This window comes from Vanacampus margaritifer, chromosome 4, assembly GCF_051991255.1.
Source record: "Vanacampus margaritifer isolate UIUO_Vmar chromosome 4, RoL_Vmar_1.0, whole genome shotgun sequence".
NCBI lineage: Eukaryota > Metazoa > Chordata > Actinopteri > Syngnathiformes > Syngnathidae > Vanacampus > Vanacampus margaritifer.
The window spans coordinates 13,589,048-13,842,816 of NC_135435.1; the positions used below are offsets into that span (position 1 = coordinate 13,589,048).

The 253,769-nt window shown below is 38.7% G+C and overlaps 11 protein-coding genes across 31 annotated transcripts; 5 read left to right on the forward strand and 6 right to left on the reverse strand.

The window, feature by feature from the left end:
• Positions 1–10,567: 10,567 nt before the first annotated feature.
• Positions 10,568–27,762, reverse strand: LOC144050487 (SHC-transforming protein 1-like). Of its 6 annotated transcripts, XM_077563795.1 has the most exons (14): positions 27,586–27,762; positions 27,459–27,485; positions 27,056–27,395; positions 24,826–24,896; positions 22,233–22,293; positions 20,152–20,268; positions 19,883–19,936; positions 17,520–17,571; positions 17,315–17,441; positions 16,870–17,041; positions 16,348–16,420; positions 14,548–14,644; positions 13,480–13,627; positions 10,568–13,396 (listed from the first exon to the last, which is right to left on the reverse strand). In XM_077563795.1, the coding sequence occupies exons 3-14, from the start codon at positions 27,386–27,388 to the stop codon at positions 13,268–13,270; spliced, it is 1,434 nt and encodes a 477-aa protein (XP_077419921.1). In that variant the 5' UTR covers positions 27,389–27,395; positions 27,459–27,485; positions 27,586–27,762; the 3' UTR covers positions 10,568–13,267. The 6 variants fall into 6 exon arrangements, with proteins under 6 accessions (XP_077419921.1, XP_077419922.1, XP_077419920.1 ...); XM_077563796.1 differs by lacking the exon at positions 27,459–27,485; XM_077563794.1 differs by having other exon boundaries at positions 27,056–27,482.
• Positions 27,763–29,416: 1,654 nt separating this feature from the next.
• On the reverse strand, positions 29,417–48,439 carry secisbp2l (SECIS binding protein 2-like). The gene is made up of 18 exons (XM_077563507.1): positions 48,183–48,439; positions 44,753–44,949; positions 42,523–42,847; positions 41,983–42,121; positions 41,079–41,302; positions 40,839–40,863; positions 40,432–40,499; positions 39,428–39,532; positions 39,221–39,340; positions 38,249–38,416; positions 38,016–38,157; positions 37,751–37,920; positions 37,239–37,371; positions 37,004–37,166; positions 35,343–35,563; positions 34,152–34,306; positions 33,844–34,063; positions 29,417–33,550 (listed from the first exon to the last, which is right to left on the reverse strand). The coding sequence occupies exons 1-18, from the start codon at positions 48,201–48,203 to the stop codon at positions 32,919–32,921; spliced, it is 3,228 nt and encodes a 1,075-aa protein (XP_077419633.1). The 5' UTR covers positions 48,204–48,439; the 3' UTR covers positions 29,417–32,918.
• A 1,014-nt stretch (positions 48,440–49,453) lies between these two features.
• Positions 49,454–56,503, reverse strand: cops2 (COP9 signalosome subunit 2). The gene is made up of 13 exons (XM_077564636.1): positions 56,291–56,503; positions 55,778–55,891; positions 55,614–55,691; positions 55,412–55,537; positions 54,759–54,848; positions 54,590–54,667; positions 53,087–53,261; positions 52,833–53,011; positions 52,654–52,706; positions 51,905–52,002; positions 51,721–51,803; positions 50,819–50,877; positions 49,454–49,911 (listed from the first exon to the last, which is right to left on the reverse strand). The coding sequence occupies exons 1-13, from the start codon at positions 56,342–56,344 to the stop codon at positions 49,767–49,769; spliced, it is 1,332 nt and encodes a 443-aa protein (XP_077420762.1). The 5' UTR covers positions 56,345–56,503; the 3' UTR covers positions 49,454–49,766.
• Positions 56,504–83,660: 27,157 nt separating this feature from the next.
• On the forward strand, positions 83,661–94,509 carry fgf7 (fibroblast growth factor 7). The gene is made up of 4 exons (XM_077562685.1): positions 83,661–83,849; positions 84,066–84,668; positions 92,510–92,616; positions 92,686–94,509. The coding sequence occupies exons 2-4, from the start codon at positions 84,383–84,385 to the stop codon at positions 92,899–92,901; spliced, it is 609 nt and encodes a 202-aa protein (XP_077418811.1). The 5' UTR covers positions 83,661–83,849; positions 84,066–84,382; the 3' UTR covers positions 92,902–94,509.
• Positions 94,510–99,379: 4,870 nt separating this feature from the next.
• On the forward strand, positions 99,380–104,995 carry dtwd1 (DTW motif tRNA-uridine aminocarboxypropyltransferase 1). 4 transcript variants are annotated; one of them, XM_077563151.1, is made up of 5 exons: positions 99,380–99,791; positions 102,371–102,648; positions 102,762–102,899; positions 102,985–103,246; positions 103,312–104,995. In XM_077563151.1, the coding sequence occupies exons 1-5, from the start codon at positions 99,755–99,757 to the stop codon at positions 103,566–103,568; spliced, it is 972 nt and encodes a 323-aa protein (XP_077419277.1). In that variant the 5' UTR covers positions 99,380–99,754; the 3' UTR covers positions 103,569–104,995. The 4 variants fall into 4 exon arrangements, with proteins under 4 accessions (XP_077419277.1, XP_077419280.1, XP_077419278.1 ...); XM_077563154.1 differs by lacking the exon at positions 99,380–99,791 and adding an exon at positions 101,312–101,354; XM_077563152.1 differs by lacking the exon at positions 99,380–99,791 and adding an exon at positions 101,344–101,421.
• Positions 104,914–127,852, reverse strand: nnt2 (nicotinamide nucleotide transhydrogenase 2). 2 transcript variants are annotated; one of them, XM_077563148.1, is made up of 23 exons: positions 127,621–127,852; positions 126,251–126,576; positions 125,991–126,156; positions 124,026–124,255; positions 123,747–123,946; positions 122,851–122,938; positions 122,658–122,746; positions 120,827–121,014; positions 120,571–120,704; positions 118,760–118,951; positions 118,121–118,271; positions 116,441–116,602; positions 116,244–116,354; positions 116,015–116,160; positions 115,593–115,788; positions 113,681–113,914; positions 111,832–111,992; positions 109,354–109,533; positions 109,087–109,246; positions 106,447–106,528; positions 106,261–106,379; positions 105,841–105,956; positions 104,914–105,271 (listed from the first exon to the last, which is right to left on the reverse strand). In XM_077563148.1, the coding sequence occupies exons 3-23, from the start codon at positions 126,118–126,120 to the stop codon at positions 105,125–105,127; spliced, it is 3,216 nt and encodes a 1,071-aa protein (XP_077419274.1). In that variant the 5' UTR covers positions 126,121–126,156; positions 126,251–126,576; positions 127,621–127,852; the 3' UTR covers positions 104,914–105,124. The 2 variants fall into 2 exon arrangements, with proteins under 2 accessions (XP_077419274.1, XP_077419273.1); XM_077563147.1 differs by lacking the exon at positions 126,251–126,576.
• A 225-nt stretch (positions 127,853–128,077) lies between these two features.
• On the forward strand, positions 128,078–134,489 carry afg2b (AAA ATPase AFG2B). 2 transcript variants are annotated; one of them, XM_077563150.1, is made up of 11 exons: positions 128,078–128,881; positions 128,981–129,093; positions 129,202–129,387; positions 129,468–129,752; positions 129,831–130,016; positions 130,236–130,394; positions 132,267–132,476; positions 132,541–132,768; positions 132,949–133,083; positions 134,075–134,200; positions 134,303–134,489. In XM_077563150.1, exons 1-11 carry the CDS (start codon positions 128,494–128,496, stop codon positions 134,435–134,437), a joined length of 2,151 nt encoding a protein of 716 aa, XP_077419276.1. In that variant the 5' UTR covers positions 128,078–128,493; the 3' UTR covers positions 134,438–134,489. The 2 variants fall into 2 exon arrangements, with proteins under 2 accessions (XP_077419276.1, XP_077419275.1); XM_077563149.1 differs by having other exon boundaries at positions 128,079–129,093.
• Positions 134,490–138,132: 3,643 nt separating this feature from the next.
• On the reverse strand, positions 138,133–152,902 carry slc30a4 (solute carrier family 30 member 4). The gene is made up of 9 exons (XM_077563598.1): positions 152,665–152,902; positions 150,096–150,343; positions 146,492–146,756; positions 145,363–145,509; positions 143,380–143,533; positions 143,026–143,260; positions 142,493–142,598; positions 142,268–142,402; positions 138,133–139,995 (listed from the first exon to the last, which is right to left on the reverse strand). Exons 2-9 carry the CDS (start codon positions 150,294–150,296, stop codon positions 139,847–139,849), a joined length of 1,392 nt encoding a protein of 463 aa, XP_077419724.1. The 5' UTR covers positions 150,297–150,343; positions 152,665–152,902; the 3' UTR covers positions 138,133–139,846.
• On the forward strand, positions 152,531–157,998 carry bloc1s6 (biogenesis of lysosomal organelles complex-1, subunit 6, pallidin). 3 transcript variants are annotated; one of them, XM_077563600.1, is made up of 6 exons: positions 152,531–152,863; positions 153,731–153,808; positions 154,156–154,315; positions 155,824–155,911; positions 155,985–156,071; positions 156,310–157,998. In XM_077563600.1, the coding sequence occupies exons 2-6, from the start codon at positions 153,751–153,753 to the stop codon at positions 156,427–156,429; spliced, it is 513 nt and encodes a 170-aa protein (XP_077419726.1). In that variant the 5' UTR covers positions 152,531–152,863; positions 153,731–153,750; the 3' UTR covers positions 156,430–157,998. The 3 variants fall into 3 exon arrangements, with proteins under 3 accessions (XP_077419726.1, XP_077419725.1, XP_077419727.1); XM_077563599.1 differs by having other exon boundaries at positions 152,795–152,935; XM_077563601.1 differs by lacking the exon at positions 152,531–152,863 and adding an exon at positions 153,035–153,194.
• A 9,502-nt stretch (positions 157,999–167,500) lies between these two features.
• On the reverse strand, positions 167,501–170,241 carry mibp2 (muscle-specific beta 1 integrin binding protein 2). Of its 2 annotated transcripts, XM_077564632.1 has the most exons (8): positions 169,984–170,241; positions 169,381–169,471; positions 169,149–169,194; positions 168,823–169,006; positions 168,677–168,748; positions 168,049–168,155; positions 167,865–167,955; positions 167,501–167,774 (listed from the first exon to the last, which is right to left on the reverse strand). In XM_077564632.1, exons 1-7 carry the CDS (start codon positions 170,007–170,009, stop codon positions 167,870–167,872), a joined length of 612 nt encoding a protein of 203 aa, XP_077420758.1. In that variant the 5' UTR covers positions 170,010–170,241; the 3' UTR covers positions 167,501–167,774; positions 167,865–167,869. The 2 variants fall into 2 exon arrangements, with proteins under 2 accessions (XP_077420758.1, XP_077420759.1); XM_077564633.1 differs by lacking the exon at positions 169,149–169,194.
• Positions 170,242–179,624: 9,383 nt separating this feature from the next.
• On the forward strand, positions 179,625–252,214 carry plekha7b (pleckstrin homology domain containing, family A member 7b). Of its 8 annotated transcripts, XM_077563353.1 has the most exons (30): positions 179,625–179,776; positions 179,879–179,955; positions 180,048–180,105; positions 214,569–214,652; positions 218,881–218,980; positions 219,928–220,032; positions 220,994–221,066; positions 221,394–221,494; positions 225,535–225,713; positions 227,328–227,735; positions 227,989–228,526; positions 231,295–231,378; positions 233,451–233,597; positions 234,044–234,139; positions 234,300–234,353; positions 235,828–235,896; positions 236,810–236,890; positions 237,621–237,770; positions 238,016–238,117; positions 238,245–238,356; positions 238,607–238,827; positions 241,400–241,585; positions 241,851–241,968; positions 242,062–242,153; positions 242,747–242,959; positions 245,807–246,031; positions 246,423–246,556; positions 247,388–247,536; positions 250,321–250,476; positions 251,642–252,214. In XM_077563353.1, the coding sequence occupies exons 1-29, from the start codon at positions 179,694–179,696 to the stop codon at positions 250,461–250,463; spliced, it is 4,182 nt and encodes a 1,393-aa protein (XP_077419479.1). In that variant the 5' UTR covers positions 179,625–179,693; the 3' UTR covers positions 250,464–250,476; positions 251,642–252,214. The 8 variants fall into 8 exon arrangements, with proteins under 8 accessions (XP_077419479.1, XP_077419480.1, XP_077419482.1 ...); XM_077563354.1 differs by lacking the exon at positions 250,321–250,476 and having other exon boundaries at positions 237,600–237,770; XM_077563356.1 differs by lacking the exon at positions 234,044–234,139.
• The last annotated feature ends 1,555 nt before the right edge of the window (positions 252,215–253,769 follow it).

The following is a 253,769-nucleotide window of genomic DNA, read 5'->3' on the forward strand; positions in this document are numbered from 1 at the left end:
ATACTTAACTCTGGTTGTACTCGTGTCAGTGTTAAAAATGTAACTCAAACGACACTTTACTCTGGTAAATGGTACTTCATTTACGTAGCAATTTTCCTCCTTACAAGGCCCTCCATGCACTTCACATTTTGATGACTCAGCATCTGGAGGTTCAGTATCTTGTTTAAGGATACTTTGACATAGTCACACAGGCCTGGGATCGAACCCACGCTCTCAAGTTTGAGAGACGACCACTCGGCAAACTAACGACAATTGGTTATATCGCTACTGAAATGTCAACAGCACTGGAATTTTAGAACGTTTTTTTCTTCACCGGAAATGAGGGTGTGGTCAATTTAACACTCAAGGTAATGCTATTCAGGTTACACCCAACAGCCACCCCAAAAATCAAATATATTTACTCTGACAGTGTAACTTTTTACCCCAACAGTGTTAAAATAGCACTGCTTACTGCATATTTGATCAAACACTGGAAATTGAACACTGATCGATTTGCTGTGCACTTTCTCAGGACTCTAGTCTCGGCCAATCACAATTCACCATGCCCAGCCGTGGTCATATCAATTTTTTTTTTGCTCGCGAGTCAAAGTACTAAAATAATAATAATAATAATTTGTCGAGTCATATAAATAAAGGTGTTTAACAATGTCTGATGGTATCAATCAGCTAATAAAGCAATGCACACGTCTAAAAAAAAGTATTTTTTACTGAGCTAATAAAGAGCGACAATACAATATATCTTAAATGCTCTTATGTTTTCATGACTAAATATGCATGGAAGGCAGATGTGCACAACATAACTTAACATCCATCTTTTTTAAGGTGTCGACAGTTTTACGCACATTAAAACTGCCACAGGCTGTTGTTGTGCTGATGATTCACGGTCATCGTCCACTCGAAGATGTGATGACTATAAGCAACAAGATGCCAAGCGGGCCAGACGCGGCCTCTGCTCTTCCTCAGCACAGACGAGGCGTCTTGTTAGGAACTAAGCGTGGGTGTCATTTTGTTTAGTTTTTTACTCCCTAAAACGGCTGATCTCAGAATCCTGACATAGCAAGAATGTCGCAGCGCTTTGCCGAATACTTTTATCCGAGTGCTAAAACGGAACGTCTCCCCGCGCCAGGTTCCTGCTGCATCGTTTGTGTGTAATAACCCAACACATTCCAAACATCCTCCTTCATCAACAAAACTTTGCATGCGCATCGCAATCATTCTTGTATTAATCTCCACTCTCGCCTGTGAGGTTCTTATTTCCCAAGGCTGATCTTAATAGCTGAGATGGAGATCGTCTCTCGCTGGGCTGTGGGCTGTAACCTAGCGAGACTTTCTCACACTGCGTGTTGTCTTTGGCTCCGGCCGCCGCGGTTCATTTCCTTTTGTCTTGTGCAGCACAACTTTTGCCAATATTCATGTGCAATGTTTTAAGAAAACGATCTGCGGTCGCCATCATCACGTTTAGGCTGAGTTGCGCATACAGTGACGACGCGGCAGCACGCAATCAAACGCAACCGCAAATAAAGATGCGGAATCTCCCTTTTTCGAGCCATCTTTTTCCATTTGAGCGATTTGGTTGTTATCAGAGCATAGAGAGCTGCAAGTGTTGACCTTCGACATACCCTTCATGATGAAGAAGCTCTTTGGAGAGGAGGAGAGGGAGGAGCCCCAGCGTGAGTCATCACCAGTCGTTTAACAAGCTTTTCTCAGCCACACTCTGCCTCTGATGTCACTCCTGATTGGGAAACTCACAGATGGCGTTTCATCAGATCATCTCAGACCTGTTAAAGAACTCATGATCTGTATTTAAGTGAAAGTACAGATACTGCTATCCGCATTGTGTAGAGGTACTCATGGGACCTTCCTGGTGATGTTTAGAGAGACTGAGAGAGTGACACCAGAGTCAGCTGAAGCTACAGATTCTGACCACATGGGAAAAAATGCCATATACATGACAGATGTGGAAAAAGCCCTTAGCTAATGTATTTAATCCCTTCATAAACTTTCAAGAAGAAATGATTAGTGGTGTAATGAACAGCACTATTTTGGGTCAGGGGCAGTCAGTTCCTGTTTGTTGCAATGGTGGGAACGGATGATAAAAAGATAATTCATGAGAAATAGTCTTCATATTACACAATAGCAGAGAAACACATTATTTTATGAGAGATGTGCCTTTTTTTTAACGCCCTAAGCAACAATATACACTCATCGGCCACAAAATAAGGTACACCTGTATAAACTGCTGACATCTTTTTGAATCAAGAACGTACACTCTAAAAATAGTTGGGTCAAAAATAACCCATTTATGGATCAAAATGGACCGATCCACTTTATGGGTCAATTTGACTCAACTTTCTGGATTGTTTTATACAAAATGACCCAATTTTTTTGACCCAAGTAAAAGATCTGACCAATATCCACAGTTTGTAAAACACGCATTCCTTCAAATTGTACACACAAACCTGAAAACCTCACACACAAAATGCAAGACCTGACACTTCCTTTTCAAGATGACTCTTTGCCATCAAATCTCTTACCTGTTCACAAAATGGAACTCGTGTTCTCATTTGGTACACACAGCCACATTCTTGAATGACACACACATAACAGTCAATTGATACACAAAGCTCAGCATTTGCTGCACATTACCAAGCATTCACAGCACACTGAAGTGCAAAATTGAAAAGCCAATTACAAAAATGTAACACACAATGTGAATGCCAATGCCTTAATGAGAATGACCGATTTTTCCTTTTGGAAAATGGGTGTGTTGGCCCACTTCTTCTTCTGTTTAGATGTGGCAAATTGGGCCGAGCAGTGAAGTGAGGGTTTTGCAAACGGTTCCATATTATCGAGTGTTGCGTGTTACGAACTGTGAAAAACTGTATGAGTTGTTTTACACTAGAAGACCCATTTCTTGACTCAAAGTTGGGTTCAAATAGACCCAAGTAGAGGATCGGTCCATTTTTGACCCATAGTGGGGTTATTTTTTAGACTGTTTTTAGAGTGTGATAATGCAAAGTTTTGAGGAAATGCTAATATTTCTGTGTTAAAGAACTTTGGTTACCTCCTCTCTCTACATTTGAGAGTCATGCAGTGCATCATTAGTTCACTACGAACACAGTAGGCCTAATACACGTGTTGGTAAATAATGAAGATTTGGTAGAGAGGCTGGCAGATAGCAAGGAAAGAAAGAAAGAAAGAAAGAAAGAAAGAAAGAAAGAAAGAAAGAAAGAAAAAGAGAGAGAGCTTCTCCCATGTCGCACGCAAAAGACGTAGCCTCCCTCCACATTAATTCTGTCACCTGTAGGGCCGAGTGGACTGGCTTCCACCCAGCCGGATCTTGCCGCCCACGTATCTTCCCTCCACGTGTGATTTATGCCGAGTCCCCCACACACAAATCTGACCATCTTAGGCATGGAAAACATTCCCTGTGGAGTTTTGCGGCCAGGGGTTTGCCGCCACCATCTGTGAGAGACACTCAGGCACAGATGTAGAGATCCATAAACACACCGCATAGAAATGGACACATAGAGATCGTAATATACCACAAACTACTTGTGAATTTGTCTTTTTTTTTTGGTGTCATGACCCTGATAAAAACATCAATGTACTGTACACTCAATTCATAGAAAGTCACACCTGGAAAAGAGGAAACGTGGATATGGAAAGTGTTTCTGAACTAAAGTCTCTGATGTGTGTCAAATAAATGAGCGTGTACTGCACGCAACATTCTCACCATTAGAAAATCCATCATATTTAAGCATATTTTACATCTAACGTCATGCGAAGGGAAGAAAAGCACAAGAACGGTATGACTCGCAGCACCTGCTTTCCTTTGACATTTGACAGAAGACAGTTTTGGAAGCATTAAAGAGGTCAAAGCTATGATAACTGTTCATTCAAACAAGAGCAAAACCAAAAGGACCATAGTTCATCTGCTAATCAGAGATGAAATGCACATAAAAACAATCAGTCAGTTTGTATTTATATGGGATATTATATCATTAACATTACTCTAATTGCAATGTTTCCAAACTCGTTTTTGAACGGAGAGTCCATTTTGCCTCAATTTAATGTTTGTGAATTACCATGACCTCAATGACTGAGAATGACTCGGGCTATTATGCTAGTAGGCTAACAATAGACTAACGTAAGTTTGGGCTGGCTAAGCTAACATTGAACTGTTCAAATTCATTTCATTATATAGAACACAAACAAGGACTCAATTTTATGTTTGTGAATTACCATGAACTCAATGACTGAGAATGTAAACATCACAAATTTTAGTAAGCATATTATATTGGCATTTTTAATGATAGCGTGACAGTAAGTTAAAAACGACTCGGGCTATTATGCTAGTAGGCTAACAATAGGCTAACGTAAGTTTGGGCTGGCTAAGCTAACATTGAACTGTTCAAATTCATTTCATTATATAGAACACAAACAAGGACTATGGTGGCCATGAAGGGGAAAAAATAATAGAGGCGTGGATTCAGGGAAGTAGATTAAAATGATCAATCTATTAATTAGCAGGAGCACAAAAATTTGGCCAGGAGTTAGCAGCCAACGCTGATTCTTCAAAACAGAAAACTATGGTTTAAGTCATTGTTTAAAAATTTGGAGGGGTGTGGAGCAGTGGTCGACTGGTTGTCTTGCAACCCAGAGGTTGAGTGTTCGATCCCATGCCATTGTGACCAATGTCAAAGTATCCTAGAACAAGCTATTGAACCCTCAGTTGCTCCTGGTGCTGTGTCATCAGTAGGTGAATGCAAAGTGCTTGGAAGGCCCTGTAAAGTGTAAAAGTGCTATATAAATCATTTACCCTCTACTTAAAAGAAAACATAATTTGATTCAATTTTATTTTACCCATCATGATGCTGTTTAGAGTCAAATGTGAATACGAGCCAGCCGACTTTGGGAATGGTGTACCCCAAACTAGTCGCCAGTCGATTGCAGGTCTTTATTATTATTATTATTATTATTATTATTATTATTATTATTATTATTATTATTATTATTATTATTATTATTATTACAAATATGTATTCCATGACACGATACTCCCAGACTCAAAAACATTACAATCCCTTAAGGTACCCCAAACGCAAAATCCGCAAAGAAATTAGTAAGAAAAGTGTGACTTTATTAAGTACAGTTTAGTTGCGTTTAACTTTTAAGTTAAATCATTTTGCATTCAATCTTCTAGAACTGTTTGTTCTAAACCAGGTGTGTCAAACATACGGCCCGCGGGCCAGAACCGGCCCATCAGGGGGTCCAATCCGGCCCGCCAGGAAGGAATACAAACTGCTGTTTTTCACTCAAATTAACTGTTGTTGCTAATTTTGTCCACAAGAGGGTGTACTGATGACCATTTAGATGACTGAAATGAGGCTGCTACAGTAATTAGGATTCGATGCAAAACAATTGCATTCATTTTTTATAAGAAATTTCAGATTACTTTGCAATAAGATAATAAATGGACATGTTTTCAGAATGTGCTTGTAATTATTTGCAAAAAAACATGAAATATTTCGACCTGTTGTTATTTATAACTTATTGATTTGTGGACTTATTGGTCCGTCCTGCGTTTGACACACCTGTTCTAAACATTTATTAAGGTGCAATTTTTTTACAATTTTATGTGCTATTATAATTGAACCGTATTACAATACATCATTTTTTTTCTTACATTTCTATGTATCCTATCGTTACATTGTTCATTTTCAAACTGCATAATTTTGCAGTGGGTTAAAATAATAATAATCCATATACTTTTTAGGAATAAAACCTCTGCCTTTAAAAAAAAAATGGCCTAAGCTACTGTACTTCCAGTCAATGTTGGTTAGTTATTAAGGTGGTACATGGAAAGCAAAGTGTTTTTTGAGGTGGGAGGCTAAAGTTCTCTCTTTCCAACTCGACCTCAACGAAAGGTGGAACAGAAGACGGCAAAGAGAAATGAACTCAGGCTAAGAAGCAGCCAAGAGAAAAATTGGAACTCAAACGTTGGAACTCAAACGTTGGAACTCAAACGTCTTCAGTCCGTCTGTTGTCTCGTGCTGCAATGTTCCACTCCCACACACACACACACACACACACACACACACACGCAAGTTTGTTTTACTATCATTTTGGGGCCATCTCATTGACATGATGCATTTCCGAGCCCCTTCCCCTAACCCCAACCATCAAAAATGATTGCCTACCCCTAATCCTTACCCTAATCTCAACCATAACCCAATTCAAACCTAAACTCTAAAACCAAGTCGTGACCCTCAAAAAGAGGTCTAAACTTGTGGGGCCCAGAAAAATGGTCCACATGGACGAGTGGGCCCCACAACTCTGTGAAGTCCCGAAATGTTGGCCCCACTATGTAACAAAAACAAGACCACACACACACACACACACACACACTTGAAGCAGAAGCTAATGACTTCAACCAGCAATGACCTATTTTCCATTGGTGCAGCGATAAAAAAGACAGTGGAAAGATGGAGATTTGGACGAGGTAAAGGAACTCCAGCGCAGAGTGTGCATGCGCATGTGTGTGTGTGTGTGTGTGTGTGTGTGTGCGTGTGTGTGCTTGTGTGTTTGTGTCTACTCTAAATACATGTGTGATTCCATTCCCCGGCCAGCAGTACATACATTAATCAAATCATATTCATCATGCTGGGGTGGAGCACAAAGAGGTAAATCCCACTTGAGGATGAGGAGTCGTAATAGACATCATTCAGGATTGCCTTTCACACACAATACTGAATTTTGAAACACACAAACACACTCTGTAGAAATGCTCTCACATTCACTATTATTTTTTTTCCCCACTCATGTACACATAAACCGGGAAAAAAAGTTTTGGGGGATTTACATGAAAAAAGTTTCAACAACGTGAAAATTGCACAAAAATTTGGTGAATTTTAACGCGTGCACATGCCACTGTAGAGTATACACTGCTGAAATGCTCTCACATGTTAATGAAGCACTCATGCACACAACACTGAAATGCTCTCATGCACACTACTAAAATACTTTTGCATACACTCCAGAATTTTTTCACTCATACACATACACATATAAGGCTGAAACTCACACCACTCACAATATAGAAATGCTCTCACACACACTCACAAACACTCCAGGTTTTCTACTCATATATACTGCTAGAACACTCTCACACACTACTAAAAAGCTAACACGCACATTATTGAATTAACCCCCCCACTTACAACACTAATTACACTACACTTAACTGGAACAATCTCACATTCTCTACTGCCCCCGCTCATATACACCACTGAAACACTCTCATACAAACACACTATTGAAATGCTCTCACACACTACTAAAATGCTTTCATGCACACAAATGAGATGCTCTCATAGTAACAATTGAAACTATTTCACTGACTTATTTATTTTTTTCTACTGGAAAACTCATACACACATTACTGATTTCCCCCCATTCAAATACGCTACTGAAACATTGCTGAAATAATCTGATAATGAAACTCTCTCACACTTAACTGGAAGACTCTCACTCACACTACTGAAATCCTCTCACACTCCTCTAAAGTAAACACATCTAATAGCATATACTCAAATAAGCATTTCAGTAGTATGCATGAGATCATTTTAGACCTGTGTGAGAGGTAGTCCTAAAATATTTTCAGTTGTCTTTATCTTTGTTGTACTTCCAGAAATGACTGATTGATTGAAGTTAATTTGATTTTAAAAAATAGATCGATCAGGCAAATGATGTCCTTGATCATGCTGGGGAGTTTTCGCTCTCTCATAAACAAACAGAAACACACTCACACACCCACACCATCTGCGGTGATTGTGGCCAACACCAACTGAGTGTATACTCCTTTAGCTGAGACACTTGGCTCAGCATGGCCTCACTGGTTCCTGACTTGTCTAACACACACACACACACACACACAAGCATGCACGAACACACGCACACACAAAAGCGGTGTACCGTCTTTGTTATTGTGTTTACAAAGGCTCACATGACTCCTCCTCTTCCTGTCCGCGCAGGAACATGAGCAGGTTTTGTGCCATGAGAGTAAGTAAGTGTTGCCAGTGTTGTTTGGTTTCCTTCGAGATGTGAACTCTGAGCGACTCTGATAACATTCAGCCGAGGAACAATTTCATGCTCTTGTACTCTGGGCCCTTTTATGACTCAAATTGTTCCATTAAGGCGCTGGAGAGTCTGGTAACACTTTGTCATATTTGTATATAAAGCGAAGCCCTCGAGTCAATTCTGCAAGGGAATCGGAGCGCAACTTACACACACACACACACACACACACACACACACACTATGTCATAAATTAAAGTCGGGTTTGGAGGGCGGCGGGGGTACATGTGTATTACTGTTGACATTAACAAGAGGAAATATATTCCATCACTGGTGCTTTTTATTTGAGACTGCCAATCATACTGAGTATTCTTGCATGGATGGGATAGGCAACAAGTTTAGGCCTTGAAGTCCTCTTGCTATACACACTGCAGATCCTATACTATATATGATGAATTCATCCAATAGATCTGCAGTGGTTCTCAAACTTTAACACCGAGTACCTCTTAAAAAATACTGCGTTCCAAGTACATGGCCAAACACAATATTCTGTAAAACAGTTATGCTTGAAAGATTTATGAGCACACTGTATGGTGAGAAAAAGGCTTGATGCCCATAAAAGGCAATTGTTTTGATATTTTCAGAGGTTGAAGTTGACATGAGTAGAGATGTTAATGTGAATTTTGGTGGCAATTAGCATTTTTGTGTCATTAAGCGACGTTGAGCTTTTGTACATTTACAGTTGTGCTCATACGTTTACAATATCAGTTTTTAACTCATTCACTGCCATTGACGGCTATAAACGTCAAAAATTAATTTGAACTATTTCTATTCGTATAACATTTTTTTCCACTTTTGTTAACAAGAGTATGAAAATGTACATTTAGAACAGATATAAAATTTGTGATTAATCGTGAGTTAACTAGTGAAGTCATGCAATTAATTACAATTAAAAAAAATTGAATCGCCTGACGAGATGATTATTAAAAATCATAAAAATGTTACCCTAAATTTTTTTTTTCCCAGGAGAGCTCAGTATTGTTCATTCGATTTGACTTCATCATTGCTCTCCTTTAAAAAAAATTTTTTTTTATTAAAAATAAAAAATAAAAAAATTGTTACCCTCAATTACTCGCATGACTTCAATAGTTAACTCACGATTAATCACAAATTGTATATCTGTTCTAAATGTATAATTTAAAAAATCTAGGTTTTCATACTCTTAAAAAAAAAAGTTAAACTAATAGAAAAAGTTAAAATGATTTTTTTTGACGTGTATAACCGTCAATGGCAGTGAATGAGTTAATGAGTCACAGATTAGCTGAAAACATTTTTGGCCTTAAATGAATGCAACATTAATTTAGGTCTTAAACTGCCACTTCACTCACAAAAGGTAAGACTTGCTACCACGCAAACTGTTTTGACATCAGATCATCAAACTGGTAAGGGCTACCTTAGCGCACAATGTTTTTCTAAGATTCCTTCATTTAGAAGAACAATGCTTTTGCAACCCAGCAATTCTTGCAAAATGTTAACGAGGCCTTTTCATATTTTATTGTTGTTAAATTAGATCGCTTTTGAAATAGATTTGACACAGACATAGTAAATTTTATGAAACAAAGTCAGTTGTTTCCCACATAGTAATGTAGCTCTTCAGCTTAAACAGCTGCTGAAACACGCAAATGTGTCTTAAAAAGGACGCTGAATCATAAATAGTGAAGAAAGTGTTATTATTTGTTGAGACTTCAAATGCTGTTACAAACACTCAAAATCCAAACATACAAAACTGACAAAATGATCTGTGCTCTGAGTGTGCCAGTACATGACATTTAAATTGCTTATCAAGAATATCTAATAAATGCTTTATGGAATGTCGTTTGAGCAATTACTTTGTTTCAAGAATATCAAATAAAGGCTTTCCATACAGCTTTCTGAGCATTTTTTCCTATATCCTTGTATTTAAAATTCATGCATTAGTATACTCTTACTAGTAAGATAATTCAACACACTAGTTGAAAGGTTGTGTCTTACTATGCTAGAGTCAAAACGACGAAACAGCATTTTGGTGCTACTTGCGAGGTACTGGAGGCTACTAGTGGTTCACACATGGCTCCTAGTTGGGCCGAGCAGTATTACTAGTGAAGCATAAAGTTGAATTGCTTACTAGACAAGTCAGTGCACTAGTAGAACAAACTCGACAAAGTGCAATTTCTGGAGAAATTGTTTGGGAATGCTGGATAGCTGAATGCTAATATTTGAATGCATGTGGTCTGCTTAATTATACCAATAATGTTAAATGACATTGGGGGGGAAATAAATGTTGTTGGAAGCTGCTGAAATCAGAAAATTGAATTTTGGATTGCTACTGCCACCCGTGGCCAACAAATGAAACTGCACACTCCCCTTTTTTTTCTTTTCTTTTTGTATTTATTATAATGCTTTTATTAACACAATTCAACACAACTTTACATTCTAGAACATTTGAACATGTCTTGCAAAGATACGTGACAAAAGTTTTGTTCTTTTTAAAGATGGTACAATGCAAGAAAAATAATAATAATAAGATAGACATTTCACAAGAAAACAGGTCAACAATGTTTGGATATTACACAAATGAAGCATCATAGGAGAAAAACATCCAAGAAATTTGACAATTTACTGCTTTTCTTATCGTTGATTAATTTAATAGCTTTGAAAATGGATTTCAATTCCAGAAGAAAACACACAAATCTGGGGTAGGACTTGGAAAATTGTTGTTAGTATAAAGAATAACAAAATTAAATACATATTCAAAATTATTGTTTTCTGTGTTACTATAGTAGCAAACGACATATTTTAGATCAAGATCGTAAGGGGTTTTAGAAGTTTTTAAGAAGAAAGCCAAACTACTCCCTCCTTCAAATACACAATGCGCACATGACGTCCCATTCGCAGACTGAGTGCAGGAAATTCAAACCCGAATCCAGTCTGAAAACTATTGTCGAAAGTCTTGCAGGAGTTACGATACGATACGATACGATACGATATACTTTTATTTTCCCCGTGGGGAACTTTTTCCTGGACTCCGTTCCCATTGTGAACAAAAAGCTGAAAGCTGAAAATATTTATTAATATAGAAAAACACTTCATGTCAAAAGACATTTATTAAAATGGATGTTAAATTTTGGGATTAAATTAATTCAGAAATTAAAAAAAAAATGTTTAAAGTGGGAATCGAATCCTAATCTTCCACATACCTATTATTAGCTTTAACCACTCAACTATCGAGCTTAAGAGGATCAATCTCGAAGGGGGACGTCATTGATATGGAATTGCTTACCGTTCCAATCTGATGCTCTGACGTGTGTGACCTCCCAGTAAGTGACTGACCACCAGTACCTGACATGCAAGCTGACCTTTGATCCTGGTGGTGAGTCGTGCTTTCGGGCGAGGTCCCTGTGACTCAGAGAGAATCCTCAGGGACGTCACGAAGCTGGGAATGCACTGGGAGTGGAAAGAAAGGGGCTGCGGGGGTAATAGCGAAATGCACATGTTCGCCGTCGATTGTTTTGGGATGTCTGAGTCTTAGTTTGGCGAGGACACAATCAGATAAGGAGTAGATACTATTATTGTGTGTAACCTTTGCACAGCGTGAAGGCACACGCGTTTGACCCAGCAGAGGAGACACTGCAAAGTCATGTGGGAAGTTTAGAAAGCATGCAAATGTTGTGATTATATCACAAGCCCTCCCTTAGTTGCTCTCTCCTGATAATAATCAACTACATAGTTTTGGCTACTTATACTTAAAAATGTGACAAAGTGATAACATGTTTGAAAGCGACATAAAGTGTAGCAATTATGTCGATGTCATAATATGGTCGCAAGTACGCAACAAACAGAAATTCCAAGTAGGGTCATGGAAGGTTTCAATTTTCAACGTGTTGAATTTACTATGAAATACAGTAGCGCCATCATGTGGCTAAGAGAGACCCTGAAAAATGGACCGTGGGACATTTCAAGAAAACAATTTAATCAAATTCAGCGCAGAGGGGAGACAGGAGACTAAATAAACACACGCAAATTACACAACAAGACACACCTGGGGCAAGACACAAGTGGCTGAGGGCACTGATTGGTTGACACGAGGAAGGGCAGGATTACACTTAACAAGACCAAAGGAGACACACAAGGAAAAACAGAACCCAAACATGACAGTACCTGAAAAACATTTGTTTGAAAAAAAACCACATTCAAATCAGACTATTGAAAGCAATACTATTTTTAAATATTCTTTTTTTTTAAATATATAATCGTATGACACTGACAGTGATCTCATCTTGATAAAGTGTGTTTCTAAATAGGTGCAAAATTTCTTACTCATGTATAGGTACTTAATTTAAACATTTTAACTTATAAACGTGGAACAGTGTCGAATAATCAAAATCATGTTTGCTGTATTGCTGTTCTTAAGCATTGGAATTGCACAGGTGTTTAAAAAAACAACAACTAAACAATGAATATAATGTATTGTAATAAAATTACATCTGAAAATTACCTCCTAAATCCTTTATTTATTTTTTGTAACCAATATGAAGAATAAAGTATTATTTATAATTTTAATGATCACAGCTTACGACTGATGAAATCCCCAAATTCACCATCTCAAGAAACAGTAAACATTATTTCTAATTAAGTAGGAACTGGACTTCTGACAAGTATTTTCAGTTTTACTTTCTGAATTCCATCTATCCGTTTTCTAAACTGCGTTTTGCAAGTGATCGCGTGATCAAACTAGCATGCAATCGGAATTCATGGTGGCAAAAACAACAATGGTGATTGTGCTTAGAAAGTCAGACAGGCACAAAGTGGATGCCATAAATGATATTTGTACAGGGAAAGTCATTTTCGACCCAATGGAGTTCCAATTTGCCTTTATGTCGAATCCACATTAATAAAGTACACGACTAGAAAAGTATAGAATACATGCAATGTGTAATTTACAATCAAATTGACCTTTATATTAATAACTATGAGTTATTTAGATAATAATAGGGATGAAAACTGTGTCCTTATACTAGTGCGCTTAATTGTCTTACTACTGAGGACAACGAGCACACAAACCTTGCACTGACTATGATGGATATGGAATAACTGTTGAAATGGACGTCCATCGTGATTACAGATGTAGAAGAGCGCCTCCGTGTTCATGTTAATGTCTTTGCAGGATTGGCTGTTTGAGGCAAAGCTGGTTGCTCCCGGTCACGATAGGTATCTGGCTGTGCATGTGGAAGTGGACCAGGTGACCCACACTACGAAAGACCTGGTCACATGTCCGAACCTGCTCACACACACACATGTACAGAAATGATGAATTTTTACGAAGCTCGATTCAAGCTCGTGTTTTGTGTTTGTGACACCAACCTGGCCGTGCGGATCGACCAGCAGCAGGTGTCGCACCGTGGTTCCGTCCATCCCGCTGAGCACATACTGACCGCGGACCGAGCTGCTCTCTCGAACCAGGAAGTCTCCATTACAAGTGAGAAGTGACTCGGCCCGCTCTCGTTCTAATCTGAGTAAAGGATTGCGGTATTACAGGAATGTTGAAGTCATTTATTGATTTTACTACATGCAATATGCATATACAGTGATGTCTTGGAAAAAAGACCTCAAATCATCTTCCCCCATTGAAGTGAATGGAAACGGCATTAATCCGTTCCAGCCTCCACCCTGAGAAACTAATAATTTTGTATTTGTGTTTTTAACAAGGAACAGCTTTCATGCTGCATCAATTGAATGGCCTTTGTGTAGCTCTTTATGGTGTACTCGCCTTGGCCACCTGGGGGCAATATAAGGCAGACAGACAGATATACTGTCAAAGGGATACTTGACTCATTGAGCCATTTTCAGCAGTGAAAAGTTAATATTTTGTCCAGAATGAATTTGATAACTTCATTATTTTTCATGCACAATTAATACCTTTAAAAACTATTTTTTCCACTTGCCGTCAACTGAAGATGACATCACCTGTGCTGAGGAAGTAGGTAACAACCAATCATGGCTCACCTGTTTTCTGGGTTTGGTCAGTAAACTGAGCCATGATTGGTCGTTACCTACTTCCTCAGCACTGGTGATGTCATCTTCAGTCGACAGCAAGTAGAAAAAATTGTTTTTAAAGATATTAAATGTACATGAAAAATAATGAAGTTATTAAATTAATTATGCACAAAATATTAACTTTTTACTGCTGAAAAAGGCTCTGAGTCAAGTATCCCTTTAATTGAAATGTCTCAACTCCTCTCTCAGCTCATCAGTGTGACATTAAAACGAGCTGTTTTACGCAGAGGATAAAGAATATGTCTCCAAGAGTACTATTATTTTGTGTGTATCATGATTTAATGCTTAGTGTGCCTGCCCTGGCCACCATGAGGCACTTTAATACTGTATAGCGATGCAAAAACAAGGAAAAGCAAAAATATGAAAATAACCCACCTGCCATGAAACCAACCCTCCTCCTGGATCAGGTTCTGGATGTGTGTTTCACAAGGAGAAGAACACTGTTGACTCCACATCTCAGACTCTAATAGGTCTAAAGCAGAAGGTTGGAGGAAATTCACAACAATCAGTGATGAGAAGTAATGAAGTACAAATACTATGTTACTGTACTTTAGTAGATTTCCAGGTCCTTGGACTTAAGTTAAATATTTTTCGGACAGCTTTTATTTCCTATACTTGAACACAGAAATATGTACATTGTAGTCTTTTGTCAAAATAGTCCAACTTTGTAGATGACAACGCGACATAATAAAAAAACAACTTTGTTTTAAAAGACAGGAATAAAGAGAAGTAATGTCAAATGTGATTGATTTTGTTTGTTTGAGATCTGTGGGACTCAAATAAGTAGTGTGAGCGTGTGTCATTAATGTGTGAGAGCATAAGGTGTCAAAACAGGGATCGCTACAAGGATGATGAATGTCATGACGTGAATGCATTTGTCATGTGCTAGCCTAACAACTTCCAGCTTCTGACATCCAAAATTTCCCTTTCTAATCTGAAAAAAAAAATGTGCATTTTATTTAGCTCACTACATTAGCAATACAATGGAAACACTTTGCTTTGCATAAGAGCCAGCCTAAGCCAACACTAGCTTTTGTTTTGCTTTTTTCATTCTACCAAGTTATCAATATGGGTATTGTGTATAATTGACAACAAAAAAAAAAATTATTAACTCATTCACTGCCATTGACGGCTATAGACATAAAAAATTCATTTTAACTATTTCTATTAGTTTAACTTTTCCCCCCCACTTTTGTTAACAAGAGTATAAAAACCTAGAAACATTTCTTTATTGTACATTTAGAACAGATATAAAATTTGTGATTAATCGTGAGTTAACTAGAGAAGTAATGCGATTCATTATGATTAAAACTTTTAATTGCCTGACGCCCCTAATTTTGAATAATCTTTTGTTTGTTTTTTTAAAAGAAAAGATTATTAAAAATAACTAAACATAATTCAAATTATAAAAAAGAAGAAATGATTCAAATTAAAAATATATATTAAAATATTTTTTTAAAGAAAAGATTATAAAAAAAATGTAAAAAATAACTACAATTATTTTTTAAACATTATTCACAATAAAAAAATTAAGTAAAAAATAATTAAAAAATAATTAAAATATTTTTATTAATTTTTTAAAAGAAAAGATAAGGTGTAAGGCGATTAATTTTTTTTATCATAATTAATCGCATGACTTTACTAGTTAACTCACGATTAATCACAAATTGTATCTGTTCTAAATATACAGTCATTTTTTCCCTAGGTTTTCATAAAAAAAATTTAACTAATAGAAATAAAATTAATTTTTGACGTTTATAGCCGTCAATGGCAGTGAATGAGTTAAGGTACATTCTACAGTCTTACTTGCTTTACTTTTACTTAAGTAAAGGGGTTGGGTTGTTACTTTTACCAAATCTTTTTTTTTTATGTGTCTATATAGTATACTTCTACTTAAGTATACAGAGTACTTTTGCCACCTCTGACAAATTCACTTGTAAATAATAACACAGCTAGCTGGTTCATCGATGTTTACACCATGTTCCTGGCGGCCAAAGATCCAACGGTTTGCCTAAAACGTAATGCGGCATTTTTTTAATCTTTTTTTTTTTCTGTATTCTAGTCTTGTCACTGTAAGTGTCGTCAGTTTTCATGCAACGGCTAATGTCAAGGCATTGTAACGTTCTGCAGTGAGAAAAGTAGAACCAAATATGGATCTGGACTTAAGAGGCGTACCTGTTGTTTGAGCATCTTTATCCCGTGTGATGGAACAATTCTCATATAGTGAAACACAAGGAGAGGAACCAACCTGAAACAATAAAAGGAGAGTCATTCAAACAAACAAAAAAGCCCAAAGAAATTTACCGTGAAATAAAAAAATCCATTAGTTTAATATTAATTCTACAATATTTAGTTTAATTGATTTTTTTAACCTATTGGCAATATCTCCAAAAAATAGGCAAAACGACGATAACAAGTTGCGTGAGAGAAAATCTTTTTGAAATTTTCTGTTTCTGCTTGCATAATTCAATTAATCATCAACAAAGAAAATACAGTAGTCTATTTTCACAAATAAAATGATTACTTAATTACAATGTAACTCTTATCACAAGTCTCACTAATCAAAAACCTTCATTTAGTCAACAACTCCATCCATCCACTTTGATGATCATTTCTCCTCTTCATTCGGGTTCCCGGTGAGCTGGAGAGAGGCAACGTACACCCTGGATTGAAATGCCGAATTGTTTTTATTGTTACCTTTTCCGCCTCTGCCCTTGTGACCCGCGGGTCGTCTACTCCGCCAAAGGGTGACATCTTCCCCGGAGTCACGTTGTAGTAGTGATGATGTTGACAGTTATCGTCATCGGCATCTTTTGGCTCCACTAAAGTCTCCGCCGGGATCCATTTGTTGCACATTCTTCGTGCTGATCTGAATCAAGATTAATTATGATCTGAATTTCTAAGAACTCTCTCGGGAAATGCAGTCTGTGACTATCAAGTTATCATTTTGAAATGTTACATGATAAATGAGGAATCTTATTGTCTAATCGGATTAATCTGTTTGTAATGTCATTTTCCTGGAAGTAACATTTGTCGAAGTAGGAATGGTTTAGCTTTTTACAGCGAGGGTAAATAAATAAACAAACTGAAACACCAAGCAACCAACAACAGGAGCAGACACAACGTTTGCCACGACGCAGACCTGGGATCAGTGGAGACGAGTGACGGCGCGGGACAAAGAAGCTGTTTGAACCGAGAGTCAAAGGCCCAACCGATGCTGCGGATGACCTCGGCTGCTCGGCCTTGCGGACACTCCAGGATGTGACAGGCTGGCACATAGACAAAAAAAAAGTATGGATACAGAGAGCAACATTGGGATTGGAGACAAAAGCAAGGATGCAATGTACCTCTTTGATTGGCTTGATCTTTGGCTACATATGCAATGTAGTCTTCCATGTCCTGCAAACACATTAATGCAGCAATGTGTGTCAGTATTTTAGTGCAGTGTTTCTCAAACTTCAAACTTGATAATGAGCAACATAAAAATGAACAGCATAGCAAGCCCATTAATTAAAAATAAGGCTATTCCTCTATATATAGACACATACATATATATACATAATTACATACATACATACATATATACACATACATACATACATACATATATATATACATACATATATATATATATATATATATATATATATTAGGAATAGCCTTATTTTTAATAATGTGTTCTATTGCTATACAAAGATGATTAAAGTCTCTTCTTTCATCAGGAAAAAAAAAGTATATTTCTATCTGCTTCCGTTTTGCAGCAATGAGCAAGTTTCATCATTATTCACGAATCTATTTAGGATTCTGAGTAATTTCATTTTTTTTTTCAACATGGTCCTGGTTCATTTCCTATGCTCTGCTGCTACCTGCTGGCCGTTTGTCTAATAACTGCCATTTTTTTCAACTGTTCTTTGCGGGTGAGAGGCCGCATCAAAGCCTTCTGTATGCTTTAGCATAAAAAAACAAAAAAAATGTATAAATACGTCTTTAAGACTCTAAAAACATTTAAAATAGAACGTATTTATAAGTTTTTGGGAGCAAATTAGTTAAATATAGGGCCTGAACTAGGGCCCGACCAATTAATCGGCTGATTATTGTCCTTCAAACATCGGCCAAAACAATCGATCAATTCGGCCAAATGGCCGATTATTTTCCCTTTAAAATTTAACTTACAATAGAAGAAAAACAAAGTTTCCGACGCTGTGAAAGTACCCTGAATGCACCATTTTGCTTGCATAGTACTAGCAACTAGCAAGTGCTTTGTTTCACTAGCCTAGCGCTAATGATAAAAGTGAAGGGAAGATCCCATTCAAATACTTACAGGAAGTTAGCATCGACTTCGGGAGTGTTTTTTTTTTCAAGCAATGAATATTCACACACAAATGCTGTGGGAACACAATTTTATGCATTAAATACATTTTTTTAAATAATCGGCAGATGAATCAGTAAATTGTATGTTTTTTCTACCAAAAATCGGGCCCTTAACTGAACAATATGTAGTGTGCTAGATTTCAAAATAAGTTTAAGGTGACTGTGACATTACGCACGCACAGATTAGGTATTTATGTCAGTTTCTATTCTTTAGTGTACCACTTGAGGGAGCCAGTTTTGAAGACTCAATGATGAAAAGCAAAACAAAAACTACTATTTTTGGAAATAGTCCAAAAACAGTTTCAAATTTCTGTGCTTCACCCTTTCTTTTTCACTTGTTCTTTTACTGTACGCATGTATTTGAGAATATAGTAACTACTGCTCTCATTTTCTGTAAAATATGTCTACTTGCTTGTAGCATACATAGAACTTTTTGTGGCCTAAAAAATGATATAAGCTACCAGTGTCAAAGATACTGCTATTAGCCCAATTAAGCTAGCGAGGCTAACCACTAGCTCACCCGCCACCCGCATACTGTATTTTCGTACTCTCGGACCCGCGCAGATGTATGACGACCGTGTGGTGTTGTTAGCCAGAGAGTTTACTGTTGGACAGAGCGTTAGAGGCCGATGACGGCAGCAGTCATGTGAGTGGAAGTTCTCTGTAAATCAGCTGATTGGAAGGCAAGATTGCCAAAAACATGTGATTAGGGATTTGTTGACTTCAAGCTTTCAATGCTCATGCTCTGTAGTAAAGTGGCCTCACCAGAAAGTTGACTCATCGGTTCAACCCCTAACTTGTAAAATAATTGGATTTTAAATCTGTTTGACATTATAGATGTAATCAAACACAAACTCTGTGAAAATGTTCTTATGTACCTGCTTATCGATTTTGAAGACTTCTTTGACCATAAATCAGTCAGCAGGTTGTAATCTTGTGCTAATTAGCCTTTGACAGGTGCATCCAGAAGCATTTAACCGACAAGTAAAGCAAGCAACAACAACAAAAAAACATATTTAGCAAGTCGAATTTGAGCCACATGGCAAGCTGCTGCTGCTGACATAAGCACTTTTGATTTGCGCATCTAACAATTGGCCTACAGTGTAGACAACTTGGGATGAACTTTCCAATTTGTGCCATTTGTAAATCATTTTGTCTTGGAGGGAAGCAGAAGGATGCGAGATAAGAGTAATTGCTTTAAAGACAGACTCTGCAAGGGGAAGATCGCGCTGGTGACCTTGCAGCGCAAATTATTAAAGGATGTCGAAGATTTAGGCTGGGAAAAAAATGACTCGTTAGCAGCCAATCGTGCACGTCTCACGTGAAAATACAAACATACCGGATCTCCCCCTGAGGCGAAGGAAATTGCCTGGATGGAGTGCTGGGCGATTCTCTGGGAAAGAGAAAGGGACATACAAATGTATGACAGAACTTTTTTTTTTTGGAGAGCTCAGTATTGTTCATTTGGTAATTTTACCGATTTGACATGTCATCATCATTGCTCTCTTTTTTTTTTTTTTATATATATATATATATATATTTTTTAATTAATTTTTATTCCAGGAAAAAAAAAAAACTTGTGTGGGTGAGTTGGGTTCAAGTGCTTACCTGCGAGGATGCAGCGAGAAGCGTGAGCGTGTCTGCGGAGACGCTGAGGATGATCCGCCGGCCCGAAAACTGCAGGTTGCTGCGACCCAGAACACAAGACAGCTGCTTGTGTCCAGGCTGACCATGACACACAAAAAGGGGTCAGTTGTGCAAAGCTCTTTCTGTTTGTTTGTTTTTTCTGTGAGTGTGTGTATGTGCGTGTGTCAGGGGCACAATTCAGGAATACCTCTTACTACTAAATTTCTTTTCATCCTCATACACAAGTAAAATGTATGTATGCTCACATAAAACTGAAACTAAAACACTTTCACATGCACACACGTTTGTCTTTGTATCTTAGTGGGGACATTTCATTGACATAATGCATTTCCTAGCCACCAAAAGTCGGCCCCCACAATGATAGTTAAACTGTGAATAAGGGCCCCATAATGTGGCAAAAACAAACACTCTGATCCACACTACTGAGACATTGTCACACACAATACTGAAACTCCCTGGTACTGAATGGAAATGCTCTCGCACATTAACTCATTCGCTGCCATCGACGGCTATAGACGTCAAAAATTCATTTGAACTATTTCTATTAGTTTTACATTTTTCACACTTTTGTTAACAAGAGTATGAATACCTAAAACATGTTTTATTGTATTAGAACAGACATAAAATTTGTGATCAATCGTGAGCTAACTAGTGCAGTCATGCGATTAATTACGATTAAAAATTGTAATCGCTTGACAGCCCTAATTTTTACTAATCTTTTCTTTAACTAAAAAAAAAAGATTATTAAAAAAAATTAAGAAAAGACTATTAAAAATTAGGGACATCAGGTGATTAAAATTTGTAATCGTAATTAATCGCATGACTTCACTAGTTAACTCACAATTAATGGGTTAGGGTTAAGGTTATATCTGTTCTAAATGTACCCCCAAAAATTCTAGGCTTTCATACTCTTGTTAACAAAATGGGAAAAAAATGTTAAACTAATAGAAATAGTTCAAATGAATTTTTGACATCTATACCCATCGATGGCAGTGAATGAGTTAATGTGTGAGAGCATTTCCATACAGTACCAGGGAGTTTCAGTATTGTGTATGACAATGTCTCCGTAGTGTGGATCAGAGTGTTTGTTTGTGTTTGTTTTTGCCACATCATGGGGCACTTATTCCCGCTTTAACTATCATTGTGGTGGCCGACTTTTGTTGGCCACCACAAGTTCAAACCTCTTTTTGAGGGTCAAAACTTTGGTTTGAATTGGATTTTGGTTGGGGTTAGGCAATTTGAGTTAATGACACACTCTCACACAAACAACAAATGCTCACAGCACACTACTGAAACTTGTAAACACACTACTGAAAAACTCTCACACATGCTAGTACACCCTCACACATTAGTGACACACTCTCACAATCACACTACTGAAATACTCTTACGGTATATGCACTTCTAAATTTCTTTAAAACGTGCTACTGAAACACTCACACGATCCTGTGACACCCTGACACTACCTAAATGCTCTCACACTAAATGACACACTCTCGCACTCAACACTTGAAACTCGCAGTCACGCTATAGAAATGCTCTCACACATTACTGACTTAATCTCACATTTAATGACACACTCTCGACCAAACATTTGACACAGTCACACTTATGGTACCTCATTAACACTTTTACACACACAATACTAAAACACTCTCACACGCCAGACTGAAATGCCCTGACACTCCCCGGAAATGCTCTTACACATAAGTCACGCACACACCCACAATAAAATTTTAACTGAAATGCTTTCACACAACTACTAAAATAATCACACGGTCACACTACTGTAATGCTTTCATACACACTACTGACATTTCTTTTGATCTCACATACAATTGAAATGCTCTCAGAAATATCATTGATATTTTGTTGTTGTATCCGCAACTCTAGTACAATGATCTTTTTTTTCTTTGTTTTTTGCTCACAACACTACTAAAAGGTACAGTAATACAGTACAGTGTAAGAGCACATTTGGGTATATTATATGAATGTATTTGTGTATGATGTGTGAAATGCTCGCGTGCCGGTGTGTGCCTTACACTCTTTGTTTTCACTGCGGTCTTTGCTGTTGTCCTCTTGCAAAGTCTGTTGATTGCCTCTCTGCACAACACACAAAAATTGTACACACATAGGCCCTTTAAAACAAAATAATGTAAATAAAATATGTTTGCTTTTTTTTTTTATCAAAAATTGAAATCTGAAAAATACTATTAAAATAATGTCATGTTTTTTGTTTTATACCATAATATATCAAAAACTCAAAAAGAGACATACTTTTCACTGCGCTTTGCTTATAGCATGTGATTTGAGAAATTAAGATGACACAACAATACAAAATTATTTAACAGTTAGAGTTTGACAAATCACGCTGCTCTTTTCAGATCTTTGATCATGTTAACATTCTGGCTACGCTGTCAAAAGCCATCAGATGAGTTATCACATGTTCCCATCCATCCCGAGAATCCGGCTGAGTCAAGCAAGTTAAAACATTCTAACACATTGTGAACTCTCGCTTTTTATGCAAACGTTCTGTCATGTAACGCGTCGTCAGATTATAGATTCAACTTCCCGAAAGTGGGTCACGTGTTACAAAGCGCCACCTTGCTCCGTTGGAAAATTCAATTGATGCTTACCCAGTCACGAGCCTGCAAAAGTAACTCAATAATATAATCATATTATAATATAGCACAGAGTAGCTGTATTTTGCTGTAAAATATTTGCATTAACTGCCAACGTGACTGATTTAACATGACAATATGAATTAACTGTCTGTTCAAAGATTTCAAGATGACAGAAATTGTATTTTGGCCTGTAAGAAGGAGCAGTGGCGTGCAAAAGACAGCGGATAACCCCTGAAAAAAAGTCCTCCCCCCAAACTCCTCCCATTGGCCCCACCCTCTGCACGCCCCTGATAAAGAGAAATGTGTCTCTGGCATTGCCATGGTGACATGAGAGGACCTGTTTAGTGGTCTGTAATAGGGGTGGGACACAAAGTGGGTCAGAACGCTCCGGTACTACATACCGGTAAAAAATTCTGGACCGGAACGATTCGGTACGGTGCTTCCGTCCCGAAAATAAGACGGCAACTGTCAAAACCCCGTGTTAATGCCACACACGCATCTCCAAGAACAACGTCAGATTTACAAGTCTAATAAAGCGCTTCTGAATTGTTAGTGTGCTCGTGTAGCGTAATCCGATATTCATTAGTTATTTAATATTGGGTTATGCCCACTGGCGCCGTTTCAGTGTAGCGATGTGATGTTCACAAATTGAGTCTTGAGACAACCGGCTTTGACATGAGCATAATACAGCAAATAGGTGAGATTTTAGCCATTAACGGAGAATATGTACACCCCCCCCCCCACCACCACCACCCCAAAAAAAAAATCTGCAAAAATAAATAAACTTGCAAAATTAGTATCAAATACTTAAGTCACTAAATCAAATGTATATTATTTTAGACCTTTTATCTTATATGGTGGTTCTTGGACTTTTGAGTGACCCTACTTAGCTATTGCTCTGCTCATTTGTTGTCTTGAGTTCCAAGCGTCAAATGGTGACAAACTTAACAAAAGGACGCAGATAGCAAAAAAATCTTCCCCAAAAAATAAGTCAACTGCTTGCCTCAAGCTGTTTATTGCCATTCCCATAAACAAAGAGAATTACACAGTAATCTATTCAACCAAATCACATATGTCCGCTAACAGACAGGCTAACAAAACTAGCATCAGTGTTGCGATAGTTATAATTTTTTAAGTAATGGATTTTTGAACACAGACAGTGGAGCTAACATGTGGGCAGACATCATCACAATTCTTAAAGGCATACATTCTTTATCATCTGCGAAAAACAAATATTACAGCAGCTTACATCGTCACGTAGTTGTGAAACACTTCATGCTTTATGCATGTCTGCTTTGTACTGCCCCTAGTGGCCAAAGCATGCACACCAGAAAGAGTGCAAACTGTTTAATTCTTTATATTCTATTTGTGTTATTGTTATTGTGTGTTTTTATAAAATACAATACTATAGGATGCTATTTTACAACAACAAAAATGTGGGTGTTTTTTTTTTTTTAGGGAGCGGGGGGGGGGGGGGGGGTGGGTAAAGGATGAAGGATATTTGTCTGTCAAGGCACTACTGTATTTTGCCTATTAACATACCCAATAAACAACCATGAAAATTAAAGACTGCTAAAAAAAAAAACAATTGTGAGCAAACATACCAATTCAGCAGGGGATCAAATGATTATTATCCCTCACTGTATGCTTGTGATTATACCGTCTGTCTGTGTCTCTGACTTTTTCTTGGAAGAGCTTTTCTTCTCCTTGAAGACAAGCTGCACATAATGGATTTAAGTCTTTCTCTCTCTCTCCCTCTCCCTACTTCCTCTTTCGTAATAAGTGTATGTGAAATCATTAGGAGGAAATTCACCTAATTGGATTTTCTGGCCAATTTCTTGTGCAGTAAACTTGCAAACAGAGGTTGCTATGGTCATGTCAACTGTGGCATCCTGCAGTGAGACGTCACAGGAGAACGATGTCACACGTTTCATTTACTGTCTCTTCCTCTTTGAGATGTTTTTTTTTTAGGAGTGCACGGATGCAAATATAACAATGGGTAAGAACCTACCTTGTTACTTGCTTTCTTGTATCAAAGTCGAGGGTTCTCATGGACTGGGTCACCTCCACGCTACCCATATACTGAGAGAGAAAAGCACAACAGAGTTACTGATTCAAGTGGGAAAGACAATCTTAGATGGCGTTATCACTAAAAAGTATATTTGATTTTGTTGTACGGTAAGCCACTGTAAAATTATGCACAATTTGAACAATGCGCTTAAACATACGAAAATAAAAAGCTTTACATTGAATCAAATGAGGATTGCGCATTAAAATTAAATACCAAGCAGCTTGGGAGCAGGATCTTCGAATTAGTTTCACATTCAGTGTGGCAAAAATCCATTCGTCATTGAGTGCGAGGGACTCTCTTATCCAGTTCAGAGGGTCGCAAAGAGTGTATCTTCATAATCATAAATCCAAACTGCCGCATATCCACAGTACTCTAGTATTGACCTTACTTGTTGTGATCGATGGAAATCGACAGAAGCCACTTTGATACGCCTGTTCTGGCTCTGCCACAAGTATTTGTTACGCATTTTCCGTCACTTGGGGTAAAAATGACCGTATTCACGTGTTACATTTTGGGATTCTGGCTGAGCGATTACAACTACCTGCCAGGGCTCAGAGAGTTGTCGCCTTCTGCTTTTGCAGCCTCTCTACAGAATCGCTTTGGATTAAAGAGGTTCTGTTTTAATTTAATGTGTAAGGAGGTACTCTGAATGGGAGTTTCATCGGGTGTGGGGGTCTTTTTTCATTTTTTTTTACTATTAACATGTATTTGATATATTGGTCTATATGTTTTACATGCTGTCTGTGTGACAGCGGAGAAAGGGTGGATTGTGTTTTTGTTGTTGGACACCTCTGTGTATTATCTATAAATAGATTCAACAAAAAAAAAATTGTACCAATTATACCTAAATCAAGTCCTCCACAGTGAAATACAACTAAACTCAAATGGGTTTTTAAACAAATGTTTATAATTATGTAGAGTGGGGAGAATACAATCCATCTTTCACTTTCATTTGAGCATTTATTCGATATTCTTGACATCCGGCTTAAGGTCCGTGTACTGGTACACTCTTTGTCCTCACTAGTCAAACGATTCAGCACAACAAGAGAATGACTATGTCTTACTACTACAGTGGACCCCCGCAATTTGCAAATCACGAGGAAAGGGGACCCGGCTGGCCCACGAATAGTGAAAGTCCACGTATGATTGACACCCATTGAAATGCATTGAGGGAAAAAAATGATAATACAATACATTTTTAAGCCTCCCCCCCAAAAAAATAAAAAACATTCAATATACGTTTTCCATGAAGATTGTGGGTTGAAGGGTGGGAAGCAACAAACAAATAAACAAATAAAAATTGCAAATATGAGTGAGTGCCAAAACGCGAGTAGGCGGGGGTGAACTGTATCGTTTTTACCGAGTTTAATCTTCTTTTCCCATTGAAATAAGTCAAAATGCCATTAATGTTTTAGCCTTTAGCCTAAAAATATTATAACGTGTATGTTAATTCACTTTTAGCACTCCAGTTAGTACAAGCACCAAAAGCAATGCAACGTAAATGCTATTTAGCATTAGCATTAAGCTAGAGCTGAAAAGCTAAGCTATGTGGTTGTTTTAAATAAATAAGGTGTAATTCTCTTTGTGTAATGTTTAGTTTGACAGTAAACTTCAACTGAAAGTGACAATAAACAGCTTCAAGCCTCTTTCTGGAATATATATAATATATATATTTTTTTTTTACTATTTGCCAAACTGCTGCTTTCAGTTGAGTTCACAGCCACCATACCGGTCGTGTATCTCATGCCTGTGCTTGCAAGTCAAAGTGAAAGTCTCTCTTAAATCAGGTCATCACTGCTATAAAACAGCAGAACATATACGGCTTCACACACATACACACACCGGAATCAAGAATCAACGTGTGCAAAGGTGTAAGTTGTGAGTAAGTGGGAGTGTAAAGGACATACGTGTGCTTGTTGACACTCGCTGCGAAGAAGACCTACACCTCATCATTAGGTTCTTGGTTACCAGTTTCACGCACACACATATACACTCACACTAGCAGCAGAGATGCGTCGACGAGCGCAGAGCCAGGATGAGTCACTACTGCCTACACAGAAAGCTGTCTGAATGGAGGGCGTGAAGTGTGTGTGATGGTGGCTACGGAGTATAGCAGAGTGTCACCCCAAATGACCAAAAGGCTAAAAATCCAAATGTTAGTGTCATGTACCTTGATGTGATGGTGGACCACCCTATGGACCACTGAAGAGCACTGCTTGCATTTGTGTCGAGCGCAAGAAGGACAGCTGACCGTCCCGGGAAAGCTACACATGCAATGGAAGGTGATTGGTCGTTTTGGAGGATTGGTCACACTCCCCTCTGGGTGCCTATCAACGCTTTCGGCCCCGGGAGGCCCACTCAGTCCCTGTGGGGGACTTTGCGATGGGACGTCCCTTGTGGCGGACGGCGCGTCGTGGGAGAAATCAGAGTCAAAGTGAAGCGACCAGTCGTCCAGGGATGTTCTTGAATCGTGCAGACGGCTGTATTTAGTGCGCTTCAGCATGCTTGGACTAGGGAGAGGTAAGTTCAAACACATGCAGCACGAGTAGAATGTCTGACTGTACAAGATAGACCTGGTTTGCGTTCTGTTGTGTGATCTCCTTAGAAAATTAGTGGATGGGAAACAAGATTGAACTAGAATTAGAAAGCAGTCGCATTACTGCTCAACAAACTGGGTTAGGGTGCAAAAATGGTACTCACCAGCATGCAACATCCCATGTAGTTTAAAGTCCAGGCTGCTTCACTAAAGTGAAAATAAAAAATAAAATAAAAAATTGAAGAGGTCACCTGTCCTCGACTACTTTCCTCCCCTGTTCTCAGCGCAGCTTTATGAATGAACTGGAAGCTCCCGTTTGTGAATGAGTCGCTGTGTGCAGATGAGCGTGTGAATGGAGCAGACGAGAGATTGACAGGCAGCCCCCGGTTACTCCTCCTACTCCACCCCTCCCTCACCTAAAACTACTGTCCAATCACAGGAGGGTTGAGTGACTCATGCTGTACGCACGCATGCACGTACACACAAACACAAACACACGTACACGTACACACGCACGCAAGCACACGCACACGCACGCACGCACAAACACTTGTCTTTGTATCATCGTGGGGCCATCTCATTGACATGATGCATTTGCTAGCCCCTTCGCCTAACCCCAACCATCCAAAATGATTGCCTACCCCAATTCCTTATTCTAACGTCCTCAACCATAAGCCAATTCAAATCTAAAGTCTAAAACCAAATCTTGACCCTCAAAAAGAGGTCTGAAATTGTGGGGACCACCAAAATGTCCCCACAATTTCAAGTCGGTCCCCACAATGGTAGTTAAATCTGGAAAAACACGCGTATATGGGCCACACAATGTAGCAAAGACAAAAGCACGCGCACACAATTTAAGATACCGAGAGTGTTTTAATTAATTTAATTAGACTGCTGTATACTGGCTACGTTTACACCGCATGATGTAATATCCAATTCGTTATTATTATTTTTGTAATCCTTTTTTTTTTTGTAGCTGTACAAAAAAAGTAAAGAATTGTAATTGTGAATTGCAAACGTGAATTAATACGCATGCAAACAAAACACAACGTCATGTGGCTGTGTGTTTACAAAAGGAGCCCGTGTGTAGGTCTCATTCCTGACACATTTGAGGCCAATTAGGATTTACGTGTGCCTGACCTGACCACTATCCCCATATTTTTTTCATTTCTAAAGCATCTTTTCGCCACTGACTTTTCTTTTTCATCCTCCTTTGCTTTTTGCGCCGTTTATATGTTGTCGAACATTGACGTTTGTTTGTCGCCTTTTGATGAGGTCACATCGATTGGCTGCATGTCCGATGTTCATGCTGAGTGAAGCTAGCCTGAAGGGAATCCTACAAAATCCCACAGAATTACGCACACAGATAAATTCTAATGACATGGCGGAGTCAAATGAAGTAAAGTGATACATTTGCTTTTTTTTTTTTTTTTAGCTGAATTGTGTTAGAACATTAAAGTTAAGTTTTACATATACTGCATCAATGTCATCTTGAAAACACAATTACATTTATCTTTGAGTGAAATTAACATGTTTTTTTTCTTTTTCTTTTTAAACACAGGTTATCAATTACTTAACACTTGTGTTGACTACCTAAAAATTCTTTTCACAGGTTAATTAAAATAGGCTGTACGGCCAAATTGACCCAAAAGCACAATTGTGCATGCATAATGTGCAGAGCAGGACAGACCGACATCTTTTTTTTTATTACTGATTTTAGTTCATCTACTTGATCCAATTCAATTAGGTAAGGTCATTTAACAAACAAGCAAAAATAAAAACATACACCCTGGCCAGAAATGTCAAATGTCACGGTGCTTCTTATTGCACATGATTTCAGGATATCGTGTTCCTGTGTAACGTGCACACGAGCGGCAATGCCTATTTTTCGTTGCAGAGTTTTGTGTGAAAGACAAAGATGCGGAAAACATCTGTTCCAGCTGTTGCAAAAGGAGAAACAAATCACATTGTAAATAAATGAAACATCCACATGAATTATTTTTAACAACATTTTAATGATGTTAATCATCAGTCCATATAGTTCAGGGATTATGAGAAACAGCCTCTTACAATGTTGCTAGTGAGTCATAAATATTCATATAAAGACAGAACACACTGGAAAAAGTACTTCATTGAACCGTTTAACTTGTTTTCTTTGCTCATTTTAAATCACAAGACCTCTTTTCTTAGTAATGTATGTACATAGTGCAAAAAAAAGTACACGCTTGTTTTTGATGAACACTTTGATGGATGTGGCAACAAAAAAGGCCCACAAGGACAAAGTACCTTTTATTAAACTACAAACACTTTCAGGATCCAAATGTGTGACACTTAATTCGCACAACTGACTTAATTGGATTTCACTTAGAACATGTTAAAATGGCTTTGGGAAATGGATGGGTGTTTACCTTTTCTTAAATATACAATCAACACCTAATACACCTTTAGTAAAGGCATTAGCAGTGTGAAATACGTCAATTGTTCTTTAGTAAACAAGGGTCTTCTCTATCTTAGCTTATCTTTGCTATCATGATAGTTGCAGTCGGACAATGGTGTAACTGCTTTTTGAACGAAACGTCCTAGTTTTGTATTACAAATGAGAACGGCGGTGTATTAAAACAACATTACTCAACCTCGTCACAACTTCTATAGAACGCCCTAGAGCACGAACGGCCACAGTTAGTATGAAATACTGAGAGAAACACATCCAGATGAAAATGACAACCCAGTACTGTACACAGAGACGCTACTGTTTTGCTTCTAAGAAGTTGCATCCTCTTAAATGATCTGAATGCAAAATGGGGCAAACCACTTAAACATTATAAAACACTTCCTGCAGACTGATAGGAGCCATTTGAGAAAACCCGGCTGTCGGGGGAAATTACACAGCGGCCAAGCAACCAAAAAAAAAAGTGTCTTCTTTCCTTTCTTCCCTCCCTCGTGGAGCAACGAAGCTAAGGGGGAAGCGCTCACATAAATACAATATGTACAAAAAGGTAAAGCTCATGAACACAGCAACGCAAATGTAAGTGACGTGCCTGTAAACAAACACTCACACTCACACACAGAGAGCTGTAAATGGTCTATGCTCGATTAAGACGGGAGCTGAGGAGTCACAAGATCTCTGAAACTTTTCCACATTTTCTCTCAGAAATGGAGACTGTTAACTTGGGATGAGGGAAAAAATGGAAAAAGTTTCTTCCGGGTTCAAGTGTTGCAGGTTACAGGCTGAATGTTAGTATTTTTGAACCTGCCGCCGCTTGGTCCTCGACCCTCTCCGTGGTGTGCGAGTGTTCTGCACTGACGAATACCTGAGATTAGGGGCCTGATTTACTAAGACGTCAAACAGCGCGTGCTGAATTGTGTGTTCATTCATTCAGATTGCGTCAATCTGGTGGAGAAAAAAACAGCGTTTTCACCAAAATCTGGAGAGAACCACAAGTGAAAAATAAAGTATGAAGTGATGGAATTGGAAGTGGAAGAGGCTAGCAAACATATTAATGAGGTGCAGAAATCTCTCACTCCGATCATGACTGAACGTATCGTCGTCATGGTCATCATCATGTTCCATCCTGCCCAACATGGCACTTAAAACTTGGAACAACACAGAAAACTGCTGTGGGAGAGACCAGCACAATTGCTTTTCTGTGCGTCGGTGGCATAATTTTAGTGCAGAGTTGAAAGGAGTTTTGCCATGGGCGATATGGCATGACTCCTTCTTGGGATTAGCTCCACATCAGCCCTTAAATCAGTGATTCTCTAAGTGTAGTGGTATGTGGGCTCCCTCTAGTGGTATGTGAACAAATAACAGGCTTAAATGTTCAAGTTGTTACTGTATGTTACAGTTGCTTGTACATTTTTTTTGTCAAGTACAGTTCATTAAGAACAGTACAGTTGTATTTAACTTTAACACATTTTTTTTTAAACTTTTAGGACAATTTTTTTTCAAACATTTTCCTATTTAGGTGGAGTGGTAATGTTCATACAGGCCCTAATGCAGTGGCTTACACCAATAGTAAATATACCGTTGCTGTCAGGCAGAAGCCTCGTATGTCCAAATATGGTCAATGTCATATTTTTTTTTTCACAAAAAAATACGCTCAACTTTCTGAGCAGTATTGTAAAACGTTGATTCTCATTATATAACCTCAAGATTGAAAGTCTAGATGCTTTTAAGACAATAATGAGTGAAGTACTAAACAATTGTCTGGTTGAAAGTTTGGTTTGAGCACAGACTTGGATTTGCATGGCTGGCGCTGTATTCTACCATTTCAAAAGGGAAAAAAGGATTTGAATAAAAAAATCAGCTTTTAATCACATGATTTACATAGTTAACTTGCGATTAATCACAAATAAATCACATTAAATGTGTTCTAAATGTACAATAAAATCTTTTCATACTCTTTATAGAAGTAGACAAATTTAGTCATCAAATATAAATGTGGTTGTGTAATTTTATATCAAGTAATTCATAGTTAGTTAAGTTAGGGTTAAAAGGAGTGTAAAACATTGAGTCATAGATTTGTGGTAATTTTCTGCCACGAGGTGCCATTAGTGTTTCATGTTGGACGTTGGTGACGGGAACACTACATTTTTCTTTTCCAGATCAGAGAAATTGGTATTTGGTATATGAAGCAACTTGTTGACTCCAGGCCATTTTGTTCACTGTAAATTACATTTATTATTGCTAATCTGTGTGACAGTGACTCTTTTACACAACGTTGTATGTAAAATAAAACATGAATAACATCCATGCATCCATTTTCCAAACCACTTATTCCTCACGAGTCGTGGGGCATGAACAACAATTGTTTGTAATACCTTTCTGCATCGTATTTAATGCTTCTTAATGACATTTAAGGCTTTTATTTGAGCAAAATCCATTTATTACTTTTAATACTTTTAAATGACCCGTGGAAACCCCGTTTTATTGGTGCATGTTTTATGTCATTAACTGTAAACAAGATATTGGATTATTTTGAAGTGTAATAATTAGTGACTTTTCAGCCTCTACAAAATGAGTTATCTGGGGGAGGGGCATTGTAGTGATGGTGGTGTACACCTATAAACCTGAGAATTCATGATTTTGTAGAAGTGAGGATTTTGCCCGACAGCAATGATACTTTTCAGGAATAAAACCTCTGCCTTGGTTTTGATGAACAGGTCGTCAATGCTACGCACATATTAAGGTTGATCAGGATATTGTCAATTTGTGTAAAAATTTGAGAAGCACTGCCTTAGATCATTGAGAAGCTCTATTATTCCATGATGAATAGACAATATGCCATTAGAATTTGTGGAAAAGATTGGTTATTGGCTATTAAATCAGCCTCCATGCGCCTGCTTTTGCGCACGCAAATCTTGAGTAAATCAGGCTCTAGGTGCGAGATTAGGTCTGGTGTCAGAGTATGGAGATGCAAGGAGAACAGCTGCTGGTTTTATGAGATGACAACATGTGGGAAGCGGAAACTGAGGAGGAGGAGGAGGAGAAACCAAGTCAGGCCGTGACCTCCTTGACCTCCACCTGCTCTTTGCTGTCCAACTTGGTATCCACGATATCATCTGAAACTAGGCCTTCCTCTTTCTCACTCTGTGCTCTCTCCTCCTCTTCTTCCTCTTCCTCCTCTTCTTCTTCCTCTTCCTCCTCCTCCTCTTCCTCTTGGTCCTCCTCTTCCTCTGTACTGTCCTGGCTCTTAGCCAGCTGCATGTTCTCCAGGGTCTTTGACACCCACGACTCGATGCGGCTGTTGACGGTGGGCACTTCCACAGAAATGGGTTCGGGCGTGTAGTCCTCATCTTCCTCATCCTCCTCATCCGCCTCCTCCAACATGCCGGGGACCAGGGTGGAGGTGGTGGAGGTGATAGAGGAGGTGAGCGGGCCCCTGCAGCTGCCGTCCAGCGAGCCCGTCTCGGTGCTCTGCTGGGAGGCCAGCTCCAGGCGGTCGTCGACGCGGACCTCATCGCGCTCGCCGTAAGCCGGCGCCGCCGTTCTCTGCGGGGCGGCGCTTGTGGCGACTGCCGGGGTCTCGTTGTCTCTGGGGGGGTCAAGGGAAGGGGGAGGGGCACTTATTTCGGCCTCTACTGGCTCCGGAGCGTCTGAAGTTTCAACCATACTTCTCCAGTTGGTCTCTGCAGGAAGTGGGAAAGGATTTATGAACGCTTTCTTAAGACAAACATGCAAATTGTGAGGTACACCCACTTTTTTTGAGTAATGCATGTAAAAATATGTTCATGACAATACAAGTTCTGACAGTCATGCTGCCAAGTGGATACACAGGTTCATGGTGTCATCTAATCTAGTGGAAGAGCATCCATCACTGAGTAGAGTGACAATAAAAGACATTTGCAGGATATAGACAACAATTGGACCAATTAAGTGAAGTTGGCAGTCAAAACAAAGAAAGGTAGATGAGCGATCTCACCATATTCCTTCTCATTGACCTCCGAAATGGGCTCAGATATGACGGAGCAAAAGGAGGTAGCGGAGGCTGCAGAGTGGTTGCGTGAATGTCCCATGTGGTGTGGGACTTTCTTGACGTGTTTCAAAGCCTCCTCTGCCTGCTCTTGCTCCAGAGACGAAACCATGTCCTTGTAGGCCTTCCTGGCTTCTTCTGTTTGTGACACCAGGCGGTTAAATAGACCCTGGAGGAAGCAGATGAGAACATGTATTCTGTTTTACGGAGAACAAAGGAATGAAAAATAAAGTGTAATTAATTGAGTGTTGTCGTACCTCAACTCCACAGTAGTTGAAGATGCCAACCACACTAACAGCCACTTGTTTGTTGACGCAGCGTCCAAGCGCTTTTTTGCCCAAGGCAAACACAAACGGGATCCCCTGCTCTCTGGCCATTGCTATTATATTGTACAGAGCTTCATCCAAACCACCTGCAACACAGCATGCAAGTCACAGAAATTGTTCAAAACTGGAAATATAAACAATCATTTCAAAGAGAAAAAACATTTGGAGGCACCCCTACCTTAAGGGGACGCCAACCCAAAGATTTTCTTTACAATAATGTTTTATACAACCTCACTAGTCTAAACACGGCATTCTGACTAATATTGTGTTTGTGGAATACGAGTTAAGCAGTAAAATCCACTTATTTGTATCCATCTCAGTGGGAAGGTCGACTGAAAATGACATTGCAGGTGCTCAGGGCCCAGGTAACGAGTCCAACCAATCACGGCTTACCTGTTTTCTGCAGCTGAGATGTCATTTTCCGTTGACAGCAAGTGACATAATGGCTGCACCGTGAGATGGATAAAAATGGGTGGATTTTGCTGCTCAACTCATATTCCACAAACACAATACTGATCAGAATACAGTGTTTACACTAGACTAAATAATGTTGTATACATTAGTGTAAAGAAAAGTGTTTCTCTAATTGCATATATGATAGATGACAGCTAATAGAAAGGACCATAATGCGCTAACACCATATATATAACATGTACACGAGAATGAACATGTTACATAAACAACTGTATTCAGCAGTTTAATTATTCAACAGATGAACCACCTTTATGATCGTCAATAGTAAATAATAGCAAGCCTATTTGCCTAAATTACCAATGAGCACAAACCAACATATCAACATAGGAAATGTGCAAACAAATACTCACACAAGCATGTTAACCAAACAGTTATAAGCCATTCTCAACTTTTCACATTTAAATACAACGAATGCTAAGGATTACTAGCAAATTTAACTAGAAGTAGCTGCATTGAGAGTTGCAGAAACATGCATTCACTTTTGACGTGCACAAGGTGCATTCAAAGACCAACAACAAAGCAGGACATCGCAAACGCGGAAGAATAACACTATCAATGAATTAAGCCTAAAAACACCACCAAGATTCCATCAAATTTGACCTGAGAACACAAACAGCAAAAAGCTCGAGGATAAGCATCATCTCTCACCTTTGGCTTGGATCTTTTCACAGTTGGGAGAGATGATGACACACTTGATCTTACGCCGTTTCAAGTGCTTGATGACCTCTCTGAGGCCCATGACGAGGCGGCGTTTGGACTTGGCCTTGTTGGGATCCTTCTGGTAGAAAAGGTCTTGGAAGTGGACCAGCTCCTGTAGCAGCAGTGTCACACTCTCGTCGATCTCCTTGCTGAGGACTTGGTTACAGTACCTGTGGAGGACAACAACATGACACAGCACACTTTAGATGTCATGATGGTAAGGTAAAAGAAAATAGAAATCATCACTAACACTGCAGCATACCGCAATCTATATACTCAGTTTTAGTATCATTTTGTTGTATAATGTAAAAGAATCTAAACACTAAATGTTAAGCTTTTGAAGTAGCACAAATAAGCATTTGGTTTTTGTTGATTATGGCGGCACCTTTGGACAAAAGTGGTATTGTTTCCCTTTAATTTCCCTTGAAAGAACCAGATTTCCCATGAGGCCAAGCGCATATCATCGTGAAATCCGGACGTACAAGGCGTCCGCAGTTGGACTGAATTACATTGCTTCCAGTGGCTATTTTTGTTTATACAGATTGTATTTTCTCAAGTATGTTAACAGCAGACGGTGGTTGTGATCATATATATCCACCCATGCACCCCCCGAAAACCCCCCACCCCACCCCTCCCCGTGCGATGCATTCACAAGCATTCATAAACAAGAAAGAACACAACTTTTGAGTGTTGCGTGGCTGGTCGGGTCAGTCTGGAAAGGCGAACTATCAAGCTGATGGTTATTTATTGCTACCACACGTATTTCCAATAGCGAACATTAGCAATAATTATTTTTTATTTGAGCATGGAAAGCTACCTTCTAAAAAGAGCCGAGTCCCTGCAAAGGCAGCGTCGTTTGGAATCACCTGTCTTCCGCCTCGCCAGCGAGTGAAAATCCTGTACCGTGCTTTTTATTCAGGTAGGCTTTTTATCATCATTATTATTGTCGCCTCAGACAAAAATCTTCGTTTCTTGGGGTGTTTTGTAGCTTCTGCATGATAACAGTAATCGCGTGTAGACGTTTGACTTGACTTCCGTCCGGAACGACTGGGGAAAGGACGTATGCCGTAAAGCAGTCTGCAAGTTTGTAGTTTTTTTGTGTGTGGCAGAGCTCACACCATCCACCTCAAAGCTATTTAGTGCCAGTAAAAAGATACAGACCCCCTCAGGCCAGGACAAAGGTTTCATTAATCTAGCTGTAAGTCAATGTTTCATCAGCAGACTTATGAAAATATGAATTGAAGGTTCAAATCGTAATTATTGACATGATGATGTATCAAGATGGTGGTCACAGCAGAGGATTGGAAGGGACTTAGCCAAGAGGGCCATTTGGAGGATATAACTGCAAAATGTGTTGGAGAAGAGTGAGCAAGGACAATAGGCCTACAGCACAAGACACAAAGACACGTTTGTGGCTACTTGCATACATTTTTGCTGAGGAGGCACAATGTGTCAGACATCTGTGCCATCCTCTACAATTCTGCATTGTACAAAGGTCCGCCTTTACAAAAAATACCCACTAGCAGACACTTCTCCTAGTCCCGGCTATTTTTGGGTGAAACAACTAATGGCCAGATTTCTAAGAGCAATTACAAAAGTGAGTCACTTACTCTCTGAAGCGTCGACTGTGGATAATTGTGATTGCGTTTGAAGCCATGGGACTCCCGATGCCAGAGCTTGAAGGAGAACCCTGTGAGACAGGGGTGATGCTGTATGGAGAGTTCTGACTGGCTGGGGAGAGGGATGCATCACTGGGCACACTCAGGCCATTTTCTGTGACAAAGAGATGCAAGGAATTGTTAACAAGGATTTGTTGGCAACAATACAACAATTAAATTATTTCACCTTCTTGGGAGGCAGGCTCTTGGGAAAGATCTTCAGTAAAATGTAAACATTCATCTCTGTGCTCTTCTTGGCAGGACGACTCTTGTGCCATGTTTGTTTTACCTTTTTTGTCTTCTCTTTCCTTAAGAATAATCTTTAAAAAAAAAAAACAGCAGAAAAACAAAAGTGAGCTACTAATTAACAACTGATTTTCCATTTTGGGTTTACATACATGTTGGAGCTGACTTAGCAAGATCCTCAATAGTGGGCACTAAATTGCTTGCTCACTCTTATTATTTCTACATTACAAAAACAAACACCTATCCCACGTCAAGCTTCCGCAGAACAAGGAAATAGACTGAGTTTTTGCAATACTTCAAGATGTATATCTTCTATCTGTTTTCACTGCTTTTAATTGGTTATACAAGTAACGGGGGGGGGGGGACTTGACCACATTTGGACAATGTATATATACTGTAATGTAGGCTCATTGTGCCTCCGCCTCTCCTGAATCATTAGCATCAACCATTAACCTTCTTGAGAGCTGATGGTCGCTTGACTTTGGGGACTTCCCGCTCTTTCCCTCTTTTAATACGGGGAGCAGTGGAATCCAGTGGGTTAGGGGAGCCCAAGTGTGGTTGAGGGTGACCCTTCAACATAGCTGCCAAGCTGCCTGTACTGTGGAATGGCGTAGTTGTTCCAACTGCAGGAAAATAAAACAGTAGACATGTAGAGAAAAAAAAGTGCAGAATTCCAAGAGGATATTTGAATGCTAAACATCAATTCAGGCTGGAGTACCTGCGAAAGATAGTGGCTTGGTATTGGTGATTTGTCTGGCCTTCATTGCCTGCTGCTGTTTAGCCAAATCTGCCAGCATGTCTCCTAAATCCAGCGTGACAGGAGTTTTGCTCTTCTTGCCTGCTGCCTTGGTGAGAGCCTCCTGTTAAGGGGGAAAAGACAGAACAAGGTCACTCGACTAAAAAAAAGTTGACTCCAGATGAGCATTAAGTCTTGAATGCATAACACAATACCTGTAATTTCTGCTGTTCCATACTAATCTCTGAGTATTCCTGAGCAGTGGCCACGGCAGCAGCCAGGGCCTTCTTCCTCTGGCTCTTGGTCCTCTTGGCAACAGACGTGGTAATAGGGATCGGTGTCTGCACAATGTTGATGGGCGAGCCTTCCGCTAGGTTTTTTAGCTGTGATAAGAAAACAACATCAGCACATAGAGCCATGTTTTCAAAAAGTGGGAAAGTTTGGTTTGGTTCTAGAACACTTTTTTTCTGAGTCAAAAGTTCAGAGTTTCAAAGGAACCAATAAAACTAACACTTTTCAGGTACTATTGCAAATACTAACCAGTGATTTTGTATTTATCAATCAGCATCAATAGAGTGGAGCCAAACACTCAGTCATTTATAAGCAACACCAGCTTTAGAATAACAAGAATACAGATGCAACATTTGTTTAAAAAACAAAACAAAAAAAAGGATTCAAAGCCAGTGGATCTTGTCTGGTTTATGTATTTATTTATTTATTTTAAATTTAATATGACAAAGATTTTATAAAATGATGTCCAAAGTTGGACGCTTTCCACATCAATCAAATGGAATTGGGTCTTTTTTCTTTTTTACAAGACTTAACAAAACAGCAACAACCTGGAAATGCAACTTAAATCTTAAAACTACAACTGTAAATTCCTGGTCACATGCACACTGTACACAACTTATTACAAGCCCCACAGTGTAATTTTAGGGAATATTGTTTCCTCAATTTAACAAAGTAAAAAGGATATTTAGAAATAAAATCAATATTAATTTAAAGTTTACACTATTGACAAAAATTTGCTAAACTTTTTGGAAATTTACGAGAAATGTTCCAACCCTTTAAAATCCACTGTGTGGCCCAAAACAAAAAAAAAACATACGAAAGTTTACCAGTCCAAAATGTTAGCACGCCGGCATTACTTGTATACTCATGTTGACTTTAGACATTCTGAAACATACCAGATTTCTATGCAGTTTTGGCTGCATTTGCGTCTGGGCTGGAACTGCATCTGCTTTGGTGCAACGCTGGACACCACCTCTAGTGGGCAAGTCTGGGAACTCATCCCTCTCATCTTCATCCTTGTAATGTGTAAAATAAATCTCAAAGCAAGAAATACAAAGTGGAACCAGTGAAATGGTACGTCAACAAGCTATTTGTTTTCCCACTTCAAAGTAAAGGGGCTCCGGCGTGATCTCGTCACGTGTGGCCAGTGCTGGCTGCCGTCTATGTTCTGGCTTGTTTGGAAGACCGCGCCCTGGACTGTGAAAATCCTAAGAAAAAAATAATAATAATAATAAATAAAAATAAAACAAGCCTAAGTCGTTTAAAAAAAAAAAAGCCCGTAGGATTAAAAAATATATATATATTTTTTTAGAAATATGCTTAGAGCCTTTGTGTATTTATTTACTTACTACAGGGATGTGATTTGACCAAAGTGAAATTATCTGAAAATTTAGCCGGGGGTCTGGGGGCCGCTGGCACCCAGCTAGGTCCAGGGCAGTGCCCTGGTGGGGGGACAAGGCCGGAGCTCATGGGTTTTCCGTGTTTTTAAGTACTTTCAATGCACTCACATGACAAAGAAATAGACAAAACAACAGCATAAATTTTCAATGTATATTGAACTATCCATATAAAATGGCAGTTTTAGTCAACTCAAAATCAGTCACATTCAAAAACATTGGACTGCCTTTGCTTTTAAAAACTATCACTGAGAATATCATCATATCTAACTAATGTGATTACTAAGTTAACACATAAATAATGTTGAAGAGTTCAAATTTCATGAACAAATAATTGTATCATGACCAAATGAAAAGTAACTCATATTAGACCATACCACAAATGTCTTTGTTATAGCAGAAGATGTTATCTGTCGGAGTCATGTGCATACACAATGAACTACTAAAAAAAAAAAAAATCAGATTTTTTTTTTGGGGGGGGGGGAGATAAAAAAAGCGGAATTCCGCGAATTAGCGGAAAAATCACATCCCTGTTACTAATATACTCCATATTTGTATCCCTGGGTTAAGATAGTGTTAAAAGCTGGAAACTAGCTCAATTGTCATTGCAGAAGCACACTTTCATACTGAAAAGTGTAGTATAAGAAGCTAAAGAAAGCATCTTAAACAGGGGTGCCAATAATTATGGAGGGCAGTGTGTATAAATGCACCTGTGAGAAGTTACTCTGTTCAGGATTCTTCCTCTGGTCTGTTCTGTGGAAATTAAACCATGTACCTGCTAGTAGAGACAAAGATCCACAACTGATTAGAAACTATAGTACATTAGACAGTGCATTGTAAGTAACAGTGAATAATTGAGGCCATTAAAACAAGGAAGACGCATGCAAAAATTCCAAGTCCATAAAGGCAATGGTGTTCAGTTTTACCCTTTCATGTACTAAAATAACTCAAACTTTACAAACAGTTCCACCCAAGTAGAAACAGAAGTTATTAATATCTAGTTAAACGTATACTATTGAATGTGTAAAATAAAACTGAGCATTATTATCTTGGTAATTCTAGTGGATCTTATTAGGTGCCAGAGAAATGTAGTCATTAAAGCAGCATTTGAACTTACTTGTCATCACACCAGTCTCAACTCCCTGAAAAAAAAAAAAAAGATATTGCAGTTAACCTATAATAGTTGATAAGATGTGCTTTAATAATTGCTACACTTGCATTTGGACTATTAAAAAAATTGATTCATCTGAAACATTTTCACACGTCACAAAAAATGCTGCCAAACAGAACAATATGGGCAGCCAAGCCAACAAAATGCATCACTGTTAAGACAAAAAAAAACATCATGTTGCCATACGGTGGATGATGTGGACGTCTCTGCTGTTCGATGTGTTACTCCTGCTGCCTGTTTATGTTTGGGGCTACAATATCCACTGTCGCTGTCTATATCCGCTTCACTGGTGCCCTGATCGCTGTAGCGTTCAGCTGCATTGGATGCCTGTTGCCTCTTTGTTCGGTTCTTCCACAGAAGTGGACTGGCAGGCTCCCCAAAACATTGCCCGGATACCTCACCTGGGAAATCTAGCAATGATATAACATATTAGACATTAATATAAAATATAGTATTGTCAAATATAGACAGTACACGTTTACTTCATTAGTTCTTCAATCACCACGAAGATACAGCTGGACGAATAATTAAAAGTACAGTTCAGAGTCAAAAGAGCACCAACTGTCCATAATTGGAAAGCTTGAGTTGTTCTCCATGAAGTGAGGCGTAACCAGACAATTAACTAATAACAAATTGACTATTCTCAACAGCTCATCTGTGTTTTGCAGAGCACTTTTCTAGTTTAGCAATAAATATCTGTCGGCAGAGGTAAGGTTTAGGGTTAGGGTTGGTCCTTGTATTTTTTGTTTGTTTGAATATTTATCTCACTGTTACTGACCTAAATGTAAATACATTCACACGGATAAATAGACATGTTTGGCATAGAACTGAAGTGGGAGGGAATTGGGAGCTTTCATGCTGACAGGTGACATCATGACTTGCACAAATATAAATAACCCAACTGGAATCTCTACATTCCCTATCTGTTTAGAAGCCCAAGCATTTGCATAGTCAACTTGAATAACAAGATGCTGCTGTTATTGGCAGCAAGCATAACTTCCTTACTAAAAATGAAAGTAAATTGCTTTCATTCAAAGAAACTCTTGTGAAACTTTTACCATCTTTTACACTGTAGCAAGAAGATCATTACCTGTCTGCTGGGCTGCATCCACCAGTAGTACTTTCTTAGTCCAACCATCATGACCTATATTGCACACTTCCTTCTGCAAAGCCAGAGTCCTGTTTGGGGGGCGGCGACCCCTCGGTGGCTGGCAAACACCTACATGTTGCTGTTTTACATAAGAGTGATAGGAAGACAGTTTGCTGCAATTTAATCATCTTCAACATGAGAAGACAACAATACAATGAAACGTTGACTAAGAAGTTTCATTTGTTCCATGACCAATTTGAAGTGTTGAAACGCCAAAGTTGAAAATTATTTTACATTTACTTTCAAGCACAATTGAAGCTATATTAGCAGACAGTTAATGAAAAATGATGGGCACAAAAGATGTTTGAGAACATAGACACGTAGACAAAATTATTGTAGATTATCTGCTAATGAAAGAAAAAAAGAAAAAGGGAGAAAAAAAGGGGGGGGGGGGGTAATAACAAGCAACCAACCAACAAAGAAGTACCAACACTTTTGTCTACGTGATGATATGACGAGTTAAGAGTTAACCCATTTTACCTTGGGGATATTAGGTCGCACCATGCCTCTCCCTCGGGGATTCGCTATCCCGTATGCCGGCCCAAGAGGAAGAGGCCTTTCGCTAACATCTGCCGGGACCGGGTTAACAACCCCAGGCTGCACTGGGCCTGGATAGGTGCCAGGGAACGGCTGGTAGAAGCCCATCACAGGGGGGCATGGGGCAGGCATAATCTGATAGTAGGTGTAGTCATTGGACACAGGTGGCTGAGGGGAAGACATAATTGGGTAGGCCAGGTAGGGACCACCAGGTCCAGGGTTAGGATGATGCCAGCGCATGTCCCCTCCATTGTACATTGGATGCTGCCTGTGGAGAGCAAGAGAAGCCTAGTTTATGATTTTAATCGACGTTTAAAATGTTGTTTCTAGAAATGCAACTTGTGCGAGGGAACAGAAAATTAAAAGTATGTATGCACAAACTAATAGCACATGTAGTCTTTAGTAGTGACTTTTTGAATCACTAAATTTGCTAGTTGCTTTCTATTAAAAATAGCTGAGGGGGGTCAAAAAAAGTCACACTGACTTTTTCACGAACTCCTCTCTGTTTGCAGCCATGTTGTTATAGTGTAAGCAGTGCATGTCAGCGGAGATGGAGAAAATCCAGAAGCCGCTCAAAAAATGATTACAAAATCATCCTGACAAATCCAATTGAATAAATTGATGAAATTTATTAAATCACCCAACCCTAGTACATAGTTACCATGCTGATCTGGTTATGAACATAAAATGCACATATTTAACTAAAAAATAAATTACAGTGGTCAAACAATTAAATATTTAAATCAAATTAATCACATTTTAGAATTTTGATTAATCACGATTAATCGCTTAATTAAAATGGCTTTTTATCAAAAAAAATTTTGCCAAATTCAAAGAGCATCTGTTATGTGTTCATTTTTATTTTTTCGCCTTTAAAGTTATGAGGACGTCTTCAAATGTTTTTATCCACTGCACATGCTCATCCCCTCTTTTTCTAATCAGTGAATTACTTGCATAATTTAAATTTGAAAAAATATATATATATATTTTGACATGAACAAATATTGTGGATGTCATACGCAAACATTCATTAAATGCTTTACTTTAATGCATGTAGTTATGTTGATTGCTCAAACCCAACCCGTGATACCTTTAACGTAACCATTCGCTGTCAGCTAAAGAATCATCTGTGGTCAAAACTAATAGTCTGATTAATCTGCATTAATACATGATTAATGCGATAATTTTTGGTGATTAATTAGTTAAGGCTTTAACTTTGACAGCATTAAAATAAATACATCAACAAATATAGTAAGATGTTTTAAGAGAGAAAGGTCTCTGTTTGCATCTGTGGCACCACAACAAAGTACATGATGGTTAGTTAAGATGTGTTCATGCTACAGAAATGTGACATGTTAACAACCAACAAACTATAGCAGTCATTTCCTTGCATTCAAATAGTGCGGAAGGAAACAAAGGAGCGGATGTGTGCAGGATATAGAAGATCACTAGTGTGGACAAAAATGAGCTCGCTGGAAGCTGGTTGTGATGCCATGTCCACTTGGGAACTCCGGGGCGTATCTCTTCCTTAACCACGTTACAAAAAAAATACATTGTTGGGATACCGCACTTGTGGCCAAACATGTTTTCATAACTGAGTTTTAGTTGCTCCTGAAGTTCTGCGAAACAAGTGTGAAACCATATAAATATGTAAACTCCTTGTTACTGCATTAAAGGTTGAAATGAGCCTCTTCGGCACATATCTTTAAAAGAGGAAAACAACTTGCAAACCTGTTACTGCCACATCCTGAAGATGGGAAAGTCCCCAAAAGAGATTCCATTAGATCAGTTACCCAACATTGAATGGAAATCCCAATTTTGGCCACCTCGCGATGTATGTTTAAAATAAACAAACAAAATAAGACACAAAAATATGTGACAACGATACAAAAAGTATGTTTAATGTCTTTTTTTGTCATTGGGTGCACTCAAATAGAGCAGCGAGGATCATGGGCGTTGTTCAAAGCGATGTCTGCTTACAAACTGTTGCAGAAGCACAACAATGATGGGATGGGCAAAAGATCAGGAAATGGAGCGAGGCTACTGTGCCTGAGAGAACTCTTCCATTCCAAAATTTTGTCTGCTCCAACATGCAATTTAAAGAGAAATCATGCTAATGTGGCGCCGCATATTAGCGGTTCCATTTCGCAACCTGTGACACTACCTACAGTACCTGTTGGGTTGGTTCTCCTGAACAAAAGGGTAGCAGGTGATGAGGTAGCTTGGTATAGGAGTAGTTTCCACCCCTCCGTTGCCCCCTCCGATACCTCCGCCAGCTCCTCCTCCAGACAGACTCATGTTGACCAGGGATCCTTCGAAACCTTTCCTCTGTGGGATGAACGGTTCCACTTCCAGTGAAAGTTTTACATCCTGTAAAAAGTAAAGCATGATTATTACTGCTAAAATAGGAGCAAATAAACCAAATTAATCATCACAAGTAATTGTTGTCTTACTCAAAAAGGGCTTATAATTGCCTGTAATATGTCACAAGATGGAAGTTAAGCTCTCCCTTTCTCATGGAAATGGCTATGGCCCAACCTCCTACATTCGATCTCAAGATTCAGTGTCAATCATGAAAGCTCAGTCCAGTGAACAGCAGAACTTTATCTTTTCATGACGTTTGCTTATTCTTTTTGCTTTTCATCAATACAGTTTTTATTCCAATAGACGGCACAGCCTCAACAAGGGTAATTAACTGATTTTTTTTCACTTTTTTTTTTTTCAAGGACGTTATGTGAAGTAAGCAGTGTGTTGTTGCAAAATGTAGCCAGGCTTGTATGTTTTTCGTTGTAAGATAAGGCTTGCCTCCCTACACCATAGGACATATGACAAATATGAGATTGTAATGTAATAAAGAGCCAGCACTTGCCAGAAATTCCTGCAGCTCCTTTAATGTTGCTTTTGGGCTCTTAGCAGCCTCACTGACCAGTTTTGTTTTCTTCTTTGAATACATTTCGGAAGGGCTACTTCTTGGTAATGTCACTTTTCAACCATATTTCCTACACTCAGTCATGACTGTCACCGTGTTTCTATTGTAATGCCTCAGAAATTATTTTGTACTCCTAAGAGATTGATGATGATATGTATATTTGTTTACTTCAACACTCGAAAATACTTTTTTTCTTTAATCCCAGTTGAGTAATACAGATTATACGCCACATTAACTCATTCATGCCATAAATTCATTCAAAAAAAGATTATTACAAATTCGGGGCATCAGGCCGTTAATTTTTTTAATCATAATTAATCGCATGACTTCACTAGTTAACTCATAATTATATCACAAATTGTATATCTGTTCTAAATGTACAATAAAAAAAATCTAGGTTTTCATACTCTTGTTAACAAAAGTGGGGGAAAAAATGTTAAACTAATAGAAATAGTTAAAATGAATTTTTGACATTTATAGCCATCAATGGCAGTGAATGAGTTAAAGATTTAAAAAATTGCCACTTTTTGCCAATTTTTTTGTGGGTGGGGAGAATGTTTGAATGCCATTATGTTTTATGTTGTAATGGAGATATGTTTGTGTTTTTAGAAAAAAACATTTTCCCTGTTGACATTTCCAAGAATTTTCCCCAGACTTAATCAACTTGTGTCTATATATGTCATACTATAATAGGCAGATTGGATTGAGTTATTTATTTGTTGAAAATATTTTTAAAACATTGTCCTTGTTGTCCTCTTGCTGTGTCCAAGATTAGATTAAATTAAAAGAGGGGTGAGCGAGTTCAGCGAACAAAGAGGCTTCCTAATTTCTCTCGAACAGTGCTCGGGATGCAAGTTACACTGAAGTCTGTACATGTAACACAGCCAGCTATTGTGTCCCACCACCAATGGCGGTGGGTGGTTCATTTCCCCCTCCACTTTTCCTTCACGCATCCACAAATGGCATCTTGTGTAAATAGAATTTTAGCAGAATAAGCATGGATAGTCAAATCACTGAAACTAAACGGCAATGTTGACTCTCAAGATGCAAGATACGACTGCAAGTGATTGTTTTGTAGCGGTACAAAAGCTTGTAGTAGCACTTGCAAGTTCACGGCCAGGTGAAGGAACCACTGCTATTTGAGCATAAGATTCAGCCCGTCATGTAATTCTAAGAACAAACCTCAGAGGAACTGTGAAAAAAAGCCCCAAATACTAAACCACAAAATGCTCATAACTTGGTTCCAAAGTGGCGTAATACATTCTTATACATTTAATTTAATAAGACACACCGTGAAATGGGTTCTGATAGAAAAAAGGCTCCCATAGCAAGGTGTGATGGGATTACGTCTGAGAGGATAAGAGAGAGAGCAACACAGGATAAGCTAATTACACAGCACGGACCAGCTAAAGCCACACGTGCACAAGTAATGAAACTTGAATTTAGAACTCACATCAGAGGTGATAATAATTGTAATGTGGCGCTGTGTTTGGATTTTGAATGGCCCCAAGTGGACGAAACCCTTGACTGACTCTGCGTTTGTGTGTGTGTGTCAGCGCACATGTGAAGGAGAATAGCTGCAATTGTGAAAGTTCCATTGAGGTCACAGGCAGATGTGCATCTTTTGAGGATGGTAGAGTCAACAAATAAATAGGGATCCACTGAAGCTTTTTGTTTTGCAAAAATTAAGCATCTTTATGCTATAGAAGTGCTATACAAGTGTCACTTACCATTATTATTATTAGGAAATTATACTTTTTAACATTGCACCTATATATGTTGTGCACCTACTCAGGTATGTGGACTGAGACTTTCAAGATGTTTGTCATGTGCACAGAAAAAAATCATCACTGTAATGGGAAGACCCAAAAGTAAAAGGGGGGAAATTATAAATAAACATGAATACTGAAACAAAGGTGGTCTAGTAGACATTCAATATGATCAATTTCTGCATTTATTCAATATCTACGCACTAATACTCTTTGTCCATAGTAACACAATTCAGCACATAGTGTAGAATGGCTGTGTTTGAGTAATTTCGTCATTCCTGCACCCTGGTAGGACAGCCAAAACACTGGCACGCCGAATGTTTCTGCACTCGTCACACACACACACGCCAGTGGAATGTCATAAATGCTGAAGAACCAGACATTCTTCCCCACACTATTAAATCTCAGCGCCTCACCTAAAAACACTCTCTCGCGTTCCTTTGGAATGGCTGCATGAGAGTTTACTCTTCGTCGATAGGGACTGAATAAATTGTCGCTCAGCTGTCGCTGCTTCTAACAGTCGTTCAGTGACAGCTGAGATGTTTTGTCACATGTAGCAACAAGCCAAGTTAGCATCAACATTAGACATATCGCTCTCATCGCAGAAGGCAATAATAAAAATAAAGAAATAAATATATATATATTTGGATCATATCACATATCCTTAATCCTCCACAAAACCACAATAAACGTGTGACAGATAAAAACCAGAAACAAAAACAAAAAATCAATGGATGATATAGCCTTTATGTGAGAAAAGCCGTTGCCGTTAGCTCTACTGACAATGCTAACCAAGAACTGCTCTGCTGCCCATCTCAAAACAACGTGTTATTTATATGTTTAAATACACACATAAATAAAACAAACTGCAACATTATAGTGCGGAATTAAGGAAAGTGAATTACCTTAATGTCACTTGCATCCATGTCAGTCACCCACACTGCGACTGCCCGTCATTGACCCAACAGCGGACGTCAGGATGTGGGCCTTTTTATCTTTTTCATGGTAAATGATAACAATCCCCTACGGTTTAACAAAATGTACACTAGGCGGCCCTAACTGAATGCACAATCGGGCTTTGAGGGGGAGAAGCGTCCGCTAACCGTGCGTTTAGCTCCAAGCGTTTCCCACTGGCGATGAAGCCCGTCCAGTAGAAACTGGAGTCACCTGAGCGGAAGTAGTCGGGGCCGAGCGATGCTCCTATTGGCTGGAATATGTTCCACGTCCAATCGCGTCCAGGCACAGTCCCTTTAATAAGTGACGTCCCGGCTTAGTAAGTGGCGTCAGACAAGCTCGGCGTGGAGAATATACACACCTCTTTTGTTTATTTTATGTTGTTACATTAACAAAGGATGTGTTACTAAATTGTCAAGATATATATCCTGTCAAAAAAAGAAGTTTACACACCTCCTGTTCAGATCCCAGGGTTTTGTGATATAAAAATTAAACAAATCTAAATAATTTTCAAACGTTTTCCACCATTAATGTGCCCTGTAACCTGTACAACACACCCGGAAGAAGGGGGGGAAAAGCCCCAAAAAACAATCTTTTCAAGATGGTACGTAAAAGTGACCGCATAGTGTGCATGCACACCCTCTTATACATAGCTGTTATGGATGTGTTCAAGTTGAACCCAAGCACATTCTAACTCATATTAAACATAAATCAGCTTTTAAAGAGCCTCTGATTAACCCCAAATACAATTCAGATGATCAGGTAGGTCTTCCACTGTGGATAGATCTGTATTCATCCATAAAGGAATTCCATCATATCTATAGGAAAGAAAAGCAGAAGATGACTATTACTAAACTAAAACTACATTTAAAAAGTAAACACTTGGAGCTACTGGAAAAGCAGCCACTTGGGTCATTTTTGTTGCCCAATATCATTGAAGTATCGTGCATCCTTTTTTCAATAGCCTTGATATCCAGGTTAAGGTCTAGTAAACCCTTTGTTCTCACTATAAAACAATTTAATATCCAATAATACCCAGCTTTATGGCAAACCATGTAAGCAACTGTTTAAAATACTATTTACTTGAGCACATAATCATGAAAAGTTGTGTGCTGCAAATAAATGCTTGCCCCAAATATATTGAATAAATGCTCCAACAGGTTTTTCCATTGCAAAGTGTCTCTTTTTCACGATGAAAATACTCCATTCCAAGTTCAAACTATTAAGTGCTGACAGGAGTTTATTACCAACAGGCAACAGTATACATTAAAATACTGTGTATGACTTCTCATACACATTTGTACAACCAATATATCTGCACATGGAAGGATCTGCCAATCTGGTACATGAAAAACAACAGTGTCAGTGATTTCCCCTCGTCAGGACAAAACAACATATTCTCGGGGCTCTTCTTGAAAATCGGTGGCGTTTTTCAAAACGTGTGGCATATCTCTCTCGTCTCCGAAGCACGGTAGCATACTTGATGGATGTATTCAAACATGCCATTTTCCTTGTCTCTTGATTTTTCAGTGGCATCATGTGAGCTTGCTCACAATGGCCTGGTTGAGAGAGTTCAGCTGATTAGTCCATTTGTCTAAAGCTGTGTAGCGAGCCCCTCCCCTTTTCTGGTAGTCGAGTTCTAGTAGCTGGTTGACTTGGTCGATCCGCCCCTGGATGGTGCTGAGAACAACGCAAACGAAAAAAAAGAAGAAAAAAAAGGAAAGCAATTAAATAAATAACAGCTATACATGGTGGAAAAATACATTCATCAAGTAATATGCAAGGTCACAGCATAATGACTCTGTTTGACATACAGTAGATATGAAAAGTCTACACACACTTGTCTAAATGTCAGGTTTTTGCGATATAAATAAGACCACGGTAAGGCAGATATTGCCACATCAAGATGGAGTGCTGTCATATAAGCCAAAAGGAAGAAAAAAAAAGATTTCTCTTTGTCGCTTTTTTTTAATATATATATATACACATCTCAAAAAGGGGTGTAACGCCTTTTGATATCCACTGTAGGTGGAGATTCATTTCATTCTGTTGAGAATCTCCAGTGAAAAGTAAATGTAAAATGAAGTGGCTTTGAATGAGACAATGAAGGAACGAAACTAATTCTAATCGTGCTAGTATGCTACCTTTATTGAATTGTTAAAATTTTATCTGCTACAATTTAATAGCTGTCAGAGCAGTTTTGAACAGCGTTGTGGCTATCAATTTACATAAACGGTACCGGTAAGTGTAAACGAGTATTTTCACATCTGCATTCTTTTGGGGTTTCACCACACTTCTGGTAAAATGAGACTCAATTTTGCTGCTAATTAATTCTATCACATTCTTGTAAGGGTAGAAAGATGCCAACAATGAGGAACTAAAAAGATAAAAGCAAGTCTCATTTATTTATTGTCATAGTGTAGTGCATGTGTTAAACTCAAGGTCAGATTGAGCCTGTCACAACGTTTATGTAGCCTATGACAGTAAATCACTTGGGTCTATTGTATGTCTCCTGTTAAATCGGTACCAAAATTGAAAACTATCTTCTCTTTCTCTGTAACAAGTACACAAGGAAGATGACACATACTTATCCAAAATACACTGCACCAGCAAACTCTCCACATCACAAACATCGATATTCAGCTCCTGAAACACAAAGCAAAGAGACTGTTGTCACCAAATGGATGGTTCCTCCCTTCTGTTTGATTTTGAAAAGACAGATTTTAACTTCAAATGCAAACTTTAAGTTGAGTAAAAGAAGACATTTCACCGGGCGGTCAAGTATTGAGTCTTTTCCAATCATTATTTATTAAATACATTTTTTCCATTTCTGCAAAAAAATTTAAAGTGCCATATAATAAAAAACAATGGCCTTATGCTAAAACATTAGATAAAATAAAATGTATGTAACCAGTTTTAATATGACTGGCAAAGGATAAGACACTCACGCAGCTTCCAGATGAACCAAATTAATTATTTTAAAAGTGAGTCATTTATTCTGATATAAACAGCACGGTATCATCCTACAGTATATCACCTCAGAATTTTTTTATCTAGTCAAACATTTTCTACAGCACTAGTCTTCATCACAGAGGAGGGAGGCAGAACCTACCCTGCTAACTCCGGCTATGTACACCGTAGACGTTTACAATTACCGTACATGGACCATTTAGACTCTTCACTTAACCTAAATGCATGCTTTTGGAATGTGGGAGGTGGACAAACCAGAGAAACCCAAACCCAAACCCTTACCCTAACCCTAAACCCCACGCAAGCACAGAGAGAACATGCAAACTCAGAACAGAGACTCTAACACCAAACTTTAGAACTGTGAGGAAGCCACACTAACCACTAGGACACCATGCTGCTATTTCTATTATTACGTAGGAAAATATTTGTTTTGACATATTTTAAAAATACGTATATAGATAGGGCTGGGTAAAACATAAAACATGAAAATCCTAAAAGCTGTGATATCAATAGACTTACCTTAGATATGAAAGGGATGTGTATTCTTGTGTATGGTTTGATGAGTTTGATAAGTACTTGAGTTCTAATATTGCGTAGCAGCTCTGCAAAATAAAAAAATAAAAAAAGAGCGTAACTGTATTTGCAAGACATTCTTGGTGTATGTTTACAGCCACCACCCCCGACAGGAACAGTCAGCACTCACCCTCTATGTGCTCTCTGATAAAGGGGTCGTCCATTATGTTACTGTGATTTGTTTTCAAGATTTTCTCAAATTCAGTGATGTCGTTGTTCTGGTAGGCGCTGAAGAGACAAACAATCAATGTTGTTAAAAATCTACACTTGGCGTTTAAATGACAGCTGACAATTATGAGGTAAAACAGAAAAAAAAGAAGCACTTTTAAGTGTATTTTCTCTCCTTTTGTGTATACAACAGTAGCACGTACATTATATAAGTGCAGTAGAGCTTTTTCGGTGCTTTGCTTTATGAGTGACCCAAATTAGTAGTTGCTGTATCGCCCAATCAGCTCAAAGTATTGTACTGAATGTCGCGCCTTTCCCGAGCAGATAACATTGGATCAGTCCCAGATTGATAGTGTGAAGACTCCACATTGGCAGTCTTGCTCTTGCCAGGTTACGGATTAATGACATTGCCATTCATTTTAATGTAAAGTTACGAATGTGGTTACGAAAGGAATTCAACCACACACATTTTTAAATCAAGGCACCACTGTAATTCCTTGACAACAAGATATCACCAGATTACTTTTTTAATAGATAAGAGGAAAAATTCCTTTTTTTTTTTTTCAAAAATCTTCAAATCACTAACTTTGAATATTCGGGATTCACTGTCATATGCATGAACCATTTCAAGAAATTAAGAATTACGTACTGCACTTTTATTTAAGAGGTGAATAACAAGGACTGACTCCAATAAGAAAACAACATTCTTACCTTACTAAATTTGTCATTGCTAATATCTCTGGATCATTTTTGTATGGTTTGGCCTTTGAGGGGTAAAGAAAGGGAAATATTAACATTTTAAAAATGAGTTCTACAATTCTGTTTTCAAGACAAAAAAGGAATTTGGGGGAACACAAATTTTAAACGGTACAGTAAGTGAAACATCATACCTCTTGCGAGTCAAAAGGATTAATTCCCGACTTCATTAGCATGTTGGCGAGCACTAGGTACTTCAGACACGTCGTCCTTCTCGGGCTTCCAGACTCGTCATAGTTTTTAAAGGCCTCAAAGAAGTCTGTGTGAGCTTTTTCAAACTCCCCCTCTCTCAGATGCATTTTCCCGCCGCATTCTGTTCAGGAACAAACAAGCACACATCATTCATCGGAAAGAAGATGCAGAAGTTGCTGAATACAAAACCGCTTACCTCGGATGACACCCATTATAAGAGGATGAGGAATGGCAGATTTAATGTGGAGCGATTGCTCGTACAGGGCTTTCAATTTCTTGTTGTTTTTTTGTGCTGTGTACATCTGAATTTCCAGAGCGTAGATCTCTAACAACTGCGTGCCTTTCTTCAGGTCATCCTCTCCATCATCTGTCTGTGACGACAAGGAAAAGAAGAAGAGAAGACACTAAGGCTTCCACAAACAACTACTTCGCTAGTCGACTAGAAGTGATAGCAGTCGCGATTAGTCAACTAACTTGGATCATATGTAAATTGCAGCAGATTGCACCAGCACGCAGCTGTTCTTGCGTAACAGTCATTAGCTTACACCTTAACCTATGTGTGCCAATGCTCGTTTCCAGACACCACTGTGTCCGGAATGGAAAAAGGCATGAGCCACAACGTGCTTTTCTTTACGTTGGCCCCCTTTGCTGCCATGAAAGGTAAGTTTACATCACGTTAAATATTTTGGGCGAAGTGCGACCTATCTTTGGGATAGCGAACACCCGTTAGCCATGACACTAGCCACAGTGCTTGTGTTTACATCATAGATGACCCGGATTACCACTACTGCGCATGTGCATCACTGGCTGGCGGCAGATGCCAGCAGGAGCAGCGGGAGACGAGGAAGTTTTAAAAGAAAAACAAAGCAGCAAAAATAATAATACTCTATTAAATTAGCTGTCGATGGATTTGGTCATCAACATATTCGTGACTAGTCAAGTAACATTGCCAGCGGCAGCCCTAATCCAAACTCAACACACACAAAAAACTGAAAATGAAAAATCTTAGTCCATTCAGAGGACAGCAACAAGTGTCATATAGTCATTTTATTACCTTTTAAAACCTTCTGAATTACTTTACAACAGCAGTGTGGGCCACAACTAGTAATTGCACTCCCCTCACCACCAACTACAGTAATAAACTAACCCAGTGACTCTCAAAATTCACACTGTGGGACTCCTTTTAGTTTTGAATGAATAAATTACTCAAACGTTCAAACTGCATGTTACAAATGGCTTTTGTTTTTAATCTTCAGTATAGTACATTTGTTCAGTACAGTTCAATTGTATTTAATTTTTCAGTACAATACATTTGCATGTAATCTTTAAGAACATTCTTTTCAAACATTTAATATGGCAACAAGGTTTATTAACTTTTATGTGCAATAAATGTCTATCATTATTTAAATATAGTTTTATATGTCCTTATATTTTAAATGCAGTGTTAATGGTATGCTTGATAATATTTAAGGAAGGATAATCAGTTCAGAGAATGGATGGAGTCTGAGAAAATACGGTATAGATTTTTATACTACCCCAGGTTGTTGTTGACATGGATTAAATCTATAGATTCGTATGCACAATTGTCAAAAAACAATCTGTTCTGGAAGATAGTTGAAAAGCTGATGCAATTCATAGTCAATTACTAAGGCGTGCAACCATGACATAAATAGCTCTCATGTAATGAGAGTCTGGTTACCTGGCAAGACTGGTGTAATTGCCTCAGGATCTTCTGCAGCTTTCCAAACTCTTCTCTCTCCAGGTACAACTTCCCCAGCTATAGTGACAAAACAACACATTACAGTTCACTTATTTGACTACAAATGTAGACGGTGATAATGTTGAGGTGCAGAATAACCTTTAGGTACCTTTGTGTTGGTTTTAAACCAAAGTCTGTCATTTTTTGCATCTTTTAAAGCTTCCAGAGTAGTTTCGTAGAACTCTTGTAATAAATCCATCTAGCAACATAGGAAACACACTTATTAGCATATAACACAGAAAGACACATAAACATGAAAAGTTTTCATTTTGTGTCCCAACCCTATTGTAATATTACATGTTATAACTTATTTTGAAATCTATTCAAACCACTTTCTGTGTACTAAATAGAGGACTGACGCTGTTTTGACTGATGCTGTCTTGCCTGACTTTCCGAAGGCAAAACTGTGTCATACTTATGCATACAAAACTTGTAATTCTCTTTGTTTTATGTGTATTGTGACAGCAAACTTCAACTTGAAGCCTCTTTTTCCCGTGAAGGTGTGTTTACTATCTGCCAAACTGCTGCTTGATGTGTAGTGAGATGAGTTCACTGCCTCCATAATACCAGTTGTAGCTAAAAAAAAATAAAAATAAAAAGGAGCACAAAAGCTCACATCTTAATATAATCATATTATCATCTTAATATGATTAAATTAAGATGTGAGCTTTTGTGCTGCTGTTACTTATATCTGAGGAATGACAACATATTCTAACTAAAATAACCGACGGATGAATTTATTTTCATAGTCATTAACTGCACCTGTTTGGAGGTTGAGATGTAGTCCAGAATGGAGTTAATGGACTTTTCTGAGTAGTTCCTGGTGACTGCACTTCTTATGTACGTCAGCAACTGTTTGTATCTGTTCATCATCTCCGGGAAATTAGTCTGCAGTAAAACACAGCAAAACAATTATTCATGGTAATATCTGCTACATGTTACAGGTCAATGTCAGATTATTTACCAGTTTAAAGTTGATTTTAATCATCTGTTTGAGTGCCTTGAATCCCCATTCGCCTTTCTCGCCTTCTAAATCCAATACCTTAAGATGAAAACAGTGAGTAAATAGCGTAACTAAAATGATGTTTGTAACAATAGCAGACAACATTGAACTGAGGAGCACTCCACCTTCTGGAAACTGCTGAGTGCTGCTTTGGGATCATCCTCCTTCAATGCTTTGGAGTTGTAGTACTGGTTCTCCAGGTCAACATTTGGCTCTGAATTGCTGTCTTCTGAGTATTCCTGAATGTTAGCACATGTGCACCATTACAAACTCCAATGTTGAAGTTGCAAGCAAAGCGTAACAAAAGTTCAGGGAAGCAAAGCATAACATGAGCTCTTCCTGCTACTACGAACGACTGCTAAAGTTAGCCAACGAATGTGCTAACTAACCAGTTGCAACGCAGAGTTTTCGTCAAAAGATCTGCAGAACGCATGCAAGTTTAACTAAACTACCCTACAAAGTTGTTTATTTTTGTTAGTCAGGTCTATAGTGCTGAGTTTGTGTGTGTGGCCAGCTAGTAGACTATATTAGCCCAACAAGCTAACTACGAGGCTAACGCTAGCAAGCCCGCATTATCGTTGCTTTCCGGTTCTGCCAAAGATAAAAGGCACAAGTTGGGTCATTTTAGATGGAAATACCAGGTCGTAGTCCTCTTCGTCGTCACACATGAAATCGTCCTCCATGTCAGACATTGTGCTGGTCCTTGTTGTCCTTGTTCAGAGACGAATAGTTGGCCGGCCTATGCTGTGTTTTGCGGCGATGGGGAGGAGATGGTGTGTCAGGGTGGCAAAGAGGCACCACCGCTCAACTTCTGTCACTAGATGGTGCAATTGGATCGCCTCTCCATCATACTCACGCTTACTGTGGAGTGCAGGAATAATGCGGTATTTGTGGAAAGTCGGACTTTTCTGACTTTCGGTAAGGAAAAGTGCACTGGAACGCCACTTGAACTGAGAGGTCGGAGTTGCGAAGTTTGAAAAAAAAAAAAAAAAGACACCGACTTCACCGACCGGTCACCGGCTTCAATCTGACGTCACTCGACAATGGCGACCACCATTGAACACAAACCGTGAATGGCAAAATATAATTAAACGACTATCAACATATTTATCTCTTTATTAGGACATGTTTTTTTTATTCATGAAATTAAAGAGAAACTTAAATGAGCCACTTTCAGCGACCCAAAAATGCCATCTTCTATGTTCTGTCAATTTATTGCATGTGGAACATGTCGTCAGCTGTGAACTAAAAAGGACTATTTCAGGTAATAAATAAATAAATAAAATATACTGTGTATTGGCAAAATAATGATTAATTAGAATATGGCTTCATATGAAATATTTTTAGAAGTGATAATTCGATCCATTATTGTATGGAATAATCAGATAAAAAAATTATTTTCCATCAAAGTATATTACTAAACCATTTTCCCCCTGATTACTATTTATTAACCAATGTGTGTTGTTTATTTGTTATTGTTTAGTGATTAAAAAAACAAAACAACAACTAAACACTTCACACAAGAGTATTGTTTACTGGTAGAATTATTTACAACCTGTGCATGAGTATCACAAATAGTTGTGTAGTAGTTGGTATATATAAATTTTGGGGGGAGCTGTGCCCATTAGTTATAGGTTTTCGTTATTTGCTATCCTGCGCAAATAGCATGGGTTCACAATTTTTTCCAGAATTGTCCATCATAACTCACCATGGAAATATACCACACACGTTCCTGAACTTTACTGGACATTTTCTGCTCCTTTGTAACTCTAATAACATATTTTTCTAAACTCTGCCTCTCATTAAGGGTTAGACTCCTCTCTATAACTAAAGCAATATTTCATTAGCGTGGAGATTGCCGTGCTGAAAAATCATGCAAACAGTTGATGTCATGGGTTTATTGGAGAAGAAAAAAAACTGTGTGAGTGTGAGTGAAAAGTAGAAGTCTATCATGCTATGAAGTGAATTGGGCCATAATATTTACAATATGCAGTCATGAATTATAAACAGTGGCGCGAGAGGGAAGAGTGCATCCACTGATCCCTCATCTGACTTACAGGCTGAAAAGCTTTCAAAATGTCCACAATAATATTACATGTATGGAAGAAGTGTGTGTATATTGACATTGCATGGCTTTCTACTGCATTCACATAGAAACCACAATATGTCTATACACGCTGCGAACTTCTCCAGTATGTTCACGCCCTTATTTCGCATGTGTGAGATGAGTCATTGGAGCAATGCGTGCTTCATGTCTGTCAACAAATCATTAATTAAAGTATTGGATCAACATAAAGAACGAGCAACTTGTCGTTGTTATAACTAACAACAACAAATATTTGTTTGTTTGTTTTGCCAACATGTTTCACATACCTGAAAATTAGTCTTATTACTATCGCAAATTGATCTGTCAGCACACTAACAACTTCAAAAGACAATGCATTTCCCACTTAGGATGAATGATACTTGATGCGTCACCTTCTTGAGCACTGATGTGACTTCAGTAGGAGTATAGAGACTTGCGTGTAAAAAAAAAAACATAGACAAGGCTTGTCTGTATTATTATCTTATTTGGCAAAATGTTTGCTATAGCATATGTTACTTGTGATAAACTTGCTCAGGTGTACACAATGTTCTGGTGCCTTGAGAATAAATGACCCCAATTGGTATACTGTAAGCAACAAGATAACACTCATGTGTTGACTCCACATCTCACAGACGTTTAAAAAAAAATGCAGATATGAAGTCAGGCATGTCTGTGGTTGCTGACGACTAAAATACCAGAAGAATTAGACATAATGATATCACGCAGAATAGGAAACACTTTTGAGAATTCATTGTTGCTTCAGAACTGCAAACACGTCGAGTCATGGCAGCACAGAGCAATAGAAAGTCCCAGCTGATGAGATAATGGGATGGCAATCTAACAGCTGCCCTTTTCTTATTCTCTTACATTTTAAACGTGATTGTCAGTAGTAGGATCAAAACATTGCCCCACCCAGTGCCCTACTTTAATGCAACTTGTAAAAACAAGCATGATGGCACCCTTCAAATATTCTACATACCTTTAAGCTACGATCTCCTCCTCATTTATCACATTTGCTCTGTTTTATTGCCACAGTGTCATCTCCCCATCACAAAGCTAGTACTTATTCATCATCTAGACACAATAGGCCAAATATACAATTTATTCCCAATTAGTAGTTAGTTTCATAATCAAAGAAGTATTTTTTACCCATACTTGTTATTCTGCTTTTCTCAGTGTGACATGCACATTGCGTTCTAAAGTGGCCACAACAGTGGACTATTCGGGTGTTGGCATAGCCAGTTAACGATCCGCACGGGTAACCACGTGAGAATGAAGGTGCTCAAGTTCTAATATAGTGAGGGAGGGGCAACTCATGTTGTCTCGCAAAGTACATCACATGGTCTTAACCATGGCCCAAAAAATAGGAAACCTGAAATGACCCGGTCCTCTCTCTATTCTCTTTGTTCAACAAAAAAATATATTACATCTCCAGTTTTTCTTAAAATTGTCTGTTCTGGTCACCAACAACTCTCTTCATGGCAGGTTTTTGAAAAAGACATGTTTGGGACTGGGTGACAGGATATCTTTTGCTTCCACTTGGTGTCACTTCAGAATTGCATTTCACCCAAAGCTGTCATGAGCCAGAGCTATGGTAGCCCATAAACAATTAAAAACAACAACAACAACACAAAATTACCTGGGCAACAATACAGCAAAAAAAGATGTGAGCCGCACTAACATAAAATTTTGGTGGCAAGTGGGGGGCCGCAAAATACCATCCTGTGGGCCACAAATGGCCCCTGGGTTGCTAATTTGACACCCCTGGTTTAACGCATTAGCTGCACAATTCAGTACTACATTCTGTAGTTCTCAGTTCTTTGCACATTTTAACGCATGTACTGTATAATGTAAATAGAAACAAATCTCTGAATTAAGAATAAAAGGATTATCTTATTTTATTTTAAATATAGAAAGACTGAAAAGAAGAAAGAACAAAATAAAAATCCTATCGGACCAAAATTCATGTATAAGCTGCTTTAGTAGCATTGTGGGTTGTTTTACTACAATAATTTAATCCTGTGTTTATTACTCATAAATATGTATGTTTGTTTGGCTCCATATTAAATTCAGTTTGATGACGTTCTGTATCTTCAGCGGTGCTTTTCAAAATCACACCAATTATAAACAGTATCCTGGTAACGCAACACAACGGATGATGCAGACTGTTAAGTCATAATCTTTCACGCGTACTTTCGCAATAGAAAGGGACCAAAGGAAAAAAAAATATCCTAAAGGTGAACTGAAGCAAAAGCAGTGATGCAGGCAAAGTCAAAACTGTATTGTCTATAGCAGGTAGGCGGCAGTAGCCGTCTGCAAAGCTCGCCTCTTATCCCAGCGGTCATTTTAAAGATATCACATTCATCCATTAGGATCTACTTTGTTTACGTCTCGACTCGTGATTGATCCGTTTTGAACTGAGGCTCCTAACAACGAGACATGTGAGCTTTTTCCAGCAAGTCACAAATAGTAACTTTCCATTGCGAAAGGCCGAGGTTCACACTAAGTGATCACTTTGATATACTATATGTTTACAAGTGGCATATTAAATGGCACCAAATTACAATTCTGGCAAAGAAAGAGGGCTTTAGATGGGAAGAAAACATCTTGATCACAGTGTGAAAAAGGACTTTTTTGTTGAAGCCTTGTGTGTGTTTGGAGAAAGCAAGTGTCTGTTTGTGTGTGACGCATACATGCGACCATATCCACCAGCGTCTATCGTTCTGACATTGTTGCATCAGTTAAAACAGCTCACTCTCTCTTTGCTCAAATACTTGAACATTTGTGGTTCGGCATTTGCCTAGTCTCAGATTTGTTTTCAACCTATCCTTTATCTAGGTGCCAAGGAATTATCTAAAAATTTGATTCGGCGTATCCTTCAGATAGAAGATGGATGTAAGGGTGCTTGTTCCATATCCCGGTTGGAACCATTTGTCGGTAGGGGTTGTGAGGACGACTGATCAATGTCAGTTTTTGGTTCTTCACATACAGTATAGTGACCTCTATTATTTTTTATTGAACCACAAAAACATGGCACTATTGTCAAGGAAGAAGCAAATTGCCACAAATAGAAAAAACTGTAATAATAGAGGAGAGCGTGGATATTTTGAGAGCTTATTGGCAATCACCCCCATTCACTGACCGCAGCAGCGCATTTCATTGTCAAAGACTCTCCACGCTTTGCTTTCTAGCCACAGGTATTAAATTATATAGATGAGTTACTTGAGTATTATTGTAAAACAAAATAATAATAATAATAATAATAATAATAATTTGATTTGATCTTTATTTTTCTCAAACAAGCACAATAAAAGTAAACAAAAAAGCTCATACAAAGTGTTTGGTTAGAGAAGGGGCAGAAGGAAGCCAAAGATAATCTAATAAATAAATAAATAATAATTCAGAATAAAAAAACGTTATTACAGACTCAATGGTCCAGATAAAAAGGATATAAAAGACACATAAAAAATAGTGCATTTTACAGTAGCCTATAGGTATGTATTATGGCCGTCTAGGTCTCACTTATGCTTAGAACCCCAAAACATATTGCTGCATTCGGGACATTACAATGCAATCGCCGGTGATTCAAATTGTGAATTGCAGCAAAACCAGTGGCCGAAGGTTGGTCACTCGAGAAAACTAATTGCCAAACCCAGCACAGTGCACGACATTTCAGTTGGTTTCGGCCACGTGGCTTGGTGTACGGTGGACCTTAGTAGTGACATAAGCTCTGTACATGTAGAAGCATCTATTTTGTAAAAAAAAAAAAGGGAGATACAAAATTGCAGCTCACCTGTAGCCCCACTGACGATATGCGGTATAGAAAATGAATGGATAGATTTAATTCAGGCAGGTATTTAGGGCCTTTTTATTAGTGTTGGGTGTAAAGGCACCAATACACTAATCCGACATTGGAGTCGGACAGAGTTGGGTTGACGGCATGCGAGTCTGATCAGTGTATAAATTACTGTTGCATAGTCGGATTGAGTTGGAATACGTTGGGAGGGCGTTTTCAGCAAATTCAAAATGTTGAATCGGCGTTGGGGCATTTGATCACTGTGATTGGCTGCTAGCTAGTGAATCAGCGCACGGGGCAAGAAGTGACAAACGTGGATAAACAGTACCGATGCAAAGCCTGGATCATTTTATTTTCTCGTTCATTTTGCGCATCGTCACCCTGCTGTACCCTCCGCATTTGAACGTACAATGTCTGTCCGGACAGAAGATCGGGAAGTTGACTTTGTCTCTTTGGTTCAAGAGAACATTGTATGATATTACTGTTAAAAGGTTTGCCGACAAAGATATGAAAGCCAAACTATGGCATGACATGGGGACGCGACTGGATATAGCATATGGGACTTACTTTTACATACGATACTATGCAAAAAGCCAGAGGGTTTCATCCACGTGGTAAGACACATCGTGAGAGAAAAAGTTTTGTTTACGTTTTTATATCCCGCCCCTGTAAAGAGGTTTCCGGTTGCCTTTAGGAATAATGACTACCACCGCAGATTGTATGGAGGGGAATTACTTCTCACGTTTGCGCTGAAGGTACGTAATAGTTGGGGTCGGTACGGTGTGTACGCTACATGGGGGAGGCGTCTGTCACATTTGGCCGACATCGGATTGGTGTATCTAGGCCTTAAAGACAAAAGGAATGGACTCATGTATGTTCAAGAATATCGGTTCTATTTGTTGTCTACATGAAGACCTTCTGACCACATATTTACACTCACACAACAGGCTAGTGTGTATTTTGTCTGCCTTCACAGAAAGGGACGGATGATCACATTGTGTTTTTGTGTGTGTGTGTGGTTAGTTTTGGGGGTTGTCATGACCTGCAGAAAGGTCCCAAAAACTTTAAAAGAGTAATCTAATATACAAATCCGGAGGTTTACAATCTGTAAAGAGTTAAGAGGCGACGGAGGAGAGGACTTACAAATGTCTCTGGGCACTTTTCCCACAACGGCGGGAATTCCACTCAGCCTCATCAATCTGGAGTTGTTTACCTACAAAATGGGGGGCGGGCATGGTGCAGTGTCTGTGTCAAAGTCAGAGTATGTGTGGTCAAAAGAGAGCCTTGGGTTTTGTTTATTTTCTGGGGATTGCAGATTTGGATTGGAGTGGATACGATCAGACCGCCTTTTATTTGTGCGGTCACTTGACAACTAGAACATATTATCACATGCAAGTAAATAGACAAACACAGACACATGCACCAGGTTTTAAAAATTACATCTTAGCATGCAAGCATTGAACAGATGGGTTGCCTAATGACTGTTGTGTACAGTGTTGGTGTGTGTGTGTGTGTATGTGTGCTACTTTCCCATTACATGTCTGTCTTCCCTGCAACTTACGAGACCCCAAAGCGTAAGTCTGGCTTTCATTTGCTTTATGTCTTAACTGGCACTAGCTTGCAAGATGCAGGTGGTTACACGGGGAAAATGAAATAAACTGCACTTGTTTTTCATGTCAAGGGAGGGGGCTCATCACTTGTCGAAAGAAGTCCAAAGTTTGTTATTCATGTGTTAAGTCCCTTTAATAAGTATCTTTATCTGCTTATTTCCAGTGTTTGCATACCTGTTTGTTCTCTAACGGCGCATAAAGTGATGAAAGTCTTTTATTGCTAGTGACGAACAAATAATAATCCCCTTAGAAGAGCTTTTAAATGACATCAGTGTGATAGCGTGAGAGTTGGAGGTAGACTGCGGTGGATCTGTTGTGATTGATGTCAGGGGATGATTATTTTTTACAATGATCTCATTTAATGATGACGGAATATATATCGCGTTACTATCCTGTCATTAGAACGTAGTCATTTACATCATAATTAGATAAAATTTGAAATTTTCAGACATATAATCTTATTGGATAATTTAATAAGACAATGACTATTATAGAACAGCCATGTTTTAAAGTATAACAACAACAGTATCACTTAATTGTATATTTGTCCAACTGTGTAGCAGAATAAATGCCATCTTCATGCAGCAGTGATACTCCAGCTGCAACCTTTCACTGAAAAAAGATCATGACATGTTTGTTAGCTAGTATAGTACTCTAACATTACTGAATTAGGCAAACGCCATCATTTATAAAGTAATAATTTCACAAATGTTCCATTAGCTAACACCATCATTTGGCAAGAGAAATCCACTAGTAGTGCCCTTTAACTTATTCAGTATGATTACAGTACCTTACTCTCGTAATGCTTGTTTTATATTATCAAGAACTACACAATCGAAAATGTATGCATTGATACAGACCTGGTCAAGAAAGAAATCAGAATGAGAAATCACTTTTTTATGACCTGGATAGCAAATGCACTCGCTTGTTGTATTAGTGATTGTGAAAACACAGATCACAAAAGAGCAAACCACCAAAATACAACCACCAAAAACAAAGCCACCTGTCGGAAACAAGTGTTCGGACTTGGCGTAGGTCTGGAATCTTCTGAACACTAGTTGTTTTGATTAATTATTGACTTGCCTTTTCATCCATTATTAACCATTTATCTGGGTTCAAGTAACACCTGGCAACTTGAGACATCTCAAGTGTTGCCTCTGTAGTAGAGCAGGAGTGGCTCTACTCTGAACCACATCATCTTCTAACAGCATAGATAAGATCCTAAGACTACTACACTGGATGCCGTCTATGTCTTGGCTGCACTGAGAAAATCTGGCCCTAAAACCAGTGAACAGAACTCTGGCAAAGGTGGAGTCCAAACTCCATCATAAATGGGTTTCACTTAATGCTGGCAATGTGAATCAAGTTCTTGCTTTTTGAGGGACAGAATGGTCCAAAACGGCAAGCCATGGACTTGCTGTCTCTTCCTGTCCCCGACATCCACGCTATGTTGACAAAATGTGTAAACCATGACGCCATCACATCCAGAGCACATTTCAGATAAATATATGCAAATGAACATGGATTCCAGTCATCTTATATTGTCTCATTCTTTCACCAATGTTAATAACTCAATAAACAAATAGTTTTATACAAAATACATCACTTGAGCAATATGCTTACAATGGCTCCATCTGACATGTTTCCCACATCAAGTCTAAGTCGATTTTATAGCGCCAACCAACAATATAAACGAAAGGGTATATCAAGTCACACTCACATTTGTACACATTTACTTTTATTACAGGCTTCCTTGAAGAGCCAGCAGCCAGCAGCTTGCTCCGTCTCCATGTGCGTGATCACACTTTATGCAAGTTGGATGAGTGGGTGCGGAACATACAAAGGGGGGGGGAAGCTTGTGCACAATACATTCTTTACCTTAATCCTGTGTTGCATGTAAAAGCTGGTGTTTCAGACAAGCATGAGGGTAATTTCAGATGGCTTGAAGGCTTCACTGAATTACTTTGTGAGGATGTTTTTGTTTCGGTGAAACCAAACACGTCCATGTGAATGACATATGGGGAGCTGGCTGTAATTGAGCCGCATGTCTGGAAAGGCCCGTTGATCATTTAGTCTCAATTCTCCCTGTCTCGCACGATATCGCATTGATGATACCGCCCCTGCTGTCGTACCCGCACTGCAACAAAAGTTTTGTCTTTTTGTGAGGGAGTATGTTGTACGAGGCTGTTTCACGGCAGGCACTTTGACCGACACAACGGTAATCACGCTCATGTTAGCCGGCTTGCGGCGTCCAAAGTGAATATGTTAAGATTAATGAACTCATAATTAATTAAATTTAATATATTCACAATGGATTGACTTAATTAATTTAATATATCACTTTGGATTAACTTCATTAAATTGTTACCACTTGAAGCAATTTTATTAAGTTGGTCAACAATTATCTGTTTAATCATAAATTGGTTTAACAATTCTCTTTTTAGAGTGTATATAACACCAAAAGTTTTCAAATTAACGTGTCTCATCAACAACAACAAAAGTGCAAATTTGAAAACATTCTACTATTTCCTGATCTAGATAAATCCTTCTTGAACATTATTATCCAGCAAGTCAACCATCTAATTACTTACTATTACTATTACTTTTACTGTAATTGATGAGAACATTTGACCGTTTCCACGGTTTCCTCTCGAGGTGTCTTCATTTGAGTTTGAACACTTCCGAAACTCATACTAGTATAAAGAATATTTGTTTTATTCCAAGATAGTGTTTTATGTTGCATGCTACAATGCTAGATACTTAAGTGAAATTGCACAAAAGATGTTACAGCCTTTTTTTTATTTATTAAATGCCTTGTTTTTGATCATTTATATTTGTTTGACATTGCCCCACTGAAAATGTCTCTCGACAATAAAATACATGCAATACACAAATGTGAATTTAAATAAAAAACAGGAGATAATTCATTAAGTGAAAAGTATTAGTTTATCCAAATAAGAGGCTGTGGTCGGTGTACAGCCATGCAATTGAAATAACTTATCAGGATAACACAACAGATCTTTGAACTACTCTTTGAACAGAACTAAGAATTTACAAATCCAACTGTTATAATTGCGTGGTCAAAAGTCATGTTTGCATGTGCCCTAAATCAGTGGTCCCCAACCACCGGGCCGCTGCTTTCAAAAATGATGTTTTATTTTGAAAAGTGGTCGGATTCTGTCTGTTACATCCGTCTCACTTAACAACTCTGTTGTTGGTGCGACGTTATGGACACCGTTAATAAAGTTGCACATGATTACACAGTAGATTTACGTTCACTATTATTATAGAGAAAATACCACAGTTTTTTTCTTGTCATTTTATTTTGTCTTTATCAGCTAAACCTTTAGATTGGGCCGTGAAAATATTGTCAGACATTAAACCGGTCCGTGGTACAGAAAAGGTTGGGGACCACTGCCCTAAATAACATTAACAGTACAAACAAAACTCTACAGGCCACATCTGTCCTCAGCTGGGATGTGAGGTGTGTTTTTCAATCTAACAGGGGCTCTGCAGGTGTTTCTGTGGCCCTAAAAGGGGTTTTGACGCCAGTAAATCCGCAACAAGGGGTGGTCTCAGAGCCTGACGTTGCTTTAATTGGAAGCAGGCATGTTTGGGGCTCATTCTCTGCGGAACTACTGTTCAATTGTGATTTACAAGTGTCTGATGTATGCAAAATTCTCACGCATATCAAGATATGGGTTGAGTTAAAGCACATTGTGAAACAGGCCTCCCTTCCCTTTAATGGGTTAACTTTTGTGATCTGCCACTCATTTGGCCAGGCCTGTTTCTTTTTGTGTTCCCATCGTTTCAGTTGCCGTCATTCAAATCGCGGAACAATGTCCTTTGTGAATAATAGAAAAAGAATGTCGGCAAGTCTGACAAGACCATAATATTGTGCTTCCTGGGGTGATAAAGTTGAAATGCATAACCCCATGATTTAGGGCTGAACTGTATGGGTGTTATGAGTTGGAATAAAATATTACTGGAAAATGTGGCATAGTGGCAGGAAAGGAATAGATGCAAAATTTTGTAAGTACAAAAATACTAACCATTATCAGAATACCTGCCATCAGTTGTTATGATTGTCTGACTAGGAAACAGAGAAAAGAAGAATGACATTCAATGAAGGCCACAGCCAGATTAAAACCAGGAACATTGTGGTTTGTAAACCCACAAATATGACAAACATTTATAAGTTGTAAATATAGTCTTAAAATAAAAATTCGTATTGACAGGCAACACCAGCATGCATGAAGAATAGCTCCAGTGTTGGTGATTATGGATTATATTCGGTTTGTTGTGGATTCTATTTTCTTGTTAACATTGCCACTGTCACTGATTAAACATTTACTGCAATCTGTAGCAAAAATGTATTCAAATGCACAAGCAAAAAAAGTGAAACCAGCTGAGAAAGGGGACCTCAAATTAAGGTGTGAGTTATCATGTTTATTTCATTTTAAAAACATGCATACATCCATTTTCTTCTACTTATCCGGGATCGGGTCGCAGGGGTGGCAGATTAAGCAGCGAAGCCCAGACTTCCCTCCCGCCAGCCAATCCGTCCAGTTCTTCAAGCGGAACCCAAGGTTGTGAACTCCTCCAATTAAAATTGAAGAATTCGGCTCTTTGAAGCCATCAGAACCACATCATCTACAAAAAGCAGAGACAGAAAACTGAGGGCACCAAACCGGACGTCCTCAGCACCTCAGCTGCACCTAGAAATTGCGTTAGGTTTGAACACGTGACAGCCTTGGCAGAGTCCACCCTCACTGGAAAGGAATACATTTTACTGATGGCAACGCGGACCCAACTCTGACACCGGCCGCACAAGGACCAAATAGCCCACGTCGGCACCCAATACTCCTGGAGCACACAGCCCAGGACTGCCAAAATAACACAATCAAACACTTTCTCCAAGTCCACAAAGGCACAAATGCATATATTGCAATTGTATGAATTTTATGTAAACCCTTATTGTAAACCCTTGACTATACATTTTTGATAAACAGTAAAAAATTGATGAAATGGCAAAAAAACTGCAATAAGGATGGATGAAAAAGAAAAAATGGAGGTATAATGAATCTGAACTGCATTTTTTTTTCATTCCTATTGTGAAGGTTTGTGCTCTTTGGGCTGAGTTGTTGTAATATTCTACTCCATAATGTAAACCCTTGTTTCTATGTGTGCTCCAAAGCAAAATGGCAGTCGGGCAAATGTTATATATAACTAATTCTCAGGAACAGATGTGATAGGTAAACAGAAACAGATGCCTCCCTTTGGTTCATCCATTTATTTGCATTGTTCAGGCAGACAACAGCAGCACACATTGACTTATAAACTACAAAGAGTGTTAGATCCACACACAAAAAAAAGAAAGATCACCATCACGTTTTTTTGTGTGTGTGTCCTCTCTAACTATAGCAGGTCTGGTTTCACAGGTGATCCAAGACTCCAATAATACAGCAGAGATGGAAGTGGAGACGCAAAAGTATAGTTGCTGTGATTAAAAGGGAAGTAAATCCCAAAATGTTTTTTTTTTTACAATAATATGTTCTACGCAGCCTCACTAGTCTAAATATATTATTCTGTGTACTATTGCGTTAGCGAAATATAAGTTAAGTAGCAAAATCCACCCATTTTTGTCCATCTCAGGAGGCGGCCATTTTGTCACTTCCTGTCGACTGAAGATGACATCAATGTTGCTCAGGTTTCAGGTAACAACCAATCACAGCGCAGCTTCAGAAAACAGGTGAACTGTGATTGGTAGTTGCCTGAGCCCTGAGCAACATTGATGTCATCTTTAGCAAGTGGCAAAATGGCCGCCCTCCGAGATAACGCATATTCCACAAATGTAATATTAATCAGAATGTCATATTTAGACTAGTGAGGTTACATATAACATTTAATTGTCAAGAAATGTTTAATGTTGACTTCACTTTAAAGAAAACGCATAAGACCAATAATACCTGACACAAAAATAAATACTGTTGATGAGTTTGTAACTAATGTGAACTCTGTGAAGGAATGCAAATATTCTTCTTTTCTCTTCTCTATGCTAGGCTACTAAAAAGTACAAAAAAGTAATCAATTCTTAAAAAGCGAGAGAGACTAATTAGATGAATGTGGCTCTGTACGTATACAGGCACGTTAGGATGATACAGTAATGCATGGACATGTGCTTTTGCCATTTACTGAATCCGGGAACTCCTTTGATATTTCAAATGAAGGACTTGAGTCACTGACGATGATGTGGATCCGTGTTGGCAGTGTGGTTTTGCTTATCACTCGGTGATGTGTAAATGATTTTCTGTCTCTAACAGTGCCCTGTGATCGTTTGGCAACTAGTCCAGGGTGTCATCTGCCTTTTACTGATGTCAGCTGGTATAGGTTTCAGCTCCACGCAACTCTGAGCTTTATAAAAAAAAAAAAAGGATAGATGGAAGGATTATGAAAACAAAACAGCACGACACTGGTTCTTATCAGGACTTTTCATAACACGTTGCACAAACATTCCCCTGAGGTCCCAATGAATGTTGAAGCAAATGTTATGGTTAGGGCTTCACTATTGCTAGCAGCTTTGAGAAGATGAAGCATCACATTGAGTCCCTTTGCAGAAGAACGTTTTGTGGACTCTGTTCTATTCACAAGTTCTTTTACCCTCCATCATTTCCTGATCAAATAGCGAAAGATATATCTGTGTGTTTGTGACTCCTTCTCACAGGGTTCAGTCTGATTTCCGCCAATGCAGTATAAATTGGTTCAGCTCTGTACAATATGCCTTTACACCTAAATTAACAGTCGAGTTGTCAGACCGTTCATGCGATGTCATCAATCACAATGAAGCCTACTTCATGTTCAAACTGATTAACTTTGTTTTTTTGGGGCATACAGTATATGCACTCATTTTTAATTTAATGCCTTCAACACTTTCTAAAAAAAATGTGTAACATCACTTTTCCTTTTTTTTAACAAATCTCAATATGCATTGGGGAATTGAAGACATTAACTCATTCACTGCCAATGACGGCTATATAAAATTCATTTGAACTATTTCTATTAGGGTTTTTTTTTCCACTTTTGTGAACAAGAGCATGAAAACCTATATTTTTTATTGTACATTTAGAATAGATATAAAATGTGTGATTAATCGTGAGTTAACTAGTGAAGTCATGCAATTAATTACCATTAAAATTGTAATCGCCTGATGCCCCTAATTTTTAATAATCTTTTTATTTTCTTTAGATCGTGTCAGGAGATTAAAATGTTGATGGTAATTAACTGCATGACTTCAATAGTTAACTCACGATTAATCACACATTTTATATATGTTCTAAATGTACAATACAATTTTTTTGTTTGTTAACAAAAGTGGAAAAAAATTTAAACTGATAGAAATAGTTCAAATGACTTTTTGACGTCTATAACCGTCAATGGCAGTGAATGAGTTAATTGTTGAAGCTTTTCAGGTGCAATTCTTTACCATTCTTGCTTGATGTACAACTTCAGTTGCTCAACAGCCCAAGGTCTCCATTATCGTATTTTGTGCTTCATAATGCGCCACACGTTTTAATGGGAGACAGGTCTGGACTGCTGGCAGGCTAGTCGAGTACTCATACTCTTTTACTACGCAGCCACGCTGTTGCAACACGTGCAGAATGTTGCTTGGCAATGTCTACATAGTGTCTTGCTGAAATAAACAGGGACGTCCATGAAAAACACGTTGCTTGGCTGGCAGCATATGTTTCTCCAAAACATGTATGTAACTTTCAGCATTAATAGCGCATTCACTGATGTGTAAATTATTGGCCCCCTGTCCCCATACACCCCCCTAAATCTTTTGATGACATTATGGACCGTAGATGTTGAAATTCCTAAATAACTTGGAATTGTTCATTGACAAATGTTGTTCTTAAACTCCTGGACTGTTTGCTCACACAGTTGGTCTCCTGTCATCCAGTCGCTTGATTTTATGTGACATCATCTGAAAGCCTTTCATAATATGACGTATACAGCTCACTTTTTAGTACCATTGTTTTCAGGTAATGTTTGCAGTAATACGGTATCATACGCTTATGTCGGGTGGAGCTGCAAGATACACTTTGTCCAAAGATTGGTCACCAGATCATTGTCTGTTTGTTATTCATGATACATTGTAAAGAGTTAGGCTACTATCAACTGTACTGAAATAGCCCATTGGTTTAACACCTAATTTAGCCTAAGAGGTCACAAACATTTTCCTCAGCCAACAATCTTTGTATTTATTTTCTTGTTTTGAAATAAAGTAGCTAAAAGTTTATGACATAATTGGAATGAGGTCAGCAGCGATCACGCCGTTTTCCAGGGCCTTGTACATTCATTAAGAATCTCATGTGAGTGACTTCTCAGAATCGTCTTTATCCCAATTTTTTCGGTTCGGGGTCTAGTTTTTGGTAAAGCCTTCCAAACGGTTCTGCTCAGGACACTCCTTCTACCTACTTATTTCTGTCACAATTGTTTTAAGGCTCAATCCCAATTTTTGGTATAAACAGATGCCCTCCCTGACTTTATTGGAACTGGCACCAAGACGAGATGCCTCCTGGCATAGAGGCTACGTTTGACTGCCTCAGCGTGTCCTCTAGCTACAGCATTTAGCAATTCCAAACAAATATGGACTTTTCCTGTTAGATCGTCTAAATCAATGATGTCATGGTATTGCCAAACTTAATAAGAATCCAGTAAAATTGTTGATTGCTTGTCAGTGTCAATGATACATCTAACCTTGGGCATTCTGGCAATTTCTGAGGACATTTCTGGTTTGCGGTATGACAGAGGGAGCCAAAAAGGCTGGGCTTAGAACATTGTCATTATTTATTAATTTCATTGGTCAAGTAAGACAACATGGAGTCAAGTTTTGTTGTTTTATTTTCTACACATACAGAGGAGGCATACGTTAAAATAATTATTATGGACACGGCATCTTCAAATAAACTTTGAATATAATTTACGTATCTCGAGGTCGGTCCTCTTTTTTGGAAATCAAAATATTTTTATCCTACCATAATTTTCATAAACATTTCATGACGAATGACAGTTAACACAAACAACCACTGCCATTTGTCACAAAATATTTGTGGGTGTGGCTTATAACCTCAGTCCAGTCATACAGCTCCAGAAACACTGTGTAAAACAGTCGTGTGCCTCATTTTCACACGGTCCACCAATGCTAGCCAGTTTCAAATCAGCCTCATTAAGTGCCCCATTTCGCTAAGTGAAGCCACACTCGGCTCTTTTCAAGTAAATATAGTTACTCTTTATGTTTGAACCTCACAAGTCTGATTATTACTGCACCCCGCAGCTTGAAACCCCCTAGTGTTTTATGGTTGTTAAACGCACCACCTAAATTAACTACGGCATAATAACAGCATGCTTATGTTGGTCTGTTTTGAAAAGCATGTGCGAGTGGGGCCTGGATGAGGGCGGGTGTTTTGTGTCAAACAAGCTGCATGCCAGCTGACTGGAGCAGCACACGGTATGACATAGTTGGAAGAAGACGTTCAGGGAAGAGGAGCAGGACTGAGAGAGAAACACAGCCACTCAAATGATGCTAAGACATTCATCTGGAAGCATTTTGTATCAAAGAGAAAGCTACAGTGGTACACTAAATGCTCATGACAGCAATCTCCTCAATTTCAAGTTCCGATCTTTGCTTTCATGAAACAGTCTTTCAGTAAGAAAGGTAGACTACACGGCGTCATTTGCGTAGATTTAACAACATTGGTTTTAAATGACAGTCAGTCCACAAAGCGAGGTGGTGACTCATCTTGGTCACAGAAGTTCAACACTCACGAAAATACCACTTAGAAATTCAAAATTGTTGCAACCCACATAAGAGGATTTGTAAGCATTATTAAAACCCTGGAGAACCCACGGGGTCAAATTTGGCCCCTATAAATTCTGCTACTCAAATAACAAAGACCTTTTTTTTTTTTTTTTTACAAATTTAACTTCAAAAGTCCAGAGTGCCACTTCTGACCCCTGCATGGGGCCATCTAGTGGATGAATATTGCACTTACATGAGCCAGAGTGGTGGTGACAAGATGGTTGGCAACATGCTGTTTTGTTGAGCTGGAAATCAATCCAAACAATCAATTGTTAATCTATTTCATATCATGTTGCAGAATGCCTAGGAGTATGTTTTATATATATATTTTGATAAATTAGCAACTCTGAGCTAGTTAAAAAAAAAGGGTTAAAATTGAAGTCATTTAATGTACAGTATAATTCATAATTTTCCAAAGAAGAAAAGGGTTCTTGGGTTCTCGAGGGTTAAATAAATACTCTATATTTCTATTAATGATATAAATATCAGTACGTACCTTTAAATAAGCTTACAACTTTCCTTTTTTTTACCTTGTGTTTTACCTTGACGAGGAAAGTGGATTTACACTTTTCAGTTATTCCTCTACTTTGGGGTCAAGTTTTGATATAGGAATTGTAACAGTTTGTGGCAATGCAACTGGGAAGACATCTCAGTAAGCTGCTGTAAACTGCAACCACAAACCATGTGCATTTTAATCAACATAATTACATCCCTCACACTGTCAAACAATACATATCTTGTTACATTTGTAAAGGCAAAATTGCTGATCCAGCTTATGTGTTTCTTAGATTTCGCAGGTCGACTTAATATTGTGTCATATGATGTATGACACACAAGATGATACAAAAGCCACTCCGGTCATTTGAGCACATTAAAACAAGCAGTTACGGGCCATAAGCAATTGATTCAAATTTGCTTGTGTTTAAAAGGTCAGTTTATTTACAAAGTCCTGCCACATAGAAATGAAATTAGGATTGCAATTACACTTTAAACAAGACTAATTGCAAAATTATACAAAATACAGCATGACCTACAAGGTTGCAAACAATCTGGTTGAACTCCAGTCGGTTCATATTTGGTGGGAATTAAAAAAGAATCCCCTAAGAATCATGAATCCACCCATTTTCTTTCCTTTTTTTCCCGGTCATAGGTGAGTTGGAGCCTATCCCAGCTGACTCATGATAAGTGACCAAAAGACCATCAGAAAACATTGCCTTCATTTCAGCACAGTCATTATGAGTTATAAGGATGGTGCAAATGCCTCATTTGACACAGGGTCAGGAGGAGAAACAAAAAGTGATGAAGTAATTTGACATTTGAATTGCAAATGAACGGCTTCACAATGTCGCTGATGTGACAGCCAATCAAAAATGTCATACAGTAAGCTTTCACAACAGAGATTAGGTTTGTGCCTATAAATACCATTACAGTATATACAATGTGTGTTACAATAACACTGAGCTACATTTATAATATTGCATGTAATTATGGCTAAAAAGCAAAGCTTGGAGAGTCTCTGTCACCAAAATGCAACAACCTCTCAAAGATCTACATTCTCTATTTTGTTTCGTATTCTCTCTACATGTGACTTTTTTTTTTTTTTTACAGATAATAACACCAGGGGTCTCAGTTTTTATGTTGCAGTATGTGTGTGTGAGGGTCAATCACCAAGTGTGCAGGTGTCTTTGCCTGCAATTTGTAATTTGCCCAGTTCACCAGTTCAGCCTTTGTTGAACAAATATTTTACTGGGCAGAACAGCATATTTTTTTGTTATTTGTTTGTTTTCAAGAGAATAGATGGTGCAACACTTGGCGCATACTTAGAATTATAAATACAGACTGGAGTTGGAAGATTTCCTTCTAATCTGAATGTCAACGTCCTTTATTTGAGAAAAGCATTCTTGTTTATAACCTGTGTGTTGTCACAGGAAAGGCCGTGCTTCTTCTAGTACATTAACAGATATGGTGAGCAGTTAAGACCGTGATCCCTAACAGCTGTTCCTGCAATAAATGGGATCAGGGTATTCCCCAGACATCCAAGCACAACACCGCTTCACATTCTTTAACAAGTCCAATTACAACGAGCCTAATGCACCGTAAACTGCCTACAGCCATTTGACATTTACCTTCGAACAATTCAATACTCATTTGTACCTTCTAACAATCGGTAAAATTCTCTTTTACTATGGTATGCTTTATACATAATTTTAAGGATGTATTTGATGTCTTTCTTTTTACATTTATTTACGCCAAGGCATGAATAAACTTGACTTGCCTAGCTTTGCTGCTATTTGTTCAAATAATTCTATACACTATCCACAACCTCACATTTCACTGACAATATTTCACACAAAACACCCAATCCTTCACTGAAAGGAGACAGTAAAAGGTAAAGTTCACGCCCCAGATCAGACAGACGCTGAGGGGTCAGGCTGAGGTGCGACCATGTGTTATTTTACTGCGCTAATACCCAGGAAAAGGTGCTTCAAAGTGGGCAACAATGTGTGTACATGTGTTGTGCAAAAAGCCTGCATTATTGCTTTGTCTACTCCCATAAATTGGATGCTTTCAGAACATGCTGTTGCCTATGAACACAATTGTGAGGATTTCAGAATCATCAATGCAACAGCTGGACTACAGTTGAATACATTTTAAATCCTTAATAAACATGTCTTAAAACATTTATGTGGCTGTGATCAAAATTAGCCAGTCACATTCAAACTTGTGTTAAATAAGAGTCAGTACGCACCTGCCACCATTTAAAGCGCCTCTGATCAACCCCAAATAAAGTTCAGCTGTTGGTTCCAGCTGAAGAAAAACAACTTTAAAGCATGATGTTTCCACCACTGCGCTTCACTGTAGGTACGGTGTTTTGGTGATTAACAGATTACCAAAAAAATGTAACTGTATTCCCTTACAGTTACAGGAAAAAACATGTACTCAGATTACAGGTACATTTATTAAAAATGGGGATTACTTTGAGGGATTACAATTTCTACGATGAGAGAGAGAGAAAGGGAGAGAGAGAGAGAGAGAGAGAGAGAGAGAGAGAGAGAGAGAGAGAGAGAGAGAGAGCTACATGTCGGGGAGGTGGGGGACTGACTATTCGTGTCCTCCACACGCGGGCAGTTTGAAAAAGCTTCACGGACGGGAGTAGGAAATGGCGAACGGTATTCACTGTAATTTACTCGGAGCGAAAGTTTCGCTGTAGCTTCTTGCTAGCTAGCCCGCTAGCCTACAACCATAATGTAAATTACACCTTCCAAACAAATCTTCCTCCCACCAATTCACTATCTATCTATCTATCTATCTATCTATCTATCTATCTATCTATCTATCTATCTATCTATCTATCTATCTATCTATCTATCATCCCTCCATCCATCTATCTATCTATCTATCTATCTATCTATCTATCTATCTATCTATCTATCTATCTATCTATCTATCTATCTATCTATCTATCTATGACATCGTGACAGTTCGAAAACAGCAATGGAAATCAATCATTCAATCAAGCAATCAACCAACCAATCTTTAGCCTACATGCTTTTTAATTACACAATGATTTTTGCTATTTGTAGGCTGCCCGTGTCTCTATTACCCCCGCAAATAGCAAGGGCACATTGTATAGAATATATATTGTGGTGATATTTATTTTGTCTTCATGAGCATACTCTGTATTGGAGTAATCCAAAGTAATCAAGTTACATTACTTTAATATTATGGTACTTTGATTACATTACTAACTACATTTTTTTTAGCAGGTAACTTGTAACTGTAACGGAATACATTTTAAAAGTAACCCTCCCAACCCTGGTGATTAAACAGTGCTGTGTTGGTGGCACAACAACACAACAACAACAGTGATGCCAGTAATGCGTTATTTAACAATGCATTACTCTAATTTGACAACTTTTTTGGTTTTTAATAGGTAATCTAACGCATTAGTATTTCCAAACCGGTAATCAGATTAAAATTACTTATCCAAGTCACTACATTCCCATCTTTGTCACTTTCCGTCATCAAAAGAGACACAGAATTTGCTTTCTTCTTCCATCTCCGAGAATGATGTCACATATGCACCAAATCACGTTTTCAGCATGAGTAGAACCCACATGTACATACCAAGCAGACAACACCACAAACAATGAAAGTAGAGGATAGATTTGTGTTTTCAAGATGGAACTGCAATCACTATTTGAGTTTGTGTCAGCTAAAGATGACAATTTAAAGGTTTGGTGTACTCTGTAGGCTACTCGCGACAAAGTGTTATCTAGCTTTAAGAACAAATCAAAATTGGTCCAGTGCAAGTTAAGCGCAAATTGTGCGCATGAGTGGAGTTTTCTTTCTAATGGTTTTTGTGCAAACGCGCGGCTAGAAATAGGCGTCGCCACGGCCAGAGAGGTACTTTAAAAATATTTAAGACGATACCAGTAATAATGCGTTCAATTAATTGATGCCATGCTGTTGTCATATTTATGAACGGCATCCAGCACACATTTGGCCAGAGCGCAGAATCTGTCTACTTACACCTTGATTAAATTAACCAAAATCGCATTAAACCGCCTGCGCCACAATTTAGACCTGATTTAGCAGGCGTAAAATTTGGTCTACTATCAGCCACCAATTTGGCAGGTGTGTCAAAGGCTTGTAAAACAAAACTTTGGTAATCCAGAGTAGCCTATGCTTTAAAGTAGCTTTAAAATATAAAATACAGTAATACAAAGTATTGGCAGAACCGGTTGTCGTTTCTATGTTGGGCTGGTGTTGTTGGCAACCGCTGAATGTAACTAATAAAGTAACTTTTAATCAAATTTAGATACTATTATAATCAAATCAGTCAGACAAGGTAAATGTGGCAACACTGCCGCATTTTGGCTGACTTTTTGTAATTTTACGTTAACTAAATCTCCCAAATACATGCAGAAAAAATGTGTTATGGTCAGCCCCCATTTCCTCCCAACACCCTCCTGTTCTTTTGGTTTATTGCTACTGGGAAACTGAGAATCACGAGAAAAAAATGTACACTTGTGACATTGTTTAAAAGGAACAAGTAAAAATAAAAAATAAAAAAAGCCCATTTAGATACAAAAATCAATTCTGGAAAGTCCTCACTCTATGCTGAGTGTTCTAAAACAAAATATGAAAATATTTGTGTGGCCTCTGCCTTCAACTGTCCTTCAGCTCGTTACTCACACCTTTGTGTTCTCCCATCTAGTTTACTGTAATTCGCTCTTCGCTGGCCACAGTCAATCTGCTCCCAATCACTTACAGTTAGTGCAAAATTTAGCTGCCAGATTGTTAACTGGAACCAGTTGTCGGTCTCACGTTAGGCCTTCGATTTGCTTTTCTTCACTCGCTGCCATTTAAATGTTTAAGTCACTTCAATATTTTGTTAATCACATATACAGTATATCTATGCCAATCACTCCCCCCTGATTGTATTTCTTATCTCTTTTCCTTAAATGCCATCTGTTTGTCTACTTCATGCTGGAATTACACAGCTAAAGACCGTTGGACCTTCTGGAACTTGGACTGCTTTAAACAACTACTTTTATGAGACTTTTGTTCTGCTTTTTGGAGTTTATTTGTCTTTTGGCAAACACTTTTGCGTTCATGTGTGTCCACACAAATTCTTTTGATGCTCCTTGTAATTGTGTATTTTGAAACAAAATTTGACTTAATTACCAACTTGTACAAGAGTCGAGCATGCTAATTTGCTGGGATGAGTGCGTAAACAAAACCTGCAGCTCATTTCTGATTTGATTTGACGGGCGTCTAGGTTACTTTTATACAACAAAAATCCTTTGCCCCAAATGTGCATCATTGTGTCGCTCTGTGTGCGTGTGTTTATAAGTCAGTTATTTTTAGTTGGCGCTAATGTTATGAGGCTCCAATCCCGAGAGATCCCCAATCATCATGGAATTTAGAAAGCAAAAGCTGAACCCAAACAGTCTAAAACCGTGCTAAGAATAGACAGACCCAGACATCATTCACTCTCCCAACACGAATGCAGTCAAGACAGTGACGACGACATGCGAGTTCAAAGAGCGCAGTTGTTGGCTAAACATTGTACATTGTTGACAAATTAAGAGAATGTGTATGTGGCGCGCAGCCCATTTGAAGCAAGATTCTGAGAATGCAATGGGAGGCTACTCTGAATTTGGAGTTGGAACAGGAATGAAGAGCTCGCGTGATTGCGTGTTGCACTGCAATGATCTAAATCTTCACAGACTTCACTGGCTTCAGCATCAGCATTCAAAATCAAGAGAACTGCAAGATTTACAGCAATGACATTCAACAACAGCAACCTACTCAATAACGCCCGTGTGAGAAAGTCCCTTTGCATTTTGATGAAAGCAAAGGAGTGGACTTTACATGTTCTTAAAATATACTCTATTGAATTACAAACAAATTTAGCAACAGCAAATGATAACTACCGTCGTTAAGACAACAAACATAATTTAAAATGGTATCGCTCAAATTAATAATTACCTTCGTACCTTATTGCAGTAATTGTATTCCTAGCATGACAACCATCTTTCATGATGAGAATTGGATCGTAACGTTTACTACAGAATGTTCAACTTTTTTTTTTAATGCATAAGAGATTATCACAAATTTCAAGATGAGTTAGGCCTTGTCCACACCTTTCTGGCAGAGGTTTGTACACACCACCTTGTTTTTAGGAAGAAGAAAAAAAAATCAATCACACCTAACCACATAAGAGCATTTTTAAGGACATTCATAAGACATTGGTCAAGCGGACATTTTGTTTGCATAAGGATGGTATTCTGTTTAGTGACCAACTTGCCCGTTTTCCTTGTTTGTTTTAAGGATGGAAAGACTCTAAATCATGACACGCTTCAGGATTGAGAAACAATTCATACATAGACTTAGTCCTTGATTTAATGAACACACTTGGGGATACATTTTCACTTTGAATATGCAAATGTACTATTTGATCTCCTAATACTCTTACAAATGGCCTTTCCATAAGGCCACACAAATTCTCCATATAAAGGCTAATATTTCAGGTCATGCTTTCATGCAATAGAAAGCACCGCAGTAGTGCGTGGCCAGCTGGGTGGTGGCCCAAGGCGGGGACCTTGGCGGTCCGATTCCCAGCTACAAAAACTCCCTCTAATTTTGCCAGTACTACAGCAACATGAGGGTTTTGATCTCAGTTCAGTCTTAATTTTCCATATTCTTGAATCAAAGTGAGATGGAGCCTATGCTATCTGACATTAAGCGCATATAGGCAGGTAAGTATTCCCACCAATTTTCACTTTAACTTAACATAGACATTTTTAGAATATGAGAGTAAACCCTACAAGGCAACATACAAGCATGTGGACAACAACAACAAAAAACTACACGGAAAGGTCAGAGCTGAGATCAGAATCCAGAATCTTTGGTTGTGAGGCAGAGATGCATGCCGTGTGACATCATATGTTTTTGAAGCAAGTGGCAAACATTGAATTGTTTTCAGCATTTGGTGGTTATTATTAAAACAGCGACGTTAGTCATAAGAGCACATAGTAGGTTCAGAGACGATTTCTCCATGGATGATAAAATGTTCATGGTCATCAGTAGGAAATAAGCCATCTAAATCGTAACCTAAACAACTGCAGCAATTTAAGGGCTTGATTGCGATGACTATTCTCAAGTGCTGGGTGCCTCAAATGAAAATTTGTGCAGTATCAGAACTCAAGACATTTGCATTAGAGAAATAGCCCAAATGTGGCTTTAATTTTAATGAGACCTGAGGTTAACTTCCCCTTTTTGGTTCTAATTGCTGAGATGTTTGCAAAAAAAAAAGTTCTTCCTTAACTTAAGGGCAAGACCGCTGGGTCAAGTACTGTTGATGTAGTGGTGCGGCTTCCTTACTAATCAGGAGACTCAAATTCATTCATAATCTTCAAACGACTTTAAAGCAATTAGGCATGCCCTGCAGAAATTTCAGTTTGAGTTTGTTGGGCTTGAACGTACCTGTGCAGATGGCAAGATGGCAAAAATAGATAGTTAATACTCCGACTTTTGTAATTGTATTTATCACTTAATTCAGGTTCAATAACCTCAATTATTTTAAACAGAGAAATTCACAATTGAACCTGAGTCTTTTATTGCGAATTGCACACATGATATCCACCCACAGATGAGCAGGGCCACTTGGACCCTCACTTTGAAGAATCCAGCTAAGTGCGACTTTTCCAGGTCAGCCAAAATTCTTCGAAAACTCTTGATAAAACATTCCATCAAAAGACAGAAGGGATAAATCTTGATAGAACATTTCTCATTGTAAGTCAGCGTTAAGTATATGAATTGAAATGTCCAAGTGTGAACTGTTCCTGAGGTGATTTACGAACACGCCGGGATGACACCTAATAGTTCAGATCTTTATGACCATTAGTTAAGATATGAGAATGAGACAGGCTGCAGCCAGAAGTCCAACACTCAAGGGCCTGCAGCCCTGACCTCCCCAGGGTAGTGTGCCATTCAGGGTCCATAAAAGCTTTGGAAGTATACCCGCTTACAAGGAAATGCCAGGTATCTAAGGCAATAAACTACAATGGTGTATTAAGGCCACATATAAATAGATATTTTTAGAGGAGGTGTAATATCCTGAGAAAAAACTCACAAATTTACGAGAAATTAACTTGCAGATTTGTGACCTTATAAAGTGGCAAATTTGCGAGAAAAAAACCCCATACATTTAAGAGGAATAAACTTGCAGGCTTGTGAGACGTAGCGTAGCTAAAGTCTGGACGAGGCTTTTGTCCACTAAGAGGTATATAACGTGAAGATTTGTTGGCAGTTAATGGAACACTCTTTATCAAACGAAAAGGCAGGATGGAGACGGATTCTAAACTTTACACACAGCAGCTAAGGCGACAACACTTCCTGACCCCCTATCAGCTGACTAACAGGAACCAATCAGAAGCTAGCAGACTTTAGGTAAATGCAAGTGAATGACAAAGTGTGAATGCTTGATATGATATGGTTACTCTCTGCTAAAGCAATTACTATCTCATTGTCTGAAAACCCGACGAAAAGTAGTGGCACAAACGTCCGAGTACATTACATGTATTTCTCGCAAGTTTCTGAGTATTTCTTCTCGAAAATCTGTGAGTTTATTTCTCATAAATCGATGAGTATTTTTCTCGCAAATTTGCCACTTTATGACGTCAAAAATTTACGAGTTTATTTCTCGAAAATTTATGAGTTTTTTCTGGCATATTGGCCACTTTATAATATCACAAACTGGAAGTTTTTTCTCATAAATTTCTGAGTTTATTACTCGCAAACTTGCCATTTTATAGTGTCACATAGCTGCAATTTTTTTTCATAAATTTGCCACTTTATAACGTCAAAAATGTACACGTTTATTTCTCGTAAATTTGTGAGTTTTTTCTTGCAAATTTGCCACTTTATAGTTTCACAAATCTGCAAGTTTTTTTCTCATAAATTTGTGATTTTATTTCTCGCAAACTTGCTATTTTATAGTATCACAAACTGCAAGTTTTTTCTCATAAATTTGTGAGTTTATTTCTCGCAAACTTGCTATTTTATAGTGTCACAAATCTGCAAGTTTTTTTCTTGTAAATTTGCCACTTTATAACGTCAAAAATGTACAAGTTTATTTCTCGTAAATTTGTGAGTTTTTTCTTGCAAATTTGCCACTTTGTAATTTCACAAATCTGCAAGTTTTTTCTCATAAATTTGTGAGTTTATTTCTCGCAAACTTGCTATTTTATAGTGTCACATATCTGCAATTTTTTTCTCGTAAATTTGTCACTTTATAACGTCAAAAATGTACACGTTTATTTCTCATAAATTTGTGAGTTTTTTCTTGCAAATCTGCCATTTTGTAATTTCACAAATCTGCAAGTTTTTTTCTCATAAATTTGTGAGTTTTTTTCTCACAAATTTGCCATTTTATAGTCTCACAAATTTGTGAGTTTTTTCTCGTACATTTGTGAGGGTTTTTTTTTCACGTAAATTTGCCACTTTGTAATGTCACAAATATACGATACCCCCCCCTCCCTAATTTTTTCTCTTACAATCTTGAACCCCCTCTAAAACTATATATATATATATATATATATATATATATATATATATATATGTGTGGATGTTAATCACAAAAGCAAAGGCGAGCACGACCCCTGACACTAGGATGATTACTGAGCATTATGTCTTCTGTTTTCTCCCCTTGGATGACCTGCCAGCCATTATTTTCTATTTTGTTTCTTCCCACTATGATACACAATCAGAAGGAACGCCGGAGCTCATCTTTGAAGCGGTTTCACGTTAGTCGGTAAATCCTTTCACAAGATTTAGTCCAATTAAGAGCAACAGTAAGTGAAGCATTTAAAATGAGAGATAAACCCTTCACAAAAGTCTTATGATATGGCAACAATTTAGACAATTACATCATAAATAAAAGTTACAAAGCACTTGAAAGGTAAGATTGATGTCTGCAAAAACATGAGAGGCTGCTATTTAGTTTATGGCTCCCTCTCATGTCCTGAGTGTGCGAGACAACGAGAGGCAAATGGAGGGTGTTCCTCCACTGCATCACGGCCAGGCACAGCTGACTGGTTGAGATCTAATTGCTCTCAAGTGAGGTCAGCAGGAGGCATTTATCTCAGCGACAGTGAAGGATGCACACGCACTGCAGTCTCTCTGCCAGTAGCAGGCAGACATCCACTGGAACAGACACGCGCTCTCAGCTCCTCTCAGCTCTTCGCACTGCATTTCTGGACTTATTTGAGGTGTTACCATCCAAATTCGTGCTGAACGGGGAGTACAAGTCTGGCAAGTTCTTCCATCACATGTAAGTCATTCCATTTGTTTCTTTGTTGAGTTGAAAGCATTTGTTTGAAATCGGCAGTGACATAACGGCTCACATGTCAGCGCATGCCTGTCAAATTATACTCCAATATTGCATATTTATTGACAAGAATTGCTACACATTGAGCTACTTTAGCATAATGTGTCCGACAGAATATATAGGACATTTCCTGACATGTGTTATGATGCTCTTTGGCAGACTCCGGGGATAGAGAAGACAACGTTTTGCATCACTGAAGACTAAAAATCCCCAAAAGACAAAAACACTACATCCCAACTCCTTCTTCAGAATATTCTGCAGCCTCTTTCAACTCCAACCAACTTTTGGAAGTGTTTTCTTCCACAGCCAGCTTGACTATTGTCCTGCAAGGACTCCTTGCTGCCAGAGCGCAAACCCTGAGGTTGTAACTGGAGCGACAGAGTTCAACAGGGTTCACTTGGGCTAAGTGATAGCGAGCAGATCTCGTCGCCTGTTTTCAGTATGTTGTTCATCGATCCCCACTGCATTGTATTATAATGCGCAAATGGATGCTGACATGGAACCTTCCAAATCTGTTCTCGGGACTCTACCTGCACGCCATCTTCCTATTCAGCAGCGTGTGTGTGGTCTACAGTGACTGCACCCCGGCACAACTCGCTGCCATCATGAACTGCACCAGACACGAGCGTCACACCAGGAATTATGACTACCTGGAGGGAGGAGATGTGCGGGTCCGACAGCTGTTCAGCCGCACCCAGTGGTTCCTGACAATTGATGATGAAGGCAACATCAACGGGACTCAAGATCTAACCAACTGTTACAGTAAGGATGACTGTTTTGTCACTTTGATTACAAATCAATCAGCACAATGTGGCCACCTGCATGATTGTATGGTAATGCTGCTTTGCATTGAAAAAAACATTTGAGGTATCAGCCTTTAATTTAGTCATGCTTACCGGCAGCGTTCATAAAGTTGGACTTTACACAAGACAGAATAACAAACACGTCTATTGATATTGCGTGTGCTGATTTAATTGTGGCTTTCGCAGGTTTGTGATTGGCTACATTACTGTCTTCTACTGCACATTGAGTTAAAAAGGGTGCCTAAAAAAAATGATTAAACCAGGTGTCATCAAAAACAACAAGAGGCCATTCAGCAATATCAAGTGTGATTAGGCAGACTCAGGAATATTAGTGAACGCTTGACATTTTACCATTTTTAACCGAAAGGAGTCATTTCAAACTGAACTCTAACTGAATGAGAGTTTTTGTATAAACTTCAGCCGATTCATTGAACTTCTCTGAAAAGTTAGAAATGTGTCGCTTCTCCATCTTGAAATAACATTGTGCTTCACGATATGTTTTTTTTTTGTGTGTGTGAAGAAGTTCATTTATAACAATGAAAATCATATTTTAGCATTAAAAATATCATTTTGGTTGGCTTAAGAGCCCCTATATACTGATTTTTGCAGACGGGTGCACTGAAACGTATCTGAGGTCAAAATGATTGGTTAGATAGAAATAATGCCGCTCCTGTCAAGTACTAAGCGTCCAATTACACTAGTCTGATGTCATCCTTCACTCACCTGGTGTCTGGTTGCTTAGATATGCTGTGATGTATTTACCAGCTCGTAATTGATCTGGCAGCAAGCAGCATTACTCAGCATTCAAGCTTTCATTTATATGTAATCTGTCATTTATAACCGCCACAAATTAAAACATGTTATGATGAATGTAAGAGATTTCCACAGTCAGTACTGTTTATATCCACCACGGGGATTAGTAACAATAATTAGTAAAAGAGCCTGTCAAGGTGCCAGCAGTGTGTGAACAAATGATCAACAGTTGTCATGTGCTTGTGTAGCCAGAGTGACAGTGGTCAAACAAAGCAGGTGGTGGTGACCCTAACCCTGTCAAACCATAACAAGACTGTCATGAAGTCGACTTGGGAGCTGGTTGACAAATGTGTGTGACCTTGCACTCACACTAGCACATTTGTTCTGCCTGATTTACTCTCTCCAAAACGTACTATGATGAGAGGAGGTTTTGACTAAATTACAGGCAACCAAACTGAACTAAAATAACCTTCTGACAAGTACAAATTCCACTAATTGGCTGCAAAACAGAAAAAGTGCCATCTAAAAAAAAAAAAAAAGTCAGAAATTGTCTGGTTAATGTTGAGTGAGGTGTCAGTCAGAAATTGTAATTGTGTTCTGAATATCAGACTTTGAACGGCTAATGGGTCCTCACGCTGAGGATGTTTTAAGAAGTTATCGTTTCCTCCTATCTGGCAGTGCGGCTCTGGCTGGAATGTTGGTATGACAGCCAACCTAAAAGAGAATGGGAAAGATGTTTGTTTGTATGTTGGTTGGCAAAAAAAAAGAAGAAAAAAAGACCGGATTCAGACTTTTGTGGCTAACAATTGCATGCAAACAGCAAACTCAGGGACATTCAACACAGTAGCCTTTGATTCAAACAGCAGTGTATTCTTTTCTGTATCATCCTAAACTATAGTAAAGGCATTGTTTCATCCAAAACAATAAAGAACAAAATGAAACCACAATGTGAAACTGAGACCAGCGCTGTTTTCGGCTTCTACATTCCAGACTGGAAGCATGCCTGTGGTGCGTGTTTTACAACTTTTTGGACATTTCAAAGAGCACCTATTGTTATCTGAGGGGCAAATTTGCTGTCTGGTTGTACTTTTGGAATTCCTGGAAAAAGACAGACATACTGTAGCAATCAATATAATCAAATCATATAAATATGTTATGGGTGTCAGAATAATCGCATTAATATCTTGTTAACTTGAAGTGCCTCTAACGGCACCCATTTTTTTAAACGCTTGATTAACTCATTCACTGCCATAAATAAACATTTTAAATTAGGGGCAAGAGGCGATTAAAATGTTTAATTGTAATTAATCGCATGACTTCACTCGTTAACTCACGATTAATCACAAATTTTATATTGGTTCTAAATGTACAATAAAAAAATTATATATTTTCATACTCTTGTTAACATAAGTGGGGAAAATTTTAGTAGTAATAGTTCAAATGAAATTTTGATGTTTATAGCCGTCAATGGCAGTCAATGAATAAAAAAATTAAATAAAAAGATAAAATATTCGGGGCGTCAGGCGATTAAAGTTTTTAATCGTAATTAATCGCATGACTTCACTAGTGATTAATTACAAATTTCATAACTGTTCTAAATGTACAATAAAACAAATCTGGGTTTTCATACTCTTGTTAACAAAAGTGGGGGGAAAAATTAAACTAATAGAAATAGTTCAAATGAATTCTTGACGTTTATAGCCGTCAATGGCAGTGAATGATTAATGACCGCCCCTTTTTTGGAAAGCCTCTACTGAAGGGAATTCCAGTTGCGACGCAGCAGAAACGTCCACGTTAAAATTACCCAATAGAAATGCACTTTACTGCACTGCAGCTACAATACACAATGTTTAAGGGGCAGTATGTTTGAGCGGTGGAATTGTTAGCACGACCGCCGGTTCTCTGCTTTGAAAGAACGCAATCGGTTAGCCGTTAGCAACGAGCTAGTTTCCTCCAGCAAGACATGTCCGTGGCAATCTTAAACCCTATAAGAGCCAAGAGCCGAATGGACGCCGCCACTCCAAGTCACTTGATCTTTAGATGTGAGGCGTATTTTATTCACCAACTCCAGAAAAATAGCTCTTAAGTGCTCTTGGCCCGCTTGCAGCAGAGCGCCAGCGTCTGTGGCTTGCAGTAAAGCGCCGTCACTTTAATATCAATGCGCATCAGAGAACTTAACAAAATAAAAGCGATCAACATCGTGAAATGGAGTCACTATAACACAATTTAGCAATGGCGGAGGCACGCGGTGGCCACGGACACCCCCTTCACCTTGTAACTGAGCAACTCATTGACAATTGTAACAGCTCCAATGCATTGAATTCATAACATATGCTCTGAAATTATTTTATGCAGCTCACTAGTCGGTGCTCGCAGCCCAAGGTCGCCATGGGAATGGTATGGCTGCATGGTTAAGAACCAGACTTATTTAGACATTTCAGGTATGAACTTATGGCCACCCCTATATGAGTCATGGTGTCACCCTGGCCACCCCTACGAAAAATTCTGGCTACGCCACTGCAATTTAGCAGTAATAATTTAAATAGTCATGAATATATTTGTGGGGATTGGCGTCAAGTTGTATTTTACCATTTTCAAAATGTGCAGAAGTTCACAAGTTACTTCATGTTAAAAATTAGATAGCTCTTAATAAGAAAAGAACAAGATTATGATTCGGTTCCAGTAAAGTTACGTCATTTTACAATGCGCAACCCGTGTTGAACTTAACAAAATAAAAGCATTCAACGTTGTTCAAATGAGTCACTGTAGCACAATTCAGCAGTAATAAATGAAATAACAATGCATATATTTGTGGGGACTGGGGTCAAGTTATGCTTTTCAGATTTTAAGATGTGCAGAATTTCACAAGTTACTTCATGTTAAAAATTAGTCAGCTCTTAATATGAAGAGAAAAATAACAAGGCAATTATGCCATGTAGTGAGAGAAAAATGACCAATACAAATCAATGTCACACGTTTTTTACAGTACAGTACCTATTTTTAATTTTTTTTTTTGAATTTTTATGAAATTACTGAATCAACGACTAAAAAATGAAACCAAATTTCTATTAGGTTAACATTTTTCCCATTTTTATGTTAACAAGAGTGTGACAAAAATATATATATTATACACTTTATTATAAATTTAGATATAAATTGAGATATAAAATTTGCGATTAATCGTGAGTTAATTATTGAAGTCGTGCGATTAAATTTTTTTAATCCACTGACACCTATACAATATATATATATATCTTTGTTGTGTCAGTCGGTTCTTACCATGCATATGCTAAAAAACAACCAAAGTGGTGAAACAAATAAGATAGCAGCTGGTTTCATTTTAAACAAACTAGTAAACGCTAATTGTCAGCACATGAACATCAACGTGAAACTCCATGAGCAATGCTTAATGTGAGTTTGCAGCAAATATGATCACGATTGCAGGAGAGGGAAAAAAAACCTGCTGCCAGGTTGATTAAAAAAGTAAACCACAGCACAAAAAACAAAAAAACAACATGAATGTTATGTGTTGTTTAGTTTGTAGGGAGAGAGAAGAATTGTAAAATAATCCCGATGTTAGGGGCAACTAAATAAAACATATTCTAAGCCACATTGAACTACATACTAATGGGCAACGAGTATCGAGTTGTGTCAGGAAGGAAGGAAAAAAGACTTAATCCAATGAATAAAATACCCTGCCATTATATTTAGTTTTAGTGTTTCAGCAAATCTATTCAAATTACACAGTATAGTATTGCGGAATAATGCACCAATACCAATCCTTGAAAGTGGCTTTTAAATATTGAATTCAAGATCTATTAAAGAGAACACAATCTTTAAACTAATGACAAATGTGTGTGTACATTACACGCGTCAAAATGTGTAATGGATAAGTTTTCCATCTCTTCACAGTAGAGCAAAAAAAAAAACTCTTATCTGTCACATAATGTATTTGGAACTGCACTTTCATGCTATAATATTATGACAATATGCTTACGGACAACACGAATAGCTATGCTATCATACTTGTCCTTATTAAGTTCAATAATAGTTTACACTAACAAATAAATAATAATGAAAAAGTCAAAATGTGTAAAAAAATAAAATAAAATAATAATTTTAAGTATACAAATAGAGACGTAGAGTTTTGGGACTGTCTACATGACATTTCTTAATGTCAGCTCAACAGGCACTCATGGGCTAGCAATGGTGACTTGAAGAGTGCCGAGCATAAACAACATTCCAAGATTGGGAGACTGTCATCTGTTTGTGATCTCGCAAGTGAGATCAACACTGCATGCTCAATGTCAGTCTGGAAAACAGCTCCAATAGAGGAATTCCCTCTTTCCTGCAGCGGTCAGGTGCCAAGACGTTGAATTCTCACAGAAAATGTTGAAAAAACTTGATACAGTACGTAATGCGTATGATGTATTGCTGCCATGTAGTTGTTAGTATGTTTTACTAAAATAACAAACTTACAAAGAGGGACACCTGCAACACCTGATAGAATCCAATACAAGTACAATACAATGTAGTTGCTTTGGTATTGCCAAAGTGTATTCATAAAGTGCAATTGTGAGGGTCCCACTAGTTTGCCCCTTTCTATAACTAAAACAAAACCCAAATATTATAATGAATGCTGTGATTGACTGGCGTCTGGTGTGCCCCGCCTCATGCCCAAAATGATGATAAGCGCAAGAGCAGTGATTCTCAACGTCTACAAGGTACAAGGAAGAATCACTGAATGAAATGATGAAACTTTGCATAAAGTTAAAGTGGCTTCATCCAATACAGTCCGTTTGTTAATACAGTTCAGTTTTTACTTTTACATTGCACAAAATACATTTACATTCCATCTTTTAGAAATGTTTGCTTTCATTTTTTAATTAGTTTTACTTTCCTAGTTTTAAGTACAGTGTTAATGTGCTGTGCATATTGTTGTAGTGGCTGAGAAAATTATTCAATAAACTCTTTAGAAATAAAATGTCTGCCTTGTTTTTAAAGAAAGCCTGTATTTTAATGTTGGCTATTATGAACTTAGGCACAGGGCAGGCAGGGAAGGAAGCTTGGAATATGAATTGTGTTACTATTGTTGGTATGAACTATAAGAATGTAATATCTGTTGCCAATGGTAACATCACCATTATTCACACTCAATTCAGTTAATGGTATGCCATGATATTGCTTATATATTATGATCAAATGGCTTAAATTGTTTAGATAGCAATACTGTAACTTGCAGGAAGAACTGTATATTTGTGTTTTATAGATTCGACATGGGGGTGGGATTAAAGAAGTTTTCTTCTCCCCACTCTCTTTCAGGCAAAATCATATTTGTCCCTCTTTTTCAATTTTTTTTTCTCTGTTCATATTATGAAACTACAGTATAAATTGTTGCTTCTGTGCTCAAGTTGTTGCCTGAGATAAATGAAAAATTAATGAATGAAAGGAATGAAGCAAAGCAAAAGAAAAAATAAACCCAAAAACCTCTAATAATGAGTACAGTGAATTATTTACATTTTAGCTCTGTGGTCCACGCTTTATATTGATTTTCTTTTACAATCCAATAATGCCAATGATTTCATCATTTTAACTCATTCACTGCCATTGACAGCTGTAGACGTCAAAAATTCATTTCAACTATTTCTATTAGTTTAACATTTTTTTCCACTTTTGTTAACAAGAGTATAAAAACCTAGATTTTTTTTTACTGTTCATTTAGAACACATATAACATTTGTGAATAATCGTGAGTTTACCAGTGAAGTCATGCGATTAATTATGATTACAAATTTTAATCGCCCAACACCCCAAAATTTGAATAATGTTTTCTTTTATTTTTTTTATTCATTCACTGCCATTCACGACTATAAACGTCAAAAATTCATTTAAACTATTTCTATTAGTTTAACATTTTGTATGAAAACCTATATTTTTTTTATTGTGCATTTAGAACAGATATAAAATGTGTGATTAATTGTGAGTTACTAATGAACTAATGAAGTCATGCGATTAATTACAATAAAAATGTTGATCGCCTGTCGCCGCAAATTTTTAATAATCTTTTTTTATGAATTTATGGCAGTGAATGAGTTGAAAGCTTTGAAAAACATATTAGAATATCTATTTAATATTTTATTTATTTGTTTATTATTTATTTCAAAATTGAAATATAGCCTAATGTTCCATTTTGGGTTGTTATGTTTACATCACTGAAGGAATCAGTGCCTTACCAGTCCTGACCCTCATTGCATGTGACTGACTTGGTGAGCTAAGTCATTTTTGTGGTAGCGCTTGATGTGAAAAGTAACAAATCCACTGTGCTAAACGAAATGGTGGATGGATTAGAATTAGTAGTATTTAGACGATCTATTTATAAACTACAACCACAACAATAAATGTGGTTACGTGAATATCTCTATGACGGACGGTCTCAATCGAAGCTGATCATTATTATCTTTGTAAAGTCAGAATTGTTGATACATCTCTAATTGGTTCCATAACACTGAAATACCTAATGAAGTGTTTGTCTGTAAATATTGTACCATTCTGAAGATCATCAAAGCCGCAGACGAGCTAAGCTTTAGTTCTTAACATTCATGGTACATGTTGCTTCTGCTGTCAATAACAAAGCCCCCCGGGTGTACTGCATACAAACACGACTCGCATGAATCACTCATTTACACGAAACCACAATTGTAATGCATGTATGTGCGTACACTCGCACTTTTCAAGAGCAGGCCTTGACTATAACGTGCAAAGCTCACGCAAGGAGGTTGTTTTCTCAATCCCGGGGGGGAATGAGCCCTAATCTGTCTCCCATATGTGCTATGGCATATAAATTGTGGCTTGTGTAAGGGTCAGGCAGGTCAACTAGCAAGTTTGAATGAAGCCAGAGAGGCCACGTTCTCATTAACCACAGGAACTTTGCTCTCGTTCTGTTAATGAAGACAAATGTGGAGGGGGCGGGAACGCATTCTGGGGCGAAGGCTGGACGTCAACAGCGGCTTACCTGTTCTGTTCTACATCTCCATTTGTTGTCTGATAGGCATCCTCGAGATCAGGACAGTGTCTGAGGGGGGCATACTGGCTATCAAAGGCATAAAGAGTCAGCATTACATCTCCATGAACAAAGCCGGGCAGCTGCAAGGAAAGGTAAATATCAAACGTACAGCAAGCAGCACGTGGCTGGATTTAAGTTGCCCTTCTTGTGACCCTTTGCAGAGAACCTACAATGAAAACTGCAACTTCAAGGAGGTTTTCCTAGAAAACTACTTCAATGCTTACTCGTCGGCAAAGTGGACTAAAAACGGCAAGGAGATGTTCATAGCGCTGTCTCAGAAGGGGCGGCCCATGCGAGGGAAGAAGACCAGGAGGGAGCACGTGGCGTCGCACTTCATCCCCATGAAATGCAGGGAAGAGGAGAGGAGGGCGGACTGAGATAAAAGGACTCACTTTGTGTATGAATTCACTTAGCGAATATGTTAACGGACATGTAAACACGCCACTCTTCTCAAGACCGCCGTCAGCCATTTGCAGTTTTCCCGAAGCGTTCGTTCTCTTGGCCATAGCTCGCCAGTTGACATCAGAGCAGTGTTGCAAAACTCACGACACACCTCCAATTAATACGACCACATAGTCATTTTAAAGCCAATTTATGACCAAGTGTTACATATTGTAGTTTAGCGACCCCTATTGGCCAACATAAATAGCAGGGGAAAAAATAGTAAAATGAACCATAAGTGGGTACTGATACTCAAACCCGGGTTTGGTACTCAGTTGATGAGTCTATCCGACTGAGCTAACCGGCCTGTAATTACACTCTATTAACAGTTGGGTCAAAAGTAACCCAATTATGGATAAAAAAAATTGAACGATTTCACTTTCTCGGTCAATTTGACCAACTTTCTGGGTTGTTTTATACAAAATGACCCAATTTCTGACCCAAGTAAAGGATCTAACCAATATCTATGAAATGTTTTACACTAAAAAAACAATTTCTTGACTCAAAGTTGGGTCAAATTGACCCAAGTAGAGGATCGGTCCATTTTTGACCCATAGTTGGGTTATTTTTGACCCAACTGTTTTTAGAGTATTTTGTAACATCAACCATAGTACAACAGCCTCTTACTAACCCCAACCATTAGCCAGTTAAAGATGTAAGGTGTGCAACTTCACTGAAATCTTAATATTAAGCCCAACCATTACTCCCCAGGTGAGGAATGAATGAAACACTAAAAAGCACTGTAATAACTACTGGCTGGTTAGCTCAGTAAATTGGATATTTGTCTTCTGACCAAATAACCCGGGTTCGAGACCCGTTATCTTCACCATTCTATTTTTTCGCTATTTACATAGAAGGCGTTAAAACTACAATACGTTACACTTATAATCGTAATATAGCTTAAGTCATAATTTTGCCACATGACCTATGTATGCCAGTCACATAGCTCCAACATGTACAATTTACACTACACATGGCAAGTTCCTCGAAACAGGATGTTCTTATCAAAGCACGCAGCGCAAGATCTGCTACAAGCACCACTGATAAACACACTGAACTCCTAGAGGAGGCATTCGCGCAAAGCCAGGGAAAGTCTAGCCATAGGGATGCGCTGAAATCTGCGCTGACTTCAGATTGAACAACCAGAGTTCAGCATGGGTAGAACTTTATCACTCCCCGTATCATCCTCTTAATGGAGCTTTTGTAAATGCTGGGTTCCAGTGCAGCACTCCAGGTAAACGTGCCCTGCTCCAGGGCTTTGGTGTCTTTGGTGTTCTTTCTTTCTTTTTTTTGTCAAGAACGGATCTTCCTTCAAGAAACTTGTGTCAATTATGACATGTTGGAGCTGTGTGACAACCGTCAAACTGCAGTTGGGGGACAAAAAGTCAGATTTGCGCTTCCTGTTAATTTAACATTCATGTGTCCCAATACTTTTGTCCAAATTGTGTATTTGTCAGGGAAAAAAACAAAGCAACACATTATAACGTCTTCAGGTGGCACAGCTAGAACACATGCAAGTAGCTTGACTTGCTCCATCAGCTTTTAAACCATTATTCAATGTTATTGTTATTTTATTATTAAATATTATATTTCTTTATAAAAGTAATTTCCATTGTGTGTTTTCTTGTTATTTATTCATAGCAACGCATGCACACAAACATACACGTACATAAAACGGATCAAATGAAACAAGCTGGACTTGTAAAAGTACTCATGAAACACATTGTCGAGTCCGGATTGTCCTTGTAACATTCAATTCAGCTTTTTAGGCAAACGTGGAGCATGTAAAAGTTTTTGTCGGTAATGTGGACTAAATGACTGAGTCAAGACAACATTCTAATTAAAAATGTAAACGCATTTATGTTGTATGAGATAATTGAAGTCCAGTCTATGCAAATGAATCATTCTCACAGTTGATTGACACTGCCTTGACCTACAAAACAGGAGTGGAGTGTACTTTTATAAATCTTCTGAGGGGCATACGAAATAGAAACGTTTGATTTGTGAGTTTGATCATTTGGGGTGTATGTATTAAAAAAAAAATTATTTTGCAAATTTATAGATGCCGAACCCAAATATGCCCAGATTGGGCATGCTTTCTCTTTCAGTAGCACGAGAAAGTGTGTCCAAACTTTGACTGGCAGACTTGAAATGTTCAAGAGACTTGAAGCTGATAATTCACTGTCATTATCATAATATGACGACATATTACGTTAAAAAATCTTTTACTATTTGCACACCACTATAAAATACTGAGCCAAAAAGACCATGTTCCACTTCTTTGGAGTAACATATGTATGTTATTATGCATCAGTGCATACGTGCTTAAGTATGTACGGTACATAAGTAACAAGATGTATGATTCGTCATTTGATGCGATGTGAAAGAAAAAAGGAACATTTTGATATCCATCTCACCCCTTTTTATGATTAAATCATTTATTTCAGGACTCTACAAAAACATATCGAAATTCCTCCGGAGAGATTGAAGAAATGTTTTTTAGATTAGTCAAGATAATCCAATGATGATGATACTGTTGATTTTTAGGTAACAACATATAAGACACAGCAAAGAAACATTTGGGAAATATTCTAGCCCTTAAATATTGATATACCAATTAGAGGATAATCAAAATATGTGACGTTTTAAATAATGTAATTTGAATTCCGCTGAGTTTTGATGACAATGACCACAATAACAGACGTATTGGCAGAGTTCCCACACTTTCCAGCCTCATTCGTGCCCCCCGCCCCTACACACACACACACACACACACACAGCTTTACCTCTGCGGGCTGGGTTCACATCTGGACCCCTGTCAGATACAGACAGTCAAATTGAGAGAGCGAACCCCTGAAATGCATTTGACCCAAACATGTGAGCAAGGTAAAGCCGCCTGCCAAGTCACGCAAAGTTAGCCTTAGCAGATAATTTGTAACATACTTAAAATGTAAACACATTTCACATTCAAGGTTGTATGGTCCCAGCGGACCCAAGAAGCCGGCACCAGTGAGAGAGAACTGTCAGGAGAGAGCACGCAAAGTGGCATCATTTACACAAAAACAACGAAACATGTATTTCATTGGAATTACAGCACGTTTTTATTCAACAAAAGAGAGCCTCAATATTGTCTATTCCTTTTAAATAACCACATAAATAGTGAAAAGGTGTCGTCATATCCAAAATAGGATATCAATGCCGTTGATTCTCGAGTGGTGCAGGCGCCCTCTAGTGGTACGTAAAAGAATCACTCAATTAAATGTTTAAACTGCATGACCCTCCAACAGTACAATACATTTGTTAAGTACAGTTTAGTTGTATTTAACTGTTCAGCACATTTGCATTTAATCTTTTAAAATGTATTGTTTTTCAACAATCTAAGGCACAATCTTTAAATTGTATGGCCATAATACTGTAATTGAATCATTATACATGAAAATGTGTCAATATTTTTGTATAAATAGTTAATTCATTGAAAACTAATTCAGATAATCAATTATTAATCATTTATAGACTTTGCTTAACTTAATTGTCCAAATCCTTGGAATGTCAGCCTCTCAAAAGCAAATATTATCCGATTTCTGTAGTCCTCTGAAAGCAGACTGATAACATTTGTGTTGAATACAAATAAGACTTTTGCAAACATTTGCTTTCACTTTGGCAAACAATGATCAACATTTTCTGAAACGTTGTGGACCAAAACAGTAATGGAATCATAATCCGTTTATGTTTGTGCATTTTTTTGTTTGTACTGTCAAATTAAAATAATGTCCTTTTGTTGAATAAAGAATGGATTTTTTTTTTTTTACGTAACTCATCGTCAAAACAATCAACAGACTAATTAATTGTTAAAATAATTGTTACTTGCAGCAAAAACTATTTAAAATAACATTTGTATACAGTGGTTTGCTTTTTCTTGTCCAGTACTTAGCCTAAAAAATTTTTTTTTTTGCACAACGTATTTGAGACTTCAAAGCACCTCACAAGGATTTGCATGTTCGCTTTTTCTTTAGACTTTTTTTTTTCATTCCACTAGAAGAATGAGTCTCAGCTTGAGAGAATGACAACATCATCAATCATATATGTCGTCTCTTGCATTAAAAAAATTAAGGAAGTGCATTTTGTGACAAAGTTTGACAAATTACGGTGCCTGTTGTGTAATAGTTAACTGTATTGAAATTTAATCTGTTTGATTTTTACTGTGGTTAGATTATTTTTGTTGAAATATTGCTTTCAAAACTGCCTGTGCAATTAATAATAGTTTTGTGAGTCTGGAATAGATTATTTCTGTTTCTAAAATTTCCAATGGGAAAAACTTTTTCAAAATAAAAAGACTGTGTTCACACAATAAAGGTTCCAGTGGATGTGTTTAAATGCCTCAAGCATTGCCTTACCTGCAACAAATCAACTGAAGAGTGCTTGTGCAATTTAATTGCGTTTTGTGGTTACATAATGATGCTATGACAAAAACACATTATTTGTTAAAACGGTTTGGAATCCCTTTGATATTTGTGTGGAGGCATAAATGCAGCAAACCACATGTGGTCCATATTACCAACTGCATGCACGGACAGTCTGACAATATGAGCAGCGTCTTGGGAAAAGACTAGCGGTGGGCGGGGGGATTGGACCTGGCGGCTGGGGGGGTTGTGAAAGTATTGGCGAGTGAAGATCAACTGGGCGGGAGGCCATAGAGTCTCGTGCGATGCAGAGAGGTGGGTTTGGACCAACCCGAGAAACAGGGAGGTTGAACTGCCAAAAAAACTTTTGTTCAAAGAAGTCTATGTTTATGCATTCAGCGAGATTTTGTGTCTGAAAAACACCAACGCGTTGTGATAGCAACAGCAAGCACATCGACAGCAAAAGATTGGCAAATTTGTGTGGGAAAAACCTTACAATGCTTTTTTTTTTTTTTTCACTACAAGCAAGTCACGCAAGCACTTGGGATTGGTGAATTGTGATTTGGAGGATTACCTGTCAGATGTATAGGATGGTTAGAATTACAGTAATCTCCTGTGAGTAATTTACAGTAATCCAAGCAACTGATCCCTGCCGCATATAGGGAGAACTGTGAATAATTGACACCATTTCGTCTCAAGATGTTTAGGTTAATATATCACACACAACATATGATCCCAAAACACTTTAACATCATTTTACAACATAGTCTGACGTGGATGCATACAAATGAAATCCGTCTCAATCAACACCTCTGGGCTATGTGTGGTGGTGATTTTTTCATTGAGCCATTTTCAGCAGTTAAAAAGTTAATATTTCATCAAGATTTTTTTCTGGGGTTGGTCAGCATTTTACAGTTGCTATTCCAATTAAATCAGTCAACAAAACAAATATGTATATCTGTTGGGATTGACTTTCTGAATCCCATAAGCATACATCAACAGAGCAATTCTCGTCAGGGCAAGTCTCTCTCTAATAACAAAAGTACCAAACAGAATAGCATCCTATTGTACCTCCTTAATTGATCAAATATTTACAAACAATATAGAAAGTAAAGTGATAAGTGGAATATTAATAAATGCTATTAGTGATCACCTGCCTGTATTTATTATTTATAAATGTAATGGTTGGCGGCACGGTGGGTGACTGGTTAGCACGTCCGCCTCCCAGTGCAGAGGACGTGAGCTCGAGTCCGGGCTTCGGCCTTCCTGGGTGGAGTTTGCATGTTCTCCCCGTGCTTGCGTGGGTTTTCTCCAGGTGCTCCGGTTTCCTCCCACATTCCAAAGACATGCTTGGCAGGTTGATTGGACACTCCAAATTGTCCATAGGTGTGATTGTGATTGTGAGTGTGGATGGTTGTTTGTCTCTGTGTGCCCTGCAATTGGCTGGCAACCAGTTCAGGGTGTACCCTGCCTACTGCCCAAAGCCAGCTGGGATAGGCTCCAGCAACCCCCATGACCCCTGTGAGGACAAGTGGTTAGGAAAATAGATGGATGGATGGATAAATGTAATTGTAGAAAACAGAAGCTATTAAAACAAATCAAATATAAGCGATTAAGAATGATTAAATCTTTAGTGGCTCTAAAAAAAAAAAAAAGTACAGTAAATTCACAGTATATATAGGCCTACAATGAAAATGGTCGTTAAAGCATGAGGTTTCATACCATCATACCATTATGAGAGTGCATCTTCAAGAATGATTATTATTAAAAACTTTAAGAGAATCATTTTTGAGAAGTGTTGCAAAACTGTTTCTTCCTGTTTCCTTGTTCTTCTGAAGCTGTATGTATATGTACTATAAAAAATAATAATAATAAAAATTAATAAATACATGTCTTTTCAAGGGTACAGCTCGAAGTATTATGAATTGTATCATTTACAAAATTTTGCAAACATTTACGTATTTTGACCTAATGTACGTGCCATTCATAGCGACCTTCTGCGCATCCGCCGTAGATCATGCAGGGGCTGCAAATGGTGCACCGCAAATCCAAGCGCGGAGCCATATAGTTGCCATCGACTGGGATATTTTTCTTTATTAGTACTTTACTGCATTTTAAATACAATTTTAAGCAGCAAACTTGCCAAAACCTTATGAAACAACAACCGCTGTCGCAATGATTGATGACGCAATCCAACATAGCGGCGCTGATCGATGACATCACACGCACTATCCATTTTTGCACGTTTGTAACCCGTGCTCTCGAACACTACTTGCAAGTTTACACTTCATACTGGAGAGCGTTGGTATTTTACTAATGACTAGTGAAAATACAATAGTAAGGTTAAATACATTTAAGTTGGCTTGTTTGTTTAAAATCGATTGCTGTGATGCTTCGTTGCAGAAGGACCGTCGCGAGTCACGGAGGTCTGTCTCAGTTTCATAATATCTGCTTAATACACTGGGTTAGTTGGTTCATATTGTTTTATTTATTGCATCACTCATTGCGTAAGACCAATAAGAAGGCGTTTGTGGTTTGTTTTTGCACGGCGGGGGTCGCCATGACAGCGGGCTTCGCAGTGCACGCCATCATCATCATCATCATCATCATAATAATGCATCAGATCAATGTCAGCGTATTAAATTAGCTATTTATTTTTTAACATACTAAAGTAGCAATTGAATGTATTTTTTGTGTGGTGTTGTGTTGATATGAGTGTGAAATGGTATATAGTAATAATATAACGCGAACAAGATGCCGTTTTTTTTTTAAACTTCCTGAAAAGTTGTCATTTTGACAGTACGAAAATTTTGCCCAACAGCGACGATATAATATATCGGATATATGAATGTATATGTATGTATGCTGTTGTAGTGAAGCGTTATGTCTTGTTTATAATGAGGGTTCTACTTAATTTTTTTAAACATGAAATGCATGGATTCATATACTGTATGGACTGTATACGTATCTATTTATTAGTATTTAAGCCTTCAGCTCATGAAAAATGGGAGCAAAAACACGTGTTGCATTAATATTTTTGTTCAGTATAAATGGTTGATTAGAGAAGTTGGAAATTATTATTGAATACACATCTGCTTGTTATGAAAACAGTTGTTTAATTGAAAACAAGTTAAGAAAACCAGCCATCTTTTAAATATATGACACAAACCAGCCTGTTTAACATCACACAAATATCTGGCATTGGAAAACACAGTGAAATGATATTTTATACTTATTTTTTTCTTTAAGCTTACCATTTTAGATTTGAATGTGGTAGATTTGCCTGTAAACTAATGGAAGTCTTCTTGAATTAAAGCATCAATATTTTGGAAACGGATACACACCCAAAAACAAGCGTCAAACGTGTATAAATTCCAATGGAATAATTACAAATGTTTACTACCACATATATTTCGTTATTATGGTTGGTACGACTCTCTTGGAGAGGCAGTGACAGTAGAAGTGAACTGATCAAATGTGGCATATATAAAAACATGAATAAAACATTCCAGAAACACCAGTAATAAAATCCCCTCAACAATAGTCCAAAGACATCTCAGACACACGTAATTAGTTATATTTACAAACATTTACCTAATCACAATATGTTGAATGATTACAGGTGTGACTATTTTTCAACTATTTCTCAAGGTTCAATTTAAACTTTTGCAGATGGTTACACTCTAGAACAGTTAATGGTAAAGTATTCCAAATCCCTCGTACCCTTCATCTTAAAATGAGAAGCTGTTCTGTCCAATGTGGTGAGTGTGTAATCACAAAACAGTCTCCTCTAGATGAGAATCAAGTTTTTGTGACTCAGTGACTCTTAAGTCATTTATTTTTTATTTTTTACAAACCCTCTTCACGGATAGCGCCTTACATGCCACATTCAAAATGGCGGCGACATTTACGAACTATTCCGCACAATGGTGGGATCTATTTTACGTTGGCTGCAAACCGGAAAAAGGTTACTGTAAAACGAGCACACGGTAAAAACATCCCGGGCCACCGTTTCTCGACATAATCGCCTGAATGAATGGTGTATGTGTGTGACCAGTAAGTGAAACGCACTTGTTAGACGCATGTTTCCATGCATCAGCTAGTGGCCAATTCGGTGTTTAGGTAAACACTCCATATTGTGTTTTGAGCAGCATTCACACGTGTATTTCGATATACGTACGAAATGCTGTCCACCACTGAACTTTACTCTCGCGTCTTACAAATAATGAGAAAACTAGTCGTAGTAATACTAGCAGTGCCTACTAGTTGGGTCTAGTAGGGTTAGTGCAGCACAGTAGTTTCTAAAGGATTTTGGTTCAATTGAGTTCAGGTTATAGGTCATGTTAATAGTAGAACAAGATTGAAAATGATTCATCTTAGCCTCATTTTATATATAACAAAAACCTGGCATTTGAGCAGGGGTGTGTTGAATTTTTAGATCTGTTGTATGTCTGTATTGTTATTTGCTGAATATTGCGTATCCTGTTTGTGTATGCCTGACGCCCGAGACTTTAAATAAATATTATTGATTTTGTTTAACTTTAAAGTATCGGAATTTAATTAATAGGGCCAGATCAATTAATTCTCAATTGACAATATTAGCTCTTTTAAAATCAGATTTATTTATTATTATTTTTACACATCAACACCTTTCAAAATAAGATGAAGATAATGACAATCAGTGCCCACCCCCTTTAAAAAATATAATCAAACAAGTTGACGATTTTTTCACATTTTTCTCTGTTGTAAAATTAAACAAAATACAAAAGAAATAGTCAAATGTTCTGCCTGTAATTAATATCTTTATTGTTGTAAGCATCAAGAGACCAAAACAGATGTTATTTTATTCATTATATATTTTTTAATTCAGCCACTGATTAATCTGTTATCCAAGTTTTATTCTGCCAAATATCGGCCCACCCCAAAAAAATCCGTATTAAATACTGTTATCTGTATCACAGATATTGTCTCTTAACTCAAGCCAAAATTTGTTCCTTCTGCGCAGCTATTAATATCTGCTCCACGTTCTCTGATCTGAACTGTGAACCTTCAACACGAGCAAGCATGAGCGGCTCGGTGGAAGGCTCCAGGGATTCGGCGCAAGCTCCCAAGCTGTCCAAGCACCCTCTTCAGGGACTCAAATTGGCATCACACGCCGTGCTGGATAAAATGCAGCAGAGGGGCAGGACCAAATGTGCTAAATGCGGAGGATCAAGGATGTTCTTCTGCTACACATGCTGCTTATTAGTGGACGTCAGTCTGCAAGAAATCCCCACTGTCAAGGTCAGTGTAAAAGTTCGGGGATTGTTTGTTCTTCTCGGCCTTGGGTTCAAGTCTTTGTGACGGTTAGAATGTCAGTTTCAATATGTCTGCTGCGGTTTGCCTGGTTTGCGTAGCTTCCAGTGAAGATAGATATCATCAAACATCCCAACGAGAACGACGGCAAGAGCACTGCGGTTCATGCCAAGATCCTCGCACCCAGTGACATCACCATCTACACGTACCCGTGCATTCCCGAGTACGACCAAGACGAGGTTAGCTGGAACTTTTTCCTAGTTCTAAACTAAGCGTCATTTGATTAATTCTGCTGTCTGCTTATCTCACCCGTTCCCTCACTAGGTTGTGTTGGTGTTCCCCGGTCCAGGCGCTGTCGCAGTACAAGACATGATCCAGCGTTTGCGTGACAGGATGGACAGCAGGCCATTAATAAAGAGGCGGAAAATAGAGAAGTCTCCAGCCGCCGCACACTCAAATTCGGGTTCAGGGCTCCCAGATGAGACGAAGGGCTCCGAATCAAGGGTGCATCCCCTCCAGCGGGTGGTCTTCATCGACAGCACGTGGAACCAGACCAACAGAATCAGCACGGATGAGAGACTACAAGGTACTTAACCATTGTCTTTATGGTTAAGTTGGCCCACCCCGTTTTGACATCGCCACTCGTTTCAGACCTGCTCCAGGTCGAGCTGACGACTCGGAAAACCTGCTTCTGGCGCTCCCAGAGGGGCAAACCGGACACGTACCTGGCAACCATCGAAGCCATCTATTATTTCCTCAAGGACTTCCACGAGCAGTGCCTTGCTCAAGAGTACGGCGGAGAGTACGACAACCTTCTCTTCTTCTACTCATACCTGCACACGGTCGTCAACAAGTCGAGGGAGGCCGGCAAGAAGGAAGCCGTGGAGAAAATAACAGCAAGGGACTGAAACGAGACTGTGAATTAAGTCAAGTTCCGTTTTGAAGTTTGTTTTGGAAGGGACAGTGAAACATTCGTTGAAGCATTTGGGATAAAATGCTAACGTCCACGTGAAGTGCAAATTAACAAGTGTCATTAACACTCTAAAGTGGCCATGTTGGCTTACTAGCCGAAAGGTCTTTAAAGTGGAAGTCAACCTTAAACATTTCTTGACAATAATGTTATATGTGACCTCACTAGTCTAAACATGACATTTTGATTAATATTACATTTGTGGAATAAGAGTTATGAACCAAAATCCAGCCTTTTTTTATCCATCTGTGGGGGCGGCCATTTTGTCACTTGCTGTCGACTGACGATGACATCAATGTTGCTCAGGTACAAGCAATCACAGCTCAGCTTCAGAAAACAGGTCACGACCAATCACAACTCACCTGTTTTCTGAGACCTGAGCAACATTGATGTCATCTTGAACGTGTGTGTGAATGTAAGGCTTAAATTGTAAAGCGCTTTGGGCACCATATGGTGTAATTAAAGAAGTCCAGTTCAGTTGACAACAAGTGGCAAAATGGCCGCCTTCTGAGATGGCTGGATTTTGCTGCTTAACTCATATTCCACTAACGCAATATTAACCAGCATACCATATTTTGACCAGTGTGGCTGCATAGAACATATTGTCGGGGAAAAAAATTGGGGGATTGACTTCCCCTTTAACTCATTCACTGCCATTGACGGCTATAGATGTCAAAAATTCAATGTAACTATTTTGTATTAGTCTAACATTTTTCCCACTTTTGTTAACAAGAGTATGAAAACCTAGAATTTTTTTTATTGCATTAGAACAGATATAAAATTTGATTAATTGTGAGTTAAGCAGTGAAGTCATGCAATTGACGATTAAAAATGGTAATCACCCGACGCCCCTAATTTTTAATAATCTTTCCTTTAAAAAAAAGTTTTTAAAAATTGGAAAAAATAATCACAATTATTTTATTTATTTATTTTTAAAGAAAAGATTAAATAAAAATTAGGGGTGTCAGGTGATTAAATTTTTTAATCTTAATTAATTGCAATACTTCACTAGTTAACGCACGATTAATCACAAATATTATGTCTGTTCTAAATGTACAAAAAAAAAATCTAGGCTTTCATACTCTTGTTGACAAGTGGAAAAAAAATTTAAACTAATAGAAATAGTTCAAATGAATTTATGACGTCTATAGCCGTCAATGGCAGTGAATTAAGTACAAACATTATTTTTTTTTTTTAATACCATAAGCAGAGTGATATGGATTGCACTGCACAGTTCCCCAAATGATTATTTCACTTTAAAAGCAGCAGTGTGAGCCATAGAGTACATTTAAAATATCTTTATTTACAAACCAGTACACAGGATTTTACATTCCCGCCATTCATTAAATCTCATCTACTATTGTACATCTTAAGGTCATCCATTTCATTCCATTTGATGCAGACTGAAGAGCTAGTGCTGGAGTTGGAAACCAAAACATTTATTTTGTACCAAGAGGCAACATGTAGTCAGTCAGCTAAAGGTTGGGGGCGGGGCTAGTAGAAGGCCTCCCTGATCTTTCCTTGAAGGCTGTCACATGTCTTCTTGGCGTCTCCCAGCAACATGGACGTGTTGGCCTTGTAGAAAATGGGGTTGTCCACCGCAGCGTAGCCCACACCCAAGGTCCGCTTCATCACGATCACCTAGACAAATATTGCAAAACCAGATGAGAATAAAGAATATATACCTGTGTATAGTTACGTATAATTGATTACTCATTTTTATTCATTCACTGCCATTGACGGCTATAGACGTCAACAATTAATTTGAACAATTTCTATTAGTTTAACATTTTTTTCTACTTTTGTTAACAAGAGTATGAAAACCTAGGAAAAAAATATTGTACATTTAGAACAGATATAAAATTTTATCGCGAGTTAACTAAAGAAGTCATACAAAAAAAATGTTTTTTTTGTTGTTTTCTTAAGGAAAAGATTATTAAAAATTAGGGGCATCAGGCGATTACATTTTTTAATCGTAAGTAATCGCATGACTTCACTAGTTAACTCACGATTAATCACAAATTTTATCTGTTCTAAATGTACAATCATTTTTTTCTAGGTTTTCATACTCTTGTTAACAAAAGTGGAAAAAAAAGTTAAATTAGTAGAAATAGTCCAAATAAAATTTTGACGTTTATAGCCGTCAATGGCAGTGAATGAGTTAATGATGGGTAATAGTGGTGATTATTCAAATCTAAAGCTGGACTAACCTGTTTGGACTTCCACACCTCCAGGACAGGCATGCCGGCAATGATAGAGTTGGGGTCCTCTTGAGCGGCAGAATTGACGGTGTCGTTGGCACCGATGACCAGCGTCAGGTCCGTCTCTGTGGGCCGAAGACATTTTACACGTGATCACACGAAAAGCAAAAACACAAGTTCCTTTGAACAGCACTGATAATGAATTCCCCAGCACCACTTAGCAGCGTCATAAACACAACCATGTGTCTCAGAGCGTACACGCCTGATTATTGCTTGTCACAACAACAGCGGGCTGATCAAAGCAAAGCCGGGAAGAAGGGGGAAAAAAAAAAAAGTGTATGGCGTGATAGCTTCACAACATTTCTTGTAGTTTTACTCAACACCTGGCAGCTAAAGTGACGATCAACCTCCCTTGTGTGGGATTCTTACCTGGAAAGTCTTCATTGATCTCATCCATCTCCAATACGACATCGTACGGTACGCCGGCCTCAGCCAAGAGCACGTTCAGCTGGCCTGGCATGCGTCCGGCCACTGGATGGATACCAAACCTGAAGAGGAATTTTTTTTAATCATTTAATTAGTTAATTAACGAGAGGACGTTCTAGCACAAGTTACCTGACACTCTTGCCTTGTTCCTTCAGCATCTTCACCATGTCTGCAATTGGATACTGGGCTTTTGCTGCACACAAACCCCAACCTACATACACACAAAATCACGCATTAAGCTAAAGTAGCTCAACTCATTCACTGCCAGTGACGGCTATAGACGTCAAAAATTCATTTGAACTATTTCTATTAGTTTTCCACTTTTGTTAATAAGAGTATGAAAACCTAAAAAAAAATATATATATATATATATATATATATATATATATATATATATATTTTTTTTTTATGTTTTCATATATATATATATTGTACATTTAGAACAGATATGAAATTTGTGATTAATCGCGAGTTAATTATTGAAGTCATGTTATTAAATAATTACAATAAAAAAAATTATTCACCTGATGCGATTTAGAAAAAAAAAAGATTATAAAAAATTTGGGGCGTCAGGTGATTAAAATTTTAATTGTAATTAAAAGCATGACTTCACTAGTTAAATCATGATTAATCACACATTTGATATCTGTTCTAAATGCACAATAAAAAATTGCTAGGTTTTCACATTCTTAACAAAAGTGGAAAAAAATATTTAACTAATAGAAATAGTTAAAATGAATTTTTGACGTCTATAGCCGTCAATGGCAGTGAATGAGCTAAAAAGGATTCTCTCGACTAATTTCATCCCATTCATTTAGTTTTATCTGGATCATGTTGTAGTCAGTCTTACTTATCTCACTTAGAGCCTTCATTTTCCTAAACTTTGCAAGTACATCGGTTGGACTTTACACGGTTTCTCTTAATCAAACGCGGATGTCGGACCACACATCTGTCCATGATTTAGTTGTAAATTTTTTTTAAATAAAAACACACACCGGCGCAAATAGCAGCCATGTGTATCCCAAGTTATTCTTTGTGGTTGATGTAGGAGGCAAGAAAAATACACAACTTATTCTTGAGTGACCTTGACGGAACCACATTGTACGGTATCTTCAAGACGGGTCAGCAACCTTTCCCGTCAAAAGAGCCACTTTAGGCCAATTAAATGACAAAAAAATCTGTCTGGAGCCGCAAAACATTTGAACAATGTGATAAAGGAAACAATAGTCTATTACAGCTGCACCATAACAGAAAAATATGCAGAATCCAATATGTAGAGATTCATTTTATTCTACCTTTCATTGTCCGTTTTTTTTTTCACACTTTGATTTTCATACATTTTTTAGATTTCCTGCCTTTCTGTAAAATTTCTGACATTTTTGACAATTTTATGAACATGCTATGGTCACTTTCTGCCTCCTTCCTTTTTTGGACATGCTACAGCTTTTTTTTGACATTTTTTTTCTGTCTTTTTGCTATAATTTTGTGGATATTTTATGGTAATTTTGGAGATTTCTTCTTTCGATTTTGTACATTTTTAGGGTTACTTTTTGAACATTTCTTTTCTTCCTTAAATAAATTATCTGAGTTTTTTGTGCAAGTTTGTGGACATTTTATGGCAATTTTTAGAATGTCTTTTCTTTTTTGGACATTTTATGATTACTTTTTGGACATTTTCTTTTCTGCCTTTTTTATATTAAATTCTCTGATATTTTGGACAAATTCATGGATATTTTATGGTCATTTTCTGCTTTTTCTCCTTTTAGAAATTTTATGGTCACTTTCTGGAGGTTTTTATGTCATTGTTTTCTGACTACGTAAACATTTTTACTTAAAAAAAAATATAAAAATATATATACATTAATTAGTGCTGTACAAGTTAAATTGTTAATTAATCACAAAAAATATCACATTAATCATTAATTAATGCAGATTAATCACACTATTCGTTTTGACTGCAGATGATCATTTAGCTGACAGCAGATGGTTACGTTTAAGGTAGCACAGGTTGGTTGGACAATAAACATAACTGCATGCATTTAAGTAAAGCATCTAATAAATGTTTGCCATAACCATTTTAAATTATGCAAGTAATAAACTGATTAGAAAAAGATGATGATGAGCATGTGCAGTGGATAACATTTTTTGAAGACAAAAAAATAATACTGTACATAACAGGTGCTCATTAAATTTTAAATATATATTTCTAATTAATTAAGTGATTAATCAAAATTCTAAAATGTGATTAAGAAATGTAATCGTTTGACCTCTCTAATATAAATTAGAATTTCTACTCTTTTTTTTTTTTTTTTTTTTAAGAGCTCCATAGGGAGCCACAAGAGAGGAACCCAGTCCAATGATGAATACATATAAATGGGCATGATGATGACAAAAGTTGGGTAGTACCAGAAATGCTACAGTAGAGTCTGCTGAAACATAATGTGAGGACTCAATAAGAAAACCATCCATTCAATAAATCCATTGGCTGTAACGGGGAGGCCTCAACTGTGCAATAGACAGTAGTCTACATAGGATTTGTCGTCAAAGCTAAATACCAGAGTATATTTTGGCTCCAAGTACCCGGTCAATTGGCTATAGCTTTAGTGATTTTTAGCTCCCTCTAGTGGTAGAATATGTGTAATACATTCCAATTAGACGTCAAATACTGTAACATAAACACAACATGATCCAAATGTAGCGAGCGCTACAACCTAAATGCATGCATCAACAAAATGTGATGACGAGTGGTTGTTTATGTGCGTCTTGTACCTGGCGTGATGATGATGCTGTTGGCTTCCTTGATTATGTCGATGGTCTGGTCCACGTTGACCTCCGTGTGGGTGCCAACGATCTCCATGGGTTTGCCACCCGCTGTGGAGGTGGTGCCGTAGCCGCCCAGGATCACGTTGGGCAGGGAGCGATTCATCGCCTTGGGAGAGGTGGCAGACCAAAGTCACCGGGAATTAAGCATCATCAATATTTGTACTTTTGTCTTTTATGTACTTTTTTCAGTCCAGAGTATTTTTGTGTACTGACCACACACATGATGTAAGAGAGGATGGCGCCAGAGGAGCCGATCAGAGCGCCAACGATGGTCATGAGATTGTTGTCCAATAAGAAGCCTTCGGCGCAGAGTGCCCAGCCAGAGTAGCTGTTCAATACGGTGATGACCACTGGCATGTCGGCGCCTCCGATGGCCGCCGTCAGGGTGACGCCCTATCGAGATCAAACGCAATAGAAATTCTTATGCTATTATTATAAACTAATTCTTGATGCAGGCAAACTGTGGTGTAAATATTCACCTCCTCAAGAACACTGCATTCACGTTACTTTGCATTTTATAGGACACTGGAATATTTAGAAACATCATAAAACTAGTGCAGTTTAACTCATTCACTGCCATTGACGGCTATAGACGTCAAAAATTCATTTGAACTATTTCTATTAGTTTAACATTTTTTCCCCCCACTTTTGTTAATAGTATGAAAACCTAGGGAAAAAATGTTATTGCACATTTAGATTAGATATAACATTTGTGATTAACTATTGAAGTCAAGCGATTAATTAAATCTATTTAAAAAAAAAAAGAAATGAAAAAATTATTTAAAAAATTAGGGGCATCAGGCGATCAAAATTTGCATGACTTCAGTTGTTAACTCACGATTAATCACAAATGTTATATCTGTTCTAAATGTACAATTAAAAAAAATCCAGGCATACTCTAGTTAACAAGAGTGGGGAAACAAGTTCCAATGAATTTTTGACGTCTATAGCCGTCAATGGCAGTGAATGAGTTAATTATTATTATTTGGCAACTTTTTGATTTGTTTTTGTCTTTTTTAGTAAACCCCACACGCTCATCGTTCTGTTTTTGTACTTATCCACAATTGACAAAATCGTTTATAGATGCCACAAGATGGCAGCAAAGCACTACTGTTTCTAAATGAAGCTCCTCAACTCACATCAACATAGTTCTGTGTCGAGATGCCAAAAGATAATTGCAAAGCTATACTTTTGTCTAAATCATCATAATTATTGGAATTTGTCTATGGTAGAGTCAAGCTCCTCAACTCAATTTAACATATTTCCTTGACACTAAGATGTCGTTATATTGATATGTTTGTCTAAATAAAACTTCTCACATCTTTTCAACATAATTCCTTGACACCAAGATGGCAGTTTAGCCCAATTATAGATTAAATGAAACTCCTTATCTCACTTTAACTCATTCACTGCCATTGACGGCTATAGACGTCAAAAATTCATTTGATCTATTTATATTAGTTTAACTTTTTTTTCTCACTTTTGTTAACAAGAGTATGAAAACCCAGGGGGAAAAAATATTGTACATTTAGAACAGATATAAAAATGTGTGATTATTCGTGAGTTAACTAGTAAAGTCATGCAATTAATTACAATCAAAAACATTTAATCGCCTAATGCCCCTAATTTTTTTATAATTTTTTTCTTTTAATCGCGTCAGGTGATTAAAATTTGAAATTGTAATTAATTGCATGACTTCAATAGTTAAGTCATGATTAATCAAATTTTTTATATCTGTTCAAAAATGTACAATAATTTTTTTCCCTAGGTTTTTACATTCTTGTTAAAAAAAAAGTGGGAAACATTTGAATTTTTCTCTTGTTAACAAAAGTGAAAAAAAAAAGTTAAACTAATAGAAATAGTTCAAATGAATTTTTGACGTCTATAGCCGTCAATGGCAGTGAATGAGTTAACGTTCTTTGACACCAACTCGGTGAAAGTGAGCTGAGGAACTTCATTTAGACAAAAGTAGCGCTTTGCCACCACATTGTTGCCAAGGAAGTACACTGACGCGAGTTGAGGAACTTCAGTTTGTCAAAAGTAGTGCTTTCGGCAACTTTGTGACATCTACTGTATAAGCGATCATTAACCTTTTCATTGGCATCAATTATTTGCTATTCATGGCAAGGCTAACACGCTAACTGTAGAATATACTTTTTTCACAATTTCATTATCATCATCGTGCAGAGTCTATTTTGACTATAAAAGAATTAAACTTGTGCAAAAGCATGATTTGAACTATTCTTCCTCAAACAACAAAATGGACGGTTCATGTTCGTCATCGTGGGAGCAATAAAGGTCATCTTATCTGAGCAGAAAGCTATTATTTCCCCCCAATTTCCGCCCTCCCAAGCAGCAAACACACACACATGTTCTTCCTCGAGTGGAATATGCGTTCATAATTTGCGGCACGATATCTTGCCACTGGCATTTGTCAGTTGTCTCGCTCGCTCCATTTGGGCTGTTCCTTAAGGGAGACGACTCCACTGGACGAACAGCACAACATAATGAACCCATCATAGAAGTTTCTTGACTGGCTCCACGGAGTATGATCACGAACATGCACACTGAAACTCCACACGAAAGGGAGTCGCACAAACATTTGTCAACGTCAATAATACTTATATGTCAATAATACTTTTTAAATACTATTCATTGCAGTAGTGTAGCACCTATTTAGTGGAAACTCACCATAACAGTGGACAGCCCAGACACTCCAAGTAGACATCCCATCCCAGTGCCGTAGCTGGAACTAAGCATAAAGGGCACCATGCCTCCCATTGACGCCGCCATAAGACCGGCATTCAACATGTGACGTCCGGGCAACAGGAGAGGCGCAGAGTTCAGGATGCCTACAAAACAGTCAGATACGTTTGCTTCTGGGTCGTTCTGTGATACCCTCTCCAGTGACACCTCTTCAATTTGCCTGATTTTTAGTCTTATGATGTCAAACGATATCATCCGAAGGTTGAGGGTCCTAACTGGAACCTTTTTTGAGTTATGGCTGTTCAAAGTTTGGGTGACGCCCACTTTTGGGATCCGGGAATCGCACACAAAGTTTTGGACCATATTTGAAAGCCGCCATCTTTTGTTTCAATGTAGGTACAGACCTGTAACTTACTATATCTATGCATTATCAGAATCTGTGCCTAGAAACAGCATAGGTGTACTATTTGTAGAGAAATTAACTCATTCACTGCCATTGACGGCTATAGACATAAAAAAAAATATTTTAACAATTTTTATTAGTTTAACATTTTTCTCCACTTTTGTTAACAAGAGTTCGAAAACCTAGATTTTTTTATTTTTTGTGTTAAAAAAAATTGGGATTAATCGTGAGTTAACTAATGAAGTCATGCGATTAAAAATTATAATCGCCTGACGCCCCTAATTTTTAATAATCTTTTCTTTAAAAAAAAAGTTTAGTAATTTTTTATTTTTAAATTAGGGGCATCAGGCGATTAAAATTTGTAATCTGAATTAATCGCATGACTTAACTAGTTAACTCACGATTAATCATATATATTATGGGTGTCAGAATAATCGCATCAATATCTCGTTAACTTGAAGTGCCTTTAACGGCACCAATTTTTTTAACGCTTGATTAACTCATTCACTGCCATAAATTAACATTTTTAATTAGGGGCAAGAGGCGATTCAAATTTGTAATTGTAATTAATCGCATGACTTCACTAGTTCACTCACGATTAATCACAAAATTTACATCTGTTTTAAATGTACAAAAAAAATTCTACCTTTTCATACTCTTGTTAACAAAATTGGGAAAAAATGTTAAATAGAAATAGTTCAAATGAATTTTTGACGTCTATAGCTGTTGATGGCAGCGAATGAGTTAAAAGGATACTTTACTCATTGAGCCTTTTTCAGCAGTAAAAAGTTAATATTTTGTGCATAATTAATTGAATAACTTTTGCATGTACAGTTAATACCTTTAAAAAACAATTTTAAAGGTGAAGAGGACATGGCCTGTGCTGAGGAAGTAGGTAACGACCAATCATGGCTCAGTTTGCTGACCAAACCCAGAAAACAGGTGATTGGTCGCACAGATGATGTCATGATGTCAAAATTCAAAAGACTATTTCCCTTTATCAACTTTAACAGAAAGCTGGTGGCCCTTGTCCTTCCATTTTTCTGTATGCTGCCATCAAACCAAAAAGTTTAGAACGTAATCAATTATATGACTAATTTTTGTAAACTTCTTAATTTGATATTGGCAATTATGTGGCTATTCTTTGTGGTCAAAAGTGACCAGGAACATATTGCATGAGCATGGAAAAGAATAGTATGTATGGGTTAAAATTACTCATACAACAGCAGAGACAAAGTCAAAATCCAGAGCTGGATTTCCTTGAGGATCATTTTGGCTTTGGAATGATCAAAAGGCGCAATCAGGAAGAGACAACGCTGAAATAATTACTGTACGTCAAAAAATCCAAAACAGTAATCAGACATGTAAAAGAATCTCTTCAAAACATGTGTTTTAGTTCTCCAAATGCAGCAGTCCCGCCAAGTGACATACCTTGCAGCTTGCCGTAGGCGACCAGCGAGCCACTGAAAGTGACGCCTCCGATGTACGTGCCCAAATAGGCCACCGTCTTGAGCACGCCGGCGGCCGGGTGCGCGTCAAGGTGCGGGAACTCGATCATGTATTCCGCCACGCAGGTGAGAACCGCCGCCAGGCCCACCAGGCTGTGGAACGCCGCCACCAACTGAGGCAAGTCGGCGATTTCGATCCGCTTGGCGATGGTCAGACCTGCGCGTCGGCAAAGAGACAGTTCAGTAAAAGTCCAGTAGGGTTGAATGATTACGAAAAATACAATATTGCAATATAACATGTTATTTTTTAAGCTCTTATTACTATGTATTTTAAAACAAACCTTCTCATACATGTCAACCAATAGAACATTTCGACAGTACAAAGAAAAATGAGGAAAACCACCAGTCACCTGCGTTCTGTTTCTCTACTCTAAGCAATTGGGCCTGATCTTCAAAGGGCAAAACAACAGTCAAAAATTTTAGTCGCCTGTCCTCCACTTCCCCTCCAAAAAAGAAAAAAAACATGAACAATCAAAGCCAAGAGGGGTTGTGCTGAAGATCATTTATCATACGCAGGTTTTTGATGACCATCACAACATTCAGCAATGGTGATGAAAGAGTATGACGGGTCTTGTGTGTTGGAATATTTTCACTTTCAGGACTAGAGACAGATGCAAAGTTTAAGTATGTGTTTTGCCCATTGTGCTTCAGTTTTTCCCGGGAGATGCTCATATATATATATATATATATATATATATATATATTCAGTCTGACTCCACGCTGCAAAAAAACAACTTTTATTGGAATAACTTGATTGTGACTTTTTCCTTCTACTCTCTAATGTGGCTACAACTTAACAGTGTATCAGACCGCGTGGAATCACACTGCCCCTAAGTGGCCAAATCGAGTACAACATGAACAGCGCTCCCAATGAAGGCACACACAAAGGCAAGACGGTATAAAATAATTTTAATAAAATAGATTTTGGGACATTTAAAATCAATTCTTAATCGTACTAAATGAGAATAGATTTTTTGGCACACTCCTAATATATATATATATAAAAAAACAGAATAGCTCGGACTCCAGTCCATTTTTCCTATTGGGCTTGTTTTGACATTTTTACATTTGGCTGTGCTTGTGGTTCCGGTCAGTCTGCTCTCAATGATTTTCCTGACATCAGCCATAAAATTGTTATTCATTAATTACAAATATAGCTTTGTTTATGTGCCAGTGATGTATAGTGACAGGCATAACAATTAAAGCTGCACTTTGTAACAATTTGCCCCAAAATATCTTTACAATAGTCTTTCTTTTTTTTTACCATTTATGACTGAAACATTTTTTAATTAGTAGATTAACACATTAGCTGTTCATAATGAGAACTCCTGCAAGCTTCTGGCCAATAGTTTTCAGACAGGATTCGGGTTCAAATTTCCTGCCCTCTGTCTGCAGATGTGACGTCATGTGCGCGTTATGTGTATGTGAAGAAAGAAAAATGCAGTTTCCTTTTTCGGCCACAGTTGGCAGTAGAATTGAATCATCTGCATTCAGTAGCTTTAAATGCTATTTCATTATATGACAGTGGATACAATAAACCTATCTACCTACCTGTTGCCATTCATACAATAGAATAAGTCATGGGTCCATGTTTACATCAGCTTTGTGCTTAATTAACGAGTCCAGATTTCAAAACCCACTGAAGTGTGAACATTTAGAGCTTTACTAGTCATGTTTTGCATATTTCCGCCCATTTCAGTCATCAAACATCTGGTGTCTTTTCTCAAATAAAATCTAGCCGTGCCTTTTGGAACAAGTAGTTATCATGCAAAGCCTGTAAACAACTGGAAGCGCACACTCAGCAGTCCATGTCGGAAAAGTAGGACGCCACCTACCCAGAGTCCCTCCGGTGGCCATGGCTAACGACATCTGAGACAGCAGCTCCGGGGAAGGCTTGAGTGCACCGAGGGTGGCGGCGATGCCCCCTGCAACTCCCATCATGCCCAGCGCGTTTCCAAGGCGACTGGTGCCCTGAGCGGAAAGGCCCGCAAGAGCGCCGACGCAGCACATGCCGGAGCCCAAGTACATCATCTGACAAACAAGTTTTTCATACAGGTGTGAGAACAAAAAATATTGAAATGGCTAAGTTTTGAGAAGCAAGGATGAAAGAAAACGAATGCGTAACTACCATTTTATTAAAGCGGGAAAAGAAAGCACAGTTTCGTTAGCACAAATCAGAAACTATTGCCTATAGCTGCCACAAGATGGCAGCAAAGCGCATTTGTTTTACTAGATAGTTGAATAAACGCTCTTTCACCTGCTCGATGCTGTAGCCAGCTGCCACAGACGCGCCGTATCCACCAACAAATGCAGCCCCGGGTAACATGTACAGGTAGTTGTACTCAGGGGGGTCCGTAGACCGCTTGAACATGTCCAGCATCCGCTGGGTGATCAAGAAACCACCTAATGATGTAACAAAAGTGCTTATTTATTCAGTGGTGGGGGAAAAAAAACTTTTTTTGCATAAATATAAAATAAGGTCAGACCAGCAATATTGATGGAGGAAATAAAGGCAGCTGCTAGGGCGAGACTCTCAGGAAGTGAGGACGGTGTGAGACCCCCTCCCATCAGAACCAGACCGCCAACTGCTGTCAGACCTGTTGAAAAGCACAAAGATAAAAGCTGAAAGCCACAGAACATCCAAACTATTGTCAGTATTGAGTGCTGAGGCTGAAATAGTGACCTGAGATGGCGTTTGTCACTGACATTAAAGGCGAGTGTAGCGCGGGGGTCACGCCCCACACAGTGTGGTACCCCACGATCCCGGCCAGGCCGAAGGTCGTCACCATTTGCGTGAACGCTGCGTTGGGAGAGATGAGGCCCAGAGCCAGACAGGTGGACAAACCTGCAGGGGTCAGCATAAAATAGTGCTTCTTAACCAGGCTTTGGTTTGATGAGCCAGCCTCAATGGTTCAAAAATGGTGAGTAATTGACACCCACCCTAAGAGGTTTGTAATCAAATTTAAAAGTCGACCTTGACCAAATGAAGCGCTAACCCTCAGTTCAACATGGTTGCCTGGTACCAAGATGCCACCAAATAGTGCCGAAAATAAAACTTTTAGCACAAAAACATCAAAAAGCAAAGTTTTTCGGCAAATAACACATGATAGGTTCACAAACACATTCTGAAAAAAGGCGAATTCACGAACCATTCACTGTAATGTTGATTGGAAGGGGCAAAATCCATTGATTAACCAAGAATTTCCTTGTTTGCTATTTTGTAAAGAATGGATCATATACATTTTTGAAGTAAGCATGTGTCTCACTCACACACACTCTCTCACAAACATAACTCCCTCTTTATCTCACTCACACTCTCCCTCACACACACACAAACTCCCTCTCTCACACGCACTCACACACATTCTCTTTATCTCACTCACACACGCTGTCCCTCTCTCACACATTCTCTTTATCTCACTCACACACACTGTCCCTCTCTCACACACATTATCTTTATCTCACTCACACACTCTCACACACATTCTCTTTATCTCACTAACACACACTGTCCCTCTCTCACACACTCTCTTTATCTCACACACACTGTCCCTCTCTCACACACACTCTCTCTTTATCTCACATTGTCTCTCTCACACACACACTGTCTCTCTTTATCTCACACACACACTGTCTCTCTTTATCTCACACACTCTCTCTCTCTCTTTATCTCACACAGACACACACACACACACACACGCTCTCTCCCTCTCCCGCTCTCTCATTCCCTCCCCCAAAGTCAGATAGCAGAAAAGATTGAGAAAAGGCAATATTTAAGAAAAGGAGTGAAACTGCGCCCTAACTAATCATCGCAGAGCCCTGACGTGCATGTGCCTGGAGAAGACAGTAAGCAACACTAAGTGCAACACAAAAACAAACACGATGATGTGTAAATAATGGTCAATAGCATGTTTGGCTGAACATTTTTTACTAGTAATTTAATGTTGTGGTATTTGTTGGAAACAGTAGGTTTTACATTGAGAAGAATAAACCCCATGTCGCTCCACTAGAAGGAAGCAGTCCTTTGAGTATTTTAACCTGACATTACACTACTCACAGAAACTTCTGTTTTTGGGTTAAATTTCATGATGAAGCTAAAATTAACCAAAACCTTTACATGTCAACTTCATTCAAACTTCTGAATGCAAATGTCCAACTATTTAATATTTCAGTACTTTTGGTGCAACTTTCTGTTCCCTAAAAAGGAGCTGAATGGCAACGCATTTTAGGAAAGTCCTGAATTAAAGAAATAATAATTTAAAAAAGGAAAAGTCCTGAAATTTCACCTGAAAGACGAATATGCCTTTTACGTCATTAGAAGTATTGGTTGTCATTGTTTAGGCTTTGCGTGTCCTCTCCAAACCTGAAGTGTAGACGCCAGCATTAGTCATTGTGCGTTTGAAGGGCGAAATTGCAGCCACTTTCTCAGCCTCCAACTCTGCCAGGGATTTCGATTTCACCGGTTGTGGGGGGGCAGTCTTCGGGAGGGGCGCTGGGAACGTATTCTGCCCATCCTGTTGACGCACCAAAAACATGCAATAGTGTGAGAATGGATGACAACAACAGAATAGAGAGCGCAGTAGTTGTGCGTGAGAAACATCTTGCTTTGTGGTAAACCCTCACCAGAAGGGTGGAGGTACTCCAAACACAAACCTAAAGATTAGCATGAAAAAAAAAAAAACAGCAATCAAGAAATACTTACCAGCAGTTTTGAAAAACAAATTGTCTCAATAACGCAGCCCGAGCAGTGCTCAGTTTAACGAGGGAGAAAGCGATATGCAACATTGAGGTTGCATGCTTTGCCTTCAATAAACAATGTGTCAGCTAAAGATTCCTGGAAAAGTCCATTATGAGACGTTCGTAACATTCTTACTGGTGGGCTGTTCAAAGCTGGGCATGGGTTTCTATGCTCATTTGGAAAACGACACTCGCATGAGAAGGTCTGATAGCCAAGAAGCGGAAATGAGCGCCAGCAGAGCTCAAGATGACAAATCAAACCCACCTTCATCACAAGCGTCCCGCGGATGACGTGGTCCATTGTCCCATAGTCAAAATCCTCTTTGGGTTCGTAGTGGAAGTATTCCTTGTCGGGGCTGATGGCCTTCAGAAGCTTCAGTACGTTGTTGGAGTAGAGGGTGCTGGCTTGGGTGGCCATGCGGCTGGGCAGGTCCGTGTAGCCAATGTGGGTCACGTTCTAATTCAAGGAAACTAAATCATTCACACTCTGTATTTAAGTACAAGTAAATATGCTTGAGTATATAAAAAAAGAAATAGTACTGATTCAACTAATTCCTGTTACACACAGTATAAAAAAAGATTTTAACATTTTCTAGTTTTGCATTTTTACAGGCAAAAAAAAAAACAATGAGATACTAACTCATAGGGGTGGGAATCTTTGAATGTCTCACGATTCGATTCCGATTTTTGGGTCTGTGATTCAATTCAGAATTGATTTTCGATTTAGAACGAATTTTGATTTAAAATTATTTGATTCACAATGATTTTTGCTTCAATCTATAGCTGTACAAAGAATTGTAATGATCTACTCAAGTCTGACGCGCTAATGCTAATTAGCACGCTACTCTCGGCCCTTTTATCACTCAAGAGAATGGCTCCACACTGCAAAAAAAAACCTTTTATTGGAATAACTTGATCGTGACTTTTTCCTTCTACTCTCTAATGTGGCTACTACTTAACAGTGTATTAGACCGTGTGGAACCACACTGCCCCTCAGTGGCCAAACCGGGTACAACAAGAACAGCGCTCCAAATAAAGGCAAGACAGTATGAAATAATTTAAATAAAATGGATTTTGGGACATTTAAAATCGATTCTAAATCGTACTAAATGAAAATCGCGATTCTTATGAGAATCGATTTTTGGGCTACTAACTCATAATTATGATTAGGCAGAGCTATGTGGGGATATTGCACACACGGGAATCTAAAAGTGAGCTGTATTGATTTGTTATTTATTCTGACAGGACAATGCACACAAATTGAACATGCTTAGAATATACAGAGAACTCTAGACGGAAAAAACATGTAACTATGTCGGAGATATCAAATTATCTTAACTGTAATTTTCAGCTGTAGGCCCTAATAAATAACAATAAAAACAGTAAACAGTAAAAGTAAAATGTTGTCTGGAAAATAAATACTCAAGCTAAAATTTATGAAGGTATTGTACTGTATTGTACTTGCACAAGACAAAATGTGGTAAAATAGTGTGAACTGCCCCATAAGATTTTTAATTATTAATTATTCTAGCCAATGATACCAATGGAAAAACAAACAAACAAAAAAACACCTTACGTGTACATGTTTCTTCACATTAAATTTTTGGGAAGCCAGAAAGAAGATGGCCCAAGACAACAAATTTGACATGAATTATTCTTGGAGTCAACAACATCAAACTCTTAAATAAGTTGGATGGGGAATCTTTCTTTTTGCCGTTTTAATCAATTCTCCCTTGTTCACATTCCTCCATGTTGCTTTTATGACTGCTTGCCGCCTAATTCCCCCAAATCTCAAATTAGTATTAATGACCTTTTCTCTTTTTGTTTATGTCATTTTACAACGTGATGTCAATTAACAAGCCACCATTTTGGAATATGGAAGCCCAAGTGCAGTTATTTGTTTTCAAATGTAGGAAGTAACGACAAAAATTGGTATGAAGTACAAATACCTGAAAAAGATACTCAAGTACAGTGACAAAATATTGGACTTTGCTACTTGCCGCCACTGGCATTTGGACACATTGAAATGACCAACTGGTGCATATAATTTTTTTTATTTTTAAAAACAAAACGTACCTTGTGAATGTGCAGCTCTCCAGGCTTGGTGGTCTCAATGTTACCCCCCGCCTCGGCCGCCAGATCCACCACCACAGAACCGTCCTTCATGGACTCCACAAATTCTTTCTTGATCAGAATGGGAGCCCTCTTTCCTGAACAGACAAGAAACATGAGACAATGCCTGATTACGCAGACCAAATTATGGACAATTATGGCGAGGCAGCCAGGATGGACGGAAAACAAAACGCAATGCGCCCGGGTGAGAGTGACTGACCTGGAATCAGGGCGGTGCTGATGACAATGTCGACTTCTTTGCACTGCTTGGCGAACAGCGCCATCTCAGCATCTATGAACTCCTTTGACATTTCTTTGGCGTAACCGCCAACCCCGTCGCCGGACTCTTTGATGTTCACTTCTAAAGGCTCCGCCCCGAACGACTTGAATTGTTCTAAAGCTGCTGGTCTAATGATAGCAAACAATTATATGCAGGCTTTGGGAGTTACGGAATACACGTACCGCCGTTACGTAATTAGATTGCAAAAATATTTTTTTAACTGCATTCCATTACGCTACAGGAAAAAACATGTAATCAGATTACAAGTACATTTATTAAAAATGGGGATTACAATATCTACGATGAGGGAGAGTGCGAAAGAGGGCGAGAGAGAAGGACAGAGCAACAGAGCCTGTGCACGGCCGCGCGAGTGGAAGCGTTGCTACATGTCGGAGAGGTGGGGACGAACGAACTGACTCGTCGTGTCCTCCACACGCCTGCAGTTTGAAAAAGCTTCACGGACGGGAGGAGGAAATAGCGACCGCTGTTCACTGGAACTTACTCGGAGCGAATGTTTGAGCTGAGAGTCCAGCGGCATGCTACGCGCTGTAGCTTCTTGCTAGCTAGCCCGCTAGCCTACAACAATAATATGAGTTACACCTTCCAAACAAATCTTCCTCCCACCAATTCACTATTTAAACATCATACACAACATTTATACACGGCTAAACTTGTGGCTGGGATAAAAGTTCATTTTGCAGTTGATGTCACGCATCGTCATCCTCATTGGATGACTATCTATCTATCTATCTATGAGGTGTGGTTGCTTTCAGTGACAGTTCGAAAACAGCATATAGCCTTCAATCAATCAATAGCCTACATTCTTTTTAATTACACAAGGATTTTTGCTATTTGTAGGCTGCCCGGGTCCCTATCACCCGCAATTAGCAGGGGCACATTGTATAGAATACATATTGTGGTGATATTTTTTTGTCTTCATGAGCATACTCAATATTGGAGTAATCCAAAAGTAATCCAGTTACATTACTTTAATATTATGGTACTTGGATTACATTACTAACTACATTTTTTTGCAGGTATTTTGTAACTGTAATGGATTACATTTTAACTCATTCACTGCCATTGACGGCTATAGACGTCAAAAATTCATTTGAACTATTTCTATTAGTTCAACATTTTTTTTCACTTTTGTTAACAAGAGAAAATTATTGTACATTTAGAACAGATCTAAAATTTGTGATTAATCATGAGTTAACTATTGAAATCATGCGATTAATTACAATTACAAATTTTAATCGCTTGACGCTCCTAATTTTTAATAATTTATTCGCCTGACGCCCCTAATTTTTAATACTCTTTTCTTTTTTAAAAATGAAATAAAATATATTTTTTTATGTCTAGCTTTTCATACTCTTGTTAACAAAAGTGGGAACAATTTTAAACTAATAGATATAGTTTAAATGATTTTTTGACGTTTATAGCCATCAACGGCAGTGAATGAGTTAAAAGTAACCCTCCTAACGCTGGTTATATGGAAAGCTGTTTGAACATTTACTGGATATGATTGATCCTAATTGGATTAGTAGATCCATTATGGCACACAAGTAGAACAACTGTCTCTTAAGTAGTAATGGCTTTTCCCCAGTACGCCTATTAGAGTCTCTTGTTCAGCACTGTAGTATAATTGTACGGTTTAATTGCACACTAGTAGGTCAAATGTGGCGTTAGTAATGAAATGAATGTTAATAGTAAGATACAACTGTTCTGCTAGTGTCGAATTGTCTTACTAGTGCAAACAAAGAGCGTCTACCTTGTGTCAAATCCTCGCACTATTGCTCCCATGGATTTGGCTGCCCCTGCGGCTGCTAAACCGGCTACGCCTCCTCCAATGACCAGGACCTAAAAACAGCACAATTTAGCTTTGAGAGTCTGGAATAAGTAAAGACACACACTCACTCACACACACACAATCTTTAATATCAACACTTGACTGTGGAGTTCACCTTAGCTGGTGGTACTTTTCCCGCAGCTGTGATCTGCCCGGTGAAGAATCTACCAAAGTGGTTGGCAGCCAAAACGACAGCCTTGTACCTACAAACCAAGACACTCAGGTCACTGATAAAACCTCTCAAACAACAGAGTCAGGCAATTTCACACTCATTATGCTGACAAAATAGTGCTCTGTTGCCACTTTGTGACACCTATGAGCAATTTTAAACATCTCGGGGGGCGTTAATTACTTGCTGAGTTTCACTGTTTGTGGCAGGGGGGCACTGAAACTATAATGAAATATACAGTAGTAGCCTGTAGGTGGCAGTAATGGTCTTTATTTACTATGGCGTTTTCACAATTTTCTCTTGTTAACAAAAGTGAGAAAAAAAAAGTTAAACTAATAGAAATAGTTCAAATGAATTTTTGACGTCTATAGCCGTCAATGGCAGTGAATGAGTTCAAATGTAATCCATTACGATTACAAATTACCTGCAAATTTTTTTTTAGTTAGTAACGTAATCCAAGTAACTGGATTACTTTTGGATTCCTCCAATATTGAGTATGCTCATGAAAACAAAAAAATATCACCACAATATATATTCTATACAATGTGCCCCTGTTAATTGCGGGTGATAGGGACCCGGGCAGCCTACACATTACAAATTTTAGATCTGTTCTAAATGTACAATAATTTTCCCCTAGGTTTTCATACTCTTGTTAACAAAAGTGAGAAAAAAAAGTTAAACTAATAGAAATAGTTCAAATTCATTTTTGACGTCTATAGCCGTCAATGGCAGTGAATGAGTTAAAGTCATGATCAACATTGTAAAATAATTTCTGTTTGGACCACATGGTATTTGTGCAGATGTATTCTAATAGCATCTATTAGATTTGACTCGGCCCTCACCCGGCGATGTTGGCCATGGAGCTGAGTGCGTCGTAGCCTTGCGCGATGGTGACCCTGGGCACTTGATCCATGGCCAACACTGTGCTCTTCCTCTCTGACAACTTCTTCATCAGCTCCGGATTCTGAGCTGGGTAGATGAAGCTCACCAGAGTGGACATTGGCTTCAGAAGGTCTGCCTCGCTCGCACTGGGGGCTCGAACCTACAGCAGGACAGAAGCGCTCCGATTAGTACTCAAGGAATACGGGGTTAATATAGACGCAGCAGGTGGACCGTCAGACCTTAAGGACCAGGTCTGATCCGAGGGCCCCTTTGACGTCGGTGATGCTGGCGCCCGCATCTTTGTATTGTTGGTCAGAGAACTTGGAGTCCTCGCCAGCTCCACTCTCCACCTTCACGCTGAAGCCTTGCTTGACCAGCGCCTCTACGCCGGCAGGTGACAGCGCCACGCGACGTTCATTTTGGAAGGTCTCCTTGGGGACGCCGACCACCAGCTCCTTGTACAGAACACCTAGAAATCAGATGAGAACACAAAACAGTTTTTTTTTCTTCAAATTGTAATTTTAAAAAAATGCAGCTTGTGTATTTTTTTTTGGGGGGGGGGGGGGGTTTAATATACAGATTTGCTCAGTTATCGTGCCGCAAATTAAAACAAACATGTTCCAAAGTGGGCATGTCTGCATTTGTTACAGGGGTCACATACTGAAAAAGGAGGTTTGTGTATAAGACACTTATAAGAATGCTTAAACAATTCAACATGCTGTATGTCAACATATGCTAAGCATTTTAAAAGTAAAATAATAAATCTCAGTCTGGGTTTATCGGTAATAAAGCAAAACGTTTTTAGTATTAGTGTGATATCTTTTTTTTTTTATAATAATAAAAACTACATGATGCCTTCCTTATAACATTTAAAATTTTAATTAATCAAAGTCAAATTTAAAAAAATTTTGTATTTTGGGACATTCAAATTTATCTACAGAATAAGTGTGACATGTTATTTTCTTTTACATTAAAATTTAGTGTATTAGTGTAAAGTGTATTCATGTATATATTTACATTAAACATGTTCTACAATTTTATAGTAATAAAAAAGTGTGACCATTTGGAATTAAACTTTTTGGGCCATTAAAATTTTTATTTATTTTGTCGTTTAAAAAATTTACTTTTTTCTTGTAAGCCTTTGCTGCAGACCGCGATTACTTTTATTATTATTATTGCACGTGGCAGGCCAATAAAAAAATGTGGCTGAACTTTGGACACCATTGTTGTAGATGCACCGTCACCTTTTTTCTTCCATCTGTGAATTTTTTTTTTAGGTTTTACAAACTCCTATTTCTGTATGTGTTAATTCCCATTAGGGCTGGGCAATAAATAGAATTAATTTGATAGATCGGCATTTTAAAAATTGAATCTTTGAACATTTTCTAAATCGTGAAATCAAATTTTGTCTTTTGGATTCTTACAAGCTGTTGTTCTTATGTTGTTACATTTGAATGTTTTTGTGGCAGAATGCTGGATTGATGCTTTACAATAGCTACTAACGACTTCATTGTGGCGTTTAAGAAAAAAAACTATGACTGTAAAGTTTATGTCAAAACTAATTTAGAATCAGTATACATTATTATACATTTTTTTTTAGGCACTTAGCGTAAAGTTCGAGAAACTCTAACGTACAGTACAATAAATAGCACTTTTTATACACAATACTGTAGTCGTCCCCCCCCCCCCCACCACCTCCCCTTTCTCCAAGCACTAGCGTAAAGCTGCATGAATGGCTGAGACCAAGTGTCAGGTTAACATTTCTCACCATAAATGGCGCCGTGACCTCGCTACCATGGCGACACCATTAGCAGGTGATCGGCTCTCAGCCAGCGTGGCTTAGGCCTGCTCCGCTCCAGCACAGATAGCGGCGCATAAAAGTTGCAATGGAAAACTTGCACAACTCTACTTAAACATTTCGTTTCCAATACTTTGAGAGCGTGCAAATCGGATCCTCGGTTTATTTTTAGGTGAGAAGTGTCCAGGCAGCAATGTTTGTACAGGTCACCTTTATCTGACCTCTTACATGTTAGCAAGACAGAAAGCATGGCGGCAACTTTTCCATTGCTGGGGTTTCCTTGTCCACACTTCTAGTATTTTAGTCAGTGACTTTGTCCCTTCTTGCTCAAATCAGATTCAACTCACAGGCCTCTCTTCTGCACAGAAGCCTCGATATAGTATTTTTACTAAAGAATTTCTCATACCTTTATTGACCTTTTCTTCCCATAATGCAGGGAAGGTCCGAAAATTCCTCCTTGTTGGTATCTTGTGACGGACTCCTCGCTGGAGCAAAGTGAGAGACGAGCCGGAGATGCAGTGCAGGAGGGTCGACATGGCCACGGAGCGTCCGCCCGGAAACTCCTTCTGGGTCTGCCAAGCAAGAGTTCAGATTTGAAGTTAACACCAATTTGGCTGATAAATAACACAAATAAGCCTCGGTGGAACCGGCGGCGCACAGTCGCACCTTAGCTGTGTGTTCCAAGAGACCTAGCAGACGTAGCAAAGTGACATTTCAGCTTGACGGACAGGACGCGCGCGTGCGCACACACAAACAGATCCCGGGCCTGATCTCTCACACACATTATGGCTCGTTCACGCGGTCTGGAATTATGACGGCACAGATGGAAAGTGTGCCAAGTGCGTTCTGGCTGGCGTGCGGGCAGGAAGCAGAGAAAGTTAGGCAGGGACGTCAAATGTTTTGAGGATGAAATGGGGGCATCTGAGGACAAACTGGTTCCAACACAAACATGCAATGTTTGCGGATAGTGGATTCGGAGAAAAGAGAGTGACCTAAAAAAGAGTGAGAAGGAGGCGTGAATTGAATGGAGTGGAAATGAGATGAATGGTGTTGAATGATTTTGAACTTGTTCTTTTACCACATGGCATTGTCAAGCTTAAAAAAAAATCTTAGCAATAATATGTTCTCTCCACTAACACACCTGATTCATGATCAGGATCGTTATCAGTAGGGGTGGGAATCTCTGAATGTCTCACGATTCGATTCAGAATCGATTTTCGATTAAGAGCCATTTTTGATTCACAATAATTTGATTGATAATGATTTTTGCTTCAATCTATAGATGTACAAGGAATTGTAATGATCTACTCCAGTCTGACTCGCTAATGCTCATTAACGCGCTACTCGCGGCACTTTCATCACTCAAAACATCGGCTCCACGCTGCAAAAAAACAACTTTTATTTAAATAACTAGATCGTGACTTTTTCCTTCTACTCTCCAATGTGGCTACAACTCGAACCACACTGCCCCTCAGTGGCCAAACCGGGTAAAACATGAACAGCGCTCCAAATATATAAAATAATTTAAATAAAATCGATTTTGGGACTTTTAAAATAGATTCTGAATCGTACTAAATGAGAATCGATTTTTTGGCACACCCCTAGTTATCAGGCTTCCGCAAAGCTTGCTGATGAGCTGATCATTAGATTCAGCTGCGCTAAAGGAGGGAGACATGAAAAACAGGCTGGATAGGGGCTCTCGAGGACAGGACTTGGCCACCCCTGCACTAAAGCAATATTAACCAGAATATCATATTTAGACTAGTGGGGCTGCATAGAACAATTATTGTTTGGGTTGGCTCCCCCTTTAAGATTTACATTGGTGAAAAAAATCAGGGCAAAAAATAAATACCCTTGGGAAGTTATATGCATTTGCATTCAGTCACACAGGATTCATAAAACAAAAGTGGGGTAGACACAAATGGCCAGCATCGAGCCCAGAAGGTTAAACCACTGAATGACATAATCAGATTCCATTGTGTTGCATTGATTCACCCACAAATAAAGTAGGTCTTCCGTATTATTGCCAGACTTGCCTTTTTTAAGGAATTCCACCGGGGTCAATAGTTCAACTTTAGCCTCAGAAGGAGTTACAGCCTGCCAGGCTGCCACTATCCACAGTCGACCCAAGCACCTGGCACACGCATGCACACTCTCATAAACGACTTTCCGCTGTCTGGATTGCGCCGGCGAGCGCCGCCAGCACTACTATTTATGGATAAATAGCAAAGCACGTGACTAGTTCTCATGACCAGTGACCACCTTGGGAGCAGAAGAGCTCAGCACGTTGCAGACGCCACTTAAATACTGCCGGAGAATCGAATTAAAGGTTTAGCGTCAATCAAAACCCAGACAAGAGACTTGAGGACACTTGCATTACACACACTTTTTAAACTTGAGCAAATATTTGTCTACATTTTACTAAAGTATTTCTGTCTCTTTTTTTAAGACTTGCATTTCTTTTTCGGTACACTTGGGGCCAATGTTGGCCAATGACGAAGATTCTTATTATTTTTTAATATTATTATTATTTTTTAGAGATTAGTGTAAATAAAAGTAATGATGAAATACATTCTCAATGCGGACACTATTCGTATTTAAGGATTTTGGTGCTTCTGCAGTTTTATTGTTATGGTCGCAGAACGGAAGTCAGAAACAGGAAAACGTAGTTGACCACATGGATATTGTAAACATGACTTCTTCTGACCAACTCGCCGCGTGTGCCGTGTAGTTGTATTATAATACGATACGGAAATTATATACACGTACACGAGTTTATTTGTATGTAGCAGAATGGTTGTTTTTAATTCGTAACTGCTAGCTAATAGCATAGCTAACACTGGAGCTGTACGAGCGTATGTATTCAATCCCCGGATGGTAAAACTGGTCATGCAAGCAATATTTACTTGATGATGACGCCTCTGAAGCTGTTGTCAGTCGAACCATCAGATCGGGGCTCGCAGAGATGCAGGCTGGGTCCAGGTTTGATGTCAGCGCTGGGCTTGAGCGTGGGCTCCCCGGTGATGGTGTCCCTTCCCGGTGGAAGCTGCCTGTGCACCGCGTGGCCCAGGCATGACCTGGCTGAGGGCTTCCTGCAGGTGGACACGAAGTGTTGCTCTCTTCATCTCGTCAGGCATCCCCCCCTCACGCCTCACACCCTGGATCCCGAGCAAGTCACACCCGTCCCGTGTCCCAAACTGAAAGGAATGAAGATAAGCGTGGTCGTCCGAAGTGTTGACTTCAAGAGAAACACCTCACCTCGTTTTGTTCACGAGCTTGTGAAAGACATGCTGAAAGGTGCCTTAGTACATACGGAACATGTCATAAACCTGGAGGATTTCAATACGGTCATTCGATATGTTGTCATTACAAACATCTATCCGGATTCTAACACAGCCGGACTCGTCACTTCCAAAACTAGTGTGGAGATTTCTGACATCCAAACTGTCAGGCACTTCGAGAGCCATCTGCAGGGGCAGGTCACTGTGCCCCTCGGGGGCCTGGAGGAGGTCAGCGTGCATGAATTTGAATGAAGAATGTTCTTTCATAGCATTTTTTTTTTTTAGTACAATTAATTTAAACCCAAACTAAAATATTTTTCCCCCAATGCACCCTAGGTGAGCGCATCTCTAAGAGAGATGCTGCAGCTGCCGCTTCTCTATCCAGGCACCCTGGATTCTCTTGGGGTGTCGTGTCCTAGAGGTGTGCTGCTGGTCGGGCCGCCAGGTGTTGGAAAGACACAGCTGGTACGCAAAGTGGTTGGAGAAGTGGGAGCCAGCCTTGTGGTGGTCAGAGGGCCAGAGGTAAAAAAAAAAATTAAACCTCTATCTACATTATCTGTAAGTCCACCTTTCCGTCTTAATTACGGAATGGAATGTTCCAGGTTGTGCGTTCCCGCCCGGGTGAAAGCGAGGAGGTGTTGCGAGGCGTGTTCACGCAGGCTCGCGCTGCGGCAGAGGAGGGTCCATGTGTTCTCTTCTTGGACGAGCTGGACTCTCTTTTCCCGAGAAGAAGCGGTACGTCCGCCCCGGAGAACCGCCTGGTGGCTCAGCTCCTCACGCTGATGGACGGGGTGGACCGTTCGGATCGCTTCCTCGTCATCGGTGCCACCAACCGCCCGGACAGCTTAGACCCGGCCCTGCGCAGGCCTGGAAGATTTGACAGAGAAGTAAAAAAATATATATCAACACTAATGAATGTGTGAATCGTCACAAACATGTTTTAAAAAAATCATCTTCATCTTTAGGTTATTATTGGGCCTCCTACCTTGTGCCAGAGAGCAGCCATCTTGTCTGTTCTGTCTGAGAAGATGCCGATGTGTCCCAATGTGGATATGACGGAGCTGGCACAGAGAACCACAGGTTATGTCGGGTCAGACCTCAGCGCACTTTGCAGGGAGGCCGCCATGCACGCTATGCGGGAAAACGTAAAGGTGAAGCAAGTGATGCATCATATATTATTATATATTACCGTTTTAGTGTTTTACTACAATCTTTTGGCAAATTTTCACCATTTTGTCTCTATTCTACTTTATTTGATGCACATCTATCTTTTATTTGCAATCCCATGGTTGGTTCATCAGGACAATTAAAAAAATGTTCATTGAAAACAATAAAATGTTGAGCTGCCTGGTTGTCATCTTTTCACGCAGAGTTCAGGGGAGCAGATGGTGGCATTGAAACATTTCCTTGAGGCTCTGAAGTCGGTCCGGCCGTCCTGCCTGCGGAGCAGCCTTGGCCGGACGGACCTCGCTCCTGTGGCCTGGGAGCAGATTGGAGGTCTTGATGACATCAAACTGAAACTGAGACAGGTGAGATTAAAAAAAAACAAAAAACTTTTCATAGTGATTATATCATGCAGTGGTTTACACACTCTCCAGGCACTTCCAATACAAAAGCCAGATTGAAAGGTCTGCCTTTAAAATACATGACACTGGTCAAGTTAGAACTTCTAGATGAACAAGAAAATCATCTCAATACTTTTACTGTAATTGGTAACGGAATGAATCCACAGTTAATATAGTTGACCATTTTGATCAATACTCGCATCTTGGTGATGAAAAGTGTCCGTTTTTGGTTAACACTGACAGCATTGCTACTGCAACTGGCAAGAGCGTCTCACTGGGTGTGAAGTAGGGTTGGGAATCTTTGAATGTCTCACGATTCGATTCCGATTTTTGGGTCTACGATTCGATTCAAAATCGTTTTTCGATTAAGAACGATTTTAGATTCAAAATGATTTGATTGACAATGATTTTTGCTTGAATCTATAGATGTGCATGGAATCGAAATGATCTACTCCAGTCTGACTCGTTAATGCTAATTAGCGCGCTACTCGCAGCACTTTCATCACTCAAAAGAACGGCTCCACACTGCAAAAAAAAACAAAAAACTTTTATTGGAATAACTTGATCGTGACTTTTTCGGGTACAACATGAACAGCGCTCCAAATAATGGCACACAAAGACGAGGCAATATGAAATAATTTAAATAAAATCGATTTGGGGACATTTAAAATCGATTCTGAATCGTACTACTTAAGAAGAATGACGATTCTTATGAGAATCAATTTTTTTGGACACACTCCAAGTGTGAAGCATTTGAAAGCTGCATTCTGGCTTTTAGTCAGCAGATGGCATCTTAACCCTAGTGTGTCCCCTAGAAAATTTAGAGCGATGTAGGACCATTCACTCCAGCAGTAAGCACTTTCTAAAATGTTGGGTTGCCTTATTTAGTAATGTGTGTGGGGTCAATTGAACTAAACTGATTATACCACTTAAGTGTAATCTAGGGACTCGATTATACCATTTCAGTATTTATGGGTGTAGATTGTGCCACTTCACTGTTACAGTTTATTTTTCCATGCAATTTAGTAAGGTAAGCAACATTTTAGAAACTGCTCTTACTTACTTCCTGTGTGGAGTTTTGATGTTCAAATGCCCAAAGGAGACAAAGGGTATATAAAATGGATGGATTGATAGTTTATGTGCTCATACTTGACATCAACCTAATATTTCCTGCTTCCATTTTGTGCTATGCTCTGCTTTTGTCTGTTTATGCATTGAAAGTTTTGAGAAAATCTAGACGACATCCAGCTCAGGAGCCTAGATGGGTGTGACAATCAGTGGTACTTTAAATCCAGTGGGATACATCACAGATGTCTAAAAAAATGTCAGAAAAAAAAAATATTACAATATCATAGGAAAATGTGTTTTTATTTCAGTAATTCAATTCAAAAACAGAAACTTGTGTATTATTCTGATTCATTAAACACAGGAATTTCTTGAGATGATCCATTTTAGCTCTAAGTTGTAAACATCAAAATGATACCAAATCTTTTTTTTTTTTAACGTTTTTATTCATCTCAGGAGGCGGCCATTTTGCCACTTGCTGTTGAGGGAAAATGACATCACAGTTGCTCAGGTCTCAAGTTACAACCAATCACAGCGCAGCTTCAGAAAACAGGCGAGCTGTGATTGGTCGTTTGCTGAGCAACCACCGTGATGTCATCTTCAGTCGACAGCAAGTGGCAAAATGGCCGCCCCCTGAGATGAATAAAAACGGCTGGATTTTTACATCTGCTCTAAATGTGCAATGAAAAGATGACTAATAATAGCGTGGGAAAAGCACTTTTTGTTTTTGTTTTCCATTCATTGCGTGTTCCTCTGTGTGTGAACGCGAAGTGTATCGAGTGGCCAATGATGTACCCCGAAGCCTTCTCCCGCCTGGGTCTGCGTCGCCCCCGTGGCGTCCTTCTCTACGGGCCTCCGGGTTGCGCCAAGACAACGCTGGTCCGCGCTGCAGCCTCGGCCTCAAATTGCACCTTCCTGTCCGTCAGTGGCGCTGACCTCTACTCGCCCTACGTGGGAGACTCGGAGAAGGCTTTGTCACAGGTGCTTTTTGTCTTCGCCATCTTTTCGTGGGGTTTCGTCTACAAACTCACCCGCGGCGTTTCAGCTGTTTAGCCAAGCGCGGGCCTGCGCTCCCTGCATCCTTTTCCTGGATGAGATCGACTCTGTGATGGGCTCGCGGCGCAACGGTCAGGCGCTTAACAGCGTTCAGACCCGACTCTTGTCCGTGCTCCTCAACGAGATGGACGGCGTCGGTCTGAAGACGCTGGAAAGGAGGGGGACGCAGAAGATCCTCCAGGCGGTGGGAGGAGGGGAGCATCATACACCAGAACAGGTTAAACCACATGAACACTACAATGTATGTGTGAAGTTGTTTCTCCAGTCTTTTTTTATTTTGCCATTAAATCGGTTCCTGTTTACACTCAAGATAAACAATTTGTTAAGCATTTCATGACGAAGATATTTTTTATTTGACATCAGTGTCCTGCTAGTATACATTTGTGCTCTTTGACAGACGGACAGCCAGGAAGTGTGCAACAAAGACGTGCTGGTCGTAGCTGCCACAAACAGACTTGACTGTTTGGACAGCGCCCTCTTGAGGCCTGGCAGACTGGACCACATTCTCTATGTGCCGCCACCGGACCAACAGGTGAGTTAGAGCAGTGGTCCCCAACCACCGGGCCGCGGCCCGGTACCGGGCCGTGGGTCATTTGGTACCGAAAGAAAAAAAATTGCATTATTTTTTTATTTTTTTCGAAATTATGTTTTATTTTGAAAAGTGGCCGGATTCTGTCTGTTACATCCGTCTCACTTGACAACTCTGTTGTTGGTGCGACGTTATGGACACCGTTAATAAAGTTGCACATGATTACACAGTAGATTTACGTTCATTATTATTATAGAGAAAATACCACAGTTTTTTTCTTGTCATTTTATTTTGTCTTTATCAGCTAAACCTTTAGATTGGGCCGTGAAAATATTGTCAGACATTAAACCGGTTGTCAGACATTAAACCGGTCCGTGGCACAGAAAAGGTTGGGGACCACTGAGTTAGAGGACATACCCACTTATGTTGTTTCTAACCTTTATTACAAAATTCTAGGTTTTTATACTCGTTAACAAAAGTGGGAAAAAAAAATTGAACTAATAAAAATAGTTAAAATAATTTTTTGACGTTTATAGCCGTCAATGGCAGTGAATGATTTTATTTTATTTTTTGAAGAAAAAATTATTAAAAATTCGGGGTGTCAGGCGATTACAATTTTTAATCGTAAATAATCGCATGACTTCACTAGTTGCCATAAATTCATAAAAAAAAAAAATCAATATATATTATTAAAAAATTAAGGGCAAGAGGAGATTACATTTTTTAATTGTAATTAATCGCATGATTTCACTAGTTAACTCACGATTAATCACAAGTTTCATATCTGTTCTAAATCTACAATAAAAATTTTTAGAAGTTTTCATACTCTTAAAAAATAAAATATTAAACTGATAAAAATAGTTCAAATAAAATGTTGACGTTTATAGCCGTAAATGGCAGTGAATGAGTTAATATATAGTTTTCTCATTAATTTGTCTTTCCCTAGAGAACTTACAAGTTGTGGACTGATAAATGTGAGTTGTCTTGTGTTTAGGCCCGCCTCACCATTCTGAAGGTGTGCACAAAGTCAATGCCCGTGGCTGCAGATGTGCGTTTGGAGGAGCTAGCTGCCAGGACACATTTCTACTCTGGAGCGGACCTGGAAAATCTTTGTAAAGAGGTCATCGAAAGCATTTCACTTCTCAAGTCTCAGCTCAGACTAAAAATGTAGAATTGTCTCGAAAGCGGCACCAATCTGAAAACTCGTGTTTTTGTGTCGCAGGCTGCTTTGTTGGCGTTAGAAGAAAACATGGAGGCGTCTAGTATCAAACACGTGCACTTCCTGCAGTCCCTCAAGAAAACCAAGTCGTCTCTCACAGCCCAGCAAATCCAAACATACCAGATAACATCTCATTAAAAAATGTAAAAATCCACCAACATTTATTTTTAATAAAACAATACAAAGCCCAGCTTCACTGTCTTTTGTTTTCCTCCTCTCAAAATGAGTTCTCCCTTTGAGTTGCAAGGGGGCGCTGTGCACTCTTCAATGTATTGATCCACTACTTTAATGGTTAGCAAATCCTCCATCCATACATTGTGACAAACACAGATTTCATGTAAGTACAGTTGACTCTGAAAAGCTTATTGCCTGAAAGGCTTTTATTTAAATGCAGAGGCTTGAGGTAAGATGTTTGTTTTGAATTTTGCATGTGGAATGAGACTTTATTGGTATTTTTAATCCTTTTTTAATTGGATGGGTGAGTACCACTCAACGCATGTTTCTGTCATACGGTTTATGATTGTTTAAATAAAATGTTTAAAACTTGATACAGTTCTTGCAAATAAAATATTTTATTTTGCATGGATGACAAAGTTTGCATTTATGCTTTAAAATGAAAATGATAACCCTGTAATGGAAAGCTCCAAATTTGTTAAGTGATCACTTGAGATATTATTATTATGTTTTAGATTTGAGCCATTGTTTGGCTGATTTTTTTCTTTCACTTGTGAGCAACATTTTGAACCTTTCAAAGCACAACAGTATGGCAATTTGTTGTTTGTTTTGAACAATTCTTCAAAAGCCAGCCTTTAACTCAACTGCCATTTGAAGTTTACTGTCAAACTAAATAAAAAGGATTACATGTGTATTTTAAACAACACTGCCTTACAGCCTGCTAGCTTAATGCTAACAACGCAAGCAACAGATATTTGAACACAAATGTGGTGCAACACATGTTGACATAAATATAAAAATACTCACAGGCATATATCTTTATCCTCTGTGAAGTGATAATTAATAGGACTGCAATTTACTGCAGCCTTGGGACCATTTCCATGTATAATTATCCTTATGTCTGTACTATACTACACAATATAATAATAAACTACTTTCTAATTAATTTTTTTTTTTAATATAAGTTTTTATATAATGCTATTTTTTGTTGGGGTTATTTTGGGAAACTAACGGATTAATGACATTTCCATTCATTTCAATGGAGAAAGATGATTTGATTAACAAGCGTGGTTATCTTGTACTGTATCTCAAGTCACCACTGTATTTTAAAAAAAAAACATCCATCTTAACGTCCAATGGAAAATTACAGGAAACTTTCCGGACATGTTCCACACAACTAATGTGTAAATATGTCCTGTTTCTCATCAGGTATCAAAACACTTGTTCAAAATGAGGAGATTTTTCCTAACGTAAAAAAAAAAAAAAAGAGGCGAGTTTGACTTGGATGTTTTCTGAGTGATGAAAGCTGATGCTGGTTTAATGATGCTTCAATTGCATGCAGCTGATCCCGCTGATCGGGTTCGTGGCTTTCGCTGCGATGGGAGCCACCACGGCATCCATCTACTTTCTATTCACCAAATCTAACGTCATGTGAGCAACAGTTGTTGTTGTCGGGATTATTATTATTATTTATCTATGTGAACCACTACACTACCCATTCATAGATAATATAGACTACGAATCAGTCACGCGAATCACTACAATGCCAATGTAATGTGAGCCATTACACTTCTACTTTATCAGCCGTCTATATGCACCATTGCACTACAACTTTCTGGTTAATAGACATAAGACGTTATTATTAATCAGTATGTCAACCATTATACTACCAGTTTCTTTATAATAGAACTTTATATGACATCTGTGAGAACCAATGTACTACCAAATTCTATAGATTTCTAGATCTTATTACTAAACTGTGATAATACTTGATTGGACCTGTGGCTCCTTTAAATTTAGGTGTGTGAATACTGTTGTTTCATGCTCACTGACTAAGTTGTAACGTTTGTGTGGTTGGTCACGTGGGTGTTTGCAAAGTACACATTTTCGTTTTATGGCCACACAGACTGGCAATCCAAACACTCGCCCTATTATGCCTCCCATCCCGAGTGAAATAAATTCCACACGGCAAATGTTAGAAAATGTTTGGTGCATTCTGTTCACATTACATATCGTCTTTAACAAAGCTATCATTTTAAGAGGGAAAGGTGCCGATCCTTTAAGCCAAGCTGTAACAGCAATACACTCTCAGCCATCCAAAAAACACATTAAGTACACTATTACTATTCTGTATGATGAAAGTGCACCACCAGGTGGACGGAAAGGATATAACAGCCCATGCTGTGTTTGCTATGGTAGTAAAAGGCAGAGGTGGGAAAAAGTCATTGCTTTGCAAGTCACAAGTCTTAAATTCCGAGTCAAGGCTGACAAGTCTCAAGCAATTTACGAGTCCTACACTTTGAGTTTTAAGTCCTTTCGAGTCATTTTTGCATCATAGATGATATTACTTAGTGTGAGCACCAAAGTAGGAGTCAGGGACTCAGGGAGTGTACCAAAAATGGTGCAACAGAGTTTTGTGTTTGCAATGTCTTACCAGTGTGTTGACAGTCTTATTAACTATGCAGTTAGCAACAATAATTAGCCGATAAACAACTAACATTAGCTTACTTGCCGGGCCTAGTGGTGCAACTGATCACAAAAGTCACTGATCGGATTGTTTAAAAAACACACGCACACACAAAAAAAACACAAAATAAAATCAGATAAATAGAACTTTGTCTTAATTATTTTTTATAAAATGCTTTTTCCCATTAAATTGTAATATATATATATATAAGTGCAATTGAAGGCACATTCCCGTCGTTTAAACAGTGAGAGTGGATCACAAAGTAGCATAGGTCCACAATAAGAAAAGCAGCTCGCCAAGCAGCAGCTGTCAAACTAACTGTTGCTAGCCAGGCACTCGATGCTAACGTTAACAGTTAGCTACTGGCCACGAACGCCGGAAACTTGTACCGTATCGTGCAATGACGACGTAATTAACTTGCGGTTTCTTCGCGTCCTAAATTCGCTATTTAATATGATTTCGGGTTGGCATTATGATAATGGTGGTAGAAAATACGTAATTTCAATAAAAACGTCGATAATGCAAGCCAAAATGTCAAAGGGAAGTAGTCAAGCAAGCGTTCACGCCACCATGCAGGCACTCTTTCAAAGTTAAATACACCAAGGCCATTGCATTGGTGTTAATGTATTATTCGGTCAGCTTTATTTTGAAGTTTGCTTTAGGTGTTTGCGCCTTTCCTGACATGTCCGAATGACGAAGCTGTCAGCCCAGCTCGCACACACAACAAGAGGAACTTACTCGTTAACATACATTTTAATCTTTTTGCTTTGGTGGAAGAAGCAAGTATTTTCAAGTCAAATGGCTCAAGTCCGAGTGAAGTCACAAGTCATTGTTAGTCAAGTCCAAGTCTTTTAAAAAAAAATTCAAGTCGAGTCTAGGGTCGTCAAATTCATGACTCGAGTGCAAGTCACATGACTCGAGTCCACACCTCTGGTGAAAGTTATCAGTTACGCAAAACCATACTATTTTAAAACGGATATCAAATAGTATTAGTTTTGATGCATAGTTGTATTATTTTCAATTTACTTATTATTTGCATTGTTCAATGTAGGATACGTGACTCTATTATTAGCGCACTTACATGGGCTAACTAGTGTCCTATGCAACGGCATAATGCAAGGTAAAAACATTAGTACACTACACCACGTAACCAAGTTTTGTAAAAAAACAAACAAAAAAAAAACACCTGAAGCACTGTGGGTGAAACATTGAACTATTTTATTACAAAACAAAACAGTGATCCCGATTTGTGTTTCTATTACTACGATATGAACGTTTTGTGAATGCCAATTCACACTTTCTCTCAGAATACCGAGTGGAGAAGAGTTGATAATACTGTCAGTTACCTCTGAGGTACAGCAGCCTTCATGACACTCAAACATACTCCTGACACCTGCAACTCCAAACTGTTGACAGAAATTAATTTGAATACGCTACTAGTATGGAATACTCTTGCAGTGTTTTTGTTTAATACAAAGTGATTTTGGTTAGTACAGTGAGGTGCATTAGCTGATTCAGTCAGCTTACTGGCCACAGCTGTACTTTGCTGGTATACTAAGGAAAGCTGTTCGAACGTTTCTTCCATATTCTAGATGCCCAATTTAAGGTCCGTATACTACTAGTACACTGGTGCTCTCTAGTAGGACAATGGAGTTCATTACTAGTACAATTTTTGTCTTACTAGTATGCAAGCAAACCATACAGCTAAACTTTTGTGCTGCACGAGTAACAATACTAGCAATACCAAAATAGCCGCCAGTAGTTTTACCTCCCTGGTAACATGTAGTTGTCCTGCAAGGCTGCGAAGTATGCCAATGTCGAAATACTAGTAAGAACAAAGAGCATACTAGTCACGTGGACCTTGATGGGCATGAAGGCTATCAAATAAGTACTTAAACAGCTTCATGGAAATCATTCTCTAGTAAGACAACTGTTATGACTGGAGTGAAACTCTGCACTAGTAGAATATCCATTTTACTAGTGAATAATAAGGTGACTACGAATAAGGTGCTAAAATGTTAACAAATTGAATTTTGTCACTAGTAGTATGGAGTAGCCAAAGTTGTCCTATTAGTGTGCAGAAACGTCATACTGTAGTGCAATGCAGTTGTGGAAAAAAAACATCAGTAGTAACACAGTCATTCGACTAGTGTGCTGAGTTGTGATACTAGTGAGGACCAGGCGAATACTAGTACATGGACTTTAATCTGAAGATAGAGGACAGATGAAAGAATGAATACAAGTTCAAACGGCAAAAACATGGAAAGCATTTATTCGAAACCGATCTTGCGCTCCGTGTACTAGTATATTTTTTTGTCTTCATTTAGGACAATTATTTATTACTACAAGTGAGGCAAAACTGTGTACTAGATGATAACTAGTAGCACTGGTAGCGCACAGATGTCAACTGTGAACAGTTTTGCCTCACTAGTAGCATGTAGTAGTCCTGCTAGTATGCGGAAAACATTAGCAAGACAAAGTTGTTTTATTAGTGCATTGTGTTACTAGTGAAGAGTTAACTAGTACCCTGGCCTTAAAACTGGCCATCAAGGCTGTCGACCAAACGCTCAAACAGCTTTCCATAGACAAACTAACTGAGGCTGAAGACACAAGAACAAAAACGATACACCAGTTGCCACGAACCAAAAGTGTACAATACTGATATTTAGGCCTTAATGGTGAATGAATGAAGAGAATGTGCTGAAGGTTCACGTTCCTTAACTGAACGTGTCAAAGGTCAGTCAACTCTGCATGGATAGCAGTCAGTCGTCACAGGCCTCCTGCTGCCTATTGTTCGGCATCAGTTTTGGGCGCTGGAGCAACGACCAGGTGCCTTCCGCGTGAACGCGCCAACACGCAGAAATGCGCAAAAAGAGTGGAAACAAAAGCAAAAGTGGAGAGTGTCTTTAAGGCTGCTCACAGTGCGCGCAGGTGCGCGCGGGCCTCTCTCGGTGCGTCTGGACCTGAACTGTGCATCTGCTCAGGCCGTAGGTGTGAAGCAACAGGTGGCGGGCCTTTGCCTGGACGTCCTCCCAGTTGTTGGCACTTAAAGGCGCTGGAAGCATAATAAAAGTAGTCATAGGTTCTCATTTTCTTATAAAATGAGTGATGACAGGACGCAACGTACTACAACGGTACCTCCACTTAAAAAGGGAGCCGACTACATTTGTGCAGAAATGAGCAACAATTTGAGTTATGAGCGCTTGCCGCGGTGGAAGCCAACTTCAAAACAATTCTATTTTGAATGCCACTGCCATGAGATCTTGTTTAATCGAGATCCTTCTTTTTTTCCTAACCTGTTATAGTTTTTGGAACTTGAATTTAGTATTAAACTATCGTATGGAACAGGGACAGGATTGTCTAGTTTTTATTGTGACAAAGTCGTGCATGATGAAGATATTACAATGTGAAGATTTCTGTTCTGTCCTGTTTGGTCAGTGATGTGTCACGCTCAGACTAAAAGAGGAAGAACCGGACTTGTGCACATGTTCAACTGGCCTCAGGCTTTGTTTGACATCCCTTTCAGCTTGTTTGTGGACATTTTTGGCACAAAAAGTGTGTTTGCTTTTCTCTGACTTTGACCAATCAGATGCAACTTTATATACACATCGCCATCCAATAGAAGGAGTGGCATACTAATGCTAACTACAGTAATTTCTGGACTAGAAGGCGCACTAGCTAAATTTGGGGAATACTACACATGTAAACCGCACCCGGCTAAGCCGCAGGTGTTTACCGCACCGAGTTCCTGCTACTTTCTTTTCCATAATAAGGGTTCAAATTGTCTCACTCTCGTTCTCTCTCCTACTGTATTTGGGCTCGCTTGGTTTGTTTTGCTCTGCCTAGCACGCTTGCGCTTCCTTTATAGTGCGCCCCATTGTGATCTGATGTATAAGCTGCACCTTTGTATTAGCCGCAGGGTTGAATGCAAGTGAAAAAAGTAGCAGTTTGTAGTCCAGAAATTACTGTAAATAAGAAGAATATATAAAAAAAAAAACATGGCAAAAAAAAGGTAAGTTATTACAATTAATTAGCAAACAATACATTGTGCCTGCTTATTTTGCCTCATGATTTTTTCCTTTTTGTTATTTAATAAGAATGTTGTTTATTCAGGTACATGTTAAATATCATTGCACGCTTTTCCAATATTGTGCAGCCCTACTTTCTATAGCCAGTAGAGGGAGCTTCTACATTTGCAACTAAAATGTATTTCTTCTCCAATTATGCCATTTTCTCCATTGGAGCAGTCAGTGAATCTATTGCAGATTATTTCATTTGGAAACAAAGAATATTAAATTAATTTGCTCCTTAATCCAAATATTGATAAATTATGTAATCCATCAGAAAAAATACATTTCAAGTGTTGAGTCTAGAATGAAACCCATTTTTCCCAAAATACACGATTCAGCCCACTAAATAAGGAATAAAAAAATATACTTTTCATGGGTTTCAACTGGTCAGGAGTGGCCATGTTAGAATAAAAATATACAATTTGATTTAAACAATCATATATTTAAAAAGATGAACTTGGAAAATAAAAAAAAATAGGCAAAACCTCACACCCTTGGAAAATGTCATTATATTTGCATTAACACTGTTGGTGGTTTAATGAAAAGGAAGCGAGAAAACAAAAAATGTCCAGAAACTAGCGGTGCGAATCTTTGAATGTCTCACGATTCGATTCAATTCCGATTTTTGGGTGTGCTATTCGATTCAGAATCGATTTTCGATTAGAACGATTTTTGATTCACAATAATTTGATTGACAGTGATTTTTGCTTCAATTTATAGATGTTCAAGGAATCGTAATGATCTATTCCAGTCTGACTCGCTAATGCTAATTAGTGCTCTACTCGCGGCACTTTTATCACTCAAAAGAACGGCTCCATGCTGCAAAAAAATACTTTTATTGGAATAACATGATCGTGACTTTTTCCTTCGACTCTCTAATGTGGCTACAACTTAACAGTGTATTAGACCACGTGGAACCACACTGCCCCTAAGTGGCCAAATCGGGTACAATATGAACAGCGCTCCCAATAAAAGGCACACACAAACAAAGGGAAGACAGTATAAAATAATTTAAATAAAATCGATTTTGGGACATTTAAAATCGATTCTGAATCGTACTAAATGAGAATCGCGATTCTTATGAGAATTGATTTTTTGGCCCACCCCTACCAGGAACCCAGATGTTCAAAAATAAATTTGAATCACATAACCAAGTCCAAGCAAATCAACCTCCCATTTCCGTAACAGAACAAAAAATGATGCAAAGAAAATTAATGAATACATTTCACATCTGCATGTTGTGCTGAAGCCACTCACTAAGCTGAAGATGCACAAGTGCTGCGGTCTTATCTGTTGTCAGCGCCCAAACATTCAGCTCATCCACTGACTGCACGTCCTCCAGTTTTAGGAGATTCTCTTTGATCTGCACTGTGTCCAGGTGCCTGGGCACGCCTGGGCGGCGCCAAAAAAAAGGGAAAATCACTACATGAGTCCTCATGGAGGAGCACAAGCTCTTACATTTGGGAAGAATCCGATACTTGCCTTCAAGCACGATGACTGCTGTGTCGCGTATGATGCGGACTGTGGTGAACAGAACCAGAACGGAGAAGATGTAGGTGCAGATGGGATCTGCAAGTTTGTACTCGGGCTGAGGAGATAGAGAGATAGAGCCTGACAGTTGAGCCAAAAGTAGCTCACAATGTTGTGGCCCCTGTCCTATGTTGCTAAATGTAATATTTTCCAAAAATCTATTGGTCAGTCCACACATGTAAGTGTTAATTTGACACATTCACACTTGAGACCTTGTAACACTGAGTCACATCACATTTGACAGGGATAATTGTTAATTGAGCCCAAATTGGACATTTTCATTCTGGGGTGGACTCACTTTTGTTGCCAGTTGTGACATTCAAAGGCTGGGAGTTATTTTGAGGAGACAGTAAAATTATACTGTTATACAAGCAGCACACTGACTACAAAGTAGATCATAAAAGAGGCTGTACTTGCAAGGCACATTCAAATATTGCTTTTATGTGTAATAAACACGTGACTTCATATGAGCAGGTCCGAGGCACCTTGAAGCGGACGACGTATGCAGCTATGAGGACCCCGAGGCTCTGCAGGAGGTCGCCCAAAGCGTGGATGAAGGCGGCTCGCACAGCCAGGCTGCCGTGCGGTCTTTGGTTCTGTGCCGACCCTGCGGACTGCGACCCCGGGGCAGTTGGCGCGCCGTGGGAGTGGCCGTGCCCATGTGAGTGGCCGTGCCCATGTGAGTGAAGGTGACCACCTTGGTTCAGTAAGAAGCCCATTCTGAATAGAAAAAAAAACAAAATGCTATCACTGTAGTCTCACACAAATACTGTCACTCACATTCAGTCTCTCGTTTATGTACAGACACGCTATGTAGTGAGAAGCACATTCGGACTCACATGAGGTTGACAGCCACGCCCACAGCCGCCGTGATAATCATGACATCGCCGTCGATGTTGAAGTCTTGGTTTACCGTCCTCTGAACGGCCTCAAAGAGCAATATCGCCGTCAGGATGTAGATAAGCGCCACACTGAGGACCGCTGCTATCACCTCTGCAGCAGAAACAGTCAAGTGTCACAGAAGCTTTCCCGGATGCGGCCTTCTTAGGTTTTGAATTACAGATCAGATCTAAAAATACCACAGCTTTAAGATTATTATTATCTGACAAATAAATGACAGCAAAAATTGCCTTCTCAAATCAAACCATTTTCTGGATGCATATTAAATGACACTGTTAGTCTTGTTTGTGCCTCAAAAGTTTTCACAGAAATGTGAACAAACAAAGCTTTAAATTGCAATGGAAACGCCTCTTAGAAAATGCAATGTAATTGGTTGACAATTGATGGCTGCTATCAATCAAACCTAGAGTGCAACCTTGGCATAACCTCTCATTCACTGCCATTGACGGTGTTGACATTATTAACATTTTCATTGTTTTATTTTACATTTTACCTGTTTTACATTTCATTATAGATGTGTTGATGAAGGTGTAATTATGTTGACCTGATATAACCTGTGTAAGTAATGCTTTTGACATTCTTGCTATCTTTTCTACTGTTTTCCCAGATATGAGAAAGTTAAAATGTTTCTATGTTTATCTAAGAAGTCTAGTTGCTGTTCATCAGAAATCCGGTTGTCAAAAGTTCAAGGATGATCTAGTTTACTGGGAAAATGCAAACTCATTCTGTGCCTCACGGGATGACAGAGGCGTTTCCTCATGTTTTGAATAAAGAGGCTGTGTGGGCAAAAGAAGACACACCCATTGGATGACACTGCTTAGGTGGTATGCAATTGTGTGACCAGAGATCTCTGTAATAAACCAACCTTGCAAGGACCCTCTTCACCAGAATCTCATCTTGGAATTATTTGAACACGCAAACGATTACAATTAATGGTAATTCCTTCAAATGGTGAACCCCGACGAGCGACGTTGCGGGCTGTGGCGTCACGGACGGATACAATTCCAGGCGCCTAATTAATTACGGTGAGTGGACATTTATCAACGTTTAAGGAATTCTGTCTGTTTCGAGGCGCTGCAGCTGGTATTTGTCTTGCAAAATTACTACATTGGAGATGAGATCTGTGTGAACAGGTATTGGTAAAATTTGAAGTCGTGTTGGACGCGAAGTCCCTGATTTCGGATTTTACTACGGTGTTCGAATTATACACGTACGTGGTGACGACAGCATTGTTTACGGAAATGTCGTCACGTTGGTTGTTGCGCTGAACGGGAAAAACAGGCAGACGCAGCGGATTTGCGCCGTTGTTAAGAAGTCGGGAGATTCTTGACGTCAAAAATTCATTTGAACTATTTCTATTAGTCTAACTTTTTTTTGTTTTGTTAACAAGAGTATGAAAACCTAGAAGAACATTATTGTACATTTAGAACAAAATTTGTGATTAATCGTGAGTTAACTATTGAAGTCATGCGATTAATTACAATTACAAATTTTAATCGCCTGACGCCCCTAATTTTTAATAATCTTTTCAAAAAATAAAAGATGATTAAAAAAAAGTCTAGGTTGTCATACTCTTGTTAACAAAAGTGGAAAAAATGTTAAACTAATAGAAATAGTCTAAATCAATTTTTGACGTTTATAGCCGTCAATGGCAGTGAATGAGATATTGACTGACAGGTCACGACGAAAAACAACACCAAAGACAACAAAACTCTATTATCATTGAAATTCCCCTTTCCTGCTCTTGTACAAGATGACTGAATTGTGAAATCTGTAAATTTGCATCACAAGTCCAAAACGTGTTCAGTGTGTACTTAACACACAGTATTACTACACTAACTAAAACACACAGCCTTCGGTCATATCTGGGCTCAGAATCGGAATCACGCCCCGGGTTTGGGTTTTTGAAAGGAGAGCCTTACCAAGCCGATGCAGTCCAAAGGTGAATCTCTTGGTGGGCGGTTTAGTGGACAGCCACAGAGCCAGCAGAGAGAACAGGATTCCCACCACATCAGCTAACATGTGCACAGCGTCAGTCATGATGGCTAAGCTGTTTGATACGTAGCCGCCTGGAAGAACCGTACAATGAAATCCGAGGTCATCAGAGACACGTATAGAACCCGGGCCACAACATTGGGCAACATGTAATCCTATACAAGAAATGCATTTAAAAATAAAAAATAAAGTTTTTACAGCATGTTAAAAGTTATTCCAATTATACATAACCCGAACAACAAACAAAGCAGCGAATTCAGTTTAAGGAACGACCTCCGTGGAATATCCATGTCAGAGCTGTGTATTATGTTTAAAATTAAAGTCGTCCTTTTACAGTTGTATGGAACTGCAACTAACGACTATCTTAATAATTGATTAATCTGTCTACTATTTTGTCGGTGAATCAATAAATCAGATTTTTTTTTTTAAGTATTAATTTCCATCCCTATATTCAAAATCAGGACATGGATGGGTATCATTAATATTTGAACAAGTCGAAGTCAGTCAAGGTGGAAAATTCTGAATAAGAATATGCACCAGTAGTTTAATTGAAAGCAGAAAGCGTCGCCATGAATGTAAAATATGATCAAAATTGACTTTAAGCTACGTTCACTAACTTTGATTTCTTTGAGAGGTGAATACATAAAATTAATTGTTTATTATGTTGGTAGCACATTGGCATCATGGTTAGCATATCTACCCATTTCAATGGAGAAGTCAGGGTTGAATACCGTAAAAAAAAAAATATATATATATATAATAATAATAATGCAAACAATTATAAATATTTTTCATTTCATTACAATAATTTACAATACATTTTAAATTAAATAGTTATTTTTAAATGCAAATGTAAAATTGTTTATTTTACTAAATATTTCTTAATTTTGGTTCAGCAATATTATTTACAATAAATTTATTACACATTTTACAAGATCAATAAATAGTTTAATTAATATATATATTTTTTTAAATAAATAAAATATATAATGTATTGATAATGTAAACACTCAGTGGGTCAAAATAAAGAATGCAGCGGGCATAGACTGTGCTTACCTATAATTTCCGCCGTCATGAAGAGAAAGTAGAGCACGGCTGCAATGACCAGCCTCTTCATCACCTTCCTCTGCTTTATGGTCTCCCTCTTCTTGGTGCAGCTGTCGCAGGGGTCCATGTTCAAGCCCGGGCTGCCCACGCTAGAGGACGAGTCCAGCAGCGAGTCATCGTCTTGCTCGCGCCCCGCCACCAACAGCGTGTTGACCGCCACCCCGTTGGACGGAGCCCCGGCAGCGTAGTCCGACATCTCGCCGGAGACCACCACCTTCATATGGAAAGTCATTTGCATATTTATTCGACATCCTTTACATGTATCTAAAGGTCTACTAGTACGCACTTTGTCCTCATTACTAAGACAATCCAGCGCCTCACTAATAACATGCAGTCCTACTAATGAGCAGAAAAGTCAGAAAACGTTAATAATAAGACACAGTTGTTCTACTAGTGCAATGAATTATCTTGTGAGGTCAAAGATCATACTAGTACATTTGAATAGTCAAAAAGCTATAAATGTATTAAACAGTACGGGTGGCTGGGTGGGTGCTGGCGGTGGGGGGGATTTGGTTGTGCTTGCTCTGTCCTGCCCGGGGTGGACGGCTCCCCTCTTTGGTAGAGGTTTTCATGCATGCCAGATCCACCAGTCCAGCATCTATCGAAATTCAAACACAATCTGCTTCTTCCTCTTGTCGTTGAATCGCTGGAGGCTGATGTCTGTGAATCTCACTCTGCTTCATCTGTCCTTCCTTCCTTTCCTCAGTCTCTCCTTTGGTCTCGCCAATTTGTTGGAATTTAGATGTTTCTGGGGTTGGTGAAAGACTCTGGTTGGTAACCCGGTGGGTAGTAGATAATGTCTGGTCGGTGCTGGATTTCACTTTCCTTTCTTTTCTTTGATCCTTCCTCGGGTCTCCTGACAACCTCACGACTCTAGCTGGATTCTGAAGTATTCGGTTTAGGTGAACGGTATGGGATTTTTAATAGGTTTTAGGTGAATTAATGAGTACACACTCACGCATGTACACACACAAAATACAAAAAGAAAAAAGAAAAAAAAGAGACAGAGCAATGATGATGACATGTCGAATCGGTAAAATTACCGAATGAACAATACTGAGCTCTCTCAGAAAAAAGAAAAAGAATAGTCAAATAGCTTTTCATAAAGCTGTATAAGCATTTATTCTGTAACCTTGATATACACCTCAAGATCGCTACACAAGTACACACACACTGTTCTGAATTGTCTTATGAAGACAAAGGGCATACTAGTACGCTCAAATAAATGCTCAAATGGCTCGCCAAAAAGCATTCAATTTGATATCCATGATATCCAGCTATTAGTACACCCTGTTTCCTCACTAGTAAGCAGAAATACTGTGTTTAACTAGTTGTGTTTTTTCCACTACTGACTAGAGGGATAACTTTGGCACACGACTTGTAGTTTGACAACTACATGTTACAAGTGAGCCAAAACTACCAGTGGGTAATTTGGTCCTATTAGTGGATTAGTAAAATACTAGAGCAGGGGTGGCCAAGTTCGGTCCTCGAGAGCCACTATCCAGCCTGTTTTCCATGTTTCTCTCCAATAACACACCTGATTCATGATCAGGATCGTTGTCAGGCTTCTGCAAAGCTTGCTGATGAGCTGATCATTAGAATCAGCTGCGCTGAAGGAGGAAGACATCCCCTGTACTAGAACATTTCCAATAGCTGGAAATAGAAGTGTTAACAGACATTTAGTATTCATGTTTACTTGTGTAATACTGAGCCAAATGTAGCAGCAATAGTGGGGTGGGGGGGATTACTGATAACACAAAGTCATTCTACGAGTGCGCTGGGGGTGGGGGTGGAGGTGGAGATGGGGGACTGAGTAACGTAACTCAACTTGAGTTGCCAATTTTAGGATTTGGGAAGTGCTTGGCTCAAATGTATCAAAGGCTCATTTTGACTTGAACGACATGACACGTTTTGCCTGTTTACATTTGGAAATGTGCATTTTCAAAATAGTGTGGCATTTTTTTTTGTGTCTGTTGCACTTTTAAATGAGGGCATAGTGTTATGGATAATAAATCATTATTTTTGTCTGAAGATTTTGCACTGGAATTTTTTTGAATAAATTAAAGCTTTACATAAATGTTGGGTCTATAATGTTGATTAAAATCATAATCGAGATAGATTTTTTTGGGGGCCTTATCTCCTAGCCCTACATCCATCTATCTATCCACAGGCTGGAGCTGTACATGTCGGGGAGGTGGGAAACTGGCTAGTCGTGTCCTCCACATGCGGGCAGTTTAAAAAAAGCATCACGGATATGAGGAGGAAATGGCGACCGGTATTCACTGTTTGGAACTTACTTGGCTGAGAGTCCAGCGGCATGCTACGCGCTGTAGCTTCTTGCTAGCTAGCCCGCTAGCCTACAACCATAATATGAATTACACCTTCCAAACAAATCTTCCTCCCACCAATTCACTATTTAAACATCACACACACAACATATATACACGGCTAAACTTGTGACTGGGACAAAAGTTCATTTTGCAGTCATTATTAGTGGGTGCATGTGGGTGTAATGAGCTACCATGGGAGGTGTTGCTTTCAAAAGCATAATTTCTCCCTTTCTTCCCTGTTCCACATTACAGCAATAACAGCTGTGTTCGCAAGCAGAGCTTTACTTTACCTCATTGGATGACTATTATCTATCTATCTGTCTATCTATCTATCTATCTATCTATCTATCTATCTGTCTGTCTGGTTGCTTTCAGTGACACATGCGGTTTGAAAACAGCATATAGCCTTCAATCAATCAATCAATCAATCAATCTATAGCCTACATGCTTTTTAATTACACAAGGATTTTTGCTATTTGTAGGCTGCCCAGGTCCCTATTACCCCCCCCCCCCCCCCGCAAATAGCAAGGGCACATTGTATAGATTATATATTGTGGTGATATTTATTTTGATTTTGTCTTCATGAGAAAACTCTGTATTGGAGTAATCCAAAAGTAATCCAGTTACATTACTTTAATATTATGGTACTTGGATTACATTACTAACTACATTTTTTAGCGGGTAACTTGTAACTATAAGCATAACGGAATACATTTTAAAATTAACCCTCCCAACCCTGTCTATCCATTATCCATACCAATTCTGAGGCTGGTTTAAGAGCCATAAAAAAAATGTGAATGTGTTCTGACACAGTGCAAAGTGGCAAATGTGTGAATACATGTGACTGTGGAGGATTTTATGACTTCATTTATGACTTGGTTGAATTTTACCTCAGTAACTTGGGACTTACTCGAAGGTTAAGACTTATACATGCATTGGAGCAAAACCTCCTAAATTTCACAAATTTATACTCACTAATACTATTGGTCTGTCAGTCTCCACACGTGTTATCTATACACATTATTGAGTTGATCAATCTATAGTGTTGACAATGGCTTGCTCTCCTTGACAATGCAAAGTTAATGGCTCAACAAATATGTTTTTTTGGGGCTTTACAGAAAAGATGTGGTTTTGGTGCCAGCGATATGTCCCACCTCTGCTAACTATTGAAGTCAAAGATATCAAGTACAGTACGGGTATATTGGATAAATGGCTTTCCATACCTTCAGCTTGCTGAATTTGGGCGCTTCATCCTCCACCAGCTCTTCGGAAAAGTCAAAGGGCGCCGTGTCGCTGCTCATGTCCCAGTCGTTCCGCTCTCTCCTGAAGGCGGAGCGCACCTTGCTCAACAGGCTACCACCGGACATCTTTAAAAGTATCCCAGGCTGACTGCAAACAGGACACTTTCCTCCTGGGTCAATCATTCACATTGTGCAGCTGCTACTAGCATGTAAGTTTACTCCATTGGGACCTGGAAGAGATGAAAACAATATGTAGCTACTCAACAGCAAGCACATTTTTATCACGGTTTATATCTTTTACCCTCAGGCCTTGTTCTATTTTACTGCCCTTTCAGCTTGTATTGTGACGTAATGTGTAATTTTAACGATCTTTTTCACTCTTATTCACTAACATCGTCCTTTTAATTACTACAGGGTTCAACGTTAACGATGGTTGAAGATGAATGACACTGATCGGGCCAGTAGAAATGTTATGCATAAATATAATGAAATGAAGAAATGGATTGTACAAAATATAACGCCCAGAAAAAGAAAAAAACTTGCCACCTCATCGTGCAATTTCACCACTGACTACACACTTTATTCTCTCATCCTAAGAAATTAGAAATATTATTTAGTCTTGTTGTAAATCACAATATATTTTTATATTTTATTTAAATGGCTTAACTGGTGGCGGCACAGTTAAGAGCTCGACCTCACAATCACTGTCTCCGAACCCGGAAATTCATTATATTATGTGCGCAAGAAAGGTGGATTTTACACAGAAACGAAAGTGTAGTAACTGACAAAAAGATGCTGTAGCCACAATAGCAGAGTCTTTTTGTATGTCAAGAACAAACGCAGAAATGCCCAAGAGACACCAGCAGCCGAATCCACCAAAGTAGGCAAAAATAATTGCAGAACAACAGATTCAACACAGCTGCAAAAGTACCAATATTCAAGTTGTTTTTTTCTTCTTTTTATTAAATGGCCTCTACTGTAATAATCCCTGTTTGGAGAACAAACAAATACTGTATATGAACTTTAAATGTATGTCAAAATACAAAATCATTAATCTGCAAATGTCACACCATTGGTTGGGATTTCAAAATAAAAAAAACACGTAAGAACACAAAAGTGGTATTTCTAAAAGCTCTATGATAAAAGTACAATGTACAATACATGCAATATTTATTTCCTATTATTCACTTGTCAAATGTATAAATTTGCTAGATAATAATCATTAAAACATATCATATTATATCATGAATATACAGAGCCAGTGATTCTGGCAGGGCCACAAACTTTTGAGCCACTACTCAAAAAGGCTCAATGAAGGACGCTGTAATATAAAATAGCTACTCATTTTTATTGTATTAACCCTTAAAAAGTTTGTTTGCACAATAGAGAGGTAAAACAACCTCAAAAATGACATTTTGAATTATTCCCAGTAGCTTTTATTGGTAATAGAAGGCTACTATACAATCTCTTTCTATATATAGCATGTGTCAAACTTGACAACGTAGTGGTTGCGGTCATTATAGAACCAGTACTCTTGGCGATATGGCTGCTGCTGTGTCCAGTTGTGTCCCTTGCCAGTTTAACCCCTCTATCATATTTTCTCTCCACATCTACCCCCTCTGCAGTATTGTGTCCATCTTCAACCAAGCAGCCAATGCAGACCACTGCCCCAAAGACCCGGAAAATAAAATCAAAACCGTGTACCACCTTTCCTTAAACTTTGCGGAAAGCATCATCAGGCCAAATACGCTGGACAGCACTGTTTAAATTGAATTCAATTACACTTCTTCTAGCCAATATCATCACACAATGGCGAGTATTGCTGATGTAGTCTCAAGTGCCAAACTCTCGAAAGACATTCTGATGAGACAGTAAAGTTAAATAAAGAAATAAAAATAATGATGATGATAAATATATATATATATATATATATATATATATATATATATATATATATATATATATACACACATATACACAAATATTAAAATCTGAAGATACCCATAATGTATGAGAAGTGCAGCTCTTGAGCTGCAATATATGAAGTACCTTGAAATCATGTGAATTGCTGCTCCATAAATAAAACTGACGAACTAAACAAATAACAAGGAATTTAACAAATGAAGTTTTCATGGTTTTCAATTTGGCAAAAGTTGCCAGAGAGCTGTATAGAGCCATAAGGTCAATTTGATTGTAAACAGCTTAATGAAATACATTTAGGCCTAGCGCTGAAGTTATAAAATTAAGAAAATCCGCCCCAAATTTTTTTGACTGCATCTTATCCTTGATAGCTTTCATCTTATTTGCATAACACGGCGGTGGGGGGTTAATGATGTAAGGTGGACGCATGGCCAGTATTTCAGCACAGATGGATAAACAAATCCTGGCATATGAGAGAGATATTGTAAAGAGATCAAAAGTCTTCAACAATGAAACAGCTTTGGCTAAACGGTAACAGGCTAGCTCGTAACTGTTAGATGTTTGGTCGTGTCAGCAGGCGACTATCAGAGTTTTCATAAAAATCACATGACATAAACATGGCTAAACTCACCTGACGACACTTTGTCGACCGATGTCTTGAGCCAGCATGGGACATCTCCGGAGTCGTCCCAACTGAAACTGCACTGGAGTGGGAAGTGAGAAGGAAGGAAAAGCTGAGCAAAGTCAACTAGCAAGTTTGGTGGAGAAGTCTACATATCACGTGACCGGACGAATCATGTGACGTTTGTGAGCCGCAAACAACTCAAAATGTAAATCTTGTCGTTATCTGGCCAGCTTCTGTTTAAACGCCTGAGGTCGCCGTGAAAAAAAAAATCCAACGGGTAAAGTGTTGTAAATCGATTCTGAACGTTCGTTTGTTTGATATGTAGCTGGCTAAAAAAATATCTTCCGGTTGGTTACTACTAGCTTGTACTGTTGTTGTGCCTTCTTCGTCCGTTCTTCCAGCAATGACAACGTGACGCACACAACGAATCACGAGATTAGCGCCGTCTGATAACGTGGATTAAACATTTGATTTCCTTGTTTTTTGTGTGCAAATTTCGGGGTTTAGTTTAAGGAGAATACTGCTACACCCAACTGGTATGCATGTGTCATGCATGATTAGCCCTACTGCTAACTAGACTCGTCCTAGTGGCACAAACTACCGATTAGTTAGTACTAGTCTTGCCTTACTCGTGACATGTCCTATTAATGTTCAGAAATGTCATACAAAGACAGTCATTTAACGGAACTGTCTGCGTGATTTATCATCTACAATCGCAACGACATCCGGCCAATTTATACTCGCTATATCGCACAACTGATCGTAGATATGTGGTTAAAAAAAGAAAGAAAAAAAGTTGCCGTTGATAAAAATGTTCACGAAACTTTCCAATCGGCACCATCGTTAAAGAAACGTCTGTCTGACAAGGTAAAAGGATGTGTGTTCGCTGAATGTCGATGAAGCAACCACTCAAAACATGGAAACATATTGAATGTAAATGGGTCGCTTTTTTGTCATGATGATGCGGCTGCTAGAGTAATAACAGCAGTAGTAGTAGCAACGCAATGTTTCAGCACTTATGATGGAAGTAGGAAACTGTATAAAACATCTGATTTCCTGGCATCTTTCACAGGTTGCTGAATCTTGTGGTTTATGGATGGAATGGAGGATGAAGGACCCTCGTCTCAGGGTGACCCTCCACATATCGAAGGTGTGTGACAAACCTGTTTGCACGCTCCACTCTCTTGACTTGACAATGTCTTTCCTGCTCTTCCTTGCAAATGTTGTCCAAATGTGTCTGATTGAGACCTCATTACATCCCAGTAATGTTATGAATTGGAATTGTCTGGACTTGAGCTTGGACTTTAATTTTGTTCTTGTGAAGCTATTCTCTTGTTTCAGGTATAATCATTTAAACAATACATAAGCTTGTAGTCATTTTTCAAACATTTTCCCTGCTCGACACCTCTGATGTCAAAGTCACTCCGCGCTAGTTTAGTTTGTCTTGCATGGAGGTAAATGTTGGACTAGCAATGTATATTTGCCGTCATTTTTCAGATGTGCAGCTGCCGGCGGTGGAGCAAATGAATGTGGAGAGCTCCGCCCCTCTAGAAAATGTGTGTATAAACAATGACGCGGTCTACAAGCTAACAGAGGGCTTGCTAACCCACTACCTCCCTGGCCTGCAGAACTCGAAACGTACCCTGCAAGAGCTCACGTGAGTTGGTTGGTGACCCCAGATCATCACTGTTCATCAACATTACAATACAGAAGCACATAAGAGTTCATCAAAAGCAAGGAAGAGGTTTTATTCCTAAAGTGCATTTAGATTTTTTTAGGGGTGTCAAAATTACTGTGTTAATTATTTTTGAGTTAATTTAAAGTTCCTCTAACGCCACAATTTTTTTTAATGCACAATTAATGACCGACCCATACTTGTAAAGCCTGCAGCAGACATGTCCATGTAAAAATTTTGCAGTAATAAATTCCATAATAATGCATATACAGTATTGATGGCGTATGGAGACTGGATTCAAGTTGTATTGTACAATTGTAAAAATGTGCAGAATTTTGCAAGTTACTTCATGTTAAAGATTAGATAGCTCTTAATATGAAAAGTAAAATGCACTGAGCTGTCACCGTCTTACAAATGCAATTATGCCATCTAGTGGCAAAAGAATGACCTCAACACAAATCACTATCACATTCGTTTTTTACAGTACAGTACATCTTTTTCATTTTAACTCAATGTTATGAATTATTATGAAATTACTGTATCAATGGCTAAAAGATGCAGGCACATTTCTATTAGTTTAACATTGTTTTCCACTTATGTTAACAAGAGTATGAGAACCTAGATATTTGTTTTTATTATTGTACATTTTATTTAACATTTAGAACAGATATAAAATTTGCAATTAATCGTGAGTTAACTATTGAAGTCATGTGATTAATTACAATTAAAAAAATTAATCGCCTGACACCCCACTTTTTTTATAATGTAAAATGTATTAATTTGTAATATTATTAGAGCTGTCAAATGATTTTGAATTTTTTAAATCAGATTAATCACATCCTAGAATTTTGATTTGTCGCGATTAATCACTTAATAAAAAAGGCTTTTTAATCAATATTTTTTTTCTCGCCAAATTTGAAGAGCACCGGTTATGTGTTAATTCTTCTGACATTTAATGTTATGAGGACGTCTTCAACATTTTTTGATCCACCGCACACGCTCATCTCCCTCTTTTTCTAATCAATGAATTACTTGCATAATTTAAAATGGGGAAAAAAATGACCCCAATATTTTGACTTGAACAAATATTCTAAATGTCATACACAAACATTCATTAAATGCTTTACTTTAATGCATGTAATTATGTTTATTGCTCAAACAACCTGTGCTACCTTAAACATGGCCATCCACTGTCACGCTAAAGGATCATCTATGGTCAAAATTAATAGTGCGATTAATCTGCTTTAATTCATGATTAATGTGATATTTTTTCGTGATCAATTAATCAGTTAATGCTTTAACTTTGACAGCACTAAATATTAAGCACGGTTTGAACACCAACTGCACTTAGATATTGGACAGCAAAAAATAAACAATGATTCTATTAAAATGTATTGCATGTACCTAAATAAAAGAATAACTAGTCAAATAAAATAACTAATAACCTTTAGCAAGTCGACTTGGTAACATGTATTTACATGCCCTTCCAGACAAAATCAGCTCATTTTGTTGGACACACTGGACCAAGAAGTCACCAAGTTCCGAGAGTGCAACGCCTTACTTGACCTGAATTCACTGGTATGTTTGACCCTGGCTTGCACCACTTTGCCCCCCCGGAAGGGTTCCCTCATTCAGTTCATTGGCTTTACAGTTTACGGAAGCCAAGGTTTACCACAACAAACTGGTCAATATCAGGAAAGAGATGATTTTGCTCCATGAAAGAACAACAAAACTAAAGGTAATTATTTGTCTGTGTATTTTCCTTTTTATTTTTTTATCTAACATCTTATTTTAATAATTTGAGACCTGCTTCTTGTGTTACTTGCGCCACTGCCCGTGTATGTGCATGTATAATGACATTTTAGACCTACTTAGTGCATTTATCCGTTTTTTTAGTTCCCCCTCTGGTCCTCAAATATGGCTTATCTTCTCCTTGTGACAATGGCGAGCCACTGATGGTTTCCATGTGCTTTCAGAAACGAGCTTTAAAGCTGCAGCAGCACAAGCAGAAGGAGGCGCTGGAGAGGGAGAACCAGCGTGAGAAGGAGCTGGAGAGAGAGCGGCAGCTTATTGCCAAGCCTGCTAAAAGAACATAAGCTTCTGCACTATGGTCGTTTTGCATGTTTAAGCCTATTTTCTACAAGACAACATGTACATGGCGGCTAACCAATGACACATGATTAATTCTTATTACATTAGGGCAATTTTTGCTTCTATTTTGAGACAATAACATTTGAGGGTCACACAGTAAGAGGCCAAACTTAAGGAGTGTCTCACAATGGTTATGACTGGATAACAATTTACATAAAGCCCTACTTCAGAGGCCAGGCACCATCTAGTGAGAGGATTTTCATCAAATACTCTACCTTCTACACAGCATTGCGGTTCACCGTGTTAAAATCGACCGAGAAGTATTAATGCAGCATTCTGCGCCAAATATTGTCAGTATTCTCAGAATTGCAATCAAGGAAATAAGTATGAACACCTAAAATGCGTACAGGATGACTCGAGAGTAATTTTAAATCATGATTGAGTTGAAACACTAAAGGGTTAGTTTAGTACTTTTGTACTTGCTGTGTGTCCTGCACGTCAGGAAAGTGTAGATCAGCATTTGAATTTAAGTTCGAAGAAGTTAAGCTACACTTATGTTCGACACGCGTACACCACGTTCACAAACGTGCATTCATGAATTCAACTTGTATCTTCTCAAGGCACAACTGTATATGCAGCAAATGCAGCGACGGAAATCCCAATGTGTACGTTTGCCCACTTAGAAAGAAATTACTGTACCAGTCTTTTATTTGTTTATGGTTGTTTTTATGCATTACAGTAACAGACACAAAATCAGTTCAAATGCATTTCAAAAACAGGCGATCTAAAAGTCAGAAAATGTTCCCCATTTTATTGAGTGCAAAAAGTAAGATCCAGTATAACTCTGCCGGAATTCTGCCTCCCACAGATTGACCGGCGCTCATGTGCCATGCAGCTGTGCACAATTCAATATCAAGTTTTTAATACACATTGCCTTATTAGCATAATAATTAAATAGCAATTTAAAAATAAATTAAAAAAATGTTCGTAAGTGGGCAAACTTACAAATAATGCCCCCCCTTCCCCCAAAAATAAATATTCCCCCCCACTGTATATATTTTTTTTCTTATTTCATTTTCACTATAGGCCACTAACTTGCCACTCCAGGGAAATTTCCTAAAAACAGTTGAACATTGTCAATTGCCTGACCCTGAGGAGTCCTATTCTTTAAGATGCTTGTGTCCACACTTTCAATCACAAATCTTCTGAACAAAGGTGACTGTTTGCTGGTAAATAGAGAGCTTTTGAAATCGGAAGTTAATTAAAATGAATAAATAAATACTTGTATGTCTGTCGCTGCTGTATGCCCTGTGAAATGCTTTTTAAAATGCATTACATTTTGAGTAAATGCGCCCAAACATGTAAAACAGTGTGATGACTCTTGAGTTATGATGTGATTTAAACCAAAGATGGTGAGTTGCTAATTATTGATACTTTCAACTGTCAACCCCTGATGACACATTCAAGCATTGTCCTGTCTGTTTTTGTTGAGATAAAATGTAATGTACAATAATTGTTATTGGGCATTGAGCCTCTTAATTGTTTCACGTTATAAAGTCTTTGTTTAAAAATGACTGGTGGTGTGTCATGTTTGTCCCCAATGTCACTTGACAGTATACACTTCCTTTTTTCAGTTTTCTTGTTAACTAACAAACACTGAAAAACCTAAACTGTCAAATGTTGATGGCCTCACATTTGTCTGAAAAGTTGATGCGCAGGTTAATTCTGCCATCTAGTGGAAGAACATTTAATTGTTCTACCCGTCACTGCTGGTATAGCTAGATTGTACATTATTTTTTAGTAAATACAACAATTTTTCGGCTTGAGTGAAAAATTGATAATTTCCCATTGCACACCTGATGATCTCTGACAGCACAATGTTTGGGAATTACTGTTTTAAATACCGATAATTAACTACTAAAGCTGATCTTTGTGGACGTAAGTGCTGTTGGGTGCGATGACAATGTCAGCCCAGAAGATGTCAGCTTTGGCATTTCAAAGACTTTCTCAATTGCACCTCAGTCCTGAGCGCTGCTGGCATCTCATACCGCATTAGTTTTATTTGTGTCCTAGTACAACGTTAGTTTATTTATAAAGGCATCATTTCATACATTGTTACAGACACCAAGTAGGCTACGACCCAAGTAGTCAGATGTATTTTTCCCCCTGTAATTTTTACTTTTCTGAAAGTACAGGAGTTGAACTGGTTAGGCCTACTTCTACTTTTACCAGAGACTTTTATTACACAAATATATGTACTTAACTTAAGTGCCTAGTGTGTGTGGTTTTGCCACCTAAATTGTCAGACAGTAGTTTTCAAAACAGTTAACTAATTTCAGGCACCATTGAATTCGTTCCATCAAAAACAAAGCAAATAAAGAAAGTATTTATTTTTTTGGTTGTTGACAGAGAAGTAGGTAACATTCCTCTGCATCCCAACAAGACCACGTGTCTGTTGGAGCCCTGCCAATTCACATAAAGCTCCAATTTTATACTCCACTTACTACTACTACTGCTGCTGCAAACCAACACTGCGTGGTTACCCCCCCCCCCCCCTCCCCCCTCCCACATCTTTGCCTGGAGCTAAAAGTTCACCACAGAGTGGTCATGGAGAGGGTCCAGACTAGGGAGGGAGCCGTCTAATTCTGTGACAACGAAGGCGAGATGCTGCGGTGAAAACTGTCTTTTCAATGTGGCCACTTGTCATCACAACACAACATTTGTCTGTGTGTTTTTAAATGCACTTGTAATGTTTGGATGCCAGAAAATGGCAATACGGGAGTGGTTGTATGTAGGGAATTGGGTCGGTAGATTGTTATGTAATACAAAAAAAAAAAAAAAAAGAATCATTCTGGAGGCTTTAACGTGAACAAGATTTAGGTTGTGTGGTGCACTTAAAGTAAAAAATGCAAAAGTAATGTATGTTTTCAGTACTGATATTGATGCGCAATTTGGAAAAATAGCGCATCTTACACTCCTTGCTTCAAGTTGTATATTAGTTACTCCTGTAAAATATGCACAATAATATTTTTGTATGAGCAAAAGCTGCATTGTAGCAAACTCTTTAAAAGATATACAATATGTTTTCAAAGCACCAAAATGTTCAACCCTACCACTTAATTTCATCAAATAAAAGTCCGTTAGCTTAATGCTAACAATTTGAAACTCACCAGTGACAGTCACCATATTTGAGATTATTAGGACCATGACAGACTTTTTATAATGTTTGTAAACAATCGGCGCAGGATAATTCAAGGTGGCAAGAAAGTGAGTGACTACCTCTAATCTGAACTTAAACAATAGCAAAAAAAAAGAAGGAAATAGGAGAAAGATGAACCTTATGGGGATCTGATGGCACAAACCCTCAATACATCACATTATGGTCATTATTTCAGTTCAGGTAGTAGTAGTACTAGTACAAGTCACACAGGTGAGGTGATCACTCATGTTTTGTTTCCCAGAAGTATCCTGAAACATATTGCTTAAGAAAATGTGGATGCACATGTCAACTGCATCTTTTAGTCAAATTAAATGTACTACTCACAGAACATTAGGGATATTAGGCTTTTGGGTGAAAGGTCAGGATGAACCAAAAAATGTACTATTACAATCTTTGGTGAACTTAATTTGCCATTTTCTTAACTTATGAATGTCTAACTGTTCACTGTTTTGTTCTTTGCATTACTAACAAATAGCCTATGCATCGACAACGGATATTTCAACACCAACATAAGTCGACAAAATCGACAGTAGTGATGAACATATATTTATCCTCTGCAAAGAACAACTACTGCTAATTTGGCCAGAAACGGTTTAGTCCTTTACATTCTATTGAATTATGTCATTACTGTGTAATTCTTTTATAAAGCATGTACAATATTGAAGGATGCTGGGTGTTTTTTTGATTAAAAAAAAAATACATTGATAATAATTTACTGGTAGTTTTTTGGGTAGGGGAAACTGCAATAGATGAATGACATTTCCATCTGTTGCAATGTGAGGTTTTGAGTTATTAGCATGGTTACGGATATATATATATATGTATAGAATCACTGGGTATAATATTCTTGGCAGTTTAAAACGACATAAGACAGTAAAGGAAGGACAATAGTTGTCTTGGTATGTGTACTATTCCTAAGTCATTGTTTTTTCCCCCCCATATAAAAACACCACTGGCTAGAATTAGTCAATTAGACGCTCTTCCTGCCGGCGTGGGTGCACGGCATCCTGAGAGGTAGACGGTATGGGTTGCGCTCCTCCAAGTGTTTGGTTTGAACTGGTCTCCGCTTTTAGAAAGTTGGCTGTCAGAAGAAAAAAAAAACACACAAGCCCCCTCCTTTCACCAAGCCACAGACACGGAGCAGGAGGAGATGATGATGTCGTAGCGGCCTGGCTTTCCTGTCTCTGTAAACAGTGATTCAGACGGACGGCTGAGGAGTGGGAGGCTGTGGTCTGCTTCAGACAGGCAGCACCAAGCCTCTCCCAGAGCCACCATAACAGGATATGGTCCTCAGGCCCACACTGATGACGGCTGCGCGGTGTCATTATTTCCCTCAGGTTTTTACCATTGGGTCGGTGTGCCGGCATTTGTGCACGATGTTGTTTGGCCTTGCGTAGAGTTTGACTGATGACTCTGGAAAACATATCGCTTTGTGGTGTTTTTGACCAACGTGACAGCAAATGAGGTTACTTTCCCTCTCCCTTCACCACCGCTCCTTATATAACTTCATACGCACGTCTGGCTTAGTGGACAGGGAGAACATTAGTAATTAAGTGTCCGTGACTCAACAGATACTCCAAAAATGGAAACTTAATCGAAACCGTTTGCTATGTAACCAATGGGATTTTCCAAAACTATATAAATAATCTACAACCAAAAACACTGCACTTGCAATGTGGTGAAATTGTGAACATGGGATATTTTTTATTTTATTTTTGGCACAATTAGCAATGATATTACAAGTTACAATGCAAGATGACGTTTACCTAAATAGACACTTGGCATGTTTTTTTTAGCATATTAAAAATATTTTTAAGGTCTTCAAAAATTATTTTAAATAACAATCACATTCAAAAACATATAATATTGAGAAAGAGCAAGAGCAAAGGATAAGACAAAGCCGATTCCTCTATGCTTAAAGTGAGAAGTGACAATCACAATATACATGAATGATTATGCCCAAAGATCTACATTATGAACCAGGTGCTTTTTGTAGGTGTAAAAAGCAGGATTACAAAGGATATTACATTGAATAATCTTCAGAAAAAATACAATCATTTTTGAAATTTTTCTTATTTAGATTTTCCATAAGCCGAGTACATTAGAGTACACTTTTAAAATTGGAACTGAAACTGTGTATTTGTTAACTTAAAGGTCTGAATAGTTTAGCTATACTGCATGTTGGGATGTCTGATCCCTCGCCTTGTTGTGTTGGTATTGTGGCCTATTTTCTCCCCAGAGGCAGACGAACTGAGTGTAAACACAGACGTTTGTGGTCAAGCACAGGAGGTGAAGAGTTGTTTTTTTCCCACCAAGCCCGCAGGTGCAGCGCTAGGCGGCTCTAAAGCACGGCGGTCTCGCCACGGTCACGTTTTCAAAACAAACCTTTGCAACAACTCCAGTGATTGCTCAAGTTTTTACTGCCCAAACCAACGCTTTTGCCAGCTCCTCGTAGACTAGTAAAATATATAAATATAGCAGATACTCGCTAAACAACTAAGTAGGCTTTGTGGATTAATCAAACACATGTGTTGTACACTTTGAGGTTAGGCTATATACCACAAAAACGACAGTAATCTCTCTTCATGTGTTGTGCTGTTTCTAAATTTAGGCTTCTTTTCCGTTGTACAGACAAAAAAAATGTTGACAACATGGAGCTTGATTAAATGGTATTGTGTTGCAATTTCATTCTGCCACTTTATTGGTAGCATTTGTTTTTGAAAATGATGCATTTTAAGGGTCTAAAGCAGAGATCCCCAACCCTGGTCCTCAGGGACCGGTATCCAGCCTGTTTTCCATGTCTCCCACAGCCAACACAGGTGGAGATCGTTATCAGCCTTCTCCAGAGATGGCTGATTAGCTGATGATATGAACCACCTGTGTTGGCTGTGGGAGGCATGGAAAACAGGCTGGATACCGGTCCCTGAGGACCAGGGTTGGGGACCTCTGGTCTAAAGGACTCTTGCTTACATGAGGGTGTCGTTAATAATAGACCTGAAAAAAGTTCGTATTTTGCCAAGGCAGAGAAATTCTGAACAAATGGCTTGGATGATGACTTTAGTATTCTTTTCTACTATCATCGTAAAATAATGTGGTGCAAGAGGAAAAATTGCTCGGAAAGGAACTGGAACACTGGCTGTTATTTCAATTTCGACAGGGAAGTCGATAGAAAAATAGATGTTGTGGGAATTCTGATAATAGCAATGATGTGGCCTTTAGATGCTAAAATTCTGCTAAATTCCACAAACCCAACGATGGAGGTTTGGTTTCCAGTCTGTCACTTTGGAAGGCTCTACTACGCCATATAGTATGTGACTTGTGATTGACTGGTGACCAATCCATGACTTTCACCATATGCCAGCAGGGATAGGCTGCAGCTCCCAGCGACTAAATAAGCGGAATAGCAAAACGGATGACTAGATCTCTGCTTGAGTAATAAAGAAAGACAGTATGACGCAAAATAGTAAGCATCCTCCTGAGGTGCCAAGACAAGTCAGTGTTTGCAAAGTCTGACCTGAGGTGAAGATGTGAGGTCTGAAGGGAGGATTTATGGTGTTGTTTATGTCTATTTGAGTCTACCACAGCAGACTGTTGCTTCCTCTGCTCCTCGGATCCACTGGGCTGAGGTGTGTGTAACCCATTGGATAGGGCAGTATAGTGCACACAGAAAAAAAAGTCCCCTCACGTATACAACAAATAAGATCCAGCAAGATCCAGTACTGGAGGCCTACTAACCCCAGCGCGGCGGTTGGAGTGGTTTGAGGCAAACTTCAGGCTTTGTTATTGTCCAGAGACAACAGTAGTGTCAAAAAACCACAGGTGGCAAAAGTACTCACACTCTATGAATACTTGTGTAACAAAATGCAGTGGTGCCTTGAGATGGCCCAAAGACACAGAATTGAGATATTTGACATTCTTTTTTTTTTTTAACTCATTCACTGCCATTGACGGCTGTAAACGTCAAAAATTCTTTTTTAACTATTTCTATTAGTTTAAAAAAATATTTTTCCACTTTTGTTAACGAGAATAAAAATCTAGAATTTTTTTTTAATGATTTTTTTTTTTAAAGAAAAGATTAGAAATTAGAGGCGTCAGGCGATTAAATTATTAAAAATTAGGGGCGTCAGGCGATTAAAATTTGTAATTGTAATTAATCGCATGACTTTAATAGTTAACTCATGGTTAATCGCAAATTTTATATCTGTTCTAAATGTACAAGAATTTTCTTCTAGGTTTTCATACTCTTGTTAACAAAAGTGGAAAAAAAAGTTAAACTAATAGAAATAGTTCAAATGAATTTTTGATGTCTATAGCCGTCAATGGCAGTGAATGAGTTAATATTATTGACTTCAGTAACTATGTCTGTCCTGCATTAATTAATTAATTAAATAAATAAATAAAATAGGCCTACTCATGTTGTAGGGCAGGGCAGTATAAGTAGACCCGGTGATATTTGGGTGTAAGTGCAACTAAAGCCATGTCTGCCATGTAGTGGTGAATGGTGATATTACAATTTAAAACAACAGTTGATGCATATTCACAGTTTGGCACCTGCAAATTCCCTTATTACACAATTCTCTCAAATATGTGTGTGAAGATAAGGCTCATTACATTTACAAAAAAATAATAATTTCTACTTTAAGGTTAGCCTCTGCTTCACAGTCACAACTTTCCTCCTTTATTTACTGTAGCAAAAAGTGCTTAGCACCCATGACAAACATTTTGCATCTTTTCGCAAAGGCAGGCCATCTTATTTTAACATGGGTGTTAGGGCACAAAGCTTGCCAGCTGGTCAGAGTAAACTTGAACCTGTGCGATAAGTGGTTACATAACTCCACTGCTGCTGTTGGCCGCCCTCTGTGAGAAGAAGAAGAAAAAAGGCGTCAGGCTGTCCCAGATTTGCACTGACACTGCAGCCATCCAATCCTAAATGATTGACTTCCTTGTGTGTTTGTGTGTGAGTTTACACAACATGGTACAATGGTCAGCAAAAGTTCCAAAAAGAGAAGTCATTTGAGGCCATATTTTTAGCATAGCACTAGTTCGCTCAAGGGAAGCTATTGCGAACTTATTGTCTTTGGATATTGTGTGAATGTTTGTGTATGGTGGCGACAGAAGACTTCGTCTTTTGCAGTGGTTAGAAGTAACCAATTGATTTTTCAGTTATCTGTATTTACTGACAACTTTTTAACGGGAGGCTTAACCACAATAATGCGGCAGATTTGGAGAATCGAGTTCTCCGTCCATGGATTTGATACAGTTTACTTTACATACCCAAAAAACACAGACATTCCGTGTCTACTAAAAATGAGTTCTTAAATTTAACAGTGTGTGTGTGTTAAATCAAGGAAACTTTAACCTGCGAAACTGTACATACTATAAATGTGCATATTTTTTTTACGGGACACAGAGATAACAATCTTGATACAGTCATGCGCCTGTTGGTCTTTGACAGAGTTGGCCACTTCTATTGTTAAGTCTCGAATAAACACACGGATTGAGCACCGATAGAAGCAGGTTTATGTTTGTTGATCTGGGTCAGTACAGACGATCTTTTCGTCATAAAGCACTTGATGGAAATGCGGAAGCACTTGCCAAAAGGTGCGCATTCATCAATGATGGGCTGACGTAACGATAGAATTTCTCACTTCTGGTCTTTGAAGTGTCATGGGGGAATATCGGTCAATAATCCGAGTAATCCTCATAGGACAGTGGGGTCAATATTCATGGGAGACTTTGAAACACTCCCGAAGACTGTCTGTGTTTACCCCATATTTTTAGTTGGTTTTCACTGTGTTCATACATAAATAAGGCATTACATTTTTTTTTATAGATTTTTTTTAATCATCTAAATTCTCAGAAACAATTGCCCTGTTGTGGCCATTTTACAATCAGGAACTATTAAGAAGAAAATAAAATTGCCATTAATTTCATGCAATTTTAAGGAAAATGTTAAAGTGGATTATATAGGTCTTTCTTTGAAATTAATTACTTTGGGGAAAATTTTATGTATCAAAAGTACTAGTGGTATCGGTGACTACTCAAGAATTGAGTACTTGAAAAAACAAACAAAGTGAAACGAAAAGCAAAACAAAACAAAACAATAAAACCCAACACACCTGCTTTGGAACTAATTTAAATTGAATTAAAATAAAAAGTAAAAATAAAATAAAAAACTAACTATAAAACAAAACCCCAAACTATTATAACCCCGTCTCAGACAGGCTACTCACACATTTTGAAGCGATCTAGTTCATAATTTGATGCAGACAATTACAAGGATATTCTTGGACCGGGTCTCTATGCAGCGAAAATGAACAATATGTAAGCAATAAACAAAAAAAAAAAACAATAAATAGACAAAAGCAAGCATTCGAATGTTTGTTCTGAAGGAAACTAAAGTAGGTTGCAGGAAATTCCCCCAATGAATAGAGTTTGTAATGTGATCTCTGACTTGCTCACTGCTCCCCAACTCCAGCTCACACCAACCTCCATTAGAATAACTACAAACCCAGTAAACCCGAGTGTCTATTCTTTAACTTGTCATATTGTAAAATTGTGTACAGCTTGAAAGCTTCCACGTGACTGAAGGCTCATATAGCAGCTCGGCTGCCTGTCAAGTCATGTGCAGTACTACAGAGGAACTGGGTGGAGCATCACAACTGGCATATCTTTAGGCCCAGTCAAGTGACCACATTTGAAGTAAATGCTAACCTAACAAGATTCGTATCATGCCATTTCACTCAAAAAACTGCTCATAATTGGATTTCGTTATTGTATACAATAGTCTAGAAGGGAAATTATTTTCACGCCATCTATAGGCTTTCCAACATATGGAAGGCATTGACCTAGTTTTGTGTCCAAAAGCAGTATGCTTGCACAATGTAATGAGAATAAATTCAAGAACTGTCTGAAGTGCCTTTGGCTAAACATATTTTTAGTACACTATATATGGATGTTTTTTTTTTATACAGTAATGGATACTTTTAGTTTGTACAGGACTGCCTACTGGGGTAGTCAGTGAGCGGAAGCATAACATGTTATGCAACATACAGTATGTTTGAAAAAAAAAAAGTGACTCCCTGTGAGGCACTTTAAAGGGTTGTGGACTTGTGACTTGCATCATTGCAGCTCCGTGCAGTTGCTGTGCTTACATTTAAGTCATGTTTGCTTTTAGAGATAACAGGCCATGGCACACTAATCTATATGCAAAATGAATCAATGATGTTGGATTCTAGGAAGTCAGTAAAAAAAAAAAAAAAGCATTTCATCCACATCACCATGTGATAATCTCGTTCAGATGCTTCGTTACCCCATTTGAGCCCATTTGACCCCATGCTAGAGCTGTGTAGTTATTACAAATGACACACAACACTACAAATGATACTGGATACAAATGACACACAAAAAACACACTGGACCTTATTTTCTTTGTATGGCGTTTTGAACATCTGTTTCTGTAAATTAACATTTTAAGAGTAATTTTTAAGCACCTGCCAAAATGCCTTTCACTGGCAATAGTGTGAAAGGTTATCTTCACAAGGGACAGGCCATGTGTTTACTTTCTCTGTCCGCCACATCATCATTGTGCATCAGTCGTCATAATGGCATAATATGTATTTATTCTGAGGAAACCAGGCCCTGTCCAAATATAGATAAGGCACAAACTTCTAATTGGAGGTGACGAGGGAGGGTCTCAAACTCGTGACTCCGCTTATCACCCGTACCAAGAGCAGCACGGCCTCTGATAGTGGGCATCACATGCTCAGAGTGGCACGTAAGGGGTACCATTTTGAAAATGTCTTATTGCAAGTTGAATTGACAAAATGTTTTCCAGTCATCACAACAACACAAAGTTGGCTTGAGGATCATTTATTGACGTATGCAGCCATCCTCTGAATAATATCCATCCACTCTCTGCGGAGTGTAGGCCGTATAAAGCAATAAATACGCTTGATATAAAATCATGCCAGCATTTGATGCCGCCAGTTACACGTGTATACTTTTTTTTTTTTCAGGTTTAAAAATCATAGCAGTCAGCTAAATAAGCTGCCAGGAAGAAACTTAAGGCGAGCAGGACTTCAAGCAGGCTGGGCTGAATACGTGCTCCTTTTTAGCCGATCAAGTGACCTGAAATACAGAAAGATAATGCAAATGTTGACTTCCAGAAAGAAAAAAACATTTACAGAAGGAAGGATAGTCTTTATAAAAGGATGGTACCTTTGTTAAAGAGAATGTTGGATATTATTCAGGATGTTCCCATAGACAAAGTTGAACAGCTGTTCCTTTGACTTGGTTCCATCTAGCTGCACTGTAGTGACAAACAAACACAAAAATTAGCACAGTTTTATTATTAGCGGGGTTTTTTCCCCAGTTCAAAAATGTCACGAGAGTGGACACTTACAAACATCAACACCTGTCCTCTCCATGATGTTCTTGTGTTTCAAGTACATGGGCCAGACATGGCCGTCAAAGAGGCCGGGGGGGTCTGGCACCGTGTAGTTTCTTGAGCTGTAATGAACAAACAATACACGTAAGCAAGAATATTTCTGAAATGATGTAAAATTGATAAAATACTGGTTGAGAGACTTTAAGTTGGAATGGTTTGAATCTGTGGAGCAATGTGGAAGGAGCTATTTATGTACATATGTCTGGGAATTTTATTGTGAACAATTGGTAATGATGATAATGGGAATAATCGCCAAGGTGTCATGAATGAGCTGAACATTTTGAAGTTGGAACAGTTTGAGTCCGTCTAGACATGTGGTAGTAAGATAAATATGCGATGTTCTGAACTAGTTTAACATTTAGATGTTGGAATGGGTCAAGAAATGAGGAAACAGTAAAATATGTCAAATCTAAAAATAACTTTTATTTGTAAAATTCGGAAGTCCTGAATGAGAAAGATTATTATTATTTTAATCAATTTATATTTTATGTTTTAAGTCGGCCAAAAAAATATGGAAGGAGGAGGGAAATATTAGAGATAAAATCTAATAGTTCAAAACTAACTGAGCTGTGTTTACACTTACCACCTCCTCTTTTTGCATTCTTCATAGGGGATGGAAATAAAGAACCGCTGGTTCAGCACGTCGATCAAAGGTCTGCAAAATGACAAATGAAATTAATTTCTCTTTCCCGCCCCAAAAAATGCCGCAGAACAGAAGTGTATCCTTACTGGTAAGTGTAAAGCAGGAAGCCCTCCACAATGAGGATGTGAGTTTCCTCTTTCTGGTCGGACTTGGGGAGAATCTCCGCATCCAGGGTGTTATTGACTCCGTGAGACTTCTCAAACTTCACCGGGTTTTCCAGCCATGCGTAGATGGTGCTCATCATGGCGTCCATGTCCAGAGCAGTAACGACTGGAGAGGGATAGGAAAGTTGGAGGGAAGGAAGAAAAAAAATGCAGCACACAAATGAAAACCTAACTTTTATACAGTCCACAAAGCATGCATGTTACAGATGAGAACACACACAAATCCTTCCATACAAACACGGGCTTACCATCATACTGCTTAAAGCCATCTTCAACTGCAATCTGATCTTGGGGCTGAAACATACATTGATAAGATGTACCAAGGTACATACACTAGTGCTACACGCTAAATGGAAGGCTCTAAAAGTGGGACAAAATCTAGTAATGACATGGTAATAGCCCACCAACCCCTGCTGGCAATCCTGATCTTAATACCGAACATTTGAAGGATGAAAAAAAAACAAAAATGTGGAGGCTCACCTTGAAGAAGTCATCTTGGTGTACGACACAGCAGTTGGGCAGATTCTTGATGAGTCGGTTGGTGAGGGTGGTTTTCCCTCCATTTGTTACGCTGGAAGAAAAAAAAAAAGAGGTTTAGGTTAATGGTAAACAAATGTTGAATGAGTAATAGTATTTATCAGGAAGCAAGAACAGCATTTATCAAAACTACATTGATGTACTCTATTGTGCATTTCTGAACTTTGGTTATCAGATGTTGATAAATGTTAATTATAATTTCGAAAATACACAAATGATAAGTAACATGTTACACACACGAGTCCATTTTAACAGCGTGCATCTTTATGTTCTGCTTTCTCTCTCTATGCTGAGCACTAGTAGCATTAGCTCAACGTTACAAAGAATAAACAAGGCTCGTTTTCACGCAGGACCATCACTTTCAATGCAAAAAAACATATTAAAGAGAAATGTTCTCCAACGTGCGCACAATGAGCCGAGCTAGGTTTCATTCAGAATACACGTGAAGAGCGCGGATGTCGCGACCGCTCCCCACGTGTCATGGCCTCCTACCCGCTTCGGCTAGCTTAGCAAACCGCCCCCGCTCCATTCATTCGTGTTACTCACCCGCCGATGCCGATGATGTACTTCATGATTTCCGCTGGTAGTTTGCTGCTGGTCGACAAAAAAAGCGCCGCGAAGTCAAAAATGCCAATAGACAGGTGATAAGTGATCGGACGGAAGAAAGCTTAAAAAGAGAAGGTTACAGGAAACGTCAACTACTCGACTCATCCATGGTAAAGTTTGGTTTTTGAGTGGTAAGGTAAGCGAGATGTCGCACGGCCGCGGTCTTCCACCGAGAGAGGGCAGTGAGCTGCTTGACACTTCCACACATACGCCACAGAGCCACGCGATTGGCTATTTAAACACTTTCTCCGGTTGACTAAAGGCAGCGCGGCCAATCAGAGGCTTCCGCAAACCGCAGGCCGCGCCCTCTAAAGCACCGCCCTCTTTCACACGCACCAAGATTTCAAGATTGTAAAAAAGCAAAAGCAGACGTTCATCTCTTGAACTCATTCGGTTTTTAGCTATATGTTAACTAACATGTAGGTTACATTATGCCCCTTATTTACCTCCTTCGTGGTTGATTTCACCTGACAAATTCTAAATGGAAAGCGTTTTTTTCTTTCAGTATCATTGATAATATCCATGTACTAGTAAGCAGAACAACCGTGTCATATTAGATGGCTAAAAGTGGCACGAGAAGTGTGGGGAAAAACTACAGTCGTTCTAGTAGTGGATTGAATTGTCTGACTAATGAGGACAAAGTGTGTACTAGTACATAGAGCTTTATATGAATATCAAGGTCTGCCTCTGTCACCTGCACCAACCATCACAACTATTAAAGTATTTGCTCTCTGGTCCTTGAGAACAAATCACGGCAGTGTGAAAATTTGTGCGATGACGATGTGACACCGCTCATAAAATTACTGGATGTACTACCATGTATACATTACATGCCAAATGTTTCTGTCACCATACAGAATGAAAACATTTCTCATTTTGTTGAAATTTTTTTTTTTTGTTACCATCCTGAAAATACTAGGTTAGTGTGCAAATTGTACATTTAGGACATTTATATTTGAATGTTTCACTGTATTGTGCAGTAGTTAAAGTAGAGGGAAGAAAAGTCAAATGTGATTTATTTGGTGGTTTTAACAATAAGCACTCTCACTTTTGCTGCTCAGTATGGCCTTTTGTGGTTGTACACTGGATCACTCACATCAAATGTCAACAATATGTCAGCGCTGCAGATAATTAGATGAAACTAATTCATTTCCTATACAGTATTGGTATGACGCACAGTCAGATGCTTTTGAGACATTTTCAAGATTTGGTCCAGCTTTTCTTCAAAGCCATCACTAATTAAGATACTGCAGTGTTTCTCAACCCAGGTCCTCGGGGCACACTATCCAGCCTGTTTTCTATGTCTCCCTATTCCCAACTAAGGTGATTCCAATGGCAGCTCATCAGCTAGCCTGCTAACGATCCTCACCTGCGGTGACCACTACATGACTTCATTATACATTTTATTACCCACATCCAATATGGCAGTTGATAATAATTGTGATTACCAGACATCCTCAGTTCATCCAAAATACTGAGTGCCCTTACATTAACCTAAAGAATATAAATACTGTCCTACAGTAAAATGGAGGTTAGTTAGTAGTAGGAATGGTAAGAGGCGTGACACAAATTTTACTGACTAGGAATTTACAGTATGTACATAACAAGCAAGTATAGCACAGTACATGGTGGAGGAAAGGCAGAGGCATTCCTATTATTTGGTAAAGGTATATATATATAAACCTGCAACAAATTCCCGCCACTATCCCAAAGTTGACCTCTCCTTGGAAATTTATGTATCAGATTCATATTTTGAGGTTGAGTTGTCGTTTTGCAGAACTATGAGCAAAGTTGCCAAGTGCATCTCGGAAGACTTCTATTCGTAGCGTGAGTCATCACCATTTGCAGTCCAAGAATGTGTAGTGGATTCTTGCAGGATAAAAGTGTTTCCAGATTAAAAGATGATATTCTTTTTGTTCATGACCATGAAATACACTAACAATGACCTGATGTCACCCCTTCAAAAGTGACTATGAGCCCGAAAGCATCGCAATCGCTTGATTCGATTTTTATGCGAAAAAATGTCTTCCGGCCTGCAATGTGTGCGCTTTTCAAGTCACTCACTGAAATTTGAACTCACTGAATTGGATTCATCACCAAAAAGTGCTCATACTCAAAAGGGTCTATGCAGTTTTATGCTTGGATTTGTGAAGGAGAATTGAAAACAGAGAGAAACGTAAGCAATTGCTCTGAATCTGTTATTCTGTCAACCCTACTCTGCTCAAAGCATTCGCATCTAATGATTGCTTGGATTTGCTGTGACAAATCAACTATACATATACTTGACTTCATTGGCGACATCATTGCAAAACAGAGGGGTGACTAAATAACTGATTGACCATAGACCAAAGAAGTACATGATAACCATTTACTTCTTCATTCTTATGCATTTCCCTGCACATAATCAATCAATAATAATATGATGATTATTATTATTATATATATATATTTTCAAATAATATGGCTCTAAAATTGCACACAACTCAACAAATCCCAACATCAACAAATTGCATTGAACATAATTCCACTGCAATCCAGCCAAATCTCTCACCATGAGAATGAGTCAAAGTATTTTGCTGGCAAAATTCTAAACTTTAAAGGTTTCCTAGATTATTTATCCCCATACTTTATATACTGTATATTGCAATTTTAGATTAAAAATATTTATTCTGAGGTTCAAAGTGATTGGATTCCTAGCAATCATTTGTTACCTTACCTGGCGATTCCACTTGTCTTAACGCGGTATTCTGATTAAGATTGCTTACTGATAAATAAATGCAGTATTAATTGACACACTTTGATGGTCTCCCCCCCTTAAGCATACATTACAGCTAGTACATACTGGATATGCTTTAACTTCTGTTCAAAACAAATAATAACCTATTTGTGATATTTCGTGCACTCACCGAACTAGAATTGATACGAGAATCGAGAAGGAATCAGTATCTAAAGGTACTATTGATAATGGAATCTGAATCATTACATTCTAAATTTCCAATCACTTCCCATCCCTATTTATTCTACTACACATACAGTACTATAGTCCCATGTAACGATAACACTTGACCGTTTTCCTGTAGTGTTGTGATACACATTACATACAATCTATCGCATTGACTTTATTGCTTACCAGGAAAGAAAACGAACAAGATCTGTGCCATGAAATGATTTCAAGTGTTGTGTCTTACATCACATGTCCCACGTACACGAGAGATACTACAGGCGCTATTAACCTACTTGACAGACGGTACATTGAGTTCTTTTATCACTCCGTGCTGCATTTCAGTAACATTTCACCTCAGACATCTACTTTTCACATCACATAGTTATCCTTCAGACTTCATATTTAACTCTTTGACTGCCAGACGTTTTCAAAAACGGGTTGTCGCCAGTGCCAGCCGATTTAAGTGATTTTGAATGATCTTTCAAGGTCCACAGAAAATGTTGTGTTTGGACTATGGAAACACACATCCGACCAAATGAAGGATTGGACTCTCATCTTTCATCAGAAAAAAAAGTTTGTTTCTACCTTATTCCGTTCTTCAGTAATCAACAATAGAAAATGGTTACTTTCACCGAAATTCTCTGTTTTGAAACAAAAAACGGAGAAAAAGAGCTTTTTGTGAAACGATGTTATTTCATGCACTCTAGTGAATTGTACACTTCTTTTTGTCCATGAATGATGCCACAAACACCTAAATAGTGCTTTACTTCTGTAAAACGCTTTCACCAACAATGAAAAAGTGTTTTTTGATTGCAAAATGCGTTTATTTCCATTCAACAGTGTAACAATTTGACAAAACAATTTCGCAAACTATTTAGAAATGTGTGCAACTGTGGTACTACTTACAATTATGTGGATGTTTCAAATACAGTTTATATTTTTGTAACGCTCTCCTGCGTACAAGGAGACGCCAGGACTCGCACACAGTTTACTTTCACTTTCGCATTGGTCCGTTTTACGTGCAAACGTTACACTTTCTTGACGGCCTTTTTTTCCGGGGAATAAAAAGCAAGTAGCAGACTGTACACACTTCCTCCGATGAATATGCATTGGACTCGGGGCACTCTCCGTCGTCCGATCGAACGTCCGCCTGTGCGTGCTCGGTTGCGCTCCGCGTTACGACACCGTCATAGCCGCCGCGTCAGCAGTTCCAATTTCGCCGTCAAGCTCGGATTCACCTTCATCATCATCGTCATCAATGTACTCTTTTAGCGTTGGTCGATGCCTTTTGTCTTGTAAGTGTAGAGCTGCTTGCAAACGCTCGCCATTGCCCGTTCCCTCCTCCATCTAGCTCCATCTAACGTCTTCTACTGCCGCGTCAATGCTTTCCAGCCACGGAGTCACCATCATCTTCATCATCGATGATGATCATCGTCATCAACAATGTGCTCTTTTAGCGATGCTTTTGGTCTTTGAAAAAAACGGCTCTGGCGTTAGCTCCTCGCGAACCGGCCGCCATTTTTCCTTTGTTTTCCATTCTGATCTCCTGCTCAACGCTCTAGCTGCGCCTCTATTGACGCCCACCCGATCTTGTCAAAAGAGAGTCATCGCTGCCCTCTAGGGGCCAAAAATAGTCATTAGGCTCACGAGACCTGCTTAAAACTTTCAGGAGAGCTCCGCAAGCCTTCCCAGCACCCGTTTCAAAAAAAAAATAAAAAAAAATGGGAGGACGTCTTTTAACGTCTTTGGCGCTCCTCCGTAGGTTTTTGCAGAACGTCATTTAACGTCTTTGGCAGTAAAAGAGTTAAATTGTATTTCACAAAATTTTTATTTTGCACGACTACAGTTGCAAACGATGTAAATCAAATACCGGTAGTCCGGTACTCAGTTTGAGTGTGCGATACAGTTTTCATGCGTCTTGTGTTAACTTTATATAAGAGTGCATCATATTTTAAAACACAATATCTGCTTATCCACTTCGCTCTGCTCTTGAATCACGACAGCACCACATATTTGAATTGTAAGAAACATATAAATTTTGTGTGGTTGCTCTGACTAGTTTGAAATAAGAGCAGGTCAGTCTATCACATTTACATGGGGGGCCGCAACGCCGCGTGATGTTAGCTGGCCACATTTCATGCAAAGCAAACAAGCAAATAGTAACCAGATCAATTACAAAAAGATACAATGATGACATATCATCCGGAACCATCAATTGTCAATAGTCACACTCGTGTACTTTGAAAATTCTCAGAACGGTTGACCACTTTTTGATTCATAGAAATTGCCATTTGACCATCTCACATGGCTTGAGCGGATTTGATTTGATTGATTTTTTTTTAAACCGAGCTGCTAAGTAACATTGTGACTTAATACAAAGAATGTAGGACGTTTTGACTTATTTTTTCTCTAAATGGGTTTGACTGCCATCTAGTGGGCAACAAGTAACGTAATCCCCCCCCCCCTTTCTACATACTGTATTCAGTAAGAAACCAACGTTTTCATGTTAACTTAACTGCCCATGTAGTTAAAACAACAACAACAACAAAACATTCTAGTCACACGCCATCTGGAAAAGAAAAAAGACAAAAAATGAAGCCATTATTTTAGGAAGACGGCAACGTACCTTTACGCCAATAACAGATGATCATATACTTATGGAAAAGGGACTTTTCAATTGTTTGTAAATAGTTGTGTCTCTGGAATATTGTACGCGTCGAGTGTCCACCCATAGTTATGAAATTAAATGACCAGGTAAATTGCAAAACGTGTGTGAGTGAGATGCTCAGAATTTCCGCCTCACTTTTATGCAACAGTGTGGCTAATTCACATATTATTACGACAGCTGGGAAACGTTCCTGAACCCTGTTTTTAGAGGTTCAGTCAACTGTCAATGTTATTGACTAACTTAGCTCTTAGGCGTGAATAGACATTTCTCCAGCAGAGGGCGCCATTGTTGTCTGTTAGAGAAAAACATATGGTAATCTTTAGTCGCACAAGTGTTTTTACTAAATTACAGTATACAGAAGTTATAATAGTATTTATCTCCCACTCAGTATCTTCCATGGCAACATGCATGCTGGTTTTCACATTTGCCTCATAGCTCTGTGATCTGGAGGTTCTTCCATCAGCCTCTACCATGCATGTTCTTGGAAATGTGGAAGGAAGCTGTAGTGCCTACCTGCAGAAAACCCACTCAAGTGGGAGAACATGCAACTCCACTGAGATTCAACCACATTGGATGGGTGTTCTTACATGTTAACAAAATTGCTCAAAACCCATTCTACTGACATGTATTAAAAATAGTCATAAAAAAAAAAATTCCAGAAAATATGATTATTTTTTGTTGACATTTACAAGAAGGAATTTTCTATATTTAAAGATATGTCATTATCAAATTTTCCCCCTTTTATGGCTTTTAGCACACTCAGCATGAGGAAGCCTTCAGAGGAAAAGACAATATCATTGAGTCACCTTGCTGAACCTCTGGCAGCCCAGAGGCAAGAATCCAGCTGAGATTATATACTGCAGAGCTGCACTTGACTGTGCATACACCCGACAGTTTGTGTGTTCTTTTCTGTGGGGGAAATTAGTGTGTGCATAAACACAATAAATCACGTCAAGGTCAAAAAAATTTAATTGGATGAGCTGGGAAATCAGAAGGTTATACTGCAGTGTGTACAACAATAATACAATATTGAGTCTGTTTAAAGACAGTTTGAAAAGGGCATCATTGATAAACAAATATCAAGGAAGATAATCTTTATTAATGTTTCATAATTATACTTGACCATACACACAGCACTGGCATTAATTGACTGTTAGGTTACTACAGTACTTCTGAAAATCTGTATGTGTAACAAATAGTTGGATGTGCAGTCAGTGAATCCTGTGAATGCTCACAGGAATCTACAATAGAAGTTATCTCGCTTCTTCCTGCACTCAGATACCCCTTGTACCGTTTCTCTATACAAAGGATATACGGTAAACACAACCTGTCAGGATATATTGTCGATGCTGTGCTCGGCACTCGGAAAGCCTAAAGTGAAATGAAGCTCTGGTAAATAACACTGTTTAATGCAGTGTAAGCACATGTCAGGAAAGGCTCTCTCCTCCAAACAACATTACAAAGAAGATGATGCAGCCAAAAGCTTCACTTACCGTATGGTATACACTTCACTTCCTGTTGATGCATAGATGCATGTTTTTGTTTATTTTTATACAGTCACAATGTGGAAAATAAACAAACATCTAAGGTAGAGTAAATTATTTTCCTTATGTTCAAATTTCTAACCAGGTTTTCCCATGGGTGCAAACCGAAGTAAGGTGTTTCACGACCAAACTGACCTGATAATCATTGTATCACACGCACACAATATATACACATACAGATTTTGCTTGGCTGCAATGTAAAGAAGTCAACACGCTGCTTATTTAACAGCGCTACAAATAACACAATAAAAGTGAGAATACTTCGAAGTGAAAATGTTCAAATTTGGCCCAACGGGTCAACAACCTTCTTGGCCATGGAATGGGCGTCACAGGCTGCCACTGGAATCCCCTTCGACTCCCCCATGATGACATCACAGTGCTGGTGGCTCTTGCAGACCGTGTGCATCTCTTCTAACTCACATTTCAGGGTGCCCTCACAGTTTGAATCTAGACACGTTTGGCCAATCCATCACATTTATACACTCAGGTGAGGTTCTTTTAGCAAGGCAGTAGACGTCTTTGATGTGTGTTTAGGGTTGTTATATTGGAATACTGTCCTGGGGGTCAGTATGGCTCAGAACATTTTGCCATTCGTGGGTCCCTCGATGAAACGTAGCTCTCCAACGCTGGCAACAGTCACACTAACTTGAAGGCAAAACACACTTTTCTTCATATTTCTTACCTGGATGCCGCCACACAGGCTTGACCGTCTGAACAATACAAGTTAATCTTGGTCTCATCAGACCATAGGACATGGTTCCAGTATGTTAATGTATGTCAACAAATAGTTTGTGGGCTTTCTTATGCATCATCTTTAGAAGAGTCTTCCTCCTGGGAAAAGAGTAAGAAAAAAAAAGTAAAATTTACTCTACAGAATTGACTGTGAGCGATAATAGCAAATTTAACACACCCGCTCCCCATGCACACCTGAGGGCTTTCAACACTATCAGGTCACATGGCAATGAGAGAATATATGGCTGATTAGGCCAAAGTATTTTTACATTTTCACTTGGTACTGACTCATGAAGTCGGGATTTTTTTCCTCGCCATAAATAGGTTTTCTCACAATTTAAAAATCTGTGTCTACTGTCCACCCTACTTTACAGGCACATTTTATCTCGTGGGCCACATGCTGGTGTTATATGCCAGCAAAGCAGCACATAAATCCACTATGCACCCATTACAGTTCTCCACTACATCTTTCCTGTGGACAACTTCATTGAATATTCAATTGTTAGCTGCGGGTTAGAACGTCAAACGGACACCACAAATCAGCCCCTATAGACACACTTTGGAAAGTTGTTTGAGCATTTGTTCGACACTGGTGATATTCACGCTTTTCAGCTTCAAAATATGTAAACTCGGTGTCTACCAAATTAAATAATCATTAACAAATTCTACCAAATTGCTTCTCGTTAAATGACTGTCCTCCAATCGTAGATTATGGAGATGTATGAAATGGGTCATGTTGAAACTCAATCAAATCAAATACACTACACAAACTGGGCAACTTATACCACACTGCCATCTGCTTAGTTCATTGGCCCTCGCCACTCACGCAGTCAAATTTTTTGGTCTAGTTTATCTAAAAAACACTCAATAACCCCATCTTATATTCGCTATCTGCCCACCATGCATACCACCAATTGTATTAACCTTTTCATTCCTAAAGTCCGCACTACTTTTCACTTTTCTGCCCACTACAACAAATAACCTTTCCTCACCCGCTGGGGCGGTATGGTATCTCCTTCAAGATGGTGTCCTCTACCAGATGCTTAAGAGCTTGATGATTCTGCACAGGATCTTGGCTATTATCAGAGGTTGATCCTGGTATATGCTGGAGGCCTTCATTCATGCATACCACCATTTGCATTCACTATCTCCACATTTTCTCCACCCCTCCCCATCCTGCTCCATTAATGTCTTGCTTTTATCTCAGTAAACAAATTCTCACCAGCGTCCTGGTTCCCAATCATCAGATGAAGAACTTGTTGACAAGGGCGAAAGCTGAGTTGTTATGACGCTGTCATTAATTTGATTTAAAATGTTTTTTTTTCTCTTTCTTATTTTGAATTGCTAAAATTACAATCAATTTGAAGAATTTGAAGCTTCATGTTTTGGCAGTCCACAGCTTTTACTCATGGTTTCAGGCTACTTATGGTATGATAAGTTACAACACTAGTTCTAGTAAACCACAGTCCTTCTACTAGTCAGTGTAATGAATTGTTCTACCGGTGAGAACAAAGAGCGCACTAGTAGCTGACAGTTAAGGATATGGAATAATTCTCATAGGCTTTGCACAATAAACGCTGCAGCGGCAGCGCGACGTCGATGGCGCCTTCGCCTTTCGGCCCCTTTAAAAGTATGCAGCTTTAGCGGTGGGATTATTTGAGCGACGACAAGTCGGCGGAGCGAGAAGGGACGAGCAAGAGAGAAAGAGAGAGGGACGGCGAGGGGGAGGAAGGGGGAGAAGTAGAGCCGGAGAGGAGGAATCATGGCGGCACCGCTTGGACGGGACACCCTACCTGACCACTGGTCCTACGGAGTTTGTAGGGATGGCCGCGTGTTTTTCATCAAGTGAGCCACTTTTGATATAGTTACCCGTCGGTACTTGTTGGAATACTCACCGCCAGGTTTGTTCTTACATCGTGCACTAAGTAACAGGTGTCTTTCTTCCAGCGACAAAACTCGCGGTACCACTTGGCTTCACCCGCGAACAGGCGAACCTGTTAATTCCGGACACATGATACGTTCAGGTACGCCACAGATTGTCCGATTCGCGGAAGGTTGCCGTGATTTGGCGGACGTCTCGTCGTAGTTTTGATTCGGTGTGCTGTTCCTCTTCCAGATTTGCCGAGAGGATGGGAAGAGGGTTTCACGGACGAAGGAGCAAGCTACTTCATCAAGTGAGTGGCTCGTCGTTTCATTGTTTGGCTGGTTGAAATGCGATCCCGTTTGTATTTTAAGTGTTTACCGTGTGTAGTTCAGGCACGTCTGGAATGCCACGATCGTCATCAATCGCGGATGCTGCAAACATGTTGTCTAATCAGTTTGAGTTGAGAAACAATAATAGAGTAAGGAGTGCCACTGGGTTGGTGACAACTAATTGCTGCTTGCGGTGTGAGTAAAAGTAGCAGCCTAAGCAGAGCAGGAAGAAGGAAATTAAAATTCTCCTCACATGCTCCACGCAGGACCTCTACTCTCTCCATTAGGTAGGTGTGGAGGTTGTGTGTTTGTGTGTGTGTGTGTGTGAGAGAGAGAGAGAGAGAGAGAGAGAGAGAGAGAGAGAGAGAGAGAGAGAGAGAGAGAGAGAGAGAGAGAGAGAGAGAGAGAGAGAGAAGCGAGAGAGAGCGAGAGAGAGAGGGTGGTGGGGGGGGATGGGGGTGTGACCTTGTGGTGACAGAGATGTATAACATGATTGCATTATTGAAGTGGGGAGGACAGATTTTCACAAAGTCACAAACTACAGTGTGATTTGTTTTGGCCATTTTTCAAGTGAAGCGTTGATAGCAGGCTAAATCACCAATAGCGCAGTGACGTATCCTTTACAACTTTTGGAAGTGAAAGATGCAGTGTTGTATACAGTATTTGGTTTTACATCAAAAAGTGGATTGTGCACGTTCTAACATCTACTGGAAGGGCATTAAATAGTTTTGATCATCACCTTACATTACATAGATACTGTAGTTGAACAGAGATACATCATTCGTAGTAAATAAATAATTTCCGGACCAGGTACGTAAGTGAAATTGGATGATTTCCCGCAGCACACCTGACTGGCCTGCGGTGACGGAAAAAATGTGAGCCTGCATCAGGTTTTGAGGCTTGATACTGTAGTGTATTTAAAAAAAAATTGAATTCTTATTGCACCACAAAAACATGGCGTGATTGTCAATAAAGACTCTGATACCGTAGCTACAAAGAGATGCAACGGGGTGACAATAAAGGATTAAGTGTGGATTTTGAGGGGCTTTTGGCAATGATTGATCAACCCTCTCATTGTGACCTGCACACCGCGTGACAATACGAACCCTTTTTGCCGCCTGACCTCGTTGTGCGGCAGAGGTGGGAGTAAGTGAAATACAGTGCGTGACACGTACAAGTCTCAAGTCGCAACCTTCAAATCTCCAACAAATCCAAAGTTACTGTGAGAAAAGGATCAAACAAGTCAGGTCAAGATGAGTCAAGTCATTACTTATTTCAAGCAAGTTGCCAGTCAAGTCATAAAACATTGCTCAAATGGAACAAAATTGGAGTGATACTAAAAATAATTTTCACTGATAACACTACAAAAAAGTAATTTATCTCTATAAAGTAAATCATCTTTTAAAAATGAAGTGATGATTATAACATTGTGTAATATTGTAAGCCTTTGGTCTTTTGCATTTTGTCATCAATCACTTTTATGGCAGTAATTTGAAGTTTATTAAGTCTACGTCTGAAAAAGTCACCATTTTGTTTGAGTGGAACACAGCAAAAGATCAGTGACTGTGCTCACCAGGAACAAGGATCAATGTGCCCTGTCCACCATTTTGAATGATTCATGCGTCCATCATGAAATAAGATCAATTTGTCCAACTCTACTGTATTATTAAGTTATATTTAGTCTACATCATGTAATACGGTGGCATCCACTGAAATGTGTAATTCATCGTAAAACAAATCAATATTTCCTATCGAAATGCCATTATTGCATTACAGCTCTTCAAACAACCATCAAACTATATTGCACAAAAACATAATAAAAGAGAATGTAAATAAATGGAACTGGTTTGGTAAACTATATGTACTGTACGCTAGGTCAAGCCAAGTCACAACAACAACTGTATAGTCTTGCATTTGTGTCTTTAAACAACTGGATGTAAATTTCTCCTTTTGTAGTCATATGTTTGTTCCATTCAATAAACGTCCGAAAGTGGCTGCATATCTGAAGTTTGCCTGTAATTTTGGCTAGCAGCGCAAATTCGACCATGTTTTTGCTGCAATGAAAATCAATACAATAAATATTGATTAAAAACAAACAAACATCACAAATAGCCAGCATTGTGAAACTTGTATTTCTTTGAAGACCTGCGCAAATTTTGGGTCCAGTGTTTTTGTTTTGTTGTACAGAGAAGCCTAACAGCAAACCTCATATCATGCCTTGCCTTTTGGCACAAAATCAATTATGATTCAAGAAAACAAACCAAAACAACACCCCCATCACTAGAATGATCATACTGTATACAATTGTTAGCTCTGCAGCATTTCTTGAACGCACAATAACCTTTCGGTCCCTAAGCCACATCAACATTATTGACTGGGCAACTGCCCGCCATGAATAATTATCACTGTATCCACCACAAAGAAGGATCAGGAGTATCCAACCTTAAACGGTGACATGCACTGCATCTTGCTGAAATCGTGCTCATTCTGGAGAAATGACCACTGTGTCTGCAGTGGCAGCAGAGAGCTCACTGCTCCGGGGACCAGCGTGGATTCTATGCAGCTGGGTATGCTGCAGGCCAACACAACTGCAGCAAAAATCACATCCAGGCGGAGGTGCTAAAAGTAATTACATTCTACTTAAGTAGAAGTAGTGATACTTGTGTTCGAAAAAAACCCTGGTAAAAGTAGAAATACTGATTTGACTTCTTTATTGAATGAAAAGTAAAACAACAGTATAGACTCTAAAATGTATGTATAGTACTCAGTTATAATACAATACCTATGGAAGCCCATTTTCCTTTTCTTTTTTTTCTGGCAGAAGCCCTTTTCCGCCAGTTCATCAAAAGTTAAAGTGAAAGTCAATCTTAAACATTTCTTGACAATAATATGTTATATGTGACCTCACTAGTCTAAACATTCCATTCTGATTCATATTACATGGGTGGAATATGAGTTATGAAGCAAAATCTAGCCATTTTTAGCCATCTCAGGGGGGCGGCCATTTTGCCAGTTGCTGTCGAATATGAATATGAATAAATATAATATATGAATATGACATCAATGATGCTCAGGGCTCTGGCAACGACAAATCACGGCTCACCTGTTTTCTGAAGCTGAGCTAGGGCTGCTTGATTGTGGAAAACATAATAATCATGATTATTTGGTAATAATTGAAACCATGATTATTCAAACGATTTTATGTATCTCATAAGAATCGCGATTCTCATTTAGTACGATTCAGAATTAATTTTAAATGCCCCAAAATCGATTTTATTTAAATTATTTTATACTGTCTTCCCTTTGTTTGTGTGTGCCTTTATTGGGAGCGCTGTTCATGTTGTACCCGATTTGGCCACTTAGGGGCAGTGTGGTTCCACGCGGTCTGATACACTGTTAAGTTGTAGCCAAATTGGAGAGTAGAAGGAAAAAGTCACGATCAAGTTATTCCAATAAAAGTTTTTTTTTTCCCAGCGTGGAGCCGTTCTTTTGAGTGATAAAAGTGCCGCGAGTAGTGCGCTAATTAGCATTAGCGAGTCAGAATGGAGTAGATTATTACGATTCCTTGAACATCTATAAATTGAAGCAAAAATCATTGTCAATCAAATCAATTTGAATCAAAAAATATTCCTGTTCTGAATCGAATTGCACACCCAAAAATCAGAATCGAATCGAATCATGAGACATTCAAAGATTCCTTTTGGACCAAAACAAGATTTATTAAATTAGTCATTTCAAAATAAAAAGGTGAAAATATATACATTTAAACAACTCAAAATAATCTTTAATTTTTGTTCACAATTATGCCGATTTTGTGGAGCGTAAAAATTGAAATTGTCAATAAATTTCGATTAATTGCACAGCCCTAGAGATGTGATTGGTTGTTACCTGAGACCTGAGCAATATTGACAGCAAGTGGCAAAATGGCCGCCCCCTGAGATGGATTTAAAAACAGCTGGATTTTGCTGCTTAATTTATATTCCACTAACACAATGTCAACCAGAATACCATTTTTTTTTAAATCAAGGATTGTCTAAGTAAACCAACTTTTAGACTCCCGTGCAAATTGGCAGATCCCTAAATATTTCAAAATCTGTTATTGTTACTTGCCTGTGAACGCGTTTGGTCGGAAAGCGTTTCCCCACCCTGTAAAACCCCTTTTTATATTTATTGTCGGAAACAGGCTTCCCATTTTTTTGTTTTACTGCCGGAAACGATCTTCCCGTCCTGTTGATGTTAATACTTTCTGGTTCACTGCTCTCATTGTTTTTCCCGCCTTATAACTTATCGGTACGAAGATCCCAATTACTCACTCAATCAAGAATCCAAATGCAGCTGTCTTTCCCTGACTTTTTCTTAATACATCGTGCTGTCATTGATGGAGGTTGAAAAAGAAAAAGAGCAATAGTTCACACCGCTGCTTCTAGGTAATATTTGGGAAATGATGTGTGTAAATTGCTAGATTCTTTGGTGATTATAAACTCATAAAAAAGTAAAAGTCTCACAGCGCTCTGTCACTGCCATCTATAAATAATTGGATATTCAAGACAGGTGCATTTTGGTCTGACATGCTTTTTAAGGCCCTGGGTTTTAAAATGACTTGTTCAAGGTTGGTTTGTTGCATCACCCTTAATCTTGTCATGACCCAAACAGTTTTATATAAAGTGCAGTCTGTCTGTTTGTCGCCGGCTGATAAGATGTTTGTACTCCGCTGATACGAAGTTTACTATACGCTTTACAAGAAACTCTAAGTATGGAATTGCTTGATAGCAACTGCATTTGTTGTTGTGAGGACATTTATCGTGCTCGGAATACAGATGTATTTACTTTCTTCTGCCCCTGCAAAAAGACAGCACGGATTAATAAATGCTAGCTTGAATGTCAAACCTATCAATTCAGTTGGCAACGTATTGCTCAAATGCATTTGCGTAAGTTTGTTTCTCAGGCTGGATTTACACCAAGTGCTGTGAGGGTCTACGCTGTGTTTATTTGTAACGGTCACGCCATGCATACTGTACATCACAGATTCACGTATTGCAGTGATAGCAAGTGCAAATTGAATTGACGGTGCCGATCCGATCTGTTCTTTTACGCTGCAGTCACATCGGCAGATATCTGACACATATTGGATTGAAGCCTGATTCTAATGTAATAATCCTATTACATGTGTTTTTTTTCCTCTTTACATTGTCACACGTTAATACATACCCAAATTGTGCTACTTGGCAGTAAAAAATTGGAATTGCATCATTTAAACCTGCAACGATCCTCAACTCTTTTTTGCTGAGTTTTGCCTACATTTTTTCTTGTATCATGTGACTGATTGTAAAATTAAAACTTGTCAGGTAAAATCTCAAATTCAGCATCTTCTACAGTGAAGGCATGTTTTTTTGTTTTTTTTCCCCTGGAGAGCTCAGTATTGTTCATTCGGTAATTTTACCGATTTGACATATCATCATCATTGCTCTCTCTTTTTTAATTTTTTTTTAAAATTTAAAATTTAATTTTATTTATTTTTGTATAAAAAAAAACAAACAAAAAAAACAGTGAAGGCATGTTAATTGAAACGTTAATCGAAACAATGAATGATTATTATTAGCTGTAACCACGGTAGAAAGAAAAAAAGAACAACACATAATCAAGTACCGTAGCTGTACTTCATACATGCATTCCTCTCTCCTCTTATTTTTCTCGCCGCCACCCCCTGACTCACTCATCCAAATGTGCACTCAGACACATTCATGACATTGCAGACAGTCGGAATTGATTGAAACGCCAATTCGCATAACATAACTGCAGGGTCACTTTAATACGTTTTGTTTCGTAAGTCTGAAGGTTACTTTGTTTTTGATATATTTACTTATTAAAAACTGCACTAGCATTGCAAACACGACCAAACAAATCCACTTTTTGATGAGACATTGGCCGGTCTCCGTTGGCTCCTTAGCTGTAGTCATAGTGAGCTGTAGCCATGGCAAAGACTTCAGTCAAGTTGGCCGTGACATCATCGAAGCGCGGAAGACACTTCAACATTGACCACCAGTGTTTTTTGAATTAAACACATTTTTTCCAGTAGCCACAAAGCTCCTTAAAAGCCTCGCTAACTTTTATTTGGATTCATTTTCAAATTAGGGATCGTTAACCGATGGCAAAAAAAAAAGGAAATCACGCTGGGCCCAAACAGACCAAATAAAAATGGATATACTTTTTTTCATATCCTTGTGATGTGATTAAAATCAGGGGAGACACTTTTCTGTGTGTTAATAGCTTTTAAACTGCTTTGTTACACACTCACACGCACATACACGTACTCACCCACATACAAATAAATAAATAAATAAATAAATAAATAAATATATATATATATATATAAAAAAGTAAAAAAAAATATATAAAAAAAAGTAAAAAAAAAAAATATATATGTAAAAAAATATATATATATAAAAAAAAAAAAAAAAAAAAAAAGAGAGAGCAATGATGATGACATGTCAAATCGGTAAAATTACCGAATGAACAATACTGAGCTCTCCAGAAAAAATAAATAAATAAATAAACTGCTTTGTTAGACACTCACACGCACATACACGTACTCACCCACATACAAAAAAAATAAAAAATAAATATATATATAAAAAAGTAAAAAAAAAAAATATGATGATGACAACAATACTGAGCTCTCCAGGAAAAAAAAAAAAAAAAAAAAAAAAAAAAAAATAAACTGCTTTGTTAGACACTCACACGCACATACACGTACTCACCCACATACAAAAAAAAAAAAATATATATATATATATAAAAGTAAAAAAAAAATTATGATGATGACAACAATACTGAGCTCTCCAGAAAATAAATAAATAAATAAATAAATAAACTGCTTTGTTACACACTCACACGCACATACACGTACTCACCCACATACAATATATATATATATATATATATATATATATATATATATATATATATATATATATAAAAGTAAAAAAAATATATATAAAAAAAGTAAAACAAATATATATATGTAAAAAAAATATATATATGTAAAAAAAAAGTAAAAAAAAATATATATAAAAAAAAGTAAAAAAAAAAGTAAAAAAAAAAGAGAGAGCAATGATGATGACATGTCAAATCGGTAAAATTACAGAATGAACAATACTGAGCTCTCCAGAAAAAATAAAAAAATTAAAAAATAAATAAATAAATAAACTGCTTTGTTATATTCCAAAACATGCACAAAAGAGCAATTTGAATGTTGCAACTTTGCCTCAGTAATTGGAGGTGTCGCAAACAAGCCCCATAAGTGTGCATTTCGGCATGCAGACTAGATTTATTTGCACATTTTACACATGGTAATAAATGACATTTTGCAAAAGGGATAGCCCAGCCCCGTCCCCCCCCCACCACCCCCACCCCACCCCCCATAAAGCCCATGACTACTTTAACACACCACTGACCAGCACTCTCATTCTTTTAGCCACTATTCAAAGGTTGTGACTCGGGGATACGGCTGGAACTTGAATCAACCGCTCAGTCAAGGGCTCAGCTGTGGAAATGAAGATGTTGTTTGTTACACCCCAAATCTCTGCCTTATCTGCTAACCAATGCAAAAAGAAAAGAAAAAAAAGAATACTCTCAATATTAACAAATATGACATTAAAACATGCACGATTGATTGGAGTAAGTAGTTGTGAAAAATGTTATTTTCTCTATTTGATAGTGACACACTGACACTTATCGATAGATCCTTTGAGAATTGGTGACGAGTGGAAGCTGAGTTTGACTTTTAACTCACAACTCTTTCGGGAGACATTTTCTGTTGATGTGACTGAGCACTTATTATTCTCTAGTGGCAAGAAAGTGAAAGTGCTTCTACAGTTTAACTCCCATAGTTACCTTGATTAATTGTAGATGTGAATGTTGCCAGGTTTTGCCATTTGTCCCGTGTGCATCATGGCTAATTAGACATCTGTGTCAATTAAAAGTGCTGTATACGTTTTGAACAGCCGCCAATTAAAGTTGAAGAGGGAAGACTTAGCCATGGTGCATTTTACTACATTGCTCTTAAAATATGGATTTCATTGGACAGCTTAACGATCAAGACTTTCAAGGAATATTCAGCAGCATTTGGTTAAAATATCATCCACATGCTTTGAAACTTAATGTTCATTTATGATTTAATTACTGCTTTCGAAGACACTCTTCAACTGAACATTAACTCATTCACTGCCATTGACGGTTATAAACGTCAAAAATCATTTGAACTATTTCTATTAGTTTAACATTTTTTTTTCTACTTTTGTTAACAAGAGTATGAAAACCTAGATTTTTTTAATTGTACATTTAGAACAGATGTAAAATTTGTGATTAATCACGAGTTAATTATTGAAGTCATGCGATTAATTACGGGTAAAAATGTTAATCGCCTGACGCCCCTAATTTTTATTAATCATCTCATCAGGCGATTACAATTTTTAATTATAATTAATCGCTTGACTTCACTAGTTAACTCACGATTAATCACAAATTTTATATCTGTTCTAAATGTAGATTTTCATACTCTTGTTAACAAAAGTGGACATCTTTTTAAAACTAATAGAAATAGTTCAAATAAATTGTTGACATTTATAGCCGTCAATGGCAGTGAATGAGTTAATGAAATAATACCATTTATTTACATGACAAGGTTTCCACACTTCCAGCACAGTGTTCTTTAAAAACAATTTTTTTCCAGATTTACCTGCTCTATCCGACCTGTACATCAATCCATCCTCTCCCAGTTGACTTTGGTCGAGAGGCACAGCACACCCAAGACTGGTTCAAAGTCAATCACATAAACCTAAATATTCACAGAGCCTTTGCTCAATACATTTTTGATACAACTTTGGCAGCATTTACAAACTCATGTCTTTTTGAATATGATACCACAAGTTTGGCGCACCTGCAGTAGGTTTGGCAGCTTTTCTCATTGCTATTTCCGGCAGCTTTCCGTCAAATTTAAATCACACTGCTCTTCTAACATCTGCTGCTCTATTTGACTGGTTTCACACGTACGGAACATAATTCGGACAAAGCAATATTGAGATAGCACAGGTTGAAAATGAATACATAACAGACTATATGGCCTAAACGAATGGAATATGGTAATGGGATTTATGACTAGAATCCGATTACCAGGATGTTTTTCTCTGCAGCCTCAAGGAAGTATCCTTGAGGAAGGTACTGAACCCTCAGTTATTCTACAGTATGCCGACAGCGTGTGAATGAAGCAGTGGTGGCATACATCATCGTCATCATCATTATGTGAATGGCTGACTGAGGTGACATTGGAAAATCACACCTTGAAGGGAGTGGGTCGCTGTATAAATGAAGCCCGTTTACCATTATCTCCAGCAGTCAGACCAGACTTCTGTCAAATCTCGGAGGAAGTATAAATGACTACCATTTCAGGGATAGATGGATGGTATGATATTTATAACACTAGTCAATATGTTTAAAATTCTAAAATCAAGCAAGAGGAGAGCAAAATAGTGCAAAAAAAATAAAATCAGGAACAAAACATGAAATATGCTTAAAAGAAAGAGAAATGGTTACCATAACTAGTCAGATGTTACTCCATATCAAGTTACAGGTTCACAGATTGTATTTTATTTTTTTGTATAGTAGAGGTGTGAATTGCCTAGTACCTGGCGATTCGATTTGTATGAAAATGTATTTATTTATCTGAAAATTCAGGCTTATGACTGAGCCACTGCATTTAACAAACAAGTTGCAGCCTGTTTCATGTTTGAAAAGCATTGAAATAAAAATATTAAGGCTTAATGTTCCATTAATATAACATTCTTGCATCGCATTAAATGCAATGAAAGCTAAAGCTACCAATGCTTCCGCCTAAACCTCATCAAATGTGATTGCTCTATCAATATTTTATTTTCTCTCTGTAGCATGCCTGTAGGCGCTTATCTTAATCCCCATTTAATGAAGCTTTCCCCCTCCTGCAAACACAGCATTCTATCTATTCCAATCACTCAGCTCAGAAAATGTAGTTCCACAAATTTACACCAAATGACCTTTGTCTTCTTAGAATCACTTCTGAAACAATTTAATGCTTCTAATAAGGGGGATGAAAACATAGCACTTTTTCAAATTGTCAATATATTTGTTGTATTTGACACTTTTGTTTGTATATAGATAATGTTTTTTTGATTTGATTTCTAGTAGCCACTGAAAATGTTTATTTTTTTCTCTGCATACTGTATTATTTTTTCTTCTTCAACTGACTCAGCACAATTCGCACTGGCTGCCTTCTAAACTTTTAAAAGCAGGTTGTCCAAGTCCATTCTGAGAGTGAAACCTGCCAGGATATGATTACCCTTTTGAAGTTTCTCTCAACTCAAATTCCTGTGGGATCACCTGGAAAGGATATCAAACAGAAACTTGAATGGCTTGTCAGGGATTGCTGTCCGCAGAAGAAATACTCACAGTATCCCCTTTTTGTGTTTTTTTTAAGTATAGTAAGAATTTGGTGACATTAACTCATACACTGCCATTAACGCCTATAAACGTCAAAAATTCATTTGTACTATTTCTATTAGTTTACACCCCCCCACTTTTGTTAGCAATAGTATGAAAACCTATAATTTTTTTTGATAATCTTGTTTTTTAACCAAGAGATTACTAAAAATTAGGGGCGTCAGGCGATTACATTTTTTAAATTGTAATTAATCGCATGACTTCAATGGTTCACACATTTTATATCTGTTCTAAATGTACAGTAATTTTTTTTCTAGGTTTTCATACTCTTGTTAACAAAAGTGGAAAATAATTAAATACATTTAAAAAACTAATATGAATAGTTCAAATGACTTTTTGACGTCTATAGCCGTTAATGGCAGTGAATGAGTTAATCTGAAATGTCTTTATTACAGTTGAGGTTGACCTATAGATTTGTGTGTACAACAAATGATGGTTGTAAATCAGTTGTCTTGGGAAGAAATATACATCACCATTACTAGATATCAATCAGATAGATCACATTGCGGTAGTCTGGAGAAGCGTCAATAAACTCACTCGACAGTGCAAGACACCTGCTGTTCACAAACGACAATACAGCTAAATTAACCTTTTATAATAAAATGAATATAATAATATCTTGTTTCAGATTAATCTTAGATTACTATGATTTGGCCATGTATGTGCAAATAAGACACATGTAGCAGCAGTTGGCCATATTTTGTCATTTTTGGGATAAAGAGAGCCTTTTTTTTTCTTCTTTTTTTTTCTGGAGAGCTCAGTATTGTTCATTCGGCAATTTTACCGATTTGACATGTCATCATCATTGCTCTCTTTTTATTTTTTTAAATTAACTGTGTGTATTCATTAGTTCACCTAAAACCTATTAAAAAATCCCATACCGTTCACCTAAACCGAACTCTTCAGAACCCAGCCAGAGCCGTGAGGCCGTCAGGAGACCCCAGGAAGGACCAAAGAAAAGAAAAGAGAGGCTTTGTTAACATTTTCTGCAAATGAGGCCCTTTGACCATGCAGTGAAATTGCTATTGAAGTATAGCGCCAAGAACGAAATGGATGATGAGCTGAACTATTTCTGACAGCACCATTAAGCCGCTGCTTCCTCGTTTAAAACTCGCAAGTTGATGCACTACTTGCCAAATTCCCACCGTGGCAGCATGTGTTCTGAAGGTGAAACCCATTTAAAGGTCAAGGCATTTGCAACGTGTTTGCGTGCTTCAAACATCTGTCTTTGCAATGCGCCGACACATTGTTTGTTTGCTTCCACACACTAGTTTCTCTTATTAAACAGCACACACATGCGCATACCTGGTCTTGACGTCTGAGTTATTAATCACATAAGGCATGCTAATGCCAACTGTCTTGATGTCAGGATTCATGACCACTAAATTGCCTGATGGTGATGTAATTCATCCTCTTTCATGTTGACGCTGATTTATGGTCCATTTATCTATCCATCCACCTCGAACCATTTTTAACGTCAGCTGTAGCCAAGCAAGAAGGAAGTTCTGCACCTCAGTTTTTCCAGCTGCCTCTTGACTGCGTGCGTGCGTGCGTGCGCCCACCCTCTGATTTAATTCAGATGAAAGTTGCCGCATTCTGTCAGAGCCCGGTGTGACTGGAGCCACTGCAGAGAAAGAAGGTGCACTGTTCTTGTCCCACCTCACAGGTGAGAACAGCAGTGATTCGTTAGTGTTCACAAAGGTGCATTTGTTAGATGAGATATCTGAGAATGGGTGGTATCAAGTGAGCGCGAAGTTTTTGGCATTAGATTAATAGAAATGTTTCGCTTCACTGGGAGGCTTCAGCATGTGACTTCTATTAATTGCATACTAGGAGTCGAAATAATGAGTCGACTCATTGGTCATAAGGTTGGTCGTCCATTTGAAATTGATTTTTGCTTAACTCATTCACTGCTTTGGACGTTTATATTCTTCCAATTTTTTTTTTTTAATTTATTTAACCATTTACTGCCACCGACTTGTCAAGTATGTTTTTCAACAGGTTATTATTATTGAGTTTTGAGTTCACAAGTTCGATCTTGGAGAAACATGTGCATCATTGAGATAATCTCACATAGGCAAAACTGCATAGATTTGTTAAAACTACGGTTTCCGAAAGAATTGGTCATTTAGAAAATATAATTAACAACAATTGATGATGAAAATTGGCAGTAGAAAATTTACAGAGCTGCCGGCTTTTAAAGAATGTCTGTATTTTGTTTTGGAAATCACTGAATGCTACACTCGCAACTGACCGATCTGGATCTTACAAAAAAATAAACAAAACAAAACAACATTGTTCAGATTACTCAATCAGGTTGAGAACGAGCAAAAATACTTTGGGAATAATTGCGATCATTTGACAGCATACCATAGATGCGTTGTTCTTCTCCAGCGATGTAGTAGGACGGTGGAAGCTAGCTGACAAGTCAGATGTTAACCGAAAGCTAACAACTTCAGGCTATCTTTGCTAACACTAAAAGATTCATATCAGTGTCAAGGAAGGGCAGTGGCACAAAAGTGACATTTCTTCGCCAGATTATGATGTCCAACAATGCGCAGACAACAACTGTGTGCTAGCGACAACCTTATTCACCAGAGAATAACAAAAACAAGCGCTGTGACAATACACCGGGTCGCTACTATACTCATAATTATCACTAGTTAGAATATGCCCGTTAAGGCGTAGCTACTAGCTAATTGGTAAGTGATATTTTTAATCATTATCATAAGTCACAATTTGGCAAATGTAATATTTTTCCCAAAAAGCTATACTTTCGGTCAGTCCACACATATGTAAGTGTCATTTTTACGAATTATTGACCAATCTAAAGTGTTGAAAATGGCTTGTTCTCTCTGATGATGCAATGTTAATGGTTGAAAAAAACAAAATGTCGTTTTTGTGTTGTAGGTACAAGGTTTTGGACCAACGCCAGTAGGTAATAATGCCAAATATTCCCCCCAAATAACATTTCAATAAGCTCCTGTTCGTTAATAGCGTGTGCGGCGAAAACTGTTTGCCATGATTGCTTGATTCAATATTGTTCTGAAACAGAATGGAATATTGAGTACAAAGATGAATAAACAGCTTTATATGACTGATGGGAGCGGGTCTTTGGGTTTGTGCAATTTGTGCCGCTTTTGTTGAACTCAACGTGGTCAATTCTCACAAATGAATCCATATGCAATTTTGTTAAGGGCTGCAAGTTGCAGCCTCATTTCTTATTCATGAAACAACAAATAATCAATGTATTCTTTTGAGCTCTCGATTAGGCTCCAATCTGATACGATGCCGCTTATTTCCGAGGCACTGCAGCACTGGTGTGAATAAGTGATGATGTAGATTAGAGGCAGATGGGATCTGCCAGAGAGCAATTGAGACCAATGGAGGAATGAGCTGCTGTTCTGCATCTTGCCACTAGATCTTGCTGTTGAGGCTGCAGATTTTTATTTATCGCTTGTTTTGGGCCTTGGGACCTGTGCTATTTTAAAACCCCGAAAGTGGTTGTCAGTGTAAAATATGAACATCGACCTGGTGGTCCATTTGATGGATGGAGCACAACCACCCTCATCCACGCCTTATTGCTCTTATCTATACGTCTGTCTGCGCGTTATTGACTTTTCTGGCAAGTCGGACCGAATTTGCCACTCGGCTATAGTCTGTCCTGCATCCTTGTCTCCCTGGCCCACTGGTGTCATCTGATAAGGGGAGATCAGGCGCAGACGCAACGTTTTGGTTGCAGACAGAGACCAAGGTCAGCATTTGACGTAGAGGTGAAAGCTGCTCATCCTCGGTGACCAATAGGAAACGTGCTCCCGGCGGGGTTTCCTCTTCCTTTTATCTTTAAACGGAGGAAGTGGACGCTGCTATCGTTTTATTCAGCCCCTGAGAGGCTTAAGGGGGCTACACAATGAAAGTGCAGGCAGTTTTACTCGCAGTGATCAAGACTGGCCAAAGAGAGAGAGACAGCTGAAACAGCAGCTATAGAGGATATTCCCATCTGGCGTTGCTCTTCACTGAGCTTCACACTTAAACAAGACAAGAGCAAAACCACACTACTATTTTCTTTGCCATCAGGACATGATAGGAACTTTTACTTGAGTTGGATTGACTTTTTTTCCATTTTTATTGCTTAACGGTGAGTAGCAACTTTCTGTTTGAAGCTATATTGTTATCACATGCAGCTGTTAACTTAGTGCACTTGGTTTTATGTAAAAATCTGTTAAAACGGTGAACAGTATGTCATCATTACTTTGAAGTGGTATATGTATTTACCTTGGAATTACGGTGCTAAGTGTTATTTTATTACACTTTTAAGCTTGAATAGAAGTTGCCTCAATGGGTAACTGTTGTACAAATTGAACACAATGCCAGAGCTGGAGCTGACTCACCTAAATGGAATGCAGCCATCATTATGTCCACTGTTCCAATAGTGGACTTGAGCAGGAAAATTCAAGTTACAGTTATGCTAGCAATATTTGCGAGGCCTCTGTTCTCGTGAGAATTTAGACAGATTTTTAAGATCAAAAGTCATTTGCAGGCATTAGTTCAGAATGTACATTGTTTAATTCTTAATTCATATTTAATATGTTCTAAACATTTTGAAATATAATATATGTTTTGTTGTGGCCACATGGTGGAATAGACTCACCGTTGTTTTATGTGGTTCATCTTTTCATTGTTAACTCATTGTTTATTAAATGCAGATGCGTTGATACAAATTTTTGTGATAACATGACAGAGGCAGTTCAAATTGTAAGTAACGACTTCATGCTGAACATGACTATCCATCCATCTCTCTCTCTCTCTCTCTCTCTCTCTCTATATATATATATATTGATATATAGATACATATATATAATATAGACTGGCAGCCACGCTTCCGCCAGCCTGCCCCAGGGTAGCCACGGTGTTAATGTGTGAGCGCACGAATAATGCAACCACTGTAAAGCGTCTTTGAGTATCTGATTAGATCGAAAAGCGCTATATAAATCTGATGCATTATTATGAGATTTTTAGTTATATACAGTAAGTCTTATGTTTGTTTTTATACAGCATGCCTTATGTTTCCATTCGACATATTTTGCTAGGCGCTGTTTTATTTGCTCTTATGATTTACTATTTACATTCCGCAAAGCACTTTATAACCATTGTAGCCACTCCTTCAAGGCAATGGCTGGGAAACATTATTATCTTATGTATACACAATTTATTATCTTGCACTGTTACAAAATGGTACTCTTTGGATATCTGGAATGCAAACTGTGGAACTGTTTAACACAGTCCAAGTATTGCTTGAACTCTGACTTGTTTGAATGTGGAAACTTTTTTTTCTTTTTTAAATAACTCAAGATGTTGCCATTATAAAACCTGACAACAATTTATTTGAAACATTCTTATCTTTCTTAATCATACATAAATAAGTTAAGTGCTCCGAGTTATGTTTTAAAACTGGTGTCAAAGTCACTTTTGTCAAGGGCCACATAGTTGGTTTCCCTCAGAGAGCCATTGAGACTGTGAAAATTCTGAATATCTCATCATAATACAATTCACAATTGGCCTTGATTTTTAATTATTATTCACCAAAAATGTCATTTTAAATGAGAATATGCTAAATAGTCACAACCAAATAATTCAGTATACATTAAAACGTTTTTTTTTTTCCAATTCATGTTAAGACAGGAATTTTGTGAGAAAAATGCATGTAATATCCATTAACTCTTTGACTGCCAGACGTTTTCAGAAAAGGGATGCCGTCAGTGCCAGCCGATTTAAGCATTTTGACTGATCTTTCAAGGTCCACAGAAAATTTTGTGTTTGGACTATGGAAACACACATACTACCAAATGAAAGATTGAACTCTCATCTTTCATCAGAAAAAAAAGTTTGTTTCTACCTTATTCCGTTTTTCAGTAATCAACAATAGAAAATGGTTAGTTTCACCCAAATGCTCTGTTTTGAAACAAAAAACGGAGAAATCAAGCTTTTTGTGAAACGATATTATTTCATGCACTCTAGTGAATTTGACACCTTTTTTTTCCATGAATGATGCCACAAACACCTAAACAGTGCTTTACTTCAGTAAAACACTACCACCAACAATGAAAAAAGTATTTTTTTGATAGCAAAATACGTTTATTTACATTCAACAGTGTAACAATTTGACAAAACAATTTGGCAAACTATTTACAAATTTCTGGATGTTTCAAATACAGTTTTTCTTTTTGTAACACTCCCCTGCGTGCAAGTGGACGCAGCAGGATTTGCACAACAGATTAGTTTCACTGCGATGGCCCCTTAGCGTGCAGACGATACACTTTCTTGCCGGCCTTTTTTTCCGGGGAATAGCAAGTACTGTATATACTGCAGTGTGTGTTTGGCCATGTTGCCATCAAGTCTACTCTCAGGATCGTGATACGGTGACGTTACGGTGGTGTTACGTCTGGCTTCCTCATGTCCTTCAGTTCCTATACCGGGTGGTTGATCCATCTTATCCGCTCCATTCATGGTGGCATCGTAGTCCATAACCAGTGTCTTCTCCGTGATTAGACTGTACCCACTCCTCCGATGAATATGCATTGGACTCGGGGCACTCTTCGTCGTCCGATTGAACGTCCGCCTGAGCAGAAGTGCTCGGTTGTGCTCCGCGTTTTCCGGCGTTAGCATCGCTAGCTGGTGAGGCTTTATGACGTGATCATAGCCGCCGCGTCAACGCTTCCAACTTCGGCGTCAACCTCGGAGTCACCATCATCATCATCGTTGTCATCAATGTGCTCTTTAGCATTGGTCGATGCATTTCGTCTTTGAAAAAAATGCTCAAGCGTGAGCTGCTTGCAACCGGTCGCCATTATGGCTTCCTCAGCCATTGTCCCCTCAACACTCTAGCTCCGCCTCACGTCTTCTACTGACGCCTACCCAATCTTGTCCAAAGAGAGTCATCGCTGCCATCTAGGGGCCAAAAATAGGCATTATACTAACTATATCTGCTTGATACTTTCAGCACAGCTGGCCAAGGCTTTCCTCCACCTGTTTCCCCAAAAAAAAAAAAAAACTTGGTGAACGTCTTTTAACGTCTTTGGCGCTCCTCCGTAGGATTTTACTAAACGTTATTTAACGTTTTTGGCAGTCAAAGAGTTAAAATTGTAGAAAAATTGCAAATCCGATACAGATTTTCTCCCAAAATGAAAGTAACATGAAGTAAAATGTGGTGGGGCACATAAAATGATGAAGCTGGGAACGGGAATTAATAAGCTTCGGCTTCATCCTGTCAGCCCTTTTTCTTTTTGGGTATTGTCCGAAAGGAAAAATGAACAAATAAAAACAAATAAACAAATGATGGCAGGTCTGATCTGGCTCCTGGCCCTTGAGTTTGACACCTGTGCTTTAAAACACGACCAATATTGGGGCTTTTCAAATTAATAATAATTGGCCAGGGAGGAGTTTTGTCAATTAAACGCCGATATAATCTTACCTTCTCATGAAACAGTAAACACTGTTGAGTCGATATGGGCAGAAAGTAAAGAACATGCATGGCTGACAAACCGTCATTCTGTATGCATTGTTTCCTTCTCCTCGTCTCATATACCCATTAGTCATGTAACTTCACGTGACATGTACAACTTTGTAGGCGTACTTGTACCACAAATGATGTTCAATTTTAAATTGTCCCACCTCAGGTACATCTGACTTGAGAGTTTAACTGCGCTCTAATCAGAATGGCCAGAAGCGTGACTGTATCCCTTTCCTGTCACGACCCCTACACGTTGTTTCTGGATGACTGCAGAGAGAATGGAGCGGAGAGGGCGTCCTGCTCGGGGAAGCGTTGTGGCACAGTTCTGAAGAGATGGCTTTGTGAGAGAATATGGCTACGGGGAGGGAATGTGAGGTGGTGAGGACGATTAAAGCTTTATACCTGTGGTTTAACTTTGCTCTACGGGGGCCTCTCAAAAGATACCTCGTTGAGGTTGACTGGTCTTAATATCCATCACAATGGTAATACCCCCGGAGACGGAACAATCCAGTTATAGCGTGTAATTGCAGCTGCACCTTAGCGGGCTCACACGGGAGCGGTGGGAAGGAGGATGTTTTGAATGAATCAATGCCAGCGTGCTCAGCAGAGGACGTCAGCAGCCGGAGCAGCAGGAGCGGCGGAGTAAGCCGAGCGAGGAGGCGCTCGCTCAGCACACCGCAAATCACAGACCTGCCGCTAACATGTTGGGCCAACCAGGACGGTGCGCTCAAGTGGGTTACAAGAGGCGGCCGGTGTATCGCGCGGCTTCCAGGTGTGTATCTCACGCCCTCACCTCACGTGTAATTTATGGCACTCGCTTCCCAGCTAAGGCGCTTTGGACTGCACACCGTTTAATGTTAATGTGAGACCAGGGGAGGGAATTTAGCGTGCCGTGCATGCAAGCTGATGTATCATCCGATGGCGTGGGCGAGGGGACAGCGAGAGGTCCTCACTGCGGCGCCTCGTAAATGCAGGTCACTGACCGTTTGCTCGTGTGTCTTCTCGAGGATCAAGGGATGCGCTTTTGTATTCACGGATATACGGCGGCATCGCTGTAGGTAGAGTGTGCTGCAGTCCTAAGCACTCCTGGGGGGAAACAAAATTGAATGTTTACATCCGTCCTGAGCACAGCCCAACCCGACGAACAGATTTACAATACAGTGATGTATCGTATGCAGTACACTCAAGGGATGGCAACACAAATGTCCTTCATCTATAGATCTGGAAAATTAACGGCTAGCGATTAATTGTAGTAGAAAGTAGAAACTACTAATGAAAGTGTTTGTCCGCCCAAAATGAAATTTTAAATAGTTCTCTTTAGAATATTTAATGCCTCGTTTGAAGAGATTTCCATTTTGTCACATTCAAATCACCTGTGACAACATGCAGCATACTGCTTCATGATGAGAAATCAGATTGTCAATGTCATGAGTGTATATTAGTGACAGTCCAGCAGATGAAAATCATCTGTTCCGTATGCAGTAAATTCACGAGTGATGTTTGAAGGTTTCGATACATTATGCTATAGTTATGTTGACCTCTGCGTGTTGTTTGAATGGCAAGTCCACATTCTGTTTTGCTACTTGTGGAACTCAGCATGAAACTAGAGTATATACCTGTAGTGGTGCCTTGAGATACTAGTGGCATGACTTCCGAATTCTTTGAAGTTTACAATTTTGTTTCGCAACGCAAACTTGACTTACGAGCGGTGTATGGTGACAGTGACTCAACTCATTTCACAACAATTCCAATTATATAATCTTTTTTTGTTCTCTTTTCAAAATTGAAGAAAGGAAAGAAGAGAGAATTCAAGGCTGCTAGATTGGTGATAACACTTAATGGGAAACGCCAAAGGCACAAGCTAACAATTAGCATCTACTTAGCAGTTTAGCAGTACAGTAGTGACTGCTAAGGCGTACCGTGTACAAACCACAATGAGCAGCACGATGCGCATTGAATTAAAGACAAATTGTGTGGAAAACAGTTTAATTTTGAATTGTAAAGTCACTACTCTATGTTTTTACAAAATGTTATTTTTAAAGTGTCATTTTTGTTTATTTAAAAAACTTTTTTTTTGTTTTCTTTTGGGAGGCTGAAAGATTAATGGTGTTTCCATTCACTTCACTGGGGTAAGATGATTTGAGATATGACTGTTTTGACTTAGGAGCAAGGTCAAATCTAAAGGCGCCTCATTTGTATTGTATGTCCCCAATAGTTTCTGCCAAGTAGTGAAATCCATTATGCCTCCTTTCTTTGAATTTTAGCTCAATCAACATTCAATGACTATAAATTTTAGTCTTGATAATCAAAACTCAAATCTACTTCCTATTGTTTAGAATTTCTCCATCTTGTCCAAGTGAGTTGTTTTCGTAAGTCATCCAAGTTACACTTTCTCTACTGCACTGTGGAAACTCTATCAGTCTATTTTGGATCAATGCACATTTATGATGGATCTCAGTGTCAGCTGAGGTTTTTGTCCCCATTTATAAGCCATCTTGCAGTGGTCAGTGTAAAAATGTCGCCGAAGAACAGCAGGTAGTTCTTTTTGTTGGTGAACTTTTAATAGGTATCGTGCCCATTTCTGCGTGATGCCATTTATGCAGCGTGACTGAGTAATATCTACTCTGATGTCAAAACTGTTGGGATCTTGTGGCCAGCAGTGACTGGGCCTCATTTGTATGCTTAGTTGCTACAGGTCATGGCTTTGTTAACTGCAGCTTTGAGTGTCTGGACTTGAAAAATGACACACCTAAAATTGGCTCATGGGACATTACACCCAGAAATAGGGAGGACATTTCCTGGGAGACGCCTTCGAAGAAAAGACATAATGGTGATACTGAGAAGGTTGCGGTATTTAAAAATGAGGAGTCTCTCCTCTGCTTATTAAAACTGTAACCTTTTGCTTTCCCTGGATTGTAATAAACGCAAATCACCCCGTGTCAAGCAAATTCCAGTGTAAAGGAATAAAATCTAAAATCTCACTTCTGCTCGCAAGTCTTCTTTTAGAGTTGTTCGACTGTAGACCTTCCACCACTTTACTGACTTAATGAGCCTCTACACAATCTCCTACTCTCTTTATAGAGAGATCTAAAAATAACCAATGAATTCAGTTATCCCTCGCAGCCAAGTACGCCAAACTCCCCCTAATGTATTTAATTAATCTGTTTAAATTGATTGTGCGATAGCCTGCCAGCGTCTGTGAGCAAAGTAAGGCAAACCATGTGGGTAAACATCAGCCAAATGTGTCTTGTTAATATCCGTCAAAGAGATGTCGATTCAGATTCCGACTACAGTTCAATGATAGACGGCAGACATTCTTCTTCTTTGGTAGTTGTAGCCCGACTTATTATTATTTGCTTCGATATACGAGCAAAAATTAGATGTTGGCAGTATGAACTTAACAACACACATAAGAGGAAACCAAGCGGTTTACCTCCAGTCTCAGTGAACTGTCAACTTAAACATAAAAAATATTTTTTAAATGCGTATTTAATACAAACAGTGCAGCAACACATGCAGACAGACAATGTAGCAATAGTCACAGGGACATACTCTTAATATTCTGTGAAAAACAATTACTGCAGCTTACTGAGCATTTGTTACCGTCTAATTCTTGAATGGACAATTCTGAACATCTGGACATTTATGATATTTCAGAAATGCAACAACGCCCCTTACTCGGCGTATTGTATAGCTTTTGCCTGTGACTAGCATAAAACCTCTCAAAAAATCATGCCTAGAAGTGGTTGTGTGGTTAGATGTTCCAACCATAACCTGACGCAGACTAAATTATCATTTCATGTTTTTCGCATGGAACCTGATCAGGTGAGAAAATGTGTAAAAGCAGTAAAATAATTGAATTGGACGGTTCGAAAAGGAATCAAGACCGCAGTGCTTTGTAGTGAACACTTACCAGGTTGTTTATGAGTGTGATAAAATGTATTATTTTTGCTTTCTACATATTTTAGCCACTAATCAGCTTGCATCAGTAAAGACCCTCCGCTCTCCTCAGAGTGATGACATTTAATTGACCTGTTTTTCTTAGCAACATGAGGGCATACATAAGAGTTGACTAAATAAAAATAGGAGAAACATCCCTCTAATCGTCAAAATCGCCGAAATTATTGACGCAAATGTCCTACACTTGGCTAGCCTGGTTAACTCAACCCGAGAACAAACCATCACAGCTCTGTGCTAGCTAGTTTTTACATTGTTAGGCTAATGTACAATTTTTTATTATCATTGCATTTAATTAAAAATAATAATATTATTATAGAATATTTAGGCCTATTTAGCACGGACATTTTAACAAAGCACAATAGAATTGGAAATGCGTTCACAACACAGACATCAGAGACATGTTGGCGAATAGTACATTAAACACCAAACGCGGGGTGAGAAACTGAGCATTTTCTGGTGGTGCAATTGCACTTTATAGCCAAAGTGCAGCAGTTCGCACCGGCGGGCATGGATGCGTGCGGTGCGGTGCGGATGATGCATTTGTAAGCTATTTGGAGCTGGACACGGTGCGGCGCACTTAAAATTGGCACATTCACATATTCACCGTTTAAAAATAAATAAATAATTCGCACCAGCCAATCGGCTTTGGGAACAAATTGTAAAGTCACACAAGGCGTCCTGTACAGATCTGTATTCACCCGGAGATAGTGGTAAGTGTTTACTTGTTTAAAACTGTTGATAGCAATAGTGCTAACATTAGCTAAAATATTTAGCACGGCCACCAGGATGCAAGTGAAAAAGTGGAAGCGCTTGAGGGACTCTCATCAAAGAAAAAAAGGAAGGCGCTGCAGGAGAAAGAGTGGTTCACCTGTAGTGCAGTACTCGGCAACGCTCTCTTTTTCGACATAGTTTACCAAGTGACGTCCCTCTCCTTCACCGGTGTGCACAATGAAGCTGCCGGTACTCACAAACGCCAGCGAGGCGGACACTCACCCCCGCGTTTGGTGTTTAATTCGAACAGATGCTTCCTTGCAGCGTTTTTTTTATTTTGCTTGCGTCACCCCAACATCCTCTTTCGGCCCTATTCTTTCGGCTTTACTTTTATTTCGGCCGAATGCCGAAAATGTATATTTTTGGCATTTTCGGTGGCCGAATATTCCGTGCATCACTACTAAGAACTAAATTATATAGATACCCAGTTTTGATTTTTTCATTTTCAATAGTGTAATAAAGTACAAGTGCCTCTTGGCTGTTTGTAAGGACATTCATCTAACGTTAGACTACTTATGTCTAATTTCTGTTCATATAGCACTTTTACGACTGTTATAGTAGTCAAACAACATTTCATTACATTTTGAAATCAAATTAATCCTTACAAAGCGAATGACGTCGACCCAAAGCCCAATACTTTTCAATGAGCGGAGAGCTTGCATTCACCGAGTCAGACCGCCATTTTGACTTGTGATTGTCCAAATCTGTATGTCTAGTTTATAGTGCCCCCTGGTGGCTAAGCACTGCATCTTATGTTGATGTGCTTGAATGATTTGAATCCAAAGAGATGACAACCTAATCACCTGCAACTTTAACAATTCCAAAGGACTAATGGTGTTATCAATTTGCATTATTTTTGGTTCTGCATGCTGCATTTTACATCTTAATTTGATACACTTTCTCACTGCCATCTGTCTTTTAATAGTTTTTGTTTCATTGTAATTTTAAAAAAACTCACAGGAGGAGTTTTTAGGTGTTTGACAGGGCAATCAGGTCAATCTCACTTTTGGAAATGGCGACAGTAATGCATTAATGTATCGCTATATACACGCATAATGCAAATATACACTGCACACTTACTGCTTATGCTTGAATGGACAGAAGTACCACCGTCTTTTATCTTTGGTTGGATGTCTCGCAATAGTGAAAAGTGCTGCGCTAAGAGCTAATTGTATTTAATTAGTCTGATGTCCAGGCTCAGTGGGGGTTTAATGATGCACTAAAATGACAAAACACGGGGTCGTTCAGAACCCGGAGATTTTGTGTGTGTGTGTGTGTGTGTGTGTGTGTGATTTGTTTCGGATGTTGAGGGATTATGGAGATCAGAGATCAGAAAGATAATCTTACCACGAACATATGCAATTTGTGTGAGCGTGTGTGGCAGTTGACAGGAGTGTGTATGTGGATTGAGCGCTTCAAATCAGACAGGGTCATGTTGCAGACGAGTGTGTCCTGTAGAGGACAAGACGAGACATGACAGACCTTTGCGTAAAAGTGGCACTGGCAACTTGCAGGTAGGCGGCGTTTGATGAATTTAGTACATGTGCACGATTAGCCCGATTGTTCTCCATTTCTTTCTTCTTAATGACATTTTGAGTCCCTGTTTGAATGTCATTACTTAATCATCAATCATCAGAAGTATGATGCTAGTTCACCATATCAAACTTGCTGGAAATTCTGCTGACAGTGCAGTGATTGTTTGCTCGTTAAGACTCCTACACATGGGTGGAGCTCTCCTGAAGGGACTCAAGGGTGAGTCGGTCAAATTTAAATGAAATACGGCTTGGCTGTATTTCTCGAGGGTAAAATGTATTAAGTGTTCTAAAATAGACCGTTTTTTTTCTTTTTATAATAACGGACTGTCACACTAAAGTAATATTAATAGTAGTATATAGTGTTTTATGAAGGGCAGTTTAGTAAATTTGATTTGTATACAATATTTTCACATTTAGTTACCTCACATAACACCCTGCCTTGCCTTTCTGTCTTTTCTCGTCTTGAGCTTATTGTGTTCAAGCCCACTGTCTATTTCCTGCTGGAGATTTTCAGCTTTCCCTCTTTTCCAAGCACTTTGCATCCCCTTCTGTCCTACATTGCACGCCTAAGCGATTAGCTGTGTTTGGCTTTGGACTGTTTAGCTGCAACAGATGCTCAGGATCAGAGATTTGTGAAACTGACAAAAGGAAACAGTATGGGAATAAAACAATTCAGATTTCTGCTATATTCAGTAACTAAACACAAAGTCATCTCAAACTGCAGAGTGGGACTTGGTTCAAGAGGAACCGAGAGGCACCTTCATCAGACTTGCTCTTGATTATTATTTTTCCATCAACCTCTGTCTACCATCAAATAGTCTGCTGTCAGATCCAATTTGCAACCTCATTTTTTCATTTTTTTCTTTCTCTTTTTTTTTTTTCTGGAGAGCTCAGTATTGTTCATTCGGTAATTTTACCGATTTGACATGTCATCATCATTGCTCTCTCTCTTTTTATTTAAAAAAAAAAATAAAAATAAAAATAATTTTTTATTTTTATGTGTATGTGCATGTGCGTGTGTGTGCGTGCGTGTGAGTGTGCATTCATTAGTTCACCTAAAATTTATTTAAAAATCCCATACCGTTCACCTAAACCGAACACTTCATAACCCAGCCAGAGCCGTGAGGCCGTCAGGAGACCCGAGAAAGGACCAAAGCAAAGAAAGGAAAGTGAAATCCAGCACCGACCAGACACCACCCACCACCATGCAACCTAACTTTTTTCAATGACAAGAATCAATGTGATAATGTCAATATATGGGTGTATAACCAAGACATCAAAAAATGTGCTGCAAATCAAAGAAAGTGAATTCATCAGAAATATATGTTTGATTTATATTGAATGCTGACTGAACGGTTGCTTAGACTTATTGTATTTTGTATATTAGGAGCACTCAGTAATTTGTTTAGGTGATAAATGCTGTAAAAGTCTCAAAAATCTTTGTAGAAGTCTTTGCATAATTCTATCTGTTCTGACAGTATTGAAAACAGGACCAGATGAGATGACAAATTAATTCAGTCTCTATCGTCGAGTTTATCTTCAGCGGACCACAAAGCAATCGTGCATTGCAGTCACAGTATGTGCTTTTCTCAATGTGAAATATAGAGCCAGAATAATTTAAAATTCAATTCAGATCCAAAGTGTCGCAGGACGTCAGTTGTTGCTGTTGTCCTGCTAACTTTCCATGAGATGATGCACATGCGATTTATCCTCCGTTCTCGTTTAAATGCCGTTAATCTCAATTACATTCTGACCTATGGTACAGTATATCACAGATCATGGAGGTGAAAAGTCATTCTGTTACTGTTAATTAACCTGAGATTTCCTGAGGCCAGTGTGCCTTTATGTCGGTGGGTTTGTCGTCTGAGACCGGCCCTGACCTTTATGGCGCTTGGCATACTTCAAAACTATCTATCAGGTCAAAGTTCCTGTAAAATGTCTTTTTTGACACACCGAAAATAAGACTGTAATTGTGGCAAATTTGATTGTTAAAAAAAATGGCAAGTATAAAAAATGAGGCTTTAAATTAGTGAAAAAATCTCTGCGACACTCACAGCCCCACAACGAGGCACTCTAAAAGCCATGCCCAAATCCCTGTCCAAACACGGGCTATTGTCGGACCTTTTTGTAGGGGGAAAAAAACTATGCAACCTCTCTCTGTATGGCATGCGTGCGCTCACCTTGACAATAAGGCGCTCTAATTTGGCCACGACAGCAGACTGTTTGAAGGGAAGATTTATTTTAGTGGTGTAGACAATGAGCATAAATTGCATAGAAAAGATGGATGGATTATAGTTGTTGCAAAAATGCAGTTAAAATATATATATATACTCTTTTGAAGTACACCCACTCTCACAAAGTCCTATTTTCTATGACTTACAATGCTTTGATACTCAAGCTGCACTTCACTGCACTTTTAGTGGCTGTTTGTGGTTTGAGAAGCCACAAACTGTATTTCCAGCAGTGTGTATAAATGTAATTAAAATGTCTATTGTGAATAAGAACTTCAGAACGAATTTCACCCTGAGCATAAACATAGTAGCATTCATAATTTGCTGAGAATCCAGCCACTTTACAACTCCGTATTAAGCGTGAGCAGTTAGCCGGCTGCCTTGCTTGTATTTGTGATTGCTTGTGTTTTTGAGCGCACCACCGGGACGACAATAAAATGTGATGTGTCAGAAGGGTGGGTGTGCCTTGAATGTTAATGAAGTGTTAGCCAGGACTTCTCTTTCAAATCGTGCCAAACCCTTCGACCGACTGTATTTGAGACACCGGCAAGCTTTGGCACATGTTTTGGAATCTTTGCCTTTCGCTACAGCTGCAAACTCCCTCAAGCGTTTTATATCTCCGCCAAGGAGGTGCCGTTATCATTTCAAGTGGTATTGATGTCGCCTTAGATTGCATATATTAGCAGACAGATGACAGAGTCGTAAATGGCTGCAGCCTCTGTAGAAGAGCTGCTAGTGGTGATAATGACAGTAGTGAGTGACAGTGGGTCATTATTTGATTTGCAATAGAATCAACCAGGAAGGATGACTGGAAAGGCTCAAATGCAAGGCTGCGGTAAAACTGATGGAGGTCGGGCAACATGTGCAAATTTGGCTGCAGAATGCTTATCTGCTTAATGGCTCGCTGAGAGACGGCGTGCACTATTATTAAGGCTGATTTCATTCAGCTTGCTTGACTGGATGCTGCTGCATGATGCTTTGGGGTATTTCTCCCACACTCACACTGGGTGGGCTGATTGACTAGAACTTTGCTGTTGTGCATGTGTGGGTATAGCACTGCCTTGTTTTCATGTATTTATTTATTGCTATTTGTGACAAAGCACAGCAAGTGAGAAGCTTAGCTGCGTTAAATAGCTGTTGTTGGGTACAACGTTGATATTTGATTTGACTCATTGCAAATTGAAACAATAACAATATGTTCTTAGTAACATTGAGCTACACTATCCGTGCAAAGTGAACTGCAGTGTAAGGGCTGCGACCTGGCATGAATAGCAAAAATCCACGATTGACAGGCACCCCCGCCCAAAAAATTTATAGATGCTACAAGATGGTGGCAAAGCGCTACTTATTTCTAAATGAAACTCCTCAACCCACTTCAACATAGTTCCTTGTCATCGAGCTGCCACAAGATGGTAGCAAAGGGCTACTTTTGTATTAATAAAAGTCCTCAACTCACTTCAACAGTTCATTGGCATCAAGATAGCAGCGTAGGACTCCTTTTGTCTAAATGAAGTTCCTCAACTCACTTCAACATAGTTTCTTGGCACCAAGATAGCAAAGTGATAATTTGAATGATTTATTCAGCAAATAACAGCGTGTATGTTCCTTTCAAAAGTCTGCAAATAGATAAATATATGAATGCCCAGACATGAATAAGTATGTAAGGGTTCACTGTAGTGCAGGGGTCTCCAACCTTTTTTTTCCACCGCAAGCTACTTTTAGAAAAGCAAAACAGCAGCGAGCTACTCATGTTTCACAGCATTTATTTTATAGCCACATTTTTATTTGCCTTTACTTCAAACCCAACAACAGTGGTCACAAAATGCATATGTTGGCATAAATGTGCCAAAATTATGCTGAATATGCAACAGATCACAAAGTCACAGTTTGGATCGGATCGGATCGTTTTTCGGATCAGCAAAAAAAGCCATAGTATTTGTCTTAATTTATTTTGTAAAATGCTTTTGCCCATTAAAAAAACATAAAAAAACCCTAAAATGTCTAATATAGCCGATAACGATTTAAGAACACAACGTGCAATATGAAGCAGATACATTCTTATTTTATACATGGTCCATGTGTAAAATAACAAAGTATTAATTTTAACCCACCGGTCACAATTGTGATGGATCTGGGAAAAATTTGGGATTAAATGGGTTAAATGGAGAGTGAATTACAAAGTAGCCTTAGTCCAGAATAACGCACGCAAGCCAGGCACCAGCTGTCAAACTCATTTATGTTACGAGCCAGGCACTCGTTACTAATGCTAACAGCTAGCTGCTAGCCACTAATGTCGGAGATTTGTGCCATGCCACACAATGACGACGTAATTAACTAGCGGTTTCTTAGTGTCCTAAATTAGCGATTGAATATGAGTTCGGGATAGCGTTGTTTTTTATGTTTGTCACAACTATATGATGTCAATAAAAAGTATGATAAAGAAATCCTAAACGTCGAAAAGGGAAGTCAAGGTAGCCATCACACCACGACTTCAAAGTAAAAGTCTACTAAGGCTATTTCCATTGCCATCAGTGCATTATTTAGTCAACTTTATTTTGAAGTTAGCCTTGGCTATCTGTCCGTGAGCTAATCAAACTACGCCACGAGCGACCGAGCTACTGGTTGGAGAAGCCTGCTGTTGTGTATATCTAAATATAAACTATATTTGTGAATTTATGCGTAAAATACTCTGCTTTATTTATTTATTTATTTTCCATCTTATGCCTCATATTGTGAAGATGACAACTCAATAAACTGAAGGAATTTCTCCAATTGGACTGATTACACATAATTTCTTGTTAGATGTCACTCAAGGTTTATCACAACTTACTCAAAATATATAATGGTTCAATGTAATGATGATGATGGTTTATGAGGAATGTCTTTTTTTTCTTTTCTTTTTTTACACATTTCTTGTTATCATGATTATACGTAACAAGTGTAAGAAGACTAGGTATCAAATAAGCAATACCATTTATCTATATTTGGCAAATCCCTAAAACTTTCCTCCATGAATTACATAAACCAGAAAAAAACAAAACAAACCTCATACCATTCAATATTTACTGGAAGCTTGTGCTGGTACCACCTGCCCCCTCCACCCGCATACCTCAGCCAGGATTAGTTTGGAATTCCTTATTAGCATAGATCACAGGTCAATGTGCCTGATAAACGAGACCTTGCGGTGCCCTGGCCTGAAATTGTAAGTTTATTCATGGGTCACTGGACTGCATAGTCAACTGCATCTTGGGTGGATTTCTGTTTATTTAGCCAATTAAAGATCAATATGTGATTTAAGTGATTGCCTCCTGTTGAGTTCATTGTGTTAATTCCTTTCCTGACACCGGTGAAGAAACACAAGAAGCTTTTAACCCATTCACTGCCATTGACGGCTATAGACGTCAAAAATTCATTTGAACTGTTTCTATTAGTTTCACATTTTTTTCCACTTTTGTTAACAAGAGTATGAAAAGCTCGATTTTTTTTTATTGTACATTTAGAACAGATATAACATTTGTGATTATTCGTGAGTTAACTATTGAAGTCATGCGATTAATTACAATTAAACATTTTAACTGCCTGATGCCCCTAAATTTTAATAATATTTTCTTCTTTTTTTTTTAATTAGGGCATCAGGCGATTACATTTTTTAATTTTAATTATTCACATGATTTCACTAGTTAACTCACGATTAATCACACATTTTATATCTGTTCTAAATGTACAATACGTTTGTTTCTAGGTTTTCATACTCTTGTTAACAAAAGTGGAAAAAACGAATAGAAAATAGTTCAAATGAATTTTTGACGTCTATAGCCGTCAATGGCAGTGAATGAGTTAATGATATTACTTTGACGAACGACTCGCAGTAAAGAATGTTCTCTAGGGCTACATTTCACACATTAATGTCCAATACTTTGAAAAGTGGGAGTGTAGACTTGTGTGTGGAAGTAAAACATGGAGAAGGAGGAGGATCTGCTAAGCAGCTGAGGTATTCCCCTGATGGGAGGCAGTTGGATCTTTATCATCCCGGACCGGACACTTTGAGGCACCACGTTGCTCCGATTCAACAGACCTTCGACATCCTACACCTGCCCTGATTGTTTTGAGAGAATTCCCTGGTGTCCGACACCAGGTGAGATACGGTATCGGTTCTAGTAGGGGTGGCTATTATGTGTTATGATGATCAGATAAACGTCATGTTTGTGGTTGACATGAGGCGTCTCAGTTGTAACTGCTTTTAGTTTATCGTGTAGCCCTGCACACAATACGCTCCAAGAGCTGTACTGAAAAATGACCTTTAAATAATGCTGAAGATGGTGAAGTTATGATGTCGTGCCCTGCAAACCACAATAATCAACATAATAATTTAATATACTTCCATTTATGGCAAGCAAAACTGAGCATTATCCTCTTTGTGAAGGCAGCTCAATAGAAACAAGGCCTGGCGAGTGTACACAAAAGCTTTGAACTTTGGTTTATGTTTTACTTTGACTGCAACACACCTTATTTTCCACCAAGGAATGCATCTTACGATTGTAATGTACATTTGCACTGTGAATGTAAACAGTGCCACGTTGAGAAATGTGTTCATGAGTCATCCTCCTCCGCTTATGGAAACAAACTGACTTAAGTGGTCTGTGTTTCGTGTCCAGCAACATGATGACGACAGTGGCTGTGTCCGAGAAAGAGCATCGTGCGTAGGGTTGCTAATCAAATTCAATTTGGTCGTCTGCTGGGAAAAGCGCAGAATAACTACTACAAAAAATAAATAAATAAATAAACAACTTGATCATTAGGTGTCAAGAACAGTTAGTATTAGTTCAAAGTGTGAGTTGAATTCCGCCTTGACTAGTATGTTAATGAAAAGAATGACGACGGGACGCATGAACAAGCACTTGAAATAGCTTTAGACTTTTAAAGTTAAACCACAGATTTATTGTATTTACAATATTTTATTATTAAGGCTCAAAATGTATGAAAAGTACTGTAATGGATATTTCTAAACTTTTTTTTTTAAAATTACCACAGACATGCATTACAGCGTGAATGAGAGGTTTGGTTTGTTGGTTAGTTAGTCATCAAAAACTGCAGAAACAATTTTCATGGAAGTTTAGTACATAAAAAACATTAAAACTGACTGCAAATCCAAATGGATTTATATGCCGTATATAGAATACAGAAATGTATCTTTTCACACACAAATTATTCTTAGTCTTAAGGCATTCTTTGGTTACGAGTTTCTTCTCTTTTCAATTTTTAGAGAGATTAATGTTTTTTTTTTTTTTCCTGGGAGATCTCAGTATTGATCATTTGAAATGTCATCATCATTGTTCTCCTTTTTTTTTTTTTTTTTTGTTGTATGTGTGTTTTTTTTTTTTTGAGAGATTAATGTTATTGACTAGCAGTTGGGTACACGCTTCTGAAATTTCAAAATTGCTCAAATTATTTTACTATGATGTCATTATTATATTATATGTTGTTATTAATAATGATTGATTTTCACTTTTGAAGAGACACCATATTAATGATTTCTCACAATACACAGTAATTAGGAAACAGATAAATATTAACATACAACACTTTATTTCTATAAATCTCTACCAGTGTTTACATTTTGAAACGATCACTTTACAAACACCCCAAAAAAAAAAGATCACAATGTCCTACCGCTGGTGAGCTATTTTTAGAATAGGCCCTCGGACTACTCATGTGGACCACATTCTCTATTTTGTTCTGTCGCCAGTTTATTTTGGGTGTGATTCCACCTTCGACCACTAGATGGCAGCACACTATTTTAATCCATCCATTTCCTTAATTGCTTGTCCTTACAAGGGTCGCGGGGGTGCTGGAGCCTATCCCAGCTGGCTTCGGGCAGTAGGCAGGGTACACCCTGATGAACTGGTTGCCAGCCAATCGCAGCACTATTTTAATTCACACGTAAACCGGCGGCTTTTATTATTGATTATATATAGGAAGACCCAACCTTTTCTTAGTGTGCAGTCACTCCAGTGTACAGTGAACAGTGAACATCCACAACACTCCATTCTGTTGGTTAGGTTATCTGCAAGGAGTTGATTTTGCCGTTAGGGACGGCAGCGCCACGAGCGCTGATGAAGCTGGCTGCAAACAAATAGCTGTACTGTGCTGCAGTGTTGCCGCACTAACTGGGGATGCTGCGAATTCCGTGACAAATAGTTCAGAAGTAATGCGGCTGAAACAAAAGCCTCAAAGAATGCAGCTTTCTAATTAATGGGGATGTGTTGGCGGTGCAGTGCTCGACAGTGAATCCAGTGCAGCTCGGCCCATGATGAGTTGGTACCAGGAACAAGCCTGGCCCAGTGCCGGTGCATGATTTGTGTATACAGTAGATGGGCACATGGGTTTGTGTGTGCGGAATCACTTGGCATCAATCCTGTTCAATATGTTGTCTGAACTTTCCCAAAATGCCAACTCATAAATCTCCATGCGGGAGGCATTATTGTATGTTTGTATCATTCAACACTGCTGTTGTTTTAACCCATCACTGCAACACATCAAGTAATCTATTCACCCCCAGTGCATTTTAAGCGGCGAGTGTGCAAACATGTTTATCGCTGATATTTTTCATGAGGAGCATGATTATAGAAAAGCCACAGGAGCACTTGTTAGCAATGTTTTTAGTCAAGGCTTATAAAATGAAAGTTATGATTAGGAATGAAATATTACCCCTGGCTGATGGTGATTAAAGATTAAATGGTCGGGGTGCTGGGCATAGCAAACAAGCCGCCCTGCTTACATTTGGTGGCATAAAATGGTGCGTATTGAAAAACAGTTTGGTCCTAATTCAAAGTAAAAGAACCTTAAAGGATTTGGTGAGTCGATTGGCCTGCATGCTCCCGTTATCTTCTTTTCTCGCTACTAATGTGAAAGATACACATGTGGGATTCTTGTCCTGAAAAAAATCTGTTCTCAAACGTTTTACACATGGTGCTTAAATAGAAATAAAGATTAAATACAACTGTATTACACTTCTAGGAGGAAGTCAACCTTAAACATTTCTTGACAATAATATGTTTTATGTGACCTCACTAGTCTAAATATCATATTCCTGGTTAATATTTCGTTAGTGGATTATGAGTTATGAAGCAGCCATTTTTGTCCATCTCAACTGACTGAAGATGACATCACAATTGTTCAGGCAACGACCAATCACAGCTTACCTGTTTTCTGAAGCTGAGCTGTGATTGGTTGTTACCTGGGACCTGAGAAACTGTGATGTCATCTTCAGTCGACGGCAAGTGGCAATATGGTCGCCCCCTGAGATGGATCAAAACGGCTGGATTTTGCTTCTTAATTCATATTCCATTAACGCAATATTAACCAGAATACCATATTTAGACTAGTGGGGCTGCATAGAGGATATTACTGTCAAAAATGTTTTTGGGGTTGAGTTAAATACAATCGTGAGTATGACTTACTGGATAAAAAAAAAACATGAATCATATGTTTGATTGTATTTTACGTTTTAAATGTTGTACATTGGAATTGTATTAAATCCAGAGATTCATTCACGAGCCACACTTTGAGAATCACTGATTTAATGTACAGTGTGTGATGTGCCACATTTTTACATCTGCTGAACGTTGAATTTTTTAATTTAAGAATACATTATATGTGAAAACCTTTAGTCTAGCAACAGCATTCTGATTAAAATGGTGGAATAATTAAACAGATGAATTCATCATGTTGGCAATATCGCCCTCTGCCGTCGGCCAAAAATAACGTCACAACTGCTGCTACCCGTACCCGTCCGTGTATGCTGTGCACATTTTTGGCAAGTTTGGTTTCAAACCATCATGTCATCAATGTTGTCTGTGCAAGAACCCGATTCCTTCATCGACATTTCTTTTTCTCTTCTCCTGCAGCCACAACGTGAGGTGTACATCATTTCGGCACCCAGTTACCGGGCAGATTTCTCCCGAAAACACCGAATACACGCTACAGGACAAGTGAGTGCGTCTTCCAGTTCAAGGTCAGAGAATAAGAGATTCAAATTAGGCTAGGAAAGAGCCTAGTCAATGTTTAATCACCTGGAACAAGCACAGGAGAAGCTTTCAATTAAGAGTTAATGAGAAAATTAGTACAGCCACGCAACACTTAGAGCTGGTTGTCAAACTTTACATAAAACATCACCTCATAAAATACACTGTGCTTAAATAGAGGAAATCACTAAACAACAATTAAAATGTATTGCCTGTAACAGTATATAAAATAATAATAATTAGATGGGAAGTCAACCCAAAATTGTCATTACAATATTACTAGCCCCACTCGTCTAAACACAGAATTCAGATTAATACTGTATTGTGCTTGTGGAACATAAATAAAGCACTCATAATACAATAAAGCGTCCTTCTGTTTTTGCTGCATGACCATTAAGTACCACAACAGAGTAGCCAGCCTTTATGAATAAAGAAATTGTTTACCTTTATTTTCCTTTCCCTTAGTATGGAACGTCTTGTTGTGTGGCAACTGGATTTACCGCCTTTTATGACATTGTCAGCATGTAATGCTTTCAAAGCCATCAAAGCCGCTTGATGGCTTCACAGCACAATTAGAGCCATCTTTTTTTGGGCGCGATTATATTCCAGTCGGCAGGTGGAACATGAGGCGCATGCAAGATGATTGAATGTTGTCTGCTCGAACAGCACAAAAAGTGACGAGGATTGATTCGCATTCTCAAGTTTGTAACGTGTCAGGTGAATGTCCATCATGGCTAAGCAAGATGTCCGGCAGCCAATTTTCACAACGTCGATATTTATACAGTAAGTGCAGTCTAAATAATGGCAAGCTACACAACCCTTTTTAACACATCAGTCAGTTTGTGTTAAATGTTGTTCTCATAGAAGCCAATTTTTGCTTGACTTGCAGAATCTTAAACTTGCATCATACATACCGTCTTCTGCTAGAAAGCAAAAGAAGCTACTAGACCAGCTGAATTTTATTTGAATTGAATCAAACACACTTTAAATGATGGCAGGAGTGTGCTAACATAAATTGAAGGGTTAAAGTGAGTGTGTAATCTTTAGTGCCATCTAGTGGTAAACTAATAATTCATTCAATTTAAAATCCCACTTGATTGATTTCAATAATATGCAAAAAAAAAAAAAATGTTATGCAATCGTAAATGTAGTAATGACAAACCTAACAAGATGCTGGCAAGTATTGCCGCCATCTTGCTGCTACGGGATCCCGTCCCTTGTCACCTTCTACTATGCTCTCACAAGCCTTTACTAGCTTTACAAAAAAAAAAAAAAATAGCTTCTCCCACTAGCTGCTCGTTAGCCACTCCAGCCTGTGGCTGCCATTTATGCTTAGCTTAGCTGCTACTGGACCAAACTGATCAACAAGAGAACAAATCAATGTTTTGATCAACAAAGACCATTGGGGAGATGAACTTTTGCATCAATCAACAACTTGATAAAACACAATTAGATATGTGACGGATTACCACTTTGATTATCTGCATCCTATTGCATTCTGGGAACGGGAATTAATAAGCTTCGGCTTCATCCCGTCAGCCCTTTTTCTTTTCGGGTATAATTGTATGTGAAAAGTGAATGTTGTAACTTGTAAATTGTCTCTATTATTTTCCGAAAGGAAAAATTAACAAATAAAAACACAATTAAGTTAAAAGAGGGTGTGTGCATACTTACGCAACCACACTATTTCAGTTGGTTATTTTTTACCTCCACTTTAAATGCCCCCCCCCCCCCCCCCCCCTACTGAGTTGTACATGTTTTAGGCAACATTTATGGTAGACAAAGTTTGTAAATAGTCTTTTTTGAATTTTGTTTTTATTTATTTATTTATTTTATTGGTAGCACCAAAACTTGATGTGTAAAATTTTTGTATAAATTTTCATACTCTCGGGATGGCAGCTATGGATTCATTTATTTTGTATATATTTTTTAAAATGTTTTATGGTAAACTACTACTAATGAGGAGGAAGCAGGTTTCTCCAGGGATTAAATGACTGTAATACAAAAAAAAGGTTTCCCGTGAGAACACGTATTTGGCTTACCAACAGCTTCACCAGTATATTTTGGCCTTTTAAAATTGGACTCTTTTATCAATTATCACACAGATAATTAGCTTCTCAGCTAAACCATCCATTCAAGCGCTTTTCCTCACAAGCGTCTAATGGCACAAAAAGGACCAACATTTAATATGATCCAATTCCCATTATTGCAGTAGGAAATCCAGCCTTGGCCGTCTAACAAATGTGAAATATAGCCCCTCTTCAGCGCACACGCCACAACAAATCTCCGGGGAAACTATTGCAATGACAGACGTGGTAAACACTAGCGGGTGTCACATAAAACAGCCCCCTTCATATGACAGCAAACATCCCTGGAAGAGGAAACTGCGGCAGTGCAGATCGTGCAGCAAAGAATAGATAGCAAATTGGATCTCGCTTTCTGCGCTCGTTCACTCGTACGTCTCCAGCTTGATAGTAGGGCTGCACACCAAGCAGGAAGACGTGAAAGTTTATTTTCACCTCGTTGTGAAACAATGCAGGAGCGTCGGTGGCAAAAAAGAAGGAAGTGGGTCACGCATTGTTTTCGCTCGTGAGCTCACTCAAATTGGGAAGTCGATTTCAAAGCAATGGACCATTGGAAGTCGTATAATAATTTGTTACTGTACTTTTTTTCCATGATGGTTACCACAACATTCTTCGAAGCTTTTTGTCTTCAGCAGGATTGATTGTGGACGTAGTTAAAGTGTTAAATTGCAGCTTCATCTCTTAAATATCTATTTCATCTTAACGCTAGTGTGTTTGTGTCAAAATACATTGACATTTGCATAATCAATGCACATGATAAGACCACTGATGTACGAAATCAATAAGGCTGATGGGACAATGTCATGCAACCACCACTACAAATCAATGATAGGCCTTGCATAGCAAGTATTTGGAAATGCAGTTTAACGGCTCAATCCAAATGCTGGATTAAAAAAAAAAAAAAAAAAACTTGTGCACTTTAGTGATATATGGAGTGTGCTGTTTGTTCTTATCAATGTCTCCTCTTGGCGTTATCTTGCTGCATGTTCAATGTTCTCCCTGGACTCCACCACAAGTGTCACTGGTGTCCCGACAGGCTGTGTTGCGTAGGCCAGGAAATCGTCACATCCGTTTGGCCAGAAATCTGTATTTCAGTGCAGTTAGTCAAAGGAAATAAGCAGAGGTGGCCAAAGTATGTATTATACTTTAAAAAAAGGACTCAGGTCAAAGTAGACGTACTGATAAACTCTGCACTTAAGTATAAGTAACATTAAAATGTTTAAACCGCTGGCAACAAACGTGAGTACACCCCTTGGTGAAAATGTCCATATAAGTTAAATATTTTGCACGACCAACATTATTTTTTCCAGCACTCCCTCATTTAGTTCACTAGAGCTTTAGTGATTTCTTCATGGTTGCACCTGAAAAAATATACTTAACTCATTCACTGCCATTGACGGCTATAGACGTAAAAACTTTATTTGAACTATTTCAATTAGTCTAACATTTTTTTCCCACTTTTGTTAAGAGTATGAAAACTTAAAAAAATAATTATTGTACATTTAGAACAGATATAAAATTTGTGATTAATCGTGAGTTTTTTTAGTTTATCAGGGGCAGACAAAACAAGTTTTACTTCTTTCTGTCCCCTTTCATTCTTTTGCTTTACTTGGAATTTGAATATTGTTTTTTATTGTCTTTTTTCTTTTAAAAATTAATGAAATAAATTGATTGATTGAGTTAACTAGTGAAGTCATGCAATAATTATGATAAAAAAAAATCATCGCCTGACTCCCATAATTTTTAATAATCTTTTCTTTAATTTTTTTTATTAAAAATAAAATAAATTTATATATTTTTTAAAAACGAAAGAAGAAAAGATTATTAAGAATTAGGAGCGTCAGGACATAAAAAAAATTCCCATAATTAATCGCATGACTTCTCTAGTTAACTCATGATTAATCAAAAATTCAAAAATCTGTTCTAAATGTAAAAAAAATAATAATTCTAGGTTTTCATACTCTTGTTAACAAAAGTGGAAAAAATGTTAAACTAATAGAAATTGTTCAAATTAATTTTTGACGTCTATAGCCGTCAATGGCAGTGAACGAGTAAAATATAGTAATGGAAATGAGACTGAACACTCACGTGCTGCCTTTTGTCAACCGTAGGATCGAGTCCCGCATGTCCAATCACCGATCACCCAGTATGGTCACGGAGTCCTCCAAGCTTGTGACCACAACAGCAATGGACGTCACTTCGGTGTCAAAGGTGAGAGGATTTGTCCCGAAAAGTATTTCTTCTTTTGTATTTGTTGCTTTTTAATTGTTTTCTCCACTCTGGGTGACAAGAAACACAAATGTTGATAAAGTGATTTAATCAACTCTAGACGACGCTATCTTCATTCTGATTAATGACCACATTGTTTCATAATTTAGTCATGTTTCCATACTTAATTCAACAACTGGATTGCAACACAGCAAAAGCAAAACTTACAAAAGTCACACCATAAAAACTTTTCGCAGATTTTTAATCATCATTTAAGATGACAGATTTTTCGCTATATCGTGGGATTTTGTGGTGGTCATTTTTTTCCACATGGACAAGCAGCAATACATGCGTACCAGAAGTAAAGATTGTATAAAGTACATCAAAGAATTGATGATCACGACAGACAGTAACAAACCCATTCATACACTATATACATGAGGTCCAAGTGTTTACAGTATAACGCAGACTGACTAACAGGTTAGCCAGGTAACACCAACTCTACGCTTTTACTTACTTTACTGACTCCCACGTCACTCACCAGGTCAGGCCCCGCCTTTTAAAGCCACATGCATACTTTTACACACAGTGTTGTTGGCCTTTTTTTTTTCCACTAAATCAATACTAGGTTGTGTCACTGTAGTTAACATACACTTTTCTATACATACACAACAATACACCTCCTGTTAGTGAGCCTTTCGGGTAGACAGCAGGTAAAAGAAAAACCTGTGAAAAGTAATTAAATGTCACACACTCTAGAATGACCTCGTATGGTTATAAATGGATGTGCACATCCTTGGTTGGTTCAGTTCTCATCTTGTTGTAAGGCCATGACACTTTTTGCAATCTACTTTTTGAAGGTTAATACACTCCAACAGGTAAAGCACGCTATTGTTTTTTTTTTTTTATATGTGATCATAGCATCTTAGTTTATCTTTGTGTCCTTGCAGGTATCGAGAAGTCTGAGCAAATGTCATAGTTTTGGCAAGCGGGATCAGGCTATTAAACGGAACCTCAACATCCCGGTGGTAGTGAGGGGCTGGCTCTATAAACAGGTGACTGATCATGGCATCTAGGCACAAAAAAAAAAATGTCTGCAGTACTTAGCATGAAAGCTAATGTTTTGGAACAGTAGTTCTCAAACCTCTCACACCACCCCGAAAAAAATACTTTTCTCCAAGTACTACAATTATGACCAACGTGTACTATGACAGACTGTAGTAGCTTGGCAGGCCCAAGTGTTGATCAAAAATATGGATGAAATTGTTCGCAAAAATGATCTATTATATCGTAAGCCACTCTCTGAGCAACTGTGATGTTATTTTTAGTTGACAGCAAGTGGCAAAATCTGAGCTGGACAAAAACAGATGGATTTTGCTGCTGATGAATTCATTTACCACAAATGCAATATAGAAAATAATGGCGTGTTTGGACTAGTGTCGGTGCTAGTACTGTCACTATTGAATATTTTTAGAATTATTCTATCGATTAATCAACTAATCGGACAAAAGCATTTTCCCCCCTTGTTACTGTTTATTAACCATTGATTGGTGTTTATTTTGGACTTCGTATTCATGTAGTGATTAAAAAAAGGGATATTGATGTTGTACTATGTTACCGGTTCGGTCATTCTTTTCCTAAGTCAAAATAGATGTTTGTGTTGAAATCAAAAGATTTAGACAGTTTTAAATAAAAAAAAATGGCTCCAAACGATAAAAGCTGATAGGTGCAGTCAGAGAGTCAGAGAATGCATCAATGATGTAGAAAACCTTTTTAAACAGCACAATTCACCTTTAAAAGTTAAATACAACTGAACTGTACTGTAAAAAATAAATAAATGTACTTCTCACTTGACATTTCAAGGTCTTTAAATGTGTCTGTTTCCCAATTTTGCAACCTTCTCAGGGTTTCATTGTAATTCCCAACCTGCAATGCATCATTAAAATGCCATTGAAACTGTTATTTTGTTACGTTGCTAACCCGTAAACTCAGGCGCATTTCCCTGTGAACTTCCAGGACAGCTCTGGAATGCGACTCTGGAAACGAAAGTGGTTTGTGCTGTCCGACTTCTGCTTGTTTTACTACAAAGGTGAGTGTGAACCATTTTTGATATCAGATTTACATCTATATATACGGGTAGATCTTTTTTTTTTTTCAACTAATAAACAAACTCCCGAGATGCTACCATGCACCTCTCCTCCCATTCTGCTTGCTCAATAACGGATAACGCAAAGGCCTCGTAGCGCCACATGGCCTCGCTCATACAGTTGTCACCCACGAATTACAGCACACTTTTCCCGCCACTCGTAAATCCCAAATCTCTTGTGAACATCGTAAAACATCTTGGCAGAACTCAGCGTTTTGTGTGTTTTGGGCACAATTACTGACATGTTTGTGTGCTTGCTCGTTGCTTCAGACAGCCGCGAGGAGACGGTCCTCGGTAGCATTCCTCTGCCCAGTTATGTCATCGCAGCAGTTGCGCCCGAAGACCACGTCAACCGCAAATATGCTTTCAAGGTAACAATATTTCTTCTTGCCGACGTGATGGTCAACACACAGAGTTACCGCTGCTACCAACATGGCCACAAATTGATACACGACAAATAGAAATCTTTTCTTTTTTGTTTTTTTGATCTAATTGAGCAATTTAAGTTTGATTGCTTCATTTTTGGCAAGGCTGACTAGTATAGTATTTATTTCCATTTATTTATAGCATATTTGTCAGCCTACCACTACTGCTTTTCATTACTGTATCACATTTAAGCACACTATAGAATAATGAGTTAGTAGTGAGTCAAAATTCTGCACTAGGTGACATCTGCTCACTAGTAGTGACGCGCTGTATGTAAACTAGTAGGAATTTATTACATCACTACTAGTACGAGACTAGTAGCACCTAGTAATGTTTATAATTGCCTATAGAAGCCACGGGATGGCGGCAAAGCCCTACTTTTGTCTAAATACAGCTCCTCAACTCATTTCATCATAGTCCCTCGGCAGCGAGGTGTCACTAGGTGATGGCAAAGCACTACTTTTGTCTAAATGATGCACTTCAACGTCATTCATCGGCACCCAAGATGGCGCCAAAGCAACACTTTTATTGCTTTGGCTTGAGCATAAACACAGTGAATACTAGATGAATCTATCAAACCAGAGTGTTGTTGCTTTCTGTTGTGCTGAATACGAAATGTGGAACAAGAAATATTTTGCTAGCACGTCAGTGAACGAGCTCGGAGGAGTTCTTCCAGATGGTCGGGGTCTGGTTGTTAACCTTTTTTTTAATAACCCCCCCCCACAACCCCCGTGATGGCTGTCTCTGCTGCAGTGGATCTTTTACGTATTCCAGGCATGATTCCTGCATGAATTAGCATACGTACAGTACGTCAAGCACAGCAGACAGATTTTTTTGCGCACTGATGGAGGGCAGGAAGCAGAAACATTAGGGTTTTATTTTCGCTAATTGTGCTCAATAACAATCCGGTTATTGTGAAATAAAGCAAATTCACACTGATTTTGTAATGATGTGAATAATTGCAACGAGCAGTAATACTGCAGCAAAAGTCAAGTTTGAACAGGTGAGTGTGATGTATAACATTTAAAAGCGAGTTTCCTTCCAAAGGGCGGTAAATGCATTCATTTCTTTCCGCTCCAGTGACAATGTTCTATACTGTACCTCGCCTCTGTGGAAATATAGTGACTGAATATTTGATGTAGCGCTGCAGCTGTAGGCAATTCTATGTTGTACTTACTGTATTGGACTTACTTGTTGGATTCACATGTAGTGTATGTGCCTTAAACATCTGAATGAGTCACACGTGCCTTTAAATGTCATACTGTAACGTGAGTTAATTGCGCAACTGGGAATATACATGATGGATTGTTCTTGCTTCCTTTCCCTGCAGCCTGCAGTTAACTGCGGCTTATATGCAAAGTGGAAAACTTTTTTTTTTTTACACCTATGAGAAATCATCCATTTAATTGTATATAATTCATAAATATCCTGACGACTCACAGTGTTAGACTGCAGCAAAAATGTATAGTGAATGCTGTGTTGGATGAAGACAACTAGAAATGATGTCTTAAACATTAGAATCATCATTATTGGGATTTTCTTTTTCTTTTTTTTTTGCGTGTGTGGGACGGGTTTGATGAAAGTGTAATTAACCAAAATGTCCACTAAATAGAAACTGAAATATTAATTCAAGCTGCACTTATAGACTCGTTGTCATTTAACTGCCAAAATAAGTGACACAAATAACTGTAAAAAAACAAAACAAAAAAAACCTTAATTTTCTAAGGGGCCAACTTGCTTTTATCGATAAACACGTGTCCCCTGACCTGTCAAGGGAAGTTAACAGTCTGAGCCGCTTATTGTTTTTCTTTTTTAAATTCTTTATTTATTACTCATCTTACTGTGTCTCTCTCATCCCCTGTTGGTCAATTGCCTTCCATTGTGACCGGGTGTGTGCGCGGGCGGGCGGCGTGAGTACTGTTCTCTCTGCGAGCGGCGGTCCAAGCTTCCTGTCTTGCATGAATACTGTACGTATTTGATTTCACTTCAGCATCATCACCAGTGATCTTCGTCACCACGCGATTCCACCTCATTCTTCCTGGCGTACAATGCGCATTCCCAAATGCGCATTAGTAGCGCGTTGTCGTGAACCAGCAACATGCGGTGCGTCGATACCAGAGCCCTTTGGGGTGCTATTAATTTGAGCAAATTGTTTTTGCCTTATTTGGATGGTGACACATTTGATATTGGATCTGCACTTAAGGAAATTGGATCAGCAGGAAAATGCAGTGTCAGTGCTGGAGTGACATACACAGTGTTTGCACTATTTACCAAATATGCTAATGGCTTGATGATTCTGGTTTTCTTACAACGCAGGGCAACAAAGGTTTAATCGAGTTAAGCAGCCGCCATCAACATTAGTGCTCCCATCGGCTCTGGTCTGTGTCCTTGTCATGCTTTTTATCGTTCATCATTTTGTCATTGTCATTATGGAAAAGACCAGTGGTGGGAAACTTTTTTTCTTTTTCTTTTTTTTTACCGTACTCAACTCATTTAATGCCAGTCAAGTCATTTTCAGAATAGACAACCTCGAGAGTGCTAGAGTCAACAGAATGGCCTGTCAGCCGTTAGTGGCTGTTCACATGACAACCTCACACATACTTTTGCTAATTATGATAACATATACTCTGTGAATTCTATACATACTGTATGTGTTGCCTGTCCGAGTGTTTGTATTCAGATTGTCCGAGTGAAAGCCAATATTAGTGTTACAGTGCACCACCACGGAAGTTAAAGTCCCCCCTTCCTCCCGCACACTGTAAACAATTGGGAAAAAGAGGTGATTTCATTTCAAAAAGGGTAACTCACTACCCTCTACTGACAGTTTTGCGTAATTACCACTCAAAGGTTTGGAGAACTGCACCAAATGTTTTGATTTGAAATCGTTTTTGCGTATATTCTTTACATGTGTATTTATTTTTTAAATTTCTTTTTAAGACGGCACATTTGGGCCACGTATAAATATAAATATATATATATATATATTTTAGGGGGATAATATTCAGAGAAAACACACACAAATGTACCGAGAAAAAAACTTGTGTATTTGCAACATTATAAAGTGGCAAATTTGCAAGAAAAAAAAGTCACAAATATATGAGAAACAAACTCGGAAATTTGTGGCAAGTTGACGAGAAACACTCAACAACGGCACGCTAAAGTGGCCATATCTAGTGGACTATAGGAAGGTGTGTAAGTAGCTAGCTAACATGGTCACAATCACACCAAATAACCACTGATGTCCACCAAGGTGTTTAATATCTTAATTCTACTTTTACGAAAGGCTTTTTTCTTTTTTACACGAGTATCTTTATACTTTACTTTTATGTACTTAAGGATAGAGTGTGAGTACATTTGCCACCTCTGGAAAATACACATTTCACATTCTGCACATTTCATTGTTTTTATTTTTTTTAAACATTATTACTGCTTGTCTCCATGAATACCTTGTAGTCCTGCAGTTTCTAAATCATATTTAGGATAGAGCCAGTGCATTTTATTGCACTGTATCTCACAGGTTCCCCGTTATAACTGAGCGCTGTTTCTATAACGGAATTGTTAAATTGCCTCAGTGAGTTTAATGGTACGGGTCCTTTCCAGACTTTAGCTACATATGTGCGTTTTCAAAGACAATACGTTTGACTTCTAGGTGAAATATTCTACCAATTCTTTTTAGCCTGTACACTGATAATCTAGTTTTGATTGATACTTCAGTTTTTTTTGGGTGCAGACGACCCAAATCAGGATTGTATTACTAAAATTAGGATTGTATTTACTGTAGTAATTTGCAGATATCCCATTACTAATCCGTCTTTTCCATTGTATGGTTGGTAGCGAGTTGTTGCCATAAACTGAACAATGCTTTTGTTTATGATGCGCCACTTTGCTTCCTGCTATTCTTTATTGACACTCATCAGACTTTCCCAACTTTACTGCTGGTCATTTTAGTTGTCACATCTGCATTTGCTTTACTTCCTTCTGACAGGCGAGCCACACAGGAATGCGCTCCTACATCTACAATAAGAACTCTGTGATTGGCTCGCAGGCGGAACACTGCGGGATGCGGACGTATTTCTTTAGCGCCGACACGCAGGAGGACATGAAAGGCTGGATCCGGGCCATGAACCAGGCGGCGCTGATGCAGCAGAGCCACACCATTAAGAGGTTGGTCTCGCCCCGCGGAGTATAGGCCTCTCCTCTCCCATTGGCTGGAGCTTCCAGCTATATAACTAACGTCCTGCCCCCTCCATAAAGCACAGCAATCTGTGTGAACCGAGTGAGGTGATGTCGTTAAAAAGAAAGAAAAAAAACTGGATGCAGCATTTGGACACAAGTTCTACTTACATTTGCATTACCATCGAATATGATTGATAGCTTCCCGGCCTTCTGAGGATTCATTTTAGCAGGTCAGACTCTGGCCATCTGTTCAGGGCCTCGATAATGTTTGAGGTGCATCTAGATGACGACTGAAGCCCTCTGCCAGCTGGACAGAAGCCCCCGCCGAGAGAGGCACTTCTGTAGAGGGTCTTATTACATCTTAAGACTATGTGAACAGTCCCTGTACGACGTAATTAATCAAAATTGAATCATAATTTTTTTTTTTACTTCTCATGATCTTAAACATATTAGAATTTAAGTTAATGTGTGGAACGGCATGGTGAGTGCTTACAAGTTTTTTTTTTTAATTTTATTTTATTGTATTTTAAAAAATACTATTTTACTTTGTTACTAATTTATATCATTTATGTTTTTTCAAGTTAAAAAGTTGAGTTTTCGACCAAGCCGAGTGTTTTTTCATATTCAGCCTAGTTGTGGACTGTGTAATATTGCCACCTGCTGTGTGTGTTACTTAATAGTAACACACTTAGCATAATGTTCCCCAAACATTATTGAGCCAAGGCACATTATTAGTCAAATCAAGGATCAGTATCACTATAGAGTGCCTTTGTCTCCTGAGTGTCCTCATCAGAATCACTCAGTCATCATGAAAATGTAGCAAAATAGTGAAACTCTTGAGGTCCCATTATAAGTGACCAACCATTCTCACACATACCAGTCCATAGTGATAAGCTTTTTGAAATAATGCTGTCTTCATTTTCTAGCATTTTCCCCCCATTGGCTGTGTCCCTGAAATTGATGTCCACCCTGTCATTAACCGGCTTAACTGGCCCTTTAAAAACCACCACATGATTCTCAATGGAGGCTGAAATAGTGGCAAAATAAATAATAAAGCAAAAATAAATATTTACATAAGTTTCATGTTGCATGTGTAGTTGGATATTGTCAAGCCTGTCTTGCACGTCTGCTCTGTCATATACAGTAAATTCTGTAGAGTCAATTTGACTCTATTTAGAGTGGGACCAATAGACTCAGGGAGTAAAATAAAGAATTGAAAATAAATAAATAAAAGTCACTCAAGGGTTGAGGAACAAACTCACGACCTTCAGCTTGGGAGGCTACCATCTGAGCTATGCCCCTCCTACTGTTACATCCAACAGGAGACAAAAAAAACATTGTTACGAAGATTCCAGCTGACACGGGCGATATACTAAACACACAGGAGGAGTAAAGGTCGTGAGCTTGTTCCTCAACCCTTGAGTGATTTTTATTTATTTATTTCAAGTATTTTACTTTCTTCCAAGTGTAAATATTACTCTAAAACGGAGTCTATTTGGTCCCACTCTAAATAGAGTCAAATTGCTCTCGAAACTGGATGCATGTGTCTTCAGTCTAAGTACATTCTTATTCTTAAATGACCCTTTGTGAACCTCCTTTCAGAGAAATAGAGAGACCAGAGAAAATCATACAGCAGGCCCTTCCTCAAACCAACCACGTCAAGCAGACGACACCTCAGTCAGAAACATTTCCGAGGACGGACCGGGCGCACTCTTGGGATGATGGCATGCGGCTGTCTCCCGGAGAAGAGGGCAGGTACATGTTGGAGGTCCAAGGAAGGCCCAGGTTGTCGGATCCAAGGGAAAGACTCTCTCCAAACTCAGTGGACGGTGTTGGCCCTCAAAGGAACGGCCATCTGAGTGTCCCGCAAGGTCCTGTGCCGTCCGAACACCACAATGGAAACCTCGTGTATCACAGGGGGGCTGACACAGAGAAACATGCACAGCGAAAGAGCACGCTGGCTCAGGTGGAGCACTGGGTCAAAGTTCAAAAGGGCGACCCGCCAAAGAGGTCAGTGGCAGTCTTCCTGGTTAATTTCAATGTAAGTGTTTTCCACTCTGTGAAGAAGTAGGATAGAAAGATAGCTAAATATTGCCCTCTAGTGGCCAACATTGCATCCTGAATGCTTCACTTGAGTTATATGGAAAGCATTTATTGGTTGATATGTCCATGTACTTGGACACTCTTTGTCTTCAATTCGGTGCACTAGTAGTACCCTTGAGTTGTAGTTCAACTAACAGTTTGTCATTTGCTTCTCTGTCAGCACTCCCTCTGCTGAGTACAACCTCCCTCGGCGAACTCCCCCCTTGCATCGCAAAGTCAGCGCAGCAGACGCGTCCTGCCAGTCACTGCCAAAGTCCCCCCGCCTCCCGTCCGGCAGCAACTCTCCGTCCTTCAACCTGCCCAGCGACTACAAGTACGCCCACGACCGACTGAGCCACTTCCGCATGTCCTCGGACGAGCGCGTGGCCACCAAGGAGGGGATGGTGTGGCAGCTGTACGAGTGGCAGCAGAGGCAGCAGTTCCGGCACGGCAGCCCCACGGCGCCCGTGTACGCCGCCGGCCCCGACTTCACCGACTCCTCATCGTTCACCGTCACCGTGGAGATGCCGCGCTCCATCTCAGTGCCGCCGTCCCCCTGCGAGGTGCCGCCGTCCGTCTCCCCGTCCTTCAAGCCGCTGTCCCCCCGCAGGCCGCACACGCCGTCGGGCAGAAGGACAGTCAGGCCGCTTGATGATTTGTCGAGTGTGGACAACACCGGCGCCACCTCCCCGGGGCACATCTTTACTCGCCTCTCACAGGTTTGGCATGTTGTGCTTTGTCACGGAAAATCATCTCATCATTTAACAGCTACAATGTCTTCCCACTCTGTTGATGTAGTCAAAAACAGAAAACCGCCACTATTCTGCCAATCATGAAAATCCACGATTAATAATGACCTTCCAAAAAGATTTGTATTTGCCTTTAGTTGTCACAAGCTGGCATCAAAGCACTAATTTTGTTTAAATGAAACTCCTCAACTCACTTCAACATTGTTTCTTAGCAGAAAGACGCCAGTCTGGTGTCAAAAGCACTACCGTTCTCTAAACGAAGCTCCTAAGCTCACTTTGATAACGTTCCTTCCTTGGCCCCAAAATGCTACAAGACGCCGGCAAAGCACTACTTTGGGCTGAATGAAACTTATTGACTCAATGCAACATAGTTCCTTAGCACAAAATGCCGCACAAAGGTGACATAACACGACTTTTGACTCTATGAAGTTCCTCAACTCACTTTTAACTAGGGATGGGCAGGTACCGATACCAGGTATCGTTGCCAATATCAGGCTTGTTTTAAGGTATCGCTACTTGCTGTTTTACCATCAGGAACTAGAAATGAGAAGAATAGAAAATTGCCATTAATTGAATGCAATTTTAAGCCCTACACTTGACTTCAATATAGTTCATTGGCACAAAATGGCAGCAAAGCACTACGTTTATATAAATGGTGCGGCATGCCTCAGTGGTGGAGTGGTCATCTTCCATCTGTGAGGTTGTGGGTTCAATCCTCACCCTTGGTGACCATGTCAAAGTGTCCTTCGGCCACATATGGTGTAGATAAAGCGCTATATAAAAAACAGTCCATTTCAATGAAGCTCCTCAGCTCACTTTATTATACTTATGTGACACCAACATGCCATACAGTGCTGGGCTTTCAGGAAATAACAGAGGAAAGGTTCCAAATGCAATTTGTGAATGCCGAAAAGCACATAGGTGAGGGTTCACTGTTATATCCGTTATGCAAACTATTTGACCTTATTCCCTTATTGTACAATACCTGAAAACTGAAAATGAAGCTTCATGAAGCACTTGCGATAGGCTTTGACTCCTCTAGATGGTGCTCATGGTGTAAAGATACAATGGAAATTATTGAAAAAATTCAGTGGAATTTCATGAATTTCCACTGCATTAGAACAAAAAAAATACTGTTTAAGGTATATTAAGAGACAAAGTGCAATTTCTCCAGAAAATCTGAATGCTAAGATTTGAATGCATGTGCTTATGAAGTAAATTGAAAGATAAGTTACTAAAGCACTAAAATGTGGTCCAAGCGGGGTTTGAACCCAGGTAATCAGTGGTGGAAGTCAATTGTTTTAACCATTGAGCTAACTTGACCTGTTCAAAGTCAGGGCAGTAGTGTATTTATTTTGAAAAGTGCAAGCTAACGCATCTATTTTCAAAAGTGTCATCTGATGCTGAAAGCTAGCATGCATTTAATCATTTCAGTGAAATTATAATGCATTTTTTGATAGTGTTGTCAGTTGGTATACATGTATATCACTTAGCATATTGTACAGTCAAAGGTGGGATTCAAACCCGCGATCTCCTTATTATTGAACAATGCACTTTACCGACTGCGCCATTGAGCAGTATCAGACAGATGCTAATGATGATAAGTTGTGTGTACGTATGGAAGTGGGTGTGGAAAGTGGGACTCGTCTGTACAATTGATAATGACTGGGGGAAAGTTGATATTTAACGTTAAATTGTGCGAATACTGTAAGTAATGTGAAATCAGACGATATATACCCCGCGAGGCGTGAATTCGTGCAAAGAGCGTACTAGTATTAGCATTTACAAGAGGGCGACTTTTTTTTCCCATGTTCCACTCCACAGGTGGTTGTAGCCCGAGCTCCTGTGTGATTCCCTCCACACATTGCTGCAGTCAAAGGGCAGGCCCATCAGCCACGCCCTCCAACCACATTGGCCGACACACATAACACAAGGCCTCACATTTGACCCCTTACACACACGCATCCTGCCCCCATAGCGCGTTAGGACTAATTATAGGCGTATGCTTATAATATGGATGAGTCGCAGTATATTTTCCAAACAAAGGCGACCACAGTGACCCAAGCGAGGGAGCAAATGTTTGTGAGAACTACAAGCAGTTGAACTTGAGTTTTGGTGCGCCCAGCATCTTTCAGGCTGAGGAGGCTGTGGTAATAGCGATGCGTTTGGTCCCAGCGGACTATCATGAAGAGAGATGTTTTATTAGCATCTAATCCGATGTGCCCAGGGCTCGCCAGCACCCTATAAACATCTCCACTCGATCTCATACATCAGCAGCGCGCTCTTTCTTCTCATCCCGCATTTAAATAAAAAACCTATTATACAGCAAAAAAATGGTGGCTTGGGAATCTCCGAGGGAACGGCTCACAGTGCTTCTCTTGCTGGTAGCAAACAAATGTTATTTTAAGAAAGCAGGTTCGCTCTAATTTATGTGAAGTTAATTAAATCTCTTGTTGTTTGTGTCCTTTTAAGGCTGGCTATAGTGGGCCTGCCTGCTTTCCACTAATTCTGTGTGTTAAGCAAAAATGTCAAATCTTTCCAAGCCCTGTAGCGTCAGAAAAAGTCAGGGCACACCTTGTTTCCAACAGAAAAAAAAAAAAAAGTGCTGTGTAGCCATGTTTGTTTGTGAGCAATGTTTTGAACTTATTAATAAGCCTGTCGGTGAATTAGACATTCTGTTTGATTTGAACACTTTGTGAGCTGTGGTTAACACGTGGATGCGCTCGCTTCCTCCGCAGACCTCCCAGATCGCCAGACGCTCCATGCCAGCCATGGGCTACATCACACACACCGTCAGCGCACCCAGCCTGCACGGCAAAACGGTATGAAGACCTTCCATTATATCTCATCGATACGCTATAAAAAGCTGAATCTGATATCATTTGTGCTTGCACAATATAGTGAGCCCTCTTGGACACGCTTTGGGATTTTCACCAATGACAAGTTTAGACTTGGCGTCCATCTATTAGAACTTAGTGATTTGAGAATTTACATTCTCAAATGTCTCGTCGCCCAAATTTTCATTTAATGAAAATACATTGATAATTTTTTAAAAATGTATCTGATTCAAAAAAAAATATTCAATCCATTTGGAACAATTTTACATATCATTAGCATAGTAGCATCATTGCCCAAGTCAATTTCAGATGTTTTTGGAAACAGAAAAAAATACAACAAATTAGACAAACAACAAGTGTCCACCCACATTTGACTGTGAATCAACACATACATAAAGAAAAAACACATTTTTTTAGCAAGCACTGTGGATTCTTTTTCAAATGTATTTTTTGTTAATGTTGTGAAAGTAAGTTAAATCTCCCGAAAACACTTTTCAGTAAATGTTTTTTTTTCAAATTCAGCAATTAATAAATTATAATTACGTGAAATCTAAAAAATAATAATAAAAATAAGCATAAATTAGAGTAATTTATTTGTTGCATTATTTTTTTTCATTTTCTCCTACAATTGTTTATTTAAAATACTTAAAATATTTTCATGTTTTTGATTAGGGCTGCAGCTAGTTATTATTTTAATCATCAAATAATCTGCCAATTTATTGTTTTGATGAGTTAATGAATATGATAAAAACAGTTTTTAATACCATTACATTATTAAAAATCTGGACAATACACAGTGATTATGGTTGTTACTGGTTTGGTCCGTAACGTCAAAAAATAGGGAACATGTGAATCATTGTTTTCAATAGTAAAAACAGAGGTTTGCAAATGTCTTATATATCTACAGAAATTCTGATGAGTTGGACACTCTTAAGATAAACAAGGTCTCAATTCAAGTAATTTAGTAATTGTTGCAAATCCATCATTTGTTTGATATGTAGTTTTTTTCATTTTCGATTTTATTGATTTCTAAATGTGTTAATAGCATTATTAAAAAATAAATGATTGATATCAGATTTTTTTATTAAATAATTGTACTTTTAACATGTATTTAATAATTGACTAATTAATTATTATTTTTTTTAAAAATAACATAAAATATTTCATTGTTAACTCACTGCCATTGACGGCTATAGATGTCAAAAATTCATTTGAACTATTTCTAGTTTACATTTTTTCCCTTTTTTGTTAACAAAAGTATGAAAACCTAGATTTTTGGGGGGTATTAGAACAGATATAACATTTTTGATTAATCGTGAGTTAACTAGTGAAATCATGCGATTAATTACGTTTAAAAATTGTAATCGCCCGACGCCCCTAATTTTAAATATTTTTTTCTTATTTTAAATATATATATTTTTTTAAACAAAAGGTTATTAAAATAAGGGGCATCAGGCGATTAAAATTTGTAATCGTAATTAATCACATGACTTCACTAGTTAACTCACGATTAATCACAAATTTTATATCTGTTCTAATTGTACAAAAAAAATCTAGGTTTTCATACTCTTGTTAACAAAAATGGGGGGGGACTAAACTAAAAATAGTTCAAATGAATTTTTGACCTTTATAGCTGTCAATGGCAATGAATGAGTTAAATTGAACTATTTTACATATTTTACATTACACATACAATACACAATTCTTCCAGACCAGGTCCCAGTCTCTTACACTAATTCTATTTCCAATCAATGGAAATCCAATTTCCCGGAATCGATTTTGTTCAACCTTGGAGTTTCCTATTGGACTCTGAAAGGTGATTGAATCCACACGGGCCACCAGTTCAGGATGGCTGCCCCTTAGAACAGACCATTCTCAACAGCCCATTAAATCTTCTGTCCAATGTCCATTGATCAGCTTTGGCATAGTTTACGTCCATCAATAAAAGTGCTCTTGGGCCCTTCAATATTACCACTGTTGAAATTGGGTTGGAATACATGTTAAGTCCCAAATAACTGCTGGCTCCCTCTGTGTTATGAACCCGGGTGCAACTCCAGCCCGAGGAGCTGACTCTGCTCCTCATTCAGCTGCGGCGGCACCAGGCCAAGATGGCCGGTGTGCAAAGCCCCGCCGCTGGTGGCGGTGGCGCGTTCGCTCATCTGCGGCATCAGCAGCACAACGGTCTCCTCGGCCCCGCCATTCAGGTCAGGGGTCTCGCACTTCGACGGTGCATCGTGATCCGCCAACCACCCAACCACCCAACCACCCTTCTCCCAACCCAGCTGATCCCGAACATTCCCGCCCTGTCATTCATAGATAGTAGGTCGCCTTGGACGCCATTGCACGAGAGAGTGCACAGATTCGACACATACTAGTTGACGTTGAAAGCATGTTGCTTGTTGTTTGCACTTGCATTTATAGGCCTACCGATAATAGCCATTCATGCCTGCGTTTCTCATTTGGAAGAAGCCATTAATTCCACTCTGTAAGAGAGTAAAGCTGCAAAAGACAACGCTGCTCATACTTGATTGCTTGATTTCAGTTTTTGCTTAAGATAAATAAAAAAAATGACTACTATTAGGAATATGGACCTTTTCATTATGATGTCACACCTTGATCTTTAATCGACATCCATTTTCCTCACCAACAGATGAATTTTTATTTTGGGGGGAAAGAAATCGACACAAACCTAAATCAAGGCAGTCCAACCCCACACAACAAGATTTTGGCATCATTTTCAGCTCAGGTCAGCAGTAATCGATCACACAAAAGTACCCTGGCATCTCGTCCAAACATTATGAAAAGGTCCATTGAGAGCAACTAAACTCAAGTTGTTTTTGAAATATATCCCATAATCCTTTGCGGCTTGGTTTCAAGTGATGTATTTCTTCACTGCTCATTTAAAGGTTGATGATACTTACATACAACTGAAGAAGGACCTGGAGTATCTAGATCTGAAGGTGGGCCCCATTCAATTAAACGTCACTCGATGCTTTGTTTCTCCTGTTTGTCTCCCTTTTGTGTTCAACCATTCCCGCACATTCTTTCTGCTGTAACATCTCCTCTGCTTTTGAATGCCTCAAACAAGCGTGATTGTCATGTTTGTTAATATTTGTCACTTTGATAATTCGATGTGTGATGAAGATACACCACAGTGACTTTTCTATGCAAAAAATGTATTGGCTTCTTGACGCATGCTGCATCCAGCTGATTTGGTGAGAATCAGTCAGGATGACTAAGCAATTTGTGCACCAGGACCTGGAGGCTTGGGGGGGGGGGGGGGGGGGAGTTCAACACCGGACGGTTGTTTTTTGTAATCCTCTTCGTGTCCTGTTTTCGAAACAGATCCAAAGTCATGAGCCGCTGATTGTTTCTGTTCACGGCGGCTTTGAAAACGCACCTCCAACTTTTGGATGCTTTTGGAACGTAAGGAAGGTGTTTATACAAAGAGAAATGGCCTTGGAATCAAATGTGATGCATCTGTTTGAAATTGGGATTGTGCATGTGGTACTTTGGGCCAATTATGCCCAGTCAAGAATTAAAATAATGGGGTGGACATGATTAAGGCGAAAGGCTACTTTGGCTTTGTCTTTTGAAGGAATTGGTGATGGGATTGTGGTATATTGATACATATTTGTGGTGGTGAACAGGATTTAAAAAAAAAAGTAAAACTTCTAATGTGATTGCTTGAGAATTAAGTAGGATATTCTGGAACCAATTCATTTCTTTATTTAGAAAAGAAAAACTTCCCTGAAATCCTGCTAAATTCTCCTTAAAACTGTGTACTTTTCAGTCAGTGGCGGTTTGTGGCATGTGCGACGTGAGGCCGCACCAAAAGTAATTGCTACCTGATAAGGTTTTCTATTGCGCCTGTTAAAAATGGGTGTTTTCATGGCGATTTAGCACCCCCTTGTGGAGTTCCCCTGTAGTCTGTCGGAGGAGCAGAAGACGTGTGGTGACGGGACATCTCCAAAAAGTTTTCAAAGCTTGTAAATATTCCAATTTATTGTTGTACTCAGTTGTTATGCATCATTTTTGTTGTACCCTAAATTAAGTTAGGGAAGGCATAATCTAACAATTACTGTCATCTACATAACAGTTACATAATCTAACAATGATCACAAACTTGATGCAAGACTGCCACTGAATACAGCACAATCCTGTTCAGTAGTAAATATTTACGTCTCTAGTTTCTGCACTAACTTTTGTTTTTCCAGCTCATGCACTCTTCTGCTTCTATGATTCCAACCCCCTCCCCCCTTCATTATTTGATCTCCTCTAAATCCATCTGACTTGACTTGTCTTGCAGCCACACTTGTTTGTTGTTTGTTAAGAGTTTCTGAAATATTTATGCGCTAACTGGAGAGCATCCAACTGTGTGGTCATAATGGTGTTAAATATTCTATTTTGTTTGCGGGCTACGGGCCATTTCAGGTTACTGGACGGGAAAGCCTCCGAAAAGAAGCGCAGAGGCCTGTGAAAATAGCTGAAAGTGATGCCGATGTAAGTGGATCATGATGTTTATGTGTCACTTACGGGAGTGCGACTTCCAGTGTGTTTTAAGTTATGTTAAACAGAGGGAGCGGAGGCAAGGGAGCGTAAGTACACTGCAACACAGCAGACTGCACAGTGAGGGCCTGAGAGTATCGACCACAGCTTTTATTTTCCTTGCTGCAATTTAAAGGGAAAAATACATGTAATGGGACTTTTGGATGTGGAGCTGTTAAATTTTTCAGTTTGATTTGCCTGCCGCCGCCTCACACGCTCTTTGTTTTGCGCCGAATGGAGGTAAATAGGATGGATGTCCTGGCTTTTCATCATTAGCATTGTTCCACTTTAACAATTTATAAGAAATTTGTCTGAACGATGAATATTTCATGCAATTAAAAACAACAATATACGGCCTCTGCAAAATAAAAACAGCTTAATAATTAATTGAACAGAATGATAAGTAGATGTGAGAAAAATACACAGTGTGAGCTTGGCAGGCTTATGTTGTTTTCATAAACACATAACCCATTTCTGGGAAAACACATCTGTCACTCCCGATAAACACACTTTGGACCGAAAGTGAATTGGAAATGATATGGATTTTTCATTACAATTGCTCATAATGGCTGTTACTACAACTGGAGATTTTTTTCCTACACTGTGGAGAGTGACTTTCCTCTTGAGATTGAGAAGAGATAAACTTATTGACATACAGAGAAGATCAATTTGTTTTATCTTGCTGAAGACAAACAGTGAACACAGTCGACAGGCTGTGCTCAGTTTGACTTCATACTGATTTACTTCAACACTTTTAGAAGGGAAAATGAGATCAATTTGAGTGTTTTAAATTTATTATAATAATAACATTGATAATAACAACTATTACTATTATCTTTATTATTATTACCTTTTTTTGTCTCTCCAGGTGAAATTAAGCCGACTGTGTGAGCAAGACAAAATTCTTCAGGATCTGGAAGCCAGGATACGCACATTGAAGGAAGACAAGGTTTTGTTTGACACATTTTGTAATCTAAATAATCATATTTACGGTGACAGATGTTTGACCCGCTAAGCTGTTTTTCAATTCAAATAGTCATGTTGCTTTTAACCGACTGCCAAACGATTCAAGACGGAAAAAAAGGTCAGTTAGGAGTGTTATTTAGACAAAAGTAGTGCTCATGGACTTACACTATGTTGAAGTAAATTGAAGAGCTTCATTTAGACAAAGGTAGTGCCTTGCTGTTGCCGAGGAACTCCATTGAAATGAGTTGATGAGCTTCATTTAGATCAAATTAGTTATTTGCTGCCATTTTGTGGCATATTGCTGTCAATGATCTATGTTGAAGTGAGTTGAGGAGCGGTCAGTTAGGAGTGTTATTTAGACAAAAGTAGTGCATTGCTGCTGCCGAGGAACTACATTAAAATGAGTTGATGAGCTTCATTTAGATCAAATTAGTCATTTGCTGCCATTTTGTGGCATATTGCTGTCAATGATCTATGTTGATGTGAGTTGAGGAGCTTCATTTTGAAATAGTGCTTTGGCACCATCTATTGGCAGCCTGTATATTTGTTGGCAATGATTCCAAGCAATTTGAATTTACGTACAGATACTGTACCACAAGATTTGGAAGGGCGCCAAAAAGTGGCAGCTATGTTACGGCACCCTTCAGAACTTCACAAACAGAAAAGATGCAAAGTGCATCTTTAATTCAAAGTGTGTTCATGTGTCTCCCCAGGACAAGCTGGAGTCAGTGTTGGATGTGTCCCACCAGCAGATGGAGCAGTACAGAGATCAGTCATCCCACATGGAAAAAATTGCCTACCAACAAAAATTGCTGCAGGAAGACGTGGTGCACATCAGGGCGGAAATATCCCAAGTGTCCACAGTAGGTTACACGTTTGTCTCACAAGTCCAGTTGAACAAAAGAAACATGGTGGAAAGAACCTTCGTCTCGACCTGGTCAGCACCAAAATGTACTTAACATTCTGCACAGTATGTCAAAATTTACATTTTGTCAGGTTCATACTTTTTTTGTTTTTTTTACCCAAGGTCAATGTCAGATAATGCTTAAGTGTAAAATAGAAAAAAGAGTTGAGACTATAGACTTAAGACGTATGTTGTGCTGTGCAGGAGATGGAGAATGCTTGGAAAGAGTACATCAGGCTGGAGAAAGATGTTGACTGGCTCAAAGCGGCTCTGCAAGGACATATGACTCGTGCTGACCTTTCTCAGGTATGTCGTCTCTCTAGTACGGACACGAGATTTCTGAGTATTAATTCAGAAATCTTGACATCTGAACCTCATATTGAGTTGTTTGCCAGCGAGATGGACGTAAATGTGTTTGTTTGTGTATGACTAGCAAGAAAAAGTGCAGATGAGGAAGGAGCTTTGGAGGATTGAGGATGTTATCGCAGGCCTCAGCAGCAGTAAAGACAACTATAAAGTCACTATCTCCTCTGTCACCAACCCAGGTGAGACGCACTAAGACTTAAACACGTGTACGCTATTCACCAAAAAAGTTAGGAAAATGTTTCTTTTGTGTGAAACTCCAGCCTAGTAAAAGCCTAATATTACCATTTTTTTTGTCAGTACTAATAAATATTCCATTTCCCCACAAAGGATCTAATGTTGTCATCAGTGTAAATGCCTTGAATGCACCCATTGGGGGAAAAAAAAACACACTGTGATTTGCATAATCATTTCACATCTCATCCTCCCCAGAGAGGAAATTTGTGCCTTCCGTGTCGGCGTCATCAGTGCCTTCAATGTCTGGAAGCTCGCCTGCTATGGAGATGAGATTGTCCCAGCAGCAGCAGCAGCAGCAGCAGCAACACAGCCCTCACCTCAGTCCTAGTAGCCACAATGCCACAAACCTCACGCTACCCTTCAGTCACAGCCAACCGCCACTCTACTCCACAAGCAACACTGCTGGCCATACAGGGGTGAGTGACGCGCAGATGTATGGTGTAAGGAAGATCAGCTTTTTCTTCCGCATGTTCGTTGTCTTTCGGGTAGAGAGAATGTTGATTATCTGAATACAGGCTGGAGATCGGTGAACAGTTCCTTCGAAGGTTTTATTTTTACAGAATATTCCGGGCACAAGTGAGTTCCAGATGGAGGCTGCAGCCTCTCACAAGTGCCCTGATTACAGACACTTACAACCTTCTTATACTATCTTGAATGGCGGTACCACAAAGCCCCCACCAAACAGCCCACCTGGAGTTCACCGGACATGAGATAAGACTTTAAAAGCATCATTGATTACAGACACTTCAACCACAGACAATGGCCCATTGTTGTGGAAATAGATGAGGTCCCAGTCATGACGATAAGACTTTAAAAACATCATTGATTACAGACACTTGGAAGAAACTGCGATAACACTCACAAAGCTTTACTGAGGAAATAAGGAAAATTAAAACAGTTATGACTAAATCTGGGCAGAAGACCCTCTTCAATGGAAATATCATTCATATCCAGGCTTTGGTCCATGGACTAGTATCATTTTTGTCCTCACTAGAAGAATGACTCTGTTTTACCATTACCAATTTTGGCAAATGTTTTGGGTGAAAACCTTTTTTCCCCAGCCCTACTTACAAGTCAACTACTGTCTTTTACCACTAGTAACACTATGTGTCAAACACTAGTAGTCTCCAAGATCCTACTAGTAGCACCACAGTATCATCATTATGGATATCCAGCTTTAGGTTGTGTACTAGTACACTCTTTGTGGTCACTAGTAAGACAATTCAGCGCACTAATAGAATGACTAGGGCACACAGGTGGAAGGACAGAGCTGTAATAGAAAAGTGACACCCCCTTAAAAGGTTTGACTGCATAATATTAATAGTTTAAACTAGGGTTGTGTACATTTTTTAATCGTGATTAATCGCATGACTTCAATAGTTAACTCTGCCTAGTGGATGTGATGCAAACCCCAGGGACTGTAGTAGCTAGTCATTTCATCAGACCTTCTGAGTTTTCATACTCTTGTTAACATAAAAGTGTTAAACTAATAAAATAAAAAAAATATGGCTGCGTATTTTCATCATTGATACAGTAATTTAATAATAATTCATAAAGTTGAGTTCAAATTAAACAGATGTACTGTACTGTAAAAAACGAGTGTGATATTAATTCATGTTGAGGTCATTTTACTGCCACTAGATGGCATAATTGCATTTTTTCCCCTCTTTTCTCTCCTTTCTAGAGAGAGCTCAATATTGGTTATTCAGTAATCATACCGATTCGACATGTCATCAGCATTGCTCTCTCTCTCTTTTTTTTCCCTCTTTTACTTTTTTTTTTGTATGTGCGTGAGTATGCGCATGTGCAGGTGTGTGTGTGCATGTGTGCGTGCGTGTGAGTGTGTACTCATTAATTCACCTAAAACCTATTAAAAATCCCATACCGTTCACCTAAACCGAATACTTCAGAATCCAGCTAGAGTCATGAGGTTGTCAGGAGACCCGAGGAAGGATCAAAGAAAAGAAAGGAAAGTGAAATCCAGCACCGACCAGACATCACCTACTACCCACCGGGTTACCAACCAGAATCTTTCACCAACCCCAGAAACATCTAAATTCCAACAAATTAGGGATATTTCAAGAGACCAAAGGAAAGACTAATTGCATTTGTAATAATAATAATAATATTAATGCATTGGATTTATATAGCGCTTTTCTAGACACTCGAAGACGCTTTACAATGAAACAGATACATTATTCATGCATTCACACATTCACACTGTGATGGCGGTAAGCTACTTAAGTAGCCACAGCTGCCCTGACGGAAGCGTGGCTGCCAGTGTGCGTCTACGGCCCCTCCGACCACCACCAAACATTCGCACCTTCCATAGACCAGTGTGAGTAGCAAGACGTTGGTTGGTGACAGCTCAGTGCATTTTTCTTTTCATATTAAGAGCTATCTAATCTTTCAAATGAAGTAACTTGTGAAATTCTGCACATTTTAAAAATTGTAAAATACAACTTGACCCCAGTCTCCACAAATATATGCATTATTATTAAATTTATTACTGCTAAGTTTTGACGTGGACGTGCCTGCTGCATTTTGACTGAAATTTCCCCAGCACAGGCTTTCCAAGTAAGGGGTGGTCTTTAATCGCACATTCAAAAAATTTGTGGCATTAAAAGAACTTTAAATTAACTCAAAATCAACGCACTAATTTAAACTTTAAGTATAATGCAAACTATCATTCCAAAGCACTCAAAAATAATTACCTTTAAAAAGAAAAGGCTTATTATTATTTAATTTTGACTATGTAACTTCTACAATAAACCCAGGCTTACTAGCTACTCCTTCCCAACACACCTTGACACCATGACTATTTTCCTATTACCCAAGGCCTCTGGTGCCATCTTGTGGCATCTTAGGGTTACAGAAAGAGCACCAAAACACAAATAGCTGACAATTGGGTCCACAAAATCAAATGTGATCCAGTGAATTGGAAAATCCCCAAATACAGCTTGAAGTAACCAGATGGCGTTTGTGCAGGCTGAGGAAGACGTGCCTCCCAGACCGCCTCTACCTCAAGTTTACAGTCCTGATGAGAACCCACCGGCCGTGCCCCCGCTGCCCAGGGAGACCACCGTCATCAGACACACCTCAGTGCGCGGGCTCAAACGACAGTCTGATGAACGAAAGAGGGACCGAGAGATAGGCCAAAATGGAGACGTTAAGGTACAGTTGGCGTAGGACTTGGGATATTACACATTTTTGAAGTAATCGTATTTTTAAGGGTTTTTACAGTGTAGTCCAAAATATAACTACCAGATTGGTTTTATGCTCCGTTTGTGTCCAAATATTTAGAATGTTTAATTATGCTAATTTCCATTAGCTCACTTTTCACATTTATATGTTCGCGTTAAGCTAGCCAACTTTCATTGGACAAAATGTTTTGTTTTGAATTATAGAGATGTTAATTGTCTTTTGTTTTATGTATCAGGTGGAGCTCAGGCCTTTCCTGAGCGATCCTGAGCTTGTGGGTGTGGATAACGGTTCTGGCATCACCGGCGTCACATCTTCAGGACACGATGGAGGTTATCAGACTTTACCTGGCAGAGGTGGGGTCACGGTGACGTCATGTAGCACGTCACACATCTACAAAGTCCAAAGCTATAACGTTTGAAAGAGCTGTTTTTTTTTCTTCCTGTCAGGCGTAGCCAGCTCTTCGCTCAGACTGAATCACTCCTCAAGCATCTCATCTTATGTGACCCTACGGAGAGCGACGTCAGCTCCCGGTGTGAAGGTGAGACTCTTTAAACAACGTATGGATGATCCCGGTCACACTTGTCAAATCATTAACTCATTCACTGCCATTGACAGCAATAGACGTCAAAAATTAATATGAACTATTTCTATTAGTTTAACATTTTTTTTCCATTTTTGTTAATGAGTATGAAAGCCTAGAATTTTTATTTTTTTTGTACATTTAGAACAGATATAAAATTTGTGATTAATCGTGAGTTTGTAATTTTAATCACCTGATGCCCCTAATTTTTAATAATCTTTTCTTTATTTTTCTTTATTTTTTTTAATAATCTTCTTTTTTTTTTTAAAGAAAATTAAAGATTATTAAAAATTAGGGGCGTCAGGCGATTACAATTTTGACCTTACTAGTTAACTCACAATTAATCACAAATTGTATATCTGTTCTAATACAATTTTAAAAAATTCTAGGTATTCATACTCTTGTTAACAAAAGTGGGGAAAATGTTAAACTAATCGAAATAGTTCAAATGAATTTTTGACGTCTATAGCCGTCGATGGCAGTGAATGAGTTAATGATCACTTCCTCTCTCTCTGTTTTGCTTTTGCTTCCCCTCCCCGCTGTCATCCCAGGAGCGATCAAAAAGTGCCTTGGAGCGACTCTATTCTGCGGAGGCGGCGCCTCAGCGCGGGAGGATGAGCGCCGACGAGCAGCTGGAGAGGATGAAGCGGCACCAGAAGGCTCTGGTGCGACAGCGCAAGCGCACCTTGAGCCACGGGGACCGCCACACCTCCACCTCATCACGCTCCTCGTCCTCGCGTCCTCTCTCGGAAGACTTGGGATCTGTATGTTTCTAATCTAGAACACCACACGTCACACTCTCACGCATGGCGCCGGGCGAACCGAGAGTGGCCATCGAACATTCGCCTGGCATGAAAAACATGCGCCGTGCATGCTAAACTACGTTTTAATGCATGTTTGCAAAACACACATGTACACATGTTTATTTCTGCTTCACTGACTTTTAAGATCAAAAGGTGTTTCATACTAAAGGTAAAGAATGTTTGTTCTCATGCCAATGATTTTACATTGACTGGAATCATCCATACATTACATTAACACGTCCCTCTCAAAGCACGTCTGTTGTCTTTCTAACGCTCCTTGTCCTCCGTCTCTTCATCTAACAAATTAAAAAATCTGCATATAGTCAGCTGCCGTAGAAAAACATTCAGCTACAGTGAATGTATATGTGAAAATTTCTCATTTTCAAAAAGGTTTAGATTTGCTACAAAATGGCAGCACTTTTCTTTTTGAAGCTCCATAACTTACACTGATGTCACCAAAGCAATACAGTTACTAAAAATGCTGCACTGTTCACTGTACACCACTTTTGTGTAGCAGCACTTCTTCTTCTCGTCTCAATCAGCCGTCCATTTTGCTGCTTATAGTCACCAATGTTGCCTTCTAAAAGTAATTTCTTCTTTCGTCAGTCACTTCTTTGGTTTTTTGTTCACCCTGACAGGAAAAAGCCCCCTCATTCTTTTTTTGTTCCAAGTAGTGATATTTTTGGCTGATCATACAAACATTTGTACTGTAATTGTGACTTTATTAGTATGGCAGCATATGTTACCGAACGACTATGCTGTGTTCTGACAGTACAAATTTGGGTATATCATTTGAATAGAATTTTGTCATCAACTAAGCACCCACTATATGTTCCAAGACTCCCAATTAATTAGCATTTTGAAATGATTTTACCTATAACAATTAATAGTTTGGTTAATGCCCCCCAAATGGCACAATACTTAAGACTATATTGAGGGGGGGTCATTGAATACAAAAAAAAATTCTCCCTGTTACACAAAAAGCTTAAGAACCGATTCATCCATCAATTTTTGATACTGCTTATCCTTACAAGGGTTGTGGGCGTGCAAGAGTCCAGTTGACTCTGGGTGAGAGGCGGGGTTAACCCTGAACTGGTCACCAACCAATCACAGCTTAAGAACATCTTTGTTTTATAAAACTGCAATCTGTCAACTGCATATTTTAATTAACAATCAGACTGACTGACACAAATCTTTGCTGCCAATAGAAATTACTAAACTAACATAATGTGGATACTTTCATAGTCTATCATGTAGATGCTATGTGTGAGCTTGTGTGTGTGTGTGAGAGAATCTGAGCTATGCATATCTCCATGTATTTTTCATGTAACACCATTATAACAATTTTACTTGATGATTTTTACTACGATAAATCTCGTCATTGCTGATCTCGTCTTTGAAAGATGACCGGTTAGTCTTTTGTAGCCCAATAATAGCACGTGCTAGCCTACAACATCATGAGATCCGATACAAGAGCTGCATCCAAAATGCATAAGATAATGCAGCTTTGTATTGGATCTTACAAGCATGTGCAGGTGTACCTAATGAAGTGTCTCATGAGTGATTTTGTATAGAAAATAACTCTGGAAATAAAACATTGGTAGCATTTTCTCACTTGTTTTCATTCAAATTGTTGAACCTTTTAAATGAATAAACATGTATGAACTCATACTGGCATGTTTTCTTTTTGGTTTTTAGTTTTGTTTGGTGAAAATGTCATCTTGAGTGTGCCAATGTATGTCTGCGTTGCACTTTACTGGCCTTGTGTGTAGCTTATTAGCAGCATTAGCATGTAGCATGTCTATTGCGCATGTTAGCATGCATGCTATGGTATGTTTTCTTTGTTTCGACGCTTTTCCCCCTACTTGACCTTAACACCATACACACACAGTACAACTTTATTATTATTATTATTTTTTTTTTTACAGTTTTACACTATATAAGTGTACTATTCTGTATTTGAGCACTACGGTTGAGCAACTTTGCCATACCAATGCTACATGTTCTTAGTAAAGCAAAACTGCAGTAGCTGACATCTGTGCAGGAGATCAAATGTAAATGTGAACCGTGTTTAAAGCTTTTTGAGCATTTATTCAATGTCCCAGATATCCAGCTTAAGATCAGTGTACTAGTATGCTCCTTGTACTCGTAAGAATTCACCACATTTGTAAAATGGTTGTCTTACTAGTGATGTTCACCCCCCCCCCCCCACTGCTGTATGACATAACTCCATCCTTCTTAATGTACTAGTACACCCTTATCCTAGGACAACTTCGTGTTACTAGTGAGGCAAAAACTGAGCTAGCTGACATCTCTGTGCTACTAGTATAAGAAAGGATACTGAGCATTTTGTTGTTATTCAGTTTAAGATCCATGAATGGGTACACTCTTTGTCCTCACTAGTAGAACAAATACTAGTAATGTGTTTTCAACTACTGTATAAACATTTTGGAATACTAATAGGACATGTTGATGAGGCAAAACTGCTAGTGGGAATTTTGACACTAGAAGGAGCTTGCTAGTATGTACACTTGCCTACTAGTCGGGTCTAGAGTTAACTTAATACTACTTATGACACTTTTCAAACTACTGGGTTAAAAATTATGTATTTTCCCCAATATGGGTTATTTTTATTTTTAACCAGTCAGCTTAAAAGGCGGACAAAAGTGTACTAGTACACGGATCTTAAACTGTATAAAAAGTACAGTAGGCCATATGAAATAATTGCTCTTCCATAGTCTTGACTTTCTGCCTGTTACTGATAACCTGGTGTGTTAACGTGTGTGTGTGTGCGTGTCTTTCGTGCAGTGGAGGAGAGAGCAGGAGTTTGACCTACAGCTGCTGGAGAGGGCCGTCCAGGGCGAGGAGGCGCAGACGGTGAGGAGCGTCCAGGGGGAGGAGAGGCCCCCCGAGCACAAAGAGAGACCCCGATCGCACTCCGACGACTGGCTGAGCTTCAGCTCCGCGAGCGGGACTCCTCAGACGCACGACGGCCTGGAAACATTGGATTATGATGCCAATTTAATCAAAGAGGTACAGCAAGTGACCTTTGTGCTTTTAGTGCAGACACATAAATAGTGTTATCCCACACAGTTGGCTAACCTCTTTAATCTTTTACAATCCTTCTCAAATGGGGGTTCGGCCCCAGTGAGTATTTGGGACATGTGACACAAGGAAATCTTTTTTTTTTTTTTTTTAAACATAGCCTACTAGAATAAAGTGTAATTGCGCATTCCTTCTCGTAGGTGGCAGTGGCGCTTCTCGTCAGAGTGCACGTAGTATTAGCAGTACAGAGAGTTCAAATGTGGCAGACATTTTATATTGAGATAACTCTCTCCTCGTATAATTTTGACCCTGTGTACACTTCTAATACTGTTATGCACGATTATGCTAATTGAGATTTTCCCCTGATTTCTTTGCACAGCTGTCAAAGCCGCAGAAGGTGTTGATTCCAGAGCGATATGTGGATTTAGAGCCAGAGGAGCCTCTGAGTCCTCAGGAGATGGAGGACCGTCATCGGAAGGTGGAACGGATCAAGAGCATCTTGGCAAAATCCAGGTTAGTTATAGAAATACAAATAGAAAAAAAAGGAAAATGTTTTTGACCAATGATTCTGCATGTAGCTAGCGGGCTCCCTCTTGTGGTATGCGAAACAATCTCTGAATTAAATGTTCAAAGTGTCCATAAAAAATTATAATGGCTTAACGTTACAGTACATTTGTTAAGTGTCACAACGCGGAGCTGCGGCCCAAATAAAAAAAAATGCTTAACTTAGGGGCAGCATCATGGTGACATTAGACAGCACATCCAATAGGAGAGGAGTTGGCTGAGTGATTTCAGAGTGCAAACAGCAACAGACCAAGTAGTCTTTGAAAAAGCCATTATTTAAATAAAATTGTACTTTGTTTTTTGTTTTTTGAACAATGCTTTCATTGTCCTATATTTAAGCACAGTGGTAATGTAAGTATTCGTAATGTGCTGCATTGGCTTACAATAATATTAAACATACTATATATGTTTTTTCTTTTTAGGATTATTATTTTTTTAACTATAGAGTTTTAAAGTGGGTCAAAGTGGTGCTTGGTGCAAAAAGTTTGAGAATCACTGTATTAGAACACGTTGAGCTTTGCTATTTTAACAGCATATGTGACATCAGTCTTTTTGACATAGTAAAACAACATGAAGGACATGTTTATGTTGGCATTGGCATTTATTTTGCTTCCTGCTTTTTCTCAAGTGTAAGTGCCATTTTTGCGTGTTATTTTTTTGTATTTTGGGGTTGTACTTTAACAACACAAGTAAGCGCTGCTAAAACAACAAACCTGTTGTTGTTTTTTGTCAGTGAATGTTAATACTGCATCATTTTAATTTCCTGTGTGCATGTTACAGTGTTCAGAAGCTGGCACCAGGATTATGTGCAGACAAGTCTGAAGTGAGCCTGCTGGGTCTGGACTCGGTTCTACAGGAGCAGGAGAGGATCATCACCATGTCCTACATGCTGGCCTCAGAGGCCTCCCTCAAGAGCAAACGGGTCACAGGTATGTCCAGTCTTGTGTAAAGTACCTGAATGCCATACTTGGTAAAAGTTCAAGTGTCTTCATATAGAAATTAAAGTCACCTTGTAGAGTTGATTGGGAGTATTAAAATATCGGACATTTTCTGTACTTAGGTATCAAAAGTAATTTCCTGATATTAAAAGTAGTTCAGTATGGAGAGTAAGATTATGTTTAAAAAGGAGCTTTTCAAATTGTTCCTATATTTTAATTTATTTTAATTTCATAGTAGTTAAAGATTTCTGTATTGGCTAATTTAGCTATTAAGCTAGCTATCGCATGTTAGCCTGACCATTACATTTGTTATAGAAAACTATAGGGAGCTATTTACTTGTATATACGTTTTCATGAAGACATGCTGATGACAATGCAATAAAATATTGCAAACTTGAACATTTGTTCAATAAACATTTGCTTAAAGACATTTCAACACTCTAGTTTGTTTTTACGCCAATATTTTCCGCTTTTACTGAAAATGAAAATCGGCTCCAAATATTGGTAAATGGCATTACTAATGATCAGTATAGATATCAACTCCTAAAAAAAAAACACATCGGTTTATCTCTAAAATGTGGTGGTGTAAAAATTTAAGTTGGCAGAAATATGAATAACAAGTGTAGTACAGACAAGTGAAAATTCTACTTAAGTACAGTAACAAAGTGTAAAGATGTTAAATTGCTGTATTTAGTATAAGGAGGGCAAAATTAGCCTTTTTCTTAAATAAGAAAATGGTCCTGATGGTTTGAAAATGATGGAAGGCGGAGAAGAAGGTGTCGATTCAAGCAGGGCTCTTCATTCCTTAATAACTTGACATTATTCCGTGTCAGGAGCTCACATGGCGCCTAATTGCAGTCCGTGTGGAATGTTTGAAACGGGGGAGGACTTGCTGGATGAGGCCATTTTGTGTGCTGATCAATGACCCAGTCAAATGCTGCATAGCATTAAGACTTCTTTGAAGGCACGGCACCTCTCTGAAGCCGCATGAAAGACACTGCGCTCACATTTCATCTTTCTCCTGCTCTACAGCAGCCAGGCAGCGGGAGTTGCGGCTGCGCACGCACACGCGCGCGCACACACACACACACACACACACACCTGTCACACACGGCAGCACTCAAGCTGTCGAGCCGTTTGGAGGCTTCATCAGCACGCTGAGGCAAAGTCAACAATTATAACATTATTTCCAGCGTGGAGCAATGTCAGAGAATATAACTGGTGGCATGTTGTCAGAGGAGAGGGGAAAGAAAGTACTAACGCCCTTTCACAGCCTTCAATTGAAATCAGTCTTGCCTTCTTTTTCCATACTATTATGCATGACAGCGTTCCTCGACAGGACTATATGTAACATAGTAATTAAAATTTACATATAGTAACATTTTATAGTGCAAAGAAAAAGCACATTTGGGAAAGTCAAAATGTGGCCACATCCCGAGCCATGTGATTCCTCTCAGCCAATCAGCAACATGAATACTGCTGGTAAACATATCACAAATTATGGTAGTGATCAGAATGTAAAAAGTTTTTATGATTTCTTGTACAGTAGCAACAATTTTGAATAAGTATTAGATCATATATGGTAACCAGTCAGAGGTGGCAAATCCAGGTTCAGAAAGTAAAAACCCTGCCACAGTTTTGCTTTAGCCCCAGGTGCTAGTTAGCTAGCTAGCTCCCATGGTGCTCATTTACCTGCTAGGGAGCTAGCTAGCTAGCATGAAGGGCTAAAGCTAAACTGTGGCAGGGTTTTTTTCTTTCAGTTGCTAGCTAGCTAGTTTGGACACTGTTTACCTGCTTGGGAGCTATCTGTCAGGTCCTAAAGCCAAACTGTGGCAGGGTTTTTACTTTCTGGACTTGGAATTGCTACCTCTGTAAACAGTCACAATTAAGCAGTACAACTAAGACAGTACAACTATTTTAATGTAGTATGTCAGATTTCCCTAGCTGACCCCCCACCCCCCCATTATTTTTTATTCTGATATGTATTCATTCCTATGTATGCACTTGGATTTGGGTATTTGTAAGGGGGAAAAAAAGGCCTAAAACGGACATCAGCGGACAGAAAAAAAAAAGTCTACACACCCCTGTCAACTTCAAATGTCAAGTTTTTGTGATATAAAAGAAAAGCAAGTGGATCGTTTCAAAACTTTTTCCACCATTAATATGACACGTAACATGAACAACTCAAAATCTTTTGGAGCGTTGTGAATAAAATAAACAACTGAAGTAATATGGTTGCGCTAATGTGCACACCCCTTATCATCATGCTCTCCACCTTGACAGTGAAGTTTGGTGGTGATAGCATAATGGGAGTGTTTCAGGAAATTAAATAATAATAATAATAATAATAATAAATAACAACAGTTGAGTTGAACATGTTATAGGTCACAGTAATGGAAGAAAAAGTTTTTAAATGATTTATCTTGGTCTAGTTTTTATACTACAAAAAACGTGGCATTTTAGCAGGTTTGTTGTGTGTGTTTTTTTAATATCCATTTGTACTATAATAACCCCGATTGTAAATTACATAAAAAATGTAAAATGTAAAAAAAGATGGTCACTTATATTTATTTCACTTGTACATTAGTGGTTTTGAGCTATTTACATGGTCTTGTGTGGTTGGTTTATTGTAATCTATTGTAGGTCTGTGATATAAAAGTGGATGACACATGACACACCTTGTTTTCATTACTTCTGTAAATGCTGGTGTTGAGTTATATAGCAGCCCTTATCATTCCTCCTCGTCTCTTTTCCTTCTATGTCTCTCGTCTTTAGTTGCATCACAGGCTAACAGCCCCGTCCCACCTCCTCCGCCTCCCCCTCCACCTCTTCCTCCTCCCCCTCCTCCTCTCCCTCCTGTATCTGTGGCGCCTTCCTCCTCTCCTCTAAGCAACGGGATTCACTACACATTTGTGTGATACAAGAAGAAAAGTAAGGCTGAACTGCATGTTTTCTTGGAAGTCTGCATGTGCTAACTGTACAGTACAGTATGTATCTGCTCACAGGATAATCTACATCGGCTTTCCCCACAGTGATAATTGTGGGAAAATTGTGCTTTGGCTCAAATATTTGTAAATGGCTGACAAAAGAAGGTTTATGTAATTAACAGAAAAGTCGCTGAGTGATTTAACACCTCCCGTGTTCACTATTTGAAAAAGCAGCATTCCATTTAACTCCTGCACTGGCGGGAAAACAATGGAATTACATCATTGTCGTGATTGACGCATACGGTACAGTGTTATCTAAAAAGTATTTTTTCAAAATTGCATTTCATCGTTTTCCATCTGGCCAGAGTGTTTTTCTCAGCAATTTTTTTAAATGGGTTTTTATTAAGGCCCAATTGATTATCAGCTGACTGATTTATTCAGCCAATATTAGCTTTTATAATGGATAAAAATAGGCAGATTTAAAAACAGATAAAAAAATCTACAACATAAGACAAAAACAATGACTCCCTTAAAAATGCCCCCCCCCCCCCCAAAAAAAAAATTATTTGTGGAATATGAATAAAGTAGCAAATCTACCCATTTTTTATCCATCACAGGGGGCGACCATTTTGTCTCTTGTTGCCGACTGCAAATGACATCACCGTTGCGCACGCCTCAGGTAACAACCAATCACAGCTCAGCCTGCAAACATCACATGACCACTCAGAAAACAGGTCAGTCTTGAGTGACTGTTACCTGAGCAACTGTGATGTCATCTTCAGCAGACAGCAAGTGGCAAAATGGTCGCCCGTGAGATAAATAAAAACTGGTGGATTTTGCTGCTTAATTCATATTCCACAAACACAATATTAACCAGAATGAGACGTTTAGACTAGTAAGGGTGCATACAACATAAAATCGCAGAGATTTTTTGGGGTTAACCTTTGATTAATCGGTATCAGAATTGTATTCTGCCAAATATCAAATATAAAAGAAACATTTTTTTTATGGCTTGGCTTATGAAGTTCTCTCTTGCTCAAGCTTTTTACACAAGAAGGCCTCTTCTTAATTAGAAGCCTTTCTTCAAATAAACACATTGAGTTGAAAAATGAAGAAACAACTTTTATCTTTCATTTCCATGGTTAATGTATTGTTTTTGTCTTTTTCAGCTCAAGCAATTTCTGGACACTTGAGGTCCTCTATGACAATGGCAACAAACATCAGGATTCTTCAAGAGAAGAAGCTTTTGAATAATCCTGGATATATTTGCATACATCACTAGATGAATGTAGAACATATTTAACCTTCTCATACAGCACCAACAACCTCTGAATGGATTTTTTGGTTTCAAAAAGAAATCTGCAGCACTGAACTCTTGAAAAATATATTTTCTATACATGCTATTGCACTTTGAGCTCACTGTAAAAATGACTGAAATATTTTGTAGTTGGCTATGAATCAACCTTTGTTGTTTGTTCATGTACATAATGTCAAAAACATGAAGGACTGAATCTGTAATGATAGTAGATTTGTATCACAAAGAAAGATGTTTTTTTGGGGGGGTGGGGGGTTGATTTTCAAACAATATCATATCATGTACATATCTTCCACATAACACTGTATTCTTCTCTTAGGTTTTATTTTTGCCTACGTCCAGATGGAGTAACATTTCACATATTTTGAGTGGGACTGTGAAGGTCGCACAAAAATATGAATATTAAAGCCATTTCACACAAACTTTATTCATTACTGTATGTGTCTTATTTGCAGTTTGAATGGACAGAATGGAACATGGAATGACAAAGGTGTTCAATAATGAGCAACTAATGCTACGTTTTGACAAAATTTAAGAGGTTAAGACTTCGACTTGGAAATGTAAATTGCTTGACTTAGGGCTGGTGAATGTATTTTGAACCATTTTTTTGTGAATAGGCGATGCAATTTATTATAAAACTCAACGGAAATGAAACAACACTGCTTGTCAACAAAGGCTATTTTCCTTATGAAATGTGATTACAAAAAAATTGATATTTCTGTAAATTGATCACTACACTTGACTATACAAATGACCCCTTTTCACCTTTTTTTTTCACAACAGCGCCCTCTATTGCCTCACTTGTCACAATAGCATCAAAAGTGACCTAAATGTTACAGTCATTTGAATGGAATGCTGGATTGCAGTAAGAACAACATTTTGGAGGACATATTGTACTTTGTGACCAACAGCTTCTCAGCCATGCGACAATAACACAGTCTTTGTCACTATTTAGCAGAGGTGTGGACTTAAGTCATGTGACTTGGACTCGAGTCAGACTCGAGTCATGAATTTGACGATTTTAGACTCGACTTGACTAAATGTTAAAAGACTTGCAACTCGACTTGGACTTTAATAACAATGAGTAGCCTTTTATTGAGGCCAGCCTAAGGCACACCTGTGCAATAGTCATGCTTTCTAATCAGAATCTTGATATGCTACATCTGTGTGGGATGGATTATCTTGACAAAGGAGAAAATTCTCACCACCACAGATTTGTGAACAATATTTAAAGGAAACATGCTTTTGTGTTTGTAGAAACATTTTTAGATCTTTGAGTCCAGTTCATGAAAAATATGAGCAAAAACAAAACCGTTACGTTATATGTTTGTGTTTAGTGGAAATTGTGCATTTAGCTAATTAAATAAAACCAACCATTTTTGTCATTCTTTCACTAGTCCAAAGGAAAAATGCAAAGTCCGCCCCCACGTATTCTTTCATTCTCCACATCGACGGTTCTGACCTGTTCATCTGCATGGTATCATTTGGAGGGGAAACCAAAAATTCAAAGCCTTATTTCCATTCCTTTGCTTATACTGTGCATGCATTTTCCATCCACGCTAATAAGTGGAAGTATAGAATGCACATATTTAAATCATGAACTACTGTATGTCTCCATTTCAATTATAACTGCATATCATGAATATCATGAGGAGTGAAAGTGCACAGATACGTACAGTGGCACCTTAGCAGGGTCAAAAGAGTCAAGTTGTAAGCGGATGTACAGTGCGGGCCCATCGGGAGTTTGCCTGTTTGGTGTTCGGGGCAACTCGGGATCTGGCGACGATTCTCTGAAAGCGTAGAAAAGTGATCATCATCCAAGAAGGAGAATTCCAAATTTTCTTTTCGCAGAGATGAATGGCATTTCCATTCATTTAAATTGAAAATATCTTGCTATGAGCAGAGCCATGGAACAAACGGCGCTTGTAAGTCAAGGCACCGGTGTATCAGGTTTTCGTCTTCAGTCACGTCCTTCCATGCAC

Coding starts and splice junctions, on each gene's coding strand:
- LOC144050487 (XM_077563794.1), bottom strand. CDS start 27,421: ATGTGTTTGAACTTACCTCTCCCTAGTCCAAGCATGCTGAAGCGCACT. Junction 19,937..20,151: donor TTCTCGCTGCATCCTCGCAG/GTAAGCACTTGA, acceptor TCTCTTTCCCAG/AGAATCGCCCAGCACTCCAT. Junction 14,645..16,347: donor TAAAGATGCTCAAACAACAG/GTACGCCTCTTA, acceptor CTTCTGCTTTAG/ACCTATTAGAGTCTGAGATG.
- secisbp2l (XM_077563507.1), bottom strand. CDS start 48,203: ATGGATGCAAGTGACATTAAG. Junction 41,303..41,982: donor GGATGCAGCCCAGCAGACAG/GTAATGATCTTC, acceptor TATCATTGCTAG/ATTTCCCAGGTGAGGTATCC. Junction 40,864..41,078: donor AGACGTCCACATCATCCACC/GTATGGCAACAT, acceptor TTTTTTTTTCAG/GGAGTTGAGACTGGTGTGAT.
- cops2 (XM_077564636.1), bottom strand. CDS start 56,344: ATGTCTGACATGGAGGACGATTTCATGTGTGACGACGAAGAGGACTAC. Junction 52,707..52,832: donor ATCCTTTTGACTCGCAAGAG/GTATGATGTTTC, acceptor TACCCCTCAAAG/GCCAAACCATACAAAAATGA. Junction 49,912..50,818: donor GTGCAGTGTATTTTGGATAA/GTATGTGTCATC, acceptor CGTTGTTCTCAG/CACCATCCAGGGGCGGATCG.
- fgf7 (XM_077562685.1), top strand. CDS start 84,383: ATGCGCAAATGGATGCTGACATGGAACCTTCCAAATCTGTTCTCGGGA. Junction 84,669..92,509: donor AGATCTAACCAACTGTTACA/GTAAGGATGACT, acceptor GTTGTCTGATAG/GCATCCTCGAGATCAGGACA. Junction 92,617..92,685: donor CCGGGCAGCTGCAAGGAAAG/GTAAATATCAAA, acceptor GACCCTTTGCAG/AGAACCTACAATGAAAACTG.
- dtwd1 (XM_077563151.1), top strand. CDS start 99,755: ATGCTTCGTTGCAGAAGGACCGTCGCGAGTCACGGAG. Junction 102,649..102,761: donor AAGAAATCCCCACTGTCAAG/GTCAGTGTAAAA, acceptor TGGTTTGCGTAG/CTTCCAGTGAAGATAGATAT. Junction 103,247..103,311: donor CACGGATGAGAGACTACAAG/GTACTTAACCAT, acceptor CACTCGTTTCAG/ACCTGCTCCAGGTCGAGCTG.
- nnt2 (XM_077563147.1), bottom strand. CDS start 126,120: ATGTCGACCCTCCTGCACTGCATCTCCGGCTCGTCTCTCACTTTGCTC. Junction 121,015..122,657: donor GTGCGAGGATTTGACACAAG/GTAGACGCTCTT, acceptor TGCTATCATTAG/ACCAGCAGCTTTAGAACAAT. Junction 105,957..106,260: donor GATCAATGAAGACTTTCCAG/GTAAGAATCCCA, acceptor TTCGGCCCACAG/AGACGGACCTGACGCTGGTC.
- afg2b (XM_077563149.1), top strand. CDS start 128,494: ATGATGACGCCTCTGAAGCTGTTGTCAGTCGAACCATCAGATCGGGGC. Junction 132,769..132,948: donor AGCATCATACACCAGAACAG/GTTAAACCACAT, acceptor GCTCTTTGACAG/ACGGACAGCCAGGAAGTGTG. Junction 133,084..134,074: donor TGCCGCCACCGGACCAACAG/GTGAGTTAGAGC, acceptor TCTTGTGTTTAG/GCCCGCCTCACCATTCTGAA.
- slc30a4 (XM_077563598.1), bottom strand. CDS start 150,296: ATGATTGACCCAGGAGGAAAGTGTCCTGTTTGCAGTCAGCCTGGGATA. Junction 145,510..146,491: donor CATGACGGCGGAAATTATAG/GTAAGCACAGTC, acceptor CGGTTCTTCCAG/GCGGCTACGTATCAAACAGC. Junction 142,599..143,025: donor CATACGTCGTCCGCTTCAAG/GTGCCTCGGACC, acceptor CTATCTCCTCAG/CCCGAGTACAAACTTGCAGA.
- bloc1s6 (XM_077563600.1), top strand. CDS start 153,751: ATGGATGGAATGGAGGATGAAGGACCCTCGTCTCAGGGTGACCCTCCA. Junction 153,809..154,155: donor TGACCCTCCACATATCGAAG/GTGTGTGACAAA, acceptor GTCATTTTTCAG/ATGTGCAGCTGCCGGCGGTG. Junction 155,912..155,984: donor TACTTGACCTGAATTCACTG/GTATGTTTGACC, acceptor TTGGCTTTACAG/TTTACGGAAGCCAAGGTTTA.
- mibp2 (XM_077564632.1), bottom strand. CDS start 170,009: ATGAAGTACATCATCGGCATCGGCGG. Junction 169,195..169,380: donor ACCAAGATGACTTCTTCAAG/GTGAGCCTCCAC, acceptor TGTATGTTTCAG/CCCCAAGATCAGATTGCAGT. Junction 168,749..168,822: donor TTCCTGCTTTACACTTACCA/GTAAGGATACAC, acceptor GTCATTTTGCAG/ACCTTTGATCGACGTGCTGA.
- plekha7b (XM_077563353.1), top strand. CDS start 179,694: ATGGCGGCACCGCTTGGACGGGACACCCTACCTGACCACTGGTCCTAC. Junction 238,357..238,606: donor CTCCTCTGTCACCAACCCAG/GTGAGACGCACT, acceptor CATCCTCCCCAG/AGAGGAAATTTGTGCCTTCC. Junction 246,032..246,422: donor ATGCCAATTTAATCAAAGAG/GTACAGCAAGTG, acceptor TTCTTTGCACAG/CTGTCAAAGCCGCAGAAGGT.